At 57.5% G+C, this 239,921-nt stretch overlaps 10 protein-coding genes and 1 long non-coding RNA gene across 21 annotated transcripts; 5 read left to right on the top strand and 6 right to left on the bottom strand.

The window, feature by feature from the left end:
• Positions 1 to 356: 356 nt before the first annotated feature.
• On the bottom strand, positions 357 to 8,811 carry LOC142004293 (surfactant protein C-like). 3 transcript variants are annotated; one of them, XM_074981835.1, is made up of 6 exons: positions 8,755 to 8,811; positions 7,553 to 7,957; positions 5,247 to 5,384; positions 4,233 to 4,346; positions 1,345 to 1,459; positions 357 to 1,127 (listed from the first exon to the last, which is right to left on the bottom strand). In XM_074981835.1, exons 1-6 carry the CDS (start codon positions 8,794 to 8,796, stop codon positions 1,027 to 1,029), a joined length of 915 nt encoding a protein of 304 aa, XP_074837936.1. In that variant the 5' UTR covers positions 8,797 to 8,811; the 3' UTR covers positions 357 to 1,026. The 3 variants fall into 3 exon arrangements, with proteins under 3 accessions (XP_074837936.1, XP_074837935.1, XP_074837937.1); XM_074981834.1 differs by having other exon boundaries at positions 1,345 to 1,462; XM_074981836.1 differs by lacking the exon at positions 1,345 to 1,459.
• A 5,895-nt stretch (positions 8,812 to 14,706) lies between these two features.
• SFTPC (surfactant protein C) lies at positions 14,707 to 20,512 on the bottom strand. Its single transcript, XM_074981911.1, has 6 exons — positions 20,430 to 20,512; positions 20,053 to 20,199; positions 19,177 to 19,317; positions 18,098 to 18,208; positions 15,977 to 16,104; positions 14,707 to 14,973 (listed from the first exon to the last, which is right to left on the bottom strand). Exons 1-5 carry the CDS (start codon positions 20,469 to 20,471, stop codon positions 15,988 to 15,990), a joined length of 558 nt encoding a protein of 185 aa, XP_074838012.1. The 5' UTR covers positions 20,472 to 20,512; the 3' UTR covers positions 14,707 to 14,973; positions 15,977 to 15,987.
• Positions 20,513 to 23,229: 2,717 nt separating this feature from the next.
• Positions 23,230 to 35,848, top strand: LGI3 (leucine rich repeat LGI family member 3). The gene is made up of 8 exons (XM_074981681.1): positions 23,230 to 23,441; positions 26,717 to 26,788; positions 27,376 to 27,447; positions 27,583 to 27,654; positions 28,055 to 28,126; positions 28,650 to 28,819; positions 29,044 to 29,208; positions 30,947 to 35,848. Exons 1-8 carry the CDS (start codon positions 23,230 to 23,232, stop codon positions 31,762 to 31,764), a joined length of 1,653 nt encoding a protein of 550 aa, XP_074837782.1. The 3' UTR covers positions 31,765 to 35,848.
• Positions 35,849 to 39,149: 3,301 nt separating this feature from the next.
• REEP4 (receptor accessory protein 4) lies at positions 39,150 to 51,934 on the top strand. The gene is made up of 8 exons (XM_074981630.1): positions 39,150 to 39,360; positions 45,245 to 45,317; positions 46,623 to 46,699; positions 47,350 to 47,470; positions 48,201 to 48,314; positions 49,032 to 49,164; positions 50,204 to 50,388; positions 50,617 to 51,934. Exons 1-8 carry the CDS (start codon positions 39,329 to 39,331, stop codon positions 50,680 to 50,682), a joined length of 801 nt encoding a protein of 266 aa, XP_074837731.1. The 5' UTR covers positions 39,150 to 39,328; the 3' UTR covers positions 50,683 to 51,934.
• Positions 51,935 to 61,269: 9,335 nt separating this feature from the next.
• On the top strand, positions 61,270 to 101,321 carry HR (HR lysine demethylase and nuclear receptor corepressor). Of its 2 annotated transcripts, none has more exons than XM_074981717.1 (19): positions 61,270 to 61,537; positions 80,776 to 81,786; positions 84,423 to 85,443; positions 87,481 to 87,676; positions 89,451 to 89,680; positions 91,032 to 91,181; positions 92,212 to 92,307; positions 92,725 to 92,837; positions 93,250 to 93,331; positions 93,603 to 93,763; positions 94,170 to 94,385; positions 94,735 to 94,906; positions 95,996 to 96,071; positions 97,700 to 97,830; positions 98,338 to 98,457; positions 98,819 to 98,958; positions 99,169 to 99,348; positions 99,814 to 99,942; positions 100,436 to 101,321. In XM_074981717.1, the coding sequence occupies exons 2-19, from the start codon at positions 80,827 to 80,829 to the stop codon at positions 100,496 to 100,498; spliced, it is 4,236 nt and encodes a 1,411-aa protein (XP_074837818.1). In that variant the 5' UTR covers positions 61,270 to 61,537; positions 80,776 to 80,826; the 3' UTR covers positions 100,499 to 101,321. The 2 variants fall into 2 exon arrangements, with proteins under 2 accessions (XP_074837818.1, XP_074837819.1); XM_074981718.1 differs by having other exon boundaries at positions 99,172 to 99,348.
• Positions 101,322 to 105,604: 4,283 nt separating this feature from the next.
• On the top strand, positions 105,605 to 116,094 carry NUDT18 (nudix hydrolase 18). Of its 2 annotated transcripts, none has more exons than XM_074982010.1 (5): positions 105,605 to 105,643; positions 107,651 to 107,817; positions 114,173 to 114,386; positions 114,942 to 115,552; positions 115,959 to 116,094. In XM_074982010.1, exons 2-4 carry the CDS (start codon positions 107,653 to 107,655, stop codon positions 115,532 to 115,534), a joined length of 972 nt encoding a protein of 323 aa, XP_074838111.1. In that variant the 5' UTR covers positions 105,605 to 105,643; positions 107,651 to 107,652; the 3' UTR covers positions 115,535 to 115,552; positions 115,959 to 116,094. The 2 variants fall into 2 exon arrangements, with proteins under 2 accessions (XP_074838111.1, XP_074838112.1); XM_074982011.1 differs by having other exon boundaries at positions 105,613 to 105,647.
• A 607-nt stretch (positions 116,095 to 116,701) lies between these two features.
• FHIP2B (FHF complex subunit HOOK interacting protein 2B) lies at positions 116,702 to 129,665 on the bottom strand. Of its 2 annotated transcripts, none has more exons than XM_074982009.1 (17): positions 129,520 to 129,665; positions 128,641 to 128,719; positions 125,078 to 125,247; positions 122,862 to 122,966; positions 122,345 to 122,467; positions 120,971 to 121,228; positions 120,666 to 120,862; positions 119,540 to 119,645; positions 119,148 to 119,224; positions 118,479 to 118,668; positions 117,970 to 118,115; positions 117,778 to 117,903; positions 117,589 to 117,679; positions 117,377 to 117,520; positions 117,127 to 117,267; positions 116,950 to 117,050; positions 116,702 to 116,840 (listed from the first exon to the last, which is right to left on the bottom strand). In XM_074982009.1, exons 1-17 carry the CDS (start codon positions 129,562 to 129,564, stop codon positions 116,723 to 116,725), a joined length of 2,217 nt encoding a protein of 738 aa, XP_074838110.1. In that variant the 5' UTR covers positions 129,565 to 129,665; the 3' UTR covers positions 116,702 to 116,722. The 2 variants fall into 2 exon arrangements, with proteins under 2 accessions (XP_074838110.1, XP_074838109.1); XM_074982008.1 differs by having other exon boundaries at positions 117,589 to 117,697.
• On the top strand, positions 122,962 to 123,887 carry LOC142004390 (uncharacterized). Its single transcript, XR_012642993.1, has 2 exons — positions 122,962 to 123,096; positions 123,779 to 123,887. It is a non-coding gene; the product is annotated as an uncharacterized LOC142004390 (long non-coding RNA).
• A 2,152-nt stretch (positions 129,666 to 131,817) lies between the features above and the next one.
• Positions 131,818 to 157,210, bottom strand: LOC142004127 (actin filament-associated protein 1-like 2). The gene is made up of 17 exons (XM_074981562.1): positions 157,105 to 157,210; positions 147,431 to 147,559; positions 146,591 to 146,683; positions 145,323 to 145,399; positions 143,120 to 143,219; positions 142,536 to 142,744; positions 141,235 to 141,414; positions 140,586 to 140,681; positions 139,985 to 140,084; positions 136,732 to 136,943; positions 136,425 to 136,546; positions 135,892 to 136,012; positions 135,672 to 135,753; positions 135,156 to 135,305; positions 134,763 to 134,923; positions 134,239 to 134,349; positions 131,818 to 134,121 (listed from the first exon to the last, which is right to left on the bottom strand). The coding sequence occupies exons 1-17, from the start codon at positions 157,208 to 157,210 to the stop codon at positions 134,095 to 134,097; spliced, it is 2,076 nt and encodes a 691-aa protein (XP_074837663.1). The 3' UTR covers positions 131,818 to 134,094.
• Positions 157,211 to 158,433: 1,223 nt separating this feature from the next.
• On the bottom strand, positions 158,434 to 190,491 carry DMTN (dematin actin binding protein). Of its 6 annotated transcripts, none has more exons than XM_074981723.1 (16): positions 189,821 to 190,485; positions 171,474 to 171,537; positions 170,725 to 170,779; positions 168,950 to 169,024; positions 168,184 to 168,339; positions 167,906 to 167,950; positions 167,135 to 167,243; positions 166,628 to 166,684; positions 166,360 to 166,512; positions 165,928 to 166,037; positions 165,519 to 165,624; positions 165,156 to 165,220; positions 164,376 to 164,425; positions 162,801 to 162,867; positions 162,525 to 162,605; positions 158,434 to 161,439 (listed from the first exon to the last, which is right to left on the bottom strand). In XM_074981723.1, the coding sequence occupies exons 3-16, from the start codon at positions 170,740 to 170,742 to the stop codon at positions 161,326 to 161,328; spliced, it is 1,206 nt and encodes a 401-aa protein (XP_074837824.1). In that variant the 5' UTR covers positions 170,743 to 170,779; positions 171,474 to 171,537; positions 189,821 to 190,485; the 3' UTR covers positions 158,434 to 161,325. The 6 variants fall into 6 exon arrangements, with proteins under 6 accessions (XP_074837824.1, XP_074837827.1, XP_074837828.1 ...); XM_074981726.1 differs by lacking the exon at positions 189,821 to 190,485 and adding an exon at positions 189,582 to 189,733; XM_074981727.1 differs by lacking the exon at positions 189,821 to 190,485 and adding an exon at positions 180,036 to 180,091.
• Positions 190,492 to 206,546: 16,055 nt separating this feature from the next.
• FGF17 (fibroblast growth factor 17) lies at positions 206,547 to 223,406 on the bottom strand. Its single transcript, XM_074981783.1, has 5 exons — positions 223,375 to 223,406; positions 223,194 to 223,230; positions 214,150 to 214,327; positions 208,643 to 208,749; positions 206,547 to 206,843 (listed from the first exon to the last, which is right to left on the bottom strand). Exons 1-5 carry the CDS (start codon positions 223,404 to 223,406, stop codon positions 206,547 to 206,549), a joined length of 651 nt encoding a protein of 216 aa, XP_074837884.1.
• Positions 223,407 to 239,921: the final 16,515 nt, after the last annotated feature.

The raw sequence follows: 239,921 nt of genomic DNA on the forward strand, positions 1-239,921 counted from the left end.
CCTCTCGCAGCCTTTGGCAGTGACTTACCCTTAGCCCTGCTCAACTCCACTGGCAGGAAAGAAACAGAGCCAGCAGCCCAGCTCCTCAGGAGGGGTTTGGGCCCTCATTCACCTAAAAACCTAAACACTTTTGAGGATCTTGTTCTGTTTGGTTAACTCATGCAGCATGCTTTTTGTGCAAGGAGATCTCCCCTGCACCACCTGCAGAAAGTGCATTACTTACTCAGGGCCCTGTGCTAGCTACACATCAGTAGTTAGTGTTCTCAGAGATTATTTTTATCCATGGAGGTTTAAATGAATCTTAGGTAAGAGGCTTTCAACTTAGATTAGTTATATAAATGCATTTTATAATACACAGAAGTGAAGAGCTTATAGTTTTATTTACAAGAGACAAAAGTGATCTACCACCTTTAATTTTAAACCATATTCAAGTTACATGGAAATTGTTATTTATTGCCCCTTAGGAAGTAGGCTACATAGGATGTATGTGTGAGTTTTTAAACACCACAAAATACTATCACAATTCCATAGATAGCAGGTAATAAGTGTTTTTGGAGGCTAGGTGTAGATTTGTTCACAAAAGAGTCACATTCAAATGGAAAATACAGGAGACCCCCAAGTTACATGAAGGTTGCACTCCAAGCAACCTCACATTACTCAAAGTTTGTGCAAGTGGGCAGGACCCAGGAATGAGGCAGCAGCCTGGCTCCCCTGCACTTACTTACAGAAGCCCAGAAACTGAACAGTGCTGGTAAGTTTCCTGGCTCCCAGAAAGGTGGGGAGCTGGGAACCAGCTTGCAGGCCAGCTCCTGACTCCCCTCCACTGGTAGAAGCTGGGAAATTGACCAGCACATTGATACAACTGTCCGGGTTCCCCTGATTCTGGAAAGCTGCCCTATTCAGGTAAACTAGACGCCAAGTCCCCTTGAATATAGTGAACTTAAGCATGTACTTTCCTGAATTGGGGCCAACAAGTTAATTCTGCACAGAGCCAGCTTCATTAGTCAGTCACCCATAGGTACAGAGTCAGTGAAGCCAGGGCTGAGGGGCTGGCTGAGCATAGTGTTCCCCATCTGTTGGGACTCCAGTGGAAGCCATGGCAGGAGATGCTCCATCTTTGACTGATCCTGCAAAGCAAATGGGAGGAGGATGTGTTAAGAGTTATTCCTATGAACATCATCATGAGCTGTGTAGTTAGTCCAGGGTGCCTTCTTAATTTTATCTCCTTCTGCTTTTAGGGAAAGGATGTGTGACTTGGGATTGGGTGGTCAGTGTAGGTAGATGTTTTTCAGCCACTGAGCACAACTGGCTCCCATTCTGATACCAATCCACATTGCTACTCACCCCCCAGAGCCTTGCTAGTCCAATAAATGGAAATGTTGCTGCAGAGAATATTAAATGTGGTGCCCAGGATGGAGTGATCAGCCAGGGGCACAGGAAATCCTCTCTTCTCTTCCCCCTGCTTGGAAGAGAAGAGGAGGGACTTGAGCTATAAACAGGAAGTAAAATGTGAACACACCCTAGACACCCTGCACTCTTGTTTGCAATAGTAGAGGCTACCAGCCCTCCCCATATTCTTAATGGGCAATACAATATGCAGATGAAGTGTTAATTGCTTCAGAAGCAGTGGTCTGGTGGGAAGGAAGGATGTGCTGCAGATATGGAATCTGTCCCAACAGGTGGAGTGTAGGAGCTGGAAGTACAATGGGCACCAGCAGAACACTTAGTGATGTTGACCTGGTTGGAGATATTAAAACAAGCCCAGTTGTGTAAGACATAGAATTATGTATGGGAGGCTCTGGGGGCTAGCAGTCAGAGCAGAAGAAAGATTCACAACTCCCGAGTTTTGTGCTGCCTTCTTGGAGGCTGTATGGGCTAATGGACAAAGCTAAGGGCTCAGGACTTGTTCTGCTTTTCACCCTGCCATTAACTGCGCACAGCCAGAAATTGTGGAGAGAGCATTCTTTGCTTCACAACCTCATTCGTGCAGAATGCAATGCCATCCACAGCCTCAGAATCAACTCTGACATTATCAAAGAGGCAGATAGAGGAGCAACTGTCATCATGAATAGGTCTGACTACCAGAAGGAGGCTTCCAGACAACTCTCCAATACCAGATTTTACAAGCTACTTTCCTCAAATCCCACTGAGGATTACACTAAGAAACTACACCATCTGCTCAGGACACTCCCTACACAAGCACAGGAACAGATTTATACCAACACACCTCTAGAGCCCCATCTGGGGCTATTTACCTGGAAATCCTGGACACCCCATCATCTCAGGCATTGGCACTCACTGAAGGAGTGTCTAGTTATGTAGACTCTCTCCTCAGACCCTATGCCACCAGCACACCCAGCTATCTCCAACACACCACTGACTTTGAGAAAACTGCAGTACATTGATGGCCAACCAGAGAACACTACCCTAGCCACTATGGATGTGGAGGCTCTCTTTACCAATATCCCACAAAAAGATGCAATAAGTGCTGTCTGGAACAGTATCCCTGATGCTACAGCACATCTGATGGCTGAGCTCTGTAACTTTATCCTCACACACAACTATTTCAGATTTGGCAACAATATATACCTTCAAATCAGCAGCACAGCTATGGGTACCCGCATGGCCCCTCAATATGCCAATATTTTCATGGCTGACCTGGAACAGTGCTTCCTTAGCTCTCGTCCACTAACACCCCATCTCTACATATGCTACATTGATGACATCATCTGGACCCATGGGAAGGAGACTCTGGAGGAATTCCAATGGGACTTCAACAGCTTTCACCCCAACATTAACCTCAGCCTGGAACAGTCCACACAGGAGATCCACTTCCTGGACACTACAGTGCTAATGCACAACGGCCACATCAATACCACCCTGTCCCATAAACCCACAGACTGCTACGCCTACCTTCATGCCTCCAGCTTCCATCCCAGACACACCACACGCTCCATTGTCTACAGCCAAGCACTAAGATATAACCGCATTTGCTCCAACCCCTCCAACAGAGACAAACACCTATAGGATCTCTACCAAGCATTCTTGAAACTGCAATACCCACCTGAGGAAGTGAAAAAACAGATCAACAGAGCCAGACGTGGGCCACGAAGCCCCTTACTACAGGACAAGCCCAAGAGAGAAACCAACAGAACACCAGTAGCCATCACCTACAGTCCTCAGCTAAAACCCCTACAGCGCATCATCAGGGATTTACAACCTATCCTGGACAATGATCCTCCACTTTCACAGGCCTTGGGAGGCAGACTAGTCCTTGCCCATAGACAACCTGAAGCAAATCCTAACCAGCAACTATACACCACACCAGTCACTCTAACTCAGCTACCCATCCATGCAACAAGCCTCATTGCCAGCTCTGCCCACATATCTACACCAGCAACACCATTACAGGACCTAACCAGATCAGCCACAACACCGTGGGTTCATTCAGCTGCACATCTACCAATATAATTTATGCCATCACGTGCCAGCAACGCCCCTCTGCTATATACATTGGACAGTCTACATAAAAGAATAAATGCACACAAATCAGAAATGGCAATATACAAAAACCTGTAGGAGAGCACTTCAGTCTCTCGGGCCACACAGTAGCAGACTTAAAAGTAGCTATCCTACAGCAAAAAAATTTCAGGACCAGACTCCAAAAAGAAATTTCTGAGCTACAATTCATCTGCAAATTCGATGCCCTCAGCTCAGGCTTAAACAGACTGTGAATGGCTGGCTAAATACAAAAGCAGGTTCCCCTCCCTTGGTGTTCACACCTCCAGATCAACTGCTGGTAGTAAGCCTCACCCTTGCTGACTGAGCTAACCTTGTTATCCCCACCCTTGCTCTTGCTTATTTATACCTGGCCCTGCAGATTTCCAAGACCAGCATCTGATGAAGTGAGTCTGTGCTCACAAAAGCTCATGCTCAAAACTTTTCTGTTAGTCTATAGGTGCCACAGGACCCTTTGCTGCTATTAACTCCCCGTGTTCCCTGAAGCACATAACTCATCAGCACTTAGCCCTTCTTTGTCATCAACCCATTTTAGGGCTCACTGTTTAAACTACTGAGGGCCACCAATTTAAGTGACAACTTCAGCTACTGAATAACATTGCTGGCTGGTGGTGGATCTATCATATAGTAGATACAATAAATTGAACCCCAATGGATGGATTGGAGCCCAAAGTGAAGACATGCCCTGAGTGTGCCTTCCAATAGGTCCTCACCTGGAGATGCTGGTGGAATGCTTTGGCAACAGTAGTCAGGCCTGGAACGTTCTCCTTGTCCATTCTGGAGATGTAGCAAGCTTGGCCTTGCCAGGATCTGTAGCCTATCAGCAGCTGTTTGCAGACAGAGTACATAATGGATTTGTTGGCTCTGATTTCCCATCACAGCAGCTCCCTGCTATTTCCCCCAGCTCAATCACCCTCTCCACTACACTGCCACTTCTGCTTCCATAACATCCCTCTTCACCCTCTGTTTGCTGAGCGTGATGCAGAGCCCAAGAGCCTCCTGTCCCCTTCTTATGCCTTTCCATTCAAGACAGCCTCAGCTCAAGATGAGGCAGGGCCAGTGTCAGTCTAAACTCTAGCCAAATTGTAGGGGTTGGTTCAATGGGAGCTGGGTCCTAGCCTCCTTGGGGACTGTTTTTGCAAGATGAAAACCAAGGCACTCCAAACTCAAACCTATCTTCTGAGTCTGCTTGTCTTCCCTATTCCTTCCATATCATATTGGAGACCATGCACCATCCTTCTTCCCTCATGGGACCAACTCAAGCCCCATTCACTCGGCTCTTCCTCTCTGGTCATGTTTGTTGTGCAAAGCTGGGATTTCCTCATCTCTGGCAGCACCCATTCCTCCCCTACCCACCAGCCCTGCATCATGACAGAGGAAGAGATCAGATAGGATGCCCATGTGCCAGCAGGTGCTGACCCTTGCTTGTCTCAAGACTGTCTTCCTAGACACTGACCTCAGGGGCATGGTGTAGCCTCACTGGGACTGGACCCCCTTCCGATTTTGATGGGAGGAGCTAGCACCCTGCAGAGCCTAGGAGCTGCTCAGAATGCCTTCCATTCTAATGCAGAATGGCCAAGTTTGTGCTTGGATCCCATAGCCATGCATGGGTTAAAGACAGCCTCACTCCCTGGACAGGACAGCCCAGTACCATCTCAACCCTATGGCCCAATGGCCAGGGCTCCTTGTGAACCACACTCCTTGCCAAGCAAGCACTCCTAGCTTACATTCCTGTTGTCATACACCACCATGCCAGGGTTGCCGGTTCCTGCATCAGCATAGAGAGTCACCACCTCTTCTTCCCAGTCCATAAACTGCAGCCAAGAGACTTCCCCCTCCAGCCTCTCCATGGTCATTTGTAAAACCTAGGAAGAGATCACAGATCCTAAAGAGTGAGCAGCAGAGAGAGCTAGAGCGGGTGGAAACAGGATCTCTATCATCTCTGCAGACATGCTGGCTCTCTGCATCCACAGCAACATTATTCTGGTCAAACCCATTTGAAGCAACCCAGGGACATTGTTCAGTTGGTCTTAATTTCTTTGAAGACTATTTATCAGCCCTGATCCCTCTCTCAAGGCTGGCCAGGGCCCCAGGGTCTCCCACAGAAGTGGGAGAGTTTATTGGGAAGGGTATCTTGAGACTGATTGTTTCTTCCAATTGTTGTCCTTCTGACCCTGAAGAGCTAGGCCTCCCTTTCTCTTCCTTGCTGTCCACATGTATTGTTGTGCAGGATGAACAGGATCTTTCCAAGTGGACTAGGCTTTCAGTCAGCCCTCTGTAAATTAAGTGTGATGCCCACATCTTCCTCTGGCTTGGTCCTTTCCTTGCTCATTCACAGTTGCAGTCTGTCCTCTTTCCTCCAATGAAAGACTTCAGGAGTCTCCCCTGCACCAAACAGAACCCCCATCTGTTCCTTCTGCACCTGTGCAGCACTGCCCAGTTTTCTTCTGCATCTAGCCATCCATCCCCACTTCCTCTGCTGATTAGCCTTGGGCTTTGGAGCTGGTTTCATCTCCCACAAGGGTTCCTCCCCTTCCAGGTCAGCAGGCAGCCATTGTGCCCCACTGCCATGAGTGCCAAACAACCCCCAAGTCACTCATTTGGAGGTTCCCACCTTGCCTCAGGTGGGCAAGAGGCAAGAGTTCAAAGCCCCGTACCTCACTTTAGACAGGTGCTAGGGAAAATTAGCTCTTGCCAGGGCCTAGCCTGAGGTCTGAGCAACAGCAGGCCCACAGTCTTAGAAGGCCTCCCACCCTACCTCAAGGTGGGGCAACAAACCCAGAATCAGTGTAATGCTGACAGACAAGTTGCCACACCTGGGATCACACCTGCAGTCATAGAGCTGAAGCCCTGTGCTCTACCACAGGAGGTAAAGCTCAGCTGGCTCTCAGGCAAGACTGTAGAGCCAAGACTTCACTCACCCTAGTATGTCATCTCAGTGCCTCTGGGTACTCCATAAGCAAGCCCCCCGCACCCCAGCCCAAGCTCAGGGTGGGGGAGAGCAAACAGCCAAAAGGAGCCCATGCCCTAGTGCAAGGCAGGGCAGGCCCAGACCCTAGCTCAGGGGGCCCAGGGTGGGGCAGCACACAACAGACACTCCACCCACACTGGCAGAGAGGGCAGACTGCCCCCCAGCAAGTGGGTAGCAGGACACAGGCCCACCCACTCCACCACATCCCAGCCCAGGGGCCCTGGTCACAGCAGGTCAGCAGGGAATTCAGACTGCAACATACAGACCTGAGGCTCTTTAGTGGTCCTCTTACCCCTTGGGGCACTGCTGGGCTCCCCCAGAACAAACTCAGTGTTTGCCAGCTTCTTGGGACTACTAGGGTTCCACATCCAGCTAGGGTCCAGGTGGTCCAATCCAGGCCTGCATGGCCTATGGGCTCTGCTGCCTCAGGGTGCAGACTGAGGCAGATACTCTGGTCAATCCTCATAGTCCAGCTAGGCTTCTTCAGGCAGCAGGTTCCACTGGTTTCCCCAGAGCATCAGGATCACCAGGGGCCCAGGCAGCCCAGTGCAGGCCTTGGTCTCACTCAGACAGTCCTCCACTGCCCAGGCTAAGAGCCCAGATCCATCCTCTGGCTCCCCTGGAGGCTCACCCACAACAGAGTCCTCAGAGAAGCAGCACAGAACCACCCTCTGGAGGCTCAGTGCTAACTAAGCCCTCAGCCTGGCCTTTTATAGCCCTGGTCCCACCTCCTGACTTCTGGTCAGGTGACTGGGAGGGGCCAGGCCCTAGGCAAAATGGCTGCCTGACAAGTTCCTCCTTTGCTCCGCCCCACTACAGACATGGTGACAGCCATCCTTCTGACAGGGCTGCCACGGTCCCCCAGGCACCTCTGCAGGGCTGTACCCTTTGCACAAGTACTCTTCACCAACACAAGCTGCATCTCCGATCAGCTCCACAGCTCCCCATTGCATCTGTGCCAAACTGCAGATATCCCCTGCTCATCTACAAAAGGCTTCATGACTTTAACACCTCCCTTTGCACCTGTGCACTACACTGCCTACTCCTACTCCCCTTACTTACATTCTCCGTATGTTCCTGGGTCACGTGGAGTCCCAGCAGCAGGGCTCCCAGGACAACCACAACGATCAGCACAATGACCACCACCACGATCAGGAGTCTCTTGATGTGCAGGGGGCAGCCGGGGAGCTTGGGCAGATGGCAGAGTAGCTTAGGGAGGCAGCAGATGACACTTTTCCAGGCACTGCAGCAGCAGCTGCAACAGGACTTGCAGCTGGGGCAGTTGGGGCAGCAGTCAGTGCAGCCTGGGCAGCATGTCGTGCAGCCGGGGCAGCCAGGGCAGCAGTCAGTGCAGCTGGGGCAGCTGGGGCAGCAGTCGGGGCAGCTGGGGCAGCCTGGGCAGCAGTCAGTGCAGCTGGGGCAGCAGTCGGTGCAGCAACCCATGTCTGATTCCAGAGCATGGTGGTGCTGGGGACACAAGCAAATGAAGCGAGAGAGGTCATTTCAGGACCAAGGGATTGAAATGCACAGCAGTAGGAAGCAGGAGGAGGTGGAGTGGAAGTGGGTGTGAAGATGACTGGGAAGGAAGGAGACAGGACTTGGGGAGGCAGAGACAGAGAGAAACGAAGTGCAGGCAGGGCATGTGGGGCTGGGAGGGACGACGGTATTAAGGAGCATCTTCCAGACTCAGATGTCTGAGTGATGCTTAGCAAAGCAGTGAGCTCGAGCCCAGCACCATGGCTGACTCTGTAGGCAAGACAATACCCTAATGGCTCCCATGAAGCCTGGATCAGGAGCCCTGGCTTCCTGGGAAGAAGAAGTGGCTGGGTCAGCAAATCATGTCCCCTCCTCTCTCTGGGACCCCCTGTTCTATGGTTCTAATGAATTTGTGGGAGCTGCTAGAGGGCTAGAGGTGACTCTCAGCCAGATCTGCAGCCAGCTGACCACTGCAGCTTCACAGGCATTCAGGGAACCCAGGAATCTGATGAATTGCCCTATACATTATTATGGACAGATGCAAGTACAGAGACACAGCTGTGGACGTGCACGCACAATACAGAGAGAGAACCACACAGATGCACGCACCAACACACACACAAGTCAGGGAGTGGGGAATTCTGAAGCTGACCCACAACCATAGTTGGGCACTGGAAACTACTGGTGCTGCAATGTATGAGCTGTAAGGGACATGGTTTCTTGCATGTAACCTTTGCCTGTTGGTAAAACCCAGCCCCACCAGGATAGAGCATGAGACTGAGGCTTACCGGCAAGTCCTTAATCAGAGCCTTCTCGATGCTGGTATCCATCTCGTTACTTCTCCTGTGGCACTTGGCTGTTCCTCTCGTGTGTAGGGCAGAGAAACTTAAATAGGGAACCGGACGGAAGAGAAGTTGTGGGGGGGAAGGGATGCTGGAGTTCCGCAACCCCTTCTGCCTGCAAACCAAGTGTCTAATTTTCTGCATTTTTGTTTGTGAACCTGTTTCCCTGGAGCCCTTCAGAGTTGAGTTTCTGATAAGCTCCAGGCCTGTGTCAATGGAGTGTTTCCAGGGACACTTGTCTTTGGGCACATGGGCCTCTTAGCATCCAAGAGATGCAGCCACAGGGGTTCTGAGGCCAAAGTCATCCAGCTCGGAGGGGCTGGCGCTGCCTTTCAAGCTGGTGTATCCAGCCCATCAATCTGGCCACAGCCAGGCTTGGATCCGTGCCCTGAATCTCTTAGCCTCTGTGGCACCTGAAGGTGCTTCAGATGTTCAAAGCCAAGCTGAAAATCAAAGGCTTTTACAAGAGCACTAGTTACACAAGTGCCTAGGCCCTTACTAGAGCATAGACAAACAGGGACTTTTGGGGAAAGGCTGTACAGAGAACTCCATTTCCAACAAGTGCTTGCACCACTGCCTTGCCCAACTTCTGCAGGACAGCAAGCCCAGGAAAGATGGAAACTGTCCAGGGCTAGCCTGGTTGCCTCCTTTGGTTGCCACAGCTGCACTTTCCTGCTCTAGGATAGGCGGCTGCATGGACACCCCAGGTGGGACTGTGTGAGTAGAGGAAGCCCTGCAAAGAGTGAGACCTTCAGCAAGAGAAGCCTGCAGGCACACACTGTACAGAGATGTGGAGCATAGGTAGCCTGGAAAACCAGTGCAAGATCTCACATATCTCCCTACTGATGTGGGACTTAGGTGATGCCTTGGCATTGTGAAATTCACCCACTGAATGAACTGATTCATGAGTTAACAGAGGTCTCTGTTTAAGACTTGCCAAACTCCTAGAGTAAAATCAAAACACCCAGTAACTTCCTGGGGGCCTGGATTATGCCCAGTTTTGTTACTATTAAATGTTGCTGGGCAATGCCTAACTTACGTAGCAACCTGAATATCATTTTCAAAAGTAATTTACGCACTTAGGAACCAAAATCCCATTGATGGTCAAGGGAATTAGGCTTCCAAATGCCTAAATTCTATTAGAAAATGAGACTCAAACTCATAAATCAGGCAATCAACCTTTGCAAATCTGAGCCTTCATCCTAGAGTACAGCTGGCCTGCAGCCAACACTGCCGTCACATCTGACTTTGACCTGACTGCAGTTCTAATCTAATGGTATCAATACTGCCATCCATCACTGGTGTCCAAGCACCTTTGACACAAAATCAATAGTACTAGTGAAGGTTGTTTTCATGGAGTCTCCTGCTGCGCTTGTCACTTTGTTTCTGGGTGAAAATCGATTTGGGAAACAACAAGAAGTCCTGTGGCACCTTATAGACTAACAGATAATTTGGTGCATAAGTTTTCGTGGGCAAAGACCCGCTTCGTCAGATGCACAAGGTGGGGAGGGGGGTTCAGAGGAGAGTATAAAGAGGGAGTCTCAGTCAAGAGGAGGGCCAGAGTTGACAAGGTCTGGTCAGTCATGGAGGATATGGCCCATTATCAGCAGTTAATGTGGAGGTGTGAACATCAAGAGAGGAGAAATCAAGTCAGTTGAGTCAGGGAGATGTGGCCCGTTATCAGCAGGTAGTGTGGAGGTGTGAACATCAAGAGCGGAGAAACTGCTTTTGATTTGGGAAAGGGATTATGGTTTTCAAAGTTTTTTTCAATTGATGTTTGGTTTGGGTTGGTTTGTTCCAGTGGGGAGTAGGGGGTTAGTTGCTATTGATTTATTGGGTAGAAGAGGGGGATCGGTGTTGGGGTTTGGGGGTAGTAGACAGAGTTAATTCTGTCAGTGCCTGTTGTATGTGAAGAACCTTTGCAAAGGGGAAGTTTTGGCAGAATTTCCTACAGACGGTCAGAGTTTCTGGATTTGTTTGGTTTCTTTTTGGGTTTTGTGTCATAGATCCCTTGGACAGAGAATGCTGTATCTCCGGCAATCAAGTGATTCGCCCTTGGCTTTGAGATCTGCATTGCCCTGGGGAGCCCAGCTGTTGCACTGGGTCATATATAAAAAATCAGTTATTGATGTAACTGAGGCTTTGTCCATTAATGGTTCTTAAAATTAAGAGCACGGCTTTAAACTGGCCTTGGGAGCTGAGTGGGACCAGCTGGGGGACTGGAACATAGGCCCAAAGTGCTCAGGGTAGCCTGAGCCAAGGAGAAATGGAAAGCTGCAGTCTGCACTAGCTGGAGTCTGTGCATCAGCTCCTCAGGGATCACAGTGGACAGTCCTCAGTGGGAGGAGGTTTCCTTGTGAGATGGAGGTGAAAAGATGGCATTTGTAGATATTCAGACTACTCAATCTTCTAAGCTTAGCAAGGGGTCCCACAGTTCCAGGGGTCACATCTCTCTGAGAAGTAGGGTCTCCATTGGAAGATGGAGATGCTGCCTCGACCAAGTCTCCGAAGCATGTCCCCAGTCTGACTAGCATCACTTTGGTTTCGCCTGAGCCCAGCTGCTCTTCATCCCAGAGCTAATCTCTTGCAGGCACTTCACCAGCTCACCTTGAGCTAGCTCCTCTTCTTCCACTGTCCTTGAATCACAGCTGTCAGCACAGACCCTGAGAAATACAAAAGGATGTACATTCCTCAACCTGTAAGAGCCAGGAGCTACCCAGCCTCCTTCCTCAAGGGCTTGGCGGAGGCTAAGGATTTGCTATCTAACCCTTGACCACTGGGGCTCCAGTTTCTGCGGACTCTGTGTGCTTGCCAACCCACAATGGGAAGGTCTCTGCAATCTCCTTGCTCTGTGAAATATGTTTTTCAGTGATGTTTGAAGGAGGGAGGGAACTACAATCAAGTAGCTCTCATGGCATTCACCATCAAACATTCTTCATCCTAGCGAGAGCCCTTGGAGCCCTCATCTCCTTAATTTGCTACAAGAAGCCCTTCCCAGGCATTCTCTTCCCTCCATATCCTCCCCACCCTTCATTTGCAGTGGGAACGTGTTCTTGATCTTCTGCCCCGTTGCACCACCTATGCAAAGACTGGTGTTGGGTAACACGCAGACCTGGGTCATCAAATAATGGAACTAAGCCCGAGCTTCTAAGCATCTGTCTTGTGGCTTGACACAGCAACACACTGACCCACCGGGGACTGGGATGCTGATTCCACTCAGCTCAGATCGCCCAGCACAGTGGTCAACACGGAGGAGGGTACCCCACTTCTCTTCCAGCTGAGCGAGTGATTCTTAGATTCCCAGGCCAGAGGGGATCATTGTGATTATCCAGTCTGATCTCCTCTGTAGATAGAACCAGCCATAGAATGTTCCCAGAATAAATCTAAGAGCAGATCTCTTAGGAAAACATCCAATTTCAATTTTAAAAAGTGTCAGTGATAGAAAATCCACCACAAACCACAGTAAATTGTTACTTGTCTCACTGTTAAAAATGTACCCCTCATTTCCAGTCTGAATTTGTGTGGTTACAATTTCCAGCCCTTTGACTGTGGATCGCCTCCTGTTTCCTATTGCCAGGGGTCAAAGGACCGTTTTACAGGCTTGTTCCATTTGCAACTGGCTAATGAGCTATTTTTAGCTGACCAGTCATTGTCAGCCCAGCCAATTGTGTTGTAAGAAACCAAGGTTTAGACTCCTCTTCCTGTGGTGGTATCTGCCAGCTTTAGGTAAGATTCACTCAGCCTGACAGATTAAACCTTACACTGCAATCTTTGGCTGCCTCCCTAAGATGGCAGTTTCAATTGGTTTCAAAGTTTCAAGGAGAGTATCCCATGAAAAGTGTGCCTTTCCTCTTTTATTACTTGTTTCCTAAAGGAGATGATACTAAGCTGCAGGGTGGGAGCTAAACTTTCCCTGAGCCAGGGGATGTGCAGATACAAGGTTGTGCTTTAGGCTGGGTGGCTAAAGGGGACTCTGTCTCCTGGTGATTGTTCTTGTATTCTCTTTCCAGGGCTACAGGGTGAGACTGTTATACTGATACATGGATGAGCGGATTCAGCACCGTCCATCCATAATCATGCTGTACTAGTGTATGTTCATGCCCAGAGTGTTGTGCACACACACTGCTCTGCATGCACATACCATAACACTTCCAGACACATATGCATGCGAGCACACTCTTTTATGCACACATAAAGGTGTATATGCTGTAGCACACCCTCACTGGCATGAGCACAGACATACACACGAACACTGCTTCATAAACACACAAAGTCCTGCACACTCATATGCCTGCACACACAAATGCCCCCATGCACAGATAAGCATGTGCAGACACACACACCAAAACACCTCCACAAACACACAGACAGTTGTCTATGGAAATACATCCATGCGCTGGGAAATACGCGTCAGACATAGAGCCACATGACGAGGTATACTCCAACGCTCACTTGTATAGATACACACTGACATCCCTCCAGGAGCTGTGAAAAGCTTTTTGTCAGCTCTGCTATTGACCAGCTATCTGACTATGGCAAGTGACTGTGAGCTCAAATAGGACATCAGTCATGCCTGGGCCTTACACTGGCCTCTCTGTGCAAGCTTAATGTCCCTGACTGTGCATAACCACTTGACAATTTCAGTGCAGCTGGGACAAAGATAACACATCTGGTTATTGCATCCATCCTGGAGTGGGATTTGTAAACAAGCCAGGAGATTTAGGATCAATAACAACCTGGGCTGAGATTGGCAATACTACCTTTGGGATTTAGACACACATTTCCCCATGGAACAAATGCAAAGCCCCAAACTCCGTTTTAAACCGGATCCTGTAATTAATGGAGAACAGGGGGAGCTGACTGCTGTGGAGGAGATGGGCTCACCTGAGGACAAGACATGAGCCAGGGAGAGCTTCCCATGCATTGTGAACCATCCTGTTCACCAGCTTCTCAGCTGGCAGGATCAGCCTCTCTGCAGTTCTGACAACTACTGGGCCATACAATCCCCATCTTCCTAGCTCTGCAACCTGAGAGTCCTGTACCATCACCAGGCCCCCTTGATCCTGCATAAAGAGCCTGATGTAGCCTACAGAGACTAGAAGTACAGAGACACAGGAGTCATTGCAGTAGATCAGTACTCAGTCTCGCAAAGCCAAGTGCCCTGTGTCTGACAGTAGCCAGTACTACAGCTCCTCCACAGGTCACCTGAGCACATGTGCAATCCTCTCTCTCTCTGTGTATGGATTTGCATTTCTTCTTTCCCTGCTGCAGCACCTGCTTAACCCCAGCAGTATGAGATTTTCTCACCCCAAATTGAGGATAACAGGAGGGCTGGGGTTTTCCACTTGTTTCATGTCTATTTGTGTGTCTAAATCCCAAAGGTAATGTTGCAAATCTCAACCCGGGTCATTACTGCTCATATAATCTCTGAGCCTGTTTACAAATGTAGCTCCAGGATCAATGCAATACCCCGATGCATTATCTGTTGCGAGCTGCACTGAAACATGCTGAGTGATCATACACTGTCAAGGATGTTCAGCTTCTACAAGGTCCAGGAATGACAGATTTCCTAGGTTAGCCCTTGTAGGAGGTGCACTGGCAGTCATTTGCCTGTGGTCAGACAGCAGGTGTAGAATGCTCAGCCTAGGGTTCTATTCACTAGCCATCACTGCCTCTCAATACACGTGAATTTACCAACGTTTAAATCCTGCAGGGTGAGTGCCCATTTCCATGTTCTGAGCCTGGGTCTAAACAAAGCGCTGAGCAGTCCTGATTACATCAACATCATCGGGCAGGCTCCAGAAGGGAAAAGACAAATGTTTCCAAGAAGAGGATAAAGGAAGTGGCACGTTGGTTCTGTGAGGATTTTACTCTTCAGATAGACGCATAAACTCACAAATGAAACTCTTGTTTTATTGAAAATACCACCTGAAAATTCCAAGCTGCTTTGAATGGCAACAGAACAAAAGCTTTGCAATGGCTGGAGATCACGCAGCCACCCACCCGCAAGCCCATGGCCCAAGTGAAGACCCATTGCGGTGCTGTGCTTGCATGCGAAGGTAGTCATCACTGTAAGGGAGCAGACCCCACACCAGGGCTAGATCACTGGCTCCCGTCTCACAGCGAAGCAACTGCAGGGAGGAGAAGCTCAGACTGCACAGGGACCTGTGAGACACACAGAGGAGCATGAAACATTAGGGCTGGTACTATTGTAGGACAAATCTATATATACAGAGCCACCTATGGCCAGGTTTTCTGTCTCACTATTTAATATTTGCACTATGGTAGTGCCAAGGTCCCAGCTGAGGCCATGTGCCATGTTGTGCTCAGGGTTGTATATAGCTTTGTTGCAGGTCTGTGACCCAAAAAACTCACAGTCTAAATGCATGGAGCAGGCAGAAGAAGCATCCTTATCCCCATTTCACAGACAGAAGGACTGAGTAGAGGGTAAATAAGGGCTAGTGCTTTAAGGGATTCTAATGAGAAGCTTAAACTCCTTTAAAAATCTGGCCCCACATGACTTGTCTAGGGTCATACACGGAGTCTGTAGCAGAGCAGGGAAGTGTTCCCAGCTCTCCTGAGCTCCACTCCAGTGCCTGAATCACAAGACTGCCCTTTGGCTTCTGTTATGTTTTTGGACACTTTTCAAGCCAGGCAGCAGAGTAAGGCCTTCCCCTCAGCCACCTTCACAGCCAAGGGCAAGCAAAAAGACTGAGAGGAAGCTGTTTCCCATGGCAGCACATAGTCCCTTGAATTCCAAAGCCTGATTCTACCCGTGCCACATAAAACTCTGTAGCGATGCTGCTGAAGCATCAATGGAAGGCTGCTAGGGCCTACGGCTGATTACAGCTTTCTGGTTTCTCTGCACAGAGCAGGTGGAACCCTTGCATTGTTGCCAGCCGGACAGAGACATTTCTTCTGCATCCTGCTTGCCTGGAGCTTGGTTGGGAAGGGATTTGGTTGGTCTCCGGCAAAGGCCTTGGTACTTTTACAACTCTGTATGTGCAGGGGAGAGGGGACTCCTCTGGCAAAGGGCTTTTCAACTGTGTGTGTGAGCGAGAGAGGTAGACAGACAGACACACAGAGAGAGTTACTACAGGCTGATCGTTCAGTCACTGAGGATACACAGCTCCTGTTCCAATACCCAGCTGCACTGCTGCTCACCCACCTGAGCCCTTGCTAAGCCCAATAGATGGGGACGTCACTGCAGAGGATGTTAATGGTGATGCCCAGGATGGAGCGATTGGCCTGGGGCACACGGAACCCGCCCTCCTCCATATCTTCACCCTGTTGGAGCTAGGACAAGAAAGAATAGAATTAGATGTGCCCAAGCCCACGCCCGCACACCATTGCAGGAACTCCGATTTATAGCCAGAGCTGGGGACTTAGGACTTTCCAGTCCTCAGACACTATCAGGTGCTAATTGTAACAGATGGGTTGAAAGTGGTTTATTTTTTTCCCCTGCTACAGAAACTAAGCTCTCAGAAGAATATCAGTATCAGAGAGGTCGCTGTGTTAGTCTGTAGCTTTGAGAACAACAAGAAGGCTTGTGGCACTTTATAGACTAACAGATGCATCTGATGCAGCGGGTCTTTGCCCAGGAAAGCTCATGCTCCAAAATATCTGTTAGTCTCTAAGGTGCCACAGGACTTCTTGTTGTTCTCTCAGAGGAAGTGTTCTGTGCTGTGGGAGGACATCCACGCCATCCCCCACCAGCAATGCTCCTCTCACCCAAGCAGCAGATTATCCTTCCCCACAATGCATTGGTCGATTTGACACAAGGGAGGCAGCGTCTCCCAGCAGTGTGAGTGTGGAAGGGAGCTGGGAAGGGGACTGCTGGGTTCGATGCCCAGTTCTGCCACTGCCTTGGCAGGAGGCCTTGGGGAGGTCACTTTCTCTTCCCCTGCCTCCACTGTACCCAGAGGGAGAATGCTGACTCGTGCAACACCTCACTCTGTCTAGAGTGACCTAGATAAGGTCCAGGGAGACCTAGATAAATCGGAGGATTGGGCCAAAAGACATCTTACGAGGTTCAGCAAGGAGAAGTGCAGAGTCCTGCACTTGGGACAGAAGAATCCCAAGCACTGTTACAGGTGGGCGACTAACTGGCTAAGTAGCAGTGCAGCAGAAAAGGACCCAGCACTTACAGTGGATGAGAGGCTGGATATAAGTTAACAGTGTGCCCTTGTAGGCAAGATGGCTAACAGCATATGGGGTGCACTAGGAGAAGAATTTCCAGCAGATCTAGAGAAGTTATTATTCCCCTCTACTTGGCACTGGTGAGGCCACATCTGGGGTATTGTATCCAGTTCTGGGCCCCCCCCCAGTATAGAAAGGATGTGGATGCATTGGAGAGGGTTCAGCGGAGGGCAACAAGCATGATTAGGGGGCTGGAGCACATGACCTATGAGGAGAGACTGAAGGATTTGGGCTTATTTAATTTGTATAAAGGAAGAGTGAGGGGTGATTTGATAGCAGCCTTCAATTTCCTGAAAGGGAGCTCTAAAGAGAATGGAGAGAGGCTGTTTCAGTGGTGACAGATGGCAGAACAAGGAGCAATGGTCTGAAGTTACAGAGGGAGAGATGTTGGTTGGATATTAGGGAAATCTATTTGACCAGGAGGGTGGTGAAGCACTGGAATGCGAGAGAGGTGGTGGAATCACCATCTCTAGAGGGTTTTTTTTTTAAGTCCTGGCTTGACATAGCCCTGGCTGGGATGGTTTAGTTGGGGTTGATCCTGCTTGAAGCAGGGGGCTGGACGAGATGACCTTCTGAGGTCCCTTCCAGCCCTAGGATTCTATGAGTCTATGAATGCCTTTGGAGAGCCTTGCCTAGTGGCCATTTGAGAGGGGCAATTCATTCCTTGAAGCCACGGGCAGTTCTAGGCATTGAATACTGTGCATGAGGTGTGGCACGATTGCTGGCCATTTTTCCCAGGCTGGGGCAATGGTGATCCTGCTAACACCCACCCACCATTGGGCATTCACATTGGCCACAGGGGGGGCACATGGACTCAGTTGCTGTAGCCAATGCCTGCTCTGTGCAGAGAAACAGTCACTGGTTGTTTCCTTCTGAAGACTGACTTCAGTGGGAACTCAACCTGCGTACGCCCAGGCGTGTGCATTCTGGCTTCAGGCAGCTATCTCCCCGGGACTCAGAGCAGCCTCCAGCCTCTGCAGGCTTTTAATCTTTAACCATCTTCTCAGTCCCAAGTGCCCTTTCTCTGGCACTCCTGAGCCCACTTTGTACTGGCAGGGCTCACACTGAGTGTGCTTTCCTGGCTGCTCACCTGGAGATGCTGGAATGCCTTGGCAATGGTATCCAGGCCCTGAATGTTCTCCTTGTCCATCCTGGTGATGTAGCAGGCATGACCTTGCCAGGATCTGTAGCAGATCAGCAGCTGTTTGCAGATAGAGCATGTGGTGACTTTAAATTCTGACTTCCACAGCAGCTCCCCAGTTGCATTCATGGAAGCAGAAACACCCTGTCAAATTGCACAGCCCTTTCTGCTTCCACCACAGTCACCCATCCTCACCCTCCTCTTGTCTGTTCAGTGTGGCAGCAAGCCCAGGAGCCTCCTATACCTTCCACAGCCTTTCCCTTTGAGCTTGTAAAGCCATCATCTTGAGATGGGCCAGGGCCGATGCCATCTCAGCAAACCCAATGCAAAGAGGGTTAGTTAGGGACTGGATCCAAACCTCCTCGGGGTTGGTTTTGCGAGATCAAAACCCAGGTTTGGAAAACCTAAACCCATCTTATTTTGTCTGTCTCCTCTGCTCCTCACCAGTACCAGCTTCTCACTCATGTTAACCAATTAGAACAATGCCCTATCCATCTTCCTTCACTGTTCTCACCCCAGTGTGTACTGACTCACTTTCTATTGGTTGCATTAACACCTAGTGATTTCTTTCTGTCTTTCTCTCTTTATTTTCCTCTGCACCCACTTTCATTTGCTAACTAGCAGTCAGGAAGTGAGGTCAGAGTGAGGTCAATTCACAGCCAAGTATGACCTTAATGCAATGCTGGTCCAAGCCACACACTGCAGATCTAGGGGTGAGAATCAGAACACCCAAACCTTGGGTGTTGTGTGAGCTTGTCTCTCGGGTACATGCATTGGCTTGGCTCAGCTTGCACGTGGGACAGTTAGGTGGGCCCAGCTGGCGTTATCACTGGCTCCTCTACCTCTTATCATGACAGTGGCCGAGAATCCAGGGATTCTAACCTGCTGAAGTCCAACCAGCCAGGCCCCACCCTGTCTGCGCTATAGGTAGAGCAATGAAAGTTTCCTGTAGCTCTAGCCAGCTTTACCCAGTGGCCCCATTTGAAAGAGCTGCCCCAAGCCTAGTGAAGTGAGCGGGCTCTGCTTACGTGGTGGTAGTCGTACACAATGGTGGCTGACGAGTTGATCCCGGCCTTGATGTAGAAAATCCCTGTCCTTTCTTTCCTGCTTAGGGAGAGCTGCTGTGGGGACCCTTCCCCATCCAGGCTCTGGATGGTCATTCGCAAAACCTACAAGGCAAGGACACCCACAGAGTGATGTGTGCCCAGTTCAAGCAGCTGGATGGGCCAAAGCGGAAGCTACAATGCATCAGCCATTCATTGCCTATGCCCTGAAGGAGCACTCTCTTTCACGGCAGCACTCCATTCATCCCTGCTGGCCCAGTGCAGACAGAGCCAGTACAGGTGGGATGAATGAACCAGGGTTGGTGCTGCTTTGAGTAGGGGCTGGACTACATGACCTCCTGAGGTCTCTTCCTACTCTAATCTTCTATGATTATCAAATCAGAACCCTGGGCTGGGACAGCTTCCAGCCTGGGATATCTCAAGGTACCCACTGAAACTCTGCTGAAGTCTTTCGTTTCTTTGCTGGCCCTGATAATAGTCTGTTCCTCCGATGTCCCTGTCTCCTCTGCAGCTTGTTTGTGGTCCCCTCCGTGCTTGCTCTGGTGTCTTGTAGCAGCCTTTTTATGTGGTGTGCCTTTTTCTCAGCACGGGTGCCTGCCAGTGCATTTACCCCTCTGTTTGAGTCCCTGGTGGGACTGCACCAGCCCCACGCTGCAGCAGTGAACATTGCCTGGCAGCATCTGCTTCTGGTGCATCGCTGCATTTCTCTCTCAGCACCAGTGTTCTGTGCTGCTGGGTGTGGCTCCAGCAGCCCCCACCCACCCCCCTCCCCTCTGCAGTGCCACACGGCTGGAGTTGCCCCTCTGAGCCAGTACCTCAGGTTTTTAACGCCATACTGACCGTTTCTGTGTGCTTCTCAGACATATGCAATCCCTTCAGGAGGAAACCCAGCACAACCAAGACTATGATCACAACCACCACCACGATGATCAACAGTTTCTTGAGGTGATGGGGCAAGCAGGGAATCCTGGGGGAGGCAGTGTAGTCCTGTGGGAAAAGAAAAGAACAGTAGGAACAAACAGAACTAGTGTGTGTGTGTGTGTGTGTGTGTGTGTGTGTGCGTGCGCGCGCGCTGGAGGGAAAGAACCCTCCTCCCCTTATTATTCTTCATTACTTCTGTTAAGATAGCACTTCGGAGCCCCAGCTGTGGCCCAGGACCCTGCTGCGCCAGGTGCTGTACTAACACAAAACAGTCTGCCCTGTGTTCATTGGCATACCGGAGGGGCCTCCATCAAAGCCTGCTTGCTGCTACCTTCCATCTTGTTTCTCACCCGGCAGACCCTGGCTGTCTCTGTAGCTCTCCTCCTGCCACAAAACAGTTCCTGGAGGCTCGGTGGCTGGAGAAGGGCTTATATAAGGGACTCTGAGATAGCGAGGGGTAGGGGCGCATGCTGGAGTTCCCTGGGCCTTTCTGGCCACAAGCCAAGTGCTCACTTCAGTTTTGTTTGCGAGCCTGTTTCCCTGAAGCCCTTCATGGTCGGGTTTTTGATACACCCCTGGGCCCTTGTCAGTCGAGAGTCTCCAGAGACACTTGTCTCTAGGACACATGGGCTTTCGGCACCTGAGAGCTGCAGCTGCAGGGGTTCTGAGGCTAAAGGCTGCCCTTCAGGCTGGAGTATCCGGTCTGCCAGTATGCCCACAGCAGGCTTGGCTCAGTGCCCCGAGCCTCTAGGCCTTCTGGCACCTGAAGGTGCTTCAGATGATCAAAGCAAAAATCAAAGGCCTGTCAGAAGAGCACTGGCTGTACGTGCCTGGGCCCTTGTCAGAGTGTGGGCAGCCAGGGGCCTTTGCGGAGAGGCTGTGGGTCAGCCAAATTCTCGCCAATGTGTTGAACCTCTTATGGGGTCTGATCCTTCAAAGATGAGAGTGAGTGTTCTCCTGAAGTGCCTCATCCCATGTGGCTTCCACATGGCACAATTAGAGACGGCCCCAAATCAGAGCTCTGAGCCACCTTCTCTCCTGACACCAAGATTTAAAATCAGGTTTCAAATATGGATCTAAAGAACTGCGGTCGCAGACACCCACTGGGGCAAGGGACCTTCCACTCATAGGTGCGAAATCTTTGACAGGGAAGGTCGCAGGACTGCAGCCGGGCAGGGACAAGCTCGTTTCTATAGCTCGCTGCATGAATGCGTGCACTTCCTAGGGCACCAGCTGTTTCCCCCCTGCAAATTTTGACCTCCCTGCTGTTTGACAGCGAACCTCTGACCCTCCCACAGACAGATCTGACCTTACAGTTGTTCTGCAGTTAGCCATGGCCTGACAGCTCCCCCTCTGCTGCTGTTTGTACAGATACTGTGACAGACAGTAGAAGGACTGCATTGGTACACAGCTATGAGGTTCCCAGCTTCCTCGCCTGAGGCCTCAGATGCTGCACAGAGTGGAGGCTGGGTATTTGCTTGCTGAGCCTGGCTAGCAGCACTTGGCCCCTTGCTCCAGTTTTGCACCGGGCTTGTTGGCTCAGCCCTTAGCAGAAAGCGCTGTCTGTGTTTTCCTTGCTGCCCGGGCTGTCGGGCGCACCTGAAGTGTCAGGACTGCCCCCAGCCTCCTGCCCTGCTGCCTGGATCAGGTCCAGATGTGAGCTGAGGTCTCTTCCAGCCAAGGGCAGCTGGGCTGCCAATAGGTGTCTAGCCCCAGACCCGCTTCTCCGTCACTCCATAACCCAGGTCATGTCTCTCCCTTTGCCTTTTCCTGGGCCCCTCTCCTGCCTGATGGGAGTTCAGGGACAACCTGCCAATCCCTTCTCCCCCTGCCCTGCCTCTGCAGGGCCCCAGGACCCTTGTTTGTTGTCTGCATCCTGGCCTGGGCCCCAGCTGCAGAGGATAAGAATGCCCACTATAGAGCCGTCCCCTTTCATTGCTAGCCAGGAGACAGCTGTGCCTGGGACGGGAGCCACTGGTCGGCCTGTGCCTCACTCAGCTGATTATAAATTATCCAAGAGCAGCTCAGCAAGGACGCGCCAGACAGAGGAAGGGGGTGGTGTGTGGAGGGTGGCTGCAGGAGGTGATGGACCAGGGAATTGGTGAAATAGGTAGACTGCTGCAAACCCCGGAGGCTCAGGGCAGAGATTGGAAGGAAATGGGCTGGCCGGTAGGGCACAGCTGTGGCCCCCCACTTCACAAGGGAGGATCCTGCTGCAGGTGAAGGCCTCTGTGCACTGGGAGGGTGGGGGAAGTGTGTGTGATGGGAAGGGTGAATCAGCATGGGCCTGAAGCCAGTGGAAGAGGCTGTGCTGTAACTGCTCTGCCCAGGGGCTCTGGCTATACACATGAGCACTAGGGTGCACAAGTGCATGTGCACACATATTCGTGTGCACAAATACACTGTCCCACGTGTACATGTTCATGCACCTAAGCAAGCATGCACGGAACACGCACAGCCCAGGCAAGCACAGGCTCAGGCAGTCACACCAGCACTCACAGTCTGAGGCACACAAGAGCACAGTCACAGCTGTACACAACCTGCGCACGCTCCATGGTACAAGCACACGCACGGTCAGAGGTTAGTGTACACACCACAAACATTCACAGTTGCCTTCTTGCGCACGTGTTTTCACATTCTCGTGTGCATGTAGAGAAATGTATGTGCATACAAACACATATGCAGAATTCATACCCCGGGGAGAGAGAGAGAGACGCACACACACACGCACTATTATGTGCAGCGCGCACACACACTCACACCTGCAAGCCTGCTTGTGCATGCAGTGTGCACCCGCACTCACACTATCACACATGGCAGGCTCGTGCGCTCCCCATGCACCAAAGAGGTCCCCAGCCGTGCTAGAACTTAGACGAATCACTCAGCAGCAAAGCACTCCTGCTCCCTCCACCCCTCCAGCAGCTGAGAGCGTGGTGCTCTGCAGAGCAGCAGGATGGGCTGTGGCATCTTCGCTCTTGGCTGCAGCTCCTCAGCTTGAGAGCAAAGCCAGGAGAGTGGGCAGGATTACAGAGCAGAACAGAAGCAACAGTCCAAGGGGGATTCTTCTGCCGGCGGTGGGGAGGCTTGGCCAGAGTGATGGCTGAGCTGCGGACAGGCAAAGTGATGCGGAGGGGGCAAGTCTTCGCCTTCCTCCTGATTAGCCTGGCCTACCTCTGGCTTCCTGCAGACTCCAAGCGAGCCCCCAAGCTGCCCGCCTGTCCCCAGAGCTGCTCCTGCACCAGGGACACTGCCTTCTGCATCGCCTCCAAAGCGGTGCCCAGGAGCCTGCCCCCGGAGGTCATTTCCCTGTGAGTACTGGCAGGGTGGGAGGGAGCGGGTGGTGGGGAGCTTGCTAGGTGAAGGGTGGGACATGGGAGACGGGCTGGGGGTCAAGGGAGATGGAGTTCGGGAAATCTGTGGGCTGGTGGTACTTGATGCTGTTGGGGGGTTGCCAGAAGGCAGTGTATTCTTTGGGGTCCATTGGAGTGGGGTTGTTGCAGGCTTGTGAGGACCGAGAGATATGGTGGTGGTGAGGTGTGAATCCACGAGGTATTTGTGTGTGCACAAGCGCGTGCTGTGTGTTCAATAACAGCCTGATGTGTGCATGCAGGCTACCTGGTGTGTGTACTGCATCCACTTGTTTGCATGAGCCAACCATGCTTGTGTGCACATGAACCTACGCAGGTCTGCATGGCCATACCGACCGTCCACGTGGCTTTCTGTGGGATCGTGCGGCGTGTCTGGGTGGGCGTCGGTGTGACCGTGTGCGTGGCTGTGTGAGCATGGTGCATGTGTGTACATCAGGCATGCCCTGTGAGTCTTTGATCAGGCGGGGTGTGCACAAACATGCAAGGTGTGAGTGTTGTGCAAATGAGTTCCCTGAATAAATGCACATGTTTGTGTGTGTGTCTGTGTGTGAAAGCTGAGGTATGAAAAGTAGTGTGTGCTGGTGCAAGTGCCGTCAGTGTAGGGATAGAGGTACACAAACTCTTCTATCCAGATGGTGCCACCTCCTGGGCAGCTCCTCAGCACAGGACCAGGCAGCCCTTTGCTTCCCCTGTGTTAATCACAGCTGAGTCAGACATAGCAATAAGTCCTGACTGGCCCCTGTGGCATGGCACCTTGCCAGCCTACAGGCCCCCGAGGGCTCCTAATTCTGCCACAGGGTCTTTCCTGACCTGGCTGGAATGACAGCTGCAATGGAAAAGGAGTTGTCTCATCTCATCTTCTCTCTGTGCCTGTCGCTGCCATATCTCCGCAGTGGCCTCCCAGGGCTGACCTGTCTCAGATGCCGTGGTGGTGTGCTTGGGCTTATTATGCGGTGTGTCTGATTTGTGTCTGGGGTGCCCCCTATTTATGCCTGGGGCATGCATCTGCTGTGTGGCGTGTGCAGGTGCCTGGTGCGTGTGTGTGTTTGTGTGTGTGTGTGTGTGTACATCTGATATCAGCGTGTGGGCGTGTCCCTTTTTGTCTGTTGTTTGTGACTGCCCTGCCTGGTTCCTCCTGTGACTTCCCGAGTGGAGCCTGAAAATTCCATCAGAACAACGGCCCTGCCAGACTGGGTCAGCGCTGAGGGCCATCTGGCCCAAGATCCTGTCTCAGACCGCGGGCGGCTCCGACGGCTTCAGCTCAGAGGCAGGCGTAAGAACCCCAGAGTAGCAGATGGGAGATAATCTGCTCCCACCCCGTGCAGAGCTCCCACCCTGAGCACTCACAGAGATTGTCTGATGCCCTAACACGCACCCCATTTCCACCCAGCCTGGGCCCCTTGTCCTTGGCTTGAGCCCCTCAAATCCTGGTGTGCGTGTGTGCCTGCGCATGTAGGGGGCATCAGCGGCAGCTCCCCTTGACACCTGCCGACCTCATTCTTGAATGGGCCACTCTTCCTTCCTGAACACGCTGGCTTAGCTGCAGTCCCCTGCCCCTCATTAGGGTGCTAGGGGGCTGGGGCACGGGCTGATGCAAAAGAAGTGCTCCCTGCTCCATGCTGCAGGTCCTGCAATGCATTTGCAATTCTGTTCCCCCTGCCGGTACCAGCCATGGAAAATCCACCCCCTCTGCCCCCAGGCTCCGTTGGTTTATTTTCAGTCCTTCTCAGATTGCACCAGCTGGGCCTGTCCCAGGCAGATCAGCTCTCTGCAGTGGAAGGCAGGCAGGCGGGCAGGCAGGCTCCTTTCGCGCAAGCATGGCCTTGTCAACTGGAGTCCCAAGGATCCCTGGACCTGAGGGCTGTATTCACAGCGAAAAGAGAGACAGCTCTTTAAATAAACTTCCTCCACCTGGGCAGAGAGGGAGGATACAGATCTCCCACAGAAAGGCTACGTCTACACGTGCAGCCAACATCGAAATAGTCTATTTCGATGAATAACGTCTACACGTCCTCCAGGGCCGACAACGTCGATGTTCAACTTCGACGTTGCTCAGCCCAACATCGAAATAGGTGCAGCAAGGGAACGTCTACACGTCAAAGTAGCACACATCGAAATAGGGATGCCAGGCACAGCTGCAGACAGGGTCACAGGGCGGACTCAACAGCCAGCCGCTCCCTTAAAGGGCCCCTCCCAGACACAGTTGCACTAAACAACACAAGATACACAGAGTTGACAACTGGTTGCAGACCCTGTGCCTGCAGCATAGATCCCCAGCTGCCGCAGAAGCAGCCAGAAGCCCTGGGCTAAGGGCTGCTGCCCACGGTGACCATAGAGCCCCGCAGGGGCTGGAGAGAGAGCATCTCTCAACCCCCCAGCTGATGGCCGCCATGGAGGACCCAGCAATTTCGACGTTGCGGGACGCGGATCGTCTACACGGTCCCTACTTCGACGTTGAACGTCGAAGTAGGGCGCTATTCCTATCTCCTCATGAGGTTAGCGACTTCGACGTCTTGCCGCCTAACGTCGAAGTTGGTGCCGCTACTTCGAAGTAGCGTGCACGTGTAGACGCAGCTACAGAGTCCAAGAGCAATAACTGGCCAGGACTAGGAGGCCGCAGATCAGAATTGTGGGTGTCAGCAGAGCAGTGCTGGAGTCAATGCCTGGGAGACCAGGAGGCTGTGGGCTGGCATTAAGGGACATTGGCCAACAAGAGGGGAGGCTGTGATGCTTATGCAGCACATAGTTGTTGAACTGGGCAGGAAATACTTGTCCTCCCCTGCAAGGATTTTCAAGATTTCTGCATTTTCCCCGTCCCAAGTCAGGACATTTTTGCAAACCGAAGCGCTGTAGAAAATTTCAGATGGAGTCTGGGGGAATGTACCACTTGGATTTCAGCCTTTTCAGAACAGCTTTCCCTTTACTGCACGTGAGAATTTGGAACAAAAAGTCATTTTGAACTGAAAAACAAACCTTTTATTTTTTTAATTCAGAAAATGTCAGAGAAGGGCTAGCCTTGGCTATTTGTAGCACGTATTCAAATCTGTTGGGAAATGAGGGAAACCCATAAGAAGGGACCCTCCTTCCCGGTGGCCAGGGTTGGTTTTACACACTGCTGCAGCCTGCACTGCACTGCTGGCACTTTCCTGAGCGCTAAATGCCCCATCCTCCTGCAAGAGCCCTGAGGCCTTCTCTCTCCCTTTCCTTCTCCGCAGGACCATGGTGAACGCAGCCTTTTCGGAAATCAAAGCCGCGGCCTTTGCTCACCTGCCCCTCCTGCAGTTCCTGTACGTCTCTGGGCTTCTCACTGGGCTGGGGGCTTGTTCCCATCACAGAAGTCCCTAGGGTGGGGGCACAGGCCCTCCCAGGCCTGGTGAGGCAGTGTGAGCTGGGAAAGTCTCAGCAGAGGCTCCTGGAGGAGGCCCTGGAGCTGTAATATTTGCTCTCCCTCCAAAGTGGGCTTGCCAGGTCTGGCTGAGGGGTGCCGCCTTGAGAGAGGCAGATGAGGAAAACCTCCTCTCTAGGTGGGACAAGCCCCAGGGAGGACTCTGATCCCTCACTGCCCTACACTGAGGCACCCCACTTCTGGGCAATGAAAGCCTCCCCTGCTCCACTGACCTCCCCCCGCCGGGGCATTGGGGGCTAACCCCTGGGCATGGGGCAGGCCCTCGCGGCAGGGCTGAGCTGCAGCCGGCAGGGTTTGAACTCACAGCCTGTGTGCAGCAGCCTGCCTCCTCTGTGCTCTACACGGGCACTCCCGGCGGAGGGAAGGGGTCCAGGTCCGCTGTTTCCAGCAGAGCACCCCCTGCAGCGCAGCTGTGCTGGAGCGAGTGGCCCTGACCCCAGAGCTGGTGTCTCACCCTTCTCGTTGCAGCTTACTGAACTCCAACAAGTTTACGCTGATTGGGGACAATGCCTTCACCGGCCTCTCCCAGCTGCAGTACCTGTACGTGCACGTCTCCTTCGCACGGGGCTGGAGGGAGGGAGGGGTGGCAGGACTGTGTGGGAGGGTCTTAGGTCGGGGGTGGGGGGGGGGTGCGGGAGCAGAGGGTGCGACTTGTGTTCCCATCTCTCCCCTCAGGTTCATTGAGAACAATGACATCCGCTCTCTGTCAAAATTCACCTTCCAAGGGCTGAAGTCCCTGGCACACCTGTGAGTATGGCCCAGGCCTGCGGGCATGGCACACTTTGCAGGCCACTGGGGTAGAGTGCACCAAGTACACACCTATGGGTCTGGCCTTCCCATGGGCTGAGCACACTTTGCAGGCCCTTGGGAGTATGGTGCACCTCGCACATGCTTGTGGGTATAGTGTGCCTGGCCTGCTGGGTGCACACCTGTGGGGATGGCATGCCTGGCTCAGGAGCACAACAGGTCCCTCTGTGAGTTTCACAGCCAGCAGACAAACCTGCTTCTCTGACCTTTAGGATCACAGTTCAGCCTTTCAAGGAAAGCAGGAGCTTTGGGTGGGGGTTGTCCCTGTGGGCACAGTGTCGGTTCCTGGAGCATCCCATTTGCTACTTTTCCTGGCAATAAGTCTCTCTCTCTCTTTCAGATCTCTAGCCAACAACAACCTGCAGACGCTGCCTAGAGATATCTTCACGCCCCTGGATATCCTGAGTGACCTGTAAGGCCCAGCTCGGGTGTCCCACCAGCACTAGGGGCCAGTTACTGAGGGAAACGCTGTCCCATGCTGTGCAGAGTCAACAAGCCCAGGAACTTTCGTCCTAGGCCGGGCCTGGGTCCTCTTAGCTGTGCAATCTGCCTCCATGCCCTCCTTCCTGCCCCAGCGCCTTCACCCCTCCCTTCCTGGCCTGCGGATCCAATGGCAGCTCCCTGGTCTTCTCTTTTGGGCTGGAGCGAGTCGCTATCCGCATGGCCCTGAGGCCACTGCGGACTCAGAGCACCAGCAGGAGAGCTGAGGGACCGTCTCTTTAATGAGGCACAAGGGAGCTAATGTGCTTCTCACTCACACACCTCGCTGGAGACTGCCACCCCCAAAGCTGGACCCGTTTCCTTCCCAAGCCCAAGCTGTAGCACATGCTTAGGGGTTCCCACCCTGGTCTATAGCTAGGGGGTGATGGAAGGTCAGTATCAGGGTTCCATGGCTCCTGTGACTGGTGTTGCATTGTGACCTCTCCCCCACACAGAGACCTCAGGGGTAATGCTTTGATCTGTGACTGCAAAATCAAGTGGCTGGTGGAGTGGATGGAGAGGACCAATGCCACGGTGCCTGCCATATTCTGCAGCAGCCCCACCCGCTACCAGGGGCAGAATATACGGGGCCTGGCCCTCCAGGACTTCGACTGCATCACGACCGGTAGGAGTGGCTGCTGCTCTCCCTGCTTCCCCGGGCCTGGCACATGCTGGTGGAATGGACTGGGGCTGGAGGCAGGGGAGGGTGGGGATGGGGCACTTCCCATGGATGCGGTAGAAGAGCAAAGCGAGGGGTGATGCTGCTCTTGCCAGCAAGCAGCAGGTGGGGTGGGGTGACTGGGGTCCCCACTGCTGCCACATGTTCACCCATTGCCCCTTCCCTCCCAGACTTCGTGGTGCATCAGGTCCTGCCATTCCAGTCGGTGTCAGCTGAGCCCTTCACCTACAGCAGTGACCTCTACATAGCACTGGCACAGCCCAGTGCCAGCAGCTGTACCATCCTCAAGTGGGACTATGTGGAGCGCAAGCTACGGGACTTTGACCGCGTCCCAGGTAAGGGTCAGCTGTGCGGACACGGACATCCTGCCATGGCCCTGTGCCTCCCTGGAGGAGTGAGGCTAGAAATGGGAGACTGCTTGGGTTCCATGAGAGTGAGCAGCCAGAACCAGCATGCCCTGTTGTCACTTGCAATCGGTATCTCTATGCACAAGCCATGCAGAGATGTTTGGCGGGGGGTAGGAAGAGGGCACCTTATCCCCCTTGGGTGGCTCATAGCAGATTCTGGGGAAGCTCTGAGCCACCCTAGGGGTTTACACTGCAGAGTTTAAAGGCAGAAACACCTGGCAGTGCTGGGTGGTTCTTCTGCTCCCTTTGGTTGGAGCAATGCAGACAGCAGGGGCTGCCTCCCTGCTGTTACAGCAAAGCAACCAGGAAACCCCCTCAGACCCCGGGCCAACAGCAGGGTGCGTGCTGTGCAGGCAGGAGCGTGTGTGTGTGTGTGGCTGCGTGTAGGAGGGTCTCCACTGTGTTTGTGTACATGTCTGTGTGTATATGTGAGTGATTAAAGAATCATAGACAGGTCAGGATGCAATGGCCCATGATAGGTCATCTAGCCCATCTCCTTGAACTGAGGCAGGCCCGAGAAAACCTTGACTGTCCCTGGTAGGTGTTCATCCAACCCCTTCCTAAAACCTTCCCGTGACAGGGATTCCACTGCTGTGATGGGGTGCAGGGGTCCCCCTGCACTGCACCCCGTCCGCTGGCAGGAGTGACTCTCACTCAGCAGGTATAACAGAAGGTTTATTAGGCAACAGATGCCCAGTTTCTCCCAGAAGCGACAGTACAGCAGCCAGAGACAGTCCTTCCAACCCGTCCTGGGGAGAAGACCCCGAGGGGTGCCCCTCTGGGGTGTAGCTTTCCCCCTCCTCTCTCTGGCTGCCTTCCAGCTCCTCTTCCCCCCACCTTCCTAACTGCCGCCCCCGATTCAAAACTCAGCTCAGCTCCTCCCTGCTCTTTGTTCAGGCAGAGGTGTTACCTGCCAGTTGTAGCCCCAGGGTCATCCTTAGCCACTGGGAGCTGCTGCTAGCCTCAGACATCCAGCCTGACTCACACATGCACCCCCACACTCCATCACAACTGCCTCCCGGGGGCACCTGTTCTCAGGGAGGATGTGCAGGTCCTCTCACTAGGCAGGCACGTGCAGAGGTGTGTGGAGTGTGTATAGGAGCAAGCGTGCTAATGCTGCTGCCCTGCACTAGCCACTCATCACTGGAAGCTGCTCCACAGCTAGTCCCCTTGCACCTCACCCTTCCAGGTGGGCTTGGAAACCCAGTCTGGGTTCTTCTCTTCGTGCATCCCAGGAAGTGCCTGGGTCTGTGAGGAACACAGGTGAAACCTGCCTTCTTTGTGTGGTGTCCAACCGGCGCTACTGCTATAGCAAGCTAGCCAATCATTCTGAAAATATATTTATTGTTCAAGCCAACTAGCCACACTCATCTGGCCAGACAGTCACCGTGGCTAGCGGCTGGCATGTTGGACACACGGCCTGAGTGCCTGGCAGGGAGAGGGAATCCTCAGCCCCGTGCAATTTGGGCATGAAAAGCTGGAGCTACACTTCTCTACCTACCTGGCCTGGGCTCTGGATGCTGCCCCTGGGAGGATGAGAGTCTGGGCTGGATCTGGGGCCCCCCGGCATGGGCTCTGGATGCAGCCGGCCTGATGCATGCTGAGCGTGCACTGGAGCAGGGCGTAGGGTACCTGCCCCGCTGACTCTGCCTCTTGCCCCTTGCAGCTCACTCGGCCGTGTACTGCAAGCCCATCGTGGTGCAGTCGCAGCTCTACGTGGTGGTGGCGCAGCTCTTTGGCGGCTCCTACATCTACCGCTGGGACACGACCGTGGACAAGTTCATCAAGATCCAGGACATGGACAGCAGGAAGATCCGCAAACCCAATGACATTGAGGCCTTCCAGATTGACGGTGATTGGTATTTCATCATCGCTGACAGCTCCAAGGCTGGCTCCACCAGCCTCTACCGCTGGAACCAGAACGGCTTCTACTCCCAGCAGGCCCTGCACCCCTGGCACCGCGACACCGATGTGGAGTATGTGGAGAATGAGGGCAAGCCCCGGCTCATCATCTCCAGCAGCTCCCAGGCCCCCATCATCTACCAGTGGAGCCGCGCCCAGAAGCAGTTTGTGCAGCAGGGGGAGGTGGCCGAGGTGATGGATGTGCAGATGGTCAAGCACTTCACGTTCAAGAGAGACAATTACCTGTGCCTCAGCCGCTACATTGGGGACTCCAAGGTGGTCAAGTGGGAGGGGCAGCGCTTCGTGGAGTTGCAGACCCTGCCCTCGCGGGGCTCCATGGTCATGCAGCCCTTCCTGGTCTCCCAGCGCCAGTACATGGTACTGGGCAGCGACTTCTCCTTCACCCACCTTTACCTCTGGGACGAGGAGAAGCAGAAGTTTGTCAAGTTCCAGGAGCTCTCCGTCCAAGCTCCCCGGGCCTTCCGCTATGTCCCTGTGGAGCACATGGACCTCCTGCTGGCCCCCAGCTTCAAGAGCAACACACTGGTCTACAGGCACGTTGTGGTGGATCTCAGCTTATAGGCGGTTGCCCCTGCCGCCGGCCCAGCTCCCAGCCTCCTGCCTGACACTGTGCGGAGAAAATGTTCCTCCTCTCGCCACGCCCTGGGATCAGGGGACTCCAACACGCTGCTGCTCCTCAGGCTAGTGCATCCCATCCGTGGCCATGCTCTGCCCGCCAGCCCCAGCCCCGCACGCTCACCCCTCTCCACGCAGACCTGGATCCCTGGGTACGTGCACACCCAACACACGCCGTCCGTGCACGTGAATCCGTGAGTGTATCGCAGCCGTCCTGCCATAGAGAAACTCATCCCTGTGCACTACTGCCCTGCAGTATCTCATCCACGTTACAGGCCTGCCCACGTGCCTCCAACATGCATGCACTGCAGCTCCCCCATGTGTGCCCCTGCAGCCTCCCAGCCCTACCGTGTGCTTCTGTACTCACTCTTTACACGTCCCTGGAAGCCCGGTGTGAACAAACACTCAGCGCCACACCCCTTTCTCTCCCATCCATCTCCCCACGTCTCATATTCATGCCCATCTACGGCCCTCCATGGACACCCACCCGCCACCGCACTCACTCCTGCACTTCACACCCACACATCCACTCCTGCGGGTGCAGGCTCATCTGTGAACCCAGACACGGTGCACTGGGGGTGCACCAGGCCAGGCTGCCTCTCCCGCCCTCCGACACACACGTACATCCCTAGACCTGTTGGCCTGACCCCTCCCTCCAGCCCCCGCTGCACACATGCTCCTGTCCTACTCCACAGCCCCCTCAAGATCCATCCCTAGCTCTGGGCATCAGGCCTGGAAGAAGAAAGCCCCTTGGTGTGACTGCTCCTGACCTCTTCCTTCCCGTAGCAGTCACCCCCATTCAGGCTGTAGACACCGCTCTGTGTGGCTGCACCGCTCCAGAGAGCACCCGAGCCCCCTGGGCTCCTGTACCTAGCAGGCAGGCTCTCTGGAGGGGTGTCCAGTAGCAATGGCAGCCTAGCTCATCCCAGCATGCTCAGTGAACTGCCCTGCAAGGTCTGCCAGGAGCTAATGGAAGTAAAGTGGCACCCTTGGTACCTGCCTAACTTTACTACAGTGAATTGCTTTGCTTCCCTCCAGGCACCTTCTCTCCATCCAGCTGCAGGGGCAACAGTGCCCAGTGGTTAGTGCAGGGGACTGAGGCTCGGGAGACTAGGGTTCTGGGCTTGCCTCTTCCATTGACCTGCTGTGTGCCCTTGGATAAGTGGTCCTGCCTCAGTTCCCCTTTTTGTAAGCTGGGGATACCATTGCTTATCCTCCTTTGTGATCTTCAGGCAAGAAGAGTGAACAACAGTGTGCCAGCTATCAGGTCCAGGGCATGAACCCAGGTGCATAAATCCAGGGCCAGAGAGCATACACTAGTTCACATGCCTCCAATCTACCATCCCCCTGCATCTGCTCCAGTGCACAATGCCACAGCAGAAATCTAGTGCATCCGCTCCAATGCACAGCCTGCTGCAGAAGCACCAGTGAGTCTTTCAGGCCAGGCGGGCTGGGGAAACGAGCCAATGCTGCTTTGTCCCGGGGGTGGATTTCTATCATGCCTTTTGCCTGGTGTGTGCTTGCACAGCTCAAATTAGACAGAACCATTGACAGCCCCCGCGGCAGGCAGTGAAAGGAGAGACTCCTCCGGGAAGTCACACGTCCCGCAGGAGAGAGACTGGCATGGAGGAGCCACGGGGTTCCTGAATGCCTAGGACTTAGCCCAGCCAGCTCCAGGTGTGATCCCAGTGCTAGCTCTGCCTAACCTTTGATATTTAGGGAGCAAAGTTGTTCTCCCTGGCCTCTGAAAATTGGACAAGGAGCAATGGGCTTAAATTGCAGCAAGGCAGGTTTAGGTTGGACATGAGGAAAAGCTTCCTGGCTGTCAGGGTGGTTGAACACTTGAGTAAATGGGGTAGGGAGGTTGTGGAATCTCCATCACTGGAGACATTTAAGAATAAGCTGGAAAAGTAGCTAACAGAGATGGTCTGGACGTTGCTTGGTGCTGCAGTGAGGGCAGGGGACTGGTCTCGATGGCCTCTTGAGGTTCCTTCCAGTTCTAGTGTTCTAGGAGTCTATGATTTATGGATGACAACAACTGAAAAAAGGCCACAGGGCCCAAATCATCTCTCGGTCTCACTTGCGTGTTCCCCGCTGACAGGGTGGAGTTGTGTGGGTGTCAGTGACAGCAGCAACTGTCCCTGGGCTCAGGAAACAGAATTCCAGCCCACGGACAGATTCGCATGCACCCCGAGCCCCTTTACACCACAGGCCTGAAGGAGCATGTAGTTAAGTGCCCACCGTGTGCAGGCCAGGTTGGTGCGAAGGGGCTGTCGTGCCAAGCATCAGACTTTAATGCCTCCCTTGGTCCCTAGTGCATCGCAGGGAATGGGTCGGAGTGACCACCTCTGACCCTGTGCTTTGGGGGCCCCTGCAAGCGGCTCCCTCAATAGTGGGAGGGAGGAAGGGAGCTGCAGGGCCCAGGGCAGCCTGTGGGATTACCTGAGGGCCCTGGTGCAGGGCAGCAATAGGGGTCTTCTCTGCTCCCCATCTCCCAGCCCGCTGTGTTCCCACTTCACTACTGTGGAGGCAGACATGCAGTGAGGAGCTCTGCCTTCCTATACCCATCCCAGACGAATGGGGACTGGTTCCCTGTGCCTGGTTTTCTGACACGCTCCTTGTGTGTTGGGGAGATCTCACTTCCTCCCAGGGGGCTGAGAGATGGGGAACATCAGAAAGCTCTGCTCCAAAGTCCCTCTCTGCTGGGGTCTCCAGGCCTCTTGCAGCTACAGACCTTCAAGGCAGGGGGTCTTTCTGGTGGGTCAGAAACACCAGGGCAAAGGGCCTTTACGAATTGCTTTGGTGCTTCATCCCCTGGCAGACTCACCAGGCACCTGTGTGCCATTGTGCTGCTCTGTTTATTCGTCTATATTGTCAGTCCAGAGACTAGAACCATCCCTATCTGTTGGCTTCTATGGCCCATGTCCTCAAAGGCACTTCCGTGCCCAGTAGTTCCTATTGAAATCAGTAGGACAGAGACACCTACATACATTTGAGGACCTGGGCTTCTGTCCCTGCTTATCCCCAGTGCTACATGTCACATTCCCCTGCCTGTGGGTGTACTCTGAAAAAAGAGATAAAAGCCTACTACTGCTGCTTGCTGTGGGAATCGCTCCTTTAGCTCACGTGCCAGAGGCCTGGGGTTTCAGGACTGACAGCTCCTGGTTCGAACCCCGCTGGCTGTCACTGGGGGAGGATGGGTGGTTACCTTTGCTGCAAGGAGCACCTGAAAAGAAGGGAAAGGCTGATCAGGAGGTGAGGGCTTCACAGGGATTCTCTATCCTGAACAGAGAATAAGGCCTGAACTCTTGAGGAATATGGGCCTCTCCTTTGTCCGCAGTATCTCACTCCTGAGCAGCAGGGCTCCAGTCTCAAACCTGCCTTCTTCCCCTGCAGCTCCTGCAGCTCCCCATGGGACCAGGATTGGCTCATGGGGGCTGGCTGGAGGTGTGCAATGACCCCATCAGCAGCCTTGCATTCCCTCTGCTCCCCAGCTGGGGAAAGGAGCAGCCCTGAGGTTCTTCCGCCCTCTGCTGGGGAGCCGGGAGAGGGACAGCTTGGGTCAGCTGTGCGGCAGGAGCCCCTTCCCTTGTTCTCTCTGCAGCTGCCTTCTCTTGCCTGTAACTCCTCTCTTGGCCACATTGTCTCCTTTCCCACCCCCAGAGCAGAAGGCTCCCTGCACTCAAGTTATAACCAAGGTGTGCCAGCTTCTTGTAAATGCTTCCAAAAATAAACACACCGTGACACTGCCGCTGTCCTGTGTTCTGAACCAGCAGCTGGGCGGCGGAACCTGCCAACCCCAGGGCTGGAGCGCGTGTGTGTGTGGGTGTGTGTGAATGCACAACCTAATGGGGGTGTTACAAAACTGATATTAGCCTCTTCTCCCTTCCACCTCCAAAGAGTCCCTCCCTAAGCCCCCGTTTCCTCTCCCATTTCTGGCACAGATATCCCCTCCCCTAATCTCACATTTCCTCTCCTTAATCCCAGCATTTCTATGGAAATTATATTTACATCCTGACTATAATATATATTTGCAACACAATAAATAACACTTTAAGAATAAAGCCTGGTGTCACAGCCAACTATTGCTCTTAAGGCCAGCCGCAGAGTTCACAGAAAAGGTCTGGGAACCAGGACATCTGGTTTCTCTTCCCAGCATTCCCATTGACTCACTGTGTAATCTTGAACAAGTCACTTCTCTGATCTCTGTCTCTATTTTCCCATCTGTAAAATGGGTGTATGGCCAGATGGGACCATTATGATCATCTAATCACAGGGTCTGAGTAGCATACGTCAGGGAATTTCTCCCAGAGAGGGCTGCTTCTAGTGCAAAAGGTTGTCACTGACCTAGAGTATGTCTTTTAGAGTGATTGGCCTACCTACCTTTGGCAGTGTTTGTGAAGCTTAACTTGTCACTCTTTGAGAAGCACTTTGAGATCCCTGTTTGCAGACACAAGTACTTTTGACGAAGACGGATATATGCAGAAGGGCAAATGAAGGGTAAAGGCATGAAGTTTAACTGATCCCTTTCCTCATATACATAGTAGTGATTAGTAATTCATGACTAACTCTTTGTTTCTTTTTTTGACACCGTTCATGGGAGGACTTCCCAAGCGCTCACAGACATGAGTGCATTAAACCACACAACATAGGGGAGTAGGGTAACAGCCACAGTATTTTACAATCAAAACAAAAAAGCAGTAAAGTAGCACTTTAAAGACTAAAAACATAATTTATTAGGTGAGCTTTTGTGGGACAGACCCATTTCTTCAGACCACAGCCATACCAGAACAGACTCAATATTTAAAGCACAGAGAACCAAAAATAGTAATCAAGGTTGACAAATCAGAAAAAAAATCATCAAGTTGAGGAAATCAGAGAATAGGGGGCGGGGAGGCACCTGGAGCAATGATTCCTCAGCTCTTGTCCCCTATTATCCCTCCTCTATTTAAGATACATTGATGATATCTTTATGATTTGGACCCATGGTATAGACACTCTAGAAGAATTCCACAGAGACTTTAACAATCTGCACCCCACCATCAAGGTATGCCTCGATTACTCCACGTGAGAGATACATTTTCTGGACACTACAGTACAAATCAAGGATGGCCTGATTGGTACCCCGCTCTACCGGAAACCCACTGATCACTATACTTACCGACACGCTTCTAGCTTCCATCCTGCATGCATAACTAGATCCATTGTTTACAGTCAAGCCCTTAGGTACAATCGCATTTGCTCTGATCCTACTGACAGAGACCGAAAACTACAAGATCTTTACCAAATATTCATAAACCTGAACTACCCGCCTGGAGAAATAAAAAAACAATCGGCAGGGCCAGACGAATACCCAGAGACCAGATACTCCAAGATCGGCCCAAAAAAGCCAAGAGCAGAAAACCACTGGTTATTACCTACAGCCTCCAACTCAAACCACTGCAACGCATGATTAAAGACCTATAACCTATCCTTAATCAGGATGCCACACTCCAGAAGGCCCTAGGTGACAGGCCTGTTCTCTCCTACAGACAACCTCCCAACCTTATGAGGATTCTCACCCACAGCCACAGGCTATACTGCAGGAGCGCCAGTCCTAGAACTTTTCCTTGCAACAAAACCCGCTGCCAGCTTTGTCCACATATCTATTCTGGAGATACCATCACTGGACCTAACCAGGTTAGTCACGGAATCACGGGCACATTCTCATGTTCTTCAATGCCATCATGTGCCAACAACGCCCAGATGCTTTGTATATTGAACAGACTTCAAACTCTCTTCGACAAAGAATTAATGGGCATAAAACAGATGTAAAAACACTCCTGATCCATAAACTGGTCAGCTGACATTTTAATGGAGTGGGCCATTCTGTTAATAACTTAAAAGTCTGCGTTTTACTGAAAAGGAATTTTCACAACAGTCTTGGAAGAGAGGCTGCTGAACTCTCTTTTATATTCAAATTCGACACATTAACACGTGGTTTGAACCAGGATGCGAATTTTCTGGGTCATTATAGAGGCTCTTTTGCATACTTGGCTTAATCTAATTCTTGACTTCCCCACCCCTACTCTCTGATTTGCTCACCTTGATAATATTTTTCTGATTTGTCAACCTTGATAACTATTTTTGGCTCTCTGTGCCTTAAATATTGAGTCTGTTCAGGTCTGGCTCTGATCTGAAGAAGTGGGTCTGTCCCACGAAAGCTCATCACCTTATAAATTGTTCATCTTTAAAGTGGGCTGCTCTTTTGTTTTGATAGCATATACAGTGGCACGGCTGTCTCTCTGTTAGTCTTTTACCAGTGGGGAACCTGAGGTACAGTGTGATGAAATGAAGTACCACTAGGCATTGGTGCCAGAACTGCAATTGCAACACAGGTCACATGATTCTCACTGCCCTGCCCTCCTTTGTAGGCAACACTACTTTTAAAAAACCGGCAGTTGTTGCCAACCCAGCCCTTTCTTAAAGCAGCAACACATTGAAATATCAGGTCCTGACTCAGCAAAATCTTTAAACCAACGGTTAGCTTTAAGCACACACTCAAGTCCCACCAAAGTTAGCTGAACCTAGTTACCCTCACTGGTTAACCACGTGGTTAAAGTTAAGCATTCACCTTAGTGCTTTGCTGAATCAGGGCCAAAGGGAGTGGACGTCCAGGTTACATCTGTTCTTATTCAGCATGAATCCTCTGCCCAAGGGCCAAGCATCAGAGAGGTAGCTGTATTAGTCTGTATCTGCAAAAACAAGAAGTCCTTGTGGCACCTTAATGAGTAACAGCTATTTTGGAGCATAAGATTTGGTGGACAAAGACCGGCTTCATCTTTATGCTCCAAAATATATTCGTCTATAAGGTGCCACAGGACTTCTTATTGTCATGGGGAGGTGATTTTAATGCAAGTCTTTGACATTTGGTGTTTCCGGAAAGCCCCAGCTCCAGGATTCACGTGATTAACTGAAAATTAGAGGGTCTTTAAAGCTACTTTCGGGGGACGCTTGCAAATCTGTTCCAGGGGAACCCTGAATGCTCAAATGCCAAAAAGTGACAGCAGGGAGTCCCCAGTGTATTCCTACAAGGTGCGCTTGGGAGGTACTGACACCGACACACTCCCTCTCAGGGGTGTCCTCCGCTTTGAAAGGTCCCCGCTCGGCTTGTGTCGGCCCCCAGGCGCACTGCAGGGCCCCCGGCCCCGCTGCTCGCTCGGAGCCGGCGGACGGACAGGGAAGGAGCGGCGCACGGCCCCTTTAAGGCGCTGCCTGCCCGCCGCGCTGGGGTTGGCCCGCCGCTGCGCCCTGCGACTTTCAAGCGGCTCCGAGCTCCGCCCGCGCGGGGCCGTCGGAGTCTGGCCGCGCCTCCAGCCGGTAGCAGCCGCCGCGGCGCGCAGAGTCTCTGCGAGCAGGCCCGGGGCATGCCAGGGGCAGTGCCGAGCTAGCCCGGCCGGGCCCAGCCGCCCCGCTGCATTGCTGCGGCGATAGCTACTCCGGAACAGCGGGGGCTCCGTGCCCGTGCGCCATGGTCTCCTGGATCATCTCACGCGTGGTGGTGTAAGTACGGCCCGGAGCGGAGCGGAGCGGAGCGGGCGGCGTGGGAAAAGGCTCCGAAGGGGGCAGCGGAACGAGGCAGAGAGAGAAGGAGCCGGGGCCTGGGGGACAGGGCGGGATCAATACAGCCATGCCTGGGGTGGAAAGGTTATTGACTTGTTCCCATAACCTGAGAGCGCGGGCTCAGCCAATGGCACTGATGGGGAGCAGGGTTAGAGGAAACGAAAGGAAGTGTTGCGCCACGGGGCGCACGGTCGGCCTGGGGAACTCCTCGCCAGAGGACGCAGTGAAGAGCAGGGCTTTATCCGGGCTCAGGAAGAACTGGATACATTCATGGAGGGCCGGTCCCTCCGCGGCTGTAAGCCTGGATGGGCAGGACTGGTGTCCTTGGCCTCTGTCTGGGAGGAGCTGGGAACGGATGCCAGGAGGGATCACTTGATGCTCACCTGCTCTGTTCACTCCCTCTGGGACACCTGGCACTGGCCACCGGCGGCAGACGGGAGACTGGGCTGGATGGACCTTTGGGCTGACCCAGTCCTGCCGTTCTTATGAAAACTCAGGATGGGAGGTGGGGATAACAGGCTGCTATGTAAGACCAAGCCTTGAATACAGGGCCCACCCATGTAAAATTCGGACAGCTGGTCACTTTAGATGGGGGCAGGTTTGTGGCCGAGATCCCGGTTGGGGGCAGGTTTCATTCTTTGGCCAAACGTAGTATCTGCTGTGGCTGCGTTTTGTGGGGAGAAGTCACAAGTGTAAAGCAATGCAGTGTCTCCGTGGCCTTGACAAAACTGTACCTGCTGGCCTTGCTGGGCTGCAGCTGTGTCTGGGGTAGGAAGGTGCGCAATGCGAAGAGGATGCTGGCTGCGTGGGGCAGTGGAGGAGCTCTAGCAGATACCCATCAATGTGGGGGTTGCACCTGTAACGGAAGTGGTATTTTCATAACTTCCTCAGGAGGGCTCAGGTCATGCAGCCTCTCCTCCAGAAGGGTGAAAACCAGGGGTCCTGGGGCACTTTAAAGACTGACGCTTTTAGCATTAGTTTTCCTGGGCTGCAGGAAGGAGCTGCCTGAACAAATGTGTTTGTCTTTCAGGTGCTACGAGGCTCCTGGTTTTTTTTTCGCTGAAGCAGAGTAGCACTGCACCCCCCCCAGAGGCGAGCAAACTTTTTATATCAGGCCCCACTTTTTGTCCCTGCCATTGGCAGGGTTCTCTCCCAACCTGGCTGGCGTCATCCAAACCAACGGGCGTTCCAGTAACTTTCATATGGGGGAAAAAAAATCCATTTTGGCATGTGGAAGAAAATAAGTCTGTAACCGCTGTGAATCTTATGTTAGTGGGAATACACAGACGTAAAAACAGTAACGGATTTCAGCCTCCTTGATGAGAAGGATGAGCCTGAGACCCAGCAGCCGATTGTGCTGTGCCCCCCTGATATTTCACACAACACCCCCCACTTTGCGCACCCCTGCACTAGAACACCGTTTCTTAGCTGTGTTTGATGCCAGCTTGCTCCCTTCCTAAACTGTGTCAGGGCAACCTTCGAGACTGGCGCTGGACCAGTGGTTGAAAAACCCTGCCCTGGGAGACCCCCCTGGAGTAAACAGTGTGCACAGGTGCCTTGGAAGGGATCTGGGCCGAGCTGAGCTCTGCTGGGTTTTGAATCTATGACCTCCAGCTGACTGAGGGTCAGACCTCCAAAGAGAGAACTCCAGAAATGTAGAGCTGGAAGGCACTGCGAGAGGTCATCCCATCCAATCCATCCATCTGTGCTGAGGCTGGACCAGGAAAACCTAGTGACCCTAATAGGTGTGATGTGATCCTGCTTGCCACCTTTGACCTCTGTCTGTCCAGTTTGAAATGCCACTCATGCTTTCTTCTCCCTCTTGGGCTGGCTTGAAATAAACTATGCTACAGGGAAAACATTTTAGTTTGAGGGCAGCCAAGTCCATCCTGTGCACTTTCGTCAGCATGTGGGACTGGCTGCTTGCAGATGTGCTAGTACACATCTGTGCGGGGTGGGTTCCCGAGATCCCCTTTGAAATGGCTTCTGAGCTGTCAGTTCGTGAGACCTGGACTTGGGTTCTAGTCCTGCTTTTGCTACTGAGCTGCTGGGTGACCTTGGGCAAGTCACTTGACCTCTCTCTGCCTCAGTATCCTCTCCCATTCCGTGTCTGTCCTGTCTGTGTAGATAGTCTTCTGTCTCTATGCACGTGCAGCCCCATTTGAGCTCCAGTCTTTGCTCTGGCTTCGGTATGCTCCAGGCATAGAAATCGCTCATACAAAGTGAGACTGGAAGCACAGACGCTGGTTCAAGGGGTGTTCTAGAACTGTTGGTTGAAAAGAGTGTGTGTTTAACAGCTGACGTAACCATTAAAACACCTGTTCAACACAATGCCGAGGGGGGCAGAACCTAACTTGTCTCAAATTCTAACAGCAACCCAAGTCTTTCATTGCCACTTCCAACGTATCACCTTAAGGAGGTGGTCAGATGCTGAAATAAGGACAAAATATTTAAAAAAAAACAAAACAAAACAAAACAAAAAATCCCTTTTTTTTAAATTGTGATGTCGGTTGCGACTTGCTAAATCTTTAGCATCAGCAGTTACAGCCGGTCAGCTGAGACTGTCCTCAACTTGGTGTCTTTCACCTCTAGACCTAGTAGAATGTCCCAGCCCCAGAATGTGTGGTCTACCTATTGCTCTTCGGTGGCTGATCTCTATCTGGCGCTGCTTCCTGAAATCAGGACTAGCCTCCTTCCTTGCTGCAGGATTCACATAGCGCCAATCATCTGGCTAATCTAATAGGAATCTTATTAGTAATGGGGTGCCAGTCAACAGCTGCTCATCATGTAGCATTACACCTGCAATCTCCCGGCTAGGGAAGGCCCTGCATGCTTGAGTCCATGTGTGGCAGGATGTCACAGATGAGTCAGTGCATCTCCCAGCTGATAAGCAGTCTCCTGTTACAGATGGCACATGCCATGTGCCAGCTTCCTGGCAGGGCTTGGAGGGGCTGGGGATGCATGCACCAGCTGGTGTGTCAGTCAATGATTAAACGTCGGCACGGGCTGCGGGAGCCGCCAAAAGAGCAAGTTGCTGGGCCTCGCTATGCCAGGAGTTCGAAAAGGCAGCTGGGATCTTGTCTGTCCTGGGGATTTTAGCTGGGGCGTGTCACTTTGCCAGGGCAAACTCCCAGTGCAGACATGCTGCGCTGGGCAGGGTGGGCTGGTGCAGTTATGTCCATAGGCGTGAACTGGTGTAGAATGCGTTCCCTGTAAGCTGAGTGCTTGGGTGGCCACCCAGGAGAGATTCAGGTTCTGCCCAGCTGATGAGCAGAGCGCCTGCACCCAGCAGCCTGTGCGTCTATAGGTGGTGCACAGCTGTGCATGTCCCGGTGCACATAACTTTATCCTGCCCGTGGATGGAAAAGTTGGAGGGACCGCTGGACAGAGGAATAGTGGCTCTGGGCAGAGCTTGTGCTCCCCTCCTGGGGATGTTGAGAAGGCTGCCTTGTGCTCGGAGTGGCATGGGCTCCGCTGGCGGCGGGCGGGGAGCTGCTGTTTCCTGAGCAGTGGGGGGATCGGCTCTGTTACTACCATGTGGTCTGATTTTGCTCTGCCGCTCTCAGCCTTGCTGGGCCAGTTGCATGTTAATGTTTAAACCAGGTGCTCTGCGCTGGGGACCCTGAGCAGATGGAGCTCTGAGTTGCCCTGGAAGATTGAGGGAGGCTTCAGTGTTTGGAGAACACAATGTTTGGGGTGGGGCAAGAGGCGTCTTCCCCAAGTGGGTGGTTTGGGCTCTTTCCAGCAGCGATCTGCCTCCTTGTGGCCTGCAGCAGGGGCTGACTGTGGGGGGAGTGCTGGGCCATGGCTGGATGCAGCGTGGCTTCCCCCAGGGGCTGTAGCCTGTGCAGTGGATGCCAAGAGCAGGGCTCGGGGGAAGGTTTTACCCTGCCTCCCACCCCGGTCTCTCTGCATACATGATGGGGAGGCAGTCAGAGCCAGTGCAGAGGCATGCAAGCGCTGGCTGCCCTGCTAGGTAGGCCGCAGGAGTAAGCATGTGTAAACAGGGCTGCGGCCGACCTGTGTTAGAACGTGTTTTTCTTGCCAGCGTGGGCCGCCTCCTAGCTTCCACTTCTCCCGGGGCTGAAGCCAGGTTCTCGGCCACAGTCGCGTGGGCCAGTGTCAGTGAGCCAGGCTGGGTTGCAGCCCGTATTTACGATTGTTTGCTGGGGCAGGGCAGGCCAGGGGCCCGCTCTGGCAGGGAGCTAGAAGAGGCTGGTAACCGAGCTTTCATCCTGCGGGGTTGCATCTGCCTGGACTCAGTTACCTTCTGGCCTTTGTGCTGGCTCGGGAAAGGCCACAGGGGATTTGGCTGGTGGGGTAGGAAGGTGGCGCAGCAGGGACTGGGCTCTGGATGACGTAGTAATAAATAAATGTCACGTGACCCAGCCACAGGGGAGTAATGGGAGAGTACAGCCACTGCTGGGGCAAGGAGGTGTATGTTGGGGGGCTCCCCTCTGCAGCTGATTCATGCGGCCCTCACGGATCTTCTGTGGTGGCTCGCTGCTGTCCTGGCGGAGCCCATTGCGGCCACATCAGAGGTGCCCTCCAGGTCCCTGTTCCCCATCTCTCCTTGTGTCCTGCTTCCCCACGTCCTTCTCCACTTCGGTGTTGCAGCAGCTTGCAGGCTGGATGGCTGAGAGCCCTCTGCAGGGCCACGTTCCCACAGACTGTGCCCTGCCCTGTGGGCTGGATTCCACCATGTGTCCCCAGTGTGTTGGAACCTGTTGGTCACCCCTTCCGGTGACACCATCCTGTGATTTATCAGCAGCCCGTTGAACTGGCTTGGCTTGTGTAACCTGGGGCCGGTGTGGCATGTTAAGGAGCTGTCGGGTCGTCAGTCAGACGGGGGCACAGGGGAATGCAGTCTGGAGAGACAGACAGCACTGCAGGCCACATGGCCGATGAGCTGGAAACACTTCCTGTTCCTGCCTCCAAACTTTAGGGCATGTCAGGGCCTGAAATCAGACTCCCCATGAAAGGGTGATGGGAGGGGGCAGGCCAGCACCCTGGGGGAAGGGCAGTGTTCGCTGTAAGCTGAGCAGTTGGACGGCGCCCAGGGGAGATTCCAGTGCCTCCCAGCTGATTAGCATGGAGCCTATAGCTAGCAGCCTGTGTCTGTGGATGGTGCACATTCGCACTTGCCTTGGTGCACGTAAAATTTATTCTGCCCATGGGTGGACAAAATTGGAATGTTGGAGAGGGGCAGCAGAAGCAGCACCGTGCTGCGAAACAGCTGGCCGCCGGCTCGGGAAGGGGCTTAAACCCTGACTGCATGGCAGCACCGTCTGGGGCAGTTCCTGGCCTGCTGGCTTTGCCTGTCCGCTTGGTGCTGTGGCTGCCCTGACCTGGCCATGGTGTGTCTGTGAAAGGGGGTGACCCGGGGAGGGCTGGTGCACCGGCAGCACGCGAGTGTGGGCAGGAAGTGGAGTACCCTGACAGTCACTGCTCATAGCTGTTCCCTGCCCGGAAGCGGGTGTAGCCCTGAGAACTGCCTGCAGGCTCTGCAGGGGTTGTGCAGCTCTGGCTAATTACCAGCTTGTCTGGTACCTGTCATGGGGCTGGCACGAAAGGACAGGGCCGACCGGCCTGGTGACAGACTCGCCCTGTCCTGTACCACTGCCGAATGCCTTCCCTGCATCTATCGTGCTGCTGCTTGGAGAGCGAAGACTCTTGGAGTGGCGGCTGAGGAGGTGCTGGGCAGCATGGTGCTGGAGGCTGTGAAGGCGAAGCTGCGGTGCAGAGCTCGGAAGTGCTGCTTCTCTCTGCTGGCCTTGCTGTGGGTGTGGTGGCCGGCCTGGCTCACACCCTCTCTCTGTTACAGGCTGGTGTTTGGGATGCTCTACCCAGCCTATGCCTCCTACAAGGCAGTGAAAACCAAGAACATCCGGGAATATGTGAGTATGAGCCGCAGGGACTTGCTCCGCGAGGTCTCTGAGAGTGACTGTGTCCAGCACGGGGGACCTGGTGTGGCAGGGAGGGAGGCTGATTCAGGATTAGGGGGAGACCTGGGGCATGTGGAGCCAGGTGCGGAAGCCTCAGGGCTGATTTCCCGGGGCAGCTGGACGCAAGAGGGCAGTAGCAGGCAGTCTTCCTTGTAATATTTCTGTCCCAGCGCGGCGTGAGTTCTCTTCCGCGCACCACTGCGAGATGACGTGCGACAGGCTACCTCCGTACTGGTGCACATTCTGCTTGTGGGCAGCGTGGCGGGGGCGGCTGAGGGGTTCGGAGGGTGGGGGTGAGCTCGGGGTTGGGACGTGAGCTCTGGCAGGCGGTGGGGTGTTTGGGGCTCCAGGCTGGGGCTGGGGGTTTGAAGTCTGGGCTCAGGGCAGGAGGTTGGGGTGAGGCGACAGGGTCTGTGCAGGAGTTAGGGGATTCAGGGCTGGGGTGGGGTGTGAGGCGCTTACTTGGGGCAGCTCCTGTTTGCTGGTGGGAGTCCCGAGCTCCCTGCAGGCACCGCCCCCTGCAGCTCCCATTGGCCACAGTTGCCAGCCAATGGGAGCTGGAGGGACAGAGCCTGGGGCGCTTGTGGCAGTGCAGCTCAGATGGGGGTGGGGGAAGGAGTGGCAGCGTGCAGAGCCCCACCCACACCGGGCAGGGCTGCCCCACAACACAGGGACTTCACAGGGTGCAGCCCCAATAGCCCCTGCTGGCGGGGCTGAAGGAGCCCGCTTCTCCCCCAGCCATAGCAGCTCCCTGCACGGCAACCCTGAGCCCCTGCACAGGGCTTGCTAGGCAGCTGCACGGCTGAGAGGGGCGCCTGATGGTGGGGTGCACAGCTGCTTTGCTGGGAGCCAGGCTGGGTGCACTGTTGCCTAGGCTCTGCTCCCCAGCCTGTGCGTTTGTCTCCCACTTGTGCTGTGGGGCGGGTGTCCCGGCTTACCTTCTTGGGCGGTGAGGGTGAGCTTACGTGTGCTCAGCACCATGCGTGTTGTTTCCAAAGGGAGTGCGTTCCCAGGGCTCCGAGTGCAAGGGCTGGTATGCAGTTCCACTGTAAAAGCCGTGTCCTTTGTCTCTGGCCACTGTCGGGATGGGCAAATGTCGGGGGACTCAGCCCTGAGAGCTAACAGCACACCCAGTTCCCTACCCTTTGTGTAAAGGGCCTGTTGGGCTACCCCAGGGCTTGCCTGGCAGCCCATCCCTCCCTGGTGTCGAGCTTGGGCGTGGGTCGGCACGGGTAACCTGCTCCCTCCTCCGTGCAGGTCCGCTGGATGATGTACTGGATCGTCTTTGCGCTCTTCATGGCGATGGAGACGCTGACCGACATGTTCGTTTCTTGGTAAGGCTCCAGCCTCGAGGACATGTTCCAGGTGGGCGCAGGTGGCTCCCCTGCTGGGGAGCCTGTGTGAGCTCGCTGCAGGGCTGTAGCCTGTGCAAAGATGGCCACCTGTGAGTGGTGTCCTGGGTGCAGGCCTGAGTCCAGCCACCCGCTGTTGGGAGGTGGGCTAGGGTTATGGCCAGTCTCTTACCCCCACGTCCTAGCTTGTCGGGGGACGTGGCCTCATGGGGCCTGCATGTGCCCCAGAAGGGGAGCACGTCCCTCTGATCCATGGCCCCACGCCAAGGGGGAGGGAGGGAACAGCCCCATCTACACTTCCCAGTCACCTGCCCATCGCCCAGCTCTCCGGCCCGCAGCGCAGTGTGTGAGCTCTTGTGCAGGTACTTCTGCCGCTTGCCTCGTGGGCTGCAGGGGCCCTCTCTGTCTGGCTTTAGCAGAGTGGGGCTGATGGACGCGCTCCCTTTGCCCCCACTGTGGTTGATGCGGCTGGACCGGATTGCAGGGTGCGGGTGGGAAGCCACTGTCCTTGCAGCCCACTCCCCAACTTTCCCCGCTGGGTGGGCAGGAGCCGCAGGGGTGGCTGCTGGCCGTGAAGGTGAAGGGCTCTGGGGTCCTGGGAACCCCTCACAGCTGTGTGCTCCATCTGGCAGGTTTCCCTTCTACTACGAGGTCAAGATGGCCTTTGTGGTGTGGCTGCTCTCCCCCTACACCAGAGGGGCCAGCCTGCTCTACCGAAAGTTCGTGCACCCCATGCTGTCCCGCAGAGAGAAGGTAATGGGCCCCGCCCCAGCAGGGGTGCATCGTACGTGCCTCCAACCAGGAGACAGCCTGTCTGCCCTAGTTCTCCCAGCACCCCTTGATCCTGACCTCTCCTGCCCCCCACTGTTCTAATTCAGAGCCCCAGCCAAGTCACAGGGGCCATTCTGACCTGCGTTATACTGGCCAGGCCCCCTCCCACCAGGCTCTGGCCGCCAGCCCGTACCTTGTGGCTGAGCTAGACCTTGTCCTTATTGTTTTAGACATAGGGTCTTCATCTAAAACCTCTGCCGTTGCCCCACATTTCTGTCCTATAATCCTGCCAGGGCCTCCTGCACAGGGCTCTGCCCAAGCTCCTCCGCCCAGCCAGTCTCGCCCTCTTAAATCCAGCCTGGCAGGCTCCTTGACAGGTGGAGACACTGCAGCTTGAAAGCCATTGTGTTAGGCCTGGCTGCCCCAGCCCTGGCGGGGAGGGGAGCGGTAACAGGGCTGCGCGCTGAATTCCGACACAGCTCTCCCGTCTCCCTGCCCGTGCCCGAAGCAGCCAGGTGGGCGTGAGTGGAAGAGCGGCCAAGCAGAGCTTGCAGTGCAGAGTGCTGAGGGGAGCCCCAGCTGGGGTGGGGCTTATGGGGCACAGAATGCCCAAGCCAGGGAGTCTTGGCTCTGGACTCTGTGCCAGGAGTGGTCCTGGCACAGGTAGACCTGGGCCTGCTGTGGCATTGCTCACTGTGCTCTGTCTCTGCAGGAAATCGACTTGTACATCAGCCAGGCCAAGGAGCGCAGCTACGAGACAATGGTGAACTTTGGCAAGAAGGGCCTCAACATTGCAGCCACGGCAGCCGTCCAGGCTGCAGCCAAGGTACCGGCTCCTGCCTGGCTGATGTGCCGTGGCCAGCAGAACTGGCAGGTGCCAGTGAGCGAGAAGGTCTCAGGGTGCTGGGCGTGGCTGGGGGGCCACCGGGCTGCCCACAGCCCTAGCATTCCAGCTGCTTGCCTGGCTTACTCTGGTTCACGTGGACTTTTAGACTGGTTTTAACCCCACGGTCTCACCAGAAACTCCCATCCCTCTCAAGTGAGCGCTGCTGCTCTTCTGGGACCTGGTACAGCTCTGTCTATTTTTCCTGTCAGCTCCCGTGCTTGATAAGCTGGATTCCTCTGCACTCTCCCTAACCTCCCCCCAGGGACAGAGGCCAGCAGCAAACTGCTTAGAGGCCTTCCACCCCCTGGGAAAACCGAGGGACGTAATCAGGCCTGGCTGTCCAGGAGCCTCTGGTCCCATTTCAAAGCAAGCCAAGGGGGTGGCACCGGGGCTGGTGCTCCCTGTAAGCTGAGCCCTTGGGTGGCTGCCCAGGAGAAGTTCCGGTGCCCCCAGCTGATTCACAGAGCACCCGCAGCTGGCAGCCTGTATTTCTACTGGCGGTGCACATCTGCACGTAACAATTTATTCTGCACACGGATGGAAAAAATGAGAGGGGACATTGCCCAAGACTGGGTTCTGCTCCTGCATGTGTGCGCCTCTGGTGCAGGGGACCCCTGGCCTGCTCTCACCATCTCCCCACTCCTGTTTGCTTGGCAGAGCCAGGGAGCCCTGGCCGGGCGTCTGCGCAGCTTCAGCATGCAGGACCTGCGGGCCATGCCTGACGACTCTCCCGTGCACTACGCAGACCCCTTGTACCTGGAGGAGCAGGAGGCGAGGAGGCGGCCCATAGGTGAGAGGTGGGAGCAGGGCGGGGTGCTAGGTTTTGTAAAAGCTCTACCTGAAGTTCTCTCTGGCACCGCGCCCCTAGCCTTTAGCAGAGGGGAGGGAGTTGGATTCTTGTTGTGGATGAGAATGGGGAGGAGTCATCTTGAAGCATGAGGACAAGGGGCCAAATTCCCCTCCTGAAGAAACGCTGCTAATGCCAGCAGTGGATCTGGCCCCTGGCCTTCTCCCTGGACTGGAGAGCAGGCAGGTGAGGGGCAGTGGACCCCACATACAGGTTGTGGGATGGGCGGAGCTGGGCTCTCCAGCTGGCCAGCATGGTGCAGCTGCCGAGAAGGGAGGGAAGCAGGCCCTGCTCTGAATGTTCTTGCTGCAGTCAGTGGGCGTGGGAGCAGCCCCCATGGGGCTGGTGCGAAGAGGAAGGACAGACGGCTCTGGATGTGGCCTGGGTCTGAGCTGGGAAAACCAGGTTTTATTCCTGGCGTCGTGGTTCTGGGAGAATCACTCCTGGGGTCCACCAGGAGCACAGTGTGCCGGGTTCACGAACACCACTTGAGGCCCTTCTGATGCAGAGTGACAGTGCTAGAGAAGAGCAAAAAGCAAGGGCCCCAATGGAGACAGCATTGTCCTGATTGCAGCAGAACTGCCTCCTTGCTGGAGGGCAGCATGGCCTAGTGGCTAAAGCACCACACTGGGTCTCGGGAGTCCTGTGCTCTGCTGGCCTTTCTGTGTGACCCAAGGCAGGTCACTGCAGCTCTGTGGCTCGGGGCCCATTTTACAAAGGCTGAAGCTACAGTTTCCCACCCGGAGGGTCCCTGGCTTTCCCAAGCACCAGTTACACAGCCCGGCTGGGGAGCAAGGCTCTGGTATTTAGCAGCTGTGGTGAGAGCACATCGTGGAGGTCTCTGAGCCTGCTGTCTTGCCAGTGAGGCATTTGGCTCCGCAGCAATGGGCATGTGCCAGGGCTGTAGCAGGGATCCGCTCCCATGCCCATGCCATGCACTGACCCTGCCCGGGGCTTTCTTCCCCCCACTGCCTCCCCAAAGGTTACAGGGCAGCCTCAGCCAGCCGGCAGCCCAGGAACCAGAGCGACACGGAGGACGAGGAGTGCTGGTCGGACTCCCAGGCCTCTCCCGAGGCATTGCTCCGCAGCCGGGATGCCGCGCTCTCCAAGCCACTCTCCAGGAGTCAGAGCCTGCGCATTGTGAAGAAGAGATCCCAAGTCAAGGAGGTGATGGTAAAGGCCAGGCGTGGCCGGGCTGCACCTGCCCTGGCAGCTGAGGTCCGGGGAGCTGGGCCACTCTCTGCCTCTAAGTGTGGGTGCTGGGGAGGGCTCCGCCCTTGGCGGTGTGGGCTTGGCACGTGGAGCTGCCTGGGGAGAGGGCAGCTGAATGGGGTGATGTTGGTGGGGCGGGGCAGGCCCATTGGAGCAGGCCTGACTCCCTTCTGCCCCTTGCAGGGCTCTTTCCGACTGGTGCGGGGCCGGGCCAGGAAGAAGGCGCTGCCAGCGGATCAGGACAGTTAGTCTGCCAGCAGCTGCGCTTCACCAGGGAGGCTTCCCCGATTTGACTTGCAGCCCTCCGGAGGGCTGTGAAGTGCCGCTTGGGGCCCCCTGCCTGAGAGAGGGGATCGCTGCCTCTAAAGGGATGAGAGCTCCAGGGTACCCCGCTTTAAATGTCGTGTCCCCTCCTTCCCCGGTAGGTCCCAGGACCTCCCACTCATCCTGCAGCTCTGTCTCAGGTGCCCCCTCTATGCATAATCCACCTACAGCTGCTCCAAACAGCCCAGCCCGCTGTACAGCACGGGCATCTGTCCTGACCCCACTGCTGTCCTGATGGCCCCAGCAGGACGCCCTGTGGCTCGGTTAGCAGCACTTCAAACTAGGGAGCTATTCTCCTGTGCTACTTCAGGTGTCCCCAGGGGAAAGCCACCCCAGCTCCATTACCTCCAGCTCCTCTTGCTGTTCCCCGCAACCCATTGCAGCAGTGCCCTCCCCGGGGTGGCTCTTGCATCCCCGCCACTGGTCCTGGAGGGCGACAGCTCTTGTTCCTCTCAGGTGTCTCTGCTGCGTGCCTGGCCTGGTCCAGGGGTCCCTGGGCAGGTGCAATGAACCGCTTTCTCTCCTGCTTGTGGGTCAGAAGCCGTGGCACGCGGCAGCCACAGGGGGGCGTTACATCCTCCTGCTCTAATGCACAGGTTGAGGGGTGTTTGTAGCATAACTAGCAGTTGCCTTGTGGAATTGGCATGACCCTCTCCAGTCCCTCTGTCTGGGGGGCCCCCAGCCACGGCACCACGGACGGCCTAAGCTGAGACGCTCAATTCTGTGAGCTGCTGCCTCTCCAGAGATCTGTGCCTTGGATCGAGCAGCCCTCCTTTGACCAGAGCGCACATCCTGAGCCCAGGGGCTCCATGAGTCACTGTCTTGGTGACCTCCAGCAGGGGGCGGCGCGGTGGGAACTTCCCCTTCTCTGCCACTTACATGGAACCAAAGACTTCAAGTGCCAAAAATCTATGCGCTCCTCTGCCTTTGGGCAGAACTCGGTGCTGGGAGCTGGTCACCTCCCTGCCTCGCATGGATGTCAGTCACCACCGCCATCTCCCCGGCGTGCACCTCAGGGACCAGACCCTCCACCGCCTGGCCTCAAATCCTCGTTACTTGAAAGCAGATGTACCGATTGCTCTCGACACCCGTCTACGGGTCTGTTCCCCCTTCAGCTGATTTTTTACGTTAGACCTTCCTTTCTTGACCTTTTTTGTATATTTAAATACATGAACATCTGAAACAAGCTTGTCTGGGGGTTTCCTTGAGTTGGTAACTGCCCCCTCTCGAGAACGAAGCACAGAAGAGTGGGACTGGGGCTGGGTCCTGAGACACAGGCATCTTTAGAACCCCACCATCATGTCTGTACAGCACCTAGCACATGGGGACCCCTCCGTGCACCTGTACTACTTCACCCTTCCCACACGTCTTCTAGGACAGGGTCTCAAATGCTTTAGAGACCCCTGCTTTCCTTCCATATGGGAGGTATTGTTCCTCTTTTACAGATGGGAGGACCAAGGTACAGAAAGCCAGTGGCTGAGCCAAAGCCGTACACGGAGTTGCCACCAAAGCCAGGTGTTCCACTTGCCCTGTTTAATCCCCAGTGAGCACTCTGCCTGGGACAGAAATGCTGCTGGGTGTTTACCCAGGGTGCTGTCCTGGGATGGGGTGGAGGGTGAAGTGTTCGTCTAAAACAGCGGCAGCCAAGGAGTCAGCTGTGGGCTGGGTGCAGCTCACCGGGACTAGCACTTGGGGGGCTGCCAGGTGCTTTATTTACCAGCGTGTCTGCTCCCATGGGCTGTGGCTCTCCATTCGTGGCCAGTGGGAGCTGCAGGAAGTGATCTGAGCCAGGGGAAAGGCAAGACATTTGAAACTGGTAAAAGATTATTTTGCTTTGTAACTGGAATGCAGGGCTTATGGCCACGGGCTTTGCTGCTGCAGGTCGCCCTTCGCAGCCAAAGAATGGGATGTGCGTAATCAATGGAAACTCCCTCAGCAATGGCGGGAGGGCCAAGAAACAGGAAGTACACCAGCTTTTCTGTTCCTGGGCACAGGCTGGCCACAGTTGCTCTTGTGGGCATCCAGTTTTATGCTGGTCCTGCCTCTTCCCTTGAAGGCGGGAGAGCAGACTCAATGGAGCAGGGCGCTAAGCCGGGTGCAGAATTTCCTTCCTGGAGCCCCGGGTTGTGAGCTTCCTTGTTCTCGTGGCAGACCCTGGAGGGAGCAGCTCTGGGCTACAGGCTTCGTCTCAGCAGGGAGGAGAGGAGCAGGCAGTCGGCTGTTGTGTGTGATTTTTAGTTGTGCCACCCATCTGTCGCCGTGCCCAGCGCGCCCCTTGGAACTGCCGCTCTGCACTGAAGCGGGCTGGGCTCCTCCGTGCTGATGCTGCATCAGAGCCTGGATTCCTGGCCCCCCTCAGCTTCAGACCCTGGCGTACGTGGAGGTGCCGAGGGCTGCTCCCTGTGATGCCGGCTGCAGTCCAGGCTGCACAGCAGCTGTTTGCCCAGGAGCTGGTTGGAAGGCTGAGCAGTGCAGTGAGCGCACAGCATGGCTGGACTCTGCCTTGTCCTTACTCATCTGTGGGACAGAGACCCACGTTTCTCTCCCTCACCTCCCTGCCAAGTCCCCTGGAGAGTTGCTCCCAGGAGGCCCTGGAGGCCGTGTCCCTGGCTGCAGTAGGTGTCGCAGCCCACAGTGGGGCAGCAGCAGTCTCCTCACAGGGCCGGCGGCTGGCCTGTCTGCAGAGAGCTGCTGCACCCCGTGGGGAAGGGCCAAAGGCAGCCATCTCTGCAAGAGTCGCCTGAGCGGGGAGAAAAGCCAGCGGGGAGCTGTTGAAAGGGCCGGCAGGGCCTGGGCTAGTAATAGGACCGGGCCTGTGAGAAGCTACTTGCATTGCTGGGTGGAAGGGAGGGAGCCTTGCAGGACTACTGGAGACCCTGCTGTGCACTGGGACCTCCCTCCAGGCTGGCTGCAGAGGGAGAGCTCTGGGCTGTGGTGGCCAGTGTCTGCTGGCGGGGTGGCCTTAGCCTCGCCCGAGCTGCACCCACCCCATGCCCCAGGTAGCGCCACTGGGCATGCCATCGGCGAGAGGTGGGGGGTATGAGGTTGGTTGGGCCCTGGATGGAGGTGTGGGTGTGGGCCAGCCGAGGACCCCACCAGCAAGTCCTGGAGCAGTCCAAGTTGCTCTCCACCCATCCGCTGTGGATGGATCTGACAGGTGCCATAGAAACCACAAGTGCAGGGAGCACGGCAGGGACTGTGGGTAGCAGCAGGTGGTGCAGAGGTTGGGTGGGATCCTGGGCACTGGGCGCCTGCACTCCCAGTCAGTAAATTAGTGCTGGTCGAGGCGGGCTGCTGCAGCTCGGCCACAGTGCATGTGGGTAACCAGGTGGGAGCCTTGCCTGCTGGGTGGGCAGGTTTTCTGGGTTCTCTGGTTCTGAGACCCCAAAGCCTCCATGGTGGACTCTTACCTCATGTGTCCACCTTCTGCCCTGTGGCTCAGGCCTGGACAGGGAGTACATGTGCTCAGCCTGCTCTGAGCCTGCAGCTTCCCCCTTGCCTGAACCCCGCCCTCCCCTTTGAGGCAGCTGGTGTCACCCCTGGGCTCCAGGAATGGCAGTGGGTCTGCGTTGCGCCCTCTCTTCCCTCCCTGCATGGCTGGCAGCGCTGCCTTGGCCTGGTAGCGAGCAGAGAGAGGCCATTATCCCTTCTCTGCCCCCGGCAGGCTGGTTCCCTGGGGGCTTTGTCTGGCCTCTGACGGCTCCAGCCAGGGGGTTCTCACTGTTCCCTGAGCAAGGTGCTGCCTCTGTCCGTAGAGCTCACTGCGGGGCTGTGTAGGCCATGGCTCTCCCTTCCTGGTCTTTACCTCCCAGGCCCTCTGCTGTTACTCACCCAGGCCCTGCGGTGCTGAGTCCTGCAGCCAAGGGGCCAGGCACTCCATGGCCTACCAGCATAGGCAGCTGCTTGCAGCAGCACAGGGCTAGTGTGAAATGCTTGCGACTGGCTTTGTGGCAGTCAGGGGCAGGGCGCTGGACAGCAAGGGGAAGGAGGGCCGTGCAGACTCCAAAGGGCAGGTGGAGGGTGGGAGCAGTGTTCCCTGTAAGCTGAGCACTTGTGGGGCTGCCCAGCTGATTAGCAAAGTGCCCCCAGCTGGCAGCATGTTGGCAGGGCGGTGCACACCCAAGCATGCCTTAGTGCCATAACAGAATTTATTCTGCCCTGAATGAAAAAGAGGAGAGGGACTGCTGGTAGGGAGCCAGCAGCAGGGAGCTTATTTCTCCCCACAAGTCACGGCTGCAGCTTCCTCCTTCCTTTCAGGCTGTGCCACAGCACGTCCCTCCTTCCCAGCAGCGAGCCACAGCCATCTTCATTCAGAGCCAGCCATGTTTTTAAACCGTGGCTCCTCCCTGCCTGCTCTCCCCAGTGGGGCTGTCTGCCTTAGCATTGCCCCAGAGGCTGGAACTGAGGGGGCTAGGGGCTTGCATGTGTGCTCAGCCGTGCAGCCTGGTGGAAAGGGGGTGACCTGCCAACGATAGGGAGGGAAGTCTCAGCCAGGCTGTCCTCACGTGGAGTGCTCTGCAGGGGGCCCTTGCAGCAGCCCGTAGGTGTTGGAGCAGATTAGGTGGAGGTGGCTGGATTAGTCGTGTAAAACTGTCTTGGAGACGATTACTGAAAGCAGCGGAGGAGGAAGGCTGGGGAGCCTGGTGGGGGGAAGGGGCCAGAGGTTGCCTGTAATCCAGTTCAATCTGCTTAGGCAGCACGGTTCCTCCAAGGATACAGCTGGGGCCAGGGGCTGACACAAGATGCTGTGATTTCCAGGGCTGTTTCAACATCCCAGGGTGTTTGCAAGCCTCAAGGGTGTCCCTGCAGCCTCAGAGCTGGGCGACCCAGCTCCATTTGCTTGTGAAATCCCACTGCTGCAGAGGGACTGAGCACTTACAGCCCCTTGTTGCAATGCTATTAGGGCACAGTCCCCTCCCTGACCGTGGGCCTGGTTCTGAGTATATCTGGCTTACATCTCTGCAGAAGAGACCACAGGGTGAGCACAGCCACCCTGTGCTCAGGGAAAGTCACACCCAGTGGGCCTCAGGCTGCAGTGAACAGAACAATGGGGCCAAGGGCATTTTCTCAGGATGTTTGAGCATCAGATGCCTCAGGAAAAAAAGGGCTCTGCTGAGTCCCATTTTACAGAGGGGAAAACTGAAGCAGGGAGCAGTTAGGAACCTTAACTTCCCCAAGGTGACAGAGCAGGCCAAAGACACAGCTGGGAACAGAACCCGGGAGTTCTGACTCCCATTTTCCCTCTCCGGTAACTACAAGAGCCCCAAACCAGGGGTCCAGCTCTGACTCCCTGCTGCTGTAATTGCTGGAAAACCTCTTGCTCTCATGTTTGTAGGAGAAACCTGGCAGAGCCCTGACAAGGACACAATCCCCTAAGATGGGGTGGGGGGGAGGGTTCCTTCTGCAGGAGAGGATGTTCAAAGCCTGCCCATTTCTCCTCACATCCCTGCTGGTGGGGAGCTGCTTGTGGGGTGTGGGGCAGCTCCTGAGGACAGGCAGGGGACCCTTCCCTGCACCCTTGTCCAGTGCCAGACACTGATACCAGCTGTGTCAGCTCAGTGGCCTGTGCCAGTTTGCAGTCAGCAAAGCCATAATCTCCTCCGTGGCACGACACCACTGGAGCAATTATCAGGCTGACCTGAGCTCGCCTGTCCATGGAGAAGTTTCTTTCTGGATCCCGAACCTGTTGCCAGGATCCCGTCTGTCCGGGTCTCCCTAACCCGAACCAGCCCTCTGTATCTGCAAAGCCAGTAGCAGAAAGGTGAGGTCACTGTCCCATCCTCACCTGATCACAAGGGCTGGGTTTCCCCTCCCTTCAAAGGTTCTAGGCACATTTTGGCAGGGAGCAGTTAGATGCAAGCATGGCAGGGGCAGATGATGTCCAAAGGTCACCTCCGAGGGCTGACAGCACCTCTCTCCTCCCCTGGCAGCTCTCTGGTGGCCTCTGTCCTGAATACTGATCCGTCCGAGCAGGCGCTGCTGCTTACGCCATGCCAGGCAGAGGTGGCAGCCAAACAGCCAGTTTGGACTAGACGGAAACCATCAAAGTCATTTCACTTATTGGTCAGAGAGCCCAGGCCAGACCTCATCCAGCTTGGCTTCCTGCATAGCCCAGGCCACCAGTCAGATCTGAATCAAGGGCTGTGATCACTGTTCCTTCTGCTTTTTGCCATGTGTGGGTGGAATACATTTTGTTACATGCACCAAGATGTGTGGGTGTGCACCACTTAGAGAACAACGCTGCCCACGGGGGGCACTCTGCCAATCCACTGACCGACCCTGCAATCGCTCCTGGGCAGCTGCCCAAGGGCTCAGCTGACTGGGAACTTGGGCTGTGATGCATCCACTCTCCCTCTGCTACCGCCCCTATTGATACCTCACAAGATGAGCTCCTCCACTCCCTTTGTAAGAAGGCCCTGCCCAGGTAAGGCCACAAATGGCTGAGCGCTTGATGCTCCCTTGGCGGAGGTTACCAGAGGCCACTAATCTTTCAGTCTGGGGCTGCTCATGTCTCGCTGATCTGCTTCCCCAGCGCTTGGGAACTGAGCGAACGTACTAGGATGGGGGTTTCAAATGGTTAAAATATGCAGACCCCTAAAAAGTGCCAACTGCAGCAGCCTCTGGAAATCTGGACCTCGGGCTGGGGACAGGACAGGTATGGCGAGGCTGCTGAGCTGGGCTGACCGATTCCTCCTCTGCCTGGCCCCCCAGCAGCAGACAGGCTGCCCTGTTGTGATTGTCACACAGCACTGGCAGCTGTTCGGCAGAGGTGACTGGTGGCAGAGCCAGGAACAGAGCCCAGGAGTCCTAGTGGGGATGGGTGGATCCCCCGTGTGGGGTTGGGTTCCAGGCCCACACGCAGCCTGGCCTTCAGAACCATCCTAGTGTCAGCCAGATTTCTCAAGTGTGCCCTTTCCAGCAGAGGAACTTGGCTGGGTGTCCCTTGTCCGGTTAATGCTCCATGGACAGGAATATATATATTCCAGAAGCAGGAGACTCCAGCCAGGAGTCCTCTGTGCTCTGGGACTGGGGCAGATGACAAGTGATCGCCAGTAAAGCCTGTGCCAGCGTCGGACAAGGAGGGGGCCCCGTTATGGCCCCTCTGGGGTGGTGGAGAGTGCTCGGCAGCCTGGCCCCAGCAGCTCTGGATGAAAAGAGACCATCCAGGTGCCCAACTGCCCTGGTTATTTTGGGTATTCCAGGAGCAGCCAGAGACCTCAAGCGATAACAGGGCCCAACTGCACTGGGACCGAGAGCCCGTCCCAGCCTCAACGAGCTGATGGGCAGAACAGACCAAGCCAAAGGGTGAGAGAGAGGAGGGGTTACTCTCCCCATGCTGTAGGTGGGAAACTGAGGCCTAGACAGATGATGTGACTTGCCCAAGGACTAGACTCTAGATGTGCTCCATCGCCTGATGCCTCAGCCGGGCGATTGTGTGTCTTTCCTTGCTTGTTAGATGGGGCTGGCTTGTTAAGGGCCCAGCCTGATGATTGCTGTGTCATGCTGACAAGGAGGCCACATTCTTCTGAGAGGGAGGGATGTTCTGTTCCCTGTGGCGGCAACATGGTGCTCGCCCGCAGGCAGTGCAAGCTGCAGCGAGTGCCTGGCCGGTCACAGACTGTCCTTGGCTGTCGTGCACGCTCACGGGGGGCTGGAAGACGGGCACGCTCTGTTCTCTCGGCACGGCCGAAGGGACGGAGCTGAGCTGGGTACCGAGTCGGGTTGAGGTTTTGTGGCCCACCATGTGCCGGTGGTCAGACCGGATGATCGCAATGATCCTGTCTGACCTTAGAGTCTGAGTGTGATGGCCGAGCGGCGGGGCCGTGTGCGTAGGCCGCCTCCCGTCCCTGCTAGGCACTGGCAGGGCTGCCCACGGCTGAAGGGTTGCGCCAAGAGCAGGGTAATTGATGAGCGCCACTTGCTGAGTGCTCGCCCAGCAGGAATGGCCATCTGGCTGCTGCCTTCCCCATCACCACAAGCTCTGGCATTCGATCGGCCGGCAGGGGATGCAGAGGCCGTGCCACCAGGACAGCCTCCGCTTTCTGTTTAACAAACTGGGCCAAACAAGCCCCGGACTGAGCTGGCCTTTGTCCTTACTGGGCTGCAGCGAGCCCGCTTCCCTGGGGCTGAACCCAGCCCCAGCTCACCAGATGGCCACGGCCCAGGTCAGACAGTTGCAACACACCAGGCTGGCACCTGCCCCGCAGCAATACACGACCCCAGAGGTCACTAACGAGGACGGAGGTAAGGTGGGTCGTTTGTTCATTAACAGGCCACAAAGGCTGGATCTCTGCTGGAGGAGAGGTGTCCTGGCTGTGGGCCCCCAGGAAGTGACCAGCCAGGGCTGTCTGGGGCCTCCCCCCAGCCAGCATGCTACATAGCACTCAACACATGCCTTCCTGAATGCTGCAGCAGCTGGTCCTGCAGGGCTGGCGTCACCTGGGGGAACCGGTGAGCTGGGGGGCCACGCTCCAGACGGCAGGGGACTTGTACCTTTGTGCCGTGCCCTGCGCTGCTCTGCCAGCATCTCACACAGCAGCGTGGCTCTGCCAGGGTGCACCCGGGGAGCTGTACATGCAGGTCCAGGGCATGGCTGGTCGCAAGACGGGGTTTGCCTAACAGCCCTGCCGCCTGCACCAGGGATGGGGGGGAAGCAAGCCTTGAAGTCCTGTGGGAAAGATGGGTCAGTCTATAGCAAGGCCCCTGCAACCGCTTCCTGTAGAGGTCCACGCGGACCGTCCCTGCTGCCCGCCTGGGATAATACAGGGTCCTGGCTACCGATATCTGCACCTGCTGCCTGCATTCACCCTTTGGATGCTATACCCAGGCCTCTGTCCTCAGGCCAGCTGGCTGCATCCCCTCCAGAGACCGTCACTGAGCCGGCAACAGAAAAGGGCTTTCCCCAAACACTAAATGGGGGCCTAACCTGGGGTCGTTTGGGGGGGGTGGGGCGACGGGGGCTAGGAGGTCTATGCAAAGTTGGGTCATGCCTGGCCCAGCCCTGGTTTGGCTAGACAGAGCCCACGCCTGACCCAGGGGGTGCCTGATCCTGTCCCTGTGCTGAGTGGGGTGGCTGTGGGCCCACAAAAGAGGCAATGACTCAAGGGGGTTGTAGCATTGTGGCCTGCCCCTTTGAGGTCTGGGGGTCTGGGGCCAGGTAGCCCTCTTCAGTGGTCAGTCTGGGCAGGGACAGGGTCACGTGGCTGAACCGGGTGTGCTCAGGGGAGGACAGTGCTTTGGAAGCAGGGCTTTAAAGGGCTGGGCTTTTCCTTCCAGCCTTGAGGCAAGGAGCCGTACCCTCTGGTGGGTGGCCTGGCACTGCTTGCTGCAGATGGCCATCTCTTCCGCGTGGGAGTTAGCAGGAGTTCATGACGCCCGCCTGCTCTCCGCGGCTGAGTTTCAGTGACACTCCCCCCGGGCAGTTTCAGTCCAGTGTGGGGCACAAGGCGTTCCTGGGGCTCTTTCTGCCGGGTGTCTGAAGCCCAGCCTACACGAGGAGGCAAAACTGATTACGGTAGAGCTGCGTTGGTGGTGTCATGTCTAAAACTGACTTTTGCTTCGCCCCCGCAGTGGGAGGTCTCTGCTGTCGACTTCCCTCCCGCCCCACAACTGCCAGGAGAGCTGGGGTCAATGGTGGTGACAGGACAGTTCGGTTTAGTGCCTCCCCCAGGACGCATGGCCTCAAACCCTGGAAGGTCGACCGCCAGTGCATCCATCTTCCCATCAGTGCAGGCGTATGCTGGGCGAGGGGTAGGGTTGGAAGCTGGTGCTGGGAGGAGGGTGGTTCCAGATGGAGGCAGTGGGGTTGGGGGGGGGCGTCCTGTTCCCATGGAACTGCAAACAGCTGTAGAAGCAGCCCTGCCCCCCCATCTCCCCTCTGTTCCCTGCTCCCCACTCCCCCACTCTCCCCTGGCTGTTCCCCTGCCCCCCATGGATGGACCCCCCCGCCCGCTGCCCTGCTTCTAGAACCCTGCAGAGGGACATGGCCCCTCCCCCCGTCGTTCCTGGACTCTCAGCTCTGGCCCCTTGTCCCATCCCTCTTCCCAGGCCGCCTAGGGCCAGGCTCGTCCTCAGCAGCCTCTCACCACCTCTGCGCCCTGCCAGGGCCATGGGCAGGAAGGACTAAACCTCCTGGGATGCCCAAAGGGCCGGGGCGGGGGGTAAAACAGGGAGCTACACCAGCCGAACTCCTTTCTGGGATTCCTCTCTCAGCAGCCGGGTTGCACAGGGCTCTGCCTGGTCCTAGCCCGTACGCTGGCCCTGATTCAGTCACATGGAGCTTCCCGCCATTTACCTGACACTGGCATGGACTTGACACATTCCAGTGGAGGGAGCCCTCCCTGTGTCCTTATCTGACACCGGCCCTGGAGCCTGCTTGGATTCCCTCACTCGGTGTGTGTCCAACCATGCGTCCTGCCTCTCCCTTTCCCTCCCTCACCTCCCTCTGCCTGTCTCCACAGCCCCCCTCCCTCCCGCCTGAGTCAGCTGCTGCCATTCAGAGGCCATGTGAGCCGGCACACACATGGCTCGCAGCCCTGCACAGAGCTGTATTTTTAGCAGACGGTATCAAAAGCATAATTATGTCTGTTGTTTAAATGCAGCCTCTTTGTTGGCAGCTGGCAGAGCTTCTGCTGGCTCGCAGGCTATGCTGCCAACAAGGAGGGCAAGGAGACGCAATGAGAAACCCAGTCCACAGCTGCCCTGAGACTACTCCAGCCCAGAAGGGTCCAGGCGGCCTGGCATAGAAGTCCCCTCTCCAGGATCCGGAGCACCCATTCAGGTAGGTATGAGAACTTAACTCCTTCCTCTGGACCAGCTGGGGGCGCAGGAGGTGAGAGAGCAACTCCCACTCCCACCAAACGTCTGGCAGCTAACAAGTGCATGGTCGCCAGCCAGATGTGGGCCAGCTGCTGCTTTCTCAGAAGGACCCAGGCTGCCAGGGGCTTACCTAGGGTGTGAGGGGATGGGTAGCTTGCCGAGAGGAGGTGTGAGAGGGAGGCTGGTGTGGAGAGGAGGGTTTTAGAGCTGGGGAAAGTTGGAGGTTTGAAAGGTGGAGCAAGGGGGCATGTTACAGAGTGGGGTGGTTAAAGGAGTCTGTATTCCACATGTCTAAGGGGAACCAGCCTTCCTTTTCTATTTCCTGGCCTTGGTGCGCCCCTGTGGGGCCCCCGTCCCCAAACACCAGTGTTTAGAACCACACACCCAGGAAGGCGCTGGCTTGGAGAGTATTGGGACTGTACTCGTGTTAAAAGCCATAGCTTCGGGGGCTGTAAGGGGGCACCTTAGGCTCCTGAGCTGCATGGTGGGCGTTCTAGGGGGCGGCGGGAGCTGGTGGGTCCTGCAGGTTCCCCCCCCCCACAGACTGGGATTGGAACAAACTGAAGGTTATGGTTTTTTAAGTCTGTCTGTATAAAGTGCACCTGGCATAGTAGCAGAGAGGAAATCTGCCTCTGGTGTCAACATTAATGCACAATAATATCGACTAGAATGCGTTTCTACAACAGGCCCTCTGGTGCTTTCTCTCTCAGCGCTTTGTAAAGCATAAGTCTCTGAACTCCCCGAGAGTCAGGGCTCTTAGCTGAGAATCAGTGCATGGGCACATACTTCTCCTGGGCCCAGGATCCCAGACTCCAGTCCCTCTAACTGGCACTCACTAGAACACCAGGGTGCAGGCTGGTTATTTGCCCTTCTTACTGCTATCCAGGTGACGATGTCCAGACCGGGCATCCCAGGGACAGGGGAAAAGGGGTGGCTGTTGGGCAGGTGAGCCCCAGGGCCCTTGCCATCCTCCTCTGGCAGAGAGGCTCAGAACGAGCACGGGAGGCCTCAGCTGCACAGTGAAAGGTCTGGCTGTTCCCCTTGGACATGAGTTGCTGCACTGTCTGGTCGGGGATGGACATTGAGCCTGGGGGGTTGTTTCTGTGTCTGACAGGAGTTTTCTCTCACCCAAGAGGGCTTTGATGGGGCAGGAACAATTGGAAGTCAGGCTGCTCCCACTTTGGGGCGGGGAAACCTGGGGAAGAAATCCAGGGCTTATCTTAATTGGCTGCTTGAGGTCAAATAGCTCAGGGAACACCAGAGCTGAGCCCCTGTCATGGTGTGGGGAATTCCCAGGCCCTGCCCCGCGCCTGCAGGCAGACATGACTCTCCTTCAGCAGGGAGAGCTGAAGGGTTATCAGGCGACAGGGACACAGCATAGAACAGACTTGTCAGCACAGGAGCCGTCGCTACCATCCCTCTTGGGGAGACGGAGCCCAGAGAGGATCCCCGAGCCAGGCCCTGGCCTGCCTTCCTCCCTCCCCACCCTGACGAGATTGTCCCACTCAACAGCCCAGTTCCAGTTCAAGCCAGCTGCTCCCCTTCTCTCTCCTTTGTCCTGATTCCCAGGGAAGAAAGGTGTCACCTGGTTGCCGAGGTTACAAAGAGCCAGGAGGGCCATTGTCTACATGAAAGATGTCATAACATCGAGACTCCCCTCACCACTGTGCACTGCTGCTGTGCCCAGGGAGACTGAGGCACCCACCTTGGGTTGCTACAGGACAGTAGGAAACTGATGCAGCCCAACCCAGGGAATAAAATCCTCACACCCAGCACTGTGTCGCAGCCCCGTCCAAGAACCAGGCCTGAGCACGCACACACCCATGCTCTGAGGGGACTCTTCAAATCGCAGGGCAGAGCTGAGCTGTGGGACTTAGTGCCACCTCATGGGAAAGAGAAATGCTGAGGGCACTGGGCCCTCTGGGGCTTGGCTGGTTGGTGTTTAACCCTGTCCCACGTGGAGGACCAGGTACAACAGAGAGCAGGTGCCTGGATAGGAAACAGCAGGCCGGGGCGGGTGGGGGCAGGGGGGCTTCCCCGTAGTCAGGGTTACAAAATCCCTAGTGAGAAAGTCTGTCTGATCGCCACACTTCCTTTCACCTTCAGTCTGTCTTTCCTTCTGCCAGCACCCCTGCTTTGTCTGTCTGAGGTTCCACCCCGCCCAGGTCAGGGGAGAGCTGTGTTCTTAATCTCTTATCTCTCGTTAGCCACACTGGCTCGCCCCTGCCTGGCTCAGTGCCAAGACTGTCCTCACAGGGTGTCTTGTGTCCCGAATTTCGCTCACTCTCGGCACAAGCAGAGAGCAGTGACATGGCGGTGTGATTCTGACGTTGCCATCACCTGCTTTGGAACCCGGATGTAAAACAGCTGTTAATGGGTTTCAGCTGATGCCATGGGGGAGGGTGGGGGAGTGACTGAGTTAGTCTGAACACATGCAACAGGCAGGCAGTTAGTGCCAGCTCAGAGCTCTCCTGCACTGGAAGCTGTTCAGGTCTGGTCCCCAGCCTCCCTCTGCTACAAACAGGTAGCAATTGGGCCCCTGCTTAACTAGCCAAGCAAAGAGACCAGGGACTGAATAAACCATGGAGCAGGCTCTGCAACCCACTGGGAATCTGGTAGGGCAGGGTGCAGCATCCGGTGGGAGCAGCTTGCCTTCTGGTTTCCACTTTAATATATGCAGGATGTCACTTCCTGTGGTGCCCGATCCCCTGGGACATGTCGTGAGACCCAGCGACTCTTTGTGCCAAGGAGCTGCCAAAAAATCACATTTTGCCCTCAGCTGGATTTGCACCTGGCACTTCACACTCTGAGCAGGAAGGGAATTTTTCTTGAAAACTTGAATTTTTTGCTGTTCTGAAATGGAATGAAAAAAAATTTCAAAAGCCCTCAAATTTCCTGCCAAACCAAGATTTCCCCCCTTAAAATGTGTTTTTGGTGAATCCAAATCTTTCAGTCCCACTTCAGCTTTTTCAAAAAATGTGCCATTCTGCTTGGATAAGGCGCTTCCTTCACCGACAGAGACAAAACCCCATTCTGAACCGACAGTGGTTGGCGGCCACTGGAGCACTCTGTTCCATTTGATTTCCCCCCGTGCGAAATGGGCAAACAGGCACCTTCCCCTCTGCAATGGCTCCTTTCCCACAAATCCGCATTCCTGGCGGGAAAATCCCAACCAGCCTTGCTCACTGGGATCAACCGCGCTGGAAACAAAAGGCTGCCTGGTTCTGGGACTTCCTCTGCATTCAAACCAGATGAGACCTGCCCTGTGGTTGGGTACCTTGTAGAGCCCAGAAGCAAACAGGCTGTAGGGTCGGGATGAGGGTCCCTGGGGAAAATCCCCAAGCACGGAGCTTCACTCCTGCCACCGGGAGATGAGGCCAGAAAAAGCAGCAGCTGGTCTGTGCCCTCGTGCCAGAGTAAAGCAGGGACTGGCTGGGATATGGAATTTCCCCATGTTTCTACACTGGGGAATTAACTGTGACCTAGCTAGTCTCTGGAATGGGGTGGGAAAGGAGCCTGTGTGGGGACTGCTGGCCTGATAGCCCCAGTGAGGCAAGTGCGGCTTGGTCTTCTGTCTGGTGGTTCTCTGGTGTGCTGTCAGCATCGTGCTGTAGCCTGGGCTGGGAGTGGGGCTGACTGGCGGGGCTGGAGATGGGGGTCGGGGGACGTGCTTGGTGGAGGAAGGCTGCAGCTGGGATGCAGCGAGCTGAGCCTCCTGGCTCCCCGTTAGGGACAGCGGTGATCGATAGCTAGCTGCCATTCGTTTCCCAGCAGGCCGGCAACCTCCAGCGCGGGACACCGCACCGAGCTCCTGGCTGGTAGGGCTCTACACGCGGCCCTGGCTGGCCTTCTAAGCCTTCCGCCCCCAGGGGAGCTTTTAATTGCATCAACGTATTTCAGCCCAGTTAATGCTACTTACTTCTGTAAGCAGGAGCCCCCCATGGAGCAGGCCTGGGGCCAGGGAAGGCCATGTTCACAGGGGGAGCATAACATGCCAGGGCCCTTCCTTTGCTGCTCCCTTTCCCACCTCATTGTCAGGTGGGCTCTGTTGAAGGGCACCCAGCATCTCCCTACGTCCGGGGTGCGTCATGCTGCTGACAAGACGTGGCAGGTCATCTACCCCCCTCCCCATTTCGCTCATGGGCAGGATGCGTGGCTGGTGCTCCCCTCCCCAGGGTTGGGATTCCGTGGCTTGCCCACCGCTTTCCCTGAGAACCCCCTGAAGAGCCAGAGACGGGCTGTGAGGGAGGAGGGGCCTGCAGGTGAAAGGACAGAGCTGGGGAGCCCTGCTGTGTGTCCTGCGAGAGCCCTCACTGCACCAGTTTGTGTCTGGCCACAGGCACTCTCCGGCCCTATGCAATGCACAGCTTGGGGTTTGCAGTCCCTGGGAGTGCACATGAAAGGAGCCTATGCTGGGAATCTGGCCCAGATACACGGCACCAAGGGCACACAGCTGGAGGGGATGTGGGTGGAGGGAGTCTCACTGCTGTTTTAAATGGTGAGGGCCGGAGATACCCTGCTGCTGAGGTGTCACTGCTTAGCAGGTATCAGCAGCGGGCCTGGGTGGCAGCGCAGGCAGGGGGATGTGTGTGAGGTGTGTGGGTCTGCCCCTTTTCCGAGTGTTTGGCGCGCCAGCCAGCGCTCAACACCTGCTTCTGGGAACGACGGGCGCAGCGAGAAACTGGCAGCGAAGTGGGGGACACTGAGGCAGCAGAGGGCATGCAGGCAGCCTCTGCTGGCATCCGTGCCTGCTGCAGTACAGCTGTGTGCTTATCTTGTAGGGCTGGGGGAGTGCAGTAGCACCAATGAAGGGGTGACTTGGCTGTTAATAGTTGCTAGGTAACTATCCAGCCTAACTTGGCTCATCCCTTTAAGACTTTCTCTGCCTTTAGTCATATTTTAAGGGGCTCATCCCTTTAAGTGGGGCTTTTATTGGGGCTCAAATGTGAGCTTTTATTGGGGCTCATCCCTTTAAGTGGCACAAGATCACTGGACTCATCCCTTTAAGGGACACCATGCCTTTAACCAGGCTCATCCCTTGAAGAGGCTACTGAACATCTGATTTTAGCAGAGATTTTGTGACTTACAACCAACCCCCCAAACTGCTTCTCTCTTCTCAGCCCCATCTGGTCTGAGTCTCTCCTTTCTTGTGCTGATCCATGAGTGGATGTCCCTTGCAACTTGGGGTTCTTGGCCAGACTTAGAGGGAAAGGGTGGCAGGCAGGTGGCAAACGAGAGCCATCTCCCTGCCAAGAGGCATGAACATGGAAGTGGCAGTCCCAGACTCCTGTGTCCTCCTGGAGGGGAGCTAAACTATTGGTTAGATTGGGGTGAGGGGTGGGCATTGAGAACAGGCCTTGTGGAGTCTGTTCTCAGCTCTGAGATGGAGTGTGCCTCCCTGATTACTTTGCTGGTACTGGGTATCAGGACTCCTGGATTCACTTCTCAGGCTGCAAGGGAGCGTAGCCCCTTACCTAGATGGAAGGATGCAGGGTGAGGACCAGTCTCCCTGTAAGCTGAGCACTAGCAGAGATTCAGGTGCCGCCCAACTGATTAACAGAGCACCCAGCCTGTATTTTTATGCTGGTGCACATCTGCATGTCTTAGTGTGCATAACGAAATTTATTCCACCCTTGCTAGGAAAAGATTAGAGTGAACCTTGGTCAGGACTCCCAAGTTCTATACCTACTTCTGTTGCAGACTCACTGTGTGGCCTTTGGCATGTCCCTTCACCTCCCCATCCCGATTTCCCCATTGGTAAAAGTGCGATTATTATGCTTCTGGGGTGCTGAGACGAGAAGCGCGACAAGGCTTGCATAGTGCTGCTTCACATTTACAGAGTGGCATTCCCCATTTGCCCCATGCGTCCTCAACCCACTGCCCCGCTCTCGCCTGCAGCCCTGGCGGTGGGAGCTTGTGTGTGTGGCTCCCCGTCAGCAGCTGTCCAAGGCGAGCGAGCTGTACCGTCAGCCAGAGCCGAAGGGGAGTGAAGCTGCCAGAACAGTTGGGCTGTGGCCCTAATTCCCAGAAAGCTACTCGTGTGGGAGTGGATGTCCTCTTATGCCCTCCGCTCTGCTGCAGCTCCTCGGCTCCTGGGGGTTTGACGTTTTCAAGCACCGGGCGCAGATTAGCAAGAGCTGTCCTCGGCTGTCCGGCTCAGCTGGTGCTCTGAGAGAGAAGGGAAACGGGAGCCTCTGTTCCTCCGGTCCCTGTCCTTCCTCTCCCCACCCCCCTCCATCTTCTTCACCTGGCTAGCCTCAGGTAGGTCCATGCTGGGCTGATTTTCGATGTGAATGTATGTGTGTGTGTGCGGCTGTCTGGCAGGAACCCGCTGACGGGGCTTGGGTGCCCAGAGAAATTAAGAAAGAAAGTGAGAGGGGTGGGGTGGAGGAATTGCACAGGGACAGAAAATAAAGGCGCTGGGAGCGAGAGTCCCCCCAAAAGGGGCTTCCTCATTAAGCCACTGCGACATGCTTGGAGGCGTGGGGAATTGTTGCTGTTTTGCATGGTGAGGAAAGAGAGGCAGGGAGAAGCTGAATCCCGAGAGACTCTGCTGCCGAGAGAGGGTTTGCTAGGTCTGGCCCCAAGGAGCTGGTGTAGGTGGCAATGGAGGGGGGCCTGCGTGCGCCTCTCCCCTGCAAAGCCAAGTTTGGAACATGAGGGGGCTGAGCCAACCCCCGAGGAGGGAAACGGGGAGACAGGTCCACTCACTGGGGCTTTTAGGAGGGAGATGTGGTGGGTCAGCTCAGGTCAAGCCAGGCTCAGAGGCAACTTCGTCCTTCCCAGCCACCTCTGATGAGTGTGTTACAATACAGAACAAGCCTTTTGCATTAGGAACTTCAGGGCCCCTCCCAGCATAGATGGGTGCTAGGGCTGGGCTTCCCCTTCCCTCCCTCCCCAACGCCCGCCCTGCCTCTCTCTGTACTGTCCTTCTCCAGACTGCAGCCTGTAAGCTGCACCCCTCTTCCTCGTCCGGCTGGGTGAGCTGCCCTGGAGTCCCTGCCAAGAGGGTGCTTCCTGCTGGGCAATGCCAGCCTGTAATTCCAACTCCCCATGGGCGGGCAGCGTGTGAGCTGTGAGCCCGCACAGGGCACCCAGGCCTCTCTGCCAAGGGGATAAGGCAGGAGGGCTCACAGAGGTTGTGCATTCAGGAGCTGCCCTCCTGGCACTTGGGGACCGGGCTTGTTAGATTTCTTTGGCTTCTGCTTATCCTGTTGGGTGTTAAAGCTCCTCTGCTTGCCCTTAAAAACAGTGCTCTGAACCGAGCAGGGCCCACACCTAGGCGTCTGGTGGGCAGCTGCCGTCCCTGTGCCCTGACCTGGTCCCCGTGGAGCTCAGGGCAGGCGCTGAGAGCAGCCAGTGGGCTTTTCTGCCCCACCTCACTACTCTGGTCTGTATTGGCCCAGTTCTGCCCGCAGCCAGAGGCACAGCACTGCATAATTGCCACAAAGCTGGGCCTGCTTACCCCAGGCAGGGGCTGGACCCCTCTCTGTCTCTGCTTCTGAGATGCCGTCAAGCCCCTGAGGGCAAAACCTTCCCTCTAGCTCCCGGATAGTCAGTAACCAGCAGTGCGTTGCCCTAGGCCTGAGTTCTGCAGAGGCTGGTTCACAACAAATTCCCCCGCTTCCCAGGCACAGCCAGAGCTGCTGTGGGGCAGAGGCGTCTCACAGCTGGCAGCAGGCCCTGCCGGGTCTCAGCGCAGCCTGGCTGGGCACCGCTGTGTGCCAGAGATGGAAGGGGTGGAGCTGGGGCTCGGAAAGCGATGCTGGTGATCGGCTCCGAGGAGCGGGCTGGTGCTGGGCGCGTCAGAGGGTGGGAATGTGAAGGACAGCGTGTGGGCTGAGCTAACCTCTGGGGGAGTTTGGGGAGGGCCTGTTCACCCCTGGCACAAACTCCGTTCATGTCAACAGCAGTAGTGCCCTGTTTAGACCAAGGGGGAATCTGGCCTGTCCCGGTTTGCCCTTGCTCCTCCCCCTTGTGGGCTTCGTGGCTGGGGCATCCAATGCTGTGGGGGTCGGGGTGTGCAGTGGATGCGAGAGGAATGGGCTCCGGAGAGGCTGCTAAGAACAGCCCCGGGGTGAGGCCAGATCCCAGGCTAGTCCTGGGCGTGAAGGGAAGTGCCGCAGTCAGCGGTGCCCTCGGCCCATTGCACCGAGATAGACCCCAAGGCCCAGCAGGTGAGCGGGGAATTGGGGGCCCGAGGGGGCCCCTTCCAACCAGCCACGTGGCCTGGGGAAAAAGACTCCAGCAAGGAGTGGTTAGGCGCTGACCTGAAGCCGCCCAAGCGGGGAGTGCTGGATGTCGTCCAGAGAACTTCCCAGCGTTTCCACTGGACGGCTTCTGCTCTGTGTGCTCGTTGGCCGTATGCACCCCACCCCCTCCGATCCTTCCTCTCAGCCTCACTCCACATCTGCTCCCCCGCCTGACCCCTCTTCTTCCCCATTTACCAGCTCTCCCCCTCCCACAGCCCCTCCCCACATCCTGGCCATTTGCTGCCATCGTGCAGTTCGCTCTGCACATGTGTTCCCCTTCCCCTGCCTTGGCTCTGGCCTCTCTCTCGGTGGGTAAGCGCCACTGGCCTGGGGGACCCAAGCTTGGCTGGCTCTAGGCACTACCCTGATACATACCCTTCGCTCTCTGGCTTCCCCAGGGTAATTGTTCTGTGGCTGCCTGGACCGGTCCCGCTTTTATCACAGTTGCAAACCCAGCAGAGCCCTGGAAATTGGCCCTGGAGGTTCTGAGCCCTGTACCAACTCCTCCCTGCATCCCGCCCTGGGGCCAGCTTCCTGGAGTCATGTGAGTGGCTGCCAACAGGCTGCCACTGCTCTGGGGCGAGCAGAGAGAGCGCCTTCTCCCTTACCTCCATGTGTGTCTGATCCTCTCCCTGGTGGCTGGCCTCCCTTTTACTGGGCTCGTGACTCTGGGAGGGCTGAAAGGGCAGCTACTCGGTGAGTCATGGTTCATCTTCACCAAACGCACCAGTGAGGAGCGAGCAGGGCTTCCACTCCACCGTTGCGTGGTCAGGCGCCCGGCGCTCCGCCTGCTGCATCCTCTCCGAGTGCATGGCCGGGTGGGGGGCTGGTGAGTGCAGGCCTGGGGGAGAAGTGGGGTGGCTGGAAAGTTGGTGGGGGAGAACTCAAAGATTAGCTGGCTCCAGCCCTTTGCTCAGCCATGAAAGCACTTGGCAGAGTCTTGTCTTTGTCGTCTTGGTGTGGGGCTGGGGATTGTTTTACACTTTTCTGTTGGGATTGCATCACTGTATGTGCTTAACCCTTCTTTGGGGAGGTAGTGGGGCAGCTCAGCATGCCAGGAGGGAGGGCAGCCGGGCCGCCGTGAGCTCAGGTCCACGCACAGGCACTGGCTGTCTCTCTTGGGCGTTTTATTGCACTAGGCAAGTTCCCAACTTCAGACGGTCTCCGACATAGCCCATGGACATGCATGCTACCCAGCAAGCAAAAACCCACCCATGCATGCAGGCTGGGGCACGTCCGGGCTGGCATCCTCACCGGCCCGCCGAAGACCGCCGCACATGCACGCAGATGACCTTGTGCAGGAATGGGTACACGTGGACGTACGCTGTGATGTGTGCACAAAGGGTGACCTGCAGACCCTGACTTGCACAGGTTGGCACATCCCACGGAGACACAGGCGTGTCTGCAAACGTTGGGCCCAGGCACGTGCTTTCTCTCTCATGATTTATTTGCCAGCCTAGTGCTCATGATGTGCTAGGACATCCCATCGCCACAAGATACGCCAGGTTGCTGGCCTTGAGCGTTTGGGTGGCAAGCGGCTGAGGGAAAGTGGAAGCCCAGTCTGACGTGTGTAGGAAGAGCCTGCTTGTTGCCCTGGTGTCTGCTGGATGTGCACACAGGTACCCGGAGCGGTGAAGAGCTGTGATGGTTGCTCTGTGCTGTGACATACCGTTTGCTCTCTCCCAAGGGGAGGCTGACACGGCAGGGGTGTGTGTTCTGATTACAGGCATGGCTCAGGTGTGCCTGGCTAGCGGCGGCATGCTGGTGGGGGAGGTCGCCCCAGCTGAGTATGTTGCTAAGGAGGATGTGGTCATTTGGGGCATCGCTAGGGGACGTTGGCGGTCCTTTGGAGTGTTGCTAGGGAATCTGGCGGTTTTGAGGGTGTTGTTAAGGAGGTGGCTCTGGCGCTGGTGGTTGCTATGGGAACTGGAGTTAGTTCCCCCCTTGTTTTCTGCCCCTTTTGTAGGGACCAGGGTTAGGTGCTCCAGGGTCCCGTCCTCAACCCAGATCCCCCTTCCCCCTGGCCTGCCCTACTTCCCCGCAGAGCTGTATCAGAGCTCTGGTACCTAGCCCAGCCCAGCCCGGTCCAGGAAGAGTTAATAACAATGCTGCTCCCCACGCACAAGGCCAGACCACACAGCCGCTGCTGAGCTTTCGGGAGGTGAGGGAGGCCTGATGGTAATCACGCTGCTCAGCCCACGGCCGGCCGTGTCCTCCCGTCACCCCGCCCCGGTGGGTGGGAGCACCCCACTGCAGCAGTTTCCTCTGAGGTGACTGCGCACGGAGGTGGTGGGGGTGTGTGTAACTACTCGGCTGTTGTGTTTATGTAACGGGGGGGGGGGGGGCGGGGAAGCCCCACACTTACGTAAACTCTCACAGCAAGTCCGACACCATTTCCGTTCCCATACACTGAGCTCCAGGCGCTTCTGCATGCAGGGAGCAGACAACTGCTGCCTTGTCTGCTCTGCCTGGGGCTTTCTTCACACGCTGGGGGGCAGGCTGGTGTCCCACACTCCCAGCTGTTAGGGATAGTGCTTCCGCATGACGGGGGCAGCTGCCCTACAGCCCAGAAGTGGCTGCATTTTCACAACACTCTCTGTATGGAAGAGCAAAGGGCTACAGCTTCCTCTGGGGAGAAGGGGTCTCGAGAGGAGCAAGACATTCATTATGAGTATTCATTAGCAGTAGCCACAAATGTGAGCATGTGTTCGTGGTGCCCGTGTGAATACCTGTCCAAGTTCACGTGTGTGTCAGTGCTCATGCGTACAAAACTGTGTGTGCAAGAGAGAAAATCGTGTCGTTACGAGGGGCAGGGCATGCGTGGGTGACGTGCATGGCTCTCTGCCCATGCCCCTCTCTTCCTGTGCGAGCAGACAGGTGCGTGTCTGTACGTACCTATGCCTGGCTGGCTCTGCCCAGGTGTGTGGGGAGGGTGAGGGGACTTGTAGTTTGTGTCTACACATGTGTCTCGGGTATGGAGCGGTGGTGTGTATCACGGCAGCACCTGCAGGACTGTATGAGGCCCTGCACAAGCACAGCCCAAGAAGAGAGGCTGTCGCTGTGTGTTTATAGTGGCACGTCTGGGCTTGGCTGCGCAGTGTGTATGGGAGGGACTGTGCGAATAGTGAAAAGGGACAAGCAAACATTTCATGCGTGAGCCTGGCTACGGTGTTGCCTCCCGTTGTGCACCAGCCCCCACGGCACTGTCAGTGGCATCGAAGGAGATGGTGCTTCCTTAGACACCCTTCCCAGCGGTCTTCTGAAAACCCCGAGCGGCCTGCATCTCCTTTAAACTCACCGGCTTCCTTCCCATCTCCGTGGCTTGGGGAGATGCCACATTAAGGGCATTCCCACTGGTGTCTTGTGAGCTGGAGGCCCCCACTCTGCCCAACAGGCCGGCACGGCACGGCACTTTGGGGTGGGGAGGGGGCAGTTTGCCGGTTGCTGGTTTAGGGCACAGGATGCTGCAGGAAAGGAACTGGGGTCAGAGCAAAGGGTAAGGTCTTGGGTGAGTGGGATCCAGGCAGAGATCAGGCAAAACCCAGGATAGGTGTGGGGGTTACAAAGCCCTACTGAGTATCAGAGGGGTAGCCGTGGTAGTCTGGATCTGTAGCAGCAACGAAGGGTCCTGTGGCACCTTATAGACTAACAGAAAAGTTTAGAGCATGAGCTCTCGTGAGTTAACTCACTTCTTCGAGTGCAACATGAAATGTAGCATGGGGATTTGTTGCCAGGTCCATTCAGCTTCCCCCAGCTTCTCCAAGACAAGGAGGGTCAATCACCCCAGGTTTGGCCAAGCTGGCTGGAGATGTGGGGTGGGGGGTGTTTGGAGCAGGGTGCACAGCACATGTGTGCACACACCCCATTTGCCAGCATCCTCTTTAGGGGAAGATTCTTTATTACTGGAGAAGGAGTTTCTCTGAATCCCCACAGATACAAGCACAGGGCTTTATCTTAGCAATAGGACCACGCTGAATTCCGGATTCCCCCAGACTGTGCCAGGAGCAACGGGGTGATGGGGCTGTTCCTGAGATGCAGATGTGTGTAGTTTTAAGAGCAGGTTAATTCAGTCCTGCTTCAGCACAGAGGGCTAGACGAGATAGCCCCTTGAGGTACCTTCCAGCCCCACGATTGTATGAACACTGTGGTTTGGGCTGTCGCTTGCCCAGGCAGAGGACTGATGTTCCAGTTAATCTTTCCCTTCCACATGCAGATTTTTTCCATCCAGGTGTGGAATAGTTTTATGTGCACCGAGGCACGTGGGAATGTGCACCACCAGTAGCCACAAAAAACCCTGGCTGTGGGCGCTCTGCCAATCAGCTGGGTGGCATCGGACTCTCTCCTGAGTGGCCGCCCAAGCACACAGCTGACAGGGAACGCTGAGGAGGACGGAAGTGCTTGAGAGGGACGATGGATTGCAAACCATGTGGGGAATCCAGGAGCAAATCCATATGGATGTGCCTGGGAGTTTGAGCTCGCCAAAAAGCTGCAGTGGAAAAGGCTGAGAGGAACGGGCAAGTCCTTGGGCATTTGAATCTGGCTGGCACAGAAGTAGCTGTGGGCGGGGTGAGGAACTCCTGTTCTAACCTGCCCCCGCCTTCTGGGGAAGGGTGTTTGGGCAATAGGGCCTGTGGGGATTAGAAGTTCCAGTCTCCTGCCTGCTTGGGAGGGAGGCCATGTCATGGGCACTGGGGGGAGAAGTTTTGTGCCCGGGGAAGAGAGGGTCTTACAAGTGTTGTGAATGCTTCCCCATCCCCCAGTTCCTGTGGTCACCCCCCCGCAGGGTTCTCCAGACCTTCCCTTCAACACCCCCGTCAATCTGGTCCTGCCGCCTCGCCCTGTTTGACCAGTGCCTCGCTGTCCGAGCCCTGACACGCCCGTCCGTCCCTCTGCTCTGACCCCAGGGGCACATGGTAAACTTTCCCCCAGGTCTGGGCTGGCTCAGCTCAGCATTTCTGATTGCTGGGCTCTTCGGTTCCACTTTGCCCATGGCTGGGTAGGGCATCTGGAAGGTGGAGATCCGGCCCGGCCTGGCCTGACTCTCCGCAGGAGCCTGCACCTTGGCACAGAGCTGGGAGGCTGGTGTGGAGAACAAAAGATGCTTTCTTGCAGCGGAGAAGAGTGAGTAACCAGGTTGGCAGAGAGGCCAGAGGCGCACAATGCAGGCGCTGCCTTGGCTGGAGCTCACAGAGGCAGGGAGGAGCTCGGCGCAATTTGCTCCTGCGTCCCCTCATTATTTGGGATGAGTAACTGGAGGACGAGTCTCTTCTGGTACAGAGGCCTTGGAGACGGCGGTCTCCCTTCTTCTCTGCAAGCAGCTGGAGTTCAGAGCGCAGAGCCCCTCCAACCCCACCTCTGCTCCCTCTGCCAGAGGAGACCTGTGGCTGGATGGCTCTTCAGCACTCTTCCTCCTGTGCCTTCACAGAGCTCTCGGTGTGACAGCTGCTTTCACAGAGCTCACCACCCCAGCGCACCCTGGGAGAGACGCCCAGTCGAAGGACTCTGAGCAGGAACCAGACTGAGACTCAAACCAATGGATCAAGAAATCCAGCTCCAGAATTCAGAGAAGAACATGCAGGGAGCCCTCCGGGTTGCTTTCTGCCTGCTGCAGATCCCAGAGCCAGATCCCTTCAGTCAAGGGATCTAGAGACTCTGCGTCTGTCTTGCTTCGTGAGGACAATTCCTTAGCTTAGCTCTGTATGGTGGAGCCAAGGCCGGGCTCCCCGATCCTTTGAAGCTGCAGCCTGTCCGTTACGGAGTACCGCTTCCTGCCACCTGAGATGTGATGGAGGGGGGCCCTGTGGTGCCTGCAGCTCTCTAAATGGACCAGCCCAGGGCCATCACAGGTGATTCCCAGCGGTGTTCATCAGTGGCATGGTGACCTGGCTGGGGGTGGGGCTGAAGGGTTGCGGGTGGGCTGCAGAGCTTTCTTGTGTTCAGACTGGTGGTCCTCTTCCAGCCCAAAGCGTCTGCTGGCTCCTTAGCGGTCTGTCTGAGCCTCCTTAGCGGTAGCCTCCTTAGCGGTAGCCTCCTTAGCGGTCTGTCTGAGCTCTCCCAGCAGGATGTCTCAGGGCGTCTCTGCGTAATAAGCTGCCTGGATCTCCCAGGAAATGAGTGCCCACAACTGGAGGGGTGAGCAGCTTCCCCGGGTCCTCAGGGCAAGGCCTGGGTGGCCCCCGGTTCTGTGCCCCTGGAAAGGGTGTGGCCTGGGGCACAAGGGGCAGGGCCAGGGCATGCAGCCCTCAGTGCCACCAGGAGCACGGTACTGGCCCCCTCCGCCCTCAGAGCCGCTCAGAGCCCTGTTCACGGCACTGCTCCAGCCGTGGGGGTCCAGCTGCTGCCCCAGTCACAGGAGTGGCAGCCAGGAAGCCCCAGGCCCCTTTGAATCACCGGCCCCAGGGCAGTCGCCCCCTTTGGCCCCCTCTGTCGGCAGGTCTGCCCACAATGTACAGCCATGGCTGCAGCTGGCAGCACCGTGTGATCAGAGGGCGCACCCAGGCTCAGCTGGGCTGTGGAGCCCGACCTCTGCCCCTGTCCCAGGAGTGCGGTCCCTGGGGTGGGGGGCAGGTTGCTTGGCACTGCCTGGTGTACAGCTGTCTTGCCCACGAACCGGGGCTCAGGCCAGGACTACAGCTAGGGCTGGGCAAGCAGTGCCGTGGGAGAGCGTCTCTGTCCCTGCGAATGGAGCCAGCGGCTGAGGCAGGGCCCAGCCAGCAGCACAGGATGGACGGCTGGGTGCTGAAATGGATTCCAGCCTGTGTGGCTTTTTGAACCTAGAGCCAGGGTCTGTGCTGTTAACACTGCCCGGTCCCCGCTGCATCGGCCAGGGACAGTGCCTGGTGACAAGCCAGCGAAGGCCCAGGGGCTATGTGCAGACTCCAGGCATAGGCACAGGCACTACGGGGGCAGGAGGTGCTGCAGCACCCCCGGGTTTTGGGCATCCTGGCCACATGGCCCTGCTCCCAGGTCCTGGCTGCTAGGCCCCCTGTTTTCTGGGGGCTCCGTTCTCCAGCCTGGGGGCTCTGCTTCCAGCTCCGGGGCCCTCTCGACTGCTGTCCTCTGTGCACTGGGGCTCAGCAATCAGGCCTGGATTCTGCTGGGCTGCTGGCCCTGCATACAGGGTCCCGCCCAGCTGCCCTGTCAAAGATCCTAGCCACCGGCCCCACATGTCGGGGCCCGGCTGCTGGCCTCAGAGGTTAGGGGCTGGGAGGGGCGGACAAATCTAAGGGGGGTGCAGCTCAGCACCCCCTCTCCAAAAAGTGTTCCTGTGCCAGTGACTCCAGGCACCTCTGCAAGCCTCCCTCCCCTACCAAAAGCTGTGTCTGGATAGACCCTCCACCCCCATTTCTGCTGGGGCCCTGGGGTTGCTGCAGTGTGCCCCCGTCTAGGCAGCTGTGCTGTGAGCTGGCAGGGATGGCTGGGCTGCTCCGCTCCCTGAATGACACACTGGGGTCCCGTAACCTTCTCCTGCAAGGCCTGGGGGATCCAACCTTGATCTCTCCCCCATCGTCCCCACAGCAGAGCCCCTACAGAGTCAGATCCCCCTCCCCTTGATTCCTTTTACTGCCACTGGACAGGGGGCTCCGTGGAGGGTGAGAGCTAAGGACGGTGCTTGCTCCTGAGGCTGGCAGACACTTACGCCAGCCCAGCTGCCTCCTGGGCTCTGGCGCCAGGCAGATGCGGTGGGCACAGGCTGCAGGCTGGCATCCCGCTGCGTGAGCGCCCACTTGAGATGAGCAGGCCTGAGAGGTACGGTCTAGTCCTCCCCGGCCGAGGGCGGGTGACATCAGTGACGGGGAGCAGAACCTGGATCTCCTTGTGATCCCAGGGCCGGGCAGGGATCTCGTTAGGGCAGAATGGCTCAGGCAGAGTGTTAGCCAAGGGAAAGGCATGGCGGGAGCCCTGGATATCGCCAGGCAGCCTCTCTCGCTCGGTTCCCCGCCTACTGCCCAGCCGCCCGGGAGCAGTTAGACAGCTGCGGCCTTGCACCCTAGCCAGGGCTGCAAGTCACTGGCTGCTGCAGACGCGGAGTTGCATTTATCCCTCTGATTCCCGGCCTTCCTTCAGCGGGTTCCTGGAGCTTCTCCCACGGGGCTCTGCATTGGGCCTGGAGTGCTGCAGCCCCAGGACAGGTAGCTCTGGCGAGGGTGGGGGTGTGTGGCAGGGTCCCCCAATGGTGCATGTCCCCTGGGGAACTGGCATGCAGCTGACAAAGTGCGTCTTTGCCCCCGAAAGCTTGTGCGCCAAAATATCTGTTCGCCTATAAGGTGCCACAGGACTTCTTGTGCTGGGGGAACTGCTATGGACAGGGCCTCTCTGGAGCCTGCAGCACAGTCTGAAGCGGCTCTGCCCTGTGTGGCCCGCCCACCTCTGGGAAACACCAGCAGCCTTTGCCGGGGGGTGAGTATCTGGGTGGGGCAGGCAGCCTTGCTGGCACAGGGGTTGGAATCTGCCTCTCCATGCCAGCGGGGGTGGAGCCAGCTGCCGCATGGCAGAGAGGCTGCTGCAGAAGTGAACCTGTGGGGTCACTACTGGGCCTGTGTGCGCCCAGAGCTAGCCTAGGTCAGTGGGGGTCTGGGGGGACCCTGTGTTCAGAGCTTCCTGCTGCAGTGAAATGGTTTCTCCAGCTCTTTCCCTCCAGCCTCCCGCTCCCGGCCAGCTGCCTCCTGCTTTCAGGACCAGGGTTAGTCATGCATCTCCAGCTCCCTGGCAGTCCCTGCAGTGGGGCTGAGCTCTGGGAGCCCAGGAGAGGGTCTTCTGGGTTAGGTTGGTCCTTTGCTTCCTGCCCACACAGCGGGGCGGCCTCTCAGCGCATTGGCGATCCTCACGGCTGGGCACCACTTATTGGGTGCAACAACAGGCTGAAAAGAGCACAAGGCAACAGGCCCCCAAGAGTGGGGGGTAGAGTCAGGGTTCCTGGGTGGTCCCAGAGCTACCAAATCCCATCGCTCCATGCCTCACTTTCCCCATTCTGCAGGGATCGAGACTCCCTCGCAGGGGTGCAGCGGAGTAGTGAATGAATGCAGGTAAAGCCTCCTTAGGCTGTCTCAGTGCAGAGCATTGTTGTTATCTCCTGTTCTCTAGGAGCCGTGTGGGGAGGATTAATGAAATAAGGACAGCAAAGTGCTCTGTGAATGCTCGATGAGTGTTGCCGTGCAGTACAGCGTGTGGTGCTACAGTGGCTGCATGACTCTCTGACTCCACACACCACCACCTGCCCTCCTACCCGCACCGCCGCCCGTGACAGGCTGAGAAGGGAAGTGGGAAGGGTGCATCCCTGCTCGCATCACCCTTGTCTCCCACGGGCCTTCCTGACTGCTGGGTTGCATCCCGGAGGCAGCCGTGCCGTTTTGTGGCAAGAGCTTGAAAGCGTGAGTCAGGAGAAATGGGCTCTGCTCCTGGCTCAGGGAGGAAGCTGGCAGGAGCAGGGTGAGCAGGGAGCTTTGAGTCCAGCCTGCTGGCTTCTGTTGCCAACTCGGGCAAGGGGGTAGGGTGCTGGACTAGGGTTCTTGGGTGCTGCACCCAGCTCAGGGAGGAGAGTGTTGGTGGCTCAGGAGTCCTGGCTTCTGCTCCCAGCTTGGCTACTTACTTGTGATGCGTAAGCCGTTGGCGGTCTGTGCCTCGGTTTCCCCATCTATGCATGCTGTTTAGCTGCGTACGTAAAGTGCCCTGAGATCTGGAGGCAGGAGCAAATGCAGTAAACTCTTCCGTATCTGGCAGCCCTGGGACCAGGAGGTTACCAGATATTCAAGTACTCTGGATAACAGAGAGGTGTACCTAGCAATGCACAACACTGAAGAAAGACATGATTAGCTGTCAAGAGACAAACAAAAATGTATGCAGAGTACAGTGCTTTATTTCCCAACAACAGAAGTATTGTACCCTGTAAACAGACTGCGTTTGCTGTATTGATTTTAATTGACTTTCACTCTGCGGTACTTGAAATGTTACAATCGGCTGCTAGGTCTTGGGCTCATCCACCTCATTGAAAGTGTTGACACCTGTTCCTGTTTTTATGTCTGTGTGTTCCCCTTTCTCTCCCGATTCCGAGCGGTTTTCCATTCTGCAGACTCAATTTCTTAAACCTGCCGAAAGGGGGTTTTCTCCTATGGACGTGACCGACATGTTTGTGGTTTGGGTCTCCTTAGCCAGGTCGGGGCCCGGGATGAAAAGCGGGGCCGACGTGACGGGGGGCTGCACTGCTTGCTTCTCAGGGTGTGGGCACAGCACAGGAGACAGAAGGCATTGCTTGGTGTTTGCACTGCAGATGGTGGTGTGTACACGTGGCGGGGGGAGCAGGGCAGGGCACTGTGTGTGTTAGAGACAGTGCTGCCCGATGTGTTATACAAACTGCTGTCAAGGGAGCTTCAGTGGCATCATGGGGAGGTTCCAGAGCATGTCTCCCAGCTCAGCAGAACCACCCTGGCACCTTCCCTCTGCAGGGGCACAGAGGAGGACAGACGGACCCTCCTGCGCCTCCCACAGTGGAGATGGGGCATCCTGGAGCGGGCGGGTTAGAGAGGAAGTGGGACAGCTGAGCAGAGGAGCACCTAGAAACCAGAGGCGGGCCAGAGCTGCCCAGATTGGCTCTGGATTGGGTCTTCCCCAGGCTTTGGGGGTGTGGGGTGCAGGCTTGGGACGAGACCCATCCCTGTTAAAAAGCCAGGGGTTTTATAGCCCCGGAGCCCTTGACAAAGGTTGGGGGAAAGAGGAGGATATGAAACCAGGGGCTCTGGCAAATGTTATCAAAACTACGCTGTGGCGTGGCCCTCCTGGGGAGGGGAGCCACTCCCAGCAGGTCCTGGCTGAATGTATTTAAACAGCCACCTGTCCCATACCCACACCACTCCTACATCCTTAGTAGCTGCTGTAACCTTCGGTGCCGGGTCCTGGCCCCAGCCCAGCCCCACTCCCCACCATCCTCATGCTGAGTTTTGTTTGCAAACAGGTCCCGGCACTCCTGGGAGGTGAGTCAGCACCACATGACGGGGAAGGAGCCATGGAAAGCAACGCCGAGAGCGAGGAGGCCACGCCAAGATGGACGAGCCCTTGGGACAGTGCCCAAAAGACCCTGGTGCTAGGGAGCATGGTTGGGGCCACGCACGGGAACAGAAGTGTGGGGCTGGGGGTCCCTTCCAGCAGTGGTCAGGATGGGGTGGGCCTGAGCTGCATCGCTGGGCCCGACTCAGCGCTGTGCCCTGGCGAGAAGGCCTCTGTGTGGCGGTACGCCGAGGGTGCAAGATGGGGCCAAGAGATCCTTGGAGGGCCAGGGGCAGCCCTGGACTGTCTGTACCGCCCGGCCGCTGAAGCAGATTTCTCTGCACGCCTGGAGGCCAGGCACCAGCTGCCCAGGATGATGCCTCTGCGGGAGGCAGCTGAACTCCCCCTCCTTTCGATTCCCACAAACGGGGAGGTGAATATCACCTGGGCGGAGCAGGGCAAAGATGGGCCTGGCTGGGTGTGGACAGAGGCCGTGCTGGCCAGCCAGGTGGGCCTCTACAGCCATGTTTCTCACAACTACCCCCTGCCCTTGTCTGGGCTGGAATCCCAAAGTCTGTCTGCCTCTGGCAAACCTCGCCGGCTGTCTGAGCAAGACTCCCTCCGCTCGGCCAGCCCTTCCGGAGACAGCGTGGGCGACCCACCGTCCTGCCGCCACCGGAGCGCTCGCTACCCCTTCCTGCTCGAGGCCACGCTGATGGAGAGCAACCCCTTCCTGGCTTCCTCCCTTGGGGCGGCAAGCACTCCAGCTGAGGCTGCCTACGGCAAGGGCTTGGCCTGCATGGCCCTGGCATGCCAGGCCCAGGATCGCCCATCTGACCGGGGGGAGGCCCAGCACACGGAGCCAGACTGGCAGCAGGCAGCTTACCCACAGCCCTGGAGCCAGCCGGTGCACCTGGCGCCCCACCCAAGAACAAAGACCCCGCCCGCTTTTGAAAGCTGCGCCAGCTCAGGGAACCAGGTAAGTGCTTGGAGTCTACACAGCGACTGCCCCAGGCGCTACCGGGGCCCCGGGAGGAGGTGACAGCAGTGTGCGTGGCACCGCATAGGGACACTCGATGGCCGGCAGCACCTCCCAGAAAAACGCTGCTGAGTGCTGTGCTCTGGCCATAGGTGATGCCCCAGAAACCTTCCAGCCAGGCGGGGTCACAGATGGGGATGCTGAGGTACTGCCAGTTAATTGACCTACCCAAGATGATTCTGGAATTGGAGCCCTGACCTTTGAGTCCGTCCTATGAAGCACGCTGGGCTCCACAGCCTGCAGTCTGGGCACAGGGGCATGTCCCGGGGCTGGAGGTCACTGCTGGCCGAGATCCCACAGCGGGAATGTCCCAGCCCAAGAGCAAATTGCAGCCCTGCTCGCAGGCCTGATCACTTGCTAGCAATGAGATGCAGAAGTGCACACAGCAGTGGGGCATGGAGGCAGGTGAGGCGGCAGAGGCAGGGACAGCGCGGTGCATTGGGGGAGAGGGCAGCTGTGGCCGGGCCCTGGCTGCTTTTGAATTCGGAGGGTGAATCGGGAAGGTCCTTGTTGGTGTCGTCAGGTGGGAGACAACCAGGGATATGCCTCTGGGACCAGCTGGACAATTGCTGCTGGTAACTAGGGCCCAATGCCAGGGCTCTGCAGCAGGAATGGTCTCTTCCGCCCGCCCAGCCAGCTCTGGACTCTGCTCCGGGGACTGCCGAGGGAGCAGCCAGGGGATTCATGCTCTGCCACCCAGGAGCGGCGCAGCAGGAGAGGGTTGAAGGGCTGTGATGTCTGCTAGGAGGAGCAGCCAGCCGGTCACTGGTAAATAGGGCAGCGCTGTCGGTTTGCGCCCTGCTGCTCCCCCCAGAGGTGCTTGGCCTGGTGCCGAGGCCGTGCTGGGGACGGGCAGTGGGGAGGGCAGGTCTTTCGGGTGCGGGAGCGAGATGGGATGTTGCTGGAGGCTGCAACACACCTGGTCAGGTGCCTCAGGGTTTCCTGGCTGGTGCCTGGGCCCCCTGCCTAGTTTGGGGGTTGGGTCCTGGGCCCGGTGCAGGGGCTTGGAAAGGTTGGGAGCTCCTCCAGCACTCTGTCTGGGCGCTGCTGCTGCCCTCTCTGGTCTCTACGCTGCACGCCAGGCCCAGTCAGCGGGCGCTGCCTCGGGGACTTGGCGTTGCCCAGCCCATGTCTGAGCATCCACACTGTGTTGTAAATGTGGGCTTGCCATGGCTGGGCTGGGTCTGCGCTGTGCTAGCACGTGCCTGTTGCGCTGTGCAGGCCCGGACCCGAAGCCTCACTGCGCAGTGACAGCAGGGTGTGGGCTCTGACCTGCTCCCCAGCAGGGCCTAGGACCCAGGTCCTGAGCCCTTGCTGAGCCCATTTAGTGCCTGGGCTTCGTGTGCAGTGTAGCCGTAGTCGGAGACCGGAGCCTCGGAGGGAGCGGAGAAGAGGTGTCTGGAGGGACTGAGCGAGGATACCGCCAGCGTCTCCCTGTCTGACAGGCAGGGCAGGGCAGCTGCAGGAGCGCCCTGGGTAGCTCAGGAGTGAGATGGCCAGGTCTGGAGCAGTCCCTACCCCTCCTGCCTGCTGGCCAGGCGCAGACAGAGGGTGAGTCAGTGGTGCTTGTCTGAGTCATGCTAACCGGGGCGGAAGCAGGGCACTTGTGGCTACTCTTGTGGCGCCGCTCTGGCCCTTGCGAGAGGCTGGCTGGCACTGGGACAGGAAAGGGACTTGGCATTGCCCAGCCTTCCCTGTACGCTGAGTGCCTGGGCGGCCGCCCAGCAGAGTCAGGTGCCTCCCAGCTGTGCTGCAGAGCCCTGGTAGCTGGCAGCCTGTGTTTGTACTGGTGGTGCGCATCCACTCATGCCTTGGTGCACAGAATACAATTTACTCCACCCACGGGTGGAGAAGATTAGTGGGAATGCTGACGGCCCCATCCGAGGATGGCAGCTCCTGGTGTCTCACTCCTCTTTGCTGCCTCGGGTGAGTCCCTGGCTAACTGCTCCCTCTGTGAAACCAGGGCAGTGCTATTATTGGCTGGCCTCCTGGCGGGGGTGAGGGTGGAGGAGGGTTAATTTGCTACGGATGGCGAAGCGCTCGAGGGAGGAAAGCTCTGCGTACGTGCTGGGCTCATTCTTCCCTCCCTCAGCAAGGCTTTAACCCGAGAAAAGGCCTTGGGGTTGCTTCTCCTGTAGCGCCCAGACGCCCCTGCTGAAGTTGGGCCCTTCTGTGGGGGACAGTGAGAGACAGGGCCTGCGCTCCCAAGCTGAGCACAACCCAACAGGCCGGCGCTCACAGTGTGGCAGAAAGGAAGGGTGTGGCAGAGACTCGGGCAGGGAGGTATTAGCCCCATTTTACCACTAGGCAAACTGAGGTACGGCTCCGACTCCAGCCCCTCCCATTGGGACCCTAAAGGAAGTTGTGGGAGCAAAGCCTGTTGTCAGAGCATGACGCGCGTGATTTGCCCAGGGTCTCGCAGAGTCTGGGTGCAGCCACATGTCCTGATTCCCAGCCCGCATCTCCTCTGTGGTTGGTGCCCGTGTCCCCCCGGGCCTGTGCTTGTTCCCCGTCGCACTTGCTCCTCCCTCTCCCCCCTGCCTCCATCACCCATTGCTGTGCTCTGTCCCCTCTAGGAGTTTTACCAGAAGACGGATCCTGGCTTCCCCCATGCAGGCGCGGACCCGGACCCTGCGCCCAAGCGGGCGCCGCTTCAGCTGCTCAGCCAGTTCGAGGTGGGGAAGGTGGAGCGAGATGGCGAGGCCAAGGCGGAGCTGACATGGAAGGGAGCTGAGCAGGTGGGGTGCCTGGCACGGGCCTCTCCCAGTGACCAAACCCATCCTGCCAGTCGTGGCCAGCTGGATCAGCCGCTGCAATACCTCAAGCACAAGGTGGCAGAGGGCGTGTGGGCCAGCCGGCGCCTGGCTCTGGATTACCCTGTCTGCAAAGCACCCGCCAGGCCCTCTGAGTCCAAAGACAAAAGCCACCTGCACCAAAGCCTGCAGCCTGGCTCCCCCATGGTGCTGCAGGACTCCTCCGGATGCCAGCCCCCTGCCCTTTCCAAAGCAGACCTCCCTTTGGGGATGGAGGTGCTTCCAGCTCAGGCTGCCCCCTGCCAGTGCTCTTCTTGGGGCAGCCCCCCGCGGTGCTGCAGGAGGTGCCAGGGGGCAGGCTGTGATGCTGCCCTTTCCTTTGGCACTGGAAGTGAGAGGCCTGGACCGTACCCAGCTGTGGCTGGAGCTCTGGGAGGACCTGGCACCCAAAGGGGCAAGGTGTCCTCCCTGCTTCCCTGCCCTCCCAGCAGTCGCCACACCAAGCTGAAGAAGACCTGGCTGACCAGGCACTCGGAGCAGTTCAGGCACCCAGCCAGCTGCCTCGGGGCTCCGGCTCAGCTCCAAGAGGGTTTGCCCCTGCGGTTCAAAGCTTTAAAGAGGGAAGGCCCAGAGAGTGCAGAAGAAGGCCACTGGGCAGCTAAGCGGCCCCACAGCCATGTCTCCAGGGAGGTGCTGTGCAGCCCCCGTGGCACCAGGGGTAGCTCTCCAGCAAAGCGGAGCTCACAGGCAGCCGAGACCCAGGTGCTAAAGCCCACTAGGAACTCCTGCACGGCACTGGAGCAGAGAGACAGGCTCCTGGCGACAGGAAGCAAAGCCGAGGCAGGTAAGAGGTGTGGAACCCGTGTGGCCAAGCAGAGAAACGTGGGTTTCAGGCCAGAGCGATGGGGCTAGGAGCTAATTCTTGCTCTGTGACTGCCCTGTTATTGCCTAAGACACCCTGCAGAGGGGCAGCTTGAACGGCCTTCGCCAACTGCCCTGGTCTGACGAGCAGAGCATGGCTCCAGCACGGAGCAGGGGCACTGGCTCGTCATGGTCAGGGGTAACTTTCGCTGGCCAGGAGACAGACAGATTCGACGGTGAGAAGGGCCATGTAATTCCTTGCCTGTGTAGATGGATGGCTGGAGACTATAATTAACATGTGCTTCTTGGTCAGCGAGAAACACAAACACCAACATGGACACAGAAACGCGCACACACGGGGTACACAAGAATGCAGAACCCCACCCCAGCCAGCTAGACATGCATGAAAAATGTGTGCGCGCAATGTGCATGCGGGCATGGAAAGGCAGCCAGACATGAGCAGAGGCCGGGGTCTGGAATAGCTTTGGCATTGCTCTTTGGTATGGAGGGAGCCAGGCGAGAAGGAGAAGGGACTTTGTCCACAAGTTGGTGCTCCAAGAGACACGGGGTGGGGGGGATGCGCAAATGTCCTCTCCAGATTTCCTGCCTTCTGCACCAGCTCAAATGTGTCAGACGGTGGCTGGGCTGGGAGAGGGCAGGACCAAAGAACTTTTCGCTAGTGTTTCCCGCTGTCAGAGTCCCACAGCTGCATCCCTGCCCCTTTCCTCCCCTGTCTTCTGCCTCCTTTCCACGGCACCCAGCGTTCCAAACTGCTCAGGCGTGGTCCCAGCCCCGGGGAGCATACAAGACAAATTCACATGGTGCAGTCCGAGCATGTCATAAGAAGGTGTGGATGTGGGTGGGCAAACTGGTGGCTGAGCAGGGTAACCAGCAGAAGCTCTTGGGGCGGGGGCCGTGTTTTCTGGGTGTTTGTGCAGCACCCAGCGCAGTGGGGCACCACTTGTGATTGGCAAGGCAGATATGAAGTGAAAGAGCCAGGTGGTTCCCCAGCAGGGGATGGACGTAGTCTCGTGGCTCTTGATGGGATCTGGAAGTGGCCAGGGGACTGGGTGGAGGGGTCGTGGGCTGCATTCAGTGACACCAACTTCAGTTATTCGGCAGTAGCGCCTTGGGCCCCCCAAAATCACAAGCTGATTTACAAATAACTCTTGTGGGGTGCTTTTCCATCTGGTTCCTAACCCGCAGGGTGACGCTGAGGTCGGGCACTCAAGCGTCCCCCCACCACAGACACTCGAAAGTTGCTGGGCAGCTTTATTAGACATGCCAGCTGCGCTGCTCTTAGAAACACGGCTTCCTGGAGCTGTGGGGGATCCAGAACCCGCTGTGGCCAGGCTCAGAAAAGCGAGCACACTGCCTGAGGGACGGCATCCGAGGAGGGCAGGAAAGGGGCTGTGAAAGGAGGCCAGGTCCTAGAAGGCAGCAGTTCCGAACAGCGTAGGGCCAGGAAAGGTAACCAGCTTGTATCTGACGCTCGGTATGTGGGAGCTTAGGAGATGCCTGAAAGATATGGAGGAGGACAGAACTGCGGCAGCCAGAGGAGGGAGCTAGCCACAGGATCTTGTGTAGTCCCCTGGATTCATCCCTCGCTGTGTAAGTGCGCTACCTCCCCACCACCTCCCCAGACCTCTGTGCAGCCGCTCTTTCTCTGACAGCTGCAGGGGAGTTGGGCCGAGCTCCTCTCTTGGGAGGCCAGGGGCTTTGGCTTCTTCCGTCTGCCTGGTCAGCCTCACCTGCTCTCAGCCGTGGCAGAGAAGGGGGGAGCTGGGGGGAAGAGCTGGTGCAGGTGCAGACGTGGGTGTAGGTGTGGGAGGAGATGGGGCAGAACTAGGCTGGGGGTGGCTCGGCCGCGATCAGACATTCCAGGGTTCCGTGCAGGCACTGGGGACACACGTCCCTTGGCGACCTTGGGCCCCCAGGCGAGCCGCGCAGTGACCTTCGCGGGTAATCCTGGCTGGTGTCTCGGTAGCAGGGGCACCGTCAACCCCACTTTGTTGCCCAGGGCTCCCGAGCTGCAGCGGAGAGGAGAGCGGAGAGCCGAAGGAGAAGCGCTACCTGCAGAGTGTGCCGTGCATGGCCCTGCCTGCCAGCATCGAGAGGTGCTATGCTTGTGCCTCCCAGGGCAGGACAGTCTCTGGGTCCCGGGAGACAGAGGAAGAGCCGGTGGAGACCTTCTGCAGGCTCCTGCATTTCCGAAGGTGAGCGCACGTGCGGCTGTGCTCTTTGGCGCTCCTGGCGCACTCAGCAGGGCCACCCATGCCCCCGGGGACTGCAAGGGACTGAGGCATGGGAGCGCCTTTCCTGTGACTTGGCCAGCGCTGGCTGCCGTTGGCGGTGGCCCTCCGCCAGGGGCTCGTGCTTTCTCCTGCAGCCCCCCGGAAGCCAAGCCATTACTGATGGGGGCAGACGCGAGTATTACATGACCCAAGGAGACGCTGGGCTGGGCAAGGACGTTTCCAGCCCTTGCGATCGATCCGCAGGGCAGTGGCCGTGTCTCCCTAAGGGCAGGCTGGGGGTTGCGTGGCTTGGACATTTAAAGCGGGCTGGATGGCCCCAGGGCATGTGGTGGATGTAGCTCCCCACAGCCAGGGGTTCTGCTCTGAAGTACTGTGGCAATACCAAAATTACCCACTTGTTTGTCAGATGGCAGCAGCCCCGCTCCTGTGTAGCCTTGCACACCTCCCATCACCTGAGATCTCACAACCCAGCGTGGCTGTGCTTACCCCATAGCTGGCCGGGAGTCCTCCAGCCCGACCCAGGAGGGGGGCGGGTGAGACATTCGGGCTGCTCTGCTGCCTGAGGGGAGCTGTACTGGGGGCATGGGTTAAAGATCGGAGGGTGCTTTTAGCTAGTCAGAGCATTCAGCCCGTAGCCTCAATTCAGCCCGTAGCCTCAAGCCAGTGGGACTGTGCAGGGCAGTGGGGGTCGCAGTAAGCTGAATGTGAGCCCCCAGTACGAGCCTCTGCCCAAAAGAACAAAGCCAGCCCTTGGACGTATTGCCGCAGAGCGTCCAGCAGGTGTTCTAGCGCGTCCACTGCTGGGGCGCTCTGCCTTGTTGGGGTGTCCACAATTCATGCTTGTTGATGATTTGGGGAGGACTCAGAGAAGAGGCCTGGGAACAGCCGGGGTGCCCAGCCTGCAGCCCCGGGACCGGACGTGGCCCCCGGAGCATTCCATAACCCTGCAGCAGCCTGCTTCAACATGATGTACTGCCGGATGAGTCGCTAGCGTTTCACTGCCACATTCCTGATGCAAAATCAGCCTCTTCACGCCCTTCGGTCCAGTACTTTCCATCTGAATCTGTGGGGAACAAGCCAAACTTAAATGAGCAATCAGTCCCGGTGATGCGAAATCTTATGAAAATGTCTGCCATCTGCCTGGCGCGGGCAAGCCTGTGCCTAGGTGTGTGTGGCTCTCCTGTCGGCCCCAGTGAATGAAAGGGTGGGGGAGACATGCCTTGTGTTGACAGAGCCCAGGCAGTTTCATTTAAGAGATGGCGAAGGGTTTATAAGTGCCCATGGGGGGAACAAATCTTTGATCCCAGAGGGTGCGTCAGTCACACTGGGAACGGTGTGACAGAATCCTAGGCCTGGCACCGACGCGAGACCGACTTAGACTGGCGATAAGGTGTGGATTGTTACTAGTTGCGGGTAATTACCCATCAGAAGACTCGACCGAGCACTGAGGTGTTTTCCTACTAGAGCCGTTCTCACTCCGTCAGGGGTTAATTCAGGGCGGAGGTGAGCACAGGGGGTCCCTGCTGGCTTTATAAGCTGCGAAGCTGGGCCAGTAGGGTTGAGATTATGGGCCCTGAAGCTTTATCCCTTCAGGAGACTTGGCTGGGGAACTCTGAGGCCCTACTGTGGGCTGGCCAGGGGTGGCTCGCCTCCTTGGCAGCCATGGGGCCCTCGCCTCCAGTAACTGTGTGTGCCTTTCATGCCCACAGCTGAGCTCTCTCTGTGCTGCTTGTAGGCTGGCGTTCCGGGACAGCGGAGAGCTGAGCGTGGCTGGATTTTCCACACTGGATGAAGCAGAGGGTGAGAGCTTGTGCCTGAGGATCTCCAGCAGGGAGAGAAGGAACAAGGATATCAGCACCAGCCTCGGCCTAGCCAAGTACCTACTCTCCATCCTCGGGGACCAGTTCTGTGAGGCTATCAGGCGCGACAAAGAGGCCTGGCTGTGGGCACAGAGGGAAAATGAAAGTAAGTCGGAAACAACAGCTCTGGGCACCGCTTTGAGGCTGGGAGATGCTGACTTCTCGCAGCACGTGGGTTTGACTGCCACAGGAGCTAGATGCTTCCCTGCCTGGGCTCACCAGCTGCCCTGAGCTGAGAACAGCCGCTCTCATTGCATACAGCACCGTTGGGCTGGGCTCTTCTGTGCCAGGCCCCAGGGCGAGTCAGGAGCTGTGTGGGCGCGGAACGCACACTGCTGCGGAGCTGGGGCCTGAGAAGGGCGAGGCAGGTCAGGCTAGCTGGCTGGTGACGGGGTGTGTCTGCACTGAAGCTGGGACACGGGATGGCGGCAAGCATGCATGTCCTCCGCTGGCTTTAACTCCACTGTCTGGGAAAGCAGCGCGGCGGATCCAGGCCACGCTCACAGGTCTGGGCAGCCGTGAAGACACTCCCAGTGATTCCCCACGTGGCGATGCGCCGCACGCTGGGGCCCTGGGACTGCCACGGAGCAGGAGGTTCCTCAGCTCAGCTCAGGGTTGTGCTGGGCAGGGGCTTTGTCTGTCCCAGGTCTCACCCACAGTCGCTCACAAGCCAGGTGGCTCCAGGTGACGCTGGGCTCCTGGGTTTGTGCCTGAAGAAGCGAGCCTCAGCCAAGTGCTGGCTGCCCCTGCCCCTCGGCTGCCTGCCTCCAGCGCAGCCAACCACCTGCGGCAGTCGCTCCTGCGGAAGTTTGGCGTCACTGGGCAGTGACTCCTGCCCCCGGTCCCGAATCCAGAGGCTCTGCAGCCACAGGGGAGAAGACAGAACGGACCCAGCCCACTAGGGGGGAGGTGGAAATGAACCTGGGGGCACAGTGTGTGGGAGCCCTGGCCTGAGCCACTCTGGAGACTCGACTTGTGCTGCCTCCGTGCCTAGGACGCTTGGCAGAGCAGTGGGCAGCCAGGGCCATGGAAGGCAGAAGGCCGGGATCAGGGCGGCGCAGCACGGGGAAAGCCAGGTTGTGCTAGAGCGGGTTCCGGGCGCCTGCGGGTGCTGTGTGGGAGGTGAGGCTGGGGGTCAGACTGGCCCTCCCGGGCATGCCCTGCGTCACAGTGGCCTTGGCAGAGCCATCTCCAGGTTCCGCTCCTCCGTGTGGGGCGGCAGAGCGGTGAGGTGTCCAACGCCGTAAAGCCAGGGAGGGAGGAATGCCCCGTCTCTGTGTTCTTGGCGGCACGGTGCTGGTGAGTGAGGAGAGCTGTGCTGCTTCCCAACACAAGCAGCAGGGCCTTTGGCTGCCGCAGAGGTGCCCCGGGCCCCGGGCTTCACAGCTCAGACACTTGGGCTCCACCATGACCCGGAGCAGAGGGGCCAGCTACCGAAGGCCTTTGTTCGCTTGCAGGGGTGACGGCCTGGAGGCGAGGGAAGGGCTCCTTGCAGGCCTGCGACGCCTGTCACCGCGGCCTCTTCAATGCCCACTGGAGCTGCTCCACCTGCGGGTTCCAGCTGTGCTCGGCGTGCTACCGGACCGAGAGAGAGCGAGCCAGCCCAGGTAGCTCGCCAGGCTCGCGTCGGGAGCTGGCTGGGCAGCAGCGAGTGCGCGGGGGCTGTCCGGGGTCATGCGTGGCATTGTGCGGTAGCTTAGAGAGGCCCCAGTCCAAACCGCCCTGAGTGCGGGACGGAGGGCGTGAGTGTGTCTGAGCACCAACCTGAGTCTCGTAACAAGACCCTGTGTTTGTCGTGGGCTGGGCGGAACATGCAGCCTCCAAACGTCGGGGGCGGGAGGTGCTGCATCCGGAGTCTGGCTGGTAGCTAACGCCTGTTTCCTCCGTGACATGGGCTCTGGGTGCTGCCGCAGGCCCTAGGCTCAGAGCGGGTAGAGCGGAGCGTGGCAGGGAGCTGGATGGGCGACAGGTGCACTGGCTCCCCGACTGACTGACTGGCAGTGGGAGCGGTGGCTCCTTTCGGAGCACAGAGCAGATGCGCCCCAGAGTGGGGCACAGCGCTCTGGGGTTGGATTTAACTCAGAGAACAGGCTCCTGTCCCAGGAGGGCCAGGCAGGGGACACCTGCTTGCATCCCAAGTGGGCTGTTGGAGCTATTGGAAGCAGAGTTCTTCCTCTGCCAGCCCTGGAGGGAAGAGCGGAGGGGCCGGGAGCTGGTGGTGACCAGGAGGGGCAGCCCTGCACAGATGAGCCTGAGGCCTGACCTCCCTGGATCCAGCAAACTCCCTCGCCCGGGACTGCTCAGGTCCTGAGGGTGCTGGACCAGGGAGGTACAACCTGCAGTGTAATCACAGTAGGGCCAGCACCCCTGGCCGGACAAGCCCTGAGGCTAAGGGCGCAGGGGAGGGCGGGGTGGGGCAGACTGACTCTTTATTGACCTGGCTAGAGGGCCCAGGCTGTACAGCTCGTCGCTGGATTTCAGCCTCCTCCTGCATTCAGTGTCTGAGTTTGCAGCTGTCTTGAAATTCCCAGTTTGGAGAGCTCCGGGCGATGGGTGTGGAAGGGGGTGGGGGCGGAGTTCCCGTCCCTGTGGGTTTGCCAGCTCTGAGCAGTGACTGGTGCCTTTCTGTCTCTCCAGACCGGGCAGAGGAGTCTGTGCCGTCGGCCAAGTGTGTGCCAGGGCAGGGCCATGACGTTCTGTCCCTCATCCCCGCGCAGTTCATCCCCGGCCATGGTGAGCTGCCCCTTGGCGCGGGTGCAGCAAGACCGCTGGAGACGGGCTCGGCAGGCTCCTGAGCCTCATGCTGAGGGGAGAAGTAGCCCTGGGTGGTGCAGGAGCTCACCAAGGAAGCAGCTTGTGGAATGCTCCCTTAGCTGTGCCCTGCAGCGCTTCCTTTGGGGAGGAGCCGGCAGCTCCCGGACAGCCTGCACTGCCACCCAGCTCCCTGCAGCACCTCCTGCTGGGAGAGCCTGGGCTTGCAGTCCCTGCGGTCTCCCGCAGGCAGTGCCTCCACTCCCTCCCCGACCCCAGTTCCTTGGTGCTGTGAGTGAGGCACTGCCTGGGCCAGAGCCCTGCAGAGCTCCACTGCCCAGCCGTGCCGTCTCCTCTCAGACCTGCCACTGCCTCTCACCCCTCTCTGTCCTTCTCCAGTCCTGGCCGAGCTCTGGCAGCTGATGCACGAAGTCCGGGTGAAGTTTGACATCGAATCGCACTGCCCCTGCAGCCTGAGCAAGAGCCTGATGGACCAGGAGAGGGGCGGGGAGGTACGAGGCTTGGTGTAAAGGAGGGGTAGGCTGAGGGGCAGGGAGAGCCTGGCAGGGGCTGGAGGAGAGAGGAACGGGACACCCCCCTTAGCTTTCAGAAGGAGCAGGCCCTGGCAGCAGGGGAGTATTCCGAGGAGCTCGGACCTCCCAGCGTGCAGAGTGGAGCAGTGGAGGTTGCTACAGCTGGAGGGGCCTGAATCTCACTCCCGGGCACGTCCCCTCGGCAGGGTGGCTCTTGTCTTTGGTAGGCGGGCGTAGCCCACGTTAGCAGTCCCGTTCGCATGTCTCCTCCGTCCGACACCTGGAGGAGTAGCTCCTGACCCCCCGACCCCGGGAGGGAATCTCGGGGAGCAGGGCTGGGGGATGGGCCTACCTGGGGTGTCTCACAGCCCCCTGCCGCTGGCTGTTGCAGAAGGAGGGGATGGGGAGCGCACCGCCTCCGCTGCCACCTGCTACCAATGGCGAGACCGAGGGGCCAGGGCCAGCCAAGGAAGGTAGGTCTCCGTCCTCTGCTGCAGCTGTGAGCGGGTCAGCCCTCCTCTGCTGCAGCCCTGGCGGCGGTGGGGAGAGGAGGTGCTGGGGCGGGGTGTGCCTGCGGTTCCCTGGGGCACATGGGAAAGCAGCGTAGCCTGGGGCAGAGCTGGGGAGGGGGCGAGCTGGCGGGCAGGAGCCAGGTGCTCTGTGCTTGTGGGATGCCCCGCTCAGAGTGCCCATGGGAAGGACCTCAGCGATGTGTCTCTCCAACCCTCCCCGCTTCTCCCTTAGAAAGCCCAGACTCCGTCCCCACCGCAGGTGAGCAGAGCCCAAAGGGCGCGGTGCAGACCTCCACGCTCTGTGAGCTGCTGACCTCTACGGCCGTCAGGCTGTGCCTGGGGAAGAACGGCGTGCACATGGCCTTCGCGCCTGTCTCCCCGGCCCTGCCCAGCGTGAGTCCAGGCTCTCGTGCCGCTTCTCCGAGATGCTGGGGTCTCCTATCAGACACGGGCAGGGCCTGGATGTGAGCTCGGCCACTCCAGCCTCACAGTGGGGGTGGGGTGTAGGGTTGGGTGCAGCACGCCCAGGTTCCTTTCCAGGGCGCGTGGCCTGGGCTGCCGAGGTTGCACTGCAGGGTGAGACTGGCCTGGACAGGACTGTGCTTAGTGTGTGGGGGAGCTGGCAGAGTCTGCCTGGGCCTGAGCAAGCACAGAAGGCCCCAGTGCCTGGAGAGGGAGGGGCCCTCCCTGGAAGAGCTGCTCAGCCACGTCCCCGGGGAGAGGGGCCTGGGAGAGGGGTGGGAGGGGAAGGCCCCTGTGGAGGGGCTGAGCTTTCAGCCGTGGTCCTCTGCTCTCCCAGGGCAACAGGGTCACCAACATCCTGGACAGCATCATCGCCCAGGTGGTGGAGCGGAAGATCCAGGAGAAGCAGGTGGAGCAGGAGCAGAGGAGCCCCAGCCCCCCCGAGCTGCAGGTGTCCCACTCCATCCTGGCCCCAGCGGGGCTCCTCTGGCTTCACGATCCAAACCACTCCCGGAACTACAAGCTCTTTCTGGAGCACTGGAGGCAGGGCCAGGTAGGGACAGTTCCCCGGGCCCCCGTCTCTCCGGGCTGTCTCCCGGGCCCCCGTCTGCTGTGCTGGCACCGGAGGTGGTGGCCTCAGCGGCTCCCCAGGTTCAGTGCCGCACCCAGAAGAGGCCTTGTGCCGGTGCTGCTTCTAGGGACGGAGGCTTGTTCCCCTGCCCCGCGGGAGCTGTTTTTGGAGGGTCCCCTGCGGGATGGCTGGGAGCAAACTTGTCTGCCCCTCTGCACCCCCCGGCATTCCCATCTGGCTCCCCGGCCCTGGCCCTGTGTGTGACCTCTCCTGCACACTCTCCAGGCACGCTCCAGAAGTAACCGCCGCCTCCCCTCTGCTGCCCCCGCAGCCTGTCTTGGTTTCAGGGCTGCAGAAGACGCTGAAGGGAAACCTGTGGGAGCCTGAGTTGTTCCGCCATGAGCAGCAGGGGCGGGAGGTGCAGGCGGTGAACCTGCGACGGCAGGCGGGCTGGACCAGGCTCAGCAGCAAGGACTTCTGGGACGGCTTTGCCTCCAGTGCCAGTAAGCGGCTCAGCTTGCCGGGGTAGCCGCGAGGAGGGCTGGCTCCGTGGGGCGCCTGGCAAGTGGAGCGGGGACAGCTGCAGCGCGGGCTGGCAGCTCGTGGGAACCGAGGGTGCTGGGTCTCGGTGCCACACGCCCGTGTCACACGCCCAGCTCTAGCTGGTCCCCTCTTGGGCAGCCACAGCAGAGAGGCCGAGGACGGACTGGGCCCTTCAGCCTCACCCCTAGAAAGGGTCCTCCCCAGGCTGGGAGACGGCCCATTAGAACATAAGAACGGCAGGACTGGGTCAGCCCAAAGGTCCATCCAGCTCAGTCTCCCGTCTGCCGCCGGTGGCCAGTGCCAGGTGTCCCAGAGGGAGTGAACAGAGCAGGTGAGCATCAAGTGATCCCTCCTGGCATCCGTTCCCAGCTCCTCCCAGACAGAGGCCAAGGACACCAGTCCTGCCCATCCAGCCTTACAGCCGCGGAGGGACCGGTCCTCCATGAATGTATCCAGTTCTTCCTGAGCCCAGATAAAGCCCTGCTCTTCACTGCGTCCTCTGGCGAGGAGTTCCCCAGGCCAACCGTGCGCCCCGTGGCGCAACACTTCCTTTCGTTTCCTCTAACCCTGCTCCCCATCAGTGCCATTGGCTGAGCCCGCGCTCTCAGGTTATGGGAACGGACAAGTTTTCCCAGAGGTGATTGTCTAGATCTCTGCCGTGGGCAGGACAGCCTGGAGAGGAAGCCTCTGTCCCATGGGTACACAAGCCACCGGGTGTGAGGGGAGAAAGCTGGCTCCTCTCTGCGGCAGTGAGCTCACTTTGTGCTTAGAACGGCCCTGGGAACCAGGGTTATTTCTGAGGCTTGCCCGAAACACGGCGTCTGGGCATAGCCTGGGGAGCTCGCGGCAGGAGCCTGCATGCACCACTCTCACAAAGCGAGCATCTGTGTGCCGTGGAGCTCACCTGACGCTTGCTCCGTCCTGCTGCCCGGGATGCGTCAGGGTGAGGCTCACGCTGGGGAACAAGGTGGGCCTGGGCTCTGCACGGCCCTGCCAGCAGTGACTCACTGCTCCTCCAGCTGCACACTCTGCTCTTCCCTTCCCCGCAGAGTGCCTGGAGACGGAGGACGGTGGGGGGAACCTGCTCAAGCTGGAGTGTGGCTTTGGGGACATGCCAACGTGCAGGTATGTGTACATGGGGCAGAGGGAGAGTTACCTCTGCCTCCACCTGCCCCCAGCCCTGCCTCTCCACCACTCCTTACATCATCTCCTCCCCACTGGGCAAGGCTCGCACCCAAAGCTGCTTCTGCCCTACGTGTTCACCTTAGGGATCCCCTTCCATCCTCAAAGCCACAGGCAGACATTGACTAACCTCATCAACCAGCCTCTGCCGGGAGCACCCAGGGTTCCCGCTAATTTTTCCCACCCATGGGTGGAATAAAGTTTGTTCTGTGCACTGAGGCATGTGCAGATGTGCACCACCCATAGAAACAAAGGTGGGCAGCTGTGGGCGCTCTGCTAATCACATGGGCAGCCCCCGAATCTCTCTGGGCAGCTGCCCAAGCGCTCAGCTTCCAGGAAACACTGCTGGCAATTATTATATCCCCCTGTGATGGATAGGGAAACCGAGGCGCAGAGCGCTCACAGAGAGAGCTGGCGGCGTTCCACGCTCTCCCTGGTCTGGCCACGAGGCCCCATTCCCCTTCTCACAGTGAGAGTACAGCCCAGGAGCCCCGACTCCTAGACCATCCCTCGCCCGGGTGTGTGGCCTAAATGCCCTGGTTTTGCAGTGGCAAACGGCTTCAGACGCTGACTCCCTAGTATGGCTGGCAGCTTTCCCCAGTCCTGCTGCAGCTCTGCTGGGGACTAACCAGTGCACTGCCAAGGCACAGAGCTGAAGGGAGGGCCTAAAAATGAGAGGACAAAAGTGCAGTACCTCCATGACCTCCTGGGTGATCTGGGTGTGCCAGGTGGCTGGGCTCAGATCCCCAGCTCGCCCGCGCAGGCTCTGCCACCCCTCGGGGGTGCGGGGGGGTGAGATTTGTGTCACAAACCCTCCCGAGACCCTGCAAGCCAATCCTCCTCCCAGTTATGCTGCTGCAGTGTGGGTGTGTCCCACAGCAGCTAGCAGAGTTGCTGTGGGCCAATGGGGAAAGGAAAACCTGTCTTTTTACTGTGGGCCATCCCGTTCCCCAGGGTCGCACGAAGCCCAGCTGCAGTCGGGGTGTCTGCACAGCAGAGACGGGGGCATTCTGAGCTTGGGCTAGCTAGTGGGGGCCCCAGGAGCAGGGAAGACGTTGATTGCATCCAAGACATTGGGTTAGCAGCTCCAGTTCCACCCCAGGCTCCCCCAGGCTTCAGCACGAGCTGAGTTGCTGTTTTCCCTGCTGTTTTAACTCAAGCTAGCTAACCTGGCGAGGGTGGCAAGGCAGGAGCCGGCATGGACGGTGGTCCTGCACTTTTAGCCTGGCACGCTTGGGACGTGCAAGGCCATGCTGCACGGTTACACAAAACATGCTGGGAGGTGCAGGCTCACACGCGTGGGGGCGGCGTGCTCGCTCTTAACCCAGAACCCCAGCAAGGCTGAGATCAGCGGAGGGAGGCACGCTCCGGAGGGCTGCCTGTGCTTTTCTACCGTTAGGTGGCAAGACCAGGGAAGGCTTCACCTTTTCTGCACCTTCCCAGGGCCTGTTCCTCAGAACCTTCTCCTGTACAACAGAGGCCGAATTCCCTGGGCTGGCCGACTCGCAGCAGAGCAAGCCGGGCCATGCTTTAGTCTGGGGGAGTTACACGTCTCCTCCTCTCTCCCACAGGGCTGAAAACCTGTATGCCAGTTTGCCTCTGCTGGAGTACTGCGGGCATGACGGAAAGCTGAACTTAGCCGCATACCTGCCGGGCAGCCAGGGCAGGCAGTGGCTGAGCCCCCAGATCTGTGCTGCCTATGGTAGGTGCTGCCCTCCTTTTGCTTTCAAAGACCTCTTAGCTCTTGTACTGCCTGTTCCTCTCCAAGGGCGTCACAACGCAGGGCGAGCCTCGTCGTCTTCCTCGGACGGGTGGGGAAACTGAGGCAGGGACTTGGCCTCATGGGCTACGTGGAAGGCAGGTCCCAGGAGTCCTGACTGTCAGTCCTGGGCTGTGCTGCTGTGGTGCCTCTGTATTTACAAGAGGCTGGTGTGTTCCTCGGCCGGCCTCTGGCAGAGTCAGTAGCTGTGCTTGGGTTCCTTAGTGGGGAATTGTGTTGTACCGCTAATTACCCTTTACGGGAGTGAGAGCCGGGCCCCACTGTCTAGGCATGAATGCACACAGGCCTGCTGTCTTGTCAGTCGAGCGCTAGACGCCCCAGTGCCCTCCCTTTGGGAATGGCCGAGGCTGGGAGCAGCCTCTCCCCAGGCGGTGAGCCAGTGTGTGCATGGCGCTGAGTTCTCACAGGACATTTGCTCCCGATTCCCAGGCGTGGCCCCGGAGGACAGGACCATTGGGACCAAAAACCTGACGGTGGAGGCGACAGATTCCATCAGCATCTTGGTGTACGTTGGGGCGTACCAGCCGGATGGGCACACTGCCCGGAGAGGTAGGGTGCTGGCATTGGCGGGGCTCCAGGCTGTGGCTAGGGTGACCATCCGTCCTGTGTGAGGCAGGACAGTCCTGACGTATGTTTGAAATGGGACTCGTTGTCCTGTATGTGGGCCCTCCCCTGCGCCCCTTTTGCGCCAGCAGCTGCACAGGCCTCGGGGAAGCAGGGGAGCGCTGGAAGCTGTTGCTTCCCCGGGGCTCCTGGGGATCGCCGGCTGCTGCTGCCTTCTTCCCGGACCCCCGGGGCTTGGAGGAGCCGCCCCTCCCCCCATATCTCCCTGCCCCGTATTTGGGAGAGGGAGAGGTGGTCGCCCTAGGGTGGGCACACCACCCCCCTAACTCCCCTGCTTGTGCCCCAGAGATTCTGCGGCGGGTGGAAGAGGAGGGAGTTGATGACGTCCTTAAGGAGCGGCTGTGGGACGTAAGGAACCGGGCAGGAGCCCTGTGGCACATCTTCCGAGCGGAAGATGCTGACTGTATCAGAGGGTTCTTGCAAGAGGTGAGTGACTCTGTGCCCACACTCCATTCCCAAAGGGCCCAGGATTCCCCTTCCAGGACTTCTCTTCCCAGGACGGCGCCCGCATGTGCCCCGCTCAGCCCTGGCTTTCTCTGCTGACCTCCCAGAACGGCGCCTCAGGCAGGCAGCAGACTTCTGCAATGCACGCTGCCAGCTGAGAGCTGTCTCATGTCAGCGCCCTCCTCTCCCCAGCAGGTGTGCAAAGCCCCAGGGCAGGCTGGGGGGCAGCAGCTGGGTCTGAACGGCCACGGGAGCTGCTACTTGGATGCGTCTCTGCGCAGGAGGCTGCGGGAGGAATGTGGCGTGAGTGGCTGGACCCTGCTCCAGTGCCTGGGAGATGCGGTGCTGGTGCCATCAGGGGCCCCACACCAGGTGAGCAGCCCGGCTCTGAGTCAGACGGGCAGCATCCTCCCCACTGGGAGGTAGGGTGTCTTCAGTAACTGCCGCCTCCTTTTGCCCTAGCCAGAGGCATGGAGCTGGGTCTCCTTTCATAAGGATAACAGCTAGCACACCTCCCTAGAATCTCCCCACCCACTTTGCAGCAGAGGCCAGCACCATTATCTCCATTTTACAGATGGGGACACTGAGGCCAGGGGGAGTGACTTGCCCAAGATCTCCCAGCCACAGAGCTGGGACTAGAACACCATCTTCTAAGTCTTGGTACCCTGTCCCCTAGGTCACGCTATCTCCTGGGAGGCCTTCTAGCCATGCACTAGCCAGCGAGTGCAAGGAAGTGCCATCCCCCTGCTCTCTCCTCTGGCAGCATGGTGTCTTCCCACCCTTCTGTCACTGCCCTGCCCCCGGGCACCCTCACGCACTCTCCTCCCCCCACGGCAGATGCAGAGCCTCAGCAGCACCATCAGTGTCACGCAGAGGTTCCTGTCACCGGAGAACATCGCCAGCTCGGCACAGCTCGCAGCCCAGGCCACAGACCCAACCAGCTCTGCACAGAGACTTCATGCCCAGGTCAGGGGTAGCGGCCTCCCCTTGACCCCCATCCCACCTCGGTTGTGATAGGTGCCTGGCCCAGCTGGGTAGGGTCAGGGAAAGCCAGCTGATCAGCTGTCTCATGCTCAGCAGAATCCAGCCAGCTCAGCACATGAATGGGAGAGCTCTTGGCTTCCTGCCCTAAACTGTTGTGCATTGTAGATGTCTGTTAGCGGCTGTGTTCCACCCCAGAGCTGGCTGCCTTTTGCCGTGAGGTGAAGCGGTTTCTCCGTGTAAAGGGCCCATCTCGCCTGTCCTAGGCTGGCATGACTCTGGCATCATTCCTTTGATTTCAGTAGCGTTCCTCCTGCTTTTCACATACGTGAACGGGAGGAGAATTGGGCTCTTGCAGGCAGAATGTCACAGGGTGCTTTGAGCTGAGATGCTCTCTGGAGAGGTGAGGCGCGATGGTGATGCCTCCATGAGCTTGTTTGCCGGCGTCTGAACCCCACTTCTTCCCCTTGCCTTGCAGGTGGACAGCATGGTTTACGGTGCTGTGAGGGACGCAGTGAGAGCCCTGCAGGGCTACAGGTAAGGCCCTGGCAGGCATGCGGCATGCCAAGAGAGGGCTGGCTTTGGACTGGGCCTCCAGGCGGCGGAAGGGGAGCACAAGGGGCAGTGGCATAGGGTTCCCGGGGAGCCCGAGGCCCCATCTGGCCGGGCAGAGCTCTTGGGAATGGACTCTGAGAGGCCGAAGCGATCAGGGTGCAGGGCTCCTGAAGGAGGCGATGCCTGGTGGAGAAAACGAGGCCAAGGCCTGCTCAGGCCCTGCTGCTCCCTGGGGGCCAGCTGCAGCACAGGGGAAGGGCAGCAGCTGTGACACAGGCGGGCAGGACAGGCTGAGCCGCCTTGTGAGACTGTCCTGGGCTGAGCCCCTCAGCATCCTCCAGCCAGGCGCCTGTGGCTCACACGGGATTCAAGCCGCCGGTGACAGCGGGGACTCCGCCCTGAGAGCGTGTCCGATGCCCTGCTCCAGCTGCGCCAGCCCGGAGCCGTGCCTGCGTGACCTCCCCTCGGCGCTGCCTCCCGCCGCCGGCCCCAACGCTGCCCTGCTCGGTGCGTCCTTCAGCGCTGTCCCGCCACGGTGCTCACTCTGCGGGAGCGGAGCGGGCCGGGTCTCTGTCCCCGCAGAACTTCTCAGGGTGGAGGTCAGGGCCGATGGGCAGGGCAGGAATAGCTGAGGAAATAAACGGCTGAGACGAATCTTTGCAGAGACGTGGCCGACGTCACCTGCCGAATTGATGCCTGTTCGGTTCTTTCTCACGCACTCCCCCTCACAGGTGTCGCAGTGGGGAGCTGCCACCCCGAGACCTGTCAGCCAGCAATGCCACTGCACTGGTTGAGAGCCAGATCCCTGCCTCCTTGTCCATCTCTCCCCGGTCACCTCTGCTGGTTGCTTGAGGGCTGAGAGTCCTGTTCCTTGAAGGGCAGTAACACCGGGGTGGCTCCCAAGCCAGTGAGTTTCCCGGACCCAGCTGGTGTGTGGGAAGGGGTGTTTTGAGGGGGTTGTGTTCTCATGATGTAGGCCAGTTCTCCCTTCCCTGCCCTGGGAGAGCCCAACCTGCAGGCTGGCATGGCCCGTCTCCGTGCTAAGTGGGAAAGGAGTGGGAAAGCAGGTCCCATCACTCAGCTGGGGTGAGGAAGGCAGACGGTCTGTGGCTGCCCAAATCTGCTTTCTCCTGCCCTGGCTGTTCCTCCTCCCGCTGGCAGCAGAAGACGTCTCCATTGGTGCATCAAACGCCCTCTGGTTTATTCCGCTCTCCTGTCTGCGTCTCTCCAGGCTGCGTGCTCATTGCTGTGCAAGGCGGCAGAGCCAGTTAAGTGGGGTGAGGCCTGCTGGGCCCCTGGGCCCTCCCAGCAGGAGTAACCAAGGCATGAGGAAGTCACCTCCCAAGGAAAGCAAGTCTCTGGGGCTGTCTCTAGAGCCCTGTGGACCGGATCAGGCATGGGGTGAGGCCTGGCGCGCACAGGAGGTTTTGGCTCAGGAGTACAGTTGCCAACAGTCCATTATTCCAGGAGCAGGAGTTGCTGAGTGCTTCAAAAAGCAGCCAAGGGTGCTCCTGGGAAGTGCAGGCGCAGTGATGCTAATCACGGCTTATTGGCAGCAGCAGGAGGGGAGCTGCTGCAGGGTGCTAGGGAAAAACACCTTACTTTGAAATGCAAAACTGGCACCTCTATGGGGCGGGAGGAGGGGGCGTCAGGTCAGCTCCCTGCTCTTCAGCGCTGGGAGGGAAAGAGGTGGTTGCTGCACTATCGGCCCTGTCTGGGTTACTCCATCTGATGTGATTTCAGGCAGCACCGGGTTGGCCCCAGCTTGTGCAGGGCAGTGAAGCCTCTCTCCTTCCCCAGTGCCTGTGACTGGCCGGAGGCCCTGTTCTCATGTGGTCTCTGCTGGGAGAGTTGGCAGTGTGTGCAGCCAGGAGGCCAAGGGATTAAAAGCCTCTGGTTTAGCACTGCCCTTTGTAATTAAGCCTCCGGGCCCAGGCGGCTGCTTAACCCTTTCCAAAGTGCAGGAGGCTGCTCTGTGGGTGCAGGAGTGGGGAGGGGCTGGTGGGCTTAGAAACCCCTCCCTGACACAAGTGTGCCAAGATGGGGGCAACAAGGTGTGGTAGCTGCATGTGCCTCACAGGCCAGGGACTCCAGCAGCACAGCCCAGCATGGCACGGGCAGGCTGTTCTAGGATGCAGGGAGACTCAGGCGGCAGGACTCCACATGGCCAGCCAGGGGCCACCAGGGCTGTTCTCATATGCAGCCGGATGAGTGGCACCCACACAGCTGCCTTCCTACCTGTGGGCCCGGGGGTTGCCCAGGGGTGACGACGCCTGGTGCCATCGCTGCAGGGGCGTGGCAACTGTCGCAGCTAGTGCTGACGTGACACCGGAGGCTCTTCCAAGCTGTGCCCTCGAACTCCGGCTGGCCGTATGCAGGACTTGTGTCCTTGCCTTGTTCTGCTGGCCTCGCCCCACGACCTTATGTTGACGTCCCTGATGGCATGTTTGGTGCTTCCCTGGCTTACGTCATGCCAGGGGCTTGTGCTGCTGTCAGCTTTGCCCTGAGGCTGTCACCACGCTGATCATGGGATGCCCAGGCTGACTCAGGCTCTCGGTGCTTGGCGTACCTGCAGCAATGCTCTCCACAGTGCCAGTGGGGCAGTTCTCTCTCCCAAAGCACCAGGCCCTTGGAGGGCCGGGTTCCCTTGGTAATGAACCCATGTCATAGATGGGGTCTTCAGGGGTGGGGGACACCCTGGGAAGAAATGGGGTGCTGTGGTTAGAGCCAGGGCTTGGCCGTCAGCGCTCTGTTCCGAGCTGTGGGAGGGAAGTGGGCTCTAGGTCCGTGCGGGGGCTGCCTGGGCATCAGGGCTTGGGTTCTAGTTTACCCCTTTTGCTGAGTGTTGTGTATTGGCGAGAGCATGCTGTGGTGGGGAGCAGTGTGCTCGGTTCCCATCTCTCCCTGACTGGATGGGGTCAGTAACTCCAAGCCCCCTCCTGCCACGCGTGAGCCCGCCGATGTTTGTAAAAGCACTTGGAGCTCTTTGGAGGTGAAGGGCTGTACAGAGAAATGCCACAGCTCCACGTGTGCTGCCCCAGATGGGCAGCTGGCCCTCTCCAGTGCTGCTCACAACCCGCCCCCTGCCCGGGCCATGTTCTTCTTGTTTCCCTTCCAACGAGCTGCAGGATGACTAACGGCTCTTTGGGAGCTCAGGATGGAAAGGGGATTCCCATCTCCCAACCCTGCCTCTCACAGGCCACTCCAGATTCTGTGGTCTTTCCAGGACTTGAATCCTCCAGCCAGGCATCGCACCTCTGAACTCGCTGGGCAGCAATCGGGCTGCAGCCCACCAGCTAAAATAAATTGCATCCTGTGGGCCCTGGTTCTGCCCTGAGCCCAGAGCTCAGGCAGCAGCCCAGGGTCAGGGAAGGATAAAGCAGTGAGTCCTAGCAGAGTCAGAGCCGGGCATTTCAGGCGGCTGTGAATTAGACGCTGTCAAGTGAGGTGTGGGGGTAAGTTTAGACCAGAGGCTCCCGTTGGCTGCCGGCCAGGTGAATGCTGCCCTGTTTGGGCCAGTGCTGCTATGCTTGCCTGTGCCTCAGGCTCCCCCTGCCCACTTTCCACAGGCACCTCCAGCTGCTGGCGGCCAGGGCTGTCTCCTGCTGCCGGCTAGGATTTCCCTTTTTCCAGGAGTCAGAAAGGTTCCAAAACCGCCTCCCAGCTCCGAGCATTGGAGGGGAAGGCAGGGGAGAGTGGGAGGGCCTCGGGCTTTGGGACGGATAGCTGCAGCTCTGGCTTGCCCTCTTGAAACCCTGCCCATCTGCAGCTAGTCAGTGTAGTGAGTTTGTTGGGGCTCAGGCCAGTATCCACTCATGACTGTTACCGTCACTGACAGAGGTGGGAATGGGACCCTGGCTCCTTCCCTCCCCTCCCTGCAGGAGGGAAAGGCCACACACTCCAAGGCCACTGGGCATCTGGGAAACTGGCAGCTGCTCTTCTGTCCTCAGTGCAGCCTGCATATCTCACCTGGTCCCTGGTGCACTCAGCATGGGCTGCCTGCCTCTCCCCTTCCTCTCGCTCTGTGTTTTCCCTTCATCTCCCTCACCTCACCTTCCTGTCTTGTACCCCCTTGACCCCTTTTCTGCCCAGAGCGAAACCCTGCAATGGCCACCCTCATTCTAACTCCAGCCTGCATCTGTGGTCTGGGATTCCGGCTCCTGCGTGTTCCCTGGCCCAGGGTGTAAGGCACTGGCACACCCCTACTTGCCAGAGGGTGTGGCATTGCCAGAGGCCAGGGCACCCCCTGTGCTGTGGGGCTGGCTGCAGGGAAGACAGCTGGGTGCATTTCACCTTGAGGCCCTACACTGGGTGTTAAAGGAGGAGTCCTCAATAAAGTTGTTGGCAAGACAGCAGGGGGTGTTGATTTACTGGAGGAGGGTGGGAAGCTGGTCGAAGAGTGATACAGATAAACATGGCAGGGGCTAAGGAGGGGCCTGGTGCCCCTCCTCGATCGACCAGCTCACTGGCTTCACCCACTTGCACCAGGGACGGTGTGTACACCTGCGGGGAGATAGTGGGGCAGGGCAGGGTGCTGCTGGGCCCCACTTCTCCCACTTTCTGGCTGGACCGATGCCAGCGCTGCCAGTGGCATGATGGCTGGAGCAAGCGGACAGGGGAATGGCTGGGTTTCCTGACCCACTCCCACCCCACAACCACTCCTCTCCAGCCCTAGCTGAGTGCCAGCTGGCTTGTAGCTCACACTCTACAGGGACCTGCACTAAGGTCCCAGCTTCGAGCCCACCTGTGGGCGGCTACACTGGCACTGCCCCTCGCCCCCTGGCCGGGCTCTCTGGGGGGCTGTGCTGCGCCCCATGGCAGGGGTGCAAGGCGAAGGTGCAGAGCAATGCGCATGGGATGGGGGGCACGCTGCAAACCCTGCACGGCTACAAGGGAACCCGCCAGGGGGCGCTGCAGCTCCCCACGCTCCCGCCCCGACAGACAGCCCCTTTCAGGAGTAGCTCCGCCTCCCGGCCTGGACAGCCTGAATGAAAGCCCTGCCGCCCAATGGAAGGTCCCGGCCCGCCCGCCGGGCGGCCAATGGCAGCGGAGAGGTGCGGACTTCTTCCGGAGAGAGGCGGGGGGGGAAGGAGAACGGAGTCGAGGCCGCCGGGCACCTGGGAGTTGGGCTGTAGGTAACTGACCGGCTCCCCTGGGGCCCCGCCACCCTCCCCCCCCAGCTCCCGACTCCCCCCCCCACTCCCGGCCCCTGGGGCCCCGCCGCTCCCAGCTCTGCCCCCTCCCGGCCCCTGGGGCCCCGCCCCGCCCCCCCCCCAGCTCTGCCCCCTCCCGGCCCCTGGGGCCCCGCCCCCCCCCCAGCTCTGCCCCCTCCCGGCCCCTGGGGCCCCGCCCCGCCCCCCCCCAGCTCTGCCCCCTCCCGGCCCCTGGGGCCCCGCCCCCCCCAGCTCTGCCCCCTCCCGGCCCCTGGGGCCCCGCCCCCCCCCAGCTCTGCCCCCTCCCGGCCCCTGGGGCCCCGCCGCTCCCAGCTCTGCCCCCTCCCGGCCCCTGGGGCCCCGCCCCCCCCAGCTCTGCCCCCTCCCGGCCCCTGGGGCCCTGCCCCGCCCCCCCCCAGCTCTGCCCCCTCCCGGCCCCTGGGGCCCTGCCCCGCCCCCCCCCCAGCTCTGCCCCCTCCCGGCCCCTGGGGCCCCGCCCCCCCCCAGCTCTGCCCCCTCCCGGCCCCTGGGGCCCTGCCCCCCACTTTCGAGCTGCCGTGTTTCTCCATCCTGTGGATCCCCGTCCCCCAGCTGCTGCCCCCCCCAGCGTCCTCCCTAGGTGCTGGGTCCCCCCTGAGTCCCAGGTCCCCATGTGCTCCTTCAGCCCCGGGGATATCTGAGCCTTCTTTCTCCCACCATGTCCCCGTTCTCGGGTGCCCCCTGCCCCGCTCTGATCCCCTGGCTCTTAGGGGCTCTTCTTTGCGCACCTTCAAGAGTGGTGTCAACCCAGGGGGTGAGGGTATTTTGGTGACAAACGGTTCATCATTCCCTCCCCCCAGCCCAGCTGTATACAGGGTGCTGGAGCATTTGCATTTTAACATCACTGCTGCTATCTGTCCCCTAGTAGCCCACCTTTCCTGGGTGTCAAGTATCAGAGGTAGCGGTGCTCATCTGTGTCTTCGAGAGCAACAAGAAGTCATCTGGTACCTTGTAGACGAAGCTTTCTTGGGACCCACCCCATCAGATGCATGGGGGGAGGGGCAGAGGAGAATTTAAAGAGGAGAATCCCAGTAAAAGGGAGGGTCAGAGCTGAGATCTATGTAGTCAGGGTGGAAAGGGCCCATTATCAGTAGGATACATCAAGAAAGGAGAAGAGTCAGAGGGGCTGTGGCCCATTGTCAGATTGTAATGGGGAGGTGTAAACATCCAGCACAGAGAAGCTGCTTTTGTAAGGTGGCCAGCCACTCCCAGTCTCTGTTTAATCCCTGATTGATGGAGTCAAAATTGCAAATGAAATGCAGCTCGGAGATCTCTCTCTCTCTCTCCATTTTATTTTTGAAACTTTTTTGTTGTAGGACTGCTGCTTGTAACTTTAAAAGCAGCAGTCCTACAACCAAAAAATTCCTAAAATAAAATAGAGAGAGAGAGAGATCTCCGAGCTGCATTTCATTTGCAATTTTGACTCCATCAATCAGGGATTAAACAGAGACTGGGAGTGGCTGGCCACCTTACAAAAGCAGCTTCTCTGTGCTGGATGTTTACACCTCCCCATTACAATCTGACTGGGCCACAGCCCCTCTGACTCTTCTCCTTTCTTGATGTAGCCTACTGATAATGGGCCCTTTCCACCCTGCCTAAACCAATCTTGTCAGCTCTGGCCGTGGGTTTGTCTAGGCCTCCTCTCTAAATATGCCTCTGAAACCACCCCACTCCCGCATCTGATGAAGCATGTTTTTGACCACACAAGCTTAAGTACCACAATGTTAGTCTATAAGGTGCCCCAGGACTTGTTGCTCTGAGGGTGTTGAACAGGGGAGTCGGGGGGGAGAGAGCTGCCCTTGGGGAGCTCTCATGCTACTGCCCCTGCCCCCATGCATCCTGCCCTTTATACTTCTCCAGCCATCTTTCTGGGGCACTTAGGTCACCAGCCCTCTGGTACTCCCCTCTTGGAGGTATGACCTACTGTGGGGCTTGGGGTTTGGCAGGTATGGCCACCTTGCCTCGGTCTCTGGCAGAAGAGCTGGACGCAGTGCTGAGCGGCAGAGGCTGGGAGGTGCAGGAGAGATACGACTATGCCCCTGTGCCTGCCCAACCTGTCAGAGTGCGGAGGACTGCCTGCTACATCGTTGTGGCCATCCTAATTAACGACCAGGTGACAAAACCCCTGGGTGGTGGCGGGCAGTGTGAGTGATTGCTGGGCATTTTCCTTTAGTACCCCTCACCAGGGCTTGCACTCATGGCGCAGTGAGCATAAGCAGACTACAGAGCCAGCAGAGGAAACCCTGGAGGGATGGGGCAACCCGCAGCCCCAGGGCTGGTTCTCCTCATTGTGCCACCTGTAGGGTCCCAGCCAGGACAACCTGCAGCCCTGTGGGTGGGGGCTGGCAGTGCCAGCCATGGGGGCCCTGGCTGGTGGGGCAACCACAGGCCCATAGTTGGTGGCCGGCAGTGGGGCGGGGCGACACGCAGCCCTGTGGCTGGTTCTCCTCATTTTGCCAGGGGCTGGGTCCTGGGGCGGGGCGACCCGCAGCCCTGCGGCTGGTTCTCCTCCTTCTGCCAGCCGCGGGGTCCCCGGCCGGGGGGCGGGGCGACCCGCAGCCCCGCGGTTGGTGGCTGGCTGTGCCAGCCGTGGGGTCCCCGGCCGGGGGGCGGGGCGACCCGCAGCTCCGCGGCTGTTTCTCCTCCTCCTGCCAGCCGCGGGGTCCCCGGCCGGGGGGCGGGGCGACCCGCAGCCCTGCGGTTGGTGGTCGGCGGTGCCAGCCACGGGCGGGGCGACCCGCAGCCCCGCGGTTGGTGGCCGGCGGTGCCAGCTGCGGGGTCCCCGGCTGGGGGGCGGGGCGACCCGCAGCCTCGCGGCTGGTTCTCCTCCTCCTGCCAGCCGCGGGGTCCCCGGCCGGGGGGCGGGGCGACCCGCAGCCCCGCGGTTGGTGGCCTGCAGTGCCAGCCGCGGGGTCCCCGGCCGGGGGGCGGGGCGACCCGCAGCCCCGCGGCTGGTTCTCCTCCTCCTGCCAGCCGCGGGGTCCCCGGCCGGGGGGCGGGGCGACCCGCAGCCCCGCGGCTGGTTCTCCTCCTCCTGCCAGCCGCGGGGTCCCCGGCCGGGGGGCGGGGCGACCCGCAGCCCCGCGGTTGGTGGCCGGCAGTGCCAGCCGCGGGGTCCCCGGCCGGGGGGCGGGGCGACCCGCAGCCCCGCGGTTGGTGGCCTGCAGTGCCAGCCGCGGGGTCCCCGGCCGGGGGGCGGGGCGACCCGCAGCCCCGCGGCTGGTTCTCCTCCTCCTGCCAGCCGCGGGGTCCCCGGCCGGGGGGCGGGGCGACCCGCAGCCCCGCGGCTGGTTCTCCTCCTCCTGCCAGCCGCGGGGTCCCCAGCCGGGGGGCGGGGCGACCCGCAGCCCCGCGGCTGGTTCTCCTCCTCCTGCCAGCCGCGGGGTCCCCGGCTGGGGGGCGGGGCGACCCGCAGCCCCGCGGCTGGTTCTCCTCCTCCTGCCAGCCGCGGGGTCCCCAGCCGGGGGGCGGGGCGACCCGCAGCCCCGCGGCTGGTTCTCCTCCTCCTGCCAGCCGCGGGGTCCCCGGCTGGGGGGCGGGGCGACCCGCAGCCCCGCGGCTGGTTCTCCTCCTCCTGCCAGCCGCGGGGTCCCCGGCCGGGGGGCGGGGCGACCCGCAGCCCCGCGGCTGGTTCTCCTCCTCCTGCCAGCCGCGGGGTCCCCGGCTGGGGGGCGGGGCGACCCGCAGCCCCGCGGCTGGTTCTCCTCCTCCTGCCAGCCGCGGGGTCCCCGGCTGGGGGGCGGGGCGACCCGCAGCCCCGCGGCTGGTTCTCCTCCTCCTGCCAGCCGCGGGGTCCCCGGCCGCAGGGTGGGGCGACCCGCAGCCCCGTGGTTTGTGGCCGGCCGTGCCAGCCGCAGGGTCCCCGGTCGGGGGGCGGGGCGACCCGCAGCCTCGCGGCTGGTTCTCCTCCTCCTGCCAGCCGCGGGGTCCCCGGCCGGGGGGCGGGGCGACCCGCAGCCCCGCGGTTGGTGGCCGGCGGTGCCAGCCGCGGGGTCCCCGGCCGGGGGGCGGGGCGACCCGCAGCCCCGCGGTTGGTGGCCTGCAGTGCCAGCCGCGGGGTCCCCGGCCGGGGGGCGGGGCGACCCGCAGCCCCGCGGTTGGTGGCCGGCGGTGCCAGCAGCGGGGTCCCCGGCCGGGGGGCGGGGCGACCCGCAGCCCCGCGGTTGGTGGCCGGCGGTGCCAGCCGCGGGGTCCCCGGCCGGGGGGCGGGGCGACCCGCAGCCCCGCGGCTGGTTCTCCTCCTCCTGCCAGCCGCGGGGTCCCCGGCCGCGGGGTGGGGCGACCCGCAGCCCTGTGGTTTGTGGCCGGCCGTGCCAGCCGCAGGGTTCCCCGGTCGGGGGGCGGGGCGACCCGCAGCCCTGCGGTTGGTGGCTGGCCGTGCCAGCCGCAGGGTCCCCGGCCGGGGGGCGGGGCGACCCGCAGCCCCGTGGTTGGTGGCCGGCGGTGCCAGCCGCGGGGTCCCCGGCTGGGGGGCGGGGCGACCCGCAGCCTCGCGGCTGGTTCTCCTCCTCCTGCCAGCCGCGGGGTCCCCGGCCGGGGGGCGGGGCGACCCGCAGCCCTGCGGTTGGTGGCCAGCGGTGCCAGCCGCGGGGTCCCCGGCCGGGGGGCGGGGCGACCCGCAGCCCCGTGGTTGGTGGCCGGCAGTGCCAGCCGCGGGGTCCCCAGCCGGGGGGCGGGGTGACCCGCAGCCCCGCCTTTGGTGGCCGGCGGTGCCAGCCGCGGGGTCCCCGGCTGGGGGGCGGGGCGACCCGCAGCCCCGCGGCTGGTTCTCCTCCTCCTGCCAGCCGCGGGGTCCCCGGCCGGGGGGCGGGGCAACCCGCAGCCCCGTGGTTTGTGGCCGGCTGTGCCAGCAGGAGGGTCCCCGGCCGGGGGGCGGGGCGACCCGCAGCCTTGCGGCTGGTTCTCCTCCTCCTGCCAGCCGCGGGGTTCCCGGCCGGGGGGCGGGGCGACCCGCAGCCTCGCGGCTGGTTCTTCTCCTCTTGCCAGCCGCGGGGTCCCCGGCCGGGGGGCGGGGCAACCCGCAGCCCCGTGGTTGGTGGCTGGCGGTGCCAGCCGTGGGGTCCCCGGCCGGGGGGCGGGGCAACCCGCAGCCCCGCGGTTGGTGGCCGGCGGTGCCAGCCGCGGGGTCCCCGGCCGGGGGGCGGGGCGACCCGCAGCCCCGTGGTTGGTGGCCGGCCGTGCCAGCCGCGGGGTCCCCGGCCGGGGGGCGGGGCGACCCGCAGCCCTGCGGCTGGTTCTCCTTCCCCTGCCAGCCGCGGGGTCCCCGGCCGGGGGGCGGGGCGACCCGCAGCCCTGCGGTTGGTGGTTGGCGGTGCCAGCCGCGGGGTCCCCGGCTGGGGGGCGGGGCGACCCGCAGCCCTGCGGCTGGTTCTCCTCCTCCTGCCAGCTGCGGGGTCCCCGGCTGGGGGGTGGGGCGACCCGCAGCCCCGTGGTTGGTGGCCGGCGGTGCCAGCCGCAGGGTCCCCGGTCGGGGGGCGGGGCGACCCGCAGCCTCGCGGCTGGTTCTCCTCCTGCCAGCCGCGGGGTCCCCGGCCGGGGGGCGGGGCGACCCGCAGCCCCGCGGCTGGTTCTCCTTCTCCTGCCAGTCGCGGGGTCCCCGGCCGGGGGGCGGGGCGACCCGCAGCCCTGCGGTTGGTGGTCGGCGGTGCCAGCCGCGGGGTCCCCGGCTGGGGGGCGGGGCGACCCGCAGCCCCGCGGCTGGTTCTCCTTCTCCTGCCAGCCGCGGGGTGGGGCGACCCGCAGCCCCGTGGTTTGTGGCCGGCCGTGCCAGCCGCAGGGTCCCCGGTCGGGGGGCGGGGCGACCCGCAGCCCCGCGGCTGGTTCTCCTTCTTCTGCCAGCCGTGGGGTCCTCGGCCGGGGGGCGGGGCGACCCGCAGCCTCGCGGCTGGTTCTCTTTCTTCTGCCAGCCGCGGGGTCCCCGGCCGGGGGGCGGGGCGACCCGCAGCCCTGCGGTTGGTGGGCGGCGGTGCCAGCCGTGGGGTCCCCGGCCGGGGGGCGGGGCGACCTGCAGCCCTGCGGATGGTGGCCGGCGGTGCCAGCCGCGGGGTCCCTGGCTGGGGGGCGGGGCGACCTGCAGCCCCGCGGATGGTGGCCGGCGGTGCCAGCCGCGGGGGTCCCCGGCCGGCGGGCGGGGCGACTGGCAGGAGGAGGAGGAGAACCAGCCGCGGGGTCCTTGGCTGGGGGCAACCCTCAGCCCCGCGGTTGGTGGCCAGCCATGCCAGCCGCGGGGTCCCCAGCTGGGGGATGAGGCTACGCGCTGTCTTGTGGTTGGTTTTCCTTATATTGGCAGTTGTGAGGGCTGCCAGACTGGGGACCCCTGCCCTGTGGCTAGTTCTGTCTACTTTGTCAGCTGTGTGGTCCCCTGGCTCGGGCGTGGGGTGACCCCCAGTCCTGTGGCTGGCTCTGCTGCTGTTCTCTGTTGTAGTTGGTAGAGCTCATTTTTGTGTTCCTTGTTCAGTTGGAATGTAATTCATTGCAACTGGAGGGTTTCCTTTACTAAACAGGGAATATGTTAATCCAAATGCCTCTTGTGATCATAGTAAATGGAAATAATTTTGTTCTTGTTTCCCATCCTTTAAACTTTACCAATTTCAGTCTTGGAACTGGGTTCCCCCTTGCATCCTAGGAATAAGCTCTCACACTTTGTTTTTAGTTGTTCAAGACAAGATAAGGAAAGAAAGTGATTGTTTCTACCAGTTGAGTTCAAAGTTAGTCATGTTTTTCATAATCAAACTTGCTATTCAACAGAGTGTTAGTCTGTATTCCACCGCAACTCGACCACTACGTGACTGCTGTTTAAGACTGACTAAATGATGTTATATGATGAGCTTCGGTGGGACAGACCCAGTTCTTCTGATCAATAGCATTTGCAGTACAGAGGTCCAAAAAATTGACAAATCAAATATATAAACTCATGGAGGAGGATGTTAGCGTCATGCGGGAGATACCTACAAGGAATGCCTTCCTTACTTTCATGTTTGTAATTAATTGCTGTCTTGGTATAAACTAAGTCCTAATGTATCAAATTTGTGAACTAGGGTTCATATTCAAAGCTCCCAGTGTAATCTATTTTAAGTCTCTTTTGTTGTAGGACGCATATTCTCAACAGAATGGCCCTACTGTTGAAATGCTTAGTGACTGGGTTAAGTGGATTGAGATTTGTCATGGCTGCTCTGTGTTGATTCATTCTTTGCCAAAGTGGTTGTCTGATGTACATTGGGGAGGGGCATTGCTGGCACATAATGACATATGCAATATTAATTGAGGTTCCTGAGAATGAACAGGGTTAGGTCCAGTGATGGTATCCCCACAACCAATACATGGACAAAGTTGGCTGTGGGGTTTGTTGCAAGGAAAAGTTTCAGGATTAGTGTTACTGTGGTGTAGCCTGTGACAACTCTTAGCTTATCTATAGGAGTGGGCAGGCCTGCAGTATCCTGATGTAGAATAGGTTGTAATGATGCACTGCAGGGGTTTGAACTGGAGGCTACAGGTGCTAAGTAGTGTCCTGTTGTTGACCTTCTGAGGCCTATAGTGATGTAGCTGGTCATTTGTTTGACCCTGTCAATCTTTTTTTTCCCTTTCCCTTCTCTTAGTGGGTAATTAGTTTTACGAATGCTTGGTAGAGGTTGTGTAGTTTTTGGTCTCTGTCAGTATGATCAGAGCAGATACAGTTGCATCTAATGGCTTGACTGTAAATGATGGATCATGTGGTGTGAGCTGGATGGAAGCTGGAGACACGTGGAGGTGTGTGTAACAGTCAGAGGGTGGTGTTGATGGGGCCAGAGTGATTTGAACTGTATTTGTCATGGGGCATAGTCAAGGCTGAGCGTGATGGTGGGTTGCAAAGACACTCTGGAAGAATTCCTCAAAGATGTCGTTGCTGTGGGGCCATGTGGGTGCCCATAGCAGTGCTGCTGATCTGGAGGTAAGTTTTCCTCAATTGGAAATACTCGTGGGTGAGAACAGTTACAGCTTTGCCATGGTAAGGTCAGGCTTGATATGCCGGACTGGTCTACGTGAAGATGGCCAATAGGCCCTCAGGAACACCCATTACCATGGCAAATGCTGGGGTGTCTGTAAAAACCTGTTTTTGTTGTCCTTAAGGACCCCATTCATAAACCCAGGCCAAAACATGCCTTATCTTTCCCCAAAGCTGCTGGGCTGTGCCTGGCATGTCCTTGAGGGCACTCTGCCCTTTCCTGTGCGCCACTGTTGCTTGGCCCACTCTAAACCCAGACAGGCACAGTAGTGAATGGCCCAGCTGGTTCCTGACTGACTTTGTTTTTGGGAGGACACCTGATAGATTGCAATGGAAAGTGATGGCCACGAAAACTGGACTGGTGAATTGGCCTGTAGGAACAGTTGTGCAGAGGCCCAAGTTTTGGTGGAGCTGGGACTGAGGCAGAGCAGAGCAGAGCAGAACTGGTCCCTGCCATGTGACTGGAGGGTGTCTTCCTCTCTCCCAGAATGAGGTTCTGATGATGCAGGAGGCCAAGCAGGAGTGCCACGGCACATGGTACCTACCTGCCGGAAGGATGGAGCCCAACGAGACCATTGTGGAGGCCATGAAGAGGGAGGTGAAGGAGGAGACAGGACTGGAGTGCGAGCCCCTCACGCTGCTGGCAGTGGAGGACAGAGGCCCTGTCTGGATTCGCTTTGTCTTCCTCGCTCATCCAACTGGTGCTTCCCTGTATCTTCTCCCCCCCAACCTCCCCCTGGGGCCTGTGTTGGGGTTGTGAGAGGCAGAGTAGCTCTCCTAGGTTCCAAGGAGTGTCTGTGGGGGCTGGGTCCAGCTCTGAGTGGAAAGGAAAAGGTACCCACAAGGCTCCTCCTACTTCACCTGGCACTTTGTGTTGGGTGCCCCATAGCTTCTGCTGCAGGAGGGGGCTAGGGACTGCAAGTCAGGTAGGTGGAATAGCTGCCAGGAGCTGTGGTAGTGTCCTTCTTGCCAGCCAGAGCCTCTGCTCCAGCCTTTCCAAAGCACTGGGTGGGGCCATGTCCCGGGCTCCCAGCTCTGGCCTTGGTGTTGCTCTCTGAGCAATGCCAGAGGGAAAAATCAAGGGTATTGTACAGCCTCAAACCCTCATTCCTTCCCTCAACAGTCCCTCCTTTTGGAGTTGCTGAGGAGCCCCACTCTGTCCTCCCTCCTGCTGTGATGTGCAGAAATGTACCATCCCCCTCAAGCCTGGGCACTGCTGTCTAGAGTGCCAGGGGCTGTCTGTTTTTTCTGCCTAGGTGGGACCTTGAAGATGCCCCAGGATGCAGATGCTGAATCCCTCCAAGCCAGGTGGTGGGACAGAGAGTCTCCTGCCCTTCCTCTGCGAGCCTGGGATATCCTGCCCCTCATGGATCTTGCAGTGCAATACCGAGCCAGTCCGTCCCACCCAGTGACCTTGCCGGAGGAGGTGCCCTGTGCCCTGATCTGCCAGAGGCTCCTGGCCACGTTCACCAATGGGACTGGTGACTTGTGGGTGCTGCTGAGTGCGGTGGGGGCCCTGCACTTGCCAGTGTGTGCATGTGCAAAGCAGGGCAGCCTGCAGGCAGCAGCCTCCCAGCTGGTGAAGGAACACTGCTTGTTCCCCCAGGTGACTGTGCAGGTCCAGGGGCTGCTGGGGGTGCAGCACTTGGGCAAGAACGCGGGGAAGTGTGACGGTGTTTGCTTCAATCTGCTGCTGTCGGTGACGCAGGCTGGCCCTGCTGCCCAGCAGACGCCGCCCGAGCTGTGCGAGGGAAGCTTCCGCTGGTGGAAGATCGAGGAGAGCACCTTGCGAAGCCGAACGCTTCAGCGGCTCAGCTCCTCCTCTGTTGTTCCAATTCACAGCTACTGACTTGGGGCACCTAAACAGGTTTGCATGGCTTTGCTTACCCATCAGTCAAGTGGGGACTGGGACTGTTCCCCAGTGTGCTCATCTCCCCCCTTTTTTGTTCTTTGGGGGAGGCCCCTCTGTAGAGCAATGCAGCCAAAGCTCTGGCTAGGAGCAGTTCTAGGGCACAGCGCCCAACGTGTTTTGCTTAACAGAAAAACAGTAGGATTTCAGTGGCTGTAGGTAAGGGGAAACAGACCAAAGTATTGAGATTCTGCCCCTGGGGCCTTCAGTAAAGTTCCTCCTTCCTTTGGGTGTGGCAGGCTGGTAGTCCCCTGCAGAGGGAATTCCATTGTTCTCTGTGTGTAACAAACACTCCACAAGGGGGCATTATTACCAGGAGGTGCCCTAGGGCCTGGTGCTTAAATATTGCTCTTTTCCCACACAGACCTCTCTTTGGGACTTGCTCTGCCCTGAAGCCTGTTTCCCTACCTGGTGCCAAAGGGTGAGTGGAGGGCAGCTTTTTAGGACTTGACCTGAAGTGCCAGCAGCTGGAGCTCTTCCCTTTCATGGCAGAGGATGAGTTAGGCACAGGCTTCCTACACTCAATTCCCAGCTTTGAGCAGCTGCATGAGTCCCACCCATGTGCATCTACTATGACCTCCTCCATGGAGCCTGAACTGTCGCGGAAGCACAGTAATGGGCAGCTTGCATATTTCACTCCACAGGTCTCTTGGTTTCCATTAAAGGAAATCACAGATCAACATGTTTTTGGAATTCACTTGAAAGATTGTGCTAGTGGCAGAAGGCTGTGGGGACTGCTGCTTAAGTCAGGCCAGGAACCATTTTTACTGAAGGACCATAATACACTTGAGGGGAGAGCTGATGGATTTGTTACTTGTACCATGTAGATTCATGCAGCCCTCACCTTTGTGCCCACTGCTGTGTACGCAGCTGAGAAAAGCCCCCCATCATTATTGCAACAAATAAAGATTCTTTTCATAAGGAAGAACTCTGCTTTGCTCTCAAGCCGCTGTTACCAGTAGAGAGCAGGCTCAAATCTCCTGTGCTGGATCAGGCCCAATGTGGACTTACTGGGGGGCCATGCAGGTGCTCTCTTTAACATTGCACTTTGGGCTGGGCTCTCCAGCCCCCAAAGAGTTCATGCAAACCATCAGCACTGAGTCCTCTTTTCCCCTCACAAGGGAAGCATCAAGACACAGGGTCACGAAGGGCCAGAGGTGGGAATTTCACAAAGGCAATGGCTGCCAATTCCTTGCAAAACTCCTCCAGCACCACCACTCCTTGGAAGAGGGTCAGGTGGTCAGTCCTGCAAGGGGAGCAAAGCACAAGCTGAGGATGCTCACTTTCTAATCCAGCTACATTCCATAATAAAAGTGCAGACCAACAACATGTGCTTGGTGAGCACAAGCACTTACTGCTCTTCAGAGGCCAGCCCCATTAACTGTCTCCGAACCAGCAGCAGCTTAGCTGGGAACTGGGACACCCGCTGGATTCTCTGCATCAGATCTCCAATCACCTAGGGAAGAGGTGAGGAGAATCAGCTCCCTGTTTCAGAGAAGTGCTGCTGCCCCCCCAGTCACAGCATAACCTACCCGGATGAGTACAGAGAAGAGTGTCCTGCAGCCAGGAGCTAGGTTCAGGTATGGGTCCAGGAGGTATTCATGGAGATGCGGGTGTGGGAAGAGGGCCAGGCGGGACAGCACTGACGTCACCTGGAGGTTCAGTCCATAGGGCTGCCCAACAGAGAAAAGAGCAGCTACTGCACAGGACCCGAGTGGGTCTGGGATTTCCTTATGGAAGCACAACTGCCAGACTCAGAACTAGGCTGCCGTTTTCACCCACCTGATCCAGGATCTGTGTCAGCCGGTCAAACAGCACCTTCAGGAAGTGGCCCTCATAAAATGCTGCTTGGGGATCACGGGTTGCCACAGGTCTGGGGGCCTGAGGCCAGCTCCATGAGGATACATTAGCACAGCACTCCTGAAACTGAGGGGCATGGAAGATGAAAAGTGCCCTCCAGCAATTCAGAGCAGATAGATCAAGAATACACTTACCAGCCGTACAGCATCATGCACATAGCTGTCATACCCAGCCTCTTCCAGGCAGGACGAGGTTTTGGCCTCATCAGGAACTAGGCCCAGGAAACTGAAAGAAAGAGAGAAGCTACCAGCAGCTGGGACTTGATGCCTGTTGGCTGATCTGAGAACCCCATACCAGAAAAATTAGTCTTGGAAAAGCCCTACCTCAGAACAATGTCATTCACTTCTGTCTTGTTGGCAGGCCCCCACAGGGAGGATGGTGTCTTTTTAGATGCCTGGAAGCCACTGTCTGGAAATCCATCTGTGAAATAGGGATCTTCCTCCAGCTCCCTGCAAAGCCAGGAACAGGAGTTACATCATGCAGGGCCCACCCCGCTCTGCCTGGCACCTACTTACAGATTGTCTTCATAATGCTCCTGCTCAGGGGTGCTGTGCAGGATGTAGCTCCGCTCCTCCAGGTTTCTCAGCACCAGGCTGTACACAATGTGCTCATGGGGTTTCCGGAGCAGCTCCTCAAACAGCCTCAAGGTAGCCAGGCTGATCTACAGAGATGGAACTGTGGGTCAATCACCAGTCTTTCCCTGCACTCAGCTGGGGGTGAATGCTAAAGATGAGACCTTAAAAAACCAAGATCTCTGCTTGGTGAGCACCTTCAAGATGGCTCAAATGGTGTAGAAAGTTACTGGCTTCACCAGTTCTGCAGGGCTCTCTCCATGCAGCACAGAGTGAGCCAGCAATCCTGTATCAGAATGAAACTAGGTGGGGAATTTACATTTGGTCTCTCTCTCTAATGGCCTGGAACTAGGGCAGGACATATCTCCCCACTTGCAATTCTCAGAGTTCAGTTGGCAAGAGCCAAGCCAGGAGGCTGCAAATGGCAGCTTTGCATGCAGCCTGTGCCTCACCTCATCAGACAGGTGGTTGCAATGCTTTATCAACTGTGAGCACAGAAGGTGCTGCTGGGGAGCATCAGTTTCTGGCTGCCTGTCTGTGCCCAGCAGGAACATGACCAGCTCCTGGAGCAGTGCAGGAGCACTGATCTGCCTCACCATGGCTGTCAGCATTGCAGTAGAGGTGAGGAGGCCAAGTTCAGACCTGCCAAAGAATACAGGAGAAAGACAAACATTACTGCTGCTTTCCATGCAGATACTTACAGTGTGTCTCGGAGTGGTAGCACTGTCCCCTCTGATGGGCAGGGGAACAGAAACCAGGGGTTAGACTTGGACATTCAGGTGTAATGAGTTTGGAACAAAGACCTGGAAGGGCAAAGGCACTGCAGGAGAAGGCTAGAAGTGACACCTGGCCTCAGCACTATGGTATCTTAGGATGGATAAGAAAAGACACGATTTGAATGCCAGCCACATCCTGCAGAAGCAATCCCTGCCAGGGGGAGATTTGATTCTTCTTTTTTTATACCCCATGCCTTGGAATGTTCCTTTATCTGCCCTCCAAGGGTCATCCAAATGCAACATTAACTCCATTCTACAGCTGGGTAAATTGAGGCACCAACTAATGCCCCCACCCCCAGTTTAGACAGGCAGCTGGTGAACAGCCTGCATGACATGGGTACTCACATTTGCAAGAGCTGTGGCTGCAGAATCCCCTGAAAAAGCTTTTCACCAATAGCCTCTGTTAGAGCATCTGCAAGCACCTGAGGGTCACAGACAGAGTCAGTAACGAGGGGCTAGCTCCCTGCCCATCCCAACATGCCCCTAGTTCCTTTCTGCATGACAGACTGGAAACTATGCTGTTCCTTCGCCTGGGCTGATGTGTGCTGCTTGCGCGCGCACACGCACGCAGGCTCTGGAAACAAGTGACCCTGTACAAAACTGTAATTTGTACTGACTGACTTAGGGAGTGTGGCCCATTGTAAAACCAGGTCCATGTTGAGGTGGGCTGATGTACCCTCAGGAAGATTCTACATAGCCCTGATCAAAGGGAAGGGGAGGAATCACTTGTTTCTTACCGGTTGGGCCTCTCTGATGAGGTGATTACAATAATCTAACCAGCGGAAAAAAGCATCCAGGCTCCCCTTCCCTGGGAAAGGCACATCAGCAGCACTGTTCTGCAACCTGCCAGGAGATCAAAGGACACCAAGAGTCAACTCCAAGGCCTATGGTACATGGGAGGCAAAAACACCCCCTCTCTGGAGGGCCAGCTGCCAGTCTTGTCTTGGCCCCATCCTGTAAACAACACTAAAGACCTGACAGATCAGCTCGGCCTAGCTGACGGGCCAAGACTAAGCAGCAGGCAGGCGCTGCTCACCAACCTTGGCACTAACAAGGCTGGTGATGTAAAACACAAATGGGTACGAGGCACAGAACAGTCCCTGGAACTAGGTAGCAGCTGTGACACAGTCATTGCTGCTGGTGGGGAGTTGGAAGCACATTGAGGAGGAGCTTGGTACCCACACTTCCCACAGCTACCAAGCCAGCTTCAGGGAAAGGTCTAAAATTACTGCATGAAGAGTAGAGACAGGTGGATCTACGTGACGTCAGAGGATGGCATCCTGATAAGAGTGATGTCTAACTTGCTTGTACCTGTACGTAAGGGGGTGTCTTTGGCTGGCCTCAAAGGCAGTGGGGGGATCTCCCAAGTCAGGCCATTGCAGGGTGTATGTATGGGCAGTGGTTCAGTAGAGTCTACTGACAACTAGCACTGAACTTCATTTGACCATAGGCCAGGCCCTTCGATGCTTATCTGATTCTAGGGTTGTGAGGGTGCATTGACCACCTGTGCAAGTCAACACAGTGCACACGACTGAGCACAGCCGAAATGTTACCCTCACTGATCGAGTAGCAGACCTGTCAGGGCAGCACAGCACTGAATCCTAATGACACCAGCCAGAGACTTACCTAGTCCCAGCTTCAGCCCTCCCATCACCCCCCCTTGGAGATGGTACCACCACCTCACTGCATAGCCAGGCCTGGGAGGTGTTCCTTCCCAGGAGAGCTGGGGAGTACGCCCTGGAGGACAGCTCTCACTTGGCTTCTCTGGGCCTGCTACTTCCAGGTAGAAGCTGGGGAGTGACAGCAGGTTGGGTCTTTCCCTGCAGTGAGGCCGGGAACAGATTTTCCCCGGGCTCTCCCTACCTCCAGCTGGTTGTCTCCAGGGAGAGGATATCTGCAGGGTCAGCTGAGGTACGGATGGCGTTGTACAAGTCACACAGGTGGTCAGTCACCAGACAGGCCAGGGCACTGTTCTGTACCAGGTACGTGGCAGCTGCCGGCTGGGCCACACTGAGGAGAAGCAGCATGTTCTCCTGAGCTTTCAGTGCAACCTTGCTCTTCTGCCAGCAGAGAGAGAGACAAGTTACCAGCAGCACTGCACCTGTTTATTCCCCTAGCCTGCTCCATCCCACTGACAGGCAGGACCAGGCCCCACTCTGGGTCAGTACCTGACTCTTGCACAAGTTGATTAAGAACGTGATCAGATGGTTTTCACTTTTCACAGGGGAGGAGCTGGAGTCGGAATGCTTCGGCTTTCCTGCCACGACAGCACAGGCTGCACGGCCCTGGGGGCTCTCTCTGTCCTGCTCAGGAGATGCAGTCAGGGCTCCGTTAGCAGCTAGGCTGTCTCCCTGGATGCTGCCTGCTTCTCCTTGGGGGCAGCCGCGCTGACGGGAAGGCTTCTTCCCTGTCAGAAGATTCTTGCCCTTGAGGACAGAGAGAGAGGCCAGAGAGCAGTTCACGTCACAGCCACAGGGCATCCACCAGGGAGCTGAGCCCAGACACCTGTGCTAAGGGGCAGACCGACTATCCAGAAAGCTAGGTGAGTGTAATGTGTACCTGAACATATGGCAGAACACCCAGAAGCAAGCAGCTAAGCAGATAGTACAACCACCCAGCACACTTCCACTGAGGATTTCAAACCATTAACCCTCATAACTCCCCAAGGTGCTGCAGGGAAGCAAATGTTACCCCATTTCGTACATAGGGGAGCTCAGCTCGGTGAAGAGATGGGTCTAGGGTCACAGCAGGAGCTGCTAAAATGAGAGCCCAGGTTCCTAGTCCTCTGCTCAACAGTTCCCAACCAGTAACGCTGGAGAACGACACATCTCCATGTCAGAACAAGCACAGCAGTGGCAAAGCAAGCCTCCCGTGCCCCTCAGCCTGCCTGCCTGGGAGACAGGCACGCCCCAGCCCCCAGGAAGGGACCGCTGAGCATCCCAGACTCATGGGCACTTTACAAGACTACCGACATGGGGTCACTTAGTGCCAAACAGGCATCCCTCATTCATTTTTTTCTGGGCACCAAGGTGTGTGTATATATGTACCAGCAACAGACACACGCTGCCAGCTGTAGGCGCCCTTCTAATCAGCTGGGCAGCACCAGAATCTCTCCTTCCTGGCTACCCAAGTGCTGGGTTACAGAGAACACTAGTTCCGACCACCCTGGCCATTTTCATTGCAGGACCACCAGTTCACTGGGAAGCAAACTGAGATTGACCGAACTCACTTCACCCAGTCCTGCCTCCCATCCAGCTGTCAGATGAGAGTTACCCAGGTCCCACCAGCTCTGGGTTAGATACGTGCCTAATTTAAAGAAGCGAGCAAGAGTTCAGCTGCGGGGGCACACAAGGTCACCCCAGGGCATGCAGCACTGAGACAATGTCTATGGTAGATGCAGGTGAGAGCTGAGAGCTTGCTGCAATGTGGAAATCCCATTACACAGAGAACTGCAATCACAGCCTTGCAGACTGCCCCCAGCCATGCCTAGTTCCCTGCTGTGAGGAAGTGACAGCAAGCATGGGCCCACGAGGGCTCCTTACCTCCAGAATGTATGTGAGCAATGCAGGGTCCTGCTTGATCTTCATGCACAGAACAGCAGCAAACTGCACCTCTTCCTTCTCCGTCACTGAGCTCAGCGCATTGCTGCCGAGCTGAAGCAGCTTCTATGGACAGGCACAGGGCAGTCAGCCTTCACAGTGATTCAGGGTGGTAGGACTGAGCTGAAACAGTGCTGAAAGGGGCTTGCTGTCAGTGGAGACAGGCCCTCTTCCCCCCGGCTAGAGACTCCAGGGCAGTCACACGGACACCGATAGAGCAGGCAGTAGCCCCCCAGCATGGCGAAGTAACATTAAAACGAAGTATTCCTCATTGCCCTGTGTGGTGACTCAACCAGCTATCAGAACGGTCACTTTACATCCACTCTACCCTGGTGCGCACCACACCAGATGGGATGCCCAGTGCTGCTCAGTAAGCAGAGTACAGCTACTGCCAGCAGCAGTGCACTTTGTGCTTCCTGTGGCTCGGACAAGCCAAGGGGACAGCAGATGCAGCACTCACCTGGACAGGTCTGTGCACATTCAGGTAGTGCAAGAGCGGATGCTGCAGCTGTCCCAGGACTCGGCTGAAGAAGAGGAACACCTGCTGCCTCATGCCTGGAGGGTACTGAGAGCAGAGAGAGAGAAGCAAACTGTCAGCAAAGCACTATTCACCTTGAGTGCCACTGGCAGCACCATACGAAGCGTCTGAGCCAATTCTTCTGCCACTGGTAGCCGATGCGTGCGACATGGTGGAGGTAAGCACTGCAAGCGTCTAGCAACATGCGCCTGATGCCACAGAGCTAGTGCAGAAAGCTACAGCATCACAAGGGTATTATAGTCACATAGGCAGAGAAACTCCAGGAAGAGCGGGAGTCAAAGCTTTCAGAGAACAGATTCAGAATGTTGCTTTGAGCTCCTCCAGACAAGCTAGTAAGGCTGCACTGCGAAAGCCTGCAAGATACAAACTGGAGACCAGCTGAACTGTGGGACCATTAACAGGAAGGCTCTGCCATAACATTAAAACAAAGTCCCAGGTTTTGTTTACAAATAGGTTTCCCCAAACACAGTATGAATACAAATGTTTGCACAACCCAAATGTAAGTGAAAACGGGTTTGGTTTAGGAAGTAAATATTTCCCCACAGCACTGGAAAAACAACCATCTGAACATTGTAAAAGCGACTAGGAAGGGTAGTGAAATTGTCCAGAGTTCTATCACACTCCCACCATATGAATACCATAACAGCACAGATAAGTAGTGCTTTGCCCATCTAGTGTCTCCGTTAAACCTCTCAGTGACCTTCACAAGTAAACATTCATTAGTACTCTCGCTAGGTATTTATATTTGCTTCATGAACTTCACTTTAATAAATCAAGCTTCTCAGCTGCCCTGTGGTGAAAATAATCAATTACTTTCTTTTTTCCATGTTATTCATAAGGCCCATGACATGAAATGGAAAAACCAACAAGGATGAATTACTGTAAAGGTAGAGAGCGCTGAATGCAACACACTTTCATAAACATACAATAAAGACTAATTTCCAGTTACTGTTTCCTTGTTTTTGTGTTTGAAAAAGAAATACCATTTCTAGGACAATATAGCAAGTCACTAAATTACTGAGACAGGCAGGTGTGGTTTTAATTTTTAGCTTTGCATATTTACTCTGACAGAGTCCTTTTAAAACCACTTCTTCCCTGCAAATCAAAGGGTTAATCCCTGCAACCCTCATTCATATAAATACTTGCACTGGAGTCAACTGGACTACTCACATCAGCAAGGGGCGTAGCACATGGGAAACAATTTCAAATTACCTAGGTGATGTAGGAGCCCAAGGCTAATTTCCAAAAGCGGGTTGGGTGCTTAGGAGCCTAGTGGTGTCTCCACACTCCAAGAGCTGCAGCTATGCCACCATACTGTTGACATGCTGCAGTGACAGAAATGGTTTTGCAGTAAATCCACCCCCTTAAGCTAGGTGATGAGAAAAATTCTCCACCAGCCGAACTTACCCATCTCTGAGAGATGAGATTTTTTTTCACATCCCTTAGCAACGTAGCCAGGCTGACCTGAGTTTTCAATGTAGACCACGTCTTAGCTTATACCTTCACTAGAAACGCTGCAGCTGAGCCAAAGTAGCGCTTCAGGATGGCCATGGACTACAGCAATTAAAGGGGTTCTCTCATTCCTGTTGTTAATCCACCTCCCTGAGAGGCAGGAGCTACAGAAGTACTCTTCCCTCAGCCTAGCGCTGTCCGCTCCAGGGGTTAGGTCGGCTTACCTACATCACTCACAGCTGTGGATTTTTCACATACCCGACTGATGTTGCTGGGTCAACCCAGTTTTTTGGTATAGCTCTGGCCTTGCTCTCACTGAACGCCAATGGGCTTTAGGCTCCTAAGGTGTTGGCTACACTAGACTTTGGAAGGCATGTATGAACGGTATTGTGAACACAAGGCAATGTGCCTAATAAGTTGCCTACACCTTCCAAATCCTTATCTAGACAAAGCCTAAGTGGCTTCTGAAATTGGGACTTCAGACTCCTCAGTCAATCATATGCTTTGGAAAATTGTACCTTGGGGTCAGTTCCTTAAAATGACACAACTTCTTTGCTGTGAACAAGCCAGACTTTGGAGTCACTAACATCAGCTCAAAATGCAGTTCCCACTAGCACAATGAGTGGTGTTGGTCTTGGTCTTGGTCTTGTGTGTGGCTGACTGGGGGAGTACCGCAGCATACGCACCTCTGCCTTCCCCAGAGTGCTGAGGGTCTCCAAGATTTTGTGCTGCAGCAGATATTCCAAACAAGGCCCCGTCTCCCCTGCGGGATGTTGCTTCTCCTCATACACCAGAATGTCCAGCATCTGTTTCAGGCGCCAGGGGATGTCAGTCTCCTTAACTGGGGTGTTTTCATCTAAAGAGAAGGATACATAAATTCCACTCAGAACACACTACATGGTTGGTAAAAACAAGCATAAGGCTTCCAAACTTAAACAAGCCCTTTTAACCCAAAGCATTTTCACCATAACTCTGAGATGGAACATGGCAGCTCTTAATCACGCACAGCACATCCTGGGGCTGGCACAGTGATGCTATCATAGTTTGGGACAGCAAGGATACCCAGTTGTAAGGGGAAGTAATCCGAATGTAATTATCCACAAGGCAATTTAGCTCTTACACTTGTAAAATCAGCATGGGATTGTCAAATCCACAAGTGCCCAGGACCTGAGTGTTCTGTCTCAGCAGGAAACCAACACCTCTGGGTTGTGGAACTCGTTTGGTACTGGGTCTATGAACTCAAGGGAGCTTCCTTAGCCCAGGGATACGCCCAAGCAGATCAACTGGCAGGATTAGGGACATATTTCATGAGGACTGAGCAGACCAGTCTGGGGTAGCACAGCCAGGGGCCTCACACTAACCAAGACCTGAATGAAACAAACACTAAGGGAAAAAAAAAAAGGGAAACAGGGAAAACCGACACTTCATTTAGAATTACTACTAGGGATGTTTACAAGGTTAACCAGTTAAATGTTTTAACTTAGGTCCCGCTGCCCAGCCCCACTGCAGCTGCCGGATCCTGTCATGGGCTCCATCATGAACTGGAGGTCCCACAACAACCATGGTCCCACTCCACCTGCAGGATCCCACCACCCAGTCAACTGGTCCAGCTGCTTTGATCTAAAATGGCTGACTGCCAGCAGAGTTAAGTGGCAAGAGCCAGTTAAGCCGAAAGCCTGCTGCTTACCGATATGCTTCCAAATAACATCCCTAATTCCTACCACAGGCATCAGGTCACGGCTCCATACCATGGAGTGACCTTGTAGGAAGACTTCCTCTATATTCTAAGAAACAATGAAAGACTCCAAAATGAATCACGGAATCATAGAATGATAGGACTGGAAGGGACCTCAAGAGGTCATTGTGTCCAGCCCCTGCCCTCATGGCAGGACCAAGCACCATCTAGACCATCCCTGATAGACATTTATCTAACCTGTTCTTAAATATTGCCAGCGATGGAGATTCCATAACCTCCCTAGGCAATTTATTCCAGTGTTTGACCACCCTGACAGTTAAGAACCTTTTCCTAATGTCCAACCTAAACCTCCCTTGCTGCAGTTTAAGTCCATTGCCTCTTGTTCTATCCTCAGAGGCCAAAAAGAACAAGTTTTCTCCCTCCTTAAGACACCCCTTTAGGCACCTGAAAACCATCATCATGTCCCCCCTCAATCTTCTCTTTTCCAAGCTAAACAAGCCCAATTCTTTCAGCCTTTCTTCATAGGTCACATTCTCTAGACCTTTAATCTTTCTTGTTGCTCTTTTCTGGACCCTCTCTAATTTCTCCACATCTTTCTTGAACTGTAGTGCCCAGAACTGGACACAATACTCCAGCTGAGGTCTAACCAGCGCAGAGAAGAGTGGAAGAATGACTTGTTGTGTCTTGTTCACAACACACCTGTTAATGCATCCCAGAATCATGTTTGCTTTTTTTGCAACAGCATCACACTGTCGACTCATATTTAGCTTGTGGTCCACGATAACCACTAGATCCCTCTCTGCTGTAGTCATTCCTAGACAGTCTCTCCCCATTCTGTATGTGTGAAACTGATTGTTCCTTCCCAAGTGGAGCACTTTGCATTTGTCCTTATTAAACTTCATCCTGTTTACCTCAGACCATTTCTCCAATTTATCCAGACCATTTTGAATTATGAGCCTATCCTCCAAAGCAGTTGCAACCCCTCCCAGCTTGGTATCATCTGCACACTTAATAAGCGTACTTTCTGTGCCAATATCTAAATCATTGATGAAGATATTGAACAGAACCGGTCCTAACACAGACCCCTGCAGAACGCCACTTGTTATACTTTTCCAGCAGGACTGAGAACCATTGGTGAACATAAAACCTTCCCCTCCTTGTACCAGAGAAATATATCAGTGGTTTCTTTTCTGGGACTGATACACCCCAGAAAAAATTATCAAAAGCAAATTTTTAAAAATTAACATGGTTCTCAGTCTGAGATATTTTTTTTTGGACCCAGTTTTAGTTTTGGGAAACATTAATAGGTATAAATCCAACGCTTCATTGCATCCCAGATCTATGTTTTCCAGAGGTGTCTTTAAAATATAGATCCTCACTATCCCCCGCCCCCTTTGTCTTCCAAGCTGTAATCCTCACTTTGGTTTTTATCTCTACAGCACCCCCAGCAATGCTGAGGCTGCTTTATAAATGGAACCTTAACTATAGCGACACTAAGCGGCAATGTTATAATAGAACAACGCTGGCGTAGCCGAGAGCAAAGATCATTTCTCATACCTGGAAGTCTCAAGATAAACTCATATATCCATGGTTAGGTATTTAAATAAAGTTTGGGGCCTCAGGCCTTCTCAGCACACCACAACTGTACCAGAATAATTGGGCCTCTAAAGTGTACAGCTCCCTCTAGTGTGGATGCAGTTCCACCAGTCGGGACTAAACTATTGCAGGGTAAGCACTTTACACTACCAAAACAAAAACGCAGTCTCGGAGCACTTTAAAGACTAACAAAATAAAGTGCTCCTGGACTATTTCTTTGTTTTGCTAGTATGTAGACTAGCATGGCTTTCTCTCTGTCCCTTTATACCAGTACCAGCCTAGGATTACCAGTTTAAGAACTCCCACCTAGCACACACTCTCCATGTGAATCAGACCTAATTTAGCACTGAGCATAAGAAATTTGGGCTATAGCATTTAGTGCAGGAGCAGCCCAGCCGTTCTTACACTTTTGAGAGAGCCTCTCTGCACAAGAGACTGATTATTATAAGGCTCTGGCCTGGAATATCTACAAATTCCCAAGGACGTGGCTCCCCCACCCACATGGAGGGAAGAAGCAATGCCCACGTGCCACATACACACAACACTGGCTAAACATCACAATTGTTGCAGACACTTCCCCCAGCAGGGTTTTCATGGGCACTTCAGCAAGCCTGTTGCTATGACTCATGAGACTGTCCCACACCAACCCCAAGAAGAGAGGATGCTGGTGACAATAACATTTTGGTTTAATTTTGTGCCCGCGCTGTCAAAGCATTTTGTACGTGGTAACGAATGAACACCAATGAACACACAACTCCTTACTGGTGCGTCTCATCCTCTCCATCTGACAGCTAGCCAGTTTCTCCCAAGCAACTCAGGGCATCCACTGGCAGAGCTGAGAAGACAACCCAAGAGTCCCAGCCTGCAAACTCCCCACCCTAATGTGAGGTGATTCTCCCACCCAGACCTGAGACACGAGCCCAGGAGTCCCAACTCCCAGCCTTGCCCATCACCTACCTGTGGTCTCTATGTAGTAATGAGTGAGCCCTTTCCAGTGCTCGGTGAAGGCCTCTAGCAAGTCAATGCTGGGCTCTTGCTGCGGAGAAGAGAGTGGGGGCATTAGTAGAGCTCTAGAGCCTTTAGGAAGGGCACTGTTCATATTCACCCACAGGCCCTGCTCACAGGAGGGTCCCTCCTCCTTCTGACCCCACTGCCATCCAGTTACCTAGGAATCCCCATCCCACAGGCATGGGGGGCTGAGGAGCAGTATGAATTGGTCCCCCACTTCTGACTCCCACCCCATATCTCCAAGGACAACTCTCTGTCCCAAAGCGTGGGTGATGCTCCCTCCCCAAGCCCGCATTAGCACTCTGGGGCCCATCCTAGGTGCCCTGGCCCTCTAAGATGCCCTCCTCCAGTTCTAGTCCCCTATGGACCCCATCTCCTCACACCCCAGGGGACCCAGCCCAGGCCTTGGCCCATCTCACTGCCCCACTGACACCTGGGGGGGCATCCATCCTCCGTGTCTGCCCCACAAATACCCGAGTCCTCAGAGGCAGCCCCCAGCCCCAATTCTCTAGACTCCCCATAACTCCTGACCCCAAAGAGGACTCAATCTTGAGAGCCCCCAACCCAGGCTAGGGCTTCCTCCCAAGCCCCAGACTCCCCCTGGGCTCTGCCCAACCCCACCCGGGGGCTCCCCCCACCCCCGAGCCCCGGCCAGGGGGCTCCCCCCTGAGCCCCAGACCCGGGGCCCCCCCTACCCTCGAGCCCCAGCCAGGGAACTGCCCCTGAGCGCCCCCCCAACCCCAGCCAGGGGTTCCCCCATCCTAGTCCCCCAACCCCAGCCAGGGGGCTCGTACTGCCCCAGGTCGCAGCACGCCCCGCCCGGCTCACCGGCTCCACCGCCAGCTGCAGCAGGGCGCCCAGGCGGCTGAGCATGGCGCCGGCGCAGCCCCGCGCGGGGGTCCCGGCCCGAGCAGGCGGCGGAAGCCCGGCCTGGGCCCAGCGGGCGGTGCGGGACCGACGGGAGAGGAGGCGGGGCGGGGCGGGGCGCTCCCCTCCCGGGGCCAGCTGCGGCGGGGCGGGGTCAGAGTGGTGTGCGGAAGGGGCGGGGCTTGGGGGCGGAGCCTAGCGGGTGTGGGGCGCGGGGGGCAGGGGACAGCAGGCTATGGGGGAGCTGAGGCAGAGGGGTGTGCAGAGGTGGGGGCAGGGGACAGCAGGCTATGGGGGAGCTGGGGCAGAGGGGTAGGGGGCGCGGGGGGCAGGAGACAGCAGGCTATGGGGGAGCTGAGGCAGAGGGGTGTGCAGAGGTGGGGGCAGGGGACAGCAGGCTATGGGGGAGCTGAGGCAGAGGGGTAGGGGGCGCGGGGGGCAGGGGACAGCAGGCTACGGGGGAGCTGGAGCAGAGGACAGCAGAATAGGGGGGAGTTGGGGGCACAGGGGTGTGGGGTGCTGGGGCCAGGGGACAGCAGGCTATGGGGGAGCTGGGGCAGAGGGTGTGTGGTGCTGGGGGCAGGGGACAGCAGGCTATGGGGGAGCTGGGGCAGAGGGTGTGGGGTGCTGGGGCCAGGGGACAGCAGGCTATGGGGGAGCTGGGGCAGAGGGGTGTGGGGTGCTGGGGGCAGGGGACAGCAGGATATGGGGCAGCTGAGGCAGAGAGGTGTGGGGTGCTGGGGGCAGGGGACAGCAGGCTGTGGGGGAGCTGGGGCAGAGGACAGCAGGATAGGGGGGAGTTGGGGGCAGAGGGGTGTGGGGTGCTGGGGCCAGGGGACAGCAGGCTATGGGGGAGCTGGGGCAGAGGGTGTGGGGTGCTGGGGCCAGGGGACAGCAGGCTATGGGGGAGCTGGGGCAGAGGGTGTGGGGTGCTGGGGCCAGGGGACAGCAGGCTATGGGGGAGCTGGGGCAGAGGGTGTGGGGTGCTGGGGCCAGGGGACAGCAGGCTATGGGGGAGCTGGGGCAGAGGGGTGTGGGGTGCTGGGGGCAGGGGACAGCAGGATATGGGGCAGCTGAGGCAGAGAGGTGTGGGGTGCTGGGGGCAGGGGACAGCAGGCTGTGGGGGAGCTGGGGCAGAGGACAGCAGGATAGGGGGGAGTTGGGGGCAGAGGGGTGTGCGGAGGTGTGGCAGGGGACAGCAGGCTATGGGGGAGCTGGGGCAGAGGGGTGTGCGGAGGTGTGGCAGGGGACAGCAGGCTATGGGGGAGCTGGGGCAGAGGGGTGTGCGGAGGTGTGGCAGGGGACAGCAGGCTATGGGGGACCTAAGGCCAGACCTGTCTGGGGGGGAAGGGGTCAGGAGGGCACAGAGTGACCCTCCCCCCGTGTGATGGAGTGGGGGGAGTGCATGTGTGAGTCAGGCTGGATGTCTGAGGCAAGCAGCAGCTCCCAGTGGCTAAGGATGACCCTGGGGCTACAACTGGCAGGTAACACCTCTGCCTGAACAAAGAGCAGGGAGGAGCTGAGCTGGGTTTTGAATCGGGGGCGGCAGTTAGAGGCTAGGAAAAGGGAGAGCTGGAAGGCAGCCAGCCTGAGGAGGGGGAAACCTACACCCCAGAGGGGCACCCCTCGGGGTCTTCCCCCCAGGACGGGCTGGAAAGACTGTCTCTGGCTGCTGTACTGTCGCTTCTGTGAGAAACTGGGCTTCTGTTGCCTAATAAACCTTGTGTTGTACCTGCTGAGTGAGTGTCACTCCTGCCAGCGGACGAGGTGCAGTGCAGGGGGACCCCTGAACCCCATCACACCCCGTTACTGTAAGATGTACTGACAGTGCATTACAAAGGGTGAGTGTCATTTTAAACGCTCAGCGGCCCGTGTGCCAACTGCAGCGTAGGGCTGAGTGCAGCAGCACTGCCTCCTGGAGCAAAACGCCACAGGTGTGGTCCAAGAAATACTGTTTCCCTGATAGAGCCTGTAAAATGAAGTGCTCTCGCCTCCTCTTGTCCACACGCTTGCCCTTCCCTCTGGCAGGGTGTTTATTTTTACACTCGAAGAGATGGTGGGGCCGAGGCAGGAGAACGGGGGTCCAGCCGTTTCATGCACCAGCTTCTTCTCACCTCTTCACCATGGGAAAAACCATGATGTCTGTTGAACCTCAGCCATGTTCCTAGTCAATAGTTCCCCATCACACAATCACTGCTTAAACCAGATTATAGGAAACATCTCCAAGCATCACGCCTATCACAAGGTAAAAGGTGGGGTCTGACACATTTATTTGACAGGATAATTAGTTAAAAACAACCCAAAACCCCAGCCAAACAAACAAAAAAGACCCCCCGTTATTTAACCCCACATCTTCCTGAATTAATGAGTCATACAACAGACTTTTAAAGGCACACTGGCACCATTTCTTCCCTCCGCACATTTAAATTTGGTCAAAGCATGTTTTTAAAACAACTCAAGAACATTAGAAATATATTTCTACTATCACAAAACAAAATCCAATGCAAAGACTTGCTTTTCATCAGCATTTGCAACCTAAACATTGCAGTGCTAAGCAGTGGAAATCAGCCGTCGGTATTCTTTTAGATTACCATCCGATTCTCATACCCTGATCGTGTACTTGCTGAGTCTTCATTAGAAAACCGCCCATGAAACATTGTGTGGTCTAAGTCCCACCCTGTCCTCCACTGAAAATGACAATCTTTTATATCTCAAACAATGAGAAGTCCTCTGGCACCTTACAGACTAACAAATTAACCGATACAGATTACCACAGCTACTCCTCTGACTCTTAAGAGCTCAGCTGCCAGAACTCAGGCTTTTAGCTCTGGATGTGTCCCTTTCAACCCCAAGTGTGTAGGTTTGCCCTCAATGTCCATCAGAACCTGAAAACAAAACTGACTATAAAGCGACACGAAACTGACTTCTGTTGTCCAAGTTGTGGCCCAAGAACATAACTAGTGAGAGTAGTTCTCTGTATTTTGAAAAATCCTCTTCATCACCTCTGGTGTTATTGTAACACAAGGCACTAGTTTATTCAGGACATAAAATCCTGAAGCTGAGCGGGTTCCGGTAAAGAGAAATACAATCACTACTCCTGTTCTGACACTATTTTTGCTGCAGTTACTCTCCAGCCACTTGCAAAAATTAATGTTGTGTCTGTGGCTTGGCCTTAAATATTCACTGGGCACCTGAGAAGTCAAGCCTGGGTGAGAGTTACTAATCAGACTTTGCCCTTACTCTGCTGCTGTTTGCAGCAGCAGATCTCAGGTTGCTTTAGGAAGTGGGTCAGTTTCATCAGGCCTGTTTAATAGCAGGACAAGCTGATGAAGATAGAGGGGGAGACCTACCTGAGGTTGTGGCATGGCAGACCTGTGGGCAAAGCCTGGCCCTTTCAACTCCCTACCCTACACTGGGCCCACTACCCCACTGTGGGCACCTAGAGGCTTTCCTCCACCTGTTAGTGCATTGGGCTTTGAAGCTGGGAGGTCAGTTTCCAAAGAAGTGAAACGTCTATTTTTAAATGCCTGTCGAAATGACGTTGCCTCCTCTAGCAGAGCCTGTGATCACCACAGATCACTTTAAAAGCAGCTGCCACATGTCTCAGTCCCCACTAATGTTCCTTCCCTTTCGGTCCCTGCACGCAGGCTCCGCAGAACAGCTGGCCAGAGGCAGCATGGCAGGGCAGCTGTCTCCCCTTTTGACTCCTGGGCGTATGATCACCCAATGTAGTTAGAAGCACCCTTCTGGTGGCAGCCATGTCCCAGCTGCATAATGCATGTGATATCATCAAGGAGCAGCATCATTTCATGCCAACATGGCAAAAGGCCTGCATATCTGGAAACCAAACATAAGGCTGTTCCCTCTGTGGAGCACGGGAATGCAGCGTTTGCTGTAAAGACGAGAGGAAATCTGAGAAAGACTCCAAAAGACTCAAGAACAGGAGGCTTGATGGGCCAGAGCATCCTCTTTGCATCTCCATTGCCTTGAGGGTCTAACGGCATGGGTGGAATCCAAGGCTGAAGCTGTTCCTCTTGTTTGTTCTCAGGAGCTTTCATCCCATGCATCAGGTTGCATTTGGGACAGCTGACTTCTGAAGCACCAGCCTGTGGCATCTTAAGCTGCAGGCAAAGAAGCTGTCTCTGCTCTGCCCCTGCCATGTCACCTGCAAGGAGGAGTGGGCTTGTGGCTCGTAAGCTCACATGCCTCCAGGGACTGGCTCCCTGGAAATGGTATCAGAGGGACATACTGCCGTGAAGCGTCCAGACCCAGTCACGTTGTAGGGAGCACACCTCCCAGCAGCCTGGCTGCCTTCCCCCATTTCAGTGCCACTGCCGACAACCTACAAAACCCCAGCCCACTAAAAAAATCACAAGTGTTTTCGTAACCTTGATAACTGTGGTAAAAAAAAGAGCGCTTGGGAGTTTATTCTGCATGGTCCACATGCAGCGTTCCGGACGTAAATACAGACGCCATCTGAAGGGTGTATGTACAGTGCAGTGCCTTTGGGAACACTCAGCGGGTGGCAGGGGCTGACTACATGGCAGACTTCAGCTCCCATTCCTGGAAGAGAAGGGCAGAGAAAGGACAATTACTCTGGTTTCCCTGGCTGGGCGCACCGCAAGCCAGGCCCTTCCCCCTCTGTGCAACTCTCCCCAGCCCCGGGGGTGCCCCTCATACCTTTCTCTTCTGCAGAACTTTCCCCTTTTCAATGACGACCACGGAGGGCGCTCGCCTCAGGGTGCTCTTGGTGGAGGTGGTGCGTTTCAGCAGAGGGGTCAGAAAGGATCCCTGTGTACACGGGTGGAGACAAGGGGGTGGGTGGGGGTGGGGGGGGTCTCTTTCCAAGTGAGCTGCAGGGCTAGCTGCTACCCCACATAGCCTGCCAACAGACTCCTGGGCCATTCCAGCTCAGTCTCTGGGGCCCCACGCAAGCCGTGCCATGCCATCTCCCCTCCCTATGGAACCACCTCCCCGCTTTGTCGAAAGGCAAGGGAGGACGACCAAGACAGACTGGACATGACCAAGGGACAGGTGAGCAGCAGCAGCCGAATGAGGAGAGAAGGGAAGTTGCAGGGCAAGGGATGGGAGAGGAGAAAGGCAGGGAGCTCCAGGGGAGTCCTTGTTGGGCTCCAGCCCCCTGCTATTCCATCTCATGGCTGCCCAGTGCTTGGTTCTCCCCATCCTGTTCCCTCCTCCCTCACCTCGGAGCCTGCTGAGCTGGTGGCAGTGGCTATGTGGCCCTTCAGGGACTTGCTGATGGCTAGCAGGTTCATCTCCGAGCCGGCCTTCAGCCTGCTTTTCATCCGGCATGCCCTTTCCAGCTGCCCGACCTTCTCCTCCAGCTTGGGGAAGGCCCTCTTCCCTGCAAAAGAGTGCGTGCTGGGCAGGTCGTACATCGCAGGGCCATGTTACTAGTTGACTGGTATGCCTCACCCTAAGCAGATGAGGCTGACTGATTATGGGTTACGGGTAGGGGCTGGAACTGCCATGCCCCGAGATTCCCAGGACACTCCTGGCTTAATCTTCCGGGCCAGCCCATTCTCGCACAGGGGCTTGGGCTCAGTAACCTGATGGAGGCCAGGCAGTGATCATACCGATTAGGAAATCCAAGCTGTCCTGGGCAGCCTTCCTCTCGGGCTGCGTCACTGTCCGGTGGGACTGGAAAAAATCTGGGCTCCGCAGTGCTGGGGCCACCTTGACTCGCTGCTCACGCGGAGACTTGCCCGAGGTGGCTGGAGGAGTGACTGGGAGAGCAGGGGAGAGAAAGGGATCCAAGGCTGAGTGACCATGAGCACTCAGAGAAGGCTTCCCGCTTGGGGCACACTGAAGTAGCTTAGGCTGGAGCTGCTCTGTGCTTGGGGAGATCCTGGACATGCCCAGGGGGGAGCTGCTCTGTAGCCACAATACGAAGCAGAAGGACATTCTTCCACTCATGAGAGCAGCTGGAGCCAGCCTGCCCCAGGAAGGCAGTGACACCCTCTCAGCAGCTGACCAGTGCTGGCACGTTGCCCTCAACTGAGGGGCTGCCGAGCTGGTCTGCTGTGGGCCACAGAGCCTGCCTCCTGGTGCACCCACTTCCCTGCTGTGCTGCAAGAGGGAACCTCACCCACCTGTCTCCTCAGGAGCCCTGCCGGGAAGGGCACATGAGGGTCTCTGCGCCTGCTCTTGGGAGGCTCTGTCCAAGCTCTGCTGCTGCAAAGAGAAACTGGTGAGGAGCCCATAGATGACCTGGCCCAGATCCCCATGGGGTGGCTCAGGATGGCTCCCTGACAGCTCTGCCGTCCGAGGGGCTGGCCGCCCGCTAGAGACGCCTGACTCCCCGGGGGTTACCAGCTGGTGCAGTAGAGCCGCGTTGGAATAGATGGGGCTGGGGTGCGTCACCGGCGGCAGCTGCCCAAAGGGGTCATCCGTGTAGGTGTTGGGGGTTGGGAATCTCCGCAGCAGCAGGCCCCTACAGGCAGAGCAGAGAGGCACTGCTGCGACACTGGGCACCCACGGGGGGTACCCTGCTGAGCAACCAGGGCCTGAGAGCACTTCCAGCGGGACGCAGCAAGGCCTGATGACTGCGGCCTGGCTGCCCTCTGCATCGGAGTGGCAACGGCAGGGATCCAAACCCAACGCAGCTCATCTCCAGCATGGCCGGCACACGCTTCAGCCGGGCACTAATTCTGGGGCGGTGCCAGAGCCAGGAGCAGCCAGGATCCTGGGCCCTGTCCCAGGAAAGGCACCCGCAGGCCACCAGCTGCCCGGCTGTGGGGGGTTGCGGGAGATGGGACAACCTGAGGACAGGGACTGGGGGAGCTGCTGTGAAGGGACACCATGTCCCGAGAGTACCAGGGGCAGAGCGGCTGGGTTCTCCTTACCCCACCGGGGCAGAGCTGGGGGCATCTCCAAGGGCTGAGCTTTCATACACAGAGGCCGATTCTGCTCCCTTCTCCCCCCGCAGGATGTTCAGCCAGATGTCCCTCTCGTCGTCCGAGCGGGTCTGCACCAGAGAAGGGGACGAGGCTCACTCCTCTGGGCTGGGCTGGAGTCAGTAGGGAGGCCAGAGAGAGGCCCTCCTCTGGGCGGGGAGCCGCAGCACAAGAGCAGGACACGCAGAGCTGTTCTGAGGGTTTCTGGGGTGCTACTCATCCCTGCTACCGTTCACACAGCAGCACCACCACACACCTGCAGGATGATGACCTCTCTGCCCTGCTGCCTGACACAGAGGTGAGGTCCTTGGCCTGCACCAGCTCCCAGGGTCACATCGCTGTCTGCCAGCAGCACAGCGTATTCCGGGCTTTCTGTGCAGCTGGGGTCCCTGAACATCCGCAAGGTGCCCTCCTCCACCCTGCACCAGAGCTCCTGCCACTCGCCGTTCAGCCGCACGGCCAGGAAACCTGCAGAGCACATGCGAGACTGCTTGTTAGGAGACACGCATGCTGACCCCTGTCGCTCCCACCGTCAGGGAGAGGGCTCTGCACTGCCCACCCAGCACAAACTACAGCTGCTGCCTGCAGGGACGGGGAAATGCAGCTCCGCAAAACCTGGGGATGAGACTAGGGGCTCTGTATACAGTTACCCCCACACCCCTACCGATGCACCCAGCCCCGGATCACCTCCCCATCGCCACAGCTCTGCCGATGCACCCAGCCCCGGATCACCTCCCCATCCCCACAGCTCTGTCGATGCACCCAGCCCCGGATCACCTCCCCATCGCCACAGCTCTGCCGATGCACCCAGCCCTGGATCACCTCCCCATCGCCACAGCTCTGCCGATGCACCCAGCCCCGGATCACCTCCCCATCCCCACAGCTCTGCCGATGCACCCAGCCCCGGATCACCTCCCCATCCCCACAGCTCTGCCGATGCACCCAGCCCCGGATCACCTCCCCATCCCCACAGCTCTGCCGATGCACCCAGCCCCGGATCACCTCCCCATCCCCACAGCTCTGCCGATGCACCCAGCCCCGGATCACCTCCCCATCCCCACAGCTCTGCCGATGCACCCAGCCCCGGATCACCTCCCCATCCCCACAGCTCTGCCGATACACCCAGCCCCGGATCACCTCCCCATCGCCACAGCTCTGCCGATGCACCCAGCCCCGGATCACCTCCCCATCCCCACAGCTCTGCCGATGCACCCAGCCCCGGATCACCTCCCCATCCCCACAGCTCTGCCGATGCACCCAGCCCCAGATCACCTCCCCATCCCCACAGCTCTGCCGATACACCCAGCCCCGGATCACCTCCCCATCCCCACAGCTCTGCCGATGCACCCAGCCCCGGATCACCTCCCCATCCCCACAGCTCTGTCGATGCACCCAGCCCTGGATCACCTCCCCATCGCCACAGCTCTGCCGATGCACCCAGCCCCGGATCACCTCCCCATCGCCACAGCTCTGCCGATGCACCCAGCCCCGGATCACCTCCCCACCCCCACAGCCCTGCCGATGCACCCAGCCCCAGATCACCTCCCCATCGCCACAGCTCTGCCGATGCACCCAGCCCCGGATCACCTCCCCACCCCCACAGCCCTGCCGATGCACCCAGCCCCGGATCACCTCCCCACCCCCACAGCCCTGCCGATGCACCCAGCCCCAGATCACCTCCCCACCCCCACAGCCCTGCCGATGCACCCAGCCCCAGATCACCTCCCCATCGCCACAGCCCTGCCGATGCACCCAGCCCCAGATCACCTCCCCATCGCCACAGCCCTGCCGATGCACCCAGCCCCAGATCACCTCCCCATCGCCACAGCCCTGCCGATGCACCCAGCCCCAGATCACCTCCCCACCCCCACAGCCCTGCCGATGCACCCAGCCCCAGATCACCTCCCCATCGCCACAGCTCAGCCAATGCACCCAGCCCCAGATCACCTCCCCACCCCCACAGCCCTGCCGATGCACCCAGCCCCAGATCACCTCCCCACGCCCACAGCCCTGCCAATGCACCCAGCCCCAGATCACCTCCCCATCGCCACAGCCCTGCCGATGCACCCAGCCCCAGATCACCTCCCCATCGCCACAGCCCTGCCGATGCACCCAGCCCCAGATCACCTCCCCACCCCCACAGCCCTGCCGATGCACCCAGCCCCAGATCACCTCCCCACACCCACAACTCTGCCGATGCACCCAGCCCCAGATCACCTCCCCACCCCCACAGCCCTGCCGATGCACCCAGCCCCAGATCACCTCCCCATCGCCACAGCTCTGCCGATGCACCCAGCCCCGGATCACCTCCCCATCGCCACAGCTCTGCCGATGCACCCAGCCCCGGATCACCTCCCCACCCCCACAGCCCTGCCGATGCACCCAGCCCCAGATCACCTCCCCATCGCCACAGCTCTGCCGATGCACCCAGCCCCGGATCACCTCCCCACCCCCACAGCCCTGCCGATGCACCCAGCCCCGGATCACCTCCCCACCCCCACAGCCCTGCCGATGCACCCAGCCCCAGATCACCTCCCCACCCCCACAGCCCTGCCGATGCACCCAGCCCCAGATCACCTCCCCATCGCCACAGCCCTGCCGATGCACCCAGCCCCAGATCACCTCCCCATCGCCACAGCCCTGCCGATGCACCCAGCCCCAGATCACCTCCCCACCCCCACAGCCCTGCCGATGCACCCAGCCCCAGATCACCTCCCCATCGCCACAGCTCAGCCAATGCACCCAGCCCCAGATCACCTCCCCACCCCCACAGCCCTGCCGATGCACCCAGCCCCAGATCACCTCCCCACGCCCACAGCCCTGCCAATGCACCCAGCCCCAGATCACCTCCCCATCGCCACAGCCCTGCCGATGCACCCAGCCCCAGATCACCTCCCCATCGCCACAGCCCTGCCGATGCACCCAGCCCCAGATCACCTCCCCACCCCCACAGCCCTGCCGATGCACCCAGCCCCAGATCACCTCCCCACACCCACAACTCTGCCGATGCACCCAGCCCCAGATCACCTCCCCATCGCCACAGCCCTGCCGATGCACCCAGCCCCAGATCACCTCCCCATCGCCACAGCCCTGCCGATGCACCCAGCCCCAGATCACCTCCCCACCCCCACAGCCCTGCCGATGCACCCAGCCCCAGATCACCTCCCCACACCCACAACTCTGCCGATGCACCCAGCCCCAGATCACCTCCCCACCCCCACAGCCCTGCCGATGCACCCAGCCCCAGATCACCTCCCCACGCCCACAGCTCTGCCGATGCACCCAGCCCCAGATCACCTCCCCACCCCCACAGCTCTGCCGATGCACCCAGCCCCAGATCACCTCCCAATCGCCACAGCTCTGCCGATGCACCCAGCCCCAGATCACCTCCCCATCGCCACAGCTCTGCCGATGCACCCAGCCCCAGATCACCTCCCCACCCCCCAGGCCTGGTCCCACAGACATGACTGACGCCGCACAGAGTGCTGTCAGGCTGGGCTGTGTTGCACCTCCTTGCGTCGGCTCTCTGGTTGGCATGCGGCCGGCTGCAGCAGGGCTGACTGGGGAATTCTCCACATCTGAATGGGAGCCCAGCTGAGAAGCTCTCGCCTATGAGAGACATGGGTGCTGCAGAGCATGACCCCTGGGGCAGGGGGCTGCTGCACAGAGGGACATGCAGGCTGAACGGGAGGGGAGAGTTCACAGGAGCTGGGGGGCAGCTCCCCAGGGAGGAGGAAGCCCCATCACGTGGAACCATTCAAACTGCACAACATGGTCTCCCTCGAATTCCGTGAGCCAGGCTGTGCCCTCGGCCACGCGCCCTCAGCCTCCGTACCACCTGTGGGCACCTCCCAGGGCAGAGTCCCTCCTGTGGGTAGCAGCAGGATGGACCCGTTGGCGCAGCCTGGGGTAGCATGGGGCAGCCGGGACTGGGTGTGAGGGTCTAGTCTGTGCTCTGCCCTGACTCACGGTGTGACCTCGGTTAAGTGACTGCCCCATGCCTCAGTTTCCCTGCTGGAATGATGATGCTAACCTAGGCAGGGAGGGGGGCGTGTGGGCACACCGTGGTGCCAGCAAGCAGGGCTAGAGATAGCTAAGGAACCTACTCACCTGGCAAGAGTTTCTGCCCTGTTCCGAGCTGAGCAGTACAGGGGAGCCGTGGGCAGAAGGGCTGCTGAGAGGAGAGCCACTCACCTCCTCAATCACCTGCAGGAAAGGACACTGGTACAGCCACAGCAGGGGCAGTGGGGGGGGTCCCAGCCTCCCATGCACAGCAGCAGCGCAGCCCCCTTAAGAGCGGTTGTTCCCAGAGGAGAGGGGTGAGGCCCCCCACGACTTCTGCAACCCCCTTGTGAAAGGTGTGTGGGGAGGCACTGCAGCCGGGCCCCACACCACGGCTCCCCATGGCTGTCCTGTGAGGTTCACACAAACAACTGCCAGCCCCAGCTTGGCCTGCAGGGGAAGTCAGGCCACAGCTTATCTGCCAAACCCCAGCTGATGAAACCGTTCCTGCCCGCAGAGGGGCGTGGGACACGGCACCCTGGCTGGACGGGCCCGTCCCCGCCCGCAGAGCGGCGTGGGACCGGGGCGCTGAACGGCCAGAGCGCCCCCCGCCTGCAGAGCAGAGTGGGCAATGCCGACTCACCTGCCCCGTGGCCTGACCCAGACAGGAGCTGCTCCCCGGCCCCACGGTCCCCGAGTGGCCACCCTTCCCCCTCCCCTCCCGGCACAGCTCCAGCAGGGCGTAACACCTCCAAACCTTCCTCCAGTCCTCGGCCTGCTGGCGGCTCTGGAAGCCCATCGCCAGCGTCTCTGCCGCCGCCCCCGTGATCTTCAGCACGTGCTGCATCTTCTTGCTGCGCTTGGCCTTGTAGGTGACGCGGCAGCCGCGCAGGTCCAGCTCCAGCACTGGGTGCAGATCCTTGGCACACCTGTAGCACTGCGGCAGCACAGGGCAAGGAGCAGGGCTCGGCGGGGACGCAAGGGCCTGAGCTGGGGCGCAGGGCTCGGAACTGGAGCTCCCCAGCCTCAACCTCCCTGCTGGGGGCTGGGGTAAAGACTCAGGAGTGGGGGCTCCACAGGGTTGGGGTGGGTTCAGAACCTGGAGTCCTCAGGGCTGTGGTGTAGGGGCTCAGGGGTGGGGGGTCAGAATTAGGGGGATGAGGGTTGTAGCATTAGGGGTTTGGGGTGTGGGAGGATGGGGTGCAGGGCTGGGGGATGGGATTAGGGGTTCAGGGTGTGGGAGGCTGGGGGATGGGATTAGGGGTTCAGGGTGTGGGAGGATGGGGTGCAGGGCTGGGGGATGGGATTAGAGGTTCAGGGTGTTGGAGGATGGGGGTGCAGGGCTGGGGGATGGGATTAGGAGTTCAGGGTGTGGGAGGCTGGGGGATGGGATTAGGGGTTCAGGGTGTGGGAGGATGGGGTGTAGGGCTGGGGGATGGGATTAGAGGTTCAGGATGTGGGAGGCTGGGGGTGCAGGGCTGGGGCATAGGATTAGGGGTTCAGGGTGTTGGAGGATGGGGGTGCAGGGCTGGGGGATGGGATTAGGGGTTCAGGGTGTGGGAGGATGGGGTGCAGGGCTGGGAGATGGGATTAGGGGTTCAGGGTGTGGGAGGCTGGGGGATGGGATTAGGGGTTCAGGGTGTGGGAGGATGGGGTGCAGGGCTGGGAGATGGGATTAGGGGTTCAGGGTGTGGGAGGCTGGGGGTGCAGGGCTGGGGGATGGGATTAGGGGTTCAGGGTGTGGGAGGCTCAGGACGCAGGGTCAGATCTGTGGGTTCAGGGCCCTGCACGCATGGCCGCTTTACTTTCTTGCTCTTCCCCACACCCCTGTCCTTGCTTGCCCTGCCCACAGGCGCTGGGCCAGGCCCTCTCCTGTGCTGTCCTGCCCACACCCCAGCCGATGCAGTGTCCCTGAAAGGGCAATGGGAGGCCCTGCCCAGGGCAGCCCCATCTCCACCTGCATGTGCCCCTGGCCCGGTGCTCACCCGCTGGGCGTGCTCCCATCCCTACCCCATCTCGGTGCTCCCCCACAGGGCACGCCCCTGTCCCGGTGCTCACCAGCAGGGCATGTTCCCGAATGACAAAGAGCTGCTTGGCCCACTGTCCAAGCCAGCGTTTCCTCCAGAGGAAGCCGCAGAGCTGGGCCTCGGGGCGGGCGGGGGCCTCAGCCGCGGGAGGCCACTGGATGTAGTGTGCGCGGTCCTTCACGCAGTCCTCGTCCTCCCCGTACGACTCGTAGTGGCTGCTGTCCGTGTCCCCGCCGCCCGCTGCTCAGACAAAGGTGGTGCTCAGCAAGTGGCGAGCCGGAGAGGGGCTGCTCTGTGCGGGCGGGGAGGGAGCCACGCCGCCGGAGCTGGGAGCCACACCAGCAGCAGAGTGGGCCTTGCAGAGCTTCCAAGCCAGCACGCAGCAGGCACCCCGCAAGCACGGACCATGCAGCCAAGGTGCCCCGTGCACAAGACGTGCAAGGGGTATGGCACGTATCTGGGGGGCACATACACTGCGGCGCAGGCGCCCCACGTGCAGGGCAGGCTCACGTGACCGGTAGCTCATGTACCCACCCCAGCTGGTACGTCCTGGCAGCGGCTGGCGCCTCCTGCACTCCCGGCTCTCAGAGGAAGGGGCGCAACGGGGCTGGTTACCTGGGCTCCCATGTTCCCCGGGGCTGATGGGCTCTGCCTCCTCGTAGGAGTCCTCAGGGGGCAGGCTAGCGAGGTGGGGCAGGACGCCCAAGGGGTTTGCCTAGAAAGAGCGGGGAGAGTCAATGCAGCAGCGTGGGGGAAGGGGCAGGCAAGCACCGGCGGGGCTCCGCCTGCCTGGCCCCGGCGAGCTCAGGAGAGGTGCCAGGTGCTGTGCCTGCCCTCCCCCTCCCCATTTGCACCCTGCACGATCCCCACTTCCCGCACAGCTGCTCCCCCGGGCTGCCCCTGCTTGCCCTCACCCGGGTGCTCCCGGAGCCTCGGCAGCGCCTCCGCCGACTGGCAGCCCCGCATCTGGACAGGGCTGAGATGAAAGAGCCTTTGATGCCCACAGCGGCTCGGATTTCTGCTCCCTTAACAACTCAAATGCCCCTAAAGTGGCCTCCGCTTAATGGGCCTCTGCTGCCTTCCTGCTGCTCAGCTACCAAATTAACTGCTTCTGAAAGCTGTCAGCGCCATCTCCCCTTCGCTCTGGTGCCTGCCAATTGCATCCCGGGGCTTGGTTCTCTCCCCCCTGCCTCGGCTCCTGCTACCTCATCTGGAGCCCACATTTCCCTGCTTCCACCCACAGGGATCGGAAAGAGCCTCTGGCCTGCTTTGTGGCTGCCGCTGCGGCACTCCAACTCTGCTCGGGCTGCATGTCTAAGCAGCACAGGGGAACGCCGTCACGTCAACCAGTGCCCTGGCCCCTGCTGTGCAACAGAGGTGCACCTACGCGCCGGGTCTCAGCTGCGTGCAATGCGACCTCTGCCGCATGCAGCAGCTTCCCCGGCTGCCTCCAGTGAAACGGGCCTGCCTGTCTTCATGCACTGGGCTGCATCCCTTGCTGCATGTGACAGGCCAGGCCCCTGCTACATGAGGAGCAAAGCCCTGTCCCCCACAGGAATTACCCTCTGGCTCTTCTGCATGCAATGCGACACCCTCTCTTGCACATGCGACAGAGAGCGCAGCATTTCCTGTCACCTCTGTCCCTGCCCCGCAATGCAACACACCTGCTTCTGCGACTTCATGCCCTGCGTCTCTTGCTCCAGGCAGGACAACAGACCCAACTCTGCACATAACGGTATGCAAGAAAATGGGTCCGGGGGTGCTGCCGTGGCCAGCCCTTTCCTGCCCGTGTGTGGCTGAGACAGAAGGGTGGTGGGAGAACCAGGGGGAGCTGAGACCCCTGCACAGCCCTCTCTGGACAGCTCACACTTGGTGCTGCAGACACTTTTGCCCCTTTCTGGTTCTCCAGTGATCTCCTGGGCAAACCATCCGCTCGTCTGCGGCAGGGCCTGACCACCCAGCAGCCGCGGACGGGGGCCCAGGAGAGCCTTTCCTCGGCCTCAGGCCAGGGCGGTGGGGTACAGAGGCCGCACTGTGACCCCTGTACCCTGAGCTGCCCTAGGGATGGCAAGGGGCTGAGGGGCATCTGGGAATGAAGGGGCAAGAGAGAAAGACAGACCTGCCCCATCTCCTCCAGGCAAAGCCCTGCCCCGGCTCTCTGCCACAGCTTGCTGAGCCTCTCCCACCCCAGGCCCCTACTCGCAGCTCCCTCGCCCCACACTTGGCCAGTCGCCCTGAGCTGGACTGTGAGCACTGCTACATCACTGTCTGCAAGGAGCAGCTCTGGCCAGAGAGCAGCAGAATGTGGCTGCCCCTATGGCTGGTGAGGGGGCGGCTGTATCCCAGGCCCCCACTTGCAGCCAGCACTGATGTGGTTGTAGGGGCCAACAGGGAGTCACGTGTGCCCCCCACAGCCCACTCCTGCCTGTCCAGCTTCTCCCCGGGGCTGGGGACTGTGCTGAGCCTGGGGAGGCTCAGGGGAATGACAGACACGCAGCCCAGGCCCTAGTGGACATGCAGAGCTGGCAGGCTGCATGGGAACATTCCTCCCCATGCTCCCTGCTCTGCTCTTTCTGCGCTGAGCGGGCAGCAGGGCCACAGCCAGGGAGGTGCAGCATTGCCTGGAATCTGGGCTGGGTCTCCCTCTCTCACGCTCTGTCACAGCCACGGCCGGGGATGGCCTCCTGGGAGCGGGCACAGCCGGGCATCCACAGCACGGCAGGCTCTGCCCTGCCCCATGCCGTGAGCAGGTGCTGGAACCTGCAAAGCGCTAGCACACCCAGGTCCCTGCCTCTCTCAGTGCAGCAACCGGACTTACCCCACCCGGGCAGCACTGGCCACTGGCAGCAGGAGAGCCACATGCTCCCCTTCCCATCAGGTCTGGAGAGGGCGTTGCTGCTGAGAAAGGTAACAATTAAAATGCAGACATGACCCCAGCTCAGGTGCTGCGGGATGCTGGGACAGATGGGGCCACTCTGCTCAGCCCCACGCCAAACCTGCCAGGCCCAACTGTGGGCTGAGGAGCTGCGACAGTGCATGAGAGCCAGTGGCTGGAGCTGGGGAAGCCTGTGAGGAACCAATGCAAGTGGGATCAGGCTCCAAGGTATTGGGGATCATTTTGTCTGCATCACCAATAAAGCCCCCTTTGCAAATGGCTGGCAACCCAAATCCCTCAGCCTGGCAGCTCTGCAGGCCTGGCCAGGAGTCACCACCAACCACAGCAGCTTGGGCCCACGCTCAAGGCAGTCCCCTCCGCAGGCTCAGAGCTCCTGCAGTGGGTAGGATGGAGAGACCCCTCAGCCTCCTGCACACTGGCTTCCACACTTTGCAGCTGGGCTGACCCCCCGGGCTCGGGTGGCTATTGTGCTAGCACCTCTGAAGCCAGTGGCGGCGACAGGCAGCCTGTGAGACCTTCCGTTACCGCTGCCTGCGCGCAGGCTCATCACACGCGGCACGTTTCCCGCCGCGGAGGTTCTTCCGACTGGTACTACGAACGTGACACACACGTAATGCAAGGGCACGGCAAGAGAGGTGCAGCCTGACGGCACACAGCACTGATGGCGAGAGCCGGGCGCTCCCTCCGCATCCAGTCGGCCAGCGCACCAGCCCGCACAGCTACGGAAAGAGCCTACCCCAGGAGAGCCTCTTAGCTATGACCGTTCTGCAGCCCACTGAGGTGGAGGAGGACCACCGACTTCTGTGGCCCCCTCACTAGCCTAAGCTGCCCCTCACTATTGTAAGCTGAAGTAGAGAGTCCTGGCCACCATCCCAATGGCAGATGCTTCACACACACCCAGGGCCCAAGTCCACACTTTGGGTGCCTGCATGCAACGCCAGCAAGAGCAAGTCAAGTCGCTGGCCGCTTTGGCATGTTTGGCAGAAAATCTGAGCCTGTTGATGGCTTAGAGCCAGCCGGGTGGACTCTGAGCTCCTGGCCAGGGTACTGAGGCCGGCACTGGAGTCCCTCCAGCTCCCCAGCTGCACTGAGAGCACGGCCTGGCCTGACGTGCACAGCTAGGAAGGCCCCCTCATTGCAAGACTCCTCTCGCGCCCCCCTCCCCCCGTGGCACCAACTCCACTGCTCACCTTGGCGCGGGCTCGGGTCAGCTGTCGTTTGGGAGGTGCTGCTCTCAGAGGAGGGCGAGATGCAGCGCATGATCATGTACTCTGCGTCCTCTGCTGTGGGGAGAGAGGCCGATCAGGATCGCAGGAGGTTAGGAGACTAACATCACACGCAAGTGGGGGACACAAGCTCAGAGATCAGGCTGCTGCTCTGGGGGGGTCGGACTGGGCAGGCAGGTGCTGGGGGAGTCCAGACCCCCCAAATACACCTCCAGTGCTAGAGACTTGGACAGGGATTAGTCTGGAGACAGTCCAGCAATGGCTCATCCATCTGCGCTATGCACCACTTTCCTGTGGCAAAAACAGCTCCAGCTCTGAGGCAGAGACAATTCCTTGCAACTCGGGGTGGGCTGAGCTGCGAGGAGCTGGAGTTAGCAATCTGCAGACACCCCCGGCTGGACGGCCGATACAAAATGACTGGGCAAACCCGTAGGAGCAACAGGGATCAGGGTCAGCAGATGAACAAGGCATAGGTAAGAAAAAGAGCTAAACTGAACCAGCTCTGGGCAGGCCCCAGGGAATGGCCTTGGTAAGCCAAGTTACAGAGTGACACGTTGGGTAATTCGCGCTCCATAGGGCTAGACAATGGAGGGCCCCAAAGAGGCCCCTGGACTGGCTGTCCAAGTTCCCAGGGAGCATGGAGAGCCTGTGGAAGTGCGCAGGGCTGCAAGAAGAAATCCCACCTGCTACAGAAAGGTCCCTCTTGTGGACCCACTAGGAGACAGCCACCCCCAGGCCACGTGCACAGCATCGCCTGTCTGACTACAGAAGGAAGCACCCTGCACGCAGCCGCAGGGTACATACAAGGAGGGCTCTGGAACCTGGAAAGAAGCTCGGCGATGGATTTCTTCTTGGCCTGAGCCAGGGAGCTGAGGGTCTCCCGGTCCAGAATGAGCAGGAAGGACTCGAGGTCCAAGAGGAGCTTGTCTAGATCTGCAGGCGACACAGAAGGAACAGGACCATTACCAGGGGAACTTGGTTCTGCCCCATCCCGCTGACCTCAGAGGACTGCCCTAGACCCACCCAACTGAGTGCTTGCAGCTCCCAAGAGTCCTTCCACGTCAAGGAGCCCTCCCTGTCGCCCACTCTGCTCTGGCTGGCCCAGAGCCAGCTCCTGGTGCCCAGGGGCAGGCTCTCCTTGCTCCATCTCCTGCACCTGACCCGGCTCGCAGCACAAGCGTGCCATTCAGAGCACACAAGGGGCGCCCAGAGCCGCGAGGGACGGAGGGAGGGCAACAGAAGGGGGCGACAAGGAGGGAACGAGCAGCCGCGGGAGACTGAAGGCCCTTTATGTCCACACTAAAAGAGCAGGCTTGTCTGGGGGCTGCTGCTTCCAGGTCCTTTGAGAGGAGAGATGAATATGGGGCTTGACTGGCAGAAGGGCGAGTTTAACTCAGTGTTTCCGGCCAGGCAGGGAGCGAACCGTCGGCCCCCCCGTCTGTCGGGGCCGGGGCCGGGGAGCCTGCACTGGGGAAGGCCGGGGAGGGCCTGGCAAAGGTGCAGAGGCAGCCGGAAAACTCTCCGGTGACATCTCTCCTTTCATTCTACTTTCCCATTGTCTCGCCCCCGGTGAGCGACATCCGGGCCTTGTCTCCTGAGCTGCCGCCTGAACCAGGCCCCTTTCCCCTACCCCCCAGGTCCCCTCCATCAGACAGTGCCGCCACTGTGCCCCGCCTCCGACCAGTGCGCCGCGGGAGGGGGCGGGAATGCTGTGCCAGACAGCACAGCTGATGAGGGCTGGTGTGTTCCTAGCACAATGCAGAGCATGTGCCTGCCGCCCCCTCACCCGGCTCGGAAAGAGCAATGAAAGCCCCGATCAGCCCAAAACAAGGGCAGAGCCCAGGCCAAGCTCCATGCTGGGGGGCCGGCCAGCAGCATCCCGGGTCACAGGCCTGGATGTGCTTCCCATCCCTGGCTCCGTCTCCAGCAGCACCGGGGGACGCTGCTAACTGACGTTCCCAGCACAAGCGGGAGTCTGAATGGACCACTGGCCCCAGCTGCGGGGGGTACAGGCACAGAGCAGGGCAGCCACTTGCTCAGTGCTGGGCAGTAAGGGACAGAACTGGAAACGCAGCCGGCGCTGCCTGCTCTAACCACTACGCAACCCTCCCACCCAGAGCTGGGCACAGAACCCAGGGGTCCAACTTCCGCAAGTACCCAGCTCTCGCCACCTGACAACACTCCCCTGAGCACAGAATGAACCCAGGAGTCCACCTCCCTGGCCCACGGCCTCCAGACCAGCATTCCTCCCCCAGGTCCTGCCTCCTTCCTCTTGCCCACGGCATCGTGTGGGGTCCACACGTAAGCACCCGACCAAACAACCCGGCTTCCATGGACTGAGCACCTGCAGCTCCCATTGACACCTGCCGAGTCTGGAGACCCCCGGAAATCCAGACCTCAGGGGGTTCTCAGCCAACACAACCTAGACGCTAACAGCCCTTGGCGGTGCGTTTGCCAGGCCTGCCTGTGCTGCAGACAGCCTGGCTCTGGGGGGGCAGGCCCAGAGAGGCAATGGCTCTGGGCACGCCTGCACCTCGGCAGCACCACGTCTGAATCCCGGCTCGGCTCACCAGCCTGGGGAGCCCAGCAGAGGGTGTGCAGTGCTCCTGAGCCCACAAATGGTGGACGGGGCCCAGCAGACGGTAGCTCCAAATGCACATGGCAGAGCAGGGGCTCCTTCTTCTTTCCCCTGGGGTTTGCCACTGCCGGGAAGGACAGAGCAGAGGGCACTGCTTGGGGTGACAGCTTGGCCCCTGCCAGCAGACTCCCAGAGCCAGCCCTTTCCCAGCGAGCTGCCCCGGCCCTCACCTCTCCCAGCCAAATTTCCGCCCCAGGCTCTACTGCCAGCTTTGCCTGCATGCCCTCAGCGGTGCCTCTGTCCCCACCAGCCTCCCAGGGAGAGGGCAACGCGGACCAGTCCTCTGTGCTTCCCCCTCCCCGCCACGCATCTGGAAATGGTTTGCGTCTGCGTTCTCAGCACGCCTCCGGCTGGCTCCAGGCTCCAGGCCCCGCTCCCAGCTGTGATAAAATGTTGCAGGCCTGCTGACGAAAGCCACGGATTCCTGGCCCGGGGCCCGGGCAGCCTTCCCCTTGTCTCCCCCCAGCACCGATGTTCCTTCAGGGGCTCCCCCAAACCCGAGGCTGCAACTCACTCCCTGGAAGAGCCGCACTGCTGGGAATGCTCTGGCAAGCCCGTCCTGTCTTGCCACAGCCAGCCAGCCCCTCCACCTCCTGCTCCAGCCCAGCCCAGCCCAAAAGGGCATTCTGCACCCCGGGCGACCGGACCCATCCTGACTCCATCTCTTGGGACCCCTCATGGAGCCGACGACCCACAAGGCAGCCCAGGGGCCAATCCCCATGGCAGTGACGGTGGCCGCTGCTATCTGGGCACCTCAGTGTCGTCAGGAACACCCTGCGGCCTGCTGGGGGGGCAGTGTGAGCCTCGCTCTTTCAGCCCCCATCTGCGGCCCCAGGCCAGGGTGGGCGCAGGGGCAGAGTTTAAGGTGGCTCCCCATGGCGCTTCTCTCGTGAGTCTCTGCATGCACCCTGACAAACAGCTCCCCGCTTCCCCATCCCGCCGGCACTCTCACAATCACGCTCCAGCCTCAGCAAGGGGGCAACAAAACCCTTCCAGGCCCCTGAGCGGGGTAAAGGCCCCAGAAAGCTCCGGGGCCAGCTCATGACCCAGATGAACTGATGCGATTAACGAGGAAGCGTGTTCCGGGGACACCGCCCAGTGCCCCCCTTTCTGCACACACAAGCTCCCAAACACACAGCCCAGCCCTCCATTGCCTGCAGCCCCCTCGCCCTGTCGCAGTGCGGCTGGGAGGGACGCCATCCAGCCCACCTGTGAGGGAAGGCCTGGACCCCAGGTGGACGTACAGGGCTCTCACCTGCCCCGGGGCAGACACAGCCCCTCACTTCGCCTCTCGCTCCTTCGCACGTTCGACAGACTCTGAACAGCGTCACAGATCTAGCCCTGGGACGTCGCCCCCGTGGGAACCGCGGCGAGGGGAGAGACTGTGTCGCATTCCTCCTCTGCCCTGGCCTGGCAGAGCAGGCGGTGGGGGGGCAGGTTCTCAGCAGTGAGTCTGTCTGATGTAACTGGCCTGCCCACTGCCTGAGACAGCACTAGGGTCGAAAGCCCCATCCTTACCCTCCAGCTGCATCACTCCCCTCCCTCTCCTCACCTGCGGGGCTAGGGGGTCACTCACATCCCTCACCGCACCCTGAGCAGCTCCTCCTGGTGTCCCGTGCCTCCTTTCGACACAAGCAACAACAGCTAGCAGCGCACAGAGTTCATCCAGCAGGAAGCAGGGAAGGGCTGTTCCCGCTGGGACGTTCTCTGGCCAGTCCAAAGGGGTGAAAGCGGGCGCCCTGGGGGCTGGCAGCTAGAGCTCTAAGAGTGAGGGTCCGAGGCACAATCTGGCTGCCGGGAACGCCAGACCCGGTGGTGTGGCAATGGGGCGTTGCTGGCTGAAGAAAGAATGCCCCATCAGAGCCATGGGGAGTGGTACAAGGAGCTATCCTGGCAAATCCACCGTCTGGCCAAGCAGAGGAGCCAGGGCCGAGAGAGGCACTGACGGCTCCCAACGGCCGCGCGCTGCAAGGACGCTGGGATGACTGATCGGGAGCTGCCAAGCGCGCAGAGGTGAGACAGCCCCAGCTGCCCACCCACCTCCCCAGTCCTGGCTCACTAAGCGGAAGCTTTCACTGCGCTTTACCCACTCCTCCTGCCCCCGTGGCTGGAGGCTGCAGAGCTGCTGTCCCACACTCCTCTGGGGCCAGAGAAGCCGAGGGCCCGGCTCATGATGAGACTCCGGTCTCACATTCAGCTAGGCCGGCCAAGACCACACAATTGTGTCTGCCCGTCCCCCACAACCTAACCCCTGGGTCAGCCCCCTGGCTGCTTGAGCTGCACTCCTTCCTTGCGGCTGAGCCGGCCCCCCATCTCCCCTCCTGCCATGCTGGATGACGCCAGCCACCCCGTCTGGGTCAGTACCTGCCCCCCAGCACTGCTCCAGCTCAGAGCAGTGGGTCCAGCCTCGTTGCCACAGCTCCTTGCTGTGCCAGGGCAGACCAGTGGGCCGTCCAAGCCCAGCTCTCCACCAGGGGTCACGATGCCCCTCAGGAAGTCCTGGCAGCACCCAGGAGAGAAGGGCACATTGCCAACATGTAAAGCCCCACACAAACATCTGGAGAGGCAGCGGAGCGAAGTCCCTGGACAGACAGCAGGGCAGGTTTAAGGGGACCGAGCCTGGCTGGGCTGAGCTGAGCTTGGTTCTAGCACTGCAAGCAATCCCACGCTGGCAGGGGCAGAGGCCAGCTCCCGGCCTTTGCTTTGCACAGACCCATTGCCAGGGGAGTGGAGGGGTGGAGAAGGGCAGCGCTGGCCTGTGTGGAACCAGCCAGTGGCTCCAAGATGGGTGACAGGGAGAGGTGAGCAAAGCGGCTGGTGACACAGCAAGGGGATGGGAAATGGAACGGAGGAACAGAGGTGGGCAGGCAGCCAGCACAGGGGCCGCTGGGCTCCCCCCCGGGCGGCTGAGAGAGACGTGATTCCCCCAATCCGGCCCAGATTGGGCTCACTTCCCTCTGCATAAATCATCCCCTGGAGCCTGCCCCTTGCATTCCTAGACCCCCAGGCTTCACGCAGGGCCCCAGCTGCAGCTCTAGTGAGTAAAAGGCTCTGATGCGGCCCAGCAAGCCGGCAGCCTGGCTCAACACAGGCTTCAGCATCCCTCCTGTTCCCAGACGCTGCTCCTGCTCCTTCCCCAGCCCACTTGAGCCCCAGATCCCCCCGCAGCAGCCCATGCTTGGGCCCTGCGCCATCAGGCCACACACCTGCCCCAGGGGGTTGGGGGGCTGCAAAGCAGGGCTGGACAAAGAGAGGGGTGGGAGCAGAGGGAGGGATTCCAGACACCGGCACGAGGGCAGGCCAGGAGCATGGGCAAACGGTCAGTGCCTGGCGGAGAGAAAACAGCTGGGCGGGAGACAGGCCTAGCAAAGCAGGAGGGGATCCAAACATCTGGATGTCCCCAGAAACAGGGCAAGGGAGGGGAAGATGACTCATTCCCTGCACCTTGTCCAGGGGTGGGGGTGCTGGATTCTGGAAATCCGGGAGGGAGAACTGGGGCAGCCCAGGGCCTACTCCTCCAGCGCAGATGCAGGGAGCCCCCAGGAAGGACTGGTAACCCAGCACAGCCCTGCTAGGCCCATGCATTGAGCTCTCCTCCTGCTTCCCCTCCCACCATCCCCCGCCCCCCAGTATCCAAATTCCTCAGTGATGACAGCCCCTTTGCAGAGCTTCCCACTCCCAGCACTGCTCCCCTTCCCCCGCACTCCAGCCCTGCAGCCCTCCTGCCCCATGCCGCACCCACAACGGCCTGGCACCAGCTGCTTGGGGCTCACCCGCTGCCTGGCCAGGAACACACAACGTGGGGCTGGGGGAGGCAGCCACCCAGCATGCAAGGGATGAGTCAGAGCATTAGCACCCACGGGCCCATGGGAAGCAGTGCTCCCTGCTCCGGCAATGTCAGCAGCGGGAGAGCTGTGTGCACAGGCAGCGGCTGCATTCCCAAGGGGGCTGGCGCGATGGATGTGTTTGCGTGTGCACCCCATCCTCAGTCACAGGTGTGCACGCCTGCACAGGGCTGTGTGCATGTGTGTAGGGAGCTCACCCGTTGCCACCCCTGCCTGCGCGTTTGTGTGCACGGGCGGCTGCGTAAAGGACAGGGTGTGCACATGGCTGTGGGCGTGCCAGCCTGCGCCAGCGTGAGCAGCCTGCCAGCAGCCAGCCAAGGGGTCTCCCACTTGCCCCTGGCAACGCGCCAGCCACAAACCTCTGTGGCCAAGTCCGCGCTGCAGAGATTGAGAACAGCTGCCTCAGTTACCATGGCGAGACAAAGCAGTTTAAGGTGAAGGCATCTGCCTCCCAGTCCCAGCTCCTCCCTCAATAGCTGCCGCCTGCAGCCAAATGCCTGGCTGGAACCCCAGGCCCAGATCCCATGTCCTGGGAATGGCTGCAGCAACTTTCCCAGCAGCCTGCCCTGGCCTCCACCTCAAGGAGAGGGTCGGCTCTGGAGCTGGGAAAGACTAGACAGGGCAGGCAAAAGCTCCGCCACCAGCCTGCTCCCAACGCCTCGCTCCACGGCTGGGCCACTGTCCATTCTGAGGCTCCCTGAGCCCAGGGAAAGGGGACTAGCCACAGGCCCTGTTGTGCGGCTGGGCCTTCCACATCCAGAGTGCCCTTGGGACCAGCTTCCAGCCCCTCCTCTTTAAAGGAGTCCGAGCCAGGAGCTGGCTGAGGGGCAAAGCCTTCCAGCACTGCTAGCAGGAGAGGGAACGGTGCCCACCCATCCGCTGTCTTCTTGTCCCCTCTTCCAGAACGGGTCTGCTCACCTCTGCATCCCCATCACACGCTGGGCATTCCCAGGAACAGGGGCTGGTTTTCTACTGCACATTTGTGCAGCACCTAGCGCAGCAGGGCCTGATCCTGTACTGAGACCTTGGCTGTTATTGACACGATGGTACCACCCAGAGGCCTCGAGTGAGAGCAAGTCCCTGTGCGGCTAAGCACATAGCAAGAGACAGCCCCTGCTCCACAGTGCTCACCATCTACCAGGACACGACAGAGAAAGAGTGGGAGGGGAAACTGAGGCACAAAGCCAGGAAGTGACAGGTCCAAGGTCATCCAGTAGATCACGGGCAGAATCAAAGAGTGAATCCAGACTACCAGCCTGGTGCACCATCCACTTGCCTGCACTGCTCAATAGTAACAGCCTGACTTGCGTGGGGAACCAAAACATGGGTAAGACAGGAAGGGATGTGGCTGGCTTTCAGAGGAGCCCCAAGGGCACACATAAAATTGGGATGTTGCACTTGCTAAAAGCATGCACTAGTGCAAGGAAACGACACACAGATGTCCCACACTACAGATCCCAGGCACCGGCATAGGTCTGCTGTTCCCAACAGCTCAGCCAGCTCCATAGCAGGGCTCTCTCTTAGCAGGACCCCACCCCAGGCACACAGGTTTATCAGAGTCCCTTGGGACCAAGCTGGCACCATCCTGGCAATGCAGAGATGTTGGGATGCAGCAAGCCCCCATGTGCAGTCCACTCCTGTGACAGCAGGGGGTGGAGATAAAGGACCTGGTTCAGAGGCCAGTGTTGTAGGGCCAGGTCATCTTCAGGGACCGGAGAAACTGCCAGGAATTCAGAGGCTGGGGCAAGGCTAGGAATGGAGTGCACAAAGCAGACAGAACCAACCCCAGCAGGGGCCTTGGTCAGTCCCTTACAGGGAGATCAGCCAGGATCAGGATGTTACTCTACCCCTCCAGGGAAGTCTGCTCCCGCACAACGACCCCGTCGGCAGCAGCGGCAAGGGACGTGGAACAATCCTTGCAGGGATCTCATCTTATCCCTGTGACAAAGTGGGGTGTGGGAGGGTTTGAGTCCCCTGATTAGGTTTCCACGTGTTTTCTACTGTCCTGCAGTAACCCCAGGTGGATGCCTCAGTTTCCCTAGGCACGGCATCAATGTATAGTTGGTGATAGGAGTTTCAGTGTGATGACTTCTCCTACGTACACATTGGTCCTCTGCTCTTTGTAACCTAGGCGACCAGGTGACACCTTTCTTCCCTGGGAACCAGGAGAAAGGCAGGAGAAGGCCTGGCTGGTTTGAATTGGAACAGGGCAGTCTTGTGGTGGAAATTCAGCTGACTTGAGGAGGAAGGAGGGACAGGGCCCCAGCTCAGGGACCACCTCTGGGCCCCTCGCCCCAAGAGGGATGGTACTGACGGCTTCTGTTTCTGAGCTGACAAGTCTGTTCTACGCTGCGTCCCAGTCGACTAATAACCCTTCTGTTCTCCCCGCTGAATGAGAGTCATGTCTGCCTGCAGACAGGGGGCAGGCCCAGGGACCCCACACTCTGTAGTGGCTCCCGAGAACCAGTGCTGCCGGGGGGAGCGCAGCACCTTGATGCAAGACACTGAGGCCCTCTGCATCCTGCCGCTGACTGACCCATTTGCAGGGAAGTTGCTTTTCCCCAACCTCAGGTTCTCTTTGCTTCCTGAGCCATTGCCATGGCTCCAAGCCTGCACTCAAGACTTCAAAAGCTCTCTTGGCCAAGAGCAAGATGACTCATGGGGCGAATGGATAAGGAAGACGACTGCAGAGCAGATGCGGCAGTCACGGGAATCCCCTCTCTGCACAGTGCCTTCCCAAGCAGCTGAGAAAGGCTCTTCCCTGCGCGGGTCAGAGTCCCACCCTGAAAGTCTCTGGCTTCCCAACCAAATACGCCAGAGCAGAGAACCAGCCAGGAGTGCTTTAAAACGTGCCCGCTCTGCCAGAAAGGGGCATCAGCCATGGCCCAGCTACATGTAAGTGCCAGCCCGGCTCAGCAGGACACGCCAGGGGCACTGACCGACCCGCCTGCACAGCGACACGTGTGTGCCAGCCCGGCTTGGGGGGACACGCCAGGGGCACTGACAGACCCACCTGCACAGCGACACGTCTGTGCCAGCCCGGCTTGGGGGGACACGCCAGGGGCACTGACCGACCCACCCACACAGAGACACGTCTGTGCCGGCCCAGCTCAGGGGTACACGCTGGGGCACTGACCGACCCACCCGCACAGAGACACGTCCGTGCCAGCCTGGCTCGGGGGGACATGCCAGGGGCACTGACCGACCCACCCGCACAGAGACACATCTGTGCTGGCCCGGCTCAGGGGAACACGCCAGGGGCACTGACCGACTGACCCGGGCACCCACGCACACGGCCCGGGGGGAAGACGCCCCGGGCCCGGGCCCGGGCTGGCAGCCGCGGCGCAGGTGCAGTTGCGCCGGGGGGCGCGCAGAGGAGGGAGCCAGGCGCACGGTGCGGGCACTGACCGACCCGTCTATAGAGTGACATGTCTGTGCCAGCCCGGCTCAGCGGGACACTCCAGGGGCACTGACCGACCTGCCCGCACAGCGACACGTGTGTGCCGGCCCGGCTCAGGGGTACACGCCAGGGGCACTGACCGACCCGCCCGCACAGCGACACGTGTGTGCCGGCCCGGCTCAGGGGTACACGCCAGGGGCACTGACCGACCCGCCCGCACAGCGACACGTGTGTGCCGGCCCGGCTCAGGGGTACACGCCAGGGGCACTGACCGACCCGCCCGCACAGCGACACGTCTGTGCGAGCCCGGCTCAGGGGGACACGCCAGGGGCACTGACCGACTGACCCGGGCACCCACGCACACGGCCCGGGGGGAAGACGCCCCGGGCCCGGGCCCGGGCTGGCAGCCGCGGCGCGGGTGCAGTTGCGCCGGGGGGCGCGCAGAGGAGGGAGCCAGGCGCACGGTGCGGGATGGGACCCCACCCAGCCCAGCCCAGCCCGGGGGCTGCCCTAGTCCCAGCAAGCGCAGGCCCGCGGCGGCGCTCAGGGAGGCTGCAGGGGCGGAGGGGGGCGCGGCAGGGCAGGGGAGCGGTACCTTTCTGCTTCTCCATGGCGCCGGCCAGGCGCCCGCCGCCCTCTCCGCCCCGGGCGCCGCAGCCGAGCGCGCTCAGCGGCGCAGCCCCGGCCCCCGCGCAGCCCATGCCGGGAGGAAGGGCGGCCTCGCCGGAGCTGCGCTGCCACCTGCCGGGCGCCGGCTGCCGGCTCGGCCTCGGACGCGAGTCCCGGCCCCGCCTGCGGCTCCGAGCCCGCACCGGGCAGCCTCCTCCGCAGCCGGGTCAGAAGGGCACAGCAAGGGCCTGGGCACGGGGGGGGCAGGACGCCTGGGTTCCTTTTCTGGCTCTGCCATTAACTTCGCTTGCGTGCCTGGGCCTGTGCCGGCGATGGTGGGACTGAGCCACCCTCAGGGCCGGAGCGTGGCTGTGCTAGATGGCTCCTTTAACCCCAGTCACCTCCTAACCGAGCAGTAGCCGGGCGTGTCCTGTTCTGACACAAGAACCCGGCAGCCGTGCAGCACTTTACAGACCAACACAACCATTGATGGGGTGATGCGCTTCGGTGGGACAGACCCACTTCCTCACATCACTAGGGGGTCCAGCCCAGACCCAGTTAGAGAGCAGGGCGGTCCCACAAATTGCAGTCGTAACTGGCACATCAAATACATAGAACTGAAGGAGGGGGCGCACGGTGGGGCATGGTCAGTGTCTTGCCAGCAGCTTGCGTCAGTCGGTCCTGGGCTCTGAGTGCATCTGCCGGGGTTTTGTGCAGCATAGTCGTACCCTGTGTGTGAGGGAGAGCGGAGGGGGATCCTGTTGTGAGACCTAAGTCCTCCAGACAGGAACCACTGAGCAGGGCAGGGGCTCAGGATTAACCACGGGACAGTTTTGGTGTGTCTACACTGCAGCGGGGAGCCAGGCTCTACAGACTTGGCTTGAACTCGCATGCTAAAAATAGCCATGTGAATGGAATGGCATGGACTGCAGCGCTGGCTTGGGAGCCAAGTACCTATGAGGGAGCATTTCCTAGAGAGGTAGACTAGGACTCAGGGACCCCTGCCCTCTTACTCACACCTCTTGAAGCTGAACCCCATACAGTTTAGTGGACAGAGCAGGAAAAAAAATGGGAAGTCTAGAGTCCTGGATTCAATTCCCGACTCCAACACACTGGGCCTTTTTGGGCAATTCACTCCTCTCTCGGCCTTGTTTTCCCAGCATATAACATGGGATTAAAGATATCCATGGCTGGAGGGGAAGAGGCTGAATTTCTTCACGTCTGGAAAACGTTTTGCAGTCCTTGTCTGCAGAGTGATATGCCACACCACCCCATAGCTAACAGGAATGAAAATCAGCAGAGGCAGGTGTTGAATAAAGCAATTTCACCTTTAATTATAAGCAAAAAATCACTCTCACGTGGAAATTCTGACACCAGCAAAAATTAAACAGAGAAAGTGAATCACTGTATTCAAATCAGAAAAAATCCATATTTATATATATATATTTATATAGATATGTTGTTTGTATAAGTAGCAGTGAAAGGCAAGTACGGGCCAGGGATTTCCCAATAAATTACATTCTTTACATCCTGACAGAGTGCAGTGGCAGGGCCATGGGTGGAAGGGGACGTGGGGCTTAGGCTAGTGCTGGGGCGCAGATGTGATGCAGAGTAGAAAAAGGACCAGCTGAGGGCCTGAAAGGAGCAGCAGCCCAGGAAATCGTTTGGCTAGTGGTGTGGCAGGTCCCCTGTTCAACTGCTGGTTATTTGAAGATTTAAAAAGACCCCAGAGCAAAGGGAAATTTTAGCTCTCATGGTTTGTCCCTGGAGGCATGGAAGGTGCTGGAGCCCAGATGGGATGGGCTGTCAGACCACTGGGCTCTCCCTCAGGTGCCCCACAAGAAGAGCCCCCACCATGGGCAGGAGCAGGTGGCCAGGCCAATATCTTGCCCACACATGGTGCTTCACAGAAAGCCTGGCTCACCCCTCTGTAATGATCCTGGCCTGCTGGGTAAGGCCGTGCCTGAGACATGCCAGCTGAGCCAAACTCTGGCTCCGTGGATTCCCTTGCGGGGAGGTCCCCGGCTGTTCTCTCTCTCTCTGGCTGAGAGATCTGGAGCTAACTCTGGTGAGGTGAGGACCACAGCTGTTTGGAAACCTTGCTCACCCGCTGGCAAACGAGAAGCATTGCAGGGAACAACGTCCCTGGACCTTAGTACATGTCCTACCCTTTCCAGGACACATTGCTCCTCACAGTGGCTCAGGGACATGCAGAGATTGGGGTTTGTGTGCAGGGTGCAGAGCCCTCTGGCTGGTTATTTCCAAACTCCAGGGACTGGTGATGATGCCAGAGTTCACCAGGATCGGTGCCATGTCAGTCTCTGCACAGGACAGGCCTGGATTTGCAGCTACTGCCTTGGCATCCCCTCTGCCCCATCATCTGGCGGGCATCCCCCTTGCCTACAGAGGGGCCCCTAAACTGGCTCTAAAATACTGTCACTGCCTAATGATGTTCCACCCTGGGGCTTAGAGAGAACTGCCTTGTCTGAGACACCCTGTGCCTAGCAGCTCTGTCTGTCAAGTGCCCACCCCTCTGTCCTATGGGCTCTGCTGCCAGCATTCTCGGGACCAAACGTAGGCTCTCAGCACCCTGTGGATGTGCCCTCGTTAAGGCTGTAGTGACTAATTAGCCTCTGCCACCAGCTCACTCCCAGCAGCTGGCAGGCTCTAGCTGCAGCTGGACATCTCTCGGTAACCCTCTCGTCACCCGGGCTGTGGCCAGGGCAGAGCCGCAGTCTGGGGCAGTGTACTGCTGGCATACTCTCAGAGGGCCCAGCAGTCCTGCGGAGATGGGGTGGGGGGAACCCTGGCTGGGAGTCCTGAGAGTGAGAGGAGAAAGGCTGCCAGAGATCGCATGCCAGGCCGGAGAGAGCGCAACGGCGTGTTCCCAGAGTCCAGCCCTGACTTCGCACTGCCCAGTCAAACTCCCCTGTCAAGCGTGGGAAGGGCCTTGGGCTTGGCAGGGCGGCACTTTGGCAGTGGGAGCAAAGTCACCAGCTCCTAGGGCCTGAAGTGATGGAGCAAAGAGCAACCCTCTCCTGGGGGGAGGAGGGCAGCAGCCAGCCTGGAGCGCTCTGTGGCTGAAGAGTCTAGGCCATGGGTTTAGAACATGGGGGGTGCTCGGTCCATTCCCCTGGGTCACGGGGGTGAGATGGTGGGAGTGGGGCGCCCTGAGAGCAGCGGGGGCCAGGAGCGAGCGAACAGAGAGGTGACCTTGGAAGGTCTGGTTCTGATTCTCTCCCCGCCAGCCCCACCAAGGGGCGTTCGATCATGGGGAACTGGCCCCTACTGCAGGTGGGGAAGGGCTGCTAACAAAGATTGTTTGTCCTTGGAGACTGCTCTAAGGAAATGACCAGCACAGCCGGGTCATACCCAGCACCCCCACGGCCCATGTAGGGCTACAGCTCAGCAGACTGTCCCCTGCCTCAGACTCACAGGGAGGGGGGCTGGCCCCAAGAGCAGCAGTAAGGCTGGAACAGGGTCCTGAAGTGGAGGAGCCAGTCAGGGCCAAGCAGCCCGAGGGAAGCAGCCCTGACTTCCCTACACCTAAACCAACAGGCTTTCAGCAACCGAGCACTGCACTGTGTCCCTGTCCTGTCCATTCTGCCAGCTGAGCCAGGGGAGCAAACCCGGAGCCTCCCAGCAGTGATAGCTCCCACCCTGGCTGAACCAGCTGCCACCCCAAGAGAGACACAGATCCTCAGCCCCTGAGAAGTCCCCACATGCCATCCAGCCCACGGATTAGGGCTGCGACTGACAGCCTGCCTGCAGCAGGGCACACAGATGGGAAAGCTCACGGGGGCTCTCCCTCGGCTTTCCTTGCCCCAGCCGTCCCGTCTCTGGCCTCAGCCCCTCTGCATCCAGCTCAGGCTGGGCTGGGAGCATGGGCTGGGGGTTTGCTTGCTCCCTGCTTCCCCTCCAGTCAACTCTCCCTCTCCTGGCTCCATGAAGAGAGGTCAGACCCAGAACGAGCAGCCCACAAGAGATTAGCACAGCCGCCCCATGGGAAGGGTTAGGCAGGGAGAGGCTCTCCGACCCCCGCAGCGAGGGCAGACCTGGAAGCGGGGGATCGACTTGCCTGAGCGGCTCCGAGGGGAGGAGGCAGGTGTTTAAACCGGCTCAAGAGCCCTAAAGCAGCTGCGATGCGAGACTGTGTTTGACACTAACTGAGACCATGGCTCGGGCTGGCTCAGGCCGGGCACTAGGCTCAGAACAGGAAAGCTTTCTTCTTCAGCTCATTCCGCTTCCACAGGGCCAGCTTGCAGAACTCCTCCAGGGACATCTCGAAGACACGCAGGAAATCCTCTGGGGACAGGTGCCGCTGGAGGGAGGGAGAGAGACAGTGGGGGTTACGCCCAGGTCACTGTGGGTGCACCTCTGTGTGTGGCAGGCCAGGCTCTGTATGTGCAAGGTCACTGTGCATGTGAACACGCAAAATCTGTGCAACAGAGCAGTGTGCACACATGTTTGTGCGCCGGATCAGTCTGTGTGTGTGCCAGGTCTCTGTGAATATGCATGTACAAAATCTTTGTGTGTCTGTGTGTGTGTAGCAGACCGCTCTGTGTGCGCACAAGCGTTTGTGGGCCAGATCAGTCTCTGTGTGGGCCAGGTCAGTGCATGGGCACACATAAGGTCTGGGCACGTGTGTGAGTGTGTTTTTGTGCACCAGATGTCAGTGTTTGTATCTGATCAGATTCTGTGCGTGCATGTGGATGTGCCAGATCAGTGTGCACCAGATCTACCCTGGGGTGCACCTGCCCCAGATCAGTGTGTCTGCCCCGCTCTCAGTACCTGTGCTAGCTACAGAGTGCTGGCTTGGGGACGTCTACGCGTGCTGCAGTCACATCTCTGGCTGAAGTGTGCATTTAGCAGCACGCCTTCAGCTATCCCCCAGCCACACAGCGCGGAGAACAGGTCTGAATGCCAGAGATTCTCTCCGAGCACCGGCCTACACTGACCACACTCCCTGCTGGCTGAGTCCCTGACCCGCCCTGCATGTGAGCCACTCTAGGTGCTGTCCTTGGTGTTTGCTGTGCCTGGCCCCTGGGGCAGGCCCTCAGCCATGCAGCCATAGGGTGCAGGCCTGGCTTCCTCCTTCTCTAATCCAATTCACTTCCACCTTTAGCATTGGTACAAGAGAAGGGAGCACCCGGGGCTGTTTGTGGGAGTGCAGGAGAGCGGACGCGGTGTGGGGGGAGACTTGGGCACTCCCAGTCCAGGGGCCAGGCCGCATTCCGCTTCTCTCCTCCCTCCCCATCTCCTCCCTGTGCTTTACCCTGAGCCTCTCCCCACCCTGGGGCTGGCCAGCGGCTGCTCCCTTGGCCCCTCGCCCCACCTTGGGGCTGGTCAGCGGCTGCTCCCTTGGCCCCTCTCCCCACCCTGGGACCAGACACCACCAGGCTGTACCTCTAGTCTTGTTCTGTCCACTCCTGGAGGCAGTTTCACACGACCCCTGTTCGTCACCGTCAGCATCTCGTAGGGGTAGATCTGAGAAGCAAGGAGCACACAGCTAAACGGGGGACTCATTTCCATACCTGGGCCACCTCCCCGACCCCAGCTCAGCCTGCATTGCAATGGAGCACACCCCCCACCTCAGGTACCCAGGCCAATGTGTGAGCAGGGGGACACCCTGCACCCTGGCCCCGGGCTGCAGAGTCCCCAGCCCCCTGTCAGGGCTCTTACCTTCTGCTCCAGCATGCTGGGCAGGGAGTTCCCTCTGTCCATCCTCCCCTGCTGGCCATTCTGCAGGCAGCAAAACCCACAGTCAGTCTCCAGTGGGCAGACGGGGCTTCCCACACCAGCATCCCCACTGCTTCCCCCAGGGAATCTCAGTCACCAAAAGGGTGATGGGCTTCAGCCCAGGCACTGCTGAGAGTGGCTCTGCCCCCACCCAAGCTCCTAAATCCCTGTCTATTGTCTGTCCCACATCTAAGCACCTAAATCCCTGTCTATTGTCTCCCCAATGCCCAAGCTCCTAAATCCCTGTCTCTATTGTCTCCCCAAACTCCTAAATCCCTGTCTATCGTCTCCACCACACCTGAGCGCCTAAATCTCTGTCTCTATTGTCTCTCCCACACCCAAGTTCCTAAATCCCTGTTTCTATGGTCTCTCCCACACCTGAGCTCCTATATCACTGTCTTTTTTGTCTCCCCCAGCCCTTCCCTGCTGCCCTTTCCCCGTCCCTGTCTGTCCCGGGGGGTCTGGTCTGGATCGTGGCTCCAGTCCCTGCACCGCTGAGCTCCGTGTCCCTGGCGGCTGTGCCAGCCAAGCGCGGTGGGGAGGGAGGAGCTCTGATCTCCCCTCCAGCCGCTGGGCAAGCGCGTACCTGCAGGCCTGAAAAACACACAGAAAAGGGGTCACAGACCCCAGCTCCAGCCACACCTTTTCCCCAGCTAGTCCCCCTGCATCCCTGGCTAGGGCAGGAGCTGTGTGTCCCAGCTCATTTAGAACCAGGGGCTGGATCCTCCGCTGCTGGCAATCAGCACGAGGTCAGGGGAAGTCCTGTGGGTTTTACGCGCACTGGGGCTCTGGCTCACAGGTGCAAGGGTGCTCACGCCAGCGGAGGGTTTAGCCCGGCTGCTGTCTCCTCGGGGAAGGGAGGTCCACCTCTACCCCCGGGTGAAATTCCCCGCGTCAGATGATACAGGACAGTGGCCGCACACGCTGCCGTGGAGGAGCTACACTCCCACCGGTGTCACTGCCCACCCTGGCAGTGAGGGGGTCACAGCTGGTCTTCAGCCCACCCTGCAGCGAGCTGGCGCTGGCAGGACGGGCTGGGATCAAAGGCCCCCAAATAGGCCCAGCCTGGCAGCGACTGGGCAGGCTTCCCCCACACGCTGCCTAGCTACCATGTGGGGTCTGCGGTGGTGGGGAAGGTGTTCCCACCCCCCAGCCAGCCCTGGCCTCTGCTGGGGTTGCCAGGTGGATGCTGTGCAGCTGGGAAGTGGACCAAGGTGCAGCAGCTCACGAAGCAGCTCCAGTTGGCTGTCAGATGCTGGCCTCTGCTGGGTCTCTTTTAAATGGGTGCCCTGGAGGAGCAGGTCTCCAGCCTTCCCCAGTGCTCTGATGCCACTCAAAGCAAATCCATCTGCACCTGGGGGCAGTTAGCTCAGCCGAATGTGGGGCTGGGCGAGAGATGAAGAAAGGGCCCAGGGCTCAGCTGTGGGTCTGGCCCATGGGGTGTGCTACACTGTGCCAGCTAAGCTGTTTCACTCTGATGCCTCCGGTGCCTGTCCCTTGTGCCGCATGCTTCTCTTACCTGCACTCCCCTTCTCGCTGCTGGTGGAGCTGAACTCTGCGGACTGCAGCTGCAAACACAGAGCAGAAGCCTTGGCTGCCAGGCAGAGCTTGCAGGAGGGGCAGGGGCTTGGGCAGAAGCCACGTCTTACACTGACTGACACAAGAAGGAACTGGAAGCTGGTGGGCCGGGCTGGACTGGGAGCTCCAGGAATTAAGGGCCCCCTGAACCCCCAGAGCAGTTGCACTCCAGGGGGCAACCCAGAAAGATGCCCCCTGCCTTGCCCTCCAGCTTGCCCTAGAGGAAACCTCCAAGGGGGAGAGCAGAGTCTGGCAAGGAGAGCTGTCCCACTGGACTGAGACCCAACACACTCATTTCACACAAGACTCCAAACAGCCACAAAGTGGCGATGACTCAGTCACCACTGACGCAGACCAGATCTGAGCCAGCAGCCCATAGACATAAGGCCTTGGATCCCCTCACCGGCAGGGCTCCGAGCCAGCTGTTCCCACAGGTCAAATGGCTTTGGCTCTCAGTTCCCGGCAACCCCTCTTCCAGCCCCAACCCAGCCCGTGACTTTACCCCAGGGTATGCAGCCGCCCAGCCGGGCCCTTAGCAGCAGCCGTGGCTAGGCTCGGGTACAGTCAGCTGGCTGGCAGCTCAGCCGGGGTGGAGGGGTCACTTTGGCTCTGAACACCGAATGAACCCATACAAGAGTGATGTGGGGGACACCAAACTCCTTGGGATTTTGTGGGCATCACAAGCCAGAGGAGGGTGAAAGGGAGGCACCTTTGCCTTACCCTGGTGAGGGCACTTCTCCCATAGGCTGGAAGGGTCGAGGATCTGGAATTCCCCATGTGCAGAGCTGGAAAAGAGTGACAGCCAGTCACGCCCGGGCTGGTACCAAGTGGTGCAGGGGGTGGTTTGGGGAGGCAGCCCCATGACACCTGCTTGCCTCTCCCATCATGGGGCACTGCAGGGAAGGGGCTGTGGGGGCTGTTGGAGCCTACTCATACCCCAGCCTCTAAGCATGAATACTTAAATAAGACCAACGCCTGGCACGCTGCTAAAGCAACGGTGCTTGTGGGGCTGGGCTCGGATCAGTCTGCGCCTGGGGCTGCCAGGAGAGCTCTGAGGAGGGGGTCACTGCTCAGCCCACTCACAGCTGTGGAAAGGCGTTCGGTCTGGGAGCGAGCGGGTTTTCCTCCGGATGGGGATTGACTTCTCCATCTCCTCCTTCAGGATCAGCTTCCCGAGGTTTGAAGTGACCTGGGCAGAAGCAGCACACAGGGTCAGGGAGCACTGTGCTAGGACACAGCCCCATCCCCAGCACAGGGGACTTGTGGGCCTTCCCTCTGGGTCCCTGACAACATTCAAATTGCTAAGTGGGGGGCCCCGCATGCCCCCACCCTGTTCCTCTCGGAGGCTTTTCCTGTACCCCCTTCCCTCCACAGGCACCAACTGCCTGTGACCCCCCCAACCCACCATCACCTCAGCTGCAGCCCCCTCCAGCCCCAGCCCAGCGCAGGGCTCAGCCATTCCTGGGGCCCTGCAACTCTAAGTTCATCCTACCTTACTCAGCTCCTGTTTCTGTAGCTCCCGCAGGTTAGTCGTTTCCTCTGTGAGATCTTCCTCCTCATCCAGGCCTTTCTTGGAGGCCTTTCGCTGCCTCCACTCCTTCTCTAGGGAGCCAAAGAGGGCATCAGGAAGCAAGGGAGAGTCGGGCTTGAAGGCAAGGGGGCAGGGCACGAGAGGGGGACTGGGAAGGATCCAGGCAATCCCGCCAGGGAAGTGCAGGGAGGCAGAACGCGCCCACGCAACCCCAGGGCTTTCATGACCGTGAGCTGCCAGGGCCCTGGCTGCATGTGCCATCTCCCCGACTGGTCGTCCCAATGCGCCTGGATGCCGACGGAGAGCATCGCTTCAGGTTCTCTCGGTGGTCTCCCACCGCAGGACTGACCCAGCCTGCCCCCTCTGCAGGTACAACACACGGCCATCCCCTACCTACGACGGCCAGGGAGGGAGGGCAGGGCCAATAATCCGTCTCGATCTTGGCTGGCTGGTTGGGGTCTGGGGGCTGAGCTGCTGGGAACTTGGAGGACTCGATGATCTGGCCTTCGATCAGGGGCTTGCTCTGCAGGGCTGCCGTCGTGGGCTCTGAGGGACAGGAAATGAGCTCTGGCTTCCCCGTGTCCTGCTGCCCCTCCCCACACACCCCGGCACCTCACGGTTGTGAGGCTGGCATGCTGGGGCAGACAGCGGCTGCACTCACCTCTCTGCTTGTAGATCGGCGGCTTCTTGTATATGTTCAGCTCCATGGTGTTGGTCTCTGGGGTGGGAACAGGAGGGTGAGAACCGGCATGGAAGGAGCAGGCAGCCCAGGGAGCCCCCGCCCTGCCCTGGCCATTGGCACCCATGGGCCCCTGCATGGCACCCAGCTGACTTACCCCTCGCTCGTAGGTGCACTGGCAGGGGAAGCTTGCCTGGCCGCTGTCCTGCTGCACGGGTGCAGGGCACAGCATCCCCTGCTGCGTGCTGGCGGGGTGGGGAGGAAGGACACATGACACCCAGTGCCTCACATGGGTTTGAGTGCTGGCTCCCCACTCACCTGGCTGAGGCTGGGGAGTGCGGAAGGCCCCAGAGTAGGAACAGGGAGCAGGTGTGCTGGGAGCAGGTCCGGCCTGGCTCTCTCCTGAGGGTTTCTGGGTGGCCCTGAAGCTGGGGACCTCCACCCCTCACCCCCCCAGGTGGGGAGCCCCAGGCAGGGGCAGGGCCGTACCAGGTCGGTGGAAGTGGTGCACTCCGCTCCGCACCGTGCTGCTCGTCCGGCGACTCGCCGCTTGCGAGGCGCTTCCGAGGGACTTGTTTTCTGTCCAGTCCCGGATGACCTGAGAGCAGAGCTAGTGTCAGCAGCTGCCAGGGCCACAGCAGTGCCCCATGCAGCCTGTCTGAGAGGGGCCCTGTGCATGCTCAGAGAGAGCCCCAAGTGCCAAGCCCAGTGCCCAATCCCCGCCGGGGAGGGAAATCCCGGGAAGGCCTGACAGTGCTTGGAGTGGGGAGAGACTGGCACTGCAGCTGTCAATCATCCTTCTCTTCCACAGGGCTTTCAGCTTAATTCAGGCCCTAACACTCTGTCCGTGGAGCAGGGTCCACCCGCAAGCCAAGCCCCTGGGCTCTGGCTGACCTCACCCCAGCTGGTCATGCACACACCCAAGGCAGTTCCGGTGTGTGGACAGTGCAGGGGCCGGCTGGCGAGCTGGTGGGGAACAGCCTTTGGAGAAGGTGGATCCCCTCGTGAGAACACTCATCCATCGAGCTGTCAGCCAGGCAGCATCAGGCACCAGCCCGGCCACCAGTCTCACTAACACCTTCCACCTGCCGAGGCTCTCGGGGGTACCTCTACACTGCCTGCCAGGTTTGAGCCCAGGGCCCATTCTGTGTGCACACACAGAGCAGCCAGGTCTGCAAGCCCTCCCAGGACCCTACTGGGGGGCTGGGTCCGGCCCGGAGTCCCAGGCCTAAGCAGGAGGCCAGGCGTGGCAGTACTCACTTCTGGAGATGGCGGAGGAGAGATGGATTTGGGGGACAGGGACCGCTGTGGGAGGAAGCAGAGAGAGACAGAGGCTTTTCACTTGACCTGTCCCGCACCACTGGGCTACCCAGGCGAGATTCGATACATCCCCGGCCTGCAGCCCTGCGAGGTGCAGGCATCTCCCCCTAGCTGGAGGGGAGCTGCCCACCCACAGAGCTTACACTGGCTCAGCCATTGGTTATGGCTTGGCAAAGAGGGATGAATACAGAGCACCAGGCCCCACCCGACGACCTCACCTCTCTGCTCCTGGGCAGCTCCACATGCTCCATGAGGGAGTACGTGAAATGGGGCTCGTAGATCATTAAGTCAGGGCGCTCAATGTCCAGGATGGCCTTGTCCTTGGGAATGGCTGCCAGGTCCTTGTAGCCCAGAACCTCGTTGTCCATTCTGGCCTGCAAAGGGGGAAAAGCTCCTTCTCAAACACACAAGCCTCCAGCAGGTCTGGCAGGTTTCCCTGAGCTCCTTCCTGTGAGGGGCTCCAGCCTCAGAGCCCATCTGGGATGGGAAGGACACCTGACTCCCGCTCTAAGAACTAGAGCAGGGTCCCCAGTGCCTATGGGGGGGGGGTGCACGGAGGGCCAGCTGGAGTGGCAGGGAGGGGATATAATGAGCATTTTGGAGGGGACATAGGCAGGTGGTGCTCCTCCCAAGCGGTGTTCCCCGTCAGGTGGGGGCTTGCGCAGCTGCTCAGGAGAAATTCCAGCACTGCCCAGCCGATTAGCAGAGATCACCCAGCTTGGGTTGTGTTTCTCCTGGTGGTGCACATCTGCACACGCCTCGGTGAGCAGAGAAAATTTATTCTGCACGTGAATGGAAGAAGATGTGAGGGACCATTGCTCCCGAGTGCCCTGGCTCTACACACCTCACCCAGAGAGAGCCGCAAAAGGACCCAGGAGACCAGGCGCCCCTCCCCTTGCTCTCACCACTCTATTAAACTGCCACAAGGCGTTGGGGCGGTTTCGAGAAGCCCCCGGAAGGAGCCGTCACAGGTGCAGCACTCACCACAATGCTGGAGGGTGATCCCGGAACACTGGACCCGCGAGAGGAAGAGACGCTCCCAGGTGAGGTCAAAGATTGCTGGGAAGGCGGGAGAGACCCCCGTGAGCTGCTTTCCCTGCGGCCGGCTTCATCAACGCAGCCAAGGGGCCCGGCGAGAGACAACCCAGCTCCGCTGCCCAGCTCCTGGGAAGCAGCCGCCCGCTCAGCTCCTTTCCCGGGGAGAACTACAGTCCCACACCCAGCAGCGCCTCCCGCCCAGCCGCATGTCATTTGTTGGGCCCTTTGCCTAGCTATGGCTTTGGAGAGGGAAGTCCACGATGCTGAGAATAGTGAGTATGCACCTGCTCCCAGGTCTGGGGAGTGGCTGTGTGTATACACACACATGAAACTGTGGGGGGTGCCTGAGACTATGTCTGTATGTGAGTGCAGGTGTGAATGGCCTTGCAGTCCTCTCTCTCCCTCCGTGTCGTCTCTCCTCTGCCTCTGGAGCAAGGGCTGCAGATCAGGGGAACTGGCTGCCAGAGAGGAGGGCCTTTAGCCTCAGAGCAAGAGCCGGGCAATGCAGAAGGACACCAGCTCTCTGATAGCCCCATTCCTTGGTGGTCTGTTGCCTGCACATGCTCTCAGGTTTAGCTGGGGAAGGAGGGGGCACGGGAGCTGTAACCCTCTGGAACTCCCTGCTGCTGGATCCTACCAAGGTGAAGAGCACGGCAGTGTTGAAAAAGGCTCAGGGGTGAATCTGAGTCACAAGAACCACCACAGCTGTACTAGACAGGAGAGGGTATACAAACACCCCGTTTCAGGGCACAAGCAAACCTCCAGCTGAGGAGGGTCAAGAAGAATCTTCCCTTGGAGGCCGATTATTCCACAACTACTGGTGGGAGGCTGGGCGGGGGGGGTTCTTTTCCCTTCTTCTGCAGCAGCTAGTCCTGGCCACTGTTGGAGCCAGGGTGGCAGAGGGCTCTGCCTAAGACTGGGGGACCAGGGAATGATTCATCTGTAGCCTGGAGAATGGCAGTGAACTGCAGCTCCTCCCCAAACCCAAGCCACATTCACCTACAGCTCAGCCGATGCAGGCTGGGAGTTGGGGGAAAGTCCCAGGGACGAGGGGATCCATGCAGCCCTGCTAGAACCCGGGCTCTGGCAGCCCAAAGGGAGACATTGCTGGGGCAGCACTGTCGGCCAGCAGCTTCAGCAGCTGCGTCCAGCAGAGCTGCAGGAAGCACTAGATGGTGCTGTGGGCCCGGACTCTGGTTGGCAAGGGGCGGTGCCCCTCAGGCAGAGCATGGAGACGGGGAAGGACAGACCCTGCTCCTGGCTTCTCTGGGAGCAGCAGCTGCACGCCCCACTGCCTCAGAGCCACCTGGGGACTGCAGTCAGCAGTGTGCAATTGTGCGACCCAGTGCACCCGGCAGTGATGAGTGCTGAAAGGCTCTGGGGACATGCCCTTCTGTCCTGCCATTGCACATCCTCTGAGCAGGCACAGCCTGGGACCCCTTCCCTGCTGCCAGCGACCTGGGCATTCCCTGCAGCCACCGCAGCAGCAGCTGGGGCCCTTGATCTCTCTGCAGAGATCCATGTGCCAAATCTGGGGCCCTGCTGGTGCCAGCCGCTCTGTGCTGCCAGCAGCTGAGACCCACCAGTTTGTGACACGAGGTCCCTGGCCCCCAGCAGAGATGGGCTGGGCTTGAAGGGTTCCCCTGCTTGCTGACCCCCACCCCGCCTTGGCAGAGTCTCGGGGTGCCTGCAAAGAGGAGCCCGGGGGGCAGTTCATTTACCTTCTGTAACTTTTCCATTCCGTCGTCTGCGGGAAGCTGGGTCACGCACAGAGTCCTGTGGGCGTCGGGGAAGGCTCATTAGCAATGTTCAGTCAGGGCAGGCAGGGCGGGTCTGCTTACCTGGGTCCTGGCAACAGGTCCGGGGCCTGCCCAGCCTGCTGCCCCTCTCTCCAGGTTTGGCACAAAAAAGCTGGTGCCAGGCTGTGGCCTGAGCAAGGCTGCCATTCAGACCTTTGCTCCCAGCCCAGGCGTGGACAAGGGGGTCTGGGATAATCGCCCTGCGCTGCTGTGCCACAGTGGGTCAGGAGCTGGAGGGACAGGGGAGGGCCGGCCCAGATCCTGTGTGCACAGGGCAGAAATGGATCAGACCCATCTCAGAGGAAGAGGTGGCCTTTGTATGCAGCCTCCGAGCAGTGCCTGGTTCCCAGCTCCTTAGGTCTGCAGCCCCCCCAGGCAGCTCCTTGTGCCCCATTGCTGGGCGGAGCCAGCTGCCTTCACTGATGCTAATGCAGAGTGAGGTGCATAAGGCTGGGCTCTGAAATATTCATCAGCCAGCACAGTGGGGGCAGCAGAGTGTAGAGGCCAAGGCTGGGAAGGGGAAGCGGGGGGTGCTGGGGCTCGAGATGCATTGCCAGCCAGCCGGTGCCTTTGTGGACCATGGTGGTTCTGGTCCGGGTCCCACTGATTCCTCTGCCTGAGGGCTGGGAAAGCTGAGGGAACATCTCTGGGTTGGTGACGGGTTTACGTACCAGTGATTCTATGTTTCCACATCCCTTTGGACTCCTAGGCTGGGCAATGGGCCAGAGGCTCCCTCTGCAGTGGAGGACAGGAGGGGAGCGGTGAGACCCTTGTACACCCAAGACATAGCATGCGGATCTCCCCTTCCTGCCCGCCCACACACCAGTCCCTGCAGCCAGGGCAGCTGGGCCCCAGACACCTGGCTCTCCCACCTGGCCTGGCGGGGAGCACCTGGGCCCAGAAGTGTGCCTTGCTGTTTTGGTTTGCTTGTGCCCACTTCACCCAGTGATCTGGGTTGTCCCATACCAGTGACCCGGCATCCTCATTACAACCCCCTCCTCCAGTCACTGTGTCACCTGCAAATGTTGCACGTTTGACCCCTGGTCAGTGGGGTGGGGGCCAGAACAGCGCAATCCCTGCAGGACCCAGCGGAAACGACCTGTTCTATAACCAGCCCTCATTCACAGCCACAATGTGGGACCCTGTGGTTAGCCTGGGTGTTGCGCTAACGCCTGGCCTACCCAGAGCCAAGGTGCGGAGAGAGGACCTGGCTCAGCCCACCAAGATAGCTCTGCCGCCTCTGGGCATGGGCAGGGAGGGCCTGGCCACGCTGGGCATGAGCTTAGAGTGCTCCCGGCCAGTCACGCGCCCTGCCAGGCGGTACCACTGCACCCTCCGCATCTTTTCCACACGTGGGCGGGGTCATTTTTAGGTGCACTGAGGCCCATGCGTGGGCCTCCCCACTGGAGACACAAAGCCAGCTGGGTAGCACGTGCGTCTCTCCGGGGCAGCCGTACAGGTTCACAGAGAAGGCTGCAGGTCCCTCCAGTGGGGAGGCTTTCCATGCCCGGAGCGGAGGGATCAGTGCGCTTGTTTGGAGCCCTTGTGCTGGGGACAAAGAGATGTGACAGCGAGTGCACTTGGATGCCTCCCAAGCTTTCAGCAATGACACAGACACGCTCGCTTTTCTGCCCAGCCCAGCCCTCCCCACCTCCAACTACACCAGTCTGTCAACAGGGGCTTCCCAGGCAGTCCCCAGGGCAGTGGACAGGCAGCTGGGGAGCAGCTCAATCTATTCCACAGCCCAAGGGCAGGCAGCGCTCCAGCCCCAGGCTCTGGCAGTGCCCCTGACACGACTGCTCAGTGGGGATCTACTACCCCCAGCCTTGGGGATCTGCCCCCCTCACCACATCACCCCAACAGGGGTACAGTAAGGTGCCCCCCAATAGCCCTAGGTGGGCAAACCCAGCTCTGTTCTGGGAGTTGCCAAGCCTCATCAGTGAGGACCACCACGGCTGCAGTGGGCCTGTGCTCCCTGAGCCACGGAGTTCGGGAGTAGGTCAGAGTGTGGGCTCTGGTTCTGACCCACCTCTGAGTGCTGGCTCACTCCCCCCACCGCCTGGGAGCCTCTCCCGCAGCAGGTGGGGGTCATACATGACAAAGCTATGCATCACCCCCCTCTCCGCCAGAACCTTATCAGCTCCACACGAGGCATCTCCAAGCACCACCCCCCCTGCAGCCCCCTCTCCCGGAGCTGCTCTCCGGCCTGAGAGCTGAAACCCAACCCTTGCCCTTCGGACGCACTTGCCAGCCAGAGACACGGCCGATCAATACCCCCCCCGCCCCGCTGCTAGGAAAATGCACCCTTGCAGTCGCGACCTGGCTGACGGGGCCAGGCGAGAAGCAGGGACAGCGTAATCCAGCTCCCAAGCAGTCTCTACTCTCCCTGTGTTGCAGCCTCTGGCGGGGAACAGCCTGCCCAGCTACTATACATCTGTCTCCTCCACTCCTCACCCCGTGGGGCTCGGGAAGCTGCCACCTCCTCAGGGCTCACGACCCACAGGGAGCTGAACTCACAGCTGCTGGCACACACCACCATGGGGAGAGCCTCCACATGCCCCACTGTTCCTGGGTTCCAGCTGCTGAGGCTCCAAGAGGGAGGGCTCAGCTAGGAACCAAAGCGAGGAGCACGTCCAGCACCGTCCTCCTCCAGACTCTGGACACCAGCCTCCGAACCAAGCCTAGTTCTACGGCTGTCCAAGGACACAGGGAACGAGCCCCGAGGCCCAAGCAAAGGGCTGAGGGCCGGGACCCCCGGGGGACATCTGACACGGTGTTGAAGGGGGACCTGCAGCACGTTAAGTTTTTCGGAAGTGGCCCCTCATTCTGGTTGTCTGGATTTTTGGAGGGCCGGAAGCTGCCGGGTGAAACCCTGAGGCACCCAAAATCAGGGGTCTCTTTCCTTCTGTGCCTCGATTTCCCCACCTGTGAAAGGCAGGTGATACCACGGAGCTATCGCAGCCGCCTGGGCGGGTTCCCTTTGGTTACACGGGACTCCGAATGCCCAGGGTCAGGTTTTCCACAAGAGCGCAGGGCCTGATCCCCACAAGCCCAGCCCCCAGTGGGTGCCTAAGCTGCTGAGCGGCCGTGAGAGCCTGGCCTGTGATGCTGTCTGTACACAGGCCTTGCCCAGTGTCCCTGTTGGAAGGCCACTGGCCCCTCCCCTTCCCCTAATGCTGGGCCTTTTGAACAGGTGCGGAGCGGGCCTAGCCACGCCGAGGCTGCTGGGGGACTGGTCCTGCTCCCAGCAAGGGCACAGGGTGGGCCGGCCTTTGTCTGACAGTCTAGAGGGGATGTCCCAGGCAGGGCCACCTGAAGCATGAAGCCAATGAGGACCGCTCACCTGCCTCCCCCAGCCGCTCCTGCTGCTGCTGGAGCTTCGCACAAGCCCTGCCCTCCAGCCGGGGGAGACAATGGGGCTGTTGTTCGGCCGCCTCCCCGCCCAGCCGAGTTGAACGGGCTCCACTCCGTCTGGCTTCTCCGCAGCAGGAGCTTGTCTTCACCCCACCCTCAACCCCAGCCTGCTTTGGGCTGGTGAGCCCTGCGGGCCCAGCCCCGAAGCCTGTTATCCCAAGCCACCCTTGACCTGGCATTGACAATCAGAGCAGAGTGAATTAAGCCTTTTGGCCCAGCCAGCAGCGGGGCGAGAAGGCCTCCCTGGGAGCGAGGCAGTAGTCAGGCTGACAAGCAGCGTGTGGTTCTGGGAAGGACAAGAACCCAGTACAGAAGGGGCCGGAGCTGTGGGCAAGCGGGAGGGGAGGGGCAAGGATTGCGTTCCCCTTTTCCCTGTTACATTTCACTTATCTTCCTTTTCTCTGAAAAACTGCTTCAGGGGAGAGCAGCAAGTCCTCATGCTCCGAACGGGGAGTGTCTGCCACCAGGGTCATGCACCAAGTCCCTCTCTTAGCAGCTTTCTTCCTGACAGGACCCTGAGATGCAGCCATCTCTGGTGTGGAGGTGGTGTGGGATGGAGCCGGGACGTGCAGCTTGCTGCACAGCAGTGATGCCTGGGACCAAGCCGCATACAGGGGCTCTTTGGTCCCGGGGAGGCTCACATGCAGTAAGCTCCTGGAGCACTGAAGAGCTGAGCTGACCCCGCTGGGCTGTTAGCCTTGACCTTGAACGGGCCTGGGCTTTCAAACCTGAGGCTTATCACACTAAGCCGTTGCTTCCAGACGTGAAAGATGGGAGGGACACAGGAACTCAACCCTAGTGTGATCTGTCACCCTGCGCCCTCCCCTCCAGGAGGCTTATCACCGCGGCTCATCAGTCTCATTGGGAATCTCTCCACCTCTGGGCCAGGGGGCCTTTGCTTTGGTGCTGTGTGGTGCTCTCTCTCTTCTGGCCAGTCAGCCACACCCTGAGCCCATTCCAGGTGGCACAGAAATCCAGCCTCACCGCTCCCCTTCCCAGGGGCTGCACCCAGACCCTCTCTGTGCCTGGGACCCCTCTAGAGAAAGGGGGTGGGTACTTCCAAGGAATGGGGCTGTGAGGATCCATTCCTGAGTGCCTGCGAAGTGCATGGGAACCCTCACTGGCCAGCACCAGGAAGGGCAGGGGCGATTTCCCCCGCCTGCCCGCGAAAGCCTCTCTCTGTGTGGCAGCACTGCACGATGGCGGGAGCATGGGAGAGGCTAGATAAGGAGGTATTGTAGGACCAAGCAGGCTGAGTTGCTGACTGGAGCACAGGATACATGAGCTCAGACTTTCCAGAGGCACCGTGGCCGGCAAAGCCAGGGGTGGAGTCCCTGACTCCCTGGGAATGGCTTCAGCAGAGACCCGCTCCTCCTCACACTGGGCTTTGCTGTTAGCAGATTAGGAGAGCCCTTGGCAATCTCAGGCTGCCCACAGGAAAGGGGATTAGAGCTCAGGTTGATGCTCACTCCAATTGCAAAGGGACACTGAGCAGTGGAATCTCAGGAACCACTAATGCCCTGGCCACAGCCTTGCTGAGCGTCAATCTCACGGCTTTCCTGTTGTACCACCCGTGGGTGGGCCAGATTCTGCAGGTTTGGAAATTCACAAGGATGGGAAGGACATAAGTACGTTGCACGCTCTGTTCAGCTAAGCCACGCCCAGCCTACCTCTCAGCCATGAGCTACATAGCATATGAAGCCCATCCATGCGAAGTTGCATTCATTGGGAATGATCCAAGTGGAGCCACTTTCCACATATCAGCTGGACAGAATCCATGTGAAGCCACCTCCTGCATATTCACTGAGGACAATCCCATCTCAGGGGCTCACTAAGGATGACTTGCAGGAAGCCATATGCTGAATAGCTCCTGGGGACCAGCCACATGAAGCCACATATTCCATGAGAATGAGCCACGTGAAGCCTTCTCCCACATACCCACTGTGGACAATCCACATGAAGCCACATGCCACATACAAACAGAAACGATCCATGTGAAGCCTCCCCCCCCATACCACCAGGGACAATCCACATGAAGCAACTTCCCATGTGTTCAGAGGGAAGAACCCACTGGAGGCCAAGTACCACACATTCACTAAGGCTGATCCACATGAAGCCACAGCTCCTGCCTTTCCAGGGGATGACCCATTGCAAACCACATCCTGCATATTCACTGGGATGACCCGTGTAAAGCCCACACCCACTGTATTCCATACGAACAAACCACGTGAAGCTATGTCCCATATATCCACTTGGGACAATCCTCCCAAAGCCACACCCTGCATAATCAGTGGTAAAGGTCCACACGAAGCTACGGCCTGGATAGCCACGGGGGCAGAATCCATGTGAAGCCACATCTCACACATCAACTGGAACTGATCTGCACTGAGCCGTGTCGTGCGCGTGCACACACACACAGGGGTGGCCCATGCAAGTCACTGGCACAACACACACTTCAGTGTAACGCCTTGTCTAATTCCACGGGCAGGACAGAATGCTCCGCCGGGGAGGCTCCAGGTGAGTGCCAGGCATTGCCTTTGGGGGGCTGGCTCAGGTGGGTCATGGCTGGCAGAAAAACTGGGGATGAGCCACTGTCACAGCATGTAACGACCAACATTGTTATGGGCCAGGAGAGTAGCCAGAAGGAAATCAGGGTGAAGAAGGGAGGCCAGGGAAGGAGGACCAAGTTTGGGCAGCCACCCAGGAAAGATTTAGAAGCTGCTCAGCTGATTAGCAGAGCGCCCATGGCCAGCAATGTGTGTTTCTGCTGGTGGTGCACATCGCACATACCTCAGTGCACAGAACAAAATTTATTCCACCCACAGATGGGAAACGTTAGCGGGAACCCTAGTCTCGGCATGTTGTATGGCACAAAGGGAAAGCCCGGGGGAGCATCTGTCTGCTGGGAACAGTGAGCAATGCTGGGAGCTGGAGGAGGCTGGAAGCACCTCACCCCACCCACTGCTCGACCAGGCAGCTCTCTGTGCTGGGGTCACATCTGGCTGAGTTGGAAGGCTCTGACAAAGCTGTCAGAAGCAGCTGCTTGGCCCTCCCTGGCAGCCAGACAGCTCCCCAGGTATTTTTAGATGATAATCACATCATCCCAAATAATCACAGAAAACGTTGCTCTCATCCCCATCTGCCCCCCACAGGCCTGCAGCTGCCAGCTCCCCTCAGAGCTTTCCCCCAGGGGTTTCCAGACCTTAGCTAAGTCCAGGCTGGAAGCAGCCAGCAGCCGCTGCCCATGACGGAGAGACGGGCTCGTTCAGAGATAGGAACATTTCAGACTCTCCCTTGTGCAATAACAGCGTCTCGGCCACACGCCTCTCGCACCGCCCACTGGCTGGGCTCTGCCGCACCCTGAGTCAGCTGCCAGTTCACCATGCCCTTGCCCCACACGGACACCCAGACAGACAGGGAGATGGAGAGACCACTGAGGTGCAGGCGGGGAGATGGGCCAAGGCGGGAACCAGCAGCAAGACAAGAGACGGACGACAAGAGTGAATGAGGGGCTGTGTCTGGTGATGACAGACAGGCAGACAGACAGCAGAGTCGGACACACTATGGGCCCGGAGGAGGAGGTGGGCAGCACTCCAGCTGTCCCTAGAATCTGTCCCTTTCACCCACTGCGGTCAGCTCCCAGCCCTCTCACGGCCCTTCACCAGAAAGCACATGCTTATCTGGAGCAGACAGCTGTGCCCCACCCAAATCTGCAGCCGTTCTCTCCATAGCAACCTCCAATCTCCCAGGGCCAGTGATCCCAGCCACCCGGGCTCTACTTGGCAGCCAGGCTGAGAACACACGTGCTGCTGGCGGCTTGCGGGGGCCATCAGAGATAAGGCTGGATCCTACCCATGTTTGGGATTCTCACCCCAGCCAGCCGTGAGCTGCAGGGGCTGGGATCCAGGTCTCTCTGCACCAGCCCCGGGACCACAGGGACTGGGCACTGAGAGAGCTGAAAGCCAAGCCGGGCAGAGCAAGGGGCTGGCCCACACACGGCTCCGACTTATAGCATAGATGGGTTTGACCCTGTGCCAGCCGAATCTGCAGGAGCAGGAGTGTGACTCTAAAGCCACGGCAATGCCCAGCTCTCTCCGGCAGAGCCCAGGCCTGTGCCATCCTGCCAGGCTTCCTCCTCCCTCTGGGCTGTTCGGCATTGGTGTGTAGCCATTGGGACCCTGGGGAGCTGGCGTGGGCTGTGGTGCCAGCATTACCCAGCCCTGCGGCTGCTCGCCTCCAAGGTAAACAGCCCTGTCACCAGCTGTGGGCAGAGAGCCGCACCAGGTGGGCAGGGCCCACAGCACTTGGCTGACCGAGTCCAGGCAAGCCTGAGATGCTGCTGTGGGAACGGGGAAGCACCTGGAAGTCAGGCCCTCACTTCAGCATTCCCCATTGCTGAGCCTTCAATGCTCAGGCTTAGCCAAGCTGCAGGCTGGGGACCCCTTTGGGCAATTCCCCCACCCCCACAGCTGGCCAGAGCCTTGTGCCCTGTCCTCAGAGGCACAGATGACAAGCCACACATTGGTGGCTTCTAGGCTCCCTCCCCTGTAAGTACAAACCCACACACCCGGAGAACACTACAGCCGCCTGTCTGCGTAGCCATATGGCCTGGGAATCCCAGCAGCTGCACCAGCTGTCTAGCACACATAGCGCCCAGCCCAAGAACTCTGTGCTCACAGTCGGAGCCTGCCACTGGCTGCCCGAGAGGTGCCCCTGCCTCCCACAAAATCACAGCACCCAGCTCCAGGTCTCCGAGTCCTTCTCACTCTCTCCCCCACCATCCGAATACAGAGCAGCACAAGTACCCCCCTGGTCCAGGGGGCAGCCAAGGCACGGGCCGACTAAGGACAGTGAATCAAACTTATACCCAGTCTGCTGGAAGTGCGACACAGTCAACCAGCGGGGGAGATTCACGCGCAGGAAAGAGGCACACAGGCCTTACCGTGCTCAGCAGCAAACACAGACTCTGCTAGCCAGCAGTGCTGGACCTATTTGTGTGGGAGGGCAGGAGCTGAGATCCTTCCAACCAAACTGTAAACCCTGGCTATCATCAAAACCACTTCAAGCCAGGGGGTGCTGCAGCACCTCCAGCCCCACTAGTTCCATCCCCTCTGCTGCTAGCCTGCTGGACTTAGATTGTGGGCTCCTTGGGGCAGGGATCGTTTTTTCCTTCCTTTGTGCAGCACCTAGCACACGACGGTGGTACTCAGGCACAGCAGCGCTACAAATGCTAATAAAATGTTAATCGTCACAAAAACATCATCAATATCTTTCCTTCCATCCGCTCTTCTCCCTCCCACGGCCAGTGCAGAACGCAGACCAGGACAGAGCGCCAGCCTACCCACTGCGTCCGGCAAGACCGATTTAACCTACCCACCCCTCCTGAGAGAAAGGCAATTCCCAGCCCCTCCAGTGGCGCCATGCAGGGGGTGTTTCCAGGCAGGGGCTGGCCAGCCAGCGGGACAGGCATGGAGTACAGAGCAGCATTGAGCATGGCCAGCACAGTCCCCTTCCAGAGCGCAGTGTTGGGGGCGGGGTGGGGAGCTGGGGACAGGAGGCTCTCGGTGCACAAAGCCAGGCTGCCATGGGTGACTTAGGACCCTCCGCCCCACCCCCACCATCCCCAGCAGCTCCAGGAAATCCAGGGTTTGACTTTTCACAACAGCCAAGCGTGTCAGCTTGCAGCAGCCGGCAGGAAAGAGGCCAGGCCGGAGCAGCCACTGCCTGAGAACTGGGGGAGGGGGTGCATGCATGGCTCCTGCTCCCCCCTTCCTAGCTCCTCCCCCTTTTCCCACCTCTCCTCCCCTCTGCCTCATCACCGCTCGTCCTCTAGTTCCTTCTCTCCATCGCTCATTGTCTCTCTCCCCTGGCATTTCCCCTCCCGCGCGCTGCGGCATCATGTGAGGGTTGCTATGGAAAAGACTCACAGCCAGAAATAAGCAAGGGATACGCTAGGTCACAAGTTCCTGAAACAGACGGGGAGCCGGGCCTGCGAGCCAAAACCGCACACCTCTTCCCACCAGCCCAGGGCAGCAGAGAGGGACGGGCAGGGCACAGGCGCCCACCCCCACAGCCTCTGGGAATATCTGGGACAGGGTCTTAGGGTCTGCAGTTCTGCACCCCCCACCTGACAAATAGCCACCCTCCCCCATTAAAACACCAACGACTCCCTTCCCCCTTCACCTCCCCTGCCTGCTGCCCAGGGATGCTGGGCGTCAGCTCAGTCGAACCCAGGGCAACCGTTCCCTTTCTAACCTGCCCTCACCCTAGGGCAGGGACTTCCACTGAAAGATTCTGCTCTCTGACCATCCGGGCTGACCTGCCCTCCAGGTGCCCCATCCACAGCCCAGCCCCCCCCGCCACCGTCCCCAGTGGGTTTAGAGCCCAGATCCTGGCGAGGGGAGAGAACTCTGATAATATGTAATGAACCTGCGCCTACAAGGACTGTAGCCACCAGCGACAGTGCCTTCCAGCTGCGGAGCTCAATGTCCTGCCCACCTCAGAGAATTACACTTATGTTCCTACAGGGGCAGATAAGGGTGGGAAACCAAGGCACAGAGAGAGGCAGTGACTTGCCATAGGCCATTCAGTGAGCCAATGGCAGAGCACTCTAGGATGCAATTCTCCAATCGGAGATGTGCATGCAAGTTCTGCTGAAGGCCCTGGGGGAGCCCATTCAACTTACACCATGACTGGAACCCAGGAGTCCTGACACTCATCAAAGTTCAGGCCTGTCCTTCACCCAACAGGCTGCATGGCCATCCTGTCCTCAGCTGCCCTCCTCCCACAAACAGGTGCCTGGCCATTTAGTAAATGTGTGCACACACCTCGCGTCATCTCCACCCCGTATGTTTTCCCTAACGCAGCCCACAAACTCTAACATGCAGTAGGCCAGTACCACTAGCCCCATGTTACAGATGGGCCATCGAGGCACAGCACAACCAACTGACATGCCCCAGGTCACAGAGGGAGTCAGTAAGAGAATCAGGATATGAACCCAGGTCTCCTGAAGGTCTGTCTAGTGCGTTAAACACGTAAAACAGCCTGCTTGCTCCTGGCAAGGGGCAGATCTGAGCTGGACTTCCGTGCCCACATGGAATGAACTCGGGCTGCAGGTCCATGGAGGAAGAGAACTGAACGCAGGCACTAGCTGGGTAAAGGAAATCATTTTTCCCCTTCCCTCTGCGGTAGCCAGTCTCCTTTCCAGTAGGAGCCTCTTTCCTGGTGTGGTCCTGTCCTGCAGGGAGGTCTGCACATTCTGTCTGCATCTCCTCTGACAAAAACTGGGAGCAGCAGATGTAGAGACACAGCCCAGGACTTTTCCTCGCCTCCTTGTCTGCAGCAACAGGCCAGCCTGTACAGTCTATACAGCTCCCACCGGTGCCACTGAACTCTGGGTCCCCCCGAGTCCCAACGCAACCAGCTGACAGGCTGCATGCGCACAGCTTCCTCCCAGCCCTGCACCAGCCAACACCGGCCAAGTCCATTAGAGACTCAGCCCTAGCAATGCAATCTGAACGCCAGGAGCCAGTAGTGATAATGGCATGTCAATTACCGTCCAGGAGGCAGCCAGGTCTCACTTACAGCAGGGACAGGGGACGCACACAGGGGCAGCGCCATCCGTCCAGCTTCCTCGGGGAGAGGTCAGCCCAGCCCAACCAGCTCCATCAGCGTTGTAGACCTGCTTGTCAGAACACAGCTGCCCCAGCTCCGGGAGGCATGAGCACGTGTGCCCACCACGCAGGATGCGTGTAGCTCATGGCCAAGGGGGACCTCGGCTTAGGGTTTGTTTCGCCTTACCCCCCGGGCTCCTGTACCATGCAACTAGTCCCAAAGAGCTGGCACGGGGCAGGTAAGCCGAAAAGCAGCCTGAGCCCAGGCAGCAGCAAGGAACTCGGCCGAGGGGAAAGCATGCTGGAGCCTCACGCACCTGGCTGCTTCCTGACAGAAGGGTGAAGACGGACAGGAAATGACTCACAGTTCCTCGGCAGCCCCAGAGCACCAAACTGGCTGATGCTAAGCAGGCCTGGGATAAGGGAGGGGAGCAGCAGGGCTGGGCAGAGCTACTTGGGAACGCTCTGTCCAGCTGGATGAGCAGAAGCCCACGTTCCAGGCACAGGACTTTGTGCCCAGGCTGGACTTGGCATGGGGGAACCGCAGAATGGCCTGCATGCCCAAGCAGTGGTTTGGATGCGCTGTGTGGTGGTTAGGGCCTGGCCACGCCGTTTAGTGGGGGCTTGAGCGGCTGGCCACCAGCTGGATTTGGGTGACTTTGGGACCCACATTCCTGACCATGATTTGGATGCCCTGCGTAGCCCTACAGATTGGGGAGTCCATTAAACGTCTCCTGGGATCTATGTGGCAGCTTGCTCCTCAGTGCCTGGTACAAAGGCTTTACTAGAAGAGCAGTGAGGTGGCAGGAGCACCCAGGGAGATGCAGAAACAAGACCCATAACTCTGGGAGAGCTTTTCAGCATCTGTCTCCTTGTTTGTCCAGCTGCCCTTCCCTGGTCCCTCAGCAACGTGCTAGAACAATGCCTTGAGGGAGGCTTGCACTGCCGACCCACTGCTATTGACAATCTGTCCCTTCCGGGCTGGTTAGCATCACCCGGCAGAGGTGCCTGCTGGGAAAAGAATGAGACGTTAACATGGAAACTTGGGCCACTGGCCGAAAACTAGGCAGCTGGGGGAACGTTTCTTGCTTCAGCTGCATGGGTCAGAGTGGAGGCTGCTCGCTCCCCGTGCAAGGAGCAGTGGAAGTGGGCAGGGGAGGATGGAGGCAGACAGCTCTCTCCAAACCAGCTCAGCAAGGCAGGTTTCTGCCGAGCACAGGCACACCAGGGAGGGGTTCTAGGCAAGTGCTGTGGGGGCCTCAAAGGTCCCTGCCCTCAGCCATCAAACAGGCTCTGGCCCCTGGGCTCCCAGGCAGAGGGAGTTGCCCAGCCAACATGCTCACGCTTCACAGGCTTCTTGGCATGAAGACAAGTCTGTGTCAATTGCCGCTCCCAGGTCAGGCTCTGCAGGACGAGAGCAGGGGTGTATTGCTCACTCTGGCTGCCTCCCTGTCTCTTCAGCAGCCGAGAGAGAGACAGGAGGGTAGCTGCTGAAGGCTAGGGTGCCTTGCGCTTGCTCAGCTGGGGATGCCTGTAGAGCTGAGATCAGGGGCCCCACAGGTCCATGATCAGCTGCCAGGCTGGAAGCTCTCTTCCCAGGTCTACCAATCCCCTCGCTCCACCCCTCAGTTTCCCCAGCTGCAAAGTGGGGAACATGATATGGCCCTTTTTTTTGCACTGTGCTGTTCTGCAACCCCCATGGCCAAAGCATTTTTTTTCCAGACTCAGCAAGAGAGTGTGGAATAACAACAAGCTGTACACACACACCAAAATGCAAGTCTACAGAGCCTGCATCCTCAGCACCCTCCTTTATGGCAGCGAGACTTGGACCCTGTACGCCCGCCAGGAAAAGAGGCTGAACGTCTTCCACTTGCGCTGCCTCAGGCGCATCCTTGGAATATCATGGAAGGACAGAGTGACCAACACTGCCGTCCTCGAGCAAGCTGGAATCCCAACCATGCACACCCTCCTCAGGCAGCATCGACTCCACTGGCTTGGCCACATCCACAGGATGAATGATGGAAGGATTCCAAAAGACATCCTGTATGGTGAGCTAGCCTCTGGCAAAAGACCTCCCAGACACCCCCAACTGCGCTACCAAGATGTCTACAAGAGAGACCTCAGAGAGGTAGACATCAAGCTGGACAACTGGGAAGACCTAGCAGACGACCGCAGCAGATGGAGGCAGGGGTTACACAAGGGCCTTCATATGGGCGAGATGAGGATCACACAGCTAGCAGAGGAGAAGCGAGCGCACAGAAAGCACACTAAGGACTTGCCAGACACCCACCACATCTGCAAGAGATGCAGCAAGGACTGTCATTCTTGTGTGAGTCTTCATAGTCACAATAGACGCTGTAAATGAAGTCCTCAATTGAAACTATAAAGGGCGCGATCCATAGTCTATGCAGACTGAAGGATGCCTACTATGGCCAAAGCACCGAGAACCACATCTAGGCAGGGGGAAGGGAGGAGGGCCATTTTCATCACCTCTGACAGCCCAGCGTTCAGGGGGACCTGACGCTCGGGTGGCTACTTCTGACATTGCTGTAATCCAGCAGGGTCCCCGGTTTCTGAGCACCAACAGGAGCTGGCAGCCATTGCTCCTCAAGCCTGGAAGCATGGCACTGGTTTGCAGCAGCCGGGGACAACGTACCCTGCAAGCTGAGCATGTGGGCGGCTGCCCAAGAGAGAGTCGGGTGCTGCCAAGCTGATGAGCAGAGCTCCCACAGTCCTCCGCAGCCGGCAACGCATGTTGCTGTGGGTGCTGCCACCGTGCACATAGCAACACGTGCTCTGGCCTGGATGGAGAAAGCAGAGGGAGCCCTGGGTGTGGGTAGCGCTTGTCCAGAGGCACCATGGTCAGGCGTCTCGGCCACAAAGAAGCCCTTTGGATTTAACCAGTGCCTTTCGCCCCAGGATCCGGAAGTGCTGCCATGTGCACTGAGCATCTGAGTTGCCTCTGAGATTCCCTGCCTGAGGAGACTTGCTCCCACAGATCCAGGGCTGTCTTTCTCACAGGGAGGGGCAACAGAGCGTGCCGCATGGATGCAGGGGGCCAAGGCGCCATGCTGCTGTGAGCTCTCGGTGCCAGCGCACCTGGCTTGCAAGTGGAGATGCAGAGCCTGCGTGCTGGAGAGAACAGGGCTGTGATGCAGCCTGGCGAGGAAAAGGCACACGTGATGTGGAATCTGGGATTAGAACAGGATGGGCCAGATCACAGTGCATGCAAGGAGGTGGGAGGAAACAGGGACGGTACAGAGGATGGAAGGGGGCCTGGGCCAAGCTGCATCCACCCAGAGAGACAGAGACACGTACGTGGAGCTACTGCACCAGCATGCATGTGCCTGAATGGCCGTGGCTGCGGCATGGCTGGGAGCTGCCTTCCTCCACCTCAGACTCAGGACCTCAACATCCCCAGCAAGTACCGGAGGGGTCTGAGCTCCTGCTTTATGTCCTGACAGCCTGTTCTCCATGTTTTCTCCCTCCAGGAGCAATCCTGCATGGGGTTCTCAGATCCAGGCTGGGATCCTGTAAGGAGCGAGCGCATTCCCATGGGGCCCCAGATGGGGTCCCTCTAATTTTTTCCGTCCATGGTCAGAATAAATTTTGTTATGTGCACTGAGGCACATGGCGATGTGCATCACCATGCTGCTGGCTGTGGGAGGCTGTGGGTGCTCTGCTAAGCAGCTGGGCAGCACCTGCCTCTCTCCTGGGCAGTCACCCAAGCACTCAGCTTACAGGGAACACTGGCTGAGACAGTCCCTATGGATGGTACACTCTGCGCAGGCCCTCACTGGGGCCCTGAGATGCTGCCCCACTTGCAGAGGCCATCAAAAGTGAGCCTATATCCCATTACACCTCCTGCCCTGGCTTTTGCAAGGGTCCTAGAGACTTGAGGCCATTGCCATCCCTTTGAGCCGGCAGGTGTCCTTGTTCCCAGCTCAGCCAGGGATAACGGGCCGTGACTCCCTGGCCACCTGCCCAGATACACCTCCTGGAGGGCAGCCGCCTCAAAGCAGCTTAGATCTCTCCTCCTATCCCCAGCCATAGCAACGGCCCTACCTGCCACTGTGGAGACGCAAAGTCAAGGCTGGAAAGAGGCAGCGACGCTAATGGCACTTGTCCAGCTGGGCGTACTCCATGGAGGGGGCTGGGGCGGAAGGAGACAGACCAACTATTCTTTGAGGGACTTCCGAGCAAGCCTGCCTCCCTCTGCCCCTAGCTTTCTGCAGAACCTGACCTGCCTAGGACACAAGCAGTGCCTGGCTCCATCCCACACGGCGCGCTGAGGAGTCGCCCTGGGGTTGTGGAAAACAGGGCAGGGAATCATTCTTCAGGAGGGCGAGTTTCCTTCGCAGGCCTCTTCCTGCTCAGCGCAACGAAGTGAGATACAAGGGAGAGCTCTGTCCCCTTGATCCTGGGTTACTGTTACAGAGCATTTATACGGAGCTGGAAACACGCATCGGTAAGCCAAGACCAGGTCTGTGTCATCGTGGCTGGGCACTTTCAGCACTAAGCCAGAGAGGGCTGTCAGGGATACTATGGTGAGCACAGATAGAATGATAGACTCATAGGACTGGACGGGACCTCAAGAGGTCATCTAGTCCTGTTCCCAGGCCTCGTGGCAGGACCAGACACCCTCCAGGCCAACCCTGACAGGTGTTTGTCTAGCCTGCTCTCAGAAATCTCCAGTGCCGGAGGTTCTGCAGCCTCCCTCAGCAATTTATTCCAGTGCTTAACCACCTGACAGTCAGGAAGCTTCTCCTCATGTCCAACCTAAACTCCTCTTGCTGCAATTTAAGCCCAGGTTAAAGAGAACGATTTTTCTACTTCCTTGTAGCACCTTCTGTGTACAGGTTGAACCTCTCTAATCTGGCACTCTTTGGTTCAGCAACATCCGTAATCTGGCATGATTTTAGTTAGCTGGACAATCACTTATCACAGGCGTGGCCAAGTTTTCCGTGGTCAAATAAGGTTTGTTTCCAGACGCTCCGTGCTCTTAATAGGCTCTCAGTGTCCTGTGCCGCTGTTCAGCTGTAACTTACCCCAAAATGTCTTCTAAGCGCCCAGGAAGCAGTGGAACTGTTCGTAATGCTGCTGGACAACACTGACCTCCCATAGTTTGGCAAATTCTTTCATCTGGCACCGGTCAGGTCCCCAGGTGCCAGACTAGAGAGGTTCAACCTGCACTTGAAAACTGCTATCATGTCTCCCTTTAGTTTTCTCTTCTCCAAATCCACTTTCTTCCAATCTTGCTTATAAGTCATCCTTTCTAGGCCTCTAATCATTGTTTTGTTCTTCTCTGGACTTTCTCCAGCTTGTCCACCTCTTTCCTGCAATATGGCACCCAGAATGGGACACAATACTTTTTTTGCAACAGCATCACACTGTTGACTCATATTTAGCTTGTGATCCACTATGACCGCCAGGCCCCTTTCTGCAGTACTCCTTCCTAGACAGTCACCAACAAATAGATGTGAACACATGCTCATGAGGCCCTGGCTCTCCCAGGCATGATGGCAAGACCAAACACTGCTTGCCTCTCCCCTCTGCTTGGGTTGGCTACAGTGGCCCCCCTCCCTTCCGGGGCAGGCAGGCTGAGTGGAAATTAACACCACCGTGGCAAAGCAGAGTTGCGCACTGGGTCTCTGTTAGGCCAATGGCAGTTTCTGAGCTCAGCTGATCCTGCCCTCGCCCAGCAGGGACGGTTTGATTTTAGCACTGGCTGAGTGGGGCAGGAGGGCGTGGTGGTTGACACCCCTTAACTGCCCAGCAAGGCTTGCATTCCCCTTCCAGACAACTCAGAGCAAAGTGTGCATGTCACTTGACCAGGAGAGAGCCAGGGAGCCCTCTGCTTTCCCCCAGGCCTCTCTCCCACCGATTGTCTCTGTTCAGCAGCTGCACCATTGGGTTCTCAAACTGCACTGTGCAGCAGCAGCGTGTCTTGCACTGAGAGCCCAGAGCCTATCTCAGGAGCTGAGGATGCAGGTTTTTTCTTTTTTTTTTTTTTTAAACCAACAGGCTGCAGAGGCCTGGGAGCAAAGGAACTGAGCCTCCCTGTCAGCTGAGAAAGTCCAGCTCAGCATACACAGCTTGCAAGGAGCAACAGACACAGAGCTGCCTTAAAGCCCCTCATTTCAAAGAGAGTGGTAATTCCTAACTGTACCATTGTGGCTGGGGTCCACCTGTCTCCCTCTGCTCTGTAGTGTCTGACATAGGGCTGGCGCTTCTCACACAGCACAGCTGCTGGCTCAGAGGGCAGCTCCCACAGATGGATGACTTCAGCCCCGGCTCTGGGGCAGAGACCTCTCCTGTGCAGAGGGGACAGCATGCTGGCGGCACACAAAACAGCTGCTAGGACTGTCATGCAAGGCTGGATAAACAGCCCTGGAAACGGGAGCCTGGATTCCCTGGGAGAGAAATGGGGCAGCGGTGGCTGGACCCCAGGCTTTACAAGCAAGAGCAGCAAAAGGAGCGGGGGTACGGACTGAGCAACAAGGCCAAGCTCTGTGCAGACTTGAACCCGCTCGACTCCAGCCCCCGGAGCCCCTGCATTCTCCCCCCAGAACCCGGGCAGCCAGCGCCGCTAGGAACCGACACTGGGAGAATCAGAGAGGGAGGAGTTCTTCCCTTTCCATACCAACAGTCCAACTGGGTGGCAGTGCCCCGGCTAGATGCAGCACTTCCAACATTCCCTCGCAGCGTCCTACCAATGGGACTGTCCCACACCCCTGGCTGGCAGCCCCCAGGACTGTGGAAGCCTTTGACATCTCAGCCCAGGCCTGGGTCAGACCTAGCTGATGGCCTTGATCGTAAGCCAAAACAAAGCAAAACACAGGGCATCCAACCAGAGAGACTTTGGGGCGGCCATGTGGGCTAGTGGTCCATCAAGCTGGGCAGCACCTGAATCTCTCCTGGGCAGCCTCCCAAGTGCTCGGCTTACCGGGAACGCTGTTCCCGAGTTGCCTAGAGCGCAAACCCTTGTCTCATTCCTGTTTTAGCCTGGGCAAGGCTTCTGAGCTTCCTTACGACATAAGGGGCTCTGGGAAGAGCCACAGAAGCCCTGGAACTGTATTGCCACTTGCAACTGGAGGGAGCTGGCTCCTTGGAGGGCGCCTTCAGCGGAGGGAGGGGAGATGTCCGGTGCTGGGGGCAGCATGCCTCCCATGCAGCCTTCCGGCACGCCACAAAAGCGTGCCTGTCGGAAAGGGACATGAGAAGCACAGCCCTCCTGCCTTTCCAGGCCCACCTGCACAGGGCGCTGGAGCAGAGGTTGACAACTGGGCTGGGTTTTTCTCATTCTCTCTGGCTATGAGCTCAGGCAAGCTGGGGAGCACATTTGTCAAACACAGGCCCCCAGAACCTCCGCATTGCTCACCTGGACACGTGGTTTGGAACCTCAGAGCACAAAGTTCATTGTGTGCCCTCAGGTCCAACCACTGGCCCGCAACTGCCTTGTTCTGTTGCCTCAGCATGCAGATTGCAGTGCTAAAAGGCTAAAACCAAAGCATGTTGAACAGCCTCTCAAACCAGCAGTACCTGCGCAGGCCAGAAAGACCCCGGGAGCAGAGCCCTGCCAGAGAGCTCTTATCAGTCAGGGCCTGGCTGGCTCCCAAACCCTGGCTCCTGCCAACCAAGCGCCGAACCCCATGCTAGCAGCACAACACCACTGCCCCACCTCACCAGCAGCACCCCAGGGGCTGGGTGCACCCAGGTTTCTTGGGGACCTGCATTTTGGAAGCCACCTACCAAGAATACACCTTTTGTCGTACCCAGCAACGCCGCTCCTGGCGGTGGACGTGAGCTCCCCCCTTTAGCGAACCTGCCCCCTCTCCGGGTGCCCGTGAAGAGGAGGAGGCCAGAGAGAGGGAAAAAAAGAGCAAAGGGCCAACAGCTGTGAGAGGAAGGAAGGAAGGAGCAAGCAAAGCAAGAGGAGGATGAGGAAGGGAAGGCAGGAGGAGGTAGAGCTGATGCTAATTACAACATACCAGCTGAGCTCTGGTCCCTGCCGGTTCTGCACACTCGCTCGCTGCCGGTTGGGTTAGTCCTGGGCACAGGCACCAGAGTGGAACAGCATCTGCCTGGAATGTGCCCTCTCTCGCCCCTCACGCCTGCCGAGCCATGGCAGAGGTCAAGCACGAGTTCAGTGAGATGGTGCGGCGGACCTCCCGACTCTCCCAGCTGGGGCTACGGCAGCCTGCTCCTGGAGTCCCGCATGGCTTCCCAGCCCGAAAAACAAGCCGAGAGCGAGAATAACAACAGGCCCCAGGAGCCCAGAGGACTGCTCCCCTGCCCGCTGGCTGCCAAACGCCTCTCCTTCCGCCTCTTGCTTGGAAGTGTCACAGCAAATTCTCAGCCAGCTGCCCTCGCCGGGTTGTGCTGCTGTGCAGGCACTGTGTATCTAACAGCACGACAGTCCAGTGTGTGTGTGTGTATCTCCCAGCCCAGCAGTGGTGCCTGCACAGTACCGGGTGGTGATAGCAGGGTAGATTTAGAGAGCCAGTCAGAGCGTGTGTGTGTGTGCGCCTGTGTGCAGCTCCCCACCTCTGCTGCTGGCTCAGTCCATTTCTGAACAAGAGGAGAATTAACCAGCATCATGACGAAGCAGTATTTATGCTAGGTGGCTGCTCTCCATCTTGTGCCCTGCCTCCCTCCCTCCCTCCCTCCCTCTGTGTTCATGTCTGTTGTTGCAAAATAAAATAAAATAAAATAAATATGTACCTGGACGCTCTGTCCCAGAGCCAAAAATCACACGGCAGAATAGAAACAAGAGGCATGGGCAGCTGAGCGAGGATCAGAAATTTCCCCCCAGAGAACTCAGGTAACGTGACAGAAAGGACCCACGCGTGACAAACAGGATGTCACCTGCAGAAATGGCTTTGCTGCAGCTGGCTCTAGCCTATGGCTAGACCACTGGTTCTCAAGCAGGGCCTGGGAACCCTTGCGGGGAATGCGAGCAGGCTTCAGAAGGGTCTGCTGAGCAGAGCCAGCCTCACACTTGCTGGAGGCCAAGGCAGAAAGCTGAAGCCCCACTGCATGGTGCTGAAGTGCAGGGCAGGGTTCCCTCTCATTTCTTCCAGCCAGACATTTTGTTGTGTGCCCTGAGGCATGTGCAGCTGTGCGCCACCAACACAAATGCATTCTGCTGGCTGTGAGCAGCTGTGGGTGCTCTGCTAATTAGCTGGGTGGAACCCAGCTGCCCAAGAGCTCAGCATATGTGGAACCATGAGCCCTACCAGCTGGAAGCCAATGTAGCTTTGCCAAGGTCCCTGTGGCATGGGGCCTCAGACAACCGCCTCCTTGGTAACCCTGTGCCACCTCTAGACTTTATCGGAATGCCCCCAAGGTCCCAGGGATTGGAATGGGGAGGGTGAGTCACAGGCCTTGCTAAGGAAGCAGAATTCAGAGCCCATGGCGGAATTTGGCCTGGATGCTGCACTCAACACACCTGCTTGTGGAAGAAGATGCTGCAGGGTCTATAATGACCATAAATGCCCTGGGGCTTGGTGTGACAGCGGATCTCACTTTTAACAATGCAGCACCCTTAACGTGAGCCCGGGGAACCCTTTCACTGCTGCCCCTGCATGAAGGAACAGCCTCCTCTACTGAATCACCAGAACCAGCTTTGGCAGCAGCTTGGTTTTCCTGAGAGATCTCCCATCCGTATCCACTGTGCTTAGCACAGTGACCCAGGTTCATCTGTGGCTTGAGATGCAGGTTTCTTACACAGTCAGAGCCCTGCTCTTTGGGGTCACATGGAAGGGGGGCAGGGAACCTGCTGGTACTCTCTGATGGGGTGGAAACAACAAGGGCCTCATTTTCCAAGGCGCACACAGCTCCGCTCCCACGCAGGAGGTGTCAGGGTTGCTCGCTGACTAGGAAAACTAGGCCCTGTGCTCTGCAGAACAACCCTCCTGGCTTCACAGAACCGGGAATCAGGCAGGGGCTGTGATGCCTAGCAAGGTGAAGTGTCCTCTGACCTTCCGGAGCTGCTTGACTTCCCAGTCCCAGCATTTTTGCTGGTGCCGTATTCCCAAACAAATCCAAGGGCTCCCCCTTCAGGAGCTCCTTTGCCACAACTGCATAATGCTCGTCAGTGGGTTGCAAGCCCAGAGTCATCCCTGGGACAACACAGTCACCCCACCAGCTGAGGGAGAGCAAGGCACAGTAGCCCCTCTTGGCCCACATCTAGAACAGCCCCAAACTGGAGCAGAGACTAAACAGTCCCTGGCAGTTCTGCAAGTGTCAGGGAGCAGGGCCCTTCCAGAGCATGGGATGTGGGGTGGAGAGTGTCAGAGACGGAGCAAGGAAGATTCAGGTGTCTCCCTGTCTCCAGCAACATCCCACCCCCACCCCCACACACACTTACAGTGTGCAGGGAAAGCAAGGTGGGGGGTTATGATAGCAACACCCCCCTTTGCCATTTCTCTGGCCCCTTTAGTCCTCTGCCAAGAGTAGAAATGATCAGCAGCCCTACTGAAGCACCCGTTCCCAGCTCTGCCACCTGGGCATGGAACCCAGACAGGCTAACAGCCAGACCATGCTAGTAACCACAGGTCCCCCACACTCACCCAGAGACATAAATAACCTTTGTTGTCCTGGCTCACACCCCTGCTGCTCTCCCCACAGACCCCATCCCTGCCCGGAGCCACGAGCCCCATAAATGATCAGGAGTTGCCCACTGCATGGCCTATGTACACACGCAAACCCCATTTCTCACGCATTAAGAACGCTGCAAAGTCCACAGATGTCTGGCTTCTTAGAACATGAGCGTCAACAAGAGGAGCTAATGACATCATAGGCAGGAAACGCTAACTCAGCCCCTCCTGGTCCATCACTTAAGAAACCAGATTCACCACCGGACCCCTTCATCCATCTCAAGGTACACACGGCCCTGCTTCAGAGCCGCCCTCCCCAGGATCGTGGTACTAGGATTCCTTACCATGCCCGGTGGTGGCAGTGCCACATGGCGATCTCACACGCAGTCTGCTCGGACTGCTGCATGCTCGCAGATTCTCGTTCTCGCAGAGAGCCCGGCCGGGGGGGGGTGGGGACACAGGCGGGAGAAACTATGAGGAGTGTAAGCAGCTAAGCCAATGCTACTTCATCTACCAGCAGACATCTGGGTGATGTGTCTGTTCCGACAACCTCATCTCCAAACCCCTCACCTTGGCCAGGCTGCTCCCAGGGCCCCGTGGGGACCCTAGGACTGCACGTGGGTGCTCTGCGGGAGGTCACCCCGGCTCTTTGGTGGGAGAGGTTGATTCTTAGGAGCAGATTCCCAGCAGCAGAGCTCTGGGGCAGTGGGGCAGAGGGATGGGCAGACACACAGGCTACCTCCTGGACATACCTTGTCACTCAGACCCACTCACACACTGTCCCGGCGCCGCGCTTACCCCGTCAGTAGCACGCGGTCAGTCTGACCCTCCCCTGTGACTGTGCCACACAATTATTCCATACAGCAAGGGTTCTCTACAGCTCCTGGAGATGGGAGCACCGCCCCCCCACAACCCCAGCACGATAGAGGCTCCATACCCCCACCTTTGGGACCGATGGCATGCACACCCCTCCTCTAGCCTTCCTGTGCAAGCAGCAGCTGCCAGCCAGGACCACAGCCTGCTTTGCTTGACAACCACAGTGGGTGTGCGGGTCTGGGGTGGGGAGGGGAGGTGGCAGCTGGGGGCGGGGGTGATTGGACCTACCTTCAAGGGAGTCTGTCTCTAGCTGCAGGCAGGTTTGCCCTTCCATGGGGAGCCATCCTGGTTCCGAGCATCTCCTCCCCTCCACCGCACGTTGCTACGGCGACCGGCCTCTCTCAGCCACCGAGGGCTTGAGTGAGAAGCAGCCACAGCCCAGGCGAGGGATAATTTGCAGCAGCAGCAGCAGCAGCAGCAGCAGCTTCTTCTTCTGCCCTCAGCCTCCCCGGTTGCTTGGCCTATGACTGACCATGGGAAAGCCAGGTGGAGAATTCAGTGAGGCCCCATGGCTCTTTGGAGGGGGGCAGGTCCTCCCCTGCACCCAGGAGCGGCTGAGAAATGAGGCCTTTCCTGCTCCGCACCCGCTGCCACGCAGCCCCTTGCACCTGCGAGAGCTGCAGATTCAGGCGATGGGCTCCCTGGATTGGCCTAGGGTGCCCCACCCACCTCCGTAGCTGCACCTTCCCCACCACGGCCTATAGTGGGGAAGAATCCGCCTCCTCCCCACCAGGCCTCCCGGTGTTGCCATGGTGAGGACTATGCAAGCACACACTTTGGGGCCTACTTTGTACGGAAGCGTGCTGCGTACGACCCGATACCCCATTCTCTCTCTCACCCATCTGCCCACACAGTGCCCCCATGGGACAAAGGCCTTGTGGGCATCTGTCTGTCTGCGTGCAGTACCCCCTACCCCCAGCTGGCCATGCAGGGAATGCTTTGTGGGAGTTTTTCTTCCACACATTTTCATTGTGGCTGAGGCCTGGGGTGTGTCTCTGTCTCACACCAGCTCCACCTGTGCAGGAGTGATCTTCCGTGCCTGGCCCCTATGCTGGTTTCCCTGCCCACCAGCCCTGCAAACGTCTGTTAGGGTTTCTAGCACTGTGTGTGCAGCCTGGCCACTATGGCATTAGGTTAGTGCGTGGGCACCAAAAAGCAACAGTGACTGGAAACCCGGGCCCAGGGCCCAGCTGTGTCCACTGTCCGAACACTATGCCTGGAATTCCCTTTCCCTGACGAGCGCCCTGAGCTGACAGACTGAGACAGAGGCCCTGGGAAGTTCTGATCTTAGCATGGAGGGGACCATCCCAGACACCTTCCCCTGACCATCAGCCTGACAGATGATGGAATTAATCGTCTTTTCCATCCAGGCCACGGAGACTGCTGAACACTGGCGCCCCCTGTTGCCTGAGATGGGAGGGCCACGCAGTCCACCCAGCTAGCTGCCTCTGCAGTGGTCTGACATAGGGGTGAGGTACTCCAGGGGCCTGTCAGCCTGAGAAATGCAGGCAGTGATTGCCGTGCAGCAGCGTACAGGGGCCGGTCACCAGGATGAACGGACACAACAGAACACCCTGAAAGCCTGCAGCTTCTTGTCTGTTTGACCATTTCCGTCCATCTCCCACAACACATTATTGGGCTACTGTAATCCAGAGGCACTGATGCTACTGACAAGGGAGAGTGAAGTCTGCTTTACTGCCTTAGCGGAGAGCCAGCCGGCTTTTCGCTTCTGATGGAGAGGCACATGGCTTTAGCCCCTGAGGCCGCAGGTTTACTTCCTCCTGCTGGCAATTGGACTTGTGCTTCTTTGTGTTGATCTTTGATCGTTTTAAATGTCTCTGCAAATCGGGTGCAGTCCTAGGGCTCCGAGTGCCTGCCAGAGTCAGGAATGGAACCCAGCAGTCCGGTCAGCATTCCCCACCGTCCTGTACCTACTGCATGACACACTGCCATTCAGCGTTCTTAACATGTCACACTTACAGGGTGCCTGTTCTGCAGAGGTGCACTTCAGTAGAAGGCCTGGCCCATAGCCTACCTCCCAGCCTTCTCCCAGTCCCCCATGTCAGCCTGCATCACAGCTGTTTTTTACACCCACGAAGGGTCAGTCTACAGTGCCTTGCATCTAGTTACCAATAGGCATTACAGAGCATTACAGCGGCACTTTTGTCTTCCACCATATCTCTTAGGCCTGGGGGCTTCATGGACAAGCACTGCCATTCTTTGCTCTCAGATCTTCCTCCTGCCTAGGGACACTCAGGATCCTGGGCAAATGGCTTGGCTCGCCCCGGCTGCCCTGCCCACTGGGATCTGCCACCAAATTCACACAGTGGGAATCTTACCTGGGCCAGGGCGGAAGCTGGTACCCACCTCCATTTTTTCACTTGCAAACCTGTTTGGTTTGGCTAGAGCTGGGTGCTGCCAAGCCAGCCTAAACATTAACCTAGTTATTAACACATAGGAGAGGCTCTGAGGGCGGGCAAAGGTACCGTTATTCCAGTGGACGTGTCTCTGATGCAGACTTCCAGACTTTCACTCCCAAACCTTCTCTCTCTCTGAAGACGCTAGATTCTGAACAATTTCAGTTTTGTTTTTGAAATCACTGCACAGCTGCCCTGATACTTAATAAAACATTCTTTTATATGTTTACCATCCATGAATGGCTTTCCTCGTTTCACGATCTCTTGAGTTGCCACAGAACTAGCCACAGTGATGCTACTTGAAGATTTCACCCATCTAGTGAACGTGTTCGTACTTTGCTCTTCTTTGTGTAACAGCTCCTCCACAACTTTTTTTTCTGGCATCTCCCACTGGACACAGTTTGGCAAAAATTGTGTGTGTTTTGAGAAAATGCCCCTTGAGGTTGCATTTTGTTGTTGTTGAATGTCTCATTGCAAGGAAGCCCAGCCGAACTCAATACAGATGTGAAGGATTGGGTCCATTCAGTTCAAAATTCTCTGTTTCCGTCTTCGATTGTCCTGTGTTTCGAAGCCATTGCAGACCCACTTTAATAATGACAATTGTACATCATGTTCAATTTCAGTTTTCTTTCCCAAAATGTGTGTTGGCCTGCACGGCAGGAATGCCGCCAGCTTCCTTTTCCTTGTCAAACTCAAGACTGTATTAGCAACACAAGCAAAACATAGAGACAGTATGATGTCCCACAATGCACTGCACATATTAAAGGGGGAATTATCTAATGTGTTGAGATCACATATCATTTGCTATTTAGATATGAGTTGCTCATTGTTGGGTTTTTAGACTTTTAAGACATTTATCAAAAGTAATCAGGATTTCTTTTTTTTTTTCCCACTTTGCAATTATAGCGTCGGGAGCCACAAAGAAGGCCTTCAAGAGCCACCTGGTTGCAAACCCCTGACGTAGGCTAAAGTACAACGGTTGAGATCCTCATGCCCAGTTTCCCAAGTTCGGGGTGCTAGGATCTGGTTTTTCTCATCTCGACATCCGTGCTCTGAGTCACAGGGCTGGAGAGGATAAACCCAGTCCCCAAAGTGGCAGGAGCACTCAGCCTGCACTTCTCGCTAACAGCCAGGATCCTTGTCCTTCTCTCCAATCAAATCCCTCGCAGAACATGATCGCTGCTTCAGAGGCAGGGCTCACCGCCTGTCTGCACCCAGTCCCAGTTGGCATTTCACTGGGAGCATAGTGGGATGGCTACTCGCATCCTGCTGGGTGCCAGTGTCCTTGTTGTGTCTCCTGCTCCCCCTTTAGCATTAGCTTCCCACCCCGGCACTGCTGTTGCTGATGCTAAGGTAGAGAGTGACAGAAGGGGAGGGGCTCCAGAAGGGCCCTGGTTAGAGAGGCAACTCTTAAATCTCAATCTGTGCCACCCCCCTGCATGTGTTTGCTCCTCAGGTCCCAGCAGAGTCAGGTTCTGGGACCACGTGCGGCCTTTTACACCAATGCAAACCAAACACAAACCAGGCCGCTCCGGTGGCTCTTTCTACTCGCCCCTCGGCACTTTGAAGTGGGGGGTGCGGCCAGCAGGGATCGGGCCCTGGGAATCTAGCTGCTTGGTACTGACTAAGCCAAACTGCCCTGATCTCTCTGAGCACTTTCTCTCTCCACCTCCCCAAATCAGCTACCAGCCCAAAGAGCCCTGGCAGTGGGACCCTGCGGGGTTCCTGGGACCAGTGTGGGGGCTAGATTTGGCTTCGCTGGGACTGCCTTTCCTCTGAGGCTCTGAGTGCCAGGAGCAAGTGGGGCACAACCAGCGGCAGGTTATGTTTTGCAAACTCTCCTGGTTTTGGCAAGCCCGGAACTGGGGCGGGTTCAGAGCTGGGGTCCGTTTGTTCCAGCCCCATCTCCGCCCCCAGTGCTCGGGGTGGGTGGCCTCAGGGGAGACGTTCCTGGGGTTTGGGCTCATCTCTAATTTGCCTCGCCGGCATCTGCTCTTTCATTCTGACCGCGCCGGCCTCCCCGGCTCGCATTCCCAGACTCCCTGCCCCACTAACTTTATTAATTGCATGAGAGGTGCCATTATTACTTCCCCTTCCAGTGAGTTAATCTCACCAGCATTGAGACCCTTCCATCCCCAGCGGGGTCCCTATGCACCTCCCACTCCACACACCCCTCCCCGCACACACACAGACACAGACACACACAAGACCTTTCAAGCTACCAGCCAGAGTCGGTCAAGAACTAAGCGGCTCGATGAGAAAAGCCTTGGGAAAGACATTTTGCTTTTTCCATGGGGGCCATCCCATCATGCAGCCAGGGTAGGATATCCTTGACTGCACTTTTTGCACAGAAAGACATTCCAGCCCCCTCCTCTCCAGCCCCCGCCCCTCCCCTCTCCAAGTCTCACCTCAAAAAACAAGAAAGAAACAGTGTGAGTTTTTTCTTCCCCAGCCATAATTAAAAAGGACTCACCCTTCAGACTCCATTCTCTACGGGGAGGTCAAGAAGAATAAGAAGGGAGGGGGGAGGATAAAATAAAAGCGGGGAAGGGGCTGGAAAGAAGAAAAAAATTAAAGCAGAGATTACACAAAGGGAACTCCCCCACCTTTGAAGCTCTGGCTAAATAGGGGTGTGCGTGGGGGGGGGGAGGGAATGGGGAGGCAAAACCAGCCCTTTTAGAGCCTTCTGAGTTTAAAGAATGTCTCGAATTCCTGTGGAAACAAGAACCAAACTCTATGAGGCCGAAAGGGGGGGGAAAAAGCAGCCCCTAACACAGCCCCTGTGCTAATTCCCTGACTGTCACACCTGGGAGCGGGCTCCTGTCTTTATTGTTAGCCAGTAATTACTGGGTGTTGCATTTCCCTCCTGCTTTAAAGCTTCATTTAACTCAAACTGTTATAATTTTCCCTCTTTCCACCCTCGCTCCCTCCCCTGCACCCTACCTCAGCGGCATCCCGGCCGCATTATATTTGTGTAGCTTTGTAAACGGCTCCTTTTAGACCCAGTTAAAGGATTAAGATTCTTCATCCCCGTCCGCCCCGTCATTGTGAACAGAAAAAGCAATTACAGGGAGCGGTGGGATGGCGCGGGTCAGGTGGCAGCGGTGGCGGCAGAAGAAGCAACGTGGCTGCTACCACGGTTTTGGGGTGTCCATGGGACTTGCTGCAAGCCACCATGTGGACTGGCCCCTTGAGGGGCTAATGGTGGCCATTGACGTCCAAGGACATAGGTGGTGAGTTACACACACCTGTGGGACCTGCATAGCCACCATATGCCAGACTGGGCCTGTGTTTGTCCTCATGTTGTCAGAGCTGTCCCACCAAAGGACCGAACTGGGCAACCCCATGGGCTGTGCGCTTCCAGGGGACCTGGGGCTCAAGACAGCTTGTAGGGTTTGTGGGGGACCTCACACCAGCGTGCTCCAGTCTGCCTCTTCCCACCCCTTCTCTGTCCCCTCCCCTCATCCTCCCCATTCCCCCCAAGCTCCTACTCCACCCTGCCTCTTTCCAGCTTCCACCTGCCCCCTGACAACAGTGGGGCGGGGCAAAGCAGAGCTTGGTGGGCTGCAGCCAGATCACTCACTGCTTCCCATGACAGGCCCCCACTAACTCCCCAAGCCGCCCAGGATCCTGTGGCCCCCAAATCATGGGGGACCCCTTCTGTGAACCACTAAAAATCACACAAACCTGGCGCCCATGATTCTGGGGGCTCGGCAGCACTGAAAGCTGGCCTGGAGTCACAGGGCATCCAGTCCCTTTGCCCATGCTGAGGCAGGGCTAAGTAAGCCTAGACCATCTTTGACAGGGGTTTGCCAGCCTGTTCTGGAAACCCTGCACTGACGGGGATTCCACCACCTCCCTGGGAAGCCTGTTCCAGAGCTTACCTCCCCGCCCGGTGAGAAAGCGGTTCCGAGGATCTCACTTGAGTCTAGCAGACCCAGCCGACGCCGTCTTGTCCTGCCTTGAGAGAACAGTGGCACCTGGCTGGCCGTAGCAAGCATGTTACGCAGGAGAATCTCGGAGCTCTGTCGTGCTGAGTCTGAGGAGCTGCTCTGGATGATGCATGTTGGTGCCTCGTGGAGCAGAGCCTGGCCTGAAGCCCTATGCCTTTCTCCAGGGCCTTGTCACCATCCCACCTCTCAGCCCACTGAGTGGGCTCAGTTCTGCTGCACGCAGTGTTGCCCACACCCAGCACTGGGAACCAAAAATCACTAGAACTGGAAGGGACCTCAAGGAATCATCCAGTCCAGTCCCCTGCCTTCATGGCAGGGCCAAGCACTGTCCAGAGTCTCTCGACCATCCGTAGAGAAACCATGAGTCAGGGCCCCCAGAATCACAGCACTGGCTTAGGAATTGAGAGATGTAACATACCTGCAGAGCAGAGGCTCTGTCTACTGGCAGCAGAGCTGGCAGAGCTCTCCTTCCCCAGTTGGGAGTGCTGGAGAAAAATGGAAGCGGAGATTCGCACGTAGGATTTCCGGCTCTGAAGCAGTGCGTCTGTCCCACGAAAGCTCATCCCCTAAGACCGTGGTTTGTTAGTCTTTCAAGTGCTGCAGGACTGCTTTTCTGTTTTGTGAAGATACAGACTAACACTGCTGCATCTCTCTGTGAGCCTTCCCATAGTCGTGTGACTCCTGGAACTGGGACTTGACGAAAAACTCCAGAGCTGGCAGCAACGTGAACAGAACAACAGGAAAGCCCCCCTGAAACGCCAAGATACAATTCCCCTGCCACGGGAGGCTGAGGACACCAGGCTGAATACAAGGGTAACAGGGTGAAGTTTAATGGCCCGTGATATACAAGAGGGCAGACTTGATCTAATGATCCCTTCTGGCTCTGAGACCAACTACGGGAACACCGGGAGGTACTGTTGCTATTCACAGAAGGTCTCAATAGCCAGGTGGTAAAACCACCCGAACGATTTTCACTGCAGCTTCGGCCCTTGCGAGGGCTGGTGGGGGCTGTGGTGGCACCTGGCAACCCTGAGCAATGGGCCTGGGGGGCGGGGGAGAACAGAGCAGGGTCTCTCTCTCTGCAGGAGACGCTGGAGAGGAAAAAGTGGCATCGGCCTGCCCCAGTGTATGGCATGCCAGCCTCTTTCCCAAGCACAGATTAACGCCCCCCCATCTGATTGAACGATGCCCCCTCCCTGTGAGTCCCATTTCAAATTGCTGGTCTCCCAGGTCCTTGCCATGCACAGACACACACCGCACAAACCCAGTTGTGTCACCCATCCCTTGGCAGCAGCACGCGCTGGTGCATACCGGGCTTCCCTGCCTCAATGGGGGGCAGGGTGGAATGGATGGGCAGGAGGCAGAGCAAAGCTCCCTTTTGTGTGCACCCGGAAGCCACCTCGCTTTGCTCCTAATTTGCTGCTGATTGATTGGAGTCTAATGTTTCCCCTTCGTGCGCTGCCTCGCCAGACACAGCCCCTCTCGCCTCAGTCCCAGAGGCTGGAACCAGTCTCTTGCCAAGGAACAAGAAGAGGTGCTATCAACTTTGGGCCAACTGGCTGGTCCTCCTCTGGCCCCTGCTCCCACCCTCTCAGCTCCTTCCCCCCCGTGCCCTCGCTTTCTCTCAGTCTCTGTAGCCCTTTGATGGCACAGAAATCCCTGTGCTGACAGCCAGGTATTCAGCTTGACTGGACAATAGCTCAGGGCGAGGAAGTGGCTTTTCCTGGTTCTGTGCCTTGAGGAGATACCAGCGCGGTGAACAGTGGGCCACATGTCATGAGCCAGCCCTCTCCCCTGCCAAAAAATTTAAAAAAAAACAAAACAGAGGATTGGCTTAAAATCATGAGGTGTTTTTAAAAATCTTTTTATTTGCTTGTTTTTTCAGCCTTTTGGGGGTTCGCATTTTCATCTTTTTATCCACAACTATGAAAGCGAGATACTTACTTGTCAGCCCCCCGCACGGCGTGATCAGGCGAGTCTGGGAGCTGCGCTTTACCATCCACGTGCAGCAGGGCACCAGTGTCTCTTGCTGTATGTGCGTAAGTCTTGCCAAGCTCAGTGGGCCTTGAGCACGTTTCATTTGCATCCTGCGCCATAAGCGTGGTGCTGAAGCGGGGCCCAATCCAGAGTCCATTGAAACCATCTGGAAGCCTTTCCTGTGATTCCAGTGATCAGCCCCTCATTCGTGCTAGGTCCACGGGCGGAAACATGGGTGAAAACAACCCAGGATGCAGAAGCAGTCGTTTCTTTCTGACGAGCGCAGGTTGCTAGCATATAATACTGCTCTTCAAGGCAGAGTCTAGTGTCTGGTCGCCACTAAACCAGGGAGCTGCAGATGCCTTTCTCCTCTGGAAATGAGCTACACGGCGCCTGTGCTCCCCGTGCCAAGGAGAGCTAGAAAACACCACTCAGACTCAGCAAGCTCAGAGAAACTAGTGCATTGTGCTCACTTCGAAGGGTGCAAGGCAGGCTGGAGCCAACCCCTTTGAAGACAATGGCCTTGCGCCAGTGTAGGAAACAGCAGACTCAGAGCCCAGGCCTTGATTTAAGGGCTCCATATGCTAGAATGAATGGCCTGGCCTGGGAGTGCTCAGCCCAGGTCACAGAGCAAGACAGTGACAGGAATAGATGCCGGCTCTCAGGACAGTTCAAATCACAAGACCACCTCTCCTGGCTGGTAATACGAGAGCTCACCCCCACATCGGCACAGAACCATGCTGAGAAAGGGCTCAGAGTAGCTGGGGGAAGAGGGGGTTGGACATGGAGTTACCCAGGTTTTAGCTTCTCCGGTCACGTAGACTAGAGGTGCTGGTGTCAGATGTGAGAATGCAGAGACCTGGCTCCCATGGCCAGCTCTGCCATGCCCCTGCTGGGCGACCTCATGCAAGACTGGTCACTTTTCTGGGCTTTGGTCTCTCCCCCAACACCAATTATGATATGGCTACTGGGGCTGTCCTGCTAACATTTTCAAGAGCACCAAAGTGACTTAAGACTGTCAATGACTAGTAGCCATGAGGGTGAGGGATGAACTTCAAACTCAGGGATCCCTCGCCTCTGCCAGATGCTGGGAATGGGCAACAGGAGAGGGATCACTTGATGATTCTCTTTTCTGTTCACTCCCTCTGGGGCACCTCGCACTGGCCACTGGTGGAAGACAGGAGACTAGGTGAGATGGACCTTTGATCTGACCCCATATGGCTGTTCTCGAGTTCACTCCCATTGAGTTTCAATCAACACAAGCTCCTGGAGGCCTGGGTCACTCCTGAAAAAGGAACTGAGGGTCCTGTGTCACTCAGAAACTTTTAAAAACTGCATCCTAAGCTCTTTGGAACATAGACTGTCTCTTACTAACCCTCCGTGCACCTTCCAGCATTTTGGACTGTGAGGGCAGACCCTGGATAAAAAGTCTAAGGCATTAAAAAAAGGCAACCATCCGGGCTTGTACTAGGGTTGGACTCCCCCTCCAAAGCAATGCAGGAGCCAGCCTATTCAGCTTGAGTGAGTAACAATAGCAGTAAAGACAGCACAGCATGGGCTGCAGCTCTGGCAATAGAAGCCTGGCATGTTGGGCACTTACTCAGCTTGCCAGCCCGCACTGGGGCTGGTGCTGTGCTGACTTCATTGTTATTGTTACCTAGCCGAGCTAGATGAGAGCAAACTTGGCTAGGCTAGCCCTGCGTACAGGTTCTGCTGTACATGCAGACCTTTAGAAACAGAGCCAGTGAATACTCTGCCTGAAATCAGTTGGTTTTTTGCCAGGGGTGCAGTTCATTTAACTCTTTGTATTTCACTCAACATGGGAAGTGCAGCCAGCCTGGCCCTCTGGAACAGCTGCATTTGGCTCACCCAGACAGTGGAAAAACACATCTCCCACCACACACAAAACCCACCCCCCAAACATGCTGCGCTGGAAATTGAAAAAAAAAGAAAAAAAGCCAAAGATGTTAAGTTTTATTCATTTTGGTTTCAAAAAATAGCCCAAAGTCTAAATGTTTAGGCCTAAAGCAACAAGAGTCGACTCTTTAAGGAAATAATGGAAGGTATTTAACAAGCTGGAAAAGTGGATTCTCTTTTGCTGAGAAGAATCACAGATGCTAGGTCAGGCCACTTGCTGGCTAGTCAAAGGGGAGTTCCTTATTTTATTTCTCTTCGAAAGTGGGTGTGTGGTGGGGAATTTGGCCTCTCGAAGCAAAAGGAAACACCCTGACTGGGGGAAGAAGGAAAATCCAAACCCTACAGTAAAATAAATAAAATAAAGAGGCTTGTCACAAGCTGAAAACAAGTGCTGGGCCCTAACCTCTGCAACTGTGGTGCTCAGCCGCTTCCCTGTGGCGATACCCACGCTCACTGCCACAGCCCTCTTCCCCATGGACACTGACCACCAGAAGGTGAAAGAAGGCCCGGTGCTAAGTCATACTCGAATGACCAGCTTTCAATCCCCTGGTCTTTTCTCCTCCTTTCCTGCAGGACCTTGGGCAAGTCATGGTGACTAGGTCTATGCGACAGTCACCAGGGGCTTTTTTCCCCTTGGGGTAGCTCATCCACCTCCCCAAGCAGCAGGAGCAGCTAAGCTGACGGAAGAATTCTTAATGCTTCTTAATGCTTAACTATAGCACTCGAGGTGCAATGTTTTCACACCCCTGCAGGGGTGGCAGGTTTGCAAAAAAGTTCGTGGTCGTCAGAACCTAAACCCCCTCCTCCATCCAACCTCCCTCCTCCACACCTGCCCAATGCTCTGGGAAGGAATTTGGGCGGGGGTGGGCTCTGGGATGGAGTTTGGCCACTAGGTGACGTTCCTTGTAAGCTGGGTGCTTGGGCGATCACCCGGCAGAGATTCAGGTGCTGCCAAGCTGATTGGCAGAGAGCCCACAGCCGGCAGCCTGTGTTTGTACTGGGGGTGCACTTCTGCACATGCTGTGGTGCACAGAACAAACCTGATTCCACCCACAGCTGGAAAAAAAATAGCAAGAACCCAGGTGCAGGCTCTGGGCTGGGGCAGGGAATTGGGTGGAGGAAGGGTGCAGACTCTGGGAGGGCATTTCAGGGCAGGAGAGGGGTCAGGCTCCTGTAGGGAATGAGGGTGTGGGTGGGGACAAGAGGTGCAGACTCCAGGAAGAACTGTGGGGGCTGGAGGGTGTGCAGGAGTTTCAGGGCACAAGGAGGGGAGAGGGTGTAGGCTCTATGAGGGAGTGGGCATGGGGGGCTGCACTTACCTGGGGCACCCCCCTCTGGCAGCAGCTCCTGGGGGAGTGGAGAGGGCTGTCCACTGCTGCCTGCCAGCTGCCCCCGTGTGCTCTCCCACCCTGTGCATCCCCTGGGCCAGCCTGCTGCCCCAGATGAGTTAAAATGGCTCAGGGCCCCTCCCACTACCAGCAGCAGCTCAGCAGGGCTCGAGTGGCTTCCTGCCTGCTTGCTACACATGGCTGGTGGTATGAGTGTCCCGGGGCGAGGGGGTGTCTGCCTGCACTGCTTCCAGGACTCCATGGCTGGAGCAGTGCAGGGAGACACCCTTCTGCACCGGGCCATGGGTGCCAGCAGCCACGCAGAGTGAGTGGCCAGAAACTGCTGTACCCCACTATGCTGGCAGCGGCGAAGTGCAGACACCTGAGCTGTTTTATGTTACCCGGGGCAGCAGGTGGGCTGAGGGTGCATGGGGAGGAGGGGAAGGCATGGGTTGGCAGGTGGGACTGGGGAACAATGGAGCACCAGGCAGGGCCGGATGAGAGACCCAGCCCCAAACTTGGCTGGAGCAGGGCCTGGGCCCCCATGAGGCCATACCGCTCGCTGCCCATGGCCCCCACAGTGATGTAGATGAGTCACTCTAAATTTGAAGTACACACCAGGCCCTCTTCTCTCTGTGTCTCAGATGCCGCTCTGCACTATTGGGGTAAGAGCACTACCTTGCCTCTATAACCCCACTCTATAACCTGTCCACCCTTGCAAGTGACTCCCATCATGGAGCCAGCTCAGTACCACACACAGACACCTCCCTCCCCTCTGGCCAGGCAGAGTTATTTCAATCCTGCTCCTGCTCTCCAGGATCCCACGTCACCTGGATTTGCTGGTCCTGGGACCTGTGTAGACAGTCTCCTGCACGTCAGCTGTTTGCTCGAGGCAGCCACATACAAGGGAGAAAAAAGTCAGATTAGCTCATCCCTGTGCTGAGGCAGGATTCTTCCCTAGAGTCCATTGGGCCATTTTGTTCCACCGTGTCCCCCGGGGGAGACTTGTCCCACTGTCCGAGAGATCTCACCAGTCCCAAGTTTTGATCTTGGCCCGTGTCAGGGAATAAGAGAAGCCCAACCAGCTGCCAACATCAAGTCCCCTAGGAACGTGGGCATCAGGATGGCATTAGCAGCTTGGATGCTGAGAACAGGCTCAGAACGAGAAGTCTCCAGAATAAGCTGCCACCCCAGCAGGGGTCGCCGTACAGAAGGGCAGGCAAAGTGAAGCGGGGGTGAATCTTAGGGGTCACTACAGGGAACGCTCTGGCACAAAGGGAAGTCCTGCCTGGGGTTGGATCTATGTCCAAAAAGTTAATCCCTTGAGTTCACATTTCCCCTTGCACCTCAAGTTCACTTTTCTTTGTGCCTCAGAGAATTGACGTACAAAAATAGAACATCTTTGTTTAAAAAACTAAGGGGCGTGGCAGGGTGTGCGGGCAGTCGGATCCTCTGCGCCGCAGGAGGGTGGGCAGGATGCACAGCAATGTGCAGCAGGGGGCAGTGGTGCTCACGGTGTGTGCACATGTTACAGAAGGGGGCAGCGGTGTGCAGCGAGGCAGATGGTCCGGCTCTGCGTACAGCATGGGGCAGCAGCGTGGCTCTGTGTGTGGGCAGTGCCATACAGAGTACAGGAGGGCGGCAGGCACTACGTGAGGGGCCGGGGGGCGCGGGTGCGCTTGGTCCGGCGCGTTGGGGAGGAGGAGCCCACGAACTCAAACTGCTTTTGCCGCTCGGCGTTGTTGGGGAAGGCCAGCTGGCCACGGTAGAGGCGCTTGATGAAGTGCGCTTCCCGCTGGTTCTGGCGGCTCTGGGTGGCTTTGCGAGGGCGGCCCTTGCGCGTGAAGGCCATGTACCAGCCCTCGTGGCGGGCGTTCTGGAAGGCGGTGTAGTTGTTCTCCAACACGATCTCCGTGAAGATGCAGTCTTTGCTCTTGCCATTGGGCTGGAGGGAAGGAAGGGGAGAGAGTGGGTTAATTAAGCAATGAAAATAAGTCAGGGTGCTTCTGATCCTGGGCCACATGTTTTGCCATTGGGAGCAGAATTAAGACCAGGGTTGCCAAACCACATGGGAGCCAGCTGAGCTCCCCAGACCGCTGTATGCAGGGAACCCCACCACCAAAGAGGTAGGAGGGGAGTCCAGTCTCTGTCCCACTCATTGCATGGCTACTGGTCTGAGGCTCCCAGCAAGAAGGCAATGTAATGCTACTCAGGGGTATTTTCTGGGGTCCCCAGGAGCTGGAACAAGACTCACCAAATTCACAGGATCACAAAAACGTCAGGCTGGAAGGGGCCCTGAGAGCTCAGCTAGTCCAACCCCCTCCCTCAGGCAGGACCGAGCCCAACCCTCTGACCAGCTCTTAGAAGCCTTTAATGCCCCTGAAAGCCGCTTCCAGAGCTCAACTACCCATAGAGCTGAAAGGTTTTCCCTAACAACCAGCCTCAAGCTCCCTCCCTGAAGACTGAGCCATTGCTTCTGTCACACCCTCAGTGGACATGAAGAACAAAGTTTCCACGGCACACAGGCCACACAGAGATGGCTGATCAACCCCACAGCCAGAACTGGACATCTCAGAGGTGTCAACCCCTCTAGTTCTTTTTCAATCCCCAGGAGGTCAGATCCGCAGTTCCCTTTTCTACCCCCTCAGCCACTCAGCCCGCCCCCTCCCCCCCCCACCTACCTGCAGTTTGTCTTGGGTCCTGCCTTCTCCCTAGAACCACCTGGAGGGGTGGGGGGAAATCAGCTTCTCTTTCCTCCTCCACGTGATGGAGGGATCAAAGACCAAGAAAGCCCCCGAGTACCGCTCCCACTGACGTGGGCCTTCCACAGCTGAGTCAGGGCTCTCTGGAAGCACCACAAACATCACTAAAGCTCCTTTCCCACATCTCACTGTCACTTCCAATTAACAGGAAGCAGTGAGAGTGCCCTGCAGTCTTTCTACCTCACTGTAATGCCTGATCAGGGCCAAAGAGACTCCAGCCGTGGGAGCTGCCCCATAGCAGGGCCCTGTCCAGGCCAGCCAGGACGCCAACAGAAGGAGAATGACCCTCGGGGAGCTCAGATGCCTCATGTCCCCCATCACCCATTGCAGTGTGTCTAAGGAAGCACATGCCTCTAGATATGCCTAGAGTGAGCCAGGGAGCAGTGCACGCCTCCAGACTAGCGCAGAGGGGCTTGTGAGCATGCAAAGGAGGGCAGATTTCGGGCAGCACCGCCGAGGTCTGCAAGTGCACTGCTGTGGCACAGCCTGCTGGGTGGCTGCAGAAGCACAGGTGGAGGGAGCCAGCTTAGCTGCACTGACTTAAGCGGAGCCCTGTTGAGGTTCCAGTCCATGATTTTTATACCACTCCAACAGAACCAGTGGCTGGGTCACATTTCGTCATCTTGGCAATGGGTTCTGATCAGAGGAGAGATGTTATGGAGTCAGGCTTGCCAGGCCAGTGGGTATCATTAGATCATCTCGTCTGAACCTTTGCCAATCATGGGACACCCCATTATTTCATGTACTGTGTTTCACTCCATTACCCACATACTCAGCTCGGTCACTGTTGTTTGGCTAAAGCATCTCATCCAGAAAGGCCTCCAGCTCTGACCTGAGGACACTAAGAGATGGCGACTCAACCTCTTCCCTGGCAGCATCCTACCCCTTCATACAGCTTGGAAGCCACATTCCTTGACCAGGCTGGGGGAAAGGCACAGAAGGGTGAGCGGTAGGCAGAGGGAGATCCCTGGCTGTGACTCACTTTTCCAATGAGCTTCCCCTTCTTGCTCATGCAGATGTACTTCTGGCTCTCGGCTCCCTTGATGCGGACTCGGCTCCCGAAGGTGTCCGTCTCCACGATCAGCTTTGCTGCAAGGAGGAGAGAGGGAGGGAGAAAACAAAACTAAACTCCTTCCCCCAGAGCCTGAGGAGGCGACGGCCAGTTTGCACAGCAGGGATTGGTGTGTGCACTCAGGCCCCCGTGGAGATCCACAGGTGTCCAAGACACAGACTGTGCTACCAGGCGTGAGGTGATCTTGGCTCTACAGGACAGATAACCCAGAGCAGCCGGCTAACTCCAGTACACTTCCCAGCTCGGCTACACGCTCCCCAGGTGACTGTGGGCAAGACACATGGGGCACCTCTACTCGTGGAGCCGTGATGTGATTCCCAGAGGAAGGAGATGGGCCGAGCTAGCATCCCAACACGGAGGTGCAACTGCTGCAGTGGAGGGGCTAACTGCCCAGGGCACCCAGCCGTCTCAGACAACAGGCACTTGTTTGGGGTGGCTAGCCGCTCACATCACTGCCGTCATGCTCCGTGCTGAGGGCGTTTGCTCCAGCGGAGCTAACGGAAGTAGATCTCCTCAAGCCAGAGGCTGAGGTAGAAGTGCAGGCACACACGGGGATACTAGCATTGCCCAGCCTCCAGGAGGGGCTGTGGGGGCAAAGCTCGTTAAATCTTCCCTGCACACAGTAATTTCCACTCAGTAGCTAGTGGGGGCATGAGACAGAAAAAGAAGGTAGAGTGACCCAGCAGGAAAGCTGCTGGAAGCGATGGCTGGAGCAGCGGTGCTAACAGCCACCGTGGGGCCCCAGGGCAAAGCAGGAGGGGGTCCCTCTCTGCACCCAGAAGGGGGCAGGGCCAAGAGCAGGAAGGCGCCGCACACCAAGGTGCTGGGCCCCCTTCACTCTCACAGCCGTGTGGAGCCAGAGCAGCACCCTGGGCTCCTTTGAAGTCCTGGGCCCGTGGGAATTGCCCCCTTTGCCCAACCTGTTGATGGGCCTGTGCTTGAGTGTCTAGGTCCCTGGTTTGCACTCCTGTCCTTCCCTCTCCAGCAAGCCCCTGCCAGTAAGCAGGGCTGGCCTGTCCATCGATGAAGCACATGCCCTGCACAGATAACGTGCCCACTTACGTCAAGGCAACAGGGTCGATGAAACGTGGGCGAAAGCCCAGTTTGCAGCCAGAGCTGCTTCTCTGATCAAATCAGGAAGTAAAAGAGGCACCTGTTTATACAGGAGCCAGCATGGCCTAAAGCCTTGTGTCCAACCCGTTCTACTCTACAGCAAACTAGCCACATTACGCTGACAATGTATTTCTTGTGCAAGCCAACCAGCCACCCGTGGTTATTGGCTAGCTCGTTGGACACTACAGGTCTAAAGGGTAAGGTCTGGAGCCACAATCAGCTCCTGGCCCTAGCATGTGTCTTTGAGCAATTAATTTCATCCTCTGTTTCTCACTCCCCTCAGTTGTCCATTGTGTCTAGTTAGAGGGTAAGCTGCTTGGGGCAAGGACAGAAGCGGTAGCAACTGTAACACTGCAGCTAAGAAGCAATTCTGCCTCTGCCCTGTGAAAAAATGACCAAAACCTTCATGTAGGCACGTGAGGAACAATGGCCGCTACCAATATTCAATGCCTTCAGAACGACAGTTGCCAAAGCCAGGACTCTGGACAGGGTTATTGCCATTGCGCAGGGAACGCAGCTTTCAGTTTTAGACTTTCATCCAGCCAGTCGAGAGTTCATTCCATATTCTTCAGTTAGAACCCCTGGGGCGCGGTGTGTTCCATTGACACCGCTGTCTGCGAGCCCACAAAAAGAGGAATATCATTGCAACCAAGGATCTAGCCTGCACCTGTGTTTAATTAACAGTTGCCTGCATCTGTGTGTGTTGGAATGAATCTGGAGAAGGATCTGGAAGGTGCAAGACCTGGAAGCTGTTGAGTTGGGCTGTTTTAACTTCAGACAACCTTTCCCTTTTTAGTGGAAATGCCATATTTTTCAAAGGAAATTCAGGGGCATCTTCTGAGATTCTTTAGCACATGACCAGCCCAAAGCCAGAGCAATGGTGAAGAGCAGATTCCAGTAGCAGAGCAGCCCGTGAGTAAGTGTAATTACTGCAAGAGGGCTTTGTTTTCTGCAAAATATAATGCTGTTCTTGCTTGAAATTCAGTCCCATGTAGACAGCCAGGATCATGCCTATGTACCACTTATTAGCAGCACAAGTGTAGTGTGTAGGAAACTCAGGGTATATCCCAGTCAGGGTTGATCTTCTGGGGTTTGATTCTGCATACCTAGTGAGGATGTGCTAAACTGAATTAGCAGGGGTCGACCCTGATACTCCACATTATCATGAGGAGTAAGGGAGGTGGACAGGAAAGTTTCTCCTGTTGACCTCCCTTAGTGAGGACAGCCAAATAAGTCGATCATAGACCAGTTGATTCCAGCTATGCAATTGCCATAGGTTGGAATTGTGCAAGTAGGACCTACTTTAAGTTCTAGTGTAGCCCTGCCCTCAGTTGTGAAGCAGGAGCCATTCGTGTCAGGCTCTGTACAAAGCCACACTTACCTAACTCTAGAAATACAAAACTCTCAGCTTTTACTTAAAAATAGCTTCTAGCCCTTCTGGCTATTGGGAAAAGCTAGAAAACATGAGCTGTGTGCATCCTAAAGACTCAGCAACCACATGGCAAATAAGAAGAACCCTAAACACAGCAATTTTTAAATGACTTTTAAGCCAGTCTCATGGTTTTTGGAGGGCCTCAGAAGTGCTGCCCTCCAAAATTTGGGAGCCTTTTATATTTTGAGCGCTTTGGTGGTGGGCGTTGTTTAGGAATGCTTGAGGGGTGGGCACACGGCACTGAGGCCCTCCAAAACAGACATAAGTGGTGCAGTTTCTGGGCTAGACCCCACGTGGAAGGGTGACTTTCCGCCTAAGGACATCCCAGACTCTGGTCCCTAGCCATAAAAACTCATCTGTGCTGTTGCCTTTTCTGCAGGTCTCTGCTCCATCCTGCTGCCCTGCAACATGCACAGGGCAGGGTTTCCGTGAAGTCAGCTGTCCCGTGAGAGGCATGCAGGGCAGCGCACAGGGCCCAGGTACAGTGATGAATTCACTGAAATTACCGAACAACTAAAGCTCTTGGATTTTGGGGCCCAGCGGCTTTGAATTCAGGCACTTTGGCTTTCATCCCCCTTCTATATAAGATCCTCCCAGGCAGAACAACCACAGTTATAAACTGGCCACGAATGAATTCAGGGCTGGAAATTAGAAGGCTTGTAGTCATTCCAGGAGTGGCCTTCCAATAGGAGTAGTCAGTGCCAGGAACCTAACTGGGATGGGGCTCGAGATACTGATGAACAGGACGGTCTGATGGGGTGGCATGTGCAGCAGCTCCCTTGGCCCCTCTGAGTACCACTTGTTCCAATTCCTTATGGGCTTTGAGCCAAAAATCTCTCCTCAATCACCCCTGCCCTTTAGAGTGGTCAGAATCCCAGGCTCAGATTTGGTGGCTTACGGCCTAAGGAAAAGCTTCTCTGCACACTTGGACGAGTAGCAGGATCTAATTCTAATGCAGCAGAATGTTCCGCCTGTCTCCCACTGCTAGTCTGTTGCAGCTGCTAAATCAAGCGAATTGGGGAGTCTTCGTTTTGCTTGGACAATGGGGAGTTTTGGACTGAATCCTGTTCTCCGTTACATGGATGAAACTCCCTAAAGTGGGACTGGCTCCAGTTATAAAGAACACAATCCATCTCCTGGAGGAGGTGATAGGACACTGACTTTAATGGGTGTTGGACTGAAGCCTAAGCAAGTGCAGAAATTGGCACATGGGGGCATCGGAGCCTGGGAAGCTCACACCAAGGTTTCTTTGCAAAGTCTCTTATCTGCTGCACTCTGGGGGAAACATTCCCCTTTTTGTTTAGAATGAGGCTGTTTCAATCAAATGCGACAATTAAGTTTTTAGCACCTCTCCTTGATTTGGCTGCAGCTGCCTTGCCACCAGCTTTCTGATCAAGCCTTACTGTCCCGGTTAACTGATCTTGAACAAATTCCTCAACAAACAGATCCCCCTCCCCATGGGATAAGTTTCAATCATTATGTTTTGGATGAGAACTCCTGTCCTGAAAAGGAGGGTTCTTTTTATCTGTTGGCATTACAAACAGCGCCCTTTAGAACCAGTAATATCTCTGTCAATCCTTAAAATAATCATGTGCACACCTGAAGTCCAAACAAGCTCTCAGAGCCATGACTTTTGGATCAGATTTATGTTTAACCCCCAAATAAACTGATCAAATACAAATGGAGCAAGAGTTGAGTGTAATGTCACCCTAGAAGAATCTGAGGCTCTATTGCTCAATTGTGACCGTGACAAGCCACTGTATGTTTGAAGCATCACAGTCTCTGAGGGTAATCAGAGCTTTTCCAGTAGCCTTTAGAAGAGACATTTCCACAACTACAATCCCTGGATTTTGCTAGATTCTCATGGTGAAAGATGATATAGTCAAAGGGACTTTTGAAATTGAATACAGTGGGGTCAAGATGTCACCAAAGATTCAGGGCCAAACATGCTAGGGATCAGCTGGACTGGCTTTAGCTAGTTCTATTCGACCAGAATTGCTTTTAAAATTCTCACCCTACCAATTGCCAGTAAATCTTAGTTTGGTTTCTAACGCATAGCCTTGTTCAGCTGGCTGCATTGCAGCATGGCTGTCAAACCAGTCTCTATCTCTTCCTTGCGAAGATATACGTAAGCAACCCTGTGCCAGGGACGCGACTGCTCGGTGTCAGTGAAGTGCCTCGGGCACAGGGGATGTACCTCGATCCATGTTTTACAGACACAGAAGCTGAGCCATGGCGCAGGGATGTTGCACGGTGATGCACTGGCAAGAGTGGGACTAAAACCGGGACGTCACAAGCCAGGCAGCCCTGCTCTAGGCACTAGTTCTCCCCAAACGGAGAAGAGAGGCGAGAGTCCTGGCTCTCAGACTCCCTGCTCTAAAGGCGCAGTGACATATCCCCAAGAATTCCAACACCTAGCCCAGTCCTACTCTGCTCTAAACACAGAGCCTTCCCTGAGCCGGCATCAGAACCCAGCTACGTACACCCCTCGTTTCCTGCTCTCACCACTGCTTCTTGCTGATCAGTCACTATTATTTGCAGCGTGACAGCACTTAGGTGCCCCAGCCACAGACCAAAGCCCCATTGTGCTAGGTGCCACGCAGAGCCAGGACAAGGAGGTGACCCCTGCCCCAAGGAGTTTACACTCTAACCCGAGGAGTGTGACACATCCCTGTGTTGGAAGCGGCCTCTCTGACCAGCTTCCAGATGTGGAATCTGCACCGCTGACAACAATTTCCAGGTGTAGCTGATACAGACACATGGTGGTCACTCAGAATTGAAGTGCATTCCCTACCAGCCGGCCTCTGTCCATCACAGATGGCAGAGATCCAGCCATGTGCTCTGGTGGGAGGGGGTGGCTCCTGCTTCTTACCGAATTTGTTGCCGTCCTCTGCCGTGGCGGTGATCCTTTTGCCATTCACTTGGACGTGCTTGCCACTGGTCCGGCTGTAGAGCTGGTACTCCCTGATCTGCCTTCGGCTCAGCTGGTCTGTCATGGCGCCCTGGTCCCTCACGTACTGGTTAAAATTAGGAGACGGTTGATTCTCCCCCTTTGTTTACAAAGGGAAAAATAAAATCAATTTGTTTTGGACAGCCCCACAGGCATGGCAAGGGGAGCCATCGCTGGGCCGTCCCGGCCAAGAGATCACAGACAGGACAGGGGACCAAGTCTGGCACTTGACGGGAGGTCACATACATGAACAATAGAACCTGGCTTGAAATAGGAAGCACCCCAGGCTGGGGTCTGCATGCAGTGTCACTGTATTCCATGCAACCCGTCTGTACCCTTCAAATCCCAGGATCCCAGGGGGCGCAGCGCTGACTGCGAGATGCAGCTGGTCTCCCCTGGTTTGGCTCTGTGCCAGAGAGATAGTGACCCAAAGTCATTGCCGCCTGACGGCTGTTCGCTAACCCACAAGAGATGCCCATAACACTTGACACCAATGTTTTTGCTAATCTTTTCCATCCGTGTGCGGAACAAATTCATCTTCACGGAGGCAAGCGCCAATGCGCACCACCAGTAGGAGCCAAAAACCTAGATGGGTGGCAACTGAGTCCATCCCACGTGCACAGCTTCCAGGGAAGACTGCCTGCCACTGCTGATGGAACTAGCTGGCAGCCTCAACAGCAGGCTGAATGGGGCCCAAAGACCCAGCTGCCCTCTGACACGCAGAGACGCTGGATCAGAGCGAGGTCGTGTGCGGGTGCAGGGCTGGCAATGGACTTTGCTGGCCCCTGGGCAATGTGCATGGTGGGGGGAGGTTCTTGGATCGGAAGGAGCAGGGCTACAGGCAACCAGCCCTCAGCACCACCCAGGCTGCACTGCACCTCCCTTGGCCAGCCCTTCGTGCTGCCCAGACCTGGCCGTGCCGGGCTCAGGAACTGGTTTAAAGGGCCCAGGGCTCCAGCTGCTGCTGCTGTCACTGTAGGGGCAGTGGTGGCCTGGCAGCGCTGGCTATTTCAAATCACCATGCCTGGGGGCCAACTACCCCATTGCCTCGCCCCTTGGCGGTCTTGTGTGCATGTGTAAGCTAGCACTGCTACTCACAGCCCTGCTCCTGTCCTGGGGATGCACAGATGGCTGCCTTCTACAAAGGGTTAATCCGGGCCCCTCTCTCACAACTTGCCTACCTGCCCAAGACCCATCCCTGGAGAGCCATCCTGCTGAAAAACAACATCACCTGTTTCCGTTATTTCTTTGCTCGTTGGGACTGTCACTCCTCTAGCACAGCAAAACCGATCACTAGAGGGGAGACGATTCCCCTTCGGTGCCTGTTTAAACCTATCTCCTCCCTGCCGCTGTGCCAGTCTCTCCATGTTATATATAAACCTTATTTCTTATGTAATAATCTACCTACAGCCATCCAGCCAATATAACATTATCCAATGTAAACCTTCCATCTACCATAAATAGCCAGCATCCAGAGGCCCACTCGAACACTCTATTATGATTATCGTTTTCAGCATTGTAGCATGTAGAAACCCCAGTCCTGGAGCAGGACCCCCGCTGTGCTTGGTGCTGTACAAACATTGAACAAAAAAGACAGCTCCTGCCCTAAAGAGCTTCCAATTTAAGTAGCTATCTATTCCATGCCCCTCACCATGGCATCTGGCCACCTTGCCAGTGCAATTCTTCAAACACAGGACTTGTTAGCACTGCTGGAGGGATGTAGAAGAGATGAGGCAGTAACAGTGTCCTCCCCTCTCCCCGGTCCCCTGAATCCCAGGGTCATTATATCAACAGAAAACAAACAAAACACAGAGAGGGAAAGGAGCAGAAATCCTTCAAAATTATGAGTCTCCCAATTGTGATATGTCATGAATGTAGTAATCAAAGAGGCCCTGGGTTGTCCTGTCCCTGCTGTGCTGACAGCAAAGACCCTGGGGTAGTGTGTATTTGAGGGTCTCCCTGGAAGATTATGCCCAGGCAAACTGCAAGCTCACATCACACAGAAGGCCAGCTGCTTCCACCACATCCCTGTGCTATTAGCACACAAACCCTGCTGCTGCCTGTCTCACACATTCCCTGGGAGCCCCAGGACCCTTGCTGGGAGCCAGACTCAGCCTCAAAACTGACAAATACTGGAAAGCAGGGACTGGAAATCACCAAAGGGCAAGTCAGCTGGAGCACTCAGCATCTGCAGCAAACACTTCCAATGCACACCTTCACCCGAACTGAAGGGGGATCTGCTGATGCTGGCACAACCACTGTGCTGATGGATGCCAACACCCACGCCAGAAGCAAAAGGCAAATCAGAATTTCACTGCTGGCCCTCAGCTCCGGAACCCCAGTGCACCCCAGAACTGTCCCAGGACCTGAGTCCCACCTGGAGACTCCCAGCTGCCCCTAGGATCCCGAAGCAGATGTTATATCAGAGTCTCAGAGAGCAAAGGACCAATAGTATTACTGCCCATTGTTTGAGCCACCCTGAGGTGTGCCTGAGCCCAAGGGATGGAAATGGTTAAGACCCAGGTAACCCTGACAAGGGACCCGCAGCTGCAGGCTGTGGAGGAAGGTGAATGCCCCACCTGAGGTCACTGCCAATCTTCCATCCCTATCCCACCTCTGGAGATCAGGGAGCATGGACCTAAGAACCAAGCAGCTGGAAGACAGCGTGATCGGCACCTCCTCAGAGCCCTGTCCCATCTCTCGCTGTGGTCATCCCAATGCTACTGAGAAAGACAAACCATAAAAAAGCCAGAAAGCATTGGGAGAGAAAAAAAAATCCCCTCCTGACCCCAGCAGACAGCCAGCGGAAACCCTGAAGCATGAACTTTTGGGAACATAAGACGTAGCTGGAAGTGAGCCCCAGGGCCCCAAGCCCTTCCCCACCATCACGAGCAACCCCGTCACACACTGGCGCACAACAGCTGTCAGCTGGGAGAGAAATGCTAAGGAACATCCAGACTTCAAAACGCAGGCTAACCACAGACCATCCACCCCTGGGTGAGCCCAGCCCTCTCTCACCTGTAGGGGGAGGGGGCTTGTTCTCAGCCAGCCCCAACAAATCACAGCCTGGTAAAGGCACTGAACACCTGCCCTCCACTGCCAGCCAGGCCCTGAGACAGGCTGAGTGGCACGGACAACCGAATGTGGTTGCAAACACAGAGTGGCTCCGCAGTAGCACACAGAAGTGTTCCACTGGGGAAGGCCATTCTACTCCATAGCTCAGCCCTCCGTTACAGCTGACTAAGGATGGGCAGAAGCCCACTCCGAGGGATGTAAATGAAGTGATGTTGAACCCACTGCCGGAGCTCAGATCTGGAAACTCCCCATCAGGAGGAGCAACTAAACATGGCATTACCGAATCAGCACCGTGATGCATCTTCCATGTCAAGCACTTGCTTCCAACCATCACATGCCAGGCATGACTACAGCCACGTGGGGCTCTGTGACTTCCTTTCACTGGGTCACAGGAGCCCTTTTCCCTTTGGTTTCAACCAGTGTGAAGTTCCCAGCCCTAGTTTTTGTTTTCCACGTCAGACCTAGAAAACGCAACATGAAACTTGGGTCTGATTCCCTCGTCTGCTTGCTTCAAACAGGATCAACTCAAGACCATACACTGGCCCAAGTGTGCTCCAGACTAAGCCTGAACTGCCTTGAAAGTTGCCTCAATCTTTTACAAACATGACAACACACCAAATCTTTTTATCAATGCAGTAAACCAGAGAAGACTGATGCGTAGGTGGGTCTACATGCCTGTGTGTCCAAGCAGATAGACTGAATTTCCTCCTCAAAGATACACTTAAGAAGAGGGCCAGATTCTGCTCATGGTTAAGCTCAGGCTTCAACCCTCCTGGCCACAAGCTCCTATGGATTCAGATGATGTGAGAGCAGAATCTACAGCTCAGCCTTTAATGAAGACTAACTTCAGTGGCGTTACTCCTGATATACACCAGCAGAACTGACAGCAGAGTTAGCCTGCAGTGGTTCAGCTCACTCAGAAAGGCTGCTAAATAAAGTGTGTATTGTACCCAGTTGGGCTTTGTGACTTATGCTAATGCCCTAGCAGAAAACACACACTCCCCAACAGAAGAGTTATTGTATGGTAAATACCAGCTAATTACTACGGACATGCTGGTTAACTACAATGCTGATAATCTGCCATCCCTGTGATAGATACAGAGCTATCATCGAGCCACTAAACTGCAATCAATGTCTTTAACTTTGCATTTTATGAGTATGAGAAAGGGTCATTTAATCTCTATGCAAGTAAAGTAGGAAGCTCTGCTTTGAAGAGCTCAGACTGACATTTTTAAAGCTCCTTAAGAGATTTGGACATGCAATGCACAATTCAAGTGGTCACTTTTTTAAAATATAAATTCTTGGGGTTTTTTTTGGGGGGGACAAGAAATGACTTTTTGATCAAAATACAAATGTTTATGGGAAAATTTTATTTTGGTCTGTTTTTCATTTCAAAATATGGAAACAAACATTTTTGGAAAAATATTTGGTTTTCGGTTAAAAATTGGTAAAGAGATTTGTGTTTGAAAACTATTCTGAAAATTTGTCCTGAAGCCCAAACACTGTACTTTTTACCAGGAAATATTTACCCAAACCGATCATCGAAAGCTGGAAAAATTCTATATATTTCTGAGAAAATTAGAAAAAAAAATATTGAAACAGGTCCAGATCTCTAAGCCATCATTAAATATCTCAACGAGAATGTAGATCTTTAGCTTGTGCTTGACACTCATGTAAATCCATCTGCAGCTATGTTATGTTGCTCCATTGCCTTCAACGGAATACCAGTGATTTACGCCTGCTGACTTCACTGGGGCCAGGATTCCATTCAGCTATTGCCATAGCAGAATGGAGATCTCAAATGCCTATTGCTAAATCAGTGTGCAACCCTGCTCCCATTCTGCTGAGCATTTTGCCTTTGACTTCAGGTGGTGCTGGATCACATCCTGCCTTTGTGTCACTTGAATCTGCCCCAGATTTCTCAGAGAATCCAAGTGCTGGTCAGAGATTTTCCATTACATCCATTTCAGTTCATCAGAAACATCCAAAGTATTGTGATGTGGGCCACTGGGTTGGCTCACAACTTCTTGTAGACCATGGCTCCCACCATATTGCACATATGAAATAATACTAAAACTGTCAAGTATGGGAGGGGGAGCCGTGTTAGTCTGGATCTGTAACAGCAACGAAGGGTCCTGTGGCACCTTATAGACTAACAGAAAAGTTTTGAGCATGAGCTCTCGTGAGCACAGAGCATCTGATGAAGTGAGTCTGTGCTCACGAAAGCTCATGCTCAAAACTTTTCTGTTAGTCTACAAGGTGACACAGGACCCTTCGTTGCTAATACTAAAACTGGTAACTTAAACACAGATGGGATCTCCATGTATTAATATTGTTACTATGGGGAATATGCACTATGTGGTATATTTCATATGATGACTTGACACCTTCTTACCAGAATTTTCAGACAGGCTAAAATCTCACCATCAAGGCCAGATTTCCCAAATTGCTTGGCCTCCATTTGGGCACCTAAATCCAACAGGTTGAGAGATTTTCCAGAAGACTAGGCATGTCTCATGCAGAGTAATTTTGCAAACCTGGCCAAGAGTGTGAGCTCTCCTCTATTATTTTACAGGATGGTCACACTTTCTAGCAAGCTTCTGGTTACAAATAGTTAATGAAAGGTTAATTGATGCTCGATAAATGCTTTAGTGAATGGTTATCAGAACCCAACAGGATGAAAGTCTGCTTATAATCACAGCTTACCATCAAAACCAGAGTTTCTTAAACTTTTTGACACCCCAGAACACTAAACAAATTTTTTTAAATGCGGAACACCTGTGAAAATTTTCTCTGAAAATATTTGTTTTCAGACCCCACTCCCCTTCAAAAGCCAAACAGCAACATATACAGCCAAAACAAAGTAATGAAGTGATTTAATCAGGTGTCATAGCAATGAAGAAGTAACATTGTATCTGTTTATCATCTTCAATTGGTTGTTTGCGGTAAAACCTTGAATTGTTTTTCCAAATCCTCGTGGCACACCTGCAAGTTGTTCACAGAACACCAGGGTTCCACTTGCAGAACATAGTTTAAGAAACACTGGTCTACACCATCTTCAACTGATGTGCTTATAAACACCCATGCGGTAGGCTGCTCATCCCGGTCACACATAACAGGGGCTAATCATTTATTAATCCTTTATAACCAATTTCTCAATGGGCCCACAAAGGGCAACTGTTATATTTACTGTGAGGTGCTAAAGGCCAGGACTTTCACAGTACACACAACTGTACAACACTACTCGTGCACCCTTACACAAGCGGCCTCACAGACATCAATGAGTGCTTGTGTGAATGCTCACCAGCACGAATGAGGCTGGCATGACAAGCCCTAGGTAGGATGAGACAGGAGAGGCAGCCTCCAACCACAGATGTTAAGTGACTAGCCATTTTGGTGCCCCATGTGAGAAGCTTTAAAGCACCATTGTTTTCAAATGATGACCACTTAGCAGCATTCCCTCATTTTTTTTCCATCCATGGGTGGAATAAATTTTGCTGTACGCACTGAGGGATGTTTAGCTGTGCACCACCATTAGAAATACACATTGCCAGCTGTGGGTGCTCTGCTAATCATCTGGGCAATACCTGAAACTCTCCTGGGCAGCCATCCAAGTGCTCAGCTTACAAGGAACTCTGGTGCTCAGCTGTGTCCGGAAATCAGGACCCTTTAAGGTTTCCCACACAGGCACCCAGAGTCACGGCTAAAAAGTCTGGCATTGCACATCTGTCATCATGTGAACAGTCTAGTCCTGCCCGGCTCTGAGCACTCACAGATCCTGTACACTTCTATGACAGCACCTGGCACTCAGCCCCTCGCAGGACCAGACCCTTTGGCAAAGGCAATTGTCTTTTTTTGACTCCGGCCAGCTTGTGGAGCAGGGCTCCCCAGCCTTTACGTAACTAAACCCAGTGGGGACCCTCCCCGGCCTGCTGCTGTCTGTCCGCATCCATCAGGGCTCATTGCATCACACAGGCCTCGTGCGAACCCTGGCAATGGGGGACGAATGCAGGAGGAGCTGAGAGTCAGGTACAAGCCCCCTCTCTGCGAGGTACTAGAGCTGATCCCTTTTATTCAGCCAAAAGCCTCTTGCTGGGTTTTTTTGTTTTTGGCTCTGTTTCATTCTCCCCTTGAGTGATCTTTCTCTCTGCTTATTCCAGCTCACAGGGCAAAACCTCCCCCCTCCCCGCCTCCTCTTCCCCAGCTCCCTCACAAAGGGGGAGGGAGAGGGGCTAGCAAAGATCACAGCCAACGTTATCTTCGGGGCGGGGGGGGGGGGGGGGGCGGATATTCACAGGTCTTTAGTGTGGCTGCTGGCAGGGGGTGGACCTGGTGAGCAGCCCCCCAGCCCTCCCAGAGACAGCTGCTCATCACACAGGAGCTCAAGCATGGCTCTGGCCTTTGCCAGCCTCCCCCCCCCCACCATACACCCTCAGTGGGGGAAAGGCAAGTCTGTGCCACCTTTCACAGCCCCATCAAATGGCCCCCCACCCCCACAGGGGCAATTAAACCAGGCCCAGCATCACCATGCTAAGTTCCGCTGCATCCCTCAGCCTTTTTGTGTTGGGGAGGGGGGTAGGATCTCACTTCCTGCCAGGGTTCACTTTGGAGCCTTCGGGGTGGTTTCAGCCCCATCAAAGGCAGCTCCGGTCCCCACTTGTTCTCAAAGAGCAAAAGGCATTTATTTACCTCAGAAAGGTCCTGAGCCCATGTGAAGGAATCCAGGGCCAGCCTGTTGAAAGTGCTTTGCATCTAGCTGAGAGGGTGCTGGTATGGAACAGTGCATTTTAATAGCTTTTCTTGAGCTCACAAAAAGGGATGCTGCATCTTTAAAAGGCCTGGGGGCACGGGAGGAATTCCACCCCAAGGCACAGCAAGCTGCTCTGACTTTGCATTTAAAGCCAACGGGCCTGATTCTGCTCTCACTCGTGCTGAGGTACACCAGGAGTCGCTCCACTGAAGTGATTGGGATGGATCCCCAGCTGGTGTAAATTGGGCTGTCTCCACCAACATCAGTGCTCATTGACACTAGCTGTGGATCAGGCTGGCTGGGGTCCTACTGCTATAAATTGGTCTGAGAGGCCACTTTGTATAGTTCTGGAATTGGGCATGTCTTTTCAGTGACCTGTGTAGCAGCATAAGCCCCTATCTTGTAAAAAGTTACCCACAGGAGCAATCTCACTGACCCAAACTGTCTGTCTATTACATCTGCACCTAGGCAGACAATGTCATTTCCAAATCAATTAAAAGAAATACCTCCAAGATTATCTAGTCCTACAACGTATGGCCCTGAACTTTCAAACGTGCAGCTGAGTAATTTTACTCACAGAAGTAGTGCCATTGAGTTCAGTGGGCAAGATTCTGCTCCCAGTGTAACTGCATTGTCAGCGGAGTTACCCCTGGGCAATGCAGGTCTGCATTTAGAATTCACTCCCTAGGTTTACTTACATGAGTACAGTTACCCCAGGTACCTGGGTGTTTGCAGAAGAGAGCTCCTTAACTTTTCAAACTACACTATGTTTAAGAAGTTGAGTAATAAGAAATCAGTGTCACCAGCATTAGCAAAACAAAAGGGACAGGTAAAACTTTGATTTGGGTTGAGAGCACAACATTAGTTAGCTAATTGATTTCCAAGCACCACACACAAACCAATACATGCCACCTTTAGGATTAAAGCAGTGCACCACAGGAGAAAAAAAAGCAATTACTCTAGTTGCCAAAAGAGCTTTGGGTTTGAATACTATTGCAACCCTGCACCTCTAAACAATCTGGTTTTGTTGCAAAGCCAGACCACCACAAGTAAATCGAAAATCCATAAACTGATTTTTCGCATGGGGGTGGGAGTGGGGGGTGGGTGGATAGTAAAACAAACAGTCTGTTGCAAGACGTACCTGGGTTTGACAGGAGAGCATTAAGAGCTGGAAACATCTGTATTTGGAAACAAAAGAGAGAGAGAGAAAATACACAGGGTTTTGTTTGAGGGTTATTCTGTCTACTATTAATACACTATTGATTAAATCATGTAGCAAGTCACTGGAACAAACTCGCTGGAGGAAAGGGGGGAGCGCTTACATGGAAAGGTTTTGGAGGTTGACGTGCTGCATGTCGCTTGCCCAAATGAAAAAAGAGAGAAATACATAAAAAGAAATAAACCAGCTCGGAGCTGAGCTCTCTCCCCCCAGACCTCCCAAAGCTGCAGAGATCTCTTAGGGCTGGCTCATTCCTGGGGGTGAAGCTAAGGAGCTCAGTCCGCTCTGCTCCGCTGTAGGCTGAACCCTTCAGTAAAAGCAGTGCCAGAAAAACCCTCACTTCTTGCACCTTTAAAACCACATGGGATCATAAAGTGCCTGGAACAAAAATTGATACAGTGCATGGAGAAGGCTGGAGCAGCGCATCCATTCTCTTCCTTCCTGTCTTTTCTAAGTGTTACCAGGGTCCAGGCTGTCCTTGAAGAACCTTCAGAGCATCCAAGTTTGTTGCATCCATCTTCCCTCTCCTCCCCAACCTGCCCCCAAGTAAAACGCTTGCTGCTTTCCTCAGTTTAGTCCTTGGGTTGCATCCCTTCTGCAGGCTGGTCCTTGCCTCCTCCTACTTGGGAAGGTGGCTCCAGGCAAGGCGTTCCCAGCTGGGGAGGAGAAGACACTTGAGAGGCACTGGCTGCAGTAACTTCCAAGCTTAGCTCCAGCAGAGAGGTTACATGAGGAAGAAGGGGCTCAGTGGCAGCCCTCTGCTAGCACTTTGCATGTGTCAGCCCTGAAAGCTTAGAAGAGCTTCTGCAGACAGGGACAGAATCTTCCTTTCTGGCTGCCCTGCAAGCCATTCGGGAGCTGGAGAAGGAAGGAGGAACCTTACCTAGCAGGAGCCTGGGAGGGAGGAGAAAAGGGGGTGGGGGAGGCAGCTAGGCAGAGTGGCTTGTTGTGTTCCCCCCAGTTGGCGAAGCCAACCTGAAAGAACAGAAGTGGGGAAAGGGTGATTGACTCCTCTGATCTCCCGCCCCCAGCAGCGCACACCTGGCCCAGGCAGGGGCTGCAGCTGGGGCAGCGGCTACCTGCTGCTTATAACTTACAGCACTGGCACGGCTGCAGAAAAGCCACGGGCACTGCGAGGCCAGCCGGGAGCGCCCGGTGCAAGAGCTGAGCCTGAGGAGTGGTTTTTGGCCAGCCGTGTACGATAGCTGGTGACTTGCACCTTGCAAGAGGGAGGGAGAGAGTGCAGTTACTCCCCTGTATGCAGAGGTGCCCCATGCCACCGCTCGTTCAGATGAATGGCCAGCAACCCCCTGCAGAGAGGGCCGCAGGTCCCCTGCTTTCCAAGACCCCTCCCTGTGGGGAGGGGGGGTGGGCGAGCTTTGCACTCCAGCCAGCGGGCCAACATGCTCACAACACAGCTGACCTTGGGAATGCTCCCCCTGGGGTGGTGCCCCCAAAGATCTCTGGCACTGCTCAGTGGCAGTCAGCCTAAAACCTACACGGGGAAGAAGCTGTGACAGCAGGAGGCTGTGGGCCAGGAGCCAGTGCTTTGTTTATCTGGGTCCGGAGCAGCGTTCTCCAGGGGTGATGGGGTTTGTTACAGAGTGTCTGGTTGGTCTCGCTGCCCCAGTCCCACTCCGTGGCTGCCTGCCATTGATTGTGAGAATCCAGCAACTGTGCTCGCCTGGCCAGGGGGCAGTGTGCTCCCAGCCCCGGAGTCCTTGCTGGCTGCCCCCACTCAATGCCCAGCCACAGCCACTCTTGGCTTCCCGGAAGGTGGAGGCTGGGGAGGAGGCGCTGTATTGGTGCGAGTCATGCGTCCTGGGAGCTGAGATGATAGCAGAAGTGGGGACAGGCTGGCAAACCAGCCAGCGCCTGTCCAGCCCCTTGGCTACTGGCATTCTGCCCTCTGCCTAGCGTGCTCTTTGCCCGCACTGCTGAGCCCAGGGGCTGGCCTGGGGGTTTGCCACACCCAAAGGGAGCTCAGAGCTAAAACGCTGCCATGATGGAGCTCAGCTCCAAGACCGAGCTGGGGCTGGAAACACGGCCTTTAAGCCCTTTAGCCTAGACCAGCTCCAGCTTGGAGAGCGTGCCTGCACCTCCATTCAGCTCAGAACTCAGCCGCCCCTCAGTCACACTCTGTGCCCCCCCGCACCACTACACATCAGCCACATGCAGGGTTATTTCCAGTGGTGGGGAGTCCCGGGAAGGGACGGTCACACTGGGGCCAGGGCTCCTGGGTTCGTACCCAGCTCCAGGAGGAGGGAGCATGTACAATGGTAACATAGTGCTGCATGCTGGAACTCCTCTGAGTTCCTAGCTGCTTTGCCACTGCCTCACGGTGAGACCCCAGGCAAGTCCCTTCATCTCCCTGTACTTCGGTCCTGTTAAATGGGGATAGGATACAGACCTACAATACAACAAAAAAGCAGTCAAGTAGCACTTTAATAGTATACAGCACTTTACAGTATATAGATTAGCACGGCTTTCTCTCTGGTACTTACCTACAACACAGGTGGGTCTGAGACTTCATTGGGTACTGTATGGCAACTGCTTTTGTATCCTTGGTCAGAAGACACTGAATTCATTTTAGCAACATGGTACTGTACAAAAAGCAAACCGGGGTCTCTCTACCCGAGTTGTTTTAGAGTGAGATCTTTCAGATGCCCTTTCAAAAAAGGTTACCAGAATTACAGGGTACTCACACTATGGCACTGCCTTTTGGCAGGCAGTTATCACCAAGTGACATAGCTGGGAGGTTATCTTCATCGCTGAGTTACTTAATGTTACCCCTGTAATGCATATGTGCAGGTAGAAGCCACCTATATTAATTACGCGCTGTTTGTTGTTGCAAGTCACGTCATGATCTTAGTAGCTATCTGAATTAAGTACCAAAAAAGCAGAACCACCCTAAGACTGTGCTGTAATTATATTGCCAGGGGAGCTCCTGATTACAAAGTGTGATTGGCTTTCCTATCATTCTGCACGAGCAGATACATCCCTTCTGGAGCCCCACTCGCAACACACATGCCACAGCTGAGTGAGGGTCCATCCGTTTGGTAAGTGCTCCACCCAGTCAGCCTCGTCAGGGAAGGAACCACAAGGCTTCTTATCACTTGCCTGAGTGCTCAGCTCCTTCCTGGGCCTCTGAAGATCAGTGCCTTAACACAGAGTAAGCCGTGCTAGCACAGCTTACTCTCTGTTGCCTTAACACAGTGCATTAGCATAGTCCCGTCCTTGCAGGTTTGACACCCGCTGCTGGGCCCCATCAGCACCCTGCTAACATCACCGCACCTTCCCTTTCAGTTCCCTGCGGTGCCCAATAACGGCTACTTCAGAGGAAGGCATGAAACCCCCCCACCCCCCAGGATGCAGTGTGACCATGTGGCCTGATGGATCAGGTATCTGACCTCACATCAGAGGACTAAGGGCTTGCATCTCTCCATGGTCCATTTGCTCCAGCGCTTGGGTACTAAGGTGATAAGTGCCTTATAAATGCCTTTGACAGATCACTTGTAGTGCCCCTTATTCTGTCCCCAAAGGCTGCGTCGGGTTGCTGAGTGCTGTTAAACTGCAGCTGCCTTTTGCCCCAGCAGTGGCTACACTTCACTGGTGGCCCTGCACTTTTGGCACGAAAGGGACTACAGACATGAATGAGTTGTTGTCTGGTTCAAATCTGTGCTGCCATCCCCCAGAGAGAGGTGCTAATGCAAAGCAGACAGCTGCCAAAGCAGGGGCTGGTTGCCAGAGATGGCGGCTGGGTTCTGGCTGGGGCACCCTGTGTGACTGTCACTGTTTCCCATTGGGCCTCTTACAGTTTGCCCGTTCGGCTGAATCAGATCCCATCTGAACAGGCCTGGGAAGAGCTGCGTGAGATGACGCATTGCTGAGTGCTGCCCAGGATGAATCCCATTCAGTCTCATGTCACCGAACCTCTTTCTTCCCAAGCACCAGGATGTTTGTGTGTAGACAAGCCCCTCCTGCTCCTTATGCTCGGTCCTCTGCTCTTTGGGGCAGGAACCGTTCCCTCTGGTAAGTCCCACAGCACTGGCCACAAAGGGCCCTGGCTTCTAGGCATTGCTGCGATGTAGAGAATAAGTCACTTTCCACACTCTGTGCCTCAGTTTCCCCAGGTGCTAAATGGTGATGACGAGACTCTGCCCCTCACAACGTGCTCAGCGCTGAATGAGAAGCCCCCTGAAAGAAACTAACATTGGCCTTGTCGCCTGTGCCCACGTGCTGTAGCTGCACCACTGCTAACACCTAGTGTAGACAGTCACAGCTGCTCTAAGTTATGGGCTATGCTCAGGCAGCTTATTCTGCTTCCAAGCAGGGATAAAACTGGCAGCTGCAAATCACCCTGTCTAGCTCTTTTCATCAGGAGGTCTCAAGCCCTTCACAAAGGAGGTCCGTCCCTGTAGCCGCATTTTGCATCTGAGGAAACTGGGGCAAGAGGAGGCAAATGGCTCGTTCCAGGTCGCTCATTAGACCAGCAAGTGTGCTGGGAGTAGAGCCCTGGTCTGCCAAGTGCTAATGCAGTGTGCTAGTCACTAGGCAACACTGCCTCCACAGCCTTCCCTGACTCTGCTGTGGGGTGGTGTGAGGGCAGCTCTGCTGCAACCTGAACCCCAGTGTCTGAGGCCTTCAGGGCAGATCTGGCCACAGGATCAGTTCCCTGTGTGGGGAGGGCTTGTGATGGGTGTAGGATTCTGGTGGGCTGTTTTCATTCCCCTGTGAAGGCTGGACACCCCCTCCCAGCTTTGAAGTTTTACTATTGAGGGAAGACGTGAGCTGAGCTGGTGCTAACGACCCAAATTAAGCCTCACCTGGTGCTTTCTCACCTCCCCCATGCAGGAAGTCCCCCCAAACAATGAGCTGCAGCTTCTAATAAACAAAAGTGTTGATCGCCCCTGTGGCATGTGTGTGTTTGTGTGTCATGGGGGAGCACCAGCTCCCTTGGCTTCCTCTTCTCCGGGGTTCTCCCATGGGAAGGAACGCTTTGTCTCCTGGGAAGAGGTGCTAATGTCACCTAGGGAACTGGCTGGCAGCCGCTTATCAGGATCAGCTCCTCCCGCATCCCCATGTGCACATCAGCTGCCTGGGACGGACTGCGACAAGGGAGGGAACAAATGGCCCACACAGGACCTGGGGGAAAGGGCAAGGTGGTAGACATAGAGGTGTCTCTCCCTCGCTGCCTGAGGGGAGCTTCACTTGGAAACCCAGGGAAGGAGGAGTGGGCTGGGAGATTGAACACTAGGATTCAGTTTCTGGCTTTGGAAGGGAGTAGAGTCAAGTGGTTACAGTGGGGCACTGGTGGTCCAGGTTCCTGGCTTTCCCAGTGACTCTCTTTGGAGCCGTGGCTATGTGCCTCAGTTTTCACATCTGTAAAATGGGGGTGCTGTGCAAGCTGGACAACATGAGGGGTTATTTAAGGAGCATTCGCGAAGGAGGCTGAGCTGCTTGGCAGGAGGGAGCTAGTGAGGCACAAAGGATATTATTAGGATTACTGTGAGCGTCAGGGTGTTCGAACCTTTAACCCCCCAGCTGGACACTCCTGGGGACCGTCTGACTGGGCACAACAGTTGCCTTCCCCGGGCCTCTCACAAGTGATGCTTTGCACAAGGGTTTGAAAAACTGCAATGCACTGAAGGGCAACACGTGATTTCCTCTTGCACGTAGGTTTGCACCCATGAAGCGTGTGCAGTGCAATTGCACACACCTCCGTGCCTTTCCCTGAAAGAGCATGGCCTGCACTTGCTCTCCTGCTGCTGCTCCCAGCCAGAGTCCAATCACCTCTAAGCACCTCACAGCCAGCGTTAATTCCGGGCAGCAGGGGCCAATAACTCGAAAACCTCCCCACTGACCGAGCTGCACGAGTGGGAGTATGGCGGGGCCCCAAGGCAAACCCAAGGGCCCATCTGATGCCCAATGTACTCACCTTGCAGCATCGATGGAAAGCAGCTGCTGGCAGGATCCAAAGCTAACCAAGCCCATTGTTCCACGCTCTGTCTTTGAAACCTGTGCTTGAGCAGTGGCACTGCAGAGGGCAAGGGGTCTCCAGGGCTGCTGTCCGAGAGGCTGCAGGTCAGAAACTCAGGGCGCCTGGCACAGGCGCATTTGGTTCTGTCAAGAAAAGGTAATGATCTGCAGAGGCTCTTCAGTTTAACAAAGAAATGGGTCAGCCCAGGCGTGTCCAGACTGGTGTGTGACCCTGCCTGCTGTTGTGACAAGGCCACTGGAGAGCCTCAGCCTCAGTCAAAGAGGGAGGGGGGACCCCCATTCTACAGGTGGGGGAACACAGAGCACTGCAAGCTGACGACGGTTCATACCTAAGCCCATCACCATGGCCTCTGGGCAATAATGCCATACAGCACGTAGGTGGCACCAGCCGAGGCCAGTCGGAAAGATCTGCCCAGGGTGTTGTGCAGGCGGCACTGCCTGGCCTATGACGGGTGAGGGCGTTACGCGCTCCAGCACTGGCTGCTCACAAGCGAATACGTGATCTCCTGTTGCAGGCAGGTTTGCGCCCCGAGAGCACGTGCAATGCAATTATACACACCCCGCGCTTTTCTCTGCAGGGTCCTGCCCTGCCCTGCCCCTGGCTTCCCGGTGCCTCTCCCGGGCAGGGGAGAATTCTACCCCAGCTGCACCACGAATACGATATGACATGGCAGGAAGGGAATTATGCTGCTTAGATGGGCCCAGTGGCCTCCTACGTACCCATGCCACCTGCCCGCCCCATTCAGTCAGCACGCCCACCTGCATCCTTGGATCTGCCCAACACTGTGCAAACAGCTGTCTGGAGGATCTGGAGCCCCCTGCAAGGTCAGGCGTGGAGCTGGGCCCCCTCAGACCATTATTAATGGCTCTGCAGAGACACCGGAGCCCCTGAGGGCTGGAAACCTGTCCTCACTTGCCTCCAGGGCTGTGTTTGCCTTCAATCAAGAACAGCTGGCATCAAAGCATCCCCAGTGAAAACAGACGTCAACAGCTCCTGGACGATGAGCAGGGAGGGGGAAGGGGCTCTCCCTCACACCCCTCCCCACCTTAGTCCAGCAGCTTTGTACACAGAAACTATGCGTTTGTATAGCTGAGGCTGGCAAACAAAATCCCTGGCATGGGCAAGTGGTCCTCCCATCATCACCGCCGGCTCCTCCAGGGAAGGCATGGAGCGGAGCAGAGAGGGGCAAGCAGCTGGCTGGGGCAACAGCCTCGCAGCAGAGAGCAGAGCAGAGGAGGGTGCTGATGAAAAGGGCATTGGTGGGCCTGCAGATGGACGTTCCAAGCTGAGGGTAAGGGAGGTCTCACCTTGGGGTATGTGTAGCCAGATTTGCTGTTTATCATCTGTCTCCCTCTTGGGCAGCAGCTGCTGATGCATGTGAGCTGGAAAGAGATGGCGAGAACCCGGGGAAATGGAAAGAAAGAAGGAACGAACCACAGGGCGCAGGGACAGATGGACATAGCAAAGGGATGGAGAAGGGCTGATGTACTATCAGCTTCTGTCCTCCTTGTTTGTTTCTACGGCCAGTGGTTGTGGATGTGTCCATGAGGCACGTGTGCCCATCTGTCCTGACGGTGCAAGATGCCTTTGCTCAGACACATGGGCCTCACAGGGATGTTGTCCCCCAGCCGCGTTGCTTTTTGCCTGAGCTCACCGCCTGCCCTGTCCCCACCAAGCGATGCTGGGGGTGGCCAGGCCCGTTAGTGTGACAGCCAGAGTCCTCACTGGTGGTGAAAAGTGCCTCACTTTCAGCCCCCTCATCCTTACCTTGTCTGTCGGCGTCCCTGTGAGTGGTGAATGGGACCCAGGCAGAGAAGCCCAGGGCTGCGCTGAAGTCGAGCTGGGCTGGGACGCCAGATCTCCAAGGAAAATCAGACAGGGAGGCAGCTCTGTTTCCTGTGAGGGGGGTGGGAGGCAGAGGACCCCGGCCCTTTCCCGGGAGGCCCCCTGCCCAGCAGCAGTTAGCATTCTCTCCGGGGCAGAGTGAGCCTCAGCCGAGGGGAGATGAAATTACTCACACCCAGCCAGGAGCTGCCATCAAAGAGGCTGTCGTGCCCCAGCCCGTTGTAGCCAGTGGCCATGTCACCCAGCACGAGCAGGCTGCCATGTAGCCACAGCTGGCAGGGAAGGATGAGCCCGGTCTGGAGAGGGAAACCCCCAGTGAGGGGAAGACACCTGGGATGGGTTCCGTAGTGCTCAGCCGGGGGGGCGGTCCCCACTTGGCTGGCAGAGTACAGAGTCATCACCTGCTATCCCACGTGTTCCGGGGCCAGTGCTAGGCAGAGCAGAGTGGTGCTGTGTGATCGCGTGAGGACCCGTATGCCATTGCATGTCCAGGTGGTGACTGAGGCGAATGGTTCAGCGTGGCCTGGCCCCAAGGCAGTCTCCATGCTCCAACCTGGGCTCAGAGGACATGTGGTTCTTTGGAGTGGCAGCACGTGTGACTCATCCCCCAGTGGTCACACAATGCCTGTGCAATCATATCGCATCTGCTTCGGTGGCTAAGAGGGCCTGATGCTCTCCCTAGTACGGCTGCCTATACAGCCTCTCGCTTGGTGCTCCGTGGGCCGTGAGGCTGCTGTGGTCCAGTCACATGCCCTGTGACGGGATCACAAGCGCTGCTGTGTGTGGGTATGCGACACAGGACGCTTGACATGGCATTACATGACCACCTAGCGGTCTGTGCCATCACCTCTCGTTAGGCCAGAAGCGACATGAAGCCCTGTGCTATGTGCCATGTATGTATGTTTCTGCCTCTGCTGTTTGGCAGAGCCTGCTCACTGCACAGGGTCTCCCCCGAGCTGGCGGTAGCTTGGAGAGGTCTCTCTGGGATGCCCAGGAAGGCTTTGCTCCTTCAGAGTAGCCGGGGGCCCTGTGCCATGAAGCAGAGCTCAGGGGGCTGCATACGCAGGCAGTGTCATCTCAGCCCTTCTCTGGAGACGCTGGCTCACAGCTGCCCTGCAGAGCGGCTCAACTCAGGAGCAAAGTGGAGGTGGGTGATCGCGCTGGGCAAGTTGCTGCCTGCACGCTGGTGCTCTGCTGGCAGATGAGACCTCGGAGTGATAGGCAGGGCTGGGGGAGTTGCTGTTCAAGGCTGCCGTTCGCGTGGATCCTCTGGGCACGTGGGGGCCCTTATCGGCGGCTGGCGCTCTTGCGGGGCAGTGCAGGGGGAGGCCAGCATGCATGAGTCAGCAGGGCTGATAGCAGCCAGAGGGAGTTAAAGGGCAGAGTACTGACCCCCTTAATTCAACCAGAGGGGGGAGCAAGGCCTCTTCAAGGCAACCAATCACAGAGGAGAGCCAAGGATGGACTAGCTCAATAGACCCCATAATGAATCATAGGCTTTAAGGGGGACCATGGAGATCTGACCTCCTGCACATGGCCAGCCACAGCCCTCTCCCAGCCCCTCCTGCAGCAGGTTTGTAGCTTCTGTCTGCAGTGACATCCTCACTTTCTGATTTCAAGACATCGCTATTTCCACTGGTTTAACCTGCAAGTGACTTATGCCCCGTGCTGCAGAAGGCGGCAAGCCAACAACTCCCCTCGCAGTCAAAACCCCTGAAAAACCCAGGGTCTCTGCCAGCCTGAGCTGGGGGAACATTCCTTCTTCCCTGGGCCTACATACGGCCATCCGTTAGTCCTGAGCTTCTGGGCATGACCTCCAGCTAGAGACTACAGCAAGAATTCTCTGTCCTCACTCAGAGCCCTCTCTCCACTGGAGATATTTTCTGATATCAATCATGGATGGGCCAGATTACATCCCTCCCTCAGAAACTGCTCAAGTGCAAGCTTGGAACAAGCTTGTTTTTCCCTATTCTCCCCCTTGGAAGGCAGGTGCAGAACGTCACTCCTCTGGGGGCTAGAAACTTTCATCCAGTTTCAAGCCTCATCTTACTGATGGCCATTTTGCACCCGTTTGTTCTTGTGCCAATACTGGCCTTTCCCTCTTCCATCCTCTGATGTTTTCACAGAGAGCCATCACATCTCCTGTCAGCCTTTACTTTGTTAGGGCTAAACAAGCCCCACTCAACGTAGCTTTTCCGTGCCTCTGATCATCCCATTGACCTTCTCTGCACCTGCTCTGCTCTGAATTTATCTGTATGAGATGCAGAAAGCATTCCATATATGATCTCACCAGCAGCTGCATAATGGTACAAATGTGTCCGGGTCTCCCCTGGAAGTACCTCGTCTCACGTGTCCCAGGACGGCTTTAGACCTTTTCTTGGCCACGTAATTATAGGCATCTCATAGTCATCCTGGACTCAACCAATACACCCACTGCTTTCCCTTCCTCTGTCACTCCCAGCCTAGAAGTTCCCACCACACAGACCACCACTTGGGGATGGCCCTGACATACAAGACCTTGTACTTTGCTCTATTCAATTTCATCCCATTTCTGTTACTCCAGTTTTCAAGTCATCCAAACCTGCCTGCACGCTAGGCCCACTCCTTTTCCAGTTTGGCAAAGCGACCCCATTTGGGGTCCTCCACAAGTTTTATTAGCACACATCTGCTTCTTCTGCCACGGTCCTTAATGCAACCGGTAAAAAAGACTGGTTCCAAGCCCATCGCTGAGGGTCTCCCCTAGTGACCTACCGCAAGGAGGACAGTTCACCTTTCAGTGTGACCCACTGTAGCCTCCCCAGTTCCTTATCCACCTGTCAGTGCTCATCTTAATCCCCTCCTTGCCCTAGGTAACTAACAATTGCCCACGGGGAAGCATATCACATGCCTTCCTGACATCCTGGTCGATTAGATCTACTCCCTTTCCTTTGTCTGTCTTCTCCAGGCAAGAGCTCAGGTTGCTCTGGCATGAGCTACCTTTTGTGAAGCCATGTTGTGTTTTACCCCAATTACCCTTTACTTCCACAACCGTAACTTCTTCCTCTTCTACATTTTTGTTCCTGGCCCTTGCGTACAATTGGGGTCAAAGAGATCAAAAGGGAGATCCCCCTCAGCATCTCCTCCTGTGGTCTGCAGGCCAGAGCTAAGCTCAATAGACAGGGCAGCCTTGCTAACAAAGGCTCTGGTGTCTGCAGGCCACTCTCTGCGATTACTCCTTGACTCTGACCCTGGGGCTCCTCATACAGTCCTCTGTCACCAGGGCAGTCTGCAAGGTCCTGGGGGCTTCTCAGGCCTCATCATAGGGGAAGTGAGGGGCAGTCGGTCCCTACACGTGACTGGGGGCATCTTCGAGGGGCTCTGGGCTCCCCACGTGACCAACAGCTGTTGACAAGCCAGCAAGCAAAGCAAGGAGCGGTCTGTCTGTGGCACTCTCGCTGCAGGAAGCTCTGCCCACCCCCGCGGCCAACCCTTCTACAGAGCCGCGCTATGGGGAGTCCCTGGTGGGGAAAGGGAGGGTCTCTCTCTGCACATCACAGCCCCGTCTGAGTCTACAGCCTCCCCAGGGAGCAGATTGCAGGACTCAGCTTCCTCCTGCGGCCCAGCCCACCTGGTGAGGGAACCTGCTGCCAGAACAGACCTGGGCGCAAGGTCAGGCAGAGAGCGCCTGCCATACAGCAGTACCCTGGCCGTGCCAGCCACCCAGCAGCGTGACCTTCCCATAGCTGTGCCCTGCCCAGGCCAGGCTGCTGTAACCGTCCCTGCCTGTCTCCCTACTAGCCTCCTCCCCTCTCCCAAAGTCTCCAGCACGGTTAGTCCTCAAGGTGCTCCAGGACGGCTGGGTTTTTGCACGCTGAGGCGTGCTCGGGGGAGGGTCCTAATCAGCTGTCTGCAGTCCCCTGTGAGCACTGCCTTTCCCCATAGCCAGGGGGCCCCCCTGCGGTGAAGCTGGGCGCTGGCCCTACGTGGGCAGCTGCTGGGACACCCTTCAGCCTACATTAGAGGCAGCAGCTCCCTGACAGTGGCTTCCCGCTTCCAGCCTTTATGGCATCCCCATTTGTCTGCCACTGGGTGTGTGACCCCAGCCCCTGACAGCCAGGTGGGCTCCATCTTCACCGAGGCCCTTCACATAGCCTTGCCACTTCCAGCCTTTGATCTCCCCTCGCCAGCGGTGCCACAACAGAGCTTTGTCAACTGCCACGCCATGCCGGGGGCGCTGGGTCCCTAGAACGTGCCAGCCCGGGCTCATGCCTGGGAGGTGTCCTGGTTTAGCAGGGGCCTGCTGACACTGGCTCCCTGCCTGCAGGAGGCACCAGTGCTGGGCAGCAGCACGGCCGGAGGTCTTGGCACTTCCAACGGAGGTGAGACGACTATGCTTTAGTTCAAAGCATCCTTCTTCCAGCGCCCCAAGCCGGGTGCCCTCTCCCCGGCCCGCAAGGGGACCTGCTGGGCCCTGGGCCAGAGGAGGCTTGGACACACTGCCTTGGCCGTCCTGGGCAGGGCAGGCAGCTGCCCTCTGTCTTTGTGATTTAACCAGCCCCCCAGCTCAGGTGGGACTGTGGCACCTCATTAAGCCCCATCTAGTCTCCCTCTGGCAGCAGCCTGGGCAGGCGCGTTCCTCCAGTGCATTCTCCTCCCAGCTAGCTGGGGTCTCAGACTTATGGCCCAGGGCCCAAGCAGCTCTGCCATGCACCTGCGCACAGCTCCTAGCATGTGGGTCCCTGCAGCTCTGGCGGGGGGGCAGGGGGTGGTCTGTACCCTTCCCCAAAGCCCAGCCCCTTTTTCCCTCCACCCCAGCTCTTCCCACTACAGCTCCAACTTCTCCCACCCTTGCACCTTTTTTCTCAAGGCCCCTCCCCGAGGGATGTGGTCTCGGGCAAAACCAGGGGCCTGGCACCAGGCAGAAGCCAGGGCTGGGCCCCTCAGCACTCACCCAGGCAGCAGGAGCTGCGGAGAAGTGGAGTGATGCAGCGGCCTCTGCTCTGTTCCATTGCCATCGCCCAGGCCAGCCTGGTCACTCTTCTTCACCACCAGAGCCCACTTTACCTCTGCTGCACTGCCGGTGGCCGGCAGGGACTCCTGGGGCAGAAAGGGGCATGTTTCAATCGCCTGGGGCAGCAGCAGTGCCCAGGGATGTGTGTATGTGGAGTGCGGGAGAAACACAGAGATGCCCCCAGAACCCTGCCGGGGGCAGGGAGGGGAGAGGGGCTGCTGTCTTGCTAGGAGGGTTTGAAGACTGGCCCTGGCCCTAAGGGCGCATTACCCCTGGGAATGAGCTTTCTGCACCCCAAGGGACAGGGGTCCCCGCCTGTGCAGGTGCTGCTGGAACGCGTCCCTCTGGCGTTCCCTCTTTCCAGGGAAAAGGAGAAACCGAGGCTTGTTTTTTTCCTGAGGCAATGCCCAGGGCTGGAGGTGGGGTGCTCTGGGGCTGCCCCTGTGGGGGACAGGGGCTCAGACATTCCCAGCTACTTGCCTGCCCCCTCATTCATTATCTCCTGCCCTCCCTCCACCACTCACCTCCCCCTGCCCAGGGCTGGCAGCAATCCCTGTTGGTTCATCCCCCCAACATGCCGCCGCCCTTCCCTCCCTCCACACACCTGGAGGAGAATTAAAGCTGGCCATTGTGGAAGGTTTTGCTCCCCTCTTGGAGCCAATCTCCCAGCACAGCAGTCTCCCACTATGCTCTCGAGGGCGGCAGACCTGCCACAAATACCTGCTAACTCCAGACCAAGGCCAGGTCAATGGGTTGTAATTGTCTCTCCCGCTGCTTGGTAATCCTCTATTGTCTCCTATTCACTGCCCAGCCACACCAGCTACTGTGGGGACAGCCTTAGTGTTTATGGGGGGGCTCTCTGGGGGACTTTTGGGCACTCTGCTAGGGTACCAACAGTGGGGAGAGACAGCTACCACTTCAGAGACACTCCACCGTCCTGTGGGGGAGATAGCAGAGGATGAACGTTTTACATTTCCGGGTGCCAACCCTTCCAAAGTGCCACAAACCCATCCTGCCCTGGAATGCAGCTGCATCTGGGGGGCAGCAGCGCAACCAAGCCACAGACAGGGAGGGGTAGCAGGGGCTGATTAGGCCCAGGATAGAGATGGAAATAGCTACCCTTTGGGAAAGCCTGGGAGGCATCTTAATGCCTGAGCAGGACAGCCTGGTAGCCAAAGCATAAGGCAAGACTCCTGGGGCTGCTTCTTGCTCACGGCGCGAGACCTTCCTTTACAGAGGGGGAAGCAGACCCAGAGCGCAAGCGGGGACTTGCTGCCGAGCGACTGGGACAGGATTGTCAGAGGCGTTTAGCCCAGGAGCAGCTGCTGTGTCTGTGCCCAGCGCCTCTGCTGCAAGATTAGCCCAGAGCTCCCAGAGCCAGGACCTATGTCATAGACGCCCCTCTGTGAGGCAGCTGGGTTTGCCTGGGGTGGGGGGAGAGCTGGGCAAGAGAGGCTGGAGTGATTTCCCACATTAGGGACTTGGGGCTGCTGGAAAGAGATTCTGCCTATTAAAAGGTCCACAGTGTTGCACAGCTGCTCCAGCCCAAGCCCCAGGGCACTTTGTGGCAGGACCAGTGGGTTCTTTCCTGCCTCTTTCCCTGGTTCAATAGCTCCCCATCATTGCTGGGGAGGGCAGAGACAGAGGTGCAGCTTGGGGGTCTGGCTAAGGCACCAGCCATAGGCCAGGACAGAGGGGAGATCCTGGGTATGGCCACCCTGCAGCTGTTAGGGCTGCAAGCCCTGCCTGGGGGTGGAGGGAGGGTGTGCCCAGGCTCTAGGCTGTTCTCCACTCATTTGCCTGGGGGTTTTAGCACAGCACAGCCCCTCCCTATCAAGTCTACAGGGAGCAAGGAGAGCTCAGCCCACATCAGCACCCCCTACCTCTTGCTCCAAGCCAGGGAGGGGGGGGCCCTGCCCTGCTGCAACCAGCACTGCTGGCTTAAGACCACCCAGCCATCTCTGAACCCACAGAGCATGGGTGGGGCTGGGCCAGCACAGCAGCAGTTGGATTCAGTCACAGACACCTTCATTCCTGCTCCCACCCCATCACTACCTGCAGCAGGCTCCCTGCAGCCACCACAGGCCCAGCACACATGGGCACAACTCCCCCATTTAACTGGGCTGTGGATACACCCCACTGGGGGCAGCGGGGCAGAGCCCACTCTTCTGCTGTACATCCTGGACAGTAGGGGACTGGGGCAGGCTGAGCTGGGAGGCTTGCGCAAGGCAAGGGGCAGGCTGCCCAGTGCAGGATCAGCACTTGCACACCTCCAGCCAGTGTATCCCTAAGAGCACACTAGTCCCGCTACAGTCCCTCACCTGTGTTGCACTTGCCCTTAGGGCCTGTCTGCTGGTTCTCTGGCTCTGCTGGGCCTGTCCCAGGGGCCAGTCCCTGCACCCCCCATGCCAAGCTGGGGTACTTCCTAATTGCACCTGCTGCGCGGCTGCAGGATGGCTAGTATTCTCCCCACAGCTATGGCTGCAGCAGCATCTGCTCCCGGGCCTGAGAGTCTGAGCTAGCTGAAGCGGGTAGTAGGGGAGATGGAGGAGTCTGCCCCAGCAGCTGCCATTGAGACCAGACCAGGGCAAGCTCTGGGCTCTAATCTGGAGTGCCGGGTGATGGCCTGAACAGGTGTAGGAACTAAGGGGGCTGCCACAACCCCTGGCATGAAGGGGTTTCCATGATGGCTCTCAGCAGCGCCCCTGGGAGCAAAGCCAGCTACCTGCCCTAGGCTGGGTCCACGGGGCACCCAGGCCCACTGTGAGGCTCTACCTTGGGCCACCCAATAGCAGCCCCTGCCCCTCAGATGCTGCCCTCTGGCCAGCCAGAAAGTGAGGTAGCAGCTCTTTCCTTTTGTGGTGCTGTCCTCTACAGCCCCAGAGCAGTACTACACTGCTGCAGGCTGGGCCACTCAGACTGGACACTAGCCCCAGCAGCTGAAACCTATTTCTCATGCAGAAGAGGAAGAGTCTAGGCCTTTTAGCTGGGGCTTGGCAGGAAGTGGTCAATGGCTAATAGGGGTGAGGGGCTTGTACTGGTGTCTTACCCCAAGACCAGCTGCAGCTCAAGTAAGCCCTGTCCCTCCACTGGATTTGGAGGGGTAATGCAGCCAAATACAAGCTGGGCAGGCGTCCCTGCAGCATAGCACCCGCTGGGGTTGCCTGGTCGGTAGATGGCCTAGTTCCTGGGGAATGCTGGAATTGTTGCATGTTCAGCTATAGCAAAGGAGTGCAGGTTTCCTGCAGGACTGATGACCTGGACTTGGTGTTCAGGCCTTGCCCTGCTAACCCTGTGTACCCACAGGTCTCAGGCACTGCTCAGACAGGAGAATGGGGACTAGCCTGAAGCATGCAGTCAAAGGCTCAAAGATGGCTCTAGCCAGAAGCTCCTGAATAACCCCTCCCCTCCTTAGTTGTGGGGCCCCAAGCCCCTTCTGAAACTCTGACTTTGGCTGCAAGTCTCTCCCCGTGCCCAGAGGCGCCTGCCCCTCAGCCTTAAGAATAAGTGAAGCCCTGGGTGCAAAATTAAGGGCTTTTTATTTTTTCCTGAAGCCACTTACAGAAAACAGCACAGAACCTGTGGTCTCAGTGGTAGCAGGCCCTAGGAGGGAAGCAGAAATGGGCACCCCTTCTTAGCATGGTATGGGGGTAAAGTCCTGGAGAGTAAAGCAGAATTACTTTGTGGCTTGTTTACCACACTCCTGCTAGTTCAGCCCAGAACGATGACAGACAAAAAACCCAGTGTCACACTGTTGACTCATGTTTACTGTGAGCTCCACTCCGACCCCAGACCCCTTCCTGGATAGTCACAT

The sequence above is a fragment of the Carettochelys insculpta genome, chromosome 31 (genome assembly GCF_033958435.1).
Source record: "Carettochelys insculpta isolate YL-2023 chromosome 31, ASM3395843v1, whole genome shotgun sequence".
Taxonomy (NCBI): domain Eukaryota; kingdom Metazoa; phylum Chordata; order Testudines; family Carettochelyidae; genus Carettochelys; species Carettochelys insculpta.

Coding starts and splice junctions, on each gene's coding strand:
- SFTPC (XM_074981911.1), bottom strand. CDS start 20,471: ATGGAAGGTAGCAGCAAGCAGGCTTTGATGGAGGCCCCTCCG. Junction 18,209..19,176: donor TTGTGTACGACTACCACCAC/GTAAGCAGAGCC, acceptor ATCTGCAAACAG/CTGCTGATCTGCTACAGATC. Junction 16,105..18,097: donor AGGCATTCCAGCATCTCCAG/GTGAGCAGCCAG, acceptor TTCTTGTCCTAG/CTCCAACAGGGTGAAGATAT.
- FGF17 (XM_074981783.1), bottom strand. CDS start 223,406: ATGCAGCACGTCAACCTCCAAAACCTTTCCAT. Junction 223,231..223,374: donor AACCTCCAAAACCTTTCCAT/GTAAGCGCTCCC, acceptor TTCCAAATACAG/ATGTTTCCAGCTCTTAATGC. Junction 214,328..223,193: donor TGCTCTCCTGTCAAACCCAG/GTACGTCTTGCA, acceptor TTGTAAACAAAG/GGGGAGAATCAACCGTCTCC.
- HR (XM_074981717.1), top strand. CDS start 80,827: ATGGAAAGCAACGCCGAGAGCGAGGAGGCCACGCCAAGATGGACGAGC. Junction 94,386..94,734: donor AGCACTGGAGGCAGGGCCAG/GTAGGGACAGTT, acceptor CTGCCCCCGCAG/CCTGTCTTGGTTTCAGGGCT. Junction 99,349..99,813: donor CATCAGGGGCCCCACACCAG/GTGAGCAGCCCG, acceptor CCCCCACGGCAG/ATGCAGAGCCTCAGCAGCAC.
- REEP4 (XM_074981630.1), top strand. CDS start 39,329: ATGGTCTCCTGGATCATCTCACGCGTGGTGGT. Junction 47,471..48,200: donor TGCTGTCCCGCAGAGAGAAG/GTAATGGGCCCC, acceptor CTGTCTCTGCAG/GAAATCGACTTGTACATCAG. Junction 48,315..49,031: donor CCGTCCAGGCTGCAGCCAAG/GTACCGGCTCCT, acceptor TTTGCTTGGCAG/AGCCAGGGAGCCCTGGCCGG.
- LOC142004127 (XM_074981562.1), bottom strand. CDS start 157,210: ATGGGCTGCGCGGGGGCCGGGGCTGCGCCGCTGAGCGCGCTCGGCTGC. Junction 143,220..145,322: donor GCCAGTGCTGCCCGGGTGGG/GTAAGTCCGGTT, acceptor CGCTCTTTCTAG/GCAAACCCCTTGGGCGTCCT. Junction 142,745..143,119: donor CGGGGAACATGGGAGCCCAG/GTAACCAGCCCC, acceptor TTGTCTGAGCAG/CGGGCGGCGGGGACACGGAC.
- LGI3 (XM_074981681.1), top strand. CDS start 23,230: ATGGCTGAGCTGCGGACAGGCAAAGTGATGCGGAGGGGGCAAGTCTTC. Junction 26,789..27,375: donor CTGCCCCTCCTGCAGTTCCT/GTACGTCTCTGG, acceptor TTCTCGTTGCAG/CTTACTGAACTCCAACAAGT. Junction 27,655..28,054: donor CTGAAGTCCCTGGCACACCT/GTGAGTATGGCC, acceptor TCTCTCTTTCAG/ATCTCTAGCCAACAACAACC.
- LOC142004293 (XM_074981834.1), bottom strand. CDS start 8,796: ATGGATACCAGCATCGAGAAGGCTCTGATTAAGGACTTGCCG. Junction 7,958..8,754: donor CTCTGATTAAGGACTTGCCG/GTAAGCCTCAGT, acceptor TTGTGTCCCCAG/CACCACCATGCTCTGGAATC. Junction 4,347..5,246: donor TGGTGTATGACAACAGGAAT/GTAAGCTAGGAG, acceptor GTCTGCAAACAG/CTGCTGATAGGCTACAGATC.
- FHIP2B (XM_074982008.1), bottom strand. CDS start 129,564: ATGCTCAGCCGCCTGGGCGCCCTGCTGCAGCTGGCGGTGGAGCCG. Junction 125,248..128,640: donor TTACTACATAGAGACCACAG/GTAGGTGATGGG, acceptor CCTTCTCTTTAG/ATGAAAACACCCCAGTTAAG. Junction 117,051..117,126: donor TCTTCTCTGTACTCATCCGG/GTAGGTTATGCT, acceptor CCTCTTCCCTAG/GTGATTGGAGATCTGATGCA.
- DMTN (XM_074981725.1), bottom strand. Junction 162,868..164,375: donor AGCGAGAAGGGGAGTGCAGG/TAAGAGAAGCAT, acceptor TGGGTTTTGCTG/CCTGCAGAATGGCCAGCAGG. Junction 162,606..162,800: donor CCAGCATGCTGGAGCAGAAG/GTAAGAGCCCTG, acceptor CTTGCTTCTCAG/ATCTACCCCTACGAGATGCT.
- NUDT18 (XM_074982010.1), top strand. CDS start 107,653: ATGGCCACCTTGCCTCGGTCTCTGGCAGAAGAGCTGGACGCAGTGCTG. Junction 107,818..114,172: donor CCATCCTAATTAACGACCAG/GTGACAAAACCC, acceptor CCTCTCTCCCAG/AATGAGGTTCTGATGATGCA. Junction 114,387..114,941: donor CTTCCTCGCTCATCCAACTG/GTGCTTCCCTGT, acceptor TTTTCTGCCTAG/GTGGGACCTTGAAGATGCCC.